Below are 209,550 nucleotides of genomic sequence, written 5' to 3' on the forward strand. Positions count from 1 at the left end.
ATCCCCCCTCGCGAACCTACATGCAAGTGGACTCCATGTTGGAATATTGATTGAGCTGACATGCCATACCCCTCAAATACCTGAGTTGCGTTGAGTTGCAAAATAGACGAATGTACTATCTACCCGATGGTATATGGGTCTGCAAATGGACTGTAATGGACTTCAAATATTGTAAATATTTTGCAAATGTTTTTCTATAGTGTAGGTATTTCAAAGGGTAAAAACTGTTCGTTCTGAATTCAGATATGTGTTATAGATTATGAAGGTAGGTTTAGCATTTCGCATCCGTGTTTTTGTTCGCGGGATCATTATTTTCTTTATTTGTATTAGTTTTTCCTGTATTTGGTTGCTAGACTATATTACTCGACCCGAAGCTACGGACTGCCTTAGCGGGTTACCGGTGCTCCTGGTTCGAAAAGTAGGAGTAGGAACGAAGTGGTTTTTAGTCAGTAAGAGTCTGTCACTCCCTTGGCCCAAGAAAGGAAAGTAATTAGATGATTGTCCCCACTTAAAAAAGAACTACATTATTATTATGTTTACTTCTCGATAGGCCACTAATTTTCAATTAATTATTTATGTCAGTTATTTGTTTCATAAATTATATATTTTTAATACGAGGTAAAGCCCCTAGGTATAAGTATATCATAGCGTGTATTTTAGTATGTAGATAATTTCAAGTAAGTATATAAGTTCTCAATAAATTATACTTTATTGTATTTCAAGTAATACAATAAATTATACCTGGTACAGATATCGAAGTAATGTGTTTCTACAAATCCGAATTCAATGAATTAATGATATAATTACATACAAAACACCGATATTTTCCTTATACATAGCGTTAATAAGAAAGAATTTGTTTTATCGCCAAGCAGAGTTTCGATCTAGTTCACTATCAGCTGACTGGCGCTGACGTCATTAGATATCATGAAGATTATTGTGAATTCTTCACTTTACTTACTGCTATAAATTATTATTATATGTATTTACTTCCATTACGTCACCCCGTAATTAAATTATCTAGAAAAAACGTTGATTAGAATCAAATGTAGACGAATTTCTTTACATAATATCAACAGCCTATAGCTGAGCACTGCTGGCCAAAGGCCTTTTACACAGCGAAGGTTTGAGCAGTAATCACCGCGCTTACTCAATGCGGGTTGGCGATTTCAGACTAATAATTAATTAGAAATTATAAGCCTAGGTTTCCTCACGATGTTTTCCTCTGTTTGTCAGTGGTGCCAAAAAGGCACTTTAGTACTTGCCGTTGGTAAGTTTCGAACCTTACATCATTCATAAGAAGCGGGAAATTCTTCATTGAAACTAAAAATAATAAATGAATGGAGGAAAATAATAAGGTAGGTAGAGGTACCTAACCTATGCAAGGACTTACTTGAAATTAATATTTGGGCAAAAAACTGCATTTTTTTATGGAATAGTTGGCAAACGAGCTGACGAATAACCTGATGGTAAGCGATCAGCGCCGCCCATGGACACCCGCAACACTATAGGCGTCACAGGTGCGTTTACAGTACCTATTTAACCAAAACTATTTATAGCATTTTTATTGTGTTCTTGCTTACAGAACTGTTTACGAGATCCCAAGGCCAAAATAATTAAATTATCGTAAGATTTAATCTTTATTTAATTATCAAGGTCAGTAGGTACCTAGGTACTTAATCGATGAGCTTCACAATCTGATAGGAACTCCTTTGATAAGGATAAAGGATAAATTGGCTTATAACTCCCTCTAGATAAGATCTATTAAATGCCAATGTTATTTTTATGTTAAGTATTAAAATGTGTTTATTTCTGAAATGACGATCAAGTGTTTAATTGGTGCTAGTAAAGTGTAGTAGGTAACCTAAAGTTCTGTGGAATATTAAATACCTAGGTACCTACCCAGATTAGGTACCTGGAGCTGCGAACTGCCTAGCGGGCTACCGGGGTTTCGGATCGAAAAACAGGAGTAAGGAACGAGGTGGTTTTCAGTCAATTAGAGTCTGACACTCCCTCTCGCCTCACCCAAGGCGGGAGAAGTCATTGGATGATTTAAAGATGATTTAAAGTTACCCAAATAATTAGAATTAAGTCACATACGATTTGCTTAAGGTAAAAAATAGTGCTTAACATGGTTCGCTTTACCCTTGTTTGAACATATTTTTTTGTATAAATAACTTTAATTCACATGTGACAAATCCAATTGGCTTTAACACTATAAATACGACCATTTACGTCATTGGAATGTGTAATTTTACTAGTAAATGCACTTAAAACACCCTATTTAGTCATTCCCCGCACCCCGTTTCACAGACGTACCTATTTACCTACAGTGAGTTGTCATTCATTCTTGATATCATACCACACTTGACAGACCATTTAAAGGTAAATATTTACTTTACATAAAAAACATGACACGTTTGCCCTCCTGGAGCGATAATTTTTTATGGGCCCTACATTAATCTGAGTATGTATAGCAAAAGAACTTAATATACCTGATCGCAGACAGAATGATAGAAAAATTAAGCATAGTATATTGCTAGCTGGAACCTGTAGTATCATCTATTGAGGGTTCTATCATCTATCTAGGAAGGAGATCCTACTCCAAGTTTCACTAAATTTACTGTAATTTGTGAAGTAGAAGACGAAGAAGTATAATATGTGGAAGACCCGCAGCAAGAGTCTGCAAGAGTACCTACTACGTATTCCTCCACTGATTGCAATTTGCCATTTTCTGTACCTTGCTCGTGTCACTAAACTTGTCTCCTTATGAGAATACTTTCTATTAATTATCAGTGGGTATTTCTAACAGTTGCCTTTTTTGAGGGGGGAAATCTTCCAATGATGAGCGTCAGATTCTTACTGACTAAAAACCACCGCGTTCTTGACGGTTTTCGAGCCGGAGTCCCGGCAGTCCGCACTTTATTAGTGGACATTTAAAATAGCCTAGCGTGATTGCTGGACTCACGATTACCTACTTATTGAAAACAATACAAAATTGATTCATCCAATATTCACGTGTATAATATGCATAAGTGTGATTATAAATGTGTTATTTAAGTGTAATTAGAGGTAAGTGTTACCTTATTCACTGCCCTCAATAGAACTCATTAAAAATAATAATATATACTAACTAGGTATACAGATGCGAGACAGCAATTATATAATATAGATTTTCACCTGTATGGTTTTCGAAATAGAATTGAAAATCTATTGAAGAATTTGGCTGATTAGGACAGCTTATTATGCGGCCTAAAACCTAAATGTATGATAAAACGTTACATTAATCACATTGTTATCAACATTAACATTCCACAAGTTGTCATGACTGCTGTACTAATGTGTAGTTGACTACTACATTTATTTCCTTAAATCATGTTCTGCAGCCAGTGGCGTAGCGTCTCTTGCCGTCCCTCGTCCGTCTTGGGTCCCCGGGTCCTGTATATATTTGTTTGGCACCCTCTTTTTTTGAGGGAGGAAGATCATGCTATAACAGCGAGCCTATTTTTGGGAGCTTATGATAATGTTAATTTTCCTATAATTGCTGCCTACTTTTGAACGCACGCTTTACGCGGAAAAAGACAAATTTACTATTTATAATTATACTTTTATAATTTCTGAAATGAAATAAAAATAAGAAAGCTTTTATTCTTTGCTTATACACGTTGGGGTCCTCCGTAGCTCGAGGGCCTCGTATAATTGATACGACAGACACAACGCTAGCGACGCCCCTGTCTGCAACAGACCTCGATTTAATGAAATATTTGTGGAGTCTGCAATGCAGCGGACTTGTAATGCCTCTTTTCTGTTACAGGTGTCTTTAGGGTACGGAGACTAGTGACCATTTACCATCAGATGGGCTATAATAAGCTTCCTTGCTAGTCTTGCTACCAACAGTAACATAAAAAGAACCTTTTAATTTATAAACAGTTACTAAGAATATGCTAACGTCACATTCCACAGTTGTTTACTCAGAATATTGTCATTATCAAACTCCCAAGTAATTTATAAATCATAGCTTTAAAACCAAATATGTTCAGAGTTCATATGACCTCATTTCGTATGTATACTAAAAGGAAAATGAGGATTTATTATTATTTAGTACGACTTGCCGTATGTTTGTCATGAGGATATAACAGCACATACACACATACCTAGCCATTGTCGAATAAACAACACTATTGCATTCACGTCTAAATATAAAAAGGAAAATATAAAAAAAATCTCAGTTCAAAACCTAACTATTGAAGAACAATAAGTTATTTAAAAATGTTTGGGAAAACCCGTTGTATTTTCATGAATGTCAATATATTGGTATGTTAAATAACCGGAATTGATTTATCCTTATAAATCAATACAAGCAGTTTGTGAATCAGTACCTAGAAAATGATTATTAGTTCTTGGAACATTCGTTTATGCACCTACTTTACGAATGTTGTCCAAATAGATGTCCAAAAGCGATTACAGCGCCGTGGCCGGCAGCAAGGCGAACTAAGTATTGGATGGAGAGTCTAATAACTGTGTCTGCTTAGAAAAACTAACTGCGTTACGGCTAGGCTAGCTAAGGTTTTTTGGGATAGGAGGCTGACTAACATACGGTCACCTGATGGTAAACGACCAGCGCCGCTGCTGCCCTTGGACATTCGCACCACCAGAGGAGTTAGAAATGCGTTGCCGGCCTTTTAAGAGTACGCTTTTTTCTTGAAGATTTCAATGTCATATCGGTTTGGAAATCCCGCCAGTGACAGTTCAGATTTCACTCAATCGTAGATTCAATAACTATTTATTCTAGAAATCTATTCATGTACCTACTCACCTCTAAGTAGGTTAGGTAGTTGTTGTAGCAGCATCCTATTCTGTACAATCATCCAATGACATACGGTATTGGAAATGTTTGCGAATTCTATCAATCGAGATGACTCTTCAAATCTATTCTAAATTAGGACTTAGGAAATGAAATCAATTTCAACTTTGTGTTAGTAATGAATGACTATCGACAAATGTATGAATTTATATTTTTTAAACTAGCTTAGACTAGCGGATATTCATTTGGTTACCTAAGTTTTAACAAAACATAAATTAATCATAACCAGTATTGTTGACTTCAATTTTACGTTAGATGTTTCTCTTTTTTATGGTGTAAACCGGTAAACGTACAAACGGATCACCTGATGGTAAGCAATCGCCGCTGGCCATGGACATCCAAAATACCAGACGCGTCACAAGTGCGTGGCCGGCCTTTTGAGGGTTAGGAATTTAAAGGATTTTGGAGAATCGATGCGAAGATTGGAAATTACCCCCATAATTGGGCCTCCGGTAACCTCACTCACACAACGAAACAAAACACAAGCGTTGTTTCACGTCGGTTTTCTGTGAGGCCGTGGTATAACTCCGGTTGAGCCAGCCCATTCGTGCCGAAGCATTGCTCTCCGACACTTAAATTTAGTTGTTAAGTTACTGTGGGAACTTATAAAAATCTCACAATACACACGCGTGTGCTATGAAAACAAAACCATCGATGGTGACAGAGCGTCATCCAGCATCCGTTTCGTTTATCGTAATCCCCCTCACATCCTCAGATAAAATGGTAAAAACATACATACGATGTGGATTGGTGGAATTACATTGCAACACAGTCATTATAATTTATTGATACACTAGCTTTTGCCCGCGACTTCGTCTGCGTGAAATGATGATGATGACTTTTGGCAAAATTTGGGTTTTAGAAAGAGGTTTGAAGACTCTTTTTTTCTGGGGGGAAAATCACCCAATGACTTCTCTCACCAGGGCAAGGCGAGAGGGAGTGTCAGACTCTTACTGACTAAAAACCACCCCGTTCCTACAAGACTCTAGGCTTCAAAGCAGTATGAACTGTATGGTATCAATGCAGCAAATTGTTCAACAGATAACTTCTACCGCTTTGAGGGTTAACATAAAAGATAGATCGTAATATTATGCTAATATTAATCACTGACACAATAACACGACGCTATTAATAGCCGATTCGTTTCAGCAGTTTGTTTTGTAAGCGATCACGCGATATACACTGTATTGTAGTAATTACGGATCGGCGCAAACGCAAGGTCGAGGTAAGCGAGACGCGCAAGTTCAATGCTCATGCGCATAGTACTTGAACACCTTGGATACTACACGTAAATAGAACATTATACTTATTGAAATGCAATATCTTCACATATGGTTTGATGTATTTGCGCAGGAGTGTGTTGTAATTGGAACATGTTGTTATGTGACGAAGCTGCGTCACGTTGAATATGCAAATCGAATGTCACATTTTGTTAATCACTTGCATTGTTTAGTTTTTAAAGAAAATACATACATATTCAAAACTGATTTATTACCGATCAGGATATTAATAGCGTATTCGTAACTTTTGTTATAACCTATAGGAATATATAGCATACCTAATGATATAAGTATAATTACATTACATTTTATAAATCAAAAGGATAAATAAATAACTAACACGCACACACGAAGACATTGACCTCTAGTTATCCATCAAAATAAATATAAAGTGCTTACAGGAAATAACAGGCACTAATTTATTCCTATCTTCACTTACCTATAGCTAGAAAACGCGGCAAGAATACTTATTATTAGGCAAATTACCGTCAAGAATTACAAGGGTATGACAATAAAGCCGAGTTTCTTAGATAATTTCCGTCCTATTTTGCGATTGCCTTCGCTGCCTCATGTATAAGGTTACCGGGAAGCCTTAAAAGGCCTAGTGAGCGCAAACGCAAGCATCGACCGCAGCACGCCTTTTTTGGACGACACGCGCATTAAACCTTGGCGTTTGAGGCCATATCCAGATGGCAGATTCCATAATAGACCGTCTGCAGCCAATGTTAGTGTTCTAACTCATTATAGGAGGCTATGGTGATGGTGATTGCCTACTTAGGATTGTGCTGGGGAGTGCCGGTAAAAGGATTTTGAAAGAAAGTTTTGTTACTTTAATTGACACAAAGTACAATAATATTGAATTCTTTAATTAGATTCTCTCTCTCTTTCGCTCTGTCTCTCTACTCTCTCTTTCTGGCCGTTCCTTAATGTTTGAGGATCCTAGTCTGCATCAGGGATGCATCTGGAGCGAATGATCTGCTTCCAGCGGTTTCTTAATTATTTAGTCGGATTTCCTATTATTTATCTGTTATCCGTATCTAATTTTCTATTCTCCTTGCGATGAATAAAACAGTAACGGCATAGCAACCGAAATGATTTATTTATTTAATTTAGCTGCATAAGAGTGGATGAGTAAATTAATAATAAGTAATATAAAAACCACAGAACGTTAATTGTATTAAATTAAACTTGTGGTAAATGTGAATAAGTAAACTGTAATAGGAATTTCCAGTTGTGTATTTAATATATTTTATACATACACCTAAGTAAATAAAAACGAATGGCTTAGCGTAAACCATGAGTAAACAGTTGCATCGATTAGGAAATCAGAAACATAGTTATTTTTAACGTAGATAAATATTTACTGACAGACAAATATGCACCTAGCTTCACTGACAGACAAACTGCCGCACAATTCAATTTGACGTTTCAAAACTACCTAATTTAGGATTCATTGAAATAAATGCTTTGACTTTAGAAACGTAATTTTTTTTTAAACTACAAATCTTTCACCGTCATGGCCGACGGATCACATGTGGTTTTAAGGGGAAGTAGCAAAGTGGCAGGTGCATAAAATTAGCACCCTAATAAAAACGGGGAGGAAGGAAATGATAGCAAACGATGTCAAGGTGAACTACACAGTTACACACGTATGATGACGACTTGCACGTTTGTAACTTAAAATGTGTGTATAATATGTATAGATACGTGTTATTTCGGTCCTTGTGTTGTTTTCACTCAATTCACGCGTTAAATGACGTTTCTTGTCGCCATTTTAGATTATTAGTTTATTTTCTCCTGATTGTGTCTTATTAGATTTAATAATAATGAATAACCTACTTTTCTAGATTCCTGCTGAGCTGCGGTTTTGTCCACAAGGTGTTAATTGTATTATGAATGAGATCTCTTGGCTAATTAACTAAGGAATTTACTTGCACTATGCAAAATGCTTGGTAAAATGTAGGTAAATAGGTTCTTATAAAGGTATTTGGTACTAATATTGATCAATTAAAACTGAAATATGTATTTAATACAGTATGAGCGCTTTTTACCTGGACGATAAAAAAATAGTAATACCTCAACAACTAACACATAACGTACTTACCTACCTACGTGAAAGGGTAGCGAAATAATACGAGTAAGCGAAACGAAAATAGCCCTAAATAATACCGGTACGTTTTAAGAGGAACTATTTCTAGAATAATACAAATAAGTACTCATCATTCCTGAACAAAAGGTTGACTGATGGAAAGTTCAGAGGGCACTGACACAGGGTAGCTGAGGGTAGACAATGAGACACAAACACGGGGCCACCCACCTTTCTCCTTGTTTTGCCAACGGCAAATATTTTTGTATGTAATGATGAAAATGGTGTGAAAATCAAGCAATTTAATAATAAATGCTATGTAGTAAGAGAGGTGTAAATACTGTACACCGAGTTTTTGATTAGGTATGTAATGTACCTAGGTACATACCCAGTAGTTACCTACATTAATAAAACCCCATAGCAGGTGGGTATAGAAGACTAGCTAGACAGAAAACTTTCCTAAGAGACGATTAAAGCACTGATAGAAATAAAACACAGATACAAAGACTAAGCCGCAGTGCTCTCTAATAAACATGAAGTTCACATATAAATTGATTTCATCTCATCTACTAGTCGGGGATTAAAATAATGCATATGGAAAAATCTCCTTTACGTGGATGAAGTAACCAACAGTATTTCAGCAGTGGCTGGCAGTAAAAGATTTTTCCTAAAATGCTATCCTGCCCACTCTCTTATTTAAACACACACACAACGTCACGCCTTTTATCCCCGAAGGGGTAGGCAGAGGTGCACATTACGGCACGTAATGCCGCTATGCAATGTACACCCACTTTTCACCATTTGTGTTACAAGTCCCATGTAATAGGGGGTGAGCCATATATTGGGCACAATTCCAGACTCCGTGCTACTGAGAAATTTTCGAAAATCCGAAAAAAGCCCAGTTATACTTTGCCCGACCCGGGAATCGAACCCGAGACCTCTTGTCCGGCAGTCGCACCTGCAACCACTCGACCAACGAGGCAGTTATTTACACTGAAGACATTAGGTCTTACATTAAATTATTTTTGTTCTGAAAATTAATAATGAGATTGATTGATTGTCGATAATAATTTATTTGAGTTAACGTATGTACACAAGCATGAACAACAATCGGCAGAGGACTTTCAAGTTCGTTATTATTTGTATACAGTATAGGTAGGATTTCCAAATAACAAGTACAGTATCATTTGGTCATTTAGGTACTAGATATTCCCGGAGCTGCGGACAACGTAAACGGTTCCGGCTCAAAGCAGGAGCAGGAACGGGGTGATTTTTAGTCAGTAAGAGTATGGCACTCCCTTCCACCTCACCCAAGGTGGAAGAAGCCAGTGGATGATATTTCCCCCTCAAAAAAAAGGCTATTTAAGTTTAAAATTAATTAGACGTGCAAGAGATTAAAGCTAAAACAGCGTGAACTGTAAAATTAATTGTTTGAATGAAATATATCTGAATTAGATATACTAAGCGGTGCGTGCTTATATTAATTCGCGAGAGGGTAATGACCCGGCTATCTCACCGCAATTTGTTAAGCTTCAAGATTTTCTAGTCGCTGCTATGAATATTCAGATTTCAGAACGGAAGACTATTAAACACTCGCCAGTAATTTATTTAGGTACTTCGTATACATAATACAGCTAATATAAAATCTGATTAACTTAATGTATTCAAAAGAATGATGTTTTCATACTTATTTACTTTTTATTACAAATTAACGTTTTCCTAAATGAATAATTGATATCTTTATTAGTATAACTTTCTCTCGTTCATTCCATTTGGTGCCAAAAATGTTAGGTATATTTTTGACAAGATATCATAACATGGATTACTTGTTAAATAAGTACCGCTATTTACGAAAATTATGATTTTACTCCTTATACAACAGTACAAAACATTGGGTGATTCGATTTTTGAGTATACACTTATATACACATATACATTTAAAAACATCCCAAAGTAACATATTCTTGTAAAATAAACATATTAATGATGAAGACGGCGCAGATGAAGTAAACTAAACTTAAGATAAACGTACACAGAAAAATATGTAATTGTCTTGTTAAGGTCGTTTTAATTCACAAATCGTTTTAATTCAATCAAAAACTTAAAACCTATCAAAATCAAATGGTATTTTAAAACAATATTGTGGTGGCAATTATTCTGTAAATGTTACACACAAAAAAGATTTACGATTTCTGTAATGGGGCAAATTCGTCGTATGAGTTCCTGTGAGGTATTCCTGTGGACATTTTGCATTAATTTTTTGTAACCACACTAACTTAACCTTAAATTATTATCTATCGATTTATTATGACTTTTTCACTATTGTTTCAGTAATGTATTATTACGTTGATTTAGTACTTACCGGAGTGAACACTGAACCACAAACAAAGCTTGGGAGGATAACGGACGTGTAATTATAATTTAACAGTAACTGTGGTTTCATAAACTACAATAGTAACTATTAGTTATTAACTATACTAAACACATTACCAATTACCTATAGAGGTACTGACGAGGAAAATATACGTACGTTTTCTGTAAATACCGTACATATGATGACAAATTGAAACCGAGTAACTTTTATCCTGTTTCAAACCAGGGTGTTATGTTTTTGTTGGATAAATAAGTCCCTTTTAAATAAAATGAAATGACACAATATAGATAGAAACGCTCACTTTCAAAGTAAGATGTAACTTAAACAACAGATGTGTTTCTACAGATAAGATGTGTTTCTCCAGTCAGTCATTGTAGAAATCTGCATATTTTCTTAGCAAACATGAAATTAAAATGAAGATCATATAGTTAGAAGGAATATTAGATCAATCAGCAATTCAGCATAATAACAATAATATGTGAACAAACAATAAACGACTTTTTAGCTGGCCACTTATATAATTTATTTGAAGTGTATGTGTTTTTCCAATGACATTAGAGGACATTGCGGCCATACGACAGCCAAGTATATATAATAATAAGATATCTTAATAATAAAAATGTCCTCTGGTTCGTAAAACAACATTATGTTGTAGAGAAAATTTTTATTTATGTGTAAAAGAAGAACAAATAAAGACATATGTTAGTGTTTTCGAAGCTCAAACACGAACAGAGTAAACAAAAGAAAAAAATATGTCACTATTAGGACTGAAAGGTTAAACGTTTCGCCTACGTGCTCGACCAATCAGTTACTAAGTACTAACGTAAACAAACGCAAGATTACACGACTCGCCTTGTAAAGGAGAGTGCCCAAATAAGCAATATACGTGGGCACTATTTCCATTGGCCAAGATTGATGAAACTATTTAAAGGCAAATACTATTTTATTATACAAAAGATCAAATTTCGCAAAAGGAGATCATGGTATTCTTAGTTTTGTAGGTGTATTCGACATTTTGGAGGGTTTTGTTTTATCCAAAGACTTGTTTTTAGTGAAACCATTTATTTAAACCTATTATAGTTACTAGATACGTGTTCAAAAAATTCTGGGTAAAATATGTAAAATTATCCTTAGTTTCTGTTCACAAAAATACATATTTTGTATTACCTATTTTCATTATATTGTTACAAATAAAACATTAGTTACCCCCTATAGCGACAGAACTATTTATAGATATAAAATATACAAGTTGAAAATATCATGTCTTCACGTTTTGTATATGTTTACCGATAGGGAAAGTGTTAGATATTATAGAATTAAAAAGCAATATAGTATTAGGAATTTACAAACCAAATGCTGTTCAGTTCAAGCTTTACTAATCTACTTTCTTGACCCCCAAAAATTTTGGTAAGTACAACCCAGTATAATGGACGCTGCGTCAGATTTGTGAGGTGAACGGCGTATATCGGTGTCTGATCGACTTTTTGTCTATTCATCGTGAGATGTACCGATTATTTACTTTTCCATGACGAACCGTTAAATATCTGAACTGGATTGCCCTTTTTATACTACCTACTTGAAGGCTAAATCCCAAAATCCACTGTAAAGAATGCGTTGGGTTGGGTGGAGAAGTGACATCATCGTCTAATAATGCTAATCCTTGACTTGACTTTGGATTAACAGTTTACAATATCTTCGCTTTAGGGTGAAATTTGAACTAATCCAATAAAACTGAGATTTTCGAAATACACCTACATAAAAAATGTTTCTATAATATTCCTGAAGCGTACTTTGACATAGATTACAGGATAGAGTAAAATATTATATTGTATTCTTTCCGTAAAATAATATAACCGTATATTTATTAATATACCTATATTATATACGTATACTACTCCCAATCTAAAATGTTTTTAATTGTTGATTTCAGCGAGGAGTTGTAATCGGAAAAGCAATTAACGCACATTTTATGTCTATCTAGGTAGTTTTATCATAAGGATAATATAAGTTTAGTTACATCGTTATCCGTACAAAGATATGAACAGAACACTTCGCTAGCTTATCAACAAACGGTTTCGAAGCTAATTTGAAGAATAACGATACCTAATTCGTACTCCCGCCAAGTTTAACAGTCGGCTGGCTCCGAAAAAAATGTAAGCAAAAAACCGGCCCAGACAACTGTGAACAATGTACTAAAATTAGATAAGACAGAGAGGAGAGGACTTCCGAATCGCGTCATGCAGTGTCTTTGGCCTCCAGACCCTGACTTATGTCCGTTACGATTTAAATTCAAAGCGCCAACGGAATGGATTTGGTTAACGGATGCCGATTGATGCGTGGCCAGGCTACTATTGTTTCATTATAAACTGTTTGATTGAATTGTATTGTGTTTGCGACAGTCGGCCTGTTCTCGACGTATTGTCACTGTTTTGGACATGGCTTTTTGCTGGACTTAACGACGCAGCCAAGTTCTTAACTGTTCACGAAAGAGTCCTTTGATCATTGGTTAATAGGTCCATTGTCCCTAAAGACGTCACCATTTTATACTTTCTGAAAACATCCACCTTTCTAGCTGAACCAGTGATTGATTAATACCCTTACATAATCGGTAGACCACGTCATGTTAATGTTTGTTATTAATTGCTGAACAATTCCATTGTTATCAAATGTTTAGCTCGAATAACTACACGTCCGGTTTGTTATTAGAATATTTTTGTGTAATCAAATTTTAAAGGAAATATTAGCACTCAACTCAATAAAACTCGGTTATTAGCTCACAGAAATATTATCCTCCTATCAAGGCACGTCGTGATAAAATTTATTGAAAATTGATATAATTGTACTGACATTATGATATTTACAATGAATTTTTTAATCGATTTAGTGATTCACGTAAAGTTATTTAGATAAAACATGGCTTGCGTGGAAATGTGACTAGTACTATTAATTTATTGAAAATTGTATCACAGAAGTATGAAGTAAGTTGTTTTTCTAAATAATTACTCGGTTAAAACAAAGATTATCAGGGTAAGCTAAACTAACTTCCAGATTTTATAGAAATTAAATCAACATAAAATTGCTAAGTTATCTCAATGTGGCGGTTATTATACTAAATATATATTTTTATCATTACAAACGGAAAGGGGCAGCATCCTGGACGTGGCACATCGAACAATAACATTTTATTTGGTGAATAAAAGACAAATGTTTCCGTACGCGACTAAGTACACCTAAAGCAAAAAAAAAAAAAACGAAAATAAGTATAGCAATTGGGTAGGTACCTACCTACCTATATTTTTATTTATTATTCCGCTCGAGTAGCTACGACCTTGATTGGTGTCAAGACGTTTAAATTTCGAACGTTATGATCATATTATCGAGCCACACGTCAATGGTATTACATCACCGAAATATCTTCGTGCACGTTCGCTGAAAACAAAACATCACATTTATTTATAGCAATTAACACGCTTACTACGAAATACGAATAACTATTAGGGACAAACGTGGAAAAAAAAACATTTTTACATACCATACAATGTCATACCACCTAAATAAGTCATTGTATTATTCATTTAAATTTAACTATAATAATTATTAGCCTGTTTACCAAGTCTTATCCCTGTTATGACTTTCCTTCCTTTAACAGTCAGCAACGCATTCGAAATGGTGGTTTCGTAGAAAATGATTAGTGTTTACAATTTACTCTTTGATTACTTCATTGTTTGCTACAATAATAATAATAAACTATTTAACGTTGCATGTCGAAATCCTATTAAGTAAATAGATCAAGTAATATTTTTTCCTTTTACACATGTTTTACACAATGTTTCACATGTATCCTACTTAAAAGTACGTATTAATATCTTTTTTGCAAAAAATCAAACTTGAAAGGGGAGAAATATGATCATCTATTAAAAACTAGCGAAACTGCGAACAAAATGCTTGGTATTTTAATCAACAATCAACAGACTTTTTACGCGTGAAATGATATATCGCGAACTTTTTTTCCGCCACAACAAACGTCTCAATGCACGCTACTACTAGTTTAGGCCGGCACTGCGTGCATCTACTAATTAACCTACATTGCCATTGGACGCGTTCGATGAAAATTTTAAATATTTGACTTTGGAACGCGCTTTCCTCTTTTTTGTGTATCAAGTTGTGTTAGCACGAGATTAGTCGAAATATTTCTTGTAAAACAAGTTTTTGGGATTGAAATCTCATGAGTGTTCATATTTTCATAAGAGGGCTTCATTATCATCGTTCACTGCTGAACATAGGCCTACTCCTCCTTTCCAGCTCGGCAATTGGAGGCAATCTGCATCGTTTTCTGCTTTTTGCGACCTTTTTAATGTGTTGTCTGTCCACCTTGTGGGTAGACTTACTTAGATCTCTCTGAATGCTGATCTTGTGAAAACTGAAACGCTGTGCAGCGTCTTTATGATGAAAAAGTATGCTATCACCTACAGACTCGAGAAAATAGCTCAATGGCTTAAAATAGCCTTTTTAAGGAGGGAAAATCATCCAATGATTTCTCTCGCTTTGGGTGAGACGAAAGGGAGTGTCTAAAAACCACCCCGTTCTTACTCCTAATTTTCGAACCGGAACCCGATCGGCAGTCCGCAGATCAAGAAAATAGCCTGGACAAAGAAAGTTTAGCCTTCTTAATGGGGTGAATATTATCAATTAACTAATTTCTTGTAGTCCCCATTAGCCCCTGTGATCTTTCAAATTATTTAGTAACATTGTGTTTCCTATTACCTACATGAAATCAGATTTATTATAATGTTTACGTAATAATAAACAATTTGACGTTCAATCGAAAGTATCACAACTACAGTTCCCACTTGTAGTAGGCCTGTGAATGGACGATGAAGAGATATCTTATTATAACACTATACAATATAACATAGTAGCAATAACTGTTAGAACACACGCTATCACAATGCGTGTGACAAAAATAAAATTACATTTATTTCCGTCAATTTACACAACAGTTGCAACATTGTGGGAAGTTTAATCTGATTAACAAAGTTTGCGAACAATCTCATATTCTCATTAATGAATAGTTTCGTGAAAGTGACGAGACTGAGTATGAATAGAGAAAGTAATAGTAGGTACATAATGTGAACAGCTCGCAGCGGATCTCTAAGAAAGTAATGTCTTCGTACGGAAGCTTCGGATACATACAGAGATATATTACATAGATACGTTATTGATATGTCGAGCTAGTGACTGAGTTATAGGTTACAAGTTTACAACCGTTCCATACATACATACATTCATGTAAGGGGTTATGTACTTATTTCCCAGGGGTGTCTTCCAGGGAAATTGAAACGCCAGTTGCTAGGAATGTATTAATCTAATATGTACCTCTTTCGCTTCCTTCACAGTCATCAGTCTTTCAATCCACAAGCTGAGAATAAAATATTTTTCTTCTCCGTTGCGGGATCCACGACAGTCATTCATGTCGCTGGGACGCACCAGATTCAGTGGTCCGGTGTTTTCATGGTTGTATCTACAGACAAGATCTCCTGGCTTACATAAGGGAGTTGCAACGGTAAGTATGGGAGGTTGTATTGGAAGCTCAAATGATTGACGTAGTGGCTGAACAACCTGCTGCTGTGCGGTGTGTGTGTATCTGTATGTTTGTTAACACACCAACGATATGGTTGAAAATCCTAGAGTGAGGCTACGTTTTTTTCTAACAAATTATCTCGGACTCGTTGCAAATTACAATAAGTAATGGTTTTCTATCTTTCAATCGACAAGCACGTGACGTTATGATCAATGGGTTACTCTCTTTTATCAATGAACATATTCGATTCAGTTCGTTCAGTTGGAAAAGGTATCCACTACTTTTAAAGGTATCTGCCCAGTTAATTGAGCCAACTGTTTTGTTTGAGAGTAGGTAAGAGGTGCTTGAAAAGAATTCGCAGTAAAGTTTTCATCAAACGATACTTCTTCCTATTTGGGTCTAAAGCGATATTACTACTGACTGCCCAATAGGTAGGTACCATCTATTGATCAAATGATAGCACTACCTATACTTTAATTGAGTAGGCGATTTGTCATGTATTGTAGGCGTAGGCCGTCGTTTGATACGCATTGGCCGAATATATAGGTTACGCTCCACAATTTCCCACGCCCGTTTTTCCTATAACAACAATAGACATTTTTTAGGCGTGGTGCAGACAGCACATACGCTACCATATAAGGCGAATTCCACACGACATGCAGCAGAGCGGATAAAGCACTGCGTTCACGCGCCGATGCACCCGCCGAGCACGCGACTTGCCGATTTCTGAGCGACATCACACCAAAATGTGATATTATACCGCACCAGCTAACGGTACAGCGCTGCGTTAATTTGATAACTTTACTGCCGGCTCTCTCTCGTTTAAATTAAAGACAAGTTTATATCCGTGTGCGTTGCATTCGCGCGCACTTTCTGAAACAATTAATTAATAGCATTCCAAAAGGTGAACGGAACCGGCGACAATATTTTCGTATCATATCATTTGTAATTTAAATGGAACCACGTAATACCTCGGAAGCTTACGGCTTTACGGCTGCGGTAATGAGTAACAACCGCCGCTGTTACTTAATAACATTAAATATTCATGGCTGCAAATTCTGGGAACTTAACAATTCACATGAAAATTTTTTCTTACATTCATTTCCCCTCACGAAGAGATTTTATTCTAATACTGGGTTAAAGTTCAATGACTTTGATTTCAAAATGTAAAGTACTGACTGTCTTCTTATCACTTCTCTCAAGATAGGAACACGAGTAGTGTTGAATTGCTAACTCTGACCTACTTAGTTAGACACGATTAGATGTTAAAATGCATGATTTTATTAGGTATGGAAGTTATTTTTACACTGTAGATAGGTATCTGCCACTTACCTTACCTTGTTATATACCAAATATTCTGCACCTTTAGGTAAGAAAGTAAGTCTAGTGCTACGAATCTACGGAAACTACTAGTGGTACAGTAATAAACAAATACTAGTTAGTAAATGACATCCTCCAATGGAGTAATTGGTTTCTTAGTCGGAAGTAAGTATAAGAAAATTTAACAGCACGGTTGCTGCGGTGGCTGGGCAATCGATTGCCACGCAACGTGTAGCCGGCTCGATTCCGGCACGGAACAACTCCTTGTGTGATCCACAAATTGTTGTTTCGGGTCTGGGTGTCATGTGTATGTGAACTTGTATGTTTGTAAACGGCGTTCTACGCATCTACGACGCAGGAGAAAATCCCTAGTGTAGGGCAACGTTAAAAAAAATATTTCCTAAAATTGGTAATCCAACTAAATCAGTGTGTTTAAAAGAAAGCCTCAGCAACAGCAACGCAGTACAAGTGTGGGAGAGCCATGCTTCGGCACGAATGGGCCGGCTCGACTGGAGTGATACCACGGCCTCACAGAAAACCGACGTGAAACAAGGCTCGCGTTGTGTTTCGTTGTGTGAGTGAGGTCAAAAGGCCAGGAACGCACTTATAACGCCTCTGGTGTTTCAAGTGCCCATGGGCGGCGGAGATTGCTTACCATCAGGTGATACGTCTGCTCGTTTACCGGCCGTGTTCCATAAAAAAAGTACATCTATTGACTAGACCTTGCGGCCATTCTCAGTTGCATGCTGCTTAACTTCTTACTGTTCTATAAAAGTCTTAATTGGCTGCCGACAACGTTCATAAGTAATTCAGAGTTTGCCATTTATAACAAGTCTAATTAATCTGTGGTAATAACACAGACATCTGTTACCGACAACAACAGCCTCGCGTTGTTCTCTTTAGCCATAAAAAGGCGGGAACGCGACACCTCTTTGCGCGCCATGTTTGGCCAGAAATCGAGACGTTGTCGTTCATGTCTTACCCTTATTTAATGATGGTTTAGCAACTTTTACAACTCACGATAGAACCTATTCGTGTGTTGAAGTAAGAATAAATTTCGATTTAATTTGTCTCGAATTAAGTCAATACGGTATTAATTTAGTTATCTTCCTTTACTTACGCATTCATCCGAATGGACAACTTTGGGCCAGAGACCAATTCAGCCAGAATCTCTGGCTGATTGCACTTACTGATTGTTTAAAAAATTGATTGAACCTAAAAGACCTTGCAATGCCGAATGCTTTTATGGGGATAAAGAGGCGTAATTAAGATGGTTGTGTATACTGAATAAAAATATTTAAGTACCTACGTTAAAAAAGTACTAAAAATATCTACAAGGCAAATATCTGTGATCCGGAGCTGCGGACTAGCGGGTTTACCGGGGCTTCGACTCGAAAAGCAGGAGTAGGAACGGGGTGGTTTTAGTCAGTTTTTTTCGTATCTTATCTATTTAGGTACTTCTACTAGTTCTTGCAAATTAATATAGCTTGAAATTTTTGCGTCAAACACGTGTGGTGGAACCGTTTATTAAAACATAAAAAAATACACATCACCCAGAACTAGACCAACAATGTACTTAGGTATATGCGAATCACACAATCGCGAATCAAACTTGTGACACATAAATCAGCCGGTTGTCTAGCCACTGCGACAACCACACTGTCACATAAAAATGTCTTCAATTTTTCACCGGTTATGCTTATAAGTACCACCTAGCCTAGGTAACATGGGGCTAAAATAAAAACGTTTTTTTTTTAGTTTACGCAGACTCGTAACGTATGTACCTAGTAAAGTCTAGGTAAAAAGATAAACTACGACCAACAGACGAGCTTTTGACCAGTGACCAGTCAACCAACGGAGCTGCCTACCTACTTTATTTTCATCTTCGAAACCTTTTTTTACCCTGTTAGAGCCGGCACTTGAGTGGTCTTATCTACTGAAAGTAGATGAAGTATCACTGAAAGTAGTGTTATACATAGACCAATTATTATATTATTTGTAAGGAGTGATGCCACTTTCTTGGTTAGACTATCGACCAGTTAAACTATTGTCTAGCTGTACTACATCGTGATAATTTATAATGACGTCGAGGCGCGGTTGGCGCAGTAGCTGGGCTAGAGCTGTTAGCGACATCTATTGCTCAAATACATGTAACAAAGTTCGAAGGTAGCGCCATCTTTTGAGGAAAATACAAATGCAGTAATCGTTTTGTTATTCCATTCAATTTTTCGTACATAACTACCAAAAAATATAATATTATGTAGTATGTATAACTATAAGGAATTGAAATTTATAATTAGATATAGGTATTCAGACACTTTTCTCAAATCACTGTCGGTTAATAAATACAATCGCATTGTATCTACAGCCCGTGAAAGTTTAATGTTAGATTATGTGCTCCATCTTTATAATAATAAAATATTTAACACATTTTTTAAATGTTTTAACTTTTATCGGAATAATAATTTTAAGATGAAAAAACACTACAAGATTCGTAGACGTGAAGAAACTAAACGAAACTTCTTGTGACAATGGATAGAAAAAAAATAAACAGCTGCATACCGTGCTTTCCATGCCCAATCCGGATTCGAACTTTGTCACACTGATTGAATACTATCTCTGTCACTCTCATAGCGAACAAGGTTAACTTTGTTCACTATTCATACATAGACCATGCTTCATTTCTTAACTGTCAAACCCGAATCTCAATTTGTATGTCCATCCATCTCTTATTTTTATTCCTTGTTCCTTGTGAAATAAAAATTTGTTCGTTTTCTATCCGACATATCGAATTTTACAAAGTTTAACGAAGAAATACAGGAACCAATGACGTTTGGGAGAATCGCCAACTTTAATTGGATTAATTGTATTGAAAGTAATGGGACTAACATAATTCGTACTATGACAGAAAATAGGTATGTTTATTTCATCATTTATTTAAAATATAACCTTACAGGATTCTTCTTCCCTATCGTAATAAATGTTACCTAATTACTTGTATTCTTTACAGAAAAAGATCTCGCGAGGACGACTCGTGTGAATTTATGCCATTGTCAAAGAGGATAAACAATTTGCATATCAATAACAACTTGAATACGGTTGTTCCTCAAGCACAGGATGCTAGTCATAGTCAAATTAATGGAATAAATACGGAAAATGGAATCTCATCACCAAGCTCTTCATCAGGCTCGGAACGAAGACCGAGCTATGACCCTGGAATGAACTCCACTCAAAGTAGTTATTATTATGACAATAAGCTTTTATTCGAATTACATTTAGAGAGAATACAAAGATGTGGCCAACAATTTCCATATTAGTTATAGATTTAGTGGTATTGGTACCTGATTAAGTTTTGTGTATGATGTGTATTGTTTGTTACTTCTAGTATTAATTAGTACCTATTTAGTAATTAAATTGTAATTATTGTAACTTTTTTCAATTAAAATTGTTGAAGCATGGTAACAATTTTAATTTTTTGATATGGTAATCCACTACAAATGTCAGATCAATGAATTTTCGACCAATCACGATAAAGAGATAGTGCGCCACCTGGCGTTATACTTCGTATACTAAGGAAACAGTATGGCGGACACCATTTGTCGTAAATGGTAAAAGAGAAGGGGCGTCGTTGTTTATTTATTTGTTATTATTTAATTATGGAATTTATTTTGATCATGTCGAAGTGATAAATTAAGTTTCTGTGAAAAGAAGAAAATTAATGTCTTAGGTAAGTTGTAATATATAAACTATTGTTTACAATGTATGAATATCCATGACCTTATTTTGGAAGCGGTATTCCGTAGTACCGTTAGAAGGGGCGCGTGGCCACCTGAGCGCTCTCGAGAGAGTGCCGCGAGGGCCGCGTTCACGTTCAACCCCTCCTCTCGCGATTTTCCTGGCAGTGGAGGAAGGAGTCGGGAGCGGGAGTGATTTGGTGACGGCACATGGAGGGGATCCCGCATCATGGTGGGGATGCGACGCGTGATGGACGCAAAGCCACAATCGCAGCCGGTCAAAAGGACTGGTAGGGGTGAACAACCTTCGATTTCTGTCTGGTTTCGCCCACGAGCTTGCGGGGTTCCCTCATATTTGGATTCGAATTGTTCTTTATTTATTTGTAATTGCGTAACTGAAGGGGTATCGGCCATATTTGTTGCGACTCCTTTGTCCGAAACGATGGCATAGTTTAACATTACTACAGTCCTAATCCCTTGCATATTTTGTGAAAATAATCTATGTTTTATTAAACATTAATATAATGTTCAATGTATGAATGAAGCCATGGAGTTGAAACAACCGTTCCACGTATTTTGAGGTCAATGACACAATATACTCAGTGTGACCTTATTTTAACTTTCTGTTGCCGAAATGTCCGCATACGGCTCTAACTTTCAAGGTAATAATGAATACGATTAAATCGAGGATTTATTCCGTGAAATGTGTGGAATGTATAGTTAGCCAGATTATTACCCAACCAGTTTGCTTCCCACAGCTAGTGAACCACAACCACACCTCAGTCTTGTGAAAGTACAGCAAAGAGAAAGTGAGCATCACGCTAGAGCTACATGTGCATACATACACGCCAATTGTCTGTCAGTATGTATAACAAACTCGTCGGTCGACTATCGGGCCAGCATAAAAAACTTTCTTTAACCCACTTTCTTATTACTAGTAGTCGGCGATCATCTTTCGCCTCTCACCGCGGCTGAATTAATTTTAGTGTAGTGCTGTGTTTGGTGGTCGGTAGAGGTATGTGCCCTACCATCGTGGTCCCAGAGTAGTCCCGTGCGCAGTGGCGCCGCGGTGGTGGGACATTGGGACGTGGGGATACGCGTTGCTATAGTGACTCAAGTGGGACAGTGAATTTTATTTTTATTTTTTCCCGCTTCGGCGGCGACGTGCGGAGGGTTCACAACAATGTGCGATATGCAGAAGATGCCCTCAAGAGAAGATGCCTCTTGGTATGCGGATGACTTCTTTTTGGACTATTTATTTATTTTCAAAATTGTGCACTGGTCAAACAGTGATGCAATTATTTGATTTTTATTTCTTACGGGTGATAAGAAATATTAAATTATTTTTGGAATTCTTTTTATGGATATGAACAGATATTCCGAATAGAAATTCATCTGAATGGATTATTCCGAATAGATAATATCCAACGGACTCCTGTAATACAAACAACTAATATCATGTGTATTACATAAAAACTTCCTACTTTCACTATAAGATTACATCATTCATTTCACATATATGGGAACAAACAACTTTCCTAAATGCACTTGTCCTTAACGAGAATATTTGTCTGTAGCTTCATTTACATAAATTCCTGTCAAATATTTGGTTGTTCATACTGTGGAAGCAAACTGGAAGGCCTGTGCTTAGGATCTAAATATACAGACAACATTTATTTTTGTGTCTCAAATCCTCATTTCTATCTTGATGACTACACTTATAAATAATTACAAAGAACAAAAATTAACTAAGTATAACTAATCATCTAAAATTCCTATCCTCAATATCCTCAAGAGGTGGGTTGCCTAAAAGACAGACACTGCTACATGAATGACAATACCCTTTACCCAAGCTATGTACCAGCATTTCCGTCATTCATAAATAACTAGTAACTGTCATAATCACCAAAACAAGGTCATTGGTATTCCCATGTTCTACTTGCTTGTTTGTTGCAACAGACATAACTGTACTCTGAATAATTATAACTGGAATGTATGCATCATAACACTAATATAAACCTGTACTTTTTCTATTTTAGTATGTAATAAACATTATTATTTAAATACTAGGCGTTATTTTTATTTCTGAATATCTTTGAGTACTTGTTGTTTAATAACAGTAAATGAAAACAGTTAGCCTCCGACTTACTGATGGGGATTTGGATGTGACTTTACATCAGGACTCGGGACTATACATTCACAATGATTTTTGTTTAATGATTATCCTTTTAAGAATATCTAAAGTATAATTAGATTTGCTATCCTATCCTTACAATAGTAGTAAGTATAGAATTTCCAAAATATGTCTAAAGACATAGTTTATTTTTTTCCAGTGAGGAGGACAGTGATATGAATTTTGCTACATTTACACCAGTGGGCACGACTGGTACCCACTTTATGACTACTAGTGGTCAGTTGCCCGTTCAGAAGCTTCAGCAGAATGTCGCTAACAATGGTGCAGGCATGCCACAGGTAACTAATTGTTAAAGGACCTTATGATGCACTGGAACACTTGGTTTTTATAAGTATTTATGTATCATGTCATATTTTGTACATCCATAGCATAGAGATTAACAAGATGTTGGCTATCATATCCTTTCTCGGCTTTGAAAGCTTTGGAATTCTCGATGAGATATACAAGCAAACTACATAATATTAGCAATACAATTTCTATTCTGTAAATATTTGAAAGTTAGAAATAAACTGTAAAATCATAATATTTAGTTAAACAAAATATTTGTTTTGACTAAACACGGACATGTAAACAAAGATAAGTTAGCATGGTGTGATAAAAGAAAGTAAAAAATAATGATAAAACAATTTCAAAGCATGTATTTTCCATTTTCAATAATTTTAAAGTAGAAACTTTTACTATTGGAAAGCTTGGTATAAAATCTCAATGAATGAATGTGCAAATTATTGGAGGTGTAGTTTCTAATGTTAATATAATATCTTGCTCTTCACTTATCAGAGACACGTAAGAATGATTTAGTAAATATTTTGCACTGGGGAATAGTCTATAAATCTTATTATGCAATAAGTGAAAGCTGTACTGAGCAAAACAGAGTTAGAAACTACACATTCGTTAATGTTGCGTAAACTTGAACAAAAGATGTTTTACGGTCTCAGGGGTGTAATCAATGCTTTATGTTGTTACAACTAACTAAACATATTGCCCGTAGGTGGGAATTAACGACGCGCATTTATTTTAGAATAGAATTATGTTTGTGATGTCAGACAAATTCCACTAACTAATTTATTCCAGTTAGAACACACCAAGACTTAATGTTGATTGGCAATTTCTTAGAAATTGTACTCATTTAATTCATGATGACTGACTGTAATCAGAATTTGGTGTGTTCTAACATAAATTGCCTAAAGTGGCCACTTCATTATGTGACTATTTTATTGATTTATTAGAGATATACAATCTTCTGGTCATATAATAAATGTTTACAAGTGTCTCATTTGGAAGAATACCTATTTTATACATACTAGTCTTCTGTACTAAAGCCATTGCAGAAAACATTGCTTACACCAGGCTTCTATTGACAAATATCCTTACTATATAATATATGTCCAGTTCGATACTGGCATTGAAAAGAAATAAGAAATGTTATTATTTATTGTATTTATTCAACTTGTGTCATGTTTCGTAGGTATGTGTCATGGGTGATGGTGGTGTGCAGTACATGCGTGCTATAGACACCAGCGGTACGTTGCAAGCCACGCCGCAACTCATTTCTGTACCCGTTGCATTGCCGGGAGCCAAGCCTGGTATGTATAGCTGTTAAAATGGAAAAATATTCATATTCAACAATCAATAAAACACAAGATAAATAATTATATAAATTAATTCACATTGGAAACGATTTTACATGGTTTTTCATTTTAGACCTTGTGGTCTACAGTTATGTATGGTACACAAAGTCACAACATACTTGTTTTCATAATATTGTTTGGTGTTAAAAAAATCGAACCAATTGATCGAAAGGCCCCAAGATCTTTCTTCTCTTACTCTTTCTTGACCTTTAGGTGACCCCCAAGCAACGGTACAGATCCAGGTGCTGAGTCCAAATTTACTGCCACAGCAGCCCAAGTATCAGATGCAGATTCCCATACAAGGATACCAACAAGGTAAAGAAACATAAATAATACTCTAATTAACACTTGGTGGTGGAATGCATGTGGTAATGGATTAATTTGTGGTGCTATGGAGAAAACAGTGGAATTCTTTACCAGTCTGTGTTTCCTGATGTGTATAACCTGGGTATCTTCAAAACCTCAGTGAATAAGTTGCTTATGGGCAGATGTGCTCCATCAAAGGCCGCATCATCACTTATCAGCAGGCGAGATTGCGGTCAACCGTCGACCCACAATTTTTTAGTGCTTCTGAGAATGTCAGGTGGCAGTCATGAGACATGGCATGAAAGTGTGGGAGAGCCATGCTTAGGCACGAATGGGCCGGCTGGACCGGATTGATATAAAGGCCTCACAGAAAACCGACGTGAAACAACGCTTGCGTTGTGTTTCGTTGTGTGAGTGAGGTTACCGGAGGCTCAATTACCCAAAACCCCTTTCCAATCTTCCCAATTGGCGGCGGCGATTGCTTACTATCAGGTGATCCATCTGCTCGTTTTGCGGCTTATTCCATGTAAAATAATGGCACATCACGTGTGCACCCAAATAGCACTGTCCAATGTGGAGTGAAGCAGTTTGAATCCTCCTCCTCCTCCTCCTCCTCCTCCTTGCGTCGTTTATCCTCAATGCTGAGGGTCGTGTATATTTCGCCATGTTGCCCTATCTTCAGCGATGTGGATGGCGTTGCAGACTGGTTTTCAGTGTGGTACGGAATTAGTCCGACCAACGTACCGCTTTAACCCACCATTAACCCAAATACAGCAATTAACCAAACTTCATTTAACATTTTAAATCATTGTTTTCTTTAGTAATGGGAATATTGCTTGGGCTGCTGTTTCAGTAATCATAATTCGCTTTGTAAATGTGTTCATTAAAAAAAAGTTTGTATTTTTTAAATCTTCTGCAGTGCTGACTGTTGATGCTGGAGGTATCCAGTTAGTCGGACAGGGCAGCTTGGGGGAAGGTAAGCACTTTGTAAATCAAGCTATTGTAAGGCAAAATTAGATAATGTTCATAACTATGGACTCCGGTCGGGCTCGAAACTAATCGGAAATTATCGTAATATAATGATTCGAGTAAGCCGTAACATTATCTATTTTTTCTGTAATGTATTGTCTCAATGATGGTTCTTTTATGTTGGTTTTGTACAGCTTATACATGCAATCGTATTATTTTCATAGCCAGACATATCTCGGAAAGTCTTTAATTGTAGGCTAGTTAAGAATCTTAGCAAATAAATTTTGGTGGTAATTAATTCCTCTTAAGCATTCATTATTGAATAAATATAAATAAAGTGGAATTGATAATAAAGCTATAATATTTTCACACACTCAGGTACATTCAGGCTGCGACCAGGTGATACTGCTATTATATTAAAATTTCAATGTTTACTAATCATCACTGGAGCACTTGTGACGTCATAAACACGTTAGCACTTGTGGCAACTAACTAATAAATCAATCTGACGGTAGATTTGGACATTTGCAGGCCTTTTCTCTAGTAGCCAAATCTGTCGATGGGTTTACTGGCTGTTCAATTCTAGGTAGCTCATTCAAACTGAGAAATAAAGATAAACAAACACACTTTCGAGAAACTGTGCTTAATAAATACAAAGGCACAAATGTTATGTTTAACTAGATGTTGCTTTGACCACAGATTATTGAGTCGTTTTGACATAGATTACGCACATTACTACCACCTTATTTCACTCAATTACACTTACGAAGATAGAATAATAACAATAGTAAAATAGATTTTAAAAGCTCAATAATTAATAAGCTATTGATTATTTTGCCCTAGGTCTCCAAGTATTGGCAGCCTTACCTCAAGAGATGCAGTTGGTTCAGCCAACACAGGAAAAGGAGCAAATACCACAAAACATGCCTCAGGTACGTTCATCCTATCACTTTAGTCAAGCAATTTTGATCAAAATTACTGAATATCTATGTTTTTGGTCTATGATCGGATTTTTGATAGACCACCCTGGAGTTTATTTAGAATTTTTTAACTTACCAAGAATTTCTCAATAATAGCATGAAGTAGTACAGAACTGCGTGGTACAGAACTTTAATATAACTGGTTAAAAAACCCACTTCCATAAACTAAAAACTAAAAAAAGAACTCTTTGTACTGCCTGTGTAGACACAGACAGTGCCACAAGTCGATAGCTAAACACCTTTGGGGATAAAAAGTTTTACCATTATGTATTCTTGTCATGTAAACTTATATTCCAGGTATACATCACCCCGAACCAGCAGATCATCATCAATGGAGCCGACAAGGCGTTGAACAACAACACCACGTCGGACAACCACAATCCCACAACCATCGTCATCAAGGAGGAGTGTGATGACGATGTAATTATACTACTTTCCTATGTATTTAATACAGTAGAACTCCAATTATCCGAATTAATGGGGACCGGGACCCATTCGGATAATCAAATATTCGGATAATCGGATTTTAAAAAAAATTTGCCATTTAAGAGAATAAAAGCTACGTTTTGATATTGCACTATTTTTTTATTGAATTAAATTGCGGGGGAAGTCAGTGTAGGCACAACAGCAAGTTAAGACAAGTCAAGTCAAGACTTGACGCGCAAACACTGGCTTCGCGGGGGAGAATAATAGCGCACTTAGACTTTTTTGGACAATTTTTGTGATTCGGATAATCGGCGATTCGGATAGTCGGAGTTCGGATAATTGGAGTTCTACTGTAATTTAATAATAAATCTATACATATCATTGCTTAGTTTCCTATGTAAGGGTTTCATATTAACATATAATGCAATTTCAAATATTCCTTTCCCTCACTTATACATTAAAATATGCTGTGAGTATCAGTTTTCTTCCGAAAGCGATTATTGTACTTTAATTACTTAAATATAATGTTAATGTTAAACATTTATGTTATTTCCATGTAAGCCTTCCAAATATGCACTTTACCCTTTACTAATGAAAGCTTATTTTTGTCCACACAGGAGAGTTCACAAGGCACAGAGATTGGCGAGACAATACAATGGCAATTAGATCCGAATCATCAGCAGGATATTGTGAAATATTTAAGAACATTGCCGCCACAGGTTAGAAATACACTTTATTCTATAAATAGTAATGAAATATTCTTATACGGAGGTTGTGTGTTTCTTTCTCCCTTTTTTAATTTTATATTATGGTGATATTTATGTCTGCCAGTCTTTGCAGTTTGCAGTAGCGAGTTTGCTACAGACATCACTTTGGTTATGAAATTTTTTATTAGTACAACAATGATTTCCCAGTGATTCATGTCTCAAATACATTTCTTTTTGGTCTGGAACAGTTTAAGTAATAGAACACCTAATTACTATCTAATTTTTTGTCGTATCATTTCAATTGGCAAGTACTGAAATTAATTTTATAATTACAGCAAACACAAGCTCTCCCGGAATCACTGCAGCAGTTCTTGCGGCTGAACCCAACTGATATAAAACAGGGAGAATCCATAGAGATTGAGGTGGAGAGCGCCGTTACTAAGAAGGAAGAACCAGTCGCCGAGGCTGTACTCAGCGAAGGTAAACTATGCCAAATCATTTATTATCTATGTAACACACACAGGGGTCTATCATCATTCACAAGGGATAACTAGAACTAATCTAAAAGGTAATCCCCTCACACCCATCCGTAGCCTCGCGATTGACGACTGTACCCAGTACTGTGTAGTTTTGTTGCATGAAAGTGAAATTACTTGAATCTGGCTCATCACAATCTATATTATGTAACAATCCCCTCTTGGGACCCTATTGGCTGTTTTTTCCAAATTTAATTTGTTATTAAAAAATGTTTATTTAACATAACATTATCTACCATATTCAGTAATTTAATGGTTACTTAACCCACTCCTTGGCTATTGTTTTCCGAATAAACTTGTTGCTAAGGATTAGTTTCAGTAATCATGAGATGTGTCCGAGTACGGCAGTTTGTTATATATTTAAAAATGTAAACTCACCAATTGGCATTAATGATTATCAAAATTTTATCGACATGGTTTCCCAAAAAAAGGAGGAGATTATTATTTAGGAACAATGAGTCATTGAATTCACCAAGAAGCAGGGATTGCATGCTCCGTAAGTAAATACAATTATTAATGTTGCTTTGAATTCGGCTATTTATTTTTACTAACCAGAACCCATGTACCAACATAATGTGGTGGTTTCAGGGAAAATTGCAGGCCCAAGCTCAGATAAGCGACTACATGAGCTAAAACTGCAATTAAAGAAGGATGTTTGTAAGCATTCTCAGAAAAAGGTCGTTGCTGCAATAGCACATTATATAGACTATATACGAGAAACCCGGAAGAGACAAGCGCGAGAGAAGGCTCAGACACGTTTAAAAAATGCTCAACCACAAGACGGTGGTGTGGTTATAATTCTAGACGACGATGAAGAGATAAATCGTACAAATGATGCAAACGTAAATCGTACAAATGATGCAAACGTAAATCGTACAAATGATGCAAACGTAAACGAAGTGAATAGTAATGTTGCTAATCCTCTGGCATATAACACAATTCGTGTAAGTAGTTTCGCACGCGCTACGAATTTCAGTACAACTCTAATTAGATACCAAGAACAACCCCAAGTTAATTGTTCGTCTTCCACACTAAACCCTGATCTAAACACAACTCATCGAACCGATTTCGTTACGGCATCGTCTGACGTGAGACCGTCGGAGAAACATCCTCCAATAACTAGTGAATCGTCCCAGAAATATTTGCCATATACATTTCAAGCTCTTGTTGAATCTGCTCCTCATAATATTGACCAGCACGTGAGCAGTACTGTGGATATCAAAATACCAAAAATGTCTATGAAAGACATTTTGCATTATCTAGACAAACATGTGAATTACAAATGTGAACTCTTAGATACACTTTTGGGTCTTCTAATGTTAGAGGTTCAATCCACAATTGATCCAAAAATTGAAATGGAATTGATAGAAAGATTACGTATTATAATTGAGCGCAGATCAAAAAATTCGCGTGAGAAAAGTACGGAACAAGTTCCCGCAACACATTGTTCATTTGCATGCTGCAGGCAGTTGCCTGCAGGTGAAGTTTTAGGAAGCAGTACATCAGTAAATCTATTAACCCTGCAAAATATCGCCAAGAACACTGTGTTGAATAAAGGTGTTCCACACAAAAGCAAATTAGAGGATGATCCCGATGTGGAAATAGTATATGAATATTTTCCCGAAAATCACACCAAGAACACTAAGTTAAACGAAAGTGTTCCAAATAAAATCACACCAAAAATTGATCCAGATGTAGAAATAATACGAGAATATTTTCCTGCAAATCAGTCTAATCACGAAGTACATAAACACTGTGAAAGCCGGGACTCAAAAGAAGATGTATTGGCAAATATTTTTTCTGACAAAAGTTTGATGCAAAATAGGAATCACAACATCAAAGAAACTATTGCAGAACAAAATAATAAGATAATGTCTAAACAATGTCCTCAAGTTTATGAAACTGGTTCAGTGATACATAACCAAAGTGAACCAGAAATTGACGTAACAACTAAAGGACATCCTACTACTGCAGTAGAAAATATATCTGCTGAAACGGTGATACACAATCACCAAAATGTAAACAAATCACAAACTTCTGTGCCTAGTGTTATTCCTATAAATAACCTTACAGAGTCGTTAAATGCAGTAGAAAATATCTCTGCTGAAACGGTGATTCGCAATTCACAAAATGTAAACAAATCACAAACTTCTGTGCCTAGTGTTATTCCTAAAAGAAACCTTACAGATACTCCAGAAAATGTAAATGAATCTGGACCTCGTGAATCAAACATTCGTACAAACTCTGACCCCTTTAAATTACTTATTTATGGAGAATACGCACGTAAAAGTAAGCCAGCAAATAACTCTCGTGAAACAAATACAGTCCGTAGAACAGAAATAAAATTACAACATAAGCTTAGTACTGAATCAGGGTACGAATCGAGTTCAAGGCATACGCCTTGTAATCCAAAAAATACCGTTCATAAAACTACATCACAAAGTAGTTCAGACCACACAGTGAAGTCTAAATCGTTAGATTTAGGACTGCCAATATATGAAATTAGCTCCGATGATGATTCCGACTCCGAAGTAAAGTGTGTCGGAATTAAGGAATTGAACAGTAATAAAATCACTAATCCTGTAGAAAAAATGAAGGAATCAATATCCTTGCCTAAGATTGCCAAGACTAAAGTCGTTTCTAACGATAAGGATGTCAAGGTTGAATGTAAAGAATCAGAAATATCAAATTGTGAGAATGAAATTAAACAAGAAACTGATTTTAAAAACACAATTGAACAGAACCCTGTTACAGTTTATCCAGACAAGATTGCTTCGTCATCTGAAAATAGAGACGAAGTAGCACTATTCTTAAATTCGATAGACTTATTGGACATACCACTGCCACCCGGCAAACCAATACTTAATCTTATAAAAGAAGAAAATATTAAAACATATAGTCCATTCACACGAAACACTTGGAAACGAAGAGGTAGTAGAAATTTAAGCCCTAGCAATGTAGAGCTTAAAATTATAGAACCATATAAAAAAAAAATTGATAGTATTCTTTCTAAACACTCGTCGATAAGTAAAGAATCTTTACATTTAAAACGTATAAATCAGGGTGACAGAGAGTTGACTAAAGAAATACAGTTTAAAACCGACTCAAAAAAGACGTCTCAAAAAGAAAAAGAAAGTGGTCGGAGGAAGTCAACTGTACTTCCTAAATACGTACCCTACATTGATAGACGACGAAGCCATACCCGGTTAAAGAGTAGGGCTCTGTCTGAAGGCCAGACTAACATACCGCCGTCAAAAAATCCAATAGAAAATAAAACAATAGGATTCAAAATTCATTACAAAGACTGGGACCGCATCGAAGAAAGTGAACCAAGATCTCAAACCGATGACAGTCTTGACTGCAATACTCAATGTTCTCCGCAAGGAAATGCAATCTTTTCTTTACCCGGCTTATTCAAAGAATCAACAGAAAATGTTGAAAATGTCCCAACAGAAAATCAACATCTAGTTGGTTACGAAACGATGATATCCCAAAATGAAATTATACCAACAGAATTGGTTGATTATGTTCCCAGCCCAGGTTACGAGGTTACAATTGATTCAAATGATTTCAGAATAGATGATGATTTAGATAATATTGGAATGCAGCTAGAACAAAGTGCCCTTTTGACAAACGCAACAATTGAAAATTCACCGGCGGAGGACACCACTATTGTGAATAAAGCATCTGATGATGTTTTTGATAAATTGAAGGATAATACGCCCATTGAAAACAACACCAAAGATTCACGTTTAGAATTGGTTACAGACACAGGCAATAAGACCGATGTTAGGAATGAGAGTATTAATACTCTTGAGAAAGAAAAAAATAATAATTATATAGAAACTGAGACCGTTGTCAATTCTAATGATTCTGACGATGATCTAGATAGTCTTATTTTGTTTCTAGAAGAAAATACCCATATGACAAACGAAACATTCAAGAATACTCCGACGGAACTAAAAACTAAAAAAATATCGAACGATATTTTCGAAAAATTTAAAAGTGATACGTCCGTTGAAAAAGATTCATGTTTAGAGTCGGTTACAGACACAGGTCATAAAGACGATGCTAGTAATGAGAAGGTTCCAATTGAGAAAGAAAAACTTAATAATAATATAGAAAATAGGGCCCTTGCTAGTCCTAATACTAAAAATAACAATGATATTATAAATAATTCAACCAATCATGGAAAACAACATAAAATCAACACATGTAATAATGCCCTAGACAAAGACAAAGAAGAAAATAACACAGCCCAAACTAGTGATAAAACTAAAAAGAGTACCATATTTCTTGGAGGTTATGTACCAGACCCAAAACCTAAACCTAATAGTGAGAAAAAAAGAAAACCTGCGAGGATTCCTCAACTAAAAGGTATTAGGAAAATCATAAATGAACGACGACTAACCAGGACCCTAGGAAAAATCATTACACGACAAACGAAAAATAAAACTGTTGAACTTGACCCACCAATCTGTCGAACATTACGAGAAAAATCGGACACGGAAGGCAATAAAACTAAAGTAAAGCTATCAGAAGTAAAATCTGTAACAGAAAGTGATGAAAATAATAAAACGTCGCTAAATTTAAATAAATCTTCATCGAAAAAAGATTTAAAAGATTCGCGTAGTAAGAACTCTTCACTGCCATTATTTGGCGATAATAATTCTTTACTACAACCAACAACGTCAAAAGATGATTCACTGAAAAGTGACCCTAGAAATGTTGAAGAAAATAGCGATCACGCAACAAACAAATTACCAAAATTAAAAATATTTAGAGTCGACCTACCTCCACCTCGTAACATGCATTTGAGAAAACGGACGTTATCTACATATAAGTGTGTAGAATGCCCTGTAAAAGAGGACCAAAAAGAAAGTTCTGCAAACAATGATAAGAATTTGAAGCAGACATATTTAGGTGCTAAAAACAAGCAGACAACTTCGGGTGCTGAAGGGGTCAAACCAATGCAAACTCGAAGTAGTACCAATTCTATTAAATTATATATGGAAAATGACACAAAACAACGTATACAAGTGACAAAAAAAATAATCAAAAGTAACGACAATAATATATTCATGTCTGACAATAAAAAGAAGATAAAGCTAGATAAAAAAAGAAAAAATAGACAAGAAGGATTAGGCACCTGCGCTTGTATCAACAAATGCCCATTAAAAATTAGTACGTCCAAACAGCTTCTCTTGCGTAAGAAATTTTACGGATCAGGTTATTTTGAAAATCAAATTCAGTTTTTACGTAACTACCTTGAATTATATTGGAATATAACTACAGATCGAAATGTAAAGAAAATAAATTATATTTTGCGATACACCTTACCGAATGTTGAAGGTAAAAAAGTTCGAGTTTGCAAAAAGTTTTTCAAAGAAACATTCATTCTGTCGGATGCACGACTACACAAAGTGATTATGAATATTAGAAATAGGAAAAAAAAATTAATGGCTTCTCTTAATAGAATGAAACGCTAAATGCGAACTGATTTTGATTGACTCGAATTATGTGTGTTCATATTTTGTGAGCAAAGGCAAGATCTGATGTTGTGATTATTGTGATTTATTGCATAGCGTGTTAAATTATTCAACAGGCTGTTAAAATATGCTGACTATTCTCGAATAGTGTAGGTTAACTAATTTTTAATTGTGTCTACGTGTTCAACTGGATTCCACGAAATGTCAATAAGTACATAGAGTATTTGCAGGTAGCCTTGCAACAGATTTTTTGACTTAAGGCTATTCTAAGGAACCGATAAAACTGTACTACTTCGCTGGTTTCGCTGGTTGAGTAGTCGCAAGAGCGATTGCCAAGCAGGTATCGGATTAAATTCCCGGACCGGGAAAATAATTATAGCAGTGTTCTCGGATATTCGATTTTTTTTTTTTGGTATTTGTAGGGGACTTGGAATTGTTCCCAGTGACACAAAACTCACTAAATGTGTAATGGGACTCCTAACGTACTTGGTGAAAAGTGTGTTGAATTGTGTTTGTGGACCTCTATCAATCTCTAGGGGACATTGAACGACATGACATTATATTGATAATATTTGTGGTGAAAGACGTGACATTATACTGACAATATTTGTGGTGAAATATTAACATATTTTCAATATAATGGTTACATAATATTTGTGGTGAAAGCGAATAGTATTGCCAAGCGAATAGCTGTGCAGTGTATATTTATTAATATTGTAGTTGTGTATTAATATTGTAATTGTACCATAAAGAAACATACCGAGTTATAAACTTGTACAAAGCCGTGTCTTTAGCGAATATATTTCATCTCTTTTGACATACTATATGGTGCTGTGGTGGATTGGGGGCTAATTTTTGCTATATAGTATCATTTACTTATTCCATTGATGATATCTTTTTATTTGTTCCCCATTGTGTCATGAAACACTGTCTCACTCTTTTACAAGAAACCACTGCGAAGGTTCTAGATCCGTTACATGGTTTATATGGTTCCTAGCAACTAGTAATTGACCATGTGACGAACGCGGTTTAAATACCTCCAAATATACAAACCTCGGCCTACTAATGGTAATTTTAATAATGTATATAATTCCATTAACTTACTTGCCACTTTGTCCGCCACCTATCCACTGCAACAACCGTGAAGTTTTCCAAAATATTTAATATGTTCAGCAAAAGTCACTGCTTTGCAATTAGAAATATATACATAATATACGAAATATACCATCATGGTGTTCCTTTTAGTATTGTATTACAATATATCAGTATTAGATTTACCAAAAATAGTTTTTAAGTTACAATTTAATGTTCAAGTAGATTAGTAATTAGACGATTACTATATGTTATTATAAAATTAGAGTAAGTAAATAAGTTTGTAACTTGCCATGCAACTCACTAAACATGAGTGTTTTCTAATGGCCTGCACAATTTCTAACTAAGTTTCTGTCAGCCTAACTGACACCTTTCGTATGTAGTATATGATAAGCTGTATTTGTTCAGCGGTATTGTGAACAAGGTCTTAAATATAGGATATACTTGCACATTTTGCATTTAAGTAACTAACTGGCGATAAATGTGTGTGTATAATATGTAATTAATAATATTAGTAACTAGCGACCCGGCTCTGTATGGCACGGGTGTTAGGCCTCGGCCTCGAATTTTGCGGGCAGCGGGGCGGCGGCGGCGGCGGCGCGGGAGCGGCAGGATCTTATGCGTATAATCAAATGGACCGGTTTTCGAACACAGCGGCGGCGGAGCGGCGCGGGAGCGGGCAACGAGCGGTGCACTCCAGTCAAGCGGTGACCGCCCGCGTTGCGCGTCTGCATTGTAGTATAGTGTTGTGCACCTACATTGCAAGAGCAAATGATTTCGGCAATCTTTGAGAGGACACCCATATGGAACAGCAAAGATGTGAACCATAAAAATAGAAGAAAAATTAATTCTAGACTCTAAATCACTCTTGATAGTTTCAAGAATATAGTCAAAAGTTTCTACACTCATTTTGGTGTAGTTGTAGAATTTGTCGGGATTTTGTCTTAGTTTTTCATAATTTCGATAAAACTCGCCATTTATTTTTCTTGCCCTATAGCAGGTATCCACTTCTTCTTTTGCCCACAGAAAATCGAGCGTTAGGAATAAATTTGAATCAAAAAGATGTTGTCGCCGTTTTTCACACATTTCGTTCGCTAATAAAAACAAATATCTCGACAACACAACCACGAACACAACACTACATCGCTGTAGTGCCGCGCGATCTGCCCGCTAGTTTCGAGAACGGGTCCGCCGCCGCCGCCCCGCTCCCGCGCCGCCGCCGCCGCCGCCCCGCTGCCCGCAAAATTCGAGGCCGAGGCCTAAAGTCCCAACTATTCCAATGTCAGATATTGTATTGTACCTTATATAATCATCCGCTACGGCAACGAAAAGGCTGATTGCTTTCTGATTGTTTTTCTGAGTGTTTTCTCTTAAAAACCTCCAGACAAAAAAACAATAAAAGTACTAGCTAAATCAGTCCAGCCGTTCACGCGTCATAGACCAAGAGACATCGGGGTTCATGTGTATGATGATTAACACGTTGGCTGCCATGGGGGGGTCAAAATGACCGGCGCTAGCGGAGGATTCGCCTTCAACAGATTTTTGTTGGCAGCCAAAGTGTTAAAATAATGATGAATATGAATTAATTAGGTACGATAACATAGGTCTATTTGCACATTATGCTTGAGGAATTCCAAATATTATTTTGCTATCTATGTATAATAAAATGAAAATGTATGTTATCTTGTCTAATAGGTTGTACAACATATCAGCTGATTTTTCTCATAATAATATTATGTATCGTTAAGATTTGTTAGTGATGTAAGTTTTAGTATATAGTAAGCCTCTATTGTATACGGCCTAAGAACAAGTCTAACACTAAGCTTATTATGAAAGTATACATATTAACTAAATAACTGTAAGTTTGATAATAATATCTTAGTATAAACCAATGACTGCTATTACATTGTCATAATAATGCAAAAATAGAGTTTAAATGTGGTTTATATTTTATTAGTTGTATAGATCTTAGAATTTTATTTTAGGAATTAAGTATGTTTAGAGAGTAATGTTCAAATTATGAACCAAAGTGCAGTTATCATTATTTTTGCCTCAGATTTAGTGCCATATTGTTGAAATTTATTGTGATAATATTATTTAATAGTTTTCCTTTTTGGAAATATTATAATAGGTAGTAATTGGTTGACAATAACACATGATTGTAACGATGTGGTAGCAGTCCGTTGTATAGGGAATTATTGTAAGCACTATTATAGTATAAATATTTTCTGTGAGATGTAAAGCAAGTAGCCAGTCTGTCTCACTTTTGAGACGATAAGAATTACGAATCGAGCTTGTTTTGTTTGGAAAAAATCTATTTTATTAATGTACATTCGAAATCCCTTTTATACAATCCTAAAATTGTACTAAATTATTTTATACTTACTTGTACTATTGTCCTTGTACTACTGTCCTTGTATGTAGATGTTTCCGCCTAGTGTATTTTGTACCTTCTTGTAGCTATAAGCACTTGATATTAACTTAGTGTTAAAGTGTCTAATAATATTGATTACTGTCATGAAATTATTAAAGTCCGTTTCGAGGTGTAATGTTCTTTTATCTGCCTCATATTTGTTTTATTCCCTGATTTTATTTTTATTTTATTGTTTATACATTACTAACTACTAAATTAAATATATAAAGCTCCATAATAAAAGATGCCTCTCACTACTAATATTGCTTCGCAATTTCATTCTCACAGATGACAGAACTGTGTCTTCAGTTCATGTGAGCCTTCATTTGTGGCAATGCGAAGTTACCATGACCAATTTTATCAGTTAAAATGAATTAACAGTTGCTACTAAATAAATGAGACTATTTACTTTATAAATAAAAAAGTAACTCGTCATTCATAAATATGTCTGAACTTAATACAAATAAAACACACACATCTTACTTTTTAATTTATTTATTTGATTTGTTTTTATTTTGCTCGCTTTGTTAAAACGTACGTAGAAATCACCTATCCCCGTTTTCTCTTGCAGACGGCACTCTTAGAATACAGAGTAAAAAGAAGAAAAAATATAAGAAGAAACCGCCTAAACCTGCGAAGCCGAAACCTGGGACTATTGTGATCGCGACCTCTTTGGATGGGAGCCCTATATTCTGCTGTCCAGAGTGCCAGATGGCGTACCCAGAGAAGGAACAGCTGGAGATGCATCTCATCGTCCATAAGATCGAGAGGCGGTTCATTTGTGGGATCTGTGGTGCTGGGTAAGCATTCATTTCTGTCATTAACCTACATTTTAGCTAATTCCTTGCCTCCAATAATTTCGATTTTGATATTCTCATCATCACCTGAATGGAATTACGTTCTAAGCTCATTATTTGATCATTTCCTTTCCAGTTTAAAACGCAAGGAGCATCTGGAGCGGCATAAGCTCGGTCACAACCCAGAGAGGCCGTTTGTGTGCGATGTCTGTCGCAAGGGATTCAAGCGGCGGGAACATCTCAACCTCCACACCGTCATCCACTCTGGAGTCAAGACTGAAATGTGCACAGAGTGCGGGAAAGGTAGATAACATCTCTATTCAATTTCTATACAGGTTACCTACATTCGGGGATGCTCAGGAAAATAATTGGTAGTCGGTTTCAAAAACATTTATTTCTCACATTACACACATTGGTACAGTTTTTTAATAACTTACCTTGCAGGAACGAAATCTTCAACCAACTCTCTGTAGATGCCAACCTAGGAATTACATATAGTCCAGAGGAAGTTATGCGTCATATATTATATTTATATTTATATAAGTAGTGTAGCGCAGGAAAGCTGCCTCCAGTAAAATGTGAACCTGTTAGAAAATTACACAAGTCTAGAAGAAAAGTACTTAAATACTTATTTATTTTCCAGGTTTCTATCGCAAGGACCACCTTCGGAAACACACGCGGTCCCACGAGAGCAAGCGAGCGCGGGACGAGGCGGCCGGCGGGGACAGCGCCGCCGCCCCGCAGCCCGTCCAGCCCGCGCCCGCTAACAATAACATCTTGCCGGAGATCACCATACATGTACGTAGGAGTCATTTAACCAGTACACTTACTCAGTGACTCTTACCCTTCTTGTAAATCTAGGTATAAGTTGAAGGTTTAGATGTTGAAGCCAAATACTCTACTAACACCACTCACCGTTAATAAAGATACAATATAAATATCAGGCTATAGAGTCTAAAGTAATAAAAATCAGGTAAACACACAACCTGTTTACATTTTAAATTGCTTTAGTATGATTTTATAGATTGTTAATGTTTATATTACAGATACCGACCAGCTCGAACTCTCAGATCCCGGTGCAGATCAACATCCCCCCGCACGTGGTGTCGTCGCTGGGCAGCCAGGCAGGCAGTCTGCAGGCCGGCCCCCAGCTGCAGGCCGGCGACACGCTGGACGCGCTGCTGGCCCAGGCGCACCACTCCTGACCCCGCGGCCTCCTCGCCGCGCTATAAACGTCACACTACCATCCCCTCACACAAACAGACGTAAGGTCTATTCCCCTATTCTCTTAAATAGTCTCCGATGTTCAAGTCCAGGTTAGTTTCCAATGCGCAGATAACTGAGATACTTTATTTATTTCTCCTGTTCAATCTAGGTTCTGTTAATGTGTTCATTTAAATTTTTGTAAACCAGTATTTAAACCAAATAAGCAATCTGTTGCAATATGGATATTTCCTTGTATTTACAATGTTGATAAAATTGCACAAATTATGTAAGTTAGACTGTTTGAGAATGCGGTTTCAGTGTGAGTCGCTGCCCTTTCATTCATTCACTCGTGACCTAGTTAACTTATTGAATAATTCATGGTTTGCCGCCGCATTCTCGTGTCTCGACGTTACTTGCTAAGGTGTGACGTCACCAGGGTCCGTTCTCAGGTCATTGCAGAGTTAACTTATGACAATAATTGTGACGACGGCTACGTTCGCCCGTAGACCTGCCTGTTGGAACGTGTTCGCTTTGTATGACCGTGTTTCGAGGTGAGCTGGCAAGTCCAGCGCCCGTTAGCTTACATAACCCCAACAGTTTAGGCCATATTGTCCAAGTTGAAACATATCACCGCAGCAACTAATTCTTGCATTGACCTTTAGTAATATTTGATTTAAATTAAAATATTTGAGTGAATGTAAAACTGAAAACAAAGGGCTATAATGATTGATGTTGGTTGTGATTCGAATGGAGCCATCGTAATATAAACATACATCAGTTACTTAATTATTACAGGGTAAAACACTTTGAAATGTAAGCCCAAAAATGTAACGCCGAATTAAAAGTGTGTAAAAAAATAATTTAAAAAAAATCAAGGAACATTGCGATGTTTTATATGAATCATATTTGAGTAAATGGAATACATGGAAATTTTTAACGAGTCGTTTTAGACTTATGAATCGAATAGTTCTATATGTGATTCGTATGAAATAGCACAATGGTTCCAATGTACGTTGTCGTGGCCTTGTAAGGTAATGAGCTCCATGAAGAGACTAGTTTACAAGTCGTCTGTGTAAAGACACGCGTCGTTCGTAAGGTATAAATTACATAGTATACAAGACGAAACTCAATCCATTGCGTCTTGATAAAGGTGATAAAGCTTCAAGCATTATGTTTGTAGATACATATCACGTAATGTATTATACATTTTTATTTTAATACTGAATTACCATGACATGACACTCTCATTCCGTCAAACGATTTGCGCTATTTTTGTTTATAAACGAACCGTTTGTACAAGCTTTTGAGCTTAAATCATTCGTGATTCCAGTTGTTAATTTGATTAATCGAAGTTTAATATTTTTTTTTTGTAGAAATTGTTCAATGATATGTGCTGGTGTAATTTTTTTAACCTGTAGATGTGACCTACCGTGTGAAATAAAATCATATAAATGTGTAGAGTTTTTACATTTACCTCCAGCTACCCTAAAATATCAGTTTATGATCAATCAACACAAAATATATAGGTTTAGATATAATCTAGACATTCAGTGTTGTTAACTCTACAGTAAGTTAACATTTTACGATGTTCTCAAAAGCCTGTGTCTCTGGAAATCTCGTTTGATTTATACATTACGAATCATTTGTAAATATCATCTTCACTGTGATATTTATACCATTAGCCGCTTCCTATCGCATTCATACGTCATGTTCTTATTTTGTATACAAACTTTTTCATTTCCATCAAATTGTGATATTTATTTACGATCCGTTGATTGCTGTGCTAGGATTGTCATTAATTATTGATTCAATCAAATAGTTATTGTCTTTGTGAATATGGTCCGTCCCTTTTGGCAATAGTTATTCATTTTATTATCCTCAAATATGTGATTTTGAAAATTGTACCTACCGGTCTACCTATCCTAGCACAAGACGATTCAACGGATTTATGGAGCTGACTAGATTCATCGCAAGTGTGTGGGAGATTATTTACCCAAATACTCAAATTATATTCAACTTTGACGTGCATAATGCACCTCAAAATTGAATAGATTTTCATTATTTGGGAGTCATGTTACATAGAAAAATGAATTTATAAAGCTTTCTAATATTAATAATGATTATTTATAACTCTGAACAAGTTTTGTAGTAACATGAGTTTCTATATTTATGTCAAGATAGTCGAAATGATGTCACACATTTGCGCAATTCTTGTAATTACAAATTATGTTGAGTTTATTAGATTTCCACCACACGATATTAATATTGTCAGCTTTAATGTAGTTGTAAATTATTTTCCAATTATATTTTTGTACTTAGAATTAAGTTTTGTAATGCATCACTCCTGTGACATGTTTTTTATGTCTTAGAATGCTTCTATAGTGAATGTTAAGGTGCTCTATGAACGTAAATTACGTTTGCAAATATTATTGCCATTCACATGTTTTATTTTACAAATATCGAAAGATAAAATAAAAAAAGAAAATCAGAGTTCCCTGTTTCTGGTAGCTAAACACTATGTAATTCATAGATACCAACTCACCACTGATTATATTGAGTTTTGATAAAATCCTGATTTTGAAATGGTATTTTTAATTGTATTTTTGTACATTTTGTTGTTTTAAGTGTTTATTTAAATATCATGAGTAGTCTAGTTCGGTTCTAAATCTCAAAATCTTATTTAATTGTTTTGTGTAACTGTTTAGGCATATCGTATGTACTTCGGTCGAAAACTTTACTTCGTATCTGTTATCATTTAAGATAACGTTAGCAGTTAACCAATTTAGAAACGTATTTTTTTATTTGGTTTTATTGAAATTAGTTGCAAGTATTATAAAATGTAAGAAATAGCGAATGTACCACTTGAGTCCGGAGTTTAAGTGTAAACTTTTGTATGAAACTTTATTTATTAAGAAAACACCGTAAGAATGATAAGATTAAACAATAAAATCACTGATTTTTAAATATTGTCTTTCATTTTCTACATCACTTAATAAACATTTGACTCCCGATAATCCAAATAGTCTAGTTGCGGCTCGCAGGTCGTTATCCATATTTTAACTACCAAAAGATATAATTTAGGATTATTTCCACAATTATAAATTTAATACGCACATAATACAAGACGGACTTAATGCCTATGGCGTCCTCTCCCAGTCTACTTTTAACTAGTCTCTATTTTAATGTGAATCTCGATATAATAATTTTAAGTTTAGTTTTAGACGATCTGCAAATAATTCAAGACAAATTAGTATGATATTTTACCTAAAACGCAGGTGTCACTAAGTACAATCTTATAAAAAATTCTCACTCAAGTCACGGATACTTATACCAAAACACTTATTGGGCTTAAGGGTAATTATACAGCGTGTAACAAAATACCCATATACATCAAGAAGCACTGAAGAATACAGGTTGAATAGAATCTCTGCACAAAGTTTCAGTTTAAAATATGTTTAAAAAAAATTGGTACCAAATACTTGGTGTCGCATGGTTCTTGATTTTAAATCATACAAACGTATTACAACACTTAGGTACTACAGGGGTCACTCGCTAATCACGAAACATTTCTTCTGTAAATCTGATCGCCTAGTACCTGTGTCTACCTAATTTTGATGTTCGGTTTTTGGAATTTTATGTATTGGAAAAATTCATAAGTTGATACCATGAAAACATGAGTTTAAAAGACTCTTCCCGTATCGTTTGTTATGTTATCTAGAAACCGTGCACTTGATATGTGTACCCCCTTTTGTTACACCGTGTATAACATAACGACATACGGCACCTGTTTCTTGACAAGAGATTGAATAGATTATATTGAAATATTATACCCGTTCCGGATGCCTATTTGTAAGCACGGTACAAGGTATTGATTACCACTGAATTCTGAAATATAAGTCCATGACCTTTCCCAATGTTGTTTTCGTTAAATGCCGATGGATTACGATCACAGTTTATGTATTGAGGTAACATAATCACAATCGCCACCACTGCTTTATATAAAACGTAAAAATACAACATTTAAATGATAGATGTCTTGCAATAAGTCTAGAATATTCTGGCAGCCACCATTAATCTTCGCAGAGGTACATAAAGAAGTATTATCAAACTGCGACATTCACATAATAAATATTATCTAGAATCACTTCTTTTATATTCACTTTTGTCATTAATATCTGATTTAATTCGTAGATTTGATGAAATAATTTCCTATATTTGTTTTCTGTTTATGATGCGCAATTATTTTGCATATTATAAACATTATTAGTTCGCACTAGTTAATAATAATATATATTATTGTAATGAATAGTAGAAAATATCAGTTACCTCTAATCAAAGGTCACCTTTGATTTCTGTTACGGCGGTCTCGGCGTAGGTAGCAAACAGCGCGCGGCGGCCCGGGCTCATAAATCACAGCACATGTAAAATAATAAACACTCTACATTACCTTTGATATCCTTTCAATACCCCACAACACAATAAAGTGAGCTATTCCTCCCATTAATCACGACAGCGAATATCTTACTTCCAGATTGCAATTGTAAAGTTCAATTTATATGCACTTAGGGCCCCTTGCATTGATTGATAGCGTCCAGCCATTATGAAATATGGACGCTGCGTACATCTCAATACCGTATCAGTGGCGCCCTCACACATTCGTAAAGATAGTATCTATGTAGTTTTCATTATTTATAATACCTAAATGTAAGATTTAAAAAAAGTAATATTCGGCAATATTTTTTGTTGAAATTCTGCTGACTGGGTGGATAATAATAAAATAGGTGCGTGATTTACACCCACGATTGATATGCTGGATAGGTTCTACCAAAGTATTTTGGCCGGTCGGTCTAACATCAACAACAAAAACAATAAATTAGGCACCCTCCGCTACAGCTAATAAACACAATACCTAATCGCCGACCTTATTTATAAACAAAGTCTACTTACCCAAATAACACTAATAAGGGGTTTTTGCAGACCCGTTCACCCTTCCGTAAGTGACAGCTGGAAATCAAAATGTAAATTAGGCACATTGACCCTGAACTTGCCACGATCTTGAAACTCATGGGGTAACTCCTCCGAGTAGCAGCGAGCGAGCGAGCAGGCGAGGCCCCCGTCCCCATCCGCGGCGCTGCCGGTGTGACGCCGCGCAGCCGCCCCGCCCGGCCGCCGCGCCGCGCAACATGTCCGCGCACCCCGTACATACTCCACTTACTTATTTCATCAACGACGAACAATTAAAACGCCATGAAAACCTACTTTCTGGACACAAGACAGGTAACTATTGCATTATCTTTTCATTCGTTTGTGTCTTCTCGTGATGCGGCGTGTCAGTGCGTGTTTGAAGTCCGATGGTGTGAGACGGCGGGCCGGTAAAAATAAAGCGTTAGAAATGACTGGGGTGAGGCAGAATGGCGGGGGTTGAGTGAGCGCCCTACTAGGGGCCGCACCCTTTGAATCACTTTGTTGTGGTTCGCACGGAGCTCCACCTGCTCGACAGGACGATTGCACTTTTTAATATCTCGCGTGCGCCCTTGCAATAATACCTCGACGTAACCCAATACGTCCAACTACCATGTCCGCCACGATTTCAGATTCACTAAACTGCGATGAATTTTGCTCCGTTCACTGGCCACATACCGACGGCGGCGGCGATTCCCACGATCCACCAGTTCGCCGCAAAGTTCGGATATGAAAACAGTGGCAGCAGCTCGGGCGGGGTGCTGCAGGAGACGCGGTACCAGGCCACGGGCACTGGTGGCGGGGCCGTGCAGTTCGCAGTGGCGCCAGGCACCGGGACCGTGGCGGTGGATGGGGTCAAGTTCCGGCAGGCGGAGAGCGTGGTGGTGGTCAGCAGCGCGCAGCCCGGCGCGGTGGCGCTGGCCGGGCTCGCGCCCATACACACAGGTGAATGTTTGCAACATTATCAAGAGCCACCGATCTAAGCGTCGCGTGTCCGCGTAGTAACCTGTTACTCTAACACCTGTTAACGCGCCGTGTTTGTGACTCGCAGTGAACACGGGCGTGAAATACCAAACGATATCGGCTTCCTCGTCGGTGAACTTGGGCAACATCGCGTATGGAGGGCAGGCCAGCTACGTGCAGGCGGAGACGGTGCACCAGCAGCTGAAGGCGGAGCAGCGGCCGGAGAAGCGGGAGTACCGGGAGGAGCTGCACCACGACATTATGGCCACCATGATGCAACAACACCAAGGAATCAATGGTGAGTGTAAACTCATACCACCATATGCAATCAATACTTGTTGGTAATATTTAATTGACCCCTGTTTCAATTTACATACTGTTCAAGCATTCTTAACAGTATATCATTTGTTTTCAAATTCGTTTATATGTATTTAAGATCTCATTTGTTTTAGTGAGATTTGAAAAAAAAACTAAGGTGCCTAGCTATTCACATTTAATTACACTGATATACAAATAAAGTCCTATCATTACCTGTCTATTCCCAGTGGCGCAGGCAACTCCCCTGCAGCAGGGCACGCAGCAGCTGCTGGTGGTGCTGCACGAGCCGAAGGAGGCGGCAGCGCTGGCTCGCGCCATCAAGCAGGAAGGCAGGAATGACCGCGCCGCCGCCACCGCCCCCACCGAGTTCATCAGTGAGTTCAAACCACTTTACGCTGCAAGTGCATTGATTGATGCTAATCAAATTATTATTTCGAATTGAATTGAATTATCTGCAGCATTGAGCGTTGAACTCTGCACAGTATATAGATCGGATAGTCTTGTTCAGTTATAACTAATATCTTATTGTTGTTTGTTTACTGATTATTGATTTGGAATTCGAATTTACCTAACATCACGCTTTATATTTCTCAATTTCAATTGCTTAAAGTACTTACCTACACCAATTTTTCTTAATCAACATTTTTTGTTCTTTGTTTAGTAAAAGCAACCTACCAAGTTTATTCATATGATGTTTCTATACTGAATCAATTTTTAATTTCTTACCTGCATACCATAATAGGTGACTTGGCTAACTAAACCTAAGACATCCATACCTATAAAACTTTTGGATTTTTATTAATTTATATAATAAGAATGTACTTACTCCACACCATAATCATGTTCACACCATCTCTATCATTCACTAGTATCCTGTGCGTCAGGCATCGGAGACGTCACAGACAGTTCCACCTGGCAGACGCTGGGCGGGGGAGTGGCGGACTACCTCTCCGCCCTCCCGCTGCCCCTGCACCACCTCCTCAAGTACTCCACTCCAGCCAACGTGGTGGAAAGCAAGAGAGAGGAACAGCCAACTATAGTGACCACTGTCAATGCTAACGCGTTGAATGCTATGCCTACTATAACTGCGGTGAGTGTAACATTTATTTTTCACTTCTTTAATAATAATATGTATTTTATGAAAAGTAACACTAATTTATCACCAGTTATGTAAAGAGACCTACGTAATGGGAGATGACAACTATTGTTATGCACTGAGGATTCCAAATGCGTACTATGGAAAAAATTAAAATCGAACAATGTAATATTAATTTACTCACCCGGGAATCATACTCAAAACCACGTTCGCTATACGGGTGTAAATCCATCAACGTAGTAATTTTAACATGTTTCTAGATGTTCTATAAAATTACAATACCTAACTAAGATTTCCTAATATTCTAGATGCCAGCGAACGCGGTGAACAGCGTCGTGGTTCAAACTTCAACAATAGTGAACCAGACCGTCAACCAAAATACCAACACCGTGGTTGTCTCGAAAAAGAAGAAGAAAAAGAAATCCATGAAGGAGAAGAAACCGCGGCCGAAGCCCGGAGAGATACGACTCACTACTGCTTTAGGTGAGTGGACATTATATTTATTTATTTTATTAACTAGCCCGCGTTCCTGTGAGACAAAAATATATCCTATCACCCAAGTCAGCTTATATACCCTGTCGGTATACAAGATTTCATCAAAATCCGTTTAGTAATTTCAGTGTGAATGCCGCACAAACAACCAAACAAATATAAATAAAGTTGGACCTAGTATACTACCCTGTGGGATACCAAAGCTAATGGGAAGCAATTCACTTGAATATTCACCTACTTTTACCTTTTGCTTGCGGTTTGTAGGTAAACCAGTCTAGTGCAACACCTCGTATGCCTATACATTCCAATAGTGATATATTATGCATGAATTGTACATATAAACCTTCCTCTTAAATCACCCTATCAATTAAAAAGCCGCATCAAAATCCGTTGCGTAGTTTTAAAGATTTAAGCATACAAAGGGACATAGGTACAGAAAAAGCGACTTTGTTTTATATTATGAGAAACACATAGAGAAAACACATTTATAGGCACTTCTATGAGTGATTGCACAGTTGTCGCAGCGGTTGGGGAACATGTTTCTTGTTTTTACCCACCAGCCCACGACACAGTAATACCAACAGTTTTATCGAAAACAAAGCTTAAACACGAATCTTTCATTACAGATGGCAGCACCCTATACTGCTGTCCGGAGTGCCACATGGCGTACCCGGAGCGAGACTTACTGGAACAGCATCTGGTGGGACATACCATGGAGAGGAGGTATGGAAACTGTATAATGAATAGTAAGTAGTTGGCTTAGGGGCGGATTAAACCTAGAGAAATGAGCAGACGTGCTGTATCGTAGGCCGCATTATTACTTACCACCAGGCGAGATAGCGGCCAAACGTCGACCCGTCAAATATAAAAAAGACCGCTGTAGGCAAGGACTTCATATGCGTCTTAAATTTCTTTTGGCATCGCTACCTCTCTATATGCAGTTAGCTAGGCGCGTGTCGCGGCGTCTCTCTGTAACCTGGCACACAAGGCACTTGCCTAGTTTTATCATCAACATCAGCCGAGAGACGTCCACTGCTAAACAAAGGCCTCCTCCTTAATCCTTCACGTAGAACGATAAACCGCTACCTGTATCCACTGGCTCTTCTTGCCTTACGGATAAATAAGCAAAGTATTTTGTTGTCACACACAACAAATGAAATTATTTGTAAGAGATGTAATTCATAAAACTATAATTTCCTCAAAATATGATGTAGCGCAGGAATTTGAATTTTTTTTTACTAATATTCCTATTAAAATAACTAGAGATTTAAATTCTTCAGCCGCACTCTCAACTAGTTTGCTTAAAAAAAATGTAAAAACATGTCAAGATGATTTCAGTTTTCAATATACGAATCCTCTAGAGATCGTTAAAGTTTTTAAAGAAATTAAGATAAAATCAACTGAGGATCTTTGGGGACTATCGGTGAAAGTCTGTAAAACAATTATTCATACTATAGCGCCCTATCTGGCTATGATTTTTAATAAAAGTATAGATGACGGGGTTTTCCCTGACCTTATGAAATATAGCAAAGTTATCCCACTATTTAAAAGCGGTGAAACCACAGAACCTAATAATTATAGGCCTGTATCTATTCTGCCAGTCCTCAGCAAGGTGTTTGAAAAGTTGATATTGTCTCAGATGCTTCATCATTTTAATAAAAACTCTATCTTCCACCATCAGCAATATGGTTTCACTAAAGGTCGTTGTACAACTGACGCCGGTGTTACTTTAATGAAAGAAATATTTGGTGCCTGGGAGGAAGCACAGGATGCCATAGGTGTTTTTTGCGACCTCTCAAAAGCATTTGATTGCGTTGATCATGAGACACTTTTGCTGAAATTAAATCATTACGGGATTAGAAACACTGCGCTCCGTCTATTGAAATCATATTTAGAGGATAGGCAGCTGAAAGTTCATACAAACGGGGTTAATTCACAAGGGTCTGAGATAAAAATGGGCGTTCCTCAGGGTTCAATATTGGGTCCTTTTCTTTTTTTAGTCTACATTAACGATTTGCCACTCATATTCGAAAATGAACCAAAAATGGTGCTGTTTGCAGATGATACATCATTGATTTTTAAGATAGGTCGACGTATGAATAATTTTGACGACGTAAACAGCTCCATTCTTCAAGTCTATAATTGGTTTACTATTAATAACTTGGCGCTTAATGAGAAAAAAACCAAATGTATTAAATTTTGCTTGCCAAACGTACAAAATAACGAATGTTATATTGCTTTGAACGGACAAAAGTTGGAATTTGTTAAGGAGACTATATTTTTGGGTATCACACTAGATGACAGATTACAATGGGGGCCCCACATAAAAGCACTTTCGGGGAGACTAAGCTCCGCTGCTTATGCAGTCAGACAAATTAGGCAGCTAACGGATGTAAATACAGCAAGGCTTGTTTATTTTAGCTATTTCCACAGCATAATGTCTTACGGCATTTTGCTGTGGGGTCGGGCCGCGGATGTAGAATCAATTTTTATTTTGCAAAAGCGAGCTATTCGAGCAATATATAACTTGCCCCGTCGTGAATCTTTGAGAGAACTTTTTAAAACTATAAATATTCTTACAGTGCCTTCTCAATTCATTTACGAAAATATTATGTACGTAAGAAAAAATCAATAATTGTTTGAAAAAAGAAGCGACAGACACAATTTTAATACGAGAGGTAAAAATAAGTTGGCTATACCGCAATTCCGATTGTCCAAAGTGCAGACATCCTTCTTGGGTTTTTGTGTTAAATGTTATAATAAACTACCAACTACCATACTGAATATGAACGAGAAAAAAATTAAATCTTGTATAAAGCGTGAACTGTGTAAACAGGCATATTATAAACTGTCAGATTATATTGAGGATAAAAATGTGTGGCAGCATGTTGGTCCGGCTCCACTGGACACTGGCTCACACTAGACAATGCTCAAATACGATCACTAGTTACACGTTAACTTAAAGTATTAATTTATTCCAATGCAGTCAAGTTGTTGCAGTTGTAGTTACATTGTTCCTACATATATATACAATAGATAAATAGTGTATCAGAGAAATTGTAAAAAACTTCTTTTTAAAAGAGTAACGATGGAGTTTCTTGCTCGTTCTTCTCCATTCGAAGCTACACTTTGGAACGAGCGCCTAGCTTCACTGACAGACAGACTGACGGACAATTTGACGTTTCAAAAGTGCCTTATTTAGGATTAATTGAAATAAATGCTTTGACTTTGACTTTGCCATTTCGCTAAAATATTCAATTTAAATAGTTGTAAACTGGCTACTTCGACAGTAAAATACACTATAAGCGGAATATACACTAAAAATCTATTGTATTGTTAGTGTAGTAAACAACTTGTAACATTTTATCCAACCAAACCGTTTGGTTTGGTTCGTTGGTAAGGAGTTTTCCTTAATTAGTAACTAAAAGAGAAAACTAAACATTCCAGGTTTATCTGCGACATTTGCAACGCGGCGTTGAAGCGCAAGGACCACCTGACGCGACACAAGCAGTCGCACAACCCGGACCGGCCGCACGTCTGCTCCGTCTGCCTGAAGGCCTTCAAGAGGAAGGAACAGCTCACGCTGCACTTCGTCATACACTCCGGCGAGAAGAGGCACGTCTGTAATGAATGCGGGAAAGGTATGTTGGTAAAGACAGTTTATTTTATACTAGCTTTTGCCCGCGACTTCGTTCGCGTGGAATAGTGACTTCCGGCAAATTTTTGGTTTTAACCACATAGTTCCCGATCTCGCGGGATCTCTTCAAAAATGAGATGTGGAAGATATTCCAGGGAACTCTTCAAAAATCAACATAATGAGCTCTGCGTTTGAATTTAATAGATGTATACTCACTTAGGGCATTGAAAAAATAGTTTAAAAACGGACTTAAACTAACTTAAAACTAAAGAAAGCTACGAATTACGAATTTATAACAATTAAAAAAGAAACTATATTACAACCTATCCTCTATGCTATAATAACCAAGCTTAAACTAAATAATTTTATTTTATTTTATTTTATTTTATTTACAAATTAATTTTATTTAATTTAAAAGAAACGACTTAAATCTAATCTAATTAATTTATAAATTAGACTTACAATTTTATTAAAAAAACTAACTACAGTAACTACTAATAATCGATATCAAACTAAACCTACGTTAAATAGTTTAACCAAAAAACCAGGAAAACCCAACAAATAAACTTATTAATTGACAAATACAACGAAACCAATTTAGAATATACGAAACAGCAGGACCACTACAGACAAATAATCATACGACTGATAATACACTTTTTCTACGATAGTACCGAAGCGCTCGGCCGATACCCAACCAAATGAATGTAACGAAACCATAGCGCGATCTATTTCGATCCCAACGCCATCTATCGAGGATAAAGACAACTTGGATTATTTATTTATACTCCGTTCGGGCATTTTCTTTGTACTAAAAGTTTAATTATATTGATATTATTTTTTTCATACCTTTTTACTATTTATTTACTTTTTTCGATGAATTAAAACAATAACATGAACCGAAGTCGTGTAACGGTCGACATAGAATTATCTATACTCCGTTAGAGCATTTTCTTTGTACTAAATGTTTTATTATATTGATATTATTTTTTTCATACCTTTTTACTATTTATTTACTTTTTTCGATGAATTAAAACAATAACATGAACCGAAGTCGTGTAACGATCGACATAGAATTATTTATAAATAATTTATTTCTTATTTTTATTTTTTGATTTTTGAAATAAAAATATATCTATGTCCTTTCTAAGGTTCTAAACTATATCTGTACCAAATTTCAACCAAATCCGTCAAATAGTTGCGGAGATTAATGGTATAAGCATAGAATGTTCGACGTGATTCTTTAATTTGACATAACTTTTTTATTTATGAACCGATTGACATGAAACAAACACTAAATGTAAATTTAAGCATCCCACAATATATTCGTGAAAACCGCATCCAACTCGGATCAGCCGTTTCTGAGATTAGCGCGCACAGACGAACAGACAAACAGACAAACAGACAAAAAAAAAGTTAATTACATTTTTGGGTTCGACATCGACATAACAATAACCCCTGCTATTTTTTTTATTTTTATTTTCAATGTACAGACAGCACTTTTCTACGATTTTATTATATGTATAGATTTTTCCTAAACTCGTGCTAAGTTACTTGAAATTCATTCATCAAAATTCAGTTAATTCTCTCCCTATGAAATGTAGCGTCATCATACAATCCCTAAGACTGATTATAGACTATACATTTGAGAGACCGGGTAGCAGACTTATCTAATAAACCTGAACTTTTTAAACTGTGTCTAATCCGATAACGGAAGACTCTTTTTTGTTGAAGAGGATCATAATCTAGTAGTGGATTGTCATCAGCTAAAATACCATTTATTATAATCCTACTAATATTATAAATACGGAAGTTTGCATACATGTTTGTTTGTTACTCCTTCACATCAAAACGGCTGAAAGAGTTGAACTGGAATTTGGAACAAGAGTAGATGAAGTCTGGAATACATAGGCCATTTACTATCACCCGGGAAAGCGGGTGAGGCCGCTGGCAGAAATTAGTAAATAAATTCTATGTTATGCTGGACGTTGAAGCCCAAAAGATTAAATAGCTACCAGGCGAACTATATAACGTTATTACAACTTTACCTCCTTAATTTACAGGTTTCTACCGCAAGGACCACTTACGCAAGCACACACGGTCCCACATAGCTCGGCGCGTGAAGGCGGAGCTCTCCCAGCAAGGATCCTCGTCCCCCCCTCTCTCCCACGCTGTGCCCGCGCCCGCCCCGGATCCTTCCTGACCGACTGACGACAAGAACACCGCAGATCTCCTCTCACTCATCGCCTCAACCAAAGACGGATACTAACCCCAGAAACACTGTTATATGTAGAGTTGGTAGGTGACTTCATTCTTTATATTGGCTACCGATTTTTTTGCTCAACATATCGACGGTTAAAAGGAAATAGGGTATATTAAACTCGTCGGTCGTCGAAAGAATACTAGGAAAATGTGTTTTTTTGCTAGGGTATAAACGCCAAAAATGTCATCGTAGAGCCATGAGAGTAAGCGCATTAGAAAGAGCGGAAAAGGAGATGGCTAAATGACTGACCCAGGCATAATAACAAGAATACGAATTTCACGCTAACCCGTATCATTTAAATATTCACTTATGCATTATTTTGTGTTTAACTAATTCTTATAACTTGGTGAACAAAAATTAACAAAAAATAAGTTTCATAATTGATTTTTTTCTGTTGTGGTTTGACATGACAACACGGAAGTACTGCAAGCTATTATTAGGACATTAGTTTCCCCGAAAATCAAATCGAAATAATTAAACGAACATCAATTTTTAATAACGGTAATATAATGACTTTTTTCTGAAACCAAATAATTGTAAATGTTTTGATCGACACAAAATATATATTTTGTATAAGATTGCACAATCTTACTATATATTTTGTGTCTGTCCTTGGTTACTTTGTGTTCATTATCTAGTATAAGCAGAATTGTTTACCTATCTACCTCATATATAAATAACTTTCGGCTCAGTTACATCAAAACGCCTTGGTAAAAGTTCACAGCAATGTTATATTTTGAAGTTTTTGTAACGTTGTTTGACGTAGGAGCGCTACTTTATTTTCAGGATTGCGCAGATATGCCAAGTTTCTGGACCTTCTTAACTACAAAATATCAATCTTTAATTATGCGGCTTTATTTATTGCTAGGTACCATATTTATTTGTACGGGTTACGACGTCCATACTTTGGTTTAGCCATGTCCTTTTACGTAGGATAGCATAATAAACTAATTTTTGACCAAAATGTCGCTTATACCCTATTTCCTTTTAACCGTCGATATATATCACTAATTGAATATCTAATGGTTTGGTACCAGCTAATTATTTATTGGACAAACAGACCTCTCGATACTGGAGAGGAAAAAACAGTAGCCTTCATTAAAATCGATGTTTATAATTGTATGCTCAATAGATGGCGCCAGTGTAGTTTAAAGTGCTGTTAGTTCATTGTTCAGTTGTAGTCCATTTTTTGAATTGTAGCAGTCAAAAGATTTACTTATAATAGTTTGAATTCAGTCAGTAAAGTTATTTGTTATGTACCTACGTAAGAAAATATAGATCTGCTGCTGTTTATGTACAGGCAAAGAAAACTAACTGTCGTACAAAGAGTTATTAATGGTTACTTAACCCAACCCTTAGCAATCGTTTTCGGTACAAAATCGTTATTAAGGTATAGTTTAAGTTATCATTAAATGTCTCTGAGCATGGCAGTAAGAGTCAACTCACCTTCACCTAACACTATACATATTATGTATTGTATAGGTATGTATTTAGAACGATTTATTTAACTAAATAAGACGTGCAACAACAATTTTACGTAGCTACCTAATTAGTCCAGTCATTTGGTAGTTTTCCAGGTAACCCCCTTTTTATCTACCAAATGACTGGACTAAATAGCAAAATATAATGCCAACGCCAAGTGACTTATTCAAACTATTCATAGATATTACAAATAAGCATAAATATTAATTTTAAAGCAATATCGCATAGAACATCAGATATTTTGTGTAGAACATTTTTCAATGTTTGTAATTGCGTATTTTGTAGATCTACATTTCAGTGAGAGTAGTTAAAGCGAGTATATGTAAGGCCAGGGTGTATATGCAATGTCGTACTTAAGTATGTGATATATCGTGCGATGGGAGTTACCAGTAGTGCAATATAGTCAGTAATGTACATAAAATATTAGTAGACGTTCCAAACACGATTTGACAAGATTTTTGTCAGAAAAATATAGCTAATATAGCGAAAATTTAGTAAACAGACAGCTAGTGAACTGTGAGTGTACTATAACATTCATATTTTGCTGTTTATAATGTAAATAAGCAGTAACTTTTAATCCCAAAGATTGAAATTAACTCGTTCGCGGTCTCTCGACCAATCGGGCGAGAACGCGATCGCGATTATGAAGTAGATCTGTTTATTAGCAAATACAACAGTTTTGTTGAGATGATGTGGTAATTTAGTTGGTTATCAAAACATTAGCAAGCGATGGAATGTCTACAAGATTGTATAGAATTAATGAATAATATTATATTAGTTAGCTAGTGGTCTTACTAATATTATAATTGCGAAATTATGTGTGTATGTTTGTTAGTCAATCACGTCAAAACGGCTGAAGGAATTGGGATAAAATTTGGAACAGGAGCTGATATTACAAACACATAGGCTATATGTAAATAAAGTGAATGAAGCCATTGACAGAAGCTATTTAATATATGTATTTAATTACTTTTATTTTAGTTCCTTTGTTAAATTGTTACTAATTTTGTTTAAATAACGTTATGGCCGGTACGGCAAGTGATGTCTAAAGATTAAAATACAAAACACAGGAATATGTAATGAGGAAATAAGCAATAATAGTAATTATTGTAAATACTTATAAAATAAACACTGCCACGATGATGGTAGCAAGAAACACATTATTATGTTTTATGGTTACATTTTGTTACTAAATTACTTATATTTTAAAATATTCCCTCTGTAAGATTTGGCTATTTGTAAATATGCGTCGAATATTATTATTATATTTTCCTGTGATATAAGTTCGATATGAAAATTGTGTTATATATAAATTAATGTTGTTCGCGTACCTTTGAGGTTTGTTTTCTATTTAATTGTTGTTAGTTTTATGTCCGTTCGACGTTTGGTTTACTTGTGATCCTATATATTTAATGTAAGTAAATGTTTATGCAACATAGCTGTTATATACAATAGAATGTTTGTTCATAAATTGTAAATTAGGAATAGATTAGTGCCTACGGGTAGCAGTTCACATATTAACGTACAAAACATATTTTTATAGGAAAAATTAAAATTCAGTTTTAGATCTTTTTGAGTCAATACTCACGTGCAACTTTTGAAAAGGTTTAAAAGTACAAAAAGCGTAATGTTTTATGTAATGATTATATGTGAAGAGTTTTATGTTCCTGTATTGTACACTTGGGTACAGATCAAGTTATGTAAAACCAGTATAAACTGACCGTTGAATGTGTGGAAAAGTCATACTATACGAGACTATAATAAATTGGTTTTGTATAGCTGTACCATTAGTATGAATGCTTTACCTTTAAAGTTTTACGTCTGTAGTAATCAAGCCCGTTCGGCGCTCTGATTGGTTGGTTTATTCGAGCTGGCCAATCAGCGCGCTGAACGCGCTCTCGTTTCGATTTCTATAGACCTAAACTAAACTCATACTAAGGGTACTGTTTGTGTCACCGTGTATGCAGATTGTACTAAAGCCACACGCGCCTTAACATCACATAAGCAATGAGAATAGTAGAATAAGATTGTTTTTATTTTACAGATTACTATACCATTTGTACCAAGATAGAGACGGATAGATCTTTGGGTCTGTAACTTATGGTATGACTATTAGCGTTTGTCCAACGAAAGAGATGTGATAAAACCATGAAGTAAATACAAAGGGATGTCATAACTGAATTTTCCTTTAGATAACATAATGCATGACACTTTACAGCGCAGGTCGTTACAAACCAAGCCTTTGTCTGTTTTCCATTAAATAACCCCATACTACAACGCAACGTTGCCAATTGTCCACATTATTTTATATGAGCCACTTTCTGAGCGCTTATAACCTATCTACACCTTTTTACTTTGGGCAGGGCCGCGTTTTATTATCACAGTACACAATAAAATTATGGCATCTCTTTGTACTTGCTTCATGAATAAAGTAATGAAGCTTAGAATTTTGTGAACGATATTTGACAATTATAAGTTTAAAATCGTCAATCTGCCTTAAACAAACGTTCTCTATGTGAAAAGTTATAGTCCAGCAGTGGGACATTTACAGGCTATTTGGTATGTTAAATGCACCATTTCCGACTCTCTTGTTGGGCCAACGTTAAATGATAAAGCAACTTAGCCCCCTAAACTATTTTTGACAAGTAATGATAAATAGTACCTACGATAATATATCCAGCTTCCCCATTACCGAACTTGTGCTTTCATATTTTAACTTAAATAAAAACATTTTAATTGATTTACGCAGTTTTATTTAAATATTCAAAACTTAGTAAAAAACTCAGTCTTTAATAAGTCCGTACAAGAAAGGACAGTCGTAGCCTAAATCTTGCAAAATGTCAAACTCAAGAAGACTTAGCTAAAAATAACATGATTTTCGTGTCTTACACCATCAGTGAAGACATATTTACTGATCGAGGGATGGCAGTGACCTTGGGCTGGAGTAAAGCATTAAACCTTTTCGTTTCAATAGTTTTTTAGGTTTAGCAGCTTATAAACATAAGCAGTATTTTATCTCCTTATTTCAACTGTTTCTTTCAAAGGTCGAATGTGCATTTTTTTGTTGCCGTGTCTGTACTGCCTTCACATTGATAAGTGTTGGTAAAAGGTTAGATCCCTTAGATATTTCTACGAGATCTAAAGAAAAACACCAAATAGAGTGCAAAATACTTTATTTTTGTACTTCAAGTCGCATTTATTCAAACTTAGATTAAAATCACAACGTTACTTTTTGTGAAAAGACAAAAATAGAGGAACTTTACATAAAGATAAACTTACAACTAACTGCGACCGCGATGTCAGTTACAATGCTTGAAATACATGCAATAATATTACTTACACAAATACATACAGATCAAAATTTACAATTATATTCAGAAAATAACCTCCCCTTTTGTGGAAAGTCGGTTAAAAATGGATAAATGATATTTATTTCTGTAAATAGGTTATAAAATAACACTTTTACACGTCAATATTTCAAATAGCTAGATGAGGCCGGCATTTCCTATCCGACTACTCTGAGACGAAATGCCTAAACAAACTCAGAGGAAAGATGAAATTGAAAGTATTTAAGTAGGTATCTTTTTAACCCAGTTCAAAAGAGGAGGCCATTAGATGCTACCACCAGGGCCAATATAAAACCTTGTCAGTTGTCACAATATAACTCATAGAATATACAGTCAGCAATAAAAGGAGATTTTGTATTATTTTTATATACACAGGAAATATATACCTACAAGTCTAACTCGCATTTCTCTGATATTTAGCAAAGAATAAAAAGACAAACATTGTAACTATCAACATTTGAGTATTTGGTTTCCATGGCACGATATGTGTGACACACTTAAAATTATATTTCTTCATTTCCATACTTACGAGATAATCACAATATTTATTTATAAGGAATTATGGACTTTCTTTATACACGCAAAAGGCTGGTTTTTGAGTCAAGCTGATTGTCGACAAATAAGAAAAAAAAAGAATGCCTAAGAGCAGGAAGCATTTCGCTTTAAACTTCTAGTAATGGAATTCCTTGCTATATAGGCTGTTTCCAGAGAAGTATTCTATCCTGTGTGTTTTTAAGACCCGAAAAGGAGCTTAATCGCAATATGGATAAGCGTTCATGATAGGACATACTATTAGAATCAGGCGTAATAATGAAGGTTACAGTCGGTGCTGAATATCTAACTGATATTTTTTACAATCAATATCATGACTGACAGTAGGAATCGGCGTGAATCTATACAGCTGACAGTCAGCGTGAAAGAAAACCAGCCTAAAGGTACAAGTTGGAAGCGGACGACATGAGGCTGCAGCGGACCACGTGTTGTCGCTTCATGTCGTTATGACCTGTCACTGCAGACATGATTTTAAACTATAAGAATGGAGCTACAGTACCCTTAGTACGAGTTTGCTTTACGTTGAACGTAATCGAAACGAAACCGCGTTCGGCGCTCTGATTGGCCGGCTCGAATGAACCAACCAACCAGTGCGTCGAACGTGCTCTCGTTTCTATCACTTTAAACGTAAAGCAAGTTCGTACTAAAGGTACTGATCCGTGGTCAGGCGACACAGGCGTCTACCGCTCAACGACGCGTCGAGTCGCTAACTAAAGAGGTAATTTCATAGAAATACACAGAAACCAGTAGTGTCATTACGCTACTGTCTCACATCACCCGCTTCCACACTATACCTTAAAAATTCTTATTCTAAAACCGAGCAAAGTTTTATCAAAAAACATTGAATGTTATTTAGATAGAGAGAAGTAGATGAGATATGCATACTAATGATTGAGATCATGTAATTTGGACCCAGTGATCTTTTACATTAGAAAAGTGATAATATAGAGTAACTAGACCCAATTTTAATATATATTTTTATAATTCTTGTCATTGGATCCTGTCTTGTTAGATCCCATTATTGCCTAATAACTATTAAACATTATATATTGAAGCTTATACAAATATTGTAGAGAAAAAGACTTTCGAAGAAGTCGTAATAAATTAATTAGATCTTAGTCACGAAACTGTTCGAGGATGCACGATTACTTTCAAGCTACGACAGGAGCTCATAATAATGTAGTATGATCGTCGTTCGTAGTCTGAAACAGTAAGTTTATTCTAATTAAATCTTATTATGAGTTATATTTCCATTTTGTTTTCAAGTACATAGCAGAAAGTCGTGAGATGTGGTATATTTATAACAAATACTTTATCAATACACTTGAACTATAGTTTTATATACAATAATCAGTTAATATGTATTAAATGTAATTCATATTTTAACTAATAGCCCATTTTTGTCTGAGACATTTTATTTACAAGAACATACAAATCCACGAATAAAAATTGCTTGCTCTATCCTTATTTTTAGAAAAAAAACTTTCTACCTTTTGAAAATAGAGCAAAACAACTTGATATATATTTAATTTTATGATACAAAGATTCTTACACTTAAAAAGTAAATTATAAAGTACATACCAACAACTTTTAAACTCAATTTATTACCCAATTGTATATTTATGACATTTTAGACAGGATTATAAATAAAAACATTCGCGGGAAAATACTGCCATATAATTTATATATTTTGTTTCATAAAATCGAAATTAACCAAAGGCCAGGGCCTAAAAAATAATGTCAATAAAAAATCGCAATTTACTTCGATTCTATGCCACCACGTAAATATAGAACCGATAGCAATATTTTTATTATATTTCATATCTAAAATGCCACAAAAAGTAAATTTCAGTCGCTAAATATAAAAAATACTTCGAAGAAATTTGTGTAATGTATGTTCGGGGAAACTTTTGAATAAACGTTCAGTTTATTTGATTGACTACACAGCAAGTTCTTTAACTTAAAAGTAAATTTCTATATAGTTGGGTCACTACAAACGTATGGACGTCACGTCCAAAGAATGTGACTATCCTGTACAACTTGCATAAGTGTGAGCGAGAGATGTGATAAAAATTACGTATTCACACGTTTGTAATGGACCAACTATAACAAAAAGTGACAATTTGTTAGCAGAAAGTTCTTTTTCGCTAAACTCGGGCGCCATGTATCCTTAGCACGAGTTTACTTTACGTTTAAAGTAATCTGATTGGTTAGTTTATTCGACCCAGCCAATTAGGGCGCCGAATGCTCTCTCGTTTCGATTATATTAAACGTAAAACAAATTCATACTAAGGGTACTGATATCAATATAGGATATGATTCTACTTTCATTTAGCGACCATATCAGTTTAATAAATTCATTGCACTCACTTAATAATACAATCAATTGATGCATATTTTATTAACTTTTGTTACAGATAAGCGTCATTTGATAAAGGACTGGGTCAAAATATCTGGGTAGGCCAGATAAATTTTGAACATAAAACATAATTTGTAAGAACTATCTGCATGTATAGTGTACTTATAATGAATATGGTAAAACAGGCGCTGAGTCTTAAAAACATACCTATGTTAACTATTACTGCTGTGTAGTCTGTTAATTTTGTACATACATTAGGAAGAATTGGAGGCTTGAGGGTCGACGGTGACTTCTCGTTGCTCCCCGTTGTCCATCGACACGATCATCTGGTACGGAACTTTGATTTGCAGAGGCACTCGCAGCTTCGCGATCGATGGTGCCTGGAATTTAAGTATTGTATTTATTACTGGTTTTACGACTGTTTTCAGTATTCTTTCGTACCTCAACATTTCTTAACTAAGAGTTAGGTATTCAGTCGTGTTTGATACAGAATTCCGTGTTAAGAAACTCGAAGTTATGATAGATGTCCAAATGATTGCAAAGTTAATATTTTAATTACTACATTTTTATCTATTTCAAACAGCGATCATAGTTCTATAGTATTTCAATTTTGAAAGTAGAATTCAGCCAGAGCGTTAGAACTTAGGTCATTGTGCGTAAGCACACAGTTATAAAGGGCTCTACATCCGAGTTAGTCTAACTTTTACTATTGCAAAAATGTTAAATCAAAAGCTAATGTGACTAGTATAAGTAGATACTTACATGTATAGTGATCTCAGGTAACACCGTGGTCTTCTTAGGCACCTGGTGGATGGGGACCAGGGCGGGAACCTCCTTCTTGGGCTTCGGATTCTTGTTATGAACTGTCATGTGCTTCTGTAGGTGGTCCTTGCGGTAGAACCCTGGGAACAAAAAAATCGTATACTTGTGATGTGTATGAATCTGATGAGTTTATTTTTTTGTTTGAAAGCGCCTATCTCCGAAACTACTGGTTCGAATTTAATAATTATTTTTCTTGGATAGCCAATTTATCGGGAAGACTATAAGCTATAAAATATAACGCTACAATTAATAGGAGCCAAGCAGCGGGTGGAACAACGGGGGAGCACTTAGTGTATTCTATTCTATAATGTTAAATAAAATGAGCTGTGTAAGCTTACCTTTCCCACACTTGGTGCAGAAGAAGGACTTGATGCCGGTGTGTATGTTCAAGTGTATCTTGTAGTGGTCTTTCCTCTTGAACGGTTTGCTGCAGTACTTGCAGACGAACACGCGCTGCGGGACCGGGATCTCTTTCTCTACCACGTTCAGGTACTGGATGCTGTCTATCGCCGCTAACTCTCCTAGGTCCATCTGTAATGTTTTACGAAGCATGAGTGAGTACTTAAGTCTTTTTCTGTTAGTTATTTGTGTGTAACAAAATCGCATGCATGACAAAGTCGGTTCAGTGATGACCATGGACAAACATACATACAACTAAACATGTATTTTTATACTCTACATACCTGGAACCTGGTTTACACATATAAATGATTTGTATTTGAAAACCTAATTATTTAGAAGCTGGTTTAAAAAATATTTAACAACAGAAAATAAGATTGTTTAATAAATTCAAAGTCACGCCTTTTATACCCGAAGGGGTAGCCATAAATGCACATTACGGCACGCAATGCCGTTTTACAATGTACACCCACTTTTCACCATTTGTAATGTTGTTTAATAAACTGATAGTGAATAGTGACAATAGGTAACATATAAGTCTGTATGCTCCATCTTCAGCCACATCTTGCTAAGAAAAGCTAAGAAAATTGTAGTACTTACATATTCGGCGGGGTATTTATTTTCTTTCTTATGTTCTTGTAGTGCCATCTGCACTTGGGGGTACAGTGGTGGGGGAGACTGGTCGTCCTGCTCACTCTGTCCGTTTTGTTCGTTGTGTGCGTCGCCGTCCTGCGACACGTACTGGCACTGGTGGCTCTCGTACTGCTCGTGGGCAAGGAACCCTGGGAGATTACATGTGTCTTTAGCTATGATTAGCTGTTTATATTAGGGAAGTAAATAGTGGAATGAGAATTGCTTTTTAAATAATTTAGATCTTCTAGCGTGACTGTGATTTTACAAAAATTGTTATGTGACATTGTACAGATTTATCTTCTTTTTTTTTTGAGGGGGAAAATCATTCACTGACTTCTTCCACCTTGGGTAATAGAGTGTTACGCCCATATACTCAAACGTTACTCAAATTTAAGTTGTACTTAAATATCGTGCTATCTCTGTCATTTTATAAAGAATTGATAGTGACAGAACTACATTTGAGAGCCTCTTAAAATTGAGTAGCGTTTGAGTATTCGGGCATTAGACTCTTACAGACTAAAAACAATGAAGCATCAACGCAAAAGAAAATAAAGCAAATTTCAACTCTATTCTCTTACATTTACATTGCATAATACAGAATCTAAAATCTAAAACGTACCTTCCCCGCAGAATGAGCACCAGATAGCATCGTCGTTCTGTTTTAAATGAACCTTCATGTGTACTTTCAGATGCTGTTTCCTTTTAAACCGCCGGCGGCAGATCTCGCACTCGTGTGGACGACTCTCCATGTTCTGACGGGCTACCAAAAGGCTATTGTCTGCGCTCTGAAATTTAAAAAATCATGTGTTATTGATTGGTTGGTGCCATGGTTGGGTGTCTGTGGTATGATGATTTGGATAACTGTTTGTGTGATCTAAGTGTGGTTTTAAGGATTGAATTAATATTTTGTTTCAACTTCTTAAGGCATTGAAATATTAAACAAGAACTATTCTTAATACATTCAGCCTTTTTTGTCTTTGTCTTCGATAATTAATGAGAACTTGGCGCAATAACTTATCTTTTTTAGCGTCCGTACCTTAAAAGGGAAAAACCAGCGAATTGTGAACAACAAATAGTTACGTCTCATAAACTATTGAGTAAAAATTTGTAACAAATCACGTTAGTTGTCTGGGAAGTCGAAGTATTTGTATAGTGGCAAAATTATCTATGATTCCCACATTTACACACAAAGCCTAACTTAATAGAATCATGACTTTCAATCATAATTGGTGTTCCAAACTAGATTACATAAGGTACACCGACACGAATACATAGACTACAGTATATAAGTGAACTAACAAACTTAGTAACACCGCTCCAGGCGATCCCCAGTGGGGTGCACCCGCTGTCGTGGGGGGTCTACGGCCCAGCTGAATCAATTTCACACCGGATTGGGGACTAACGGGTCTGTTCGAACTTCTACAAGGGTTTTGACATAAGAAGCATTATTGAAATAATTAAATCAGTAGTTTGGTGTAGTAATAGTTTGCTATAGTTGATTAATTAATCCGACTTACTTTATTTACCTGTTCTATGGTACTTAAAAAATATATGGACCCCGGCATGGCTTGAAATTAGTCGAGTAACATTATTACCTTCTGAAAAGTTTATTTCTGCAGGAAGCCTAGGTATTAATAAGCCACCAATACGCAAGTAGAGATGCCTAGTCAGAGAAAGTTAAGTCAACCGATTGCAAAAGTTTCTTTGGTTAATAAAAAACTACGTGAAATTATTTCAAAAAGTTTTACATACATGTATACTCCTATATTGGGGTAGACAGACACAATGGTACATACAATTTTTTTTAAACGTATTACCCGATGTTCACATCTGGGCGCTGCCTAAACACCGCAACACCAAAGAGGTTTCCAGTGCGTTGCCGGCCTATTGGAATTAGGGATACTTAACAATAAATAGACTGTGTATACTTACATTATTGTGGTTGATAGTTTCATCATGTATATACTCTCCAGGCCCCTCGTACACGGTGTACGGTTGAAGGTGGATGTTCATATGCGCCAGGAGTTGCTCGTCAGAATGGAAAGCTGTGAAGAAGAGAAGAGATACTATTAGCTATTATTAATTTGTTTATACAAATACTACTAGCTTCTGCCTGCGACATCAACCGTATTCTGATGCACTAGTATGAGTTTGTTTTACGTTTGATGAGATCGAAACGTTAAAAAAAACTCGTACTAAACCCTCAGGTGATAAAAAGTACATACTATATATGTTTTATTTGTTATTTCAGAGTATAAATAATATAATTTATCTCTGAATCCAATATAGCTCAGATCCATTCATTAACTTAACTTTTCGAATAATCCTATTTACATACATACTACACATATAATAATAGGCTCACCCCCTATTACATAGGACTTTAACACAAATAGTGAAAAGTGGGTGTACATTGTATGGTATTACGTGCCGTAATGTGCACCTCTGCCTACCTCTTCGCGGATAAAAGGCATAAAGTTGCATTACTATATAATAATATGTATTTTCCGCCGATCCCTTCGGAAAGTAACGCAATAATATGTTATATATATACGATACATATACGTCAGCTACGAACGAATCAAAGCTCAAACATTTAAAAATAAAAACCTAGGTTTATTTTACGTAAAAAGTAAAAAAGCATTCACTATTCCAGTATTCATTTTATCTCGAACATTTTTCGGGGCTCAAAGCGCTGTATATACTATCTACCTACGTATATACACTCGGTATATAAAGAGATCGCAAAAAATCAATACTTTTAAAGCGATTATGTACGAATATAGCTTGGTAGTGTATTCCAGAACCTTCCATAGATATACTAAGGGAATATTTTACATAGATACATGTAAAAGGTAGCATCACCTATCAATTCCCTAAACTAAGGACCAAAGATGAATAATTTAATAGACTCGACCTGTCACCTGTTAATGCAAGATGGACGAGAGACGAAAATAGTTCAGTAAACTTGTTGATTCTTACGTTACGTAATATTACACCTTTTGTGCCTCGAAGGGGTAGGCAGAGACACAAGTGCCACGTTTCGCCAGTTATTTTACGAGTCGACAAACCAACTGCCTTGTATTGAATAGAAGTAGAGTAACCACATTGGACAACACTAAAAGTTTATAACAAAAGATATTCAACAATAAAAATGTAGCACAAAGCAAAATTAATCCCGTCAGCAGCAGCTACGCGCTCCATCATCGTAGGGGTCGACGGCGACCCTAAAAATAATCCGGTCTACAGCCCCCCAAATACTCCCTCCCCTCCCGAAATAAATTAGATCTCTAAAACCGTCCATAATCTAGCGTCCCTTGAACCACCCTTGCCGTGCCCCCTCGCATGGCCCATGGGGGATCGCCCCTAAAATAGGGGAGGGTCTAAAAAGGTCGACTGGTCGGTTGCTACGCGTGCATATGTGTTGGGCTGTTGGGCCTACGTAATTGTAAACTGGGCACTCGATATTGATTCGACTCGCTATACACTTTATGTAGCTCACTTTGTATTTGTACGTAGGTAAGGTACGTGTTACTATTTTAGGACGTACATTGAGAAATCTCTATGTAATATTTGATTTATTTCAAGCATTGATAAACATATCTGTTTTCACATTCCCACATAGTACAATCATTGTTTTTGTTTGTTCATCTATCTGAATTAAGTTTTCTATGCAAATGTATTATAGAATATTTTTACAGCATTATTACAAAGATTTTATTTCTTACTCGAAATATAAAATTAAAGCAAACAGTGAAAAAACCAACAGTAGATTCCTTATACACAAATGGTGAAAAGTTGGACTAACATTTAAGATGTGTCTCTGTCCAACCCTTCAAGGATTGAAAGGCGCGAAGATATGTTTACTGTGTACCTACTTGTAATATTATCGTTTGGGAGTCAACACCCGCGAGACGTTGACTTTCTCTTCACACCCCGTAAAAACATGCCACCTACTTTAGTCACCAGCTACTTTTATAAACAAATAGCCCTAATGGCTAGCTTAAAGTTTCGTTCGTTTAGTATTTATTCTATGGCCGTGCACCCCTCCCGCCTTCCAGGCAGATCTGCGCGCCGCTGCGCCGCGCAGCCTCTCCTATACATACAAGGATATGGGTGTTTGATTTATGGATTGCAGTTGCAGTTTGCCGGCGCGTCACTCGCCACCCGTATTGTCCACAATTGTTATTGTTAATCACTGTTAATTACTTAAAGATGGAAGAAAGTGCCGCGGCTCCCGGCGGAGAAGCTCCAGGCGCCATATTTTGTTTGTTTTGCGACAAACACGACAACCTCATCGAAGATCCGGAGCCGTGCACGTACCTCGCTGTGAAGCATGTAGCGCACGAACGACAGGACGCTATCCGCGTCAAGTTCCGCCGCCTGTACCAGGAAACGCTGCCTAAACAACGCTTCTCGTGGCATCACACCTGTGTGATCACCTACATCTGCCATCAATATATCCATGCAATAGCAGCAGCGGCAGCGGGTACAACCATTGACAAAGTCACCCCATCCACTAGTGATGACTCTGAACGACTGAAGGATTGTTTCTTCTGTGAATCCACACTGAGTGCGGAGCAGCTGAAGGTGCAGCCATTCAGGGCGAAGCTGTCGGCTGCCAAGCTCCTCAGCGACGTGGCTTTCAAGAAGCAGGACAGAATATTTGAAAAGATGGAACAGTTTGAGTCGCCGCAGGATTTCCTGGACAAGGGTACACGCTACCACAAAGGTTGCTACTTGGACTATGTGAGACTGCCGAAATGCTGCGTGACGAAGCCGCCAGAAGTACCAGATACTATTATGTTCAAGGCTTTGGCGCAGCTGCTTGAGGAGATAGACAGCAAGCTGCCCAAGTGTTGCATGGCGCTGTCCTACTTGGCGAGACGTCTGCAGGCTCTGACGGGGATGAGGTCTGCTGACGTGGACACGGAGTGTGTGACGGGGCTGCTGACTGCTCGCTACGGAGAGAAGATCATGTTCTGCTACCCGGCAGGGCTGAACTCGTGCGTGGTGTTCCTGAGCAGGGTGCCGCTCAGCCAGGCCATGCGACGTCTGCGTTAATTTCATCGAAGAATAATCAACTACGAGTGTAGTAGGGTTTTAATATTCATATTTCATGTCACAACGTAGTGTGTATCGTGTCAAACGAAGTATCTTCAGTGTGTATGTAGTGTGTACTTAGGTATTTCGTAACGCCTATGATTCTCATCTCAAGTTTGCGTTTAGAAACTTATTATCACATGTAATCGTTCAATAATAATAATTAGCAAAGCATCATAATTGTAGTATCAATAGTAACGAAGTAGATTTTAAACGATTTTGGTTAAAATTTTAAAAACGAATTAGATCTAAAAACGACTTTTTGAAATTTTTAAATTAACATTTAGAATTGCATGTAATTTTCTGAAATAAATATTATGATATCATTCAACTTTTTCAATTCCACAACCCGAAACATGTACCGACATATAGCATAGTCGCATTTACCGACACCACCTAGTTAGATAATTTACTTCACAATGTACAGCTGTTACTTTTTGCGTAACACCCTGATAGTGCAACATCTAGGACACCCTTTAACATTAGCATATACATGAACCCACACACATACACACACTCGATGCACACATACACGAGGTACGTTTACCTAGTAGGGGAGGGGAGCGCCAAGACAGGTGTGCCAATGTGACAACATATTAGTAACTACATCCATTCTATCAATGTAACGAGAACTGATTTTCAGCATGCCTATTAAAATTGTACTTAGTACAAAAGAGGTGATTTTATATCAATATATGTAGTTATTGTTTTCTATGCATCAAGTTTAGGTATAAGTAGGTTATATTTAGCATGTGCTACTCTACGTACTTCTTTGAGGGATAAAAGGCATAAAGGTATACCAAAATTAGGTAGAACGTTACGCCTTTTATGCCCGAAGTGGTAGGCGACGTGCACATTACAGCACGTAATACCGCTATACAATGTACACCCACTTTTCACTATTTGTGTTATAAGTGCCATGTAATAGGTGAGCTTATTACCATATACTGGTTAATGTCAAAATTTAGTCCATAAAAGAATCAAAATAACGATTTAGTACTCAGGAGTCAGGAGTCCAACATGTAGCCACTCTTACAAGACAAGACAGTATTAAATACATTTTTCCCAATTATGAAGCTGGTACGAACATAATACCACGTTATAAATTCCATTTTAGGTGGGCCCTGGGAGGGAGGGCTGCAAGGTCATGATAAGCTTACTCCTCCCTGACACCCACCGTTACGCCTATAATTAGCAATTTCGTAATTTCAGGTATAATTAACTTAATACATGCTTCGTAACGACTACTTACAATTTAAGTACAACCATTTTTAAGGCCTAAATATTTCTAGGAATGGATATGTTACTTACTTTTCAAAATCTCAAATCAAATGTTTCTCTGATACAGATGTAGTAACGAAATAAGAAACGAAAATAAAGTCAATCATTGTTTATACTACTAACACTAAACAACAACGAAACCTAAGGCCAGTCTGATCTGTTCCGGACCTTGCGGACTACCTATCGGGTTTACCAGGGCTCCGGCTCGAAAAGCAGGAGTAGGAACTGGGTTGTTTTAGTCAGTAAGAGTCTGAAAATCTCTATCGCCTCCCTTGAAAGAAAGAAGAGAGTAAACTTGTTTAAAATGCGCCAACATATTTGAAAAGCCGTGCAGGGAGCAGAGAGGTCAGGCATCGTGAACTCTCACTTACCACATGAAATGTGGCACCATAACGTCACTACATCTTACTGGTATACTGTGAGACCCTCTCACCTTCTCTTGGCTCTTCCCTAGCCAAGGCAGCCCATCCGGAACTGCGGACTACCTAGCGGGTTTACCGGGGCTCCGGCTCGACAGGCAGGAGTAGGAACGGGGTGGTTTTTAGTCAGTAACAGTACACACCCTCTACCCTCGCCTTGGCGAGAGAAGTCTAAGGACGATTTTCCCCCCTCAAAAAAAAAAAGCCAAGGCAGTCCATTTATAAGTTGAAGTCTTGAAAAAAGACTATAAAATCTTTTTGTCGTTACATTATAAGTATTTTTACGAGACAAGAGGGCGTAGATTAATTATGCGTGAACTTCAAATTGAGTCGCCTTTGAATAATAAAGCTTATGAGGCGGTCTACTTCATAAATTTTGCAATCTTATACAAAGATGCCCTTTTCCTGTGTTACCTATATAAATCGATTCATGTTATATGATCGGTTTGATTACTTGGTACACAATGATAAATATGCAATGTTAAAAAAACTACGAATTATTTCTTTATAAATATTTTCTGACTAGCTACTTTCTCGCGGTTTCACCCGCTCTGCTCGGCTTTTATTGATCTTAGCGTGATGTTATCTAACCTATACCTTGATAAATGTGCTATCCAACATAAGAAGAATTAATAAAATCGGACCAGTATTTCCGAGATTAACGCGTTCAAACAAACAGACAAATTATTCATCATATATTAGTACAGATACAAGTATTTTATTAATTGGTAACGTAAAACGAATGTTTTTTTTTTCAAGGCTCTTTAAAATGAAAAACGTGGCTCAGTTTCTTTGCTCCGAAGTGTTTCATCGCAAACAAGTTTCCTTTTGTTAAGTTTATGCTGCCTCCCTCTCATTTATATCTAATCAATAAATCAATGTTCATTATTCAACAAGCGTAAGAAAACGATATCCTTTCCAATTTTCATACTCGACCGGACAGTTGAGACTCATTGGGAATTTACTCGACCAAAACATACAAAAATACGCATGTTATCTGCGCAGGACAAGTGCGGATGGAATGGGTCATCGGCAGTGAACATGTTGATATCACTATCGCGTACGTACTCGCACGTTTGAACGAAGCACAATGTGATCCGATATCTTGGCCAGCGAATTTAGGGCGGCTTTAGTTCCCATACAATTTTGGGGGCACAGCTTCAGAATACTGAATTTCCAACCCTTTTATACATATATATGTCTTAGGAGGATTTCTAATACAAAATTCTTAGTAAGGAGTCCGAATCTGCACCCAATGTTGTAATAAGCCTCTATGACATGGGACTAATAACATGACTGGCATAAAGTGGGTGTACTTTCTTATACCTTCGCCTAACCCTTCGAGGAAAAACTGCCTATGTTTGTGTTGTCAATGTTTTTTCCACCCTACTCCCCAATACTAAATGTGTATAGGTAAATATATAACATCCTGCCAACCGTATATAGATGGCAGGCGGAATTTTTTCTTAATCTTAATCAATCGAATTATGTACTGTGAAAGACAACAGATATTAAAAAAAATTGTTTACACAATAAAGTGCCTCTTGCCTGTTATACATCATTTCAAAACTTGTATGTAAGTATTTCTATTGTTTTGTGGTTGGAAGCTATGTATAATCTTCGTAAACATACCTAAGACCTAAAGGTCACACTATTCATTCATTAGAGGGCATAGTATTTGTACACATTCCAGCTTGAAAGTTTATAAAGACATTTGAAATAGTAAACAGGTATTCACTCGTCGTATCATTAGCGCCACGGAGTACTAATGACACAAAAAACAAGTAATACGTCAGCCAACTGTCCACACTCCACCAAATGGCATCCACCCCAAGTTTGACGCAATAGGAGAGGGGATTCAAACCCTGAGTGACGTCACCTGCCCATCACATCACAAGTAACGGGTAGGACCGGTTCTGACCGCCCCATGGACATGAGGGCAAGGCCGGCCCGTTCACCGCGCAAGGATAGAAAGCAAGCCTACTTGGCAACGTTGCATAAGTTAGCTTTCAAGAAAACATCTTTGTGATGAAGCTTCTCGTCGATTCTGATTCCAAAACAGTCTTGATTAGTAATCAATAAAGGCTATTTTTGCTTAACGAGTGGGAGAGAGGATCAAGACAATTTCTTTAAGTAATGTTTTATGCAAACTGTTCAAATAGAGTTTACCACTTGTTGACTTGATTTGTATAATCAAGTCAACAAGTGGGCTGAATAAATAACTGTAATAGGATAATATCTAGGAATAGAATCACGGAATATAACAATGATAGTGTCTTTGATATAAAATATCAAACTACTCATTCCTCATCCACATTAAAAGGAGAAGTAGTCCATTACGTGCCATCTTTCTTCTAAAGGAATGTGTTAGACAGCTTTGAATTTAAATAGTCAGACAGTTGAGATAAGTACATAAAATAATTACAAAACCAGACGCAATAATGACGTCATCGTCAACATCCCCTTCCATCATTAAATGAGTTTTAAAATATAGATTTATAGTACCTGCATTATTATAAAAATTGTATGAAGGGATGAATTTATATTACGAGTAGTGTAATACAGTGGTTCTCAACAAGTGGACCATCAGTAGTATGTTAAAATTAACTTATGGTTGTTTGTCAAATTAAACAAGCCAAAGAACACAACTGAAAGACGCAACTGATTTCTACATATTGATGGTCACTATTTTTATAAGAAAGAACCCCACGACTTTGGAGAAATTCTTAGCTTTGTATTATATGAAAAAAGTAATAGGACTTATAAGTGTGGGAGAGCCTTGCCACGAATGGGTCGGCTCGAATGGAATAATACCAGGGCTTCACAGAAAACCGAGCCTCACAGACCAGTGAAACAACGCTTGCGTTGTATTTCGTTGTGTGAGTGGGGTTACCGGAGGCCCAATTAACCCGCTTCCCAATCTCCGATTCCCCAACAACCCTTAACGCCGACAGCGCACTTGTAACGCCTCTGGTATTTCGAGTGTCCATGAGCGGCGGCGATTGCTTAACATCAGGCGACCCGTCTGCTCGTTTACCGGCTAATACCGTAAAATATGCAACTTCACGCGTTTTATCCCCGAAGGGGTAGGCAGAGGTGCACATTACGGCTTTACAGATACCATAAATAAAAAGTTAATAATAGTGGCCTCCCTTAAGTAGACTGATATAAAACTGGTCTTTGACCAAGAATAGTTTGGGAACCCCAGGTGTAAAAGGTTTAACAATAGGTTTGTCCTAAAGTAATATAAATAACATAACCCAAAATAGTACGAATAAAAAAATGTGGTAACTATGGAGTTTCTTGTTAATTCTACTCCCTCAATGTAGGTATTTTGGAACGAGCAAAAAGCTTTCACTAAGGGACTAAAAAAAAAAACACATTTTTTATTGGTCAACTTTGAAAAGCGAAAGAGGTGTGTAAGAATAGCAATTGTCGTTCTAATGTCTTTGCCAACCCCCATGGGAGACAGGCGTGAGGTTATGAATATATGTATGTACTTATGTATGAAAAGTGTCCTTTAGTCTTAACTAGCGACCCGCCCCAGCTTCGCGTGGGTGCAATGGTGATATATTATACCTGTATTATACATAAAAACCTTCCTCATGAGTTACTCTATCTATTAAAAAAAACCGCATCAAAATCCGTTGCGTAGTTTTAAAGATTTAAGCGTTCATAGGGACATACAACATGACAGAAAAAGCGACTTTGTTTTATACTATGTAGTGATGAAGAAATAAACCGCTCGACATTCAAAAATGTTTTTTTTTTTTATATTTTGGCTTGACTTTAGTTCTTAATCAAGCTACAAACAATATTCTCAGTATAACAGGCTAAGAGGACGGTTCTACAATTCGACAGTTTGACTAGTCCGGAGGGCTATTAATAAAATTGAGGAGTAAACCTCGGAGACGAGGGTAGACTGGGGAATAGAGGTCACAAGGCGACCTTTGCCGACAATCCCACGCCGTAATACTACATTATATTGTATCGACTTTTACAAACGAATTTAGGGCAGGATCTCACAAAACACGTGTCCTTTGGTGTCATTGTAAATATGGCTAAGATTTTTTATTGTAATAGAAATAACATATTTAATATAAATAAAAGAATATTCTCCGACATCTTTAATTGATTTTGTCTGGACTTTAAAAGAGACTATGACCTCTGAGTTTGTTTCGGCATTTCTTCTCAGAGTAGTCTGATAGGAAATGCCGGCCTCATCTAGTTATTTAAGAGATTGACGTGTAAAAGTGTTATTTTATAACCTATTTGCAAAATAAATATCATTTATCATTTATTTCTATGTAACACTGGTACTATATAATTCGCTCAAGTGCGGTGTGGTGTAACTTTGTAGTAATGGAATGTCTCCCCTTTTCAAACCTCCGAGCATTTGGCTGCACATTTGTGGCAGTGGAGGGGCAACCAGCTGCTTAGCAACGTGAGCTCCTTACCAGATTCCCGCACGGAAACTTTTTGTATGAACTACCAAGCGTTGTTCTCAATCAGGGTGTACTGGTAAAAATATTTTAGTTAAATGGCATCTGGATCACGAAATCGATATCTAAAAGTAAATACATACATCTAGGTTACGTAACGCTATTTCACAATATACACCCATATCTTACCATTTAAGTGCCATGATATACGGGGTGAGCCTATAATTTTATTTATTTATACATAGCCAAATTTCAACATCAAATTAAACTCAATTTTGAGCCTGACAATATAAAACAACAAACTGATTAGGATAACGCTTGTCAAAATCTGTCAATTGGTTACAAAGGAGGGGAGTCCCCTACCCTGCCTACAGCCCCTACTATTCATGGCAGGGCCGGCAGACGGCTAAATAAAATTGTCCCCCTCCATTCATGCACTTATCACATCGAGCGGGTTAAAAATATGAAGAAGTATTTTAGTTCAAATGTAGTTAAAGTTATTTTAAATCGTCGAATGTTTCTTTAAATAAGTTAAGTGGGTTATAAAAGCAAAGCTTAATATTATAACATATCTTCTAAAATGCAAAAAGTATACCTAAAACTACCTTTGGAAGATATTTGAGACAACAGAATTTCAATTTTATTTACACTAGACAAAAAGAAACACCGTTGCTTAAAAACGATATCGTATCTTTAGAGTAAAATATACTCAATACTAAGAAGCAATGCTCTTAACTGCCTTGACCGAGGCATTGAACACACAGTTCATTTGCAAGCACTTTAACAACCGCCCCTATTATACAATACAAGCACCAAAACTCATCCCTTTCAAGGCAATAAAATTTCAAGCAAGTCCCTTTCCTCTATTTATCCGAAATGTCCAAGAAATTTTATAACACAAAAACCGAACCGAATGTTCGAAAGAGGGGAACGCTGGCTGGGTCAAAAATAAAAAAGATATTGCAAAAAATGGTGGGGCTGCTCCCCCGGGGTTCAAAATGGGAGACGAGAAAAAATTGAGTAGGGTCGGTGTGTGGAATGGGTATTTGGAAGTTCGATGCGTAAGATTTTGGATTTGGATTTTATAAGTAGTAGATATGTTGTAGTAATGTAATACGTTTTTAAAATGATTATTACTATGTATATAAACAATTAGTACGAACTATTGAAGCGAAGTGAGACTTGAAACTTCGAACTAATTGTTTACAGAATACGGGACTGTATTCAAGTGTGTTTAGGTTCGTTCGATTTCACGCCTTTTATCCCCAAATAGGTAGACAGAGGTACACTACACATTACGCCACGTAATGTCCGACTAAAAAGGCTATAAATAAAATAAGCAGCAGCAACGTCACGCCTTTTATCCCCGAAGGGGTAGGCAGAGGTGCTCATTACGACACGTAAAGCCGCTATACAATGTAAACCCACTTTTCAGCATGTGCTATAAGTCCCATATAATAGGGGGTTAGCCTATTGCCATAATATACTAGGCACAATTCCAGACTTCGTACTACTCCTGAGAAATGTTCAAAAACCTAAAAAAAAAATTCTAGTAATTCATTGCCCGACCCGTGAATCGAACCCGAGACCCCTTGCCCGGCTTGCGACCACTCGACCAACGAGGCAGTCTTTAGGTTTACTTTCAAAATTAGCTATTTCGCTTATACGAGCTTCGATATCAAATTGGTATGTTACGGATTTAAATTGAGTTTACGGTCACCGGTTACCATAAGGAAGACATTGTAGCAAATGATATTAGTATTATAAGGAAACATAAGTCCGCAGTGAATCAATAAAATAATAGTGTTTCTGCCAGTGAATGAGGTCGCCAGGTCTCGGTGGGGGGGTGACTGTACTGACAACATGGATCCGATAGGAGGGCATTGTCTACCCTTAGCTGGCCACGCCACCAGGCCGTCGATAGGCGACAGGCAAATGACAATGTATTTTTTTTTTTTTATAAGACTTACATTAGGTTTTTTGCCAGTGTGCGTTTACAAATCTATAATTTCACAATAACATGACACCCAGATCAGATATATTTGTGTTTGTTATATCTATACTAATATTATAAAGAGGTAAAGTTTGTAAGTTTGTATGTAGGGTAATCTCTGGAATTATAAATATAGAAACACTCTAAACTACACACATCACACTATCTATGACAAATAAAGAAACCTAATTATTTTGGCACATCAATTAATCAACCATGTGTTCCTACACACAGTTTATCGAACAACAAGACATAATATCACGGCCTTAGGGATAAGGCGTGGGCAGAGAATAATACACCCACCTTTCACCAGTAAAGTATTGTTTGTTTATATAGTTTCACCCAAGTAAGATCGCTTATATTCTATTCATAGTGCTGCGGCCTACAACTGAGAATTTTGGTACGTCGTACGAGTAGACCGCACGATGGCAGGGCAACCGGCTGCAGCGCAACGTGTAGCGGGTTCGATTCCCGCACGCATTAACTCTTTGTGTCATCCACAAATTGTTGTTTCGGGTCTGGGTGTCATGTGTATGTGAACGTGTATGTTTGTTAACGCAGCCACGATACAGGAGAAAATCTTAATGTGGGGCAACGTTTTATAAAAATAAGAAAATAAAAAATAACAGACATGGATTATTATTGGCCTAGGAATGGTTTAACACTAGTATCACCGTTGGTCAATCAATTTCTGACTGTAATTACCGTAGTCATTGAACAAACAAACCTTATTGAAATCAATTTTTTATATAATATAATATATGTATAGATGTGTGTGGCTTTTGTATACCAGTTAATTGTGATCTCGCCAGTTACGGTACACACACGCACATAGCAACGTCCCACCTTTTATCCCCGAAGGGGTAAGCGAGGTGCACATTACGGCACGTAATGCCGCTATACAATGTACACCCACTTTTCACAATTTGTGTTATGAGTGTTATGTAATAGGGGGTGAACCTATTGCTATATACTGGGCATAATTCCAGACTATGTGCTACCACTGAGAATGTTTCGAAAAACCGAAAAAAGCCCAGCAATTCTTTGCCTGACCCAGGAATCGAAAGCACAAAGCTATAATAATATTTCTGTATGTACGCATGTGTCCTAACCTAAACACGTATTTTTTTTTAAATCGAAACCGGCATTGTATTAATTAATTACTGGAAACACGACACCTATATTCAGTTTACCTACCGTACTGTTTAGGGGGCGTTCACCACACCTAGATACCATGACCTTGTGTCCATCACTTCGGTTATGGCATCGAAATATTCTACGAACAATAAAACGTTATTTTAACGGCTTTGAGAGTCCATTGCTGGACTATGATAAGTCTATAAAAGAGGGGTTTTTCATATCCTCCATGCAAACGAATTGCAGATCGCAGAAAAAATCGGGTTTATCAGACAACGCTGTGCTGGTGCCTGGTTTCTGATCATTATTAGTCCCTAATTAATTATTATTACTTCTACGTGACCCATAATACTAATGTATGTATGTATACCTAGATATTATTATAACTACGCAACGGTTGTCAATGCACTTTTTAAAATATACAGTTATACTTTATACACCATCTTTCAACCCCTCGATGCCTGAGAACTTTTTTTTACATTCTACCTATTCTGAACGGGTACAAACAACCCTCCCCTTTTTTTCTATGATAAAAATATAAAACTAAACACGTGCATCTCTTTCGTAAGAGGGTTGACAAGGGGAGCGCTGAACGAAACCTTGGGGGTTATACTGAGACGCACAAATATGGTTGTGGAATAAAATATAACTTCACGCGTAGACTATCATGTTGTAAGTTATAGACATCCGTTATTTTATAAGTCTAATTGTAATAGTGTATTGTTATAAGGTTAAATATAAAAGGTTTATGGCGACACACGACAAACAATGACAGATGACAGAAGTCGCACATAGACGATCGACGAGCAAATCAACGGATGACGTCATAAATCCTACATTGCACGTATGAAGTTTACATGCGAATAAACATGGATAGAAAGCCCGCCAGATACAGAGGATGCTTCTTTCTTTTAGAGAGCTTTACTTTCTGTTCCGTAAAAGTTTATAATTATTTGCATTTCAGTTTTTTTGGATAAAAATGTTTAAAATGTATTTTATCCCTTATTCTATCCTCATGGGGGTTCAATTTATCAAAATCCAATTTAAGAGAATGTCTTCATCATAGTAACTTCAATCTTTAATTTCAGTTCAATCAGTCGAAAATCTAAGAAGATTAATACAAACTCCTATTTTATCCCCTTGGGGATGGAATTAATCAAAATCCTTTTATGCCTACGTCATAACATCTACCTGCATGCCAAATTTCAGCCCGATCCTTCCAGTGGTTTGGGCTGTGCGTTGATAGATCACTATTTGCCGCACTTAGAGACATTTAATGGTTACTTAAACTATTCCTTAGTAACGATGGAGTTTCTTGCTCGTTCTTCTCCATTCGAAGCTACACTTTGGAACGAGCGCCTAACTTCACTGACAGACAGACTGACGGACAATTCAATTTGACGTTTCAAAAGTGCCTTATTTAGGATTAATTGAAATAAATGCTTTGACTTTGATTTTGTTCAGAAAACAATTGCAAAGCACTGGCGTAAGTAACCATGTGATTGAGTACGGCGGTATATTATCAGTCAGTCACCTTTATACCAATATATATAACTATATTTAGATGTTGTTGTGGGTTCTGAATAATCTTAAGTTAATACTAAACTTGACTTTACTCCAAAGAGTAAGCGAATGTTAGAGCTCGCCCACGTTAGTGTAATATTAGTCGTGATACAGGGGGAAACTAGTAATAATAACAAAATGGTTACTAGATCCCCCCTCCGCCTCCTAGTTTAGCATTAACTTATGTGTAAGTAAAGCTAATATCGTTGTAACTGAACTCAGTTCTTAGTAATTGTTTTCGGAACAAAATCGTTACTACTAAGGAATAGTTTAAGTAAGCATTCAATGTCTCTGAGTAGGTACTGATGAAATTTGGAACAGGAGTTGATTATCGTCTGGAACTCTGGACTAACACATATGACTTTTTATAACACGGGACCGCGGGTGAAGCCGCTGGCAGTTACAAATAGTTAATATATTCGGGATTACAGCACTTACCTTTTCCGCACTCGCTACACGTTTTCTCTTTTCTCAAATGCGTCCAGCTGTGTATCTTGAGATGGTCCTTTCTCTTGTACGTCTTACTGCAAACCAGGCACTTGAAAGGTCTAGCATCAGATTGTATCATTTTGCTGTTTTTTACTTCCGACTTAATGGTAGCCTAAAACAAAATATTAAAAACTTTATTAATTACGAAAGTTTCACAGGCTAAGGGCTTGGATTTGCAAGACTTTGGATTGACAACATAAAACACAAATAAAGAAAACATGAATTATTTCTCTTTCCATTGGAAAAATATCTATAGAACAATCTCTTCAACTAAAATTTAGCATAATATATTAGTATAGTTATACATATAGGTACGATAAACCCTTACAAATTGCGCACAGAATCTGAGTCAGATCTTTTTTTTTTCATCGCAAAATGACTCCTTATGCCTCCGGTCACTGAGGACAGATGTTCTCAAGCCGGTCTGAGCAAAACAACGAACGAAGCCTGTCGGGATTACCCCGAGATCGGGTACCCGTCTACCCGTACCACGGGTGGGCGTGTAGGGTTTAATACGGCCGGCTTCGCATCTCCGGTATCCTACATAGCCAGCATTTCGTAACATAGGGTTAACATCTGACTTTAACTAAAGCTATCTAAATCGGCTTTTTGAAGCGTCAATTTAATTTGTTCTGACTGTTTCACCACTTTCATATACCTCCTAAGTACACGATAAACTTATGTGATAGATGGTTCTTACAAATTACAGTATTATTTCTTTATTTAGTATACAAAGCAGCTATCTAGACATTGTGAAATAGGCCCGTAATAAGTTTCACAATACCTAAGATACGTTTAGAGACTAACTTAGTAAAAACGAACCATGATTCTAAAAGAAAAAAGACGGTTTTGCGATGACACGAACAAGGAAAATATCTTGGTTTAAAATTAAAACATAGGTTATTTAATGAAAAAAAAAGGAAGAAACGTCCTTGATTCACGATCTGACATAGTCTACCTGTACTAAGTATATATTTTAATAAAACCAAATGCTAATACTCCGACGAATTGAGACCTTCCTCTTTTTTGTAGTCGGATAAAATTACACGTGGAGTTTGGGTGAGAGGGGGTGTTGAAACCATACTACGCCGAAAGGAGGGAGGTATAAAGTCGGTGAAAAAATACACGTGATTAAAACGAGGACTTTAGTAAGAATAAAAATGCTACAAAAAAGAGAAAAGTTTACGATTTTGTGAGTTATGGTGAATTCTGATGTGACTAAGAAGAGGCTTGAGGTTCCATGTTAGTAACTACTGCTACTACTAGCTACTATCGTGCGGTTCCACCCGCTGCTCTGCTGTTATTGATCGCAGTGTGACGTTTAATAATAACATATTTATAGCCTTCCTAAATAAATGGACTATACAAACCAAGAATAATTTCCAAATTCAAATCAGTAGTTACTTGCTGATTACCTAGCGCGTTCAAACAACATACTTAGCTTTGTAATACCATAATATCTTTAGATGCGAACTCACCTCATAATTGTTTGGTTGCATTGGATCTGAGTGTTCTTCATTCTCGTTAGGTGTGCTGTATTCATCCAGGATCTCCTGCTTAATCTCGACGAGCCCGTGCTCCCCAACTAATTCACTGTTCTGTTCTAGAAACACTTTTGAGTGCGTCTGCAAATGTTTCCTCAAATGGTCCTTTCTGTAGAATGCTAAAACAATGTATGTATAATTGGTTAGAGCTAACTGTCATTGGAATGAAGAAAAATTGCAATAAATTCACCTGGAAAAGTTGGCGGTTAATAACTATATGAAGCTGTATTGGTAGTCAGAGTTAGAGTCAGTATATTGGTAGTCCAACATTGTTATTTCCAAAACCAACATACAACAGATTAATTACGTACAATAATAAATTTATTTATATACACACACACACACATGCGTTTTACATGACATTTACTCAAACTCGTCGATTTTACAAACATTAGTTTGTACACAAACACATGTATTAGTTAGAACACCTTCAGACGACACGCACGGTACGCGCCTAGAGCCCACACTGAAACTAGCAGATAATTTGAGCCATATGACTTGTAAATAGATCGCGAATTGTATTATCATGTTGCGTCTGCTTTCGGCCCGCGTTGCAACCAAGTTGCAACGCGATGATAAATGTAATTTAGGATCTATTCATGCGTCTTAAGAATCAAATTATACGCAATTTTTTAAACGGGTAAAATGCGCGCGGTTTAAATTGTTCGTGCGTATGTCATTATCGTCTGAACGCTTTCTTACTTCATGTTAAAGCCTGATGCGTGAAACTATTAAAATGACTGAATTACTTTTAGAAAGAAGCCCTCATATTCTTATTTAATAACATTTTACGTCCGTACCGACGTATACTTAATTGTTACTGGTTTTAATGATACCCCCTAGTGGGGCAAAAACCGGCTTAGTGTGTAACTAAGGGAGGGTTACAAGGGACTGTTGAATCTGTAGGGTAAAATTAATTGGGGGGGATTGGGACTACAAGCCAAACACGTGCAGCCGGCCACGGGTTAGGGAGAAATAAAGGAGTTTATTCGCGAACACGATAATATAGGTTCTAATCAATACTAGTACCTACTAGCTTCTGATCTCCTGTGCCTTGGACAAAAAGTATCCTAAGTAGGGAGGTATCTTATCCCCACCAACTTTTAATTCGTTTAATTTTATTAAGTCATTATATTAAGTATTACATTAAATCGTTCTCGACTTTATAAATAGTTTTTTTTATGTTATAAGCCGGTAAACGAGCCGACTGATCACTGATGGTATGCTATCGCCGCCGCCCGTAGACACTCGAAACCCCAGAGGCGTTACAAGTGCGTTGCCGGCCTTTCGGAGGTTAGGAATTTAAGGGTTGTTTGGGAATTGGGGTTGGGAAGATTGGGAAGGGGGGTAATTGGGCCTCCGGTAACCTCACTCACACAACGAAACACAACGCAAGCGTAGTTTCACTCATTGGAGCTGCGGATGGCATAGCGGGTTACCGGGGTTCAGGTCGTAGTAGTAAGTAGGAGTAGGAACGGGATGGTTTTTAGTCAGTTTGTGTCTGACACTCTTTCTCGTCTCACCCAAGGCGAGAGAAGTCATTGGATGATTTTCCTTCACCAAAAAAAGGTCGAGCAAATATAACTACGATCTCGAATCCCATATCATTGATGAGTCAGAACAAAAATATTTTCTTTCTTTATTTATTTCCAGAGTTGTATAGGGCGGCCGTAATAACCCACCATTCAGGTAATCTTGAAACTGTTTTTTTTTTATCTAACCTGAGGTTCGATCCCGTTCCTCGTGTCCGCGTGGCGATAGACAACTCATTAGCTAGCTAGTGTCTACCTATAGTTACTTAAATTCTTACTACACACTTTACATGGTGAAAAATATAGATATGGGGTGAGAAGTGTATGTGCAAACATGTTTGTAAACACACTCATGACACAGAGATAATTAACAAAACAAACCTAGAATCCCAACAAGTTACACATATCAACCTTCTTGTCTGTTAAAAGTGAACTTTTTTAAATATGTTAAAAGATAAAAAACAAATTTTAAACTAAACATAACAAATGAAAACAAAACTGTGTACCTAATAATTTACACATGCCAATACCATTAATCATAAAATATCACACCAAATAACTATAACTCTAATGGTCATTAAAAAGCAACTAATACATACTGTAAAGAAGAAAAAAAATGTTTATTCACTTACTTTTATGGCACACAGGACAGGTCTCACTCTTGTCTCCACCGTGGATAGAAAGGTGGATGGTCATGTGCTCTTTCCTCTTGAATCCCTTGCCACAATCAGGGCAGATATGAGGCCTCACCTCCTGATGTTCTAAAGTATGCCTGTCCAAATGCTCCTTGCGTTTCAACCTTTTTGGTGGGAAAAGAAAAATAAAATGTTTATTTAGATTGAAAATTACAAAGTTATAGATTGTTTATATTTTATTTTGTTACATTTTTGAGTGATAGTAATAGTTAAAATGATTGTGTCTTGTTATTAACTCTTGTATTAAAAATAATCTAGAATAAGTATATGAAAAATAATAACAATGTCCTATAACCATATGTACCTAAATTTTATATATGTGTACATAAATAATAAATAAATAATGTCTTGATAACTCACAGATGACTAAGTTTATTTTTAAAGACAATTTAATTTCTCACATAAATAATTTAAAAAGTTTAATACATACCCTGTTCCACATATCCCACAGAGGTATCTATACTCTCTGTTATGAAGGAGTAGATGTTGTTCAAGTTCCTCTTTATACAAAAACAGTGCTGTGCACTCCACACAGGAGTAGCTGACACCACCATCAGGCTGCTTCACAATCATAGCCAATTTGTTCTTTGCTAACATACTTCTTTTAATTGCCATTTCCAAGTCAGGTACTGGCTCTACAAAAATATCATCACTTAGTACAACAAAAAAAAATATATAATTAAAAATGTATAATAAAAAAATAATACATACCATTATTACTGTCCATGGTTATTAATTAAAATGTCACCTGAAGAGAGAAATCAAAAATGTTGTTGAGACAAATTGTTATAAAGCTGTCGTTAGAAACTTTCCCACACGCGCGCAACCGTTAGAAAGGGCAAGGGCCAAAAAAAACTGAACTTGAAATTGTGATCCCTTCCCCTACCAACGGATATCGCCCAAGGCCCAAAAGCTCCCCTCTGCTTAGGGGTGACTACCCTTTGTCTACCCAAACTTCCCTAAAGGAGGGGAGGAAACCCCACTCCGTGTTCGGGCCGATAGGAGGGGTGGATTTACCTTGCCCGAGCCCGACATTGATTCAAAATCCTCTACCTGAGACCCAAAGCGGGTTTAAACATTGAACTTATAATAATACTACACTGTTCACCAACACAACAACATTCCCACCACAAAAACATTGGACAATATTTTTATTTTCGTGCGCGCGAAAAAGTTCTACAAGTTAAAAGCAACAGTTTTCCTCTGCATAAGAATAATATTATATGATATACTAACACTTATGTCTTGAAATAGGTCACCAAAGAAAATTTTCAAATAATAGTAAATAAATGATGCACAAAATAATGAAACCACCTGCGAAAATATTACGAAAATAAAATAAAAATTCAAGAAAACTAGACGCGCACCCTCCACCAACAACGTTTTGAAAATGACAGATTTGATAGATGTCAGATGAAGTTTGACATGACACTTGAATTACTTGACAGAACAGAAAATGTAGCCAAGCAAATTTACCAATGCCAGAAGACTAACTTTTTTATTATTATTTTAATATGTTAATGGAATAATCAGGTCCCCACGCTGTGATCATGATTTACTGATTTTGCATGTTCAATTCTACGAATTTCTATCGCTTTTTGACGATTTGTCTAATAATTTTCTAAAATTAGGGTAACACTGTTATAAACTGTCAAAAACTTTATAAACTTGCCGCTTTGGTCACGTTGGTCACGTTTTACCAATTTTATTAATTATAAATATTATTTTATTACTTTAAATAAACGAAAGCAAAAATGTCTTACGATAAAAAACTAGTTGATCTAGCAATTAAACTATTTTCGATTGATGCTGTAAAGTTTGGAGAGTTTACGACAAAGAGCGGCATCAAAACACCTGTTTATTTTGATTTGAGGGTTATAGTCAGCTATCCTGATGTTATGGTGAGTTTGTGACATAAAAAGTATCATTAACTTTATACATTCTCCACCACCAAAAGACTACATAACACCACCTCGTGCATTCAAAAGTGTCATTTTATGTTTATTTGCTACAGTACAGTATAGTACTCAGTAATGCTTTTATTTCACAGGAATCTATATCAAACCTGTTACTGGAAGTTGCAATGAAAGATCTGAAATATGACCACGTGTGTGGTGTCCCGTACACAGCTTTACCCATCGCTACAATCCTCAGCGTACTGACTAAGAAGTCTATGCTCATGCGAAGAAAAGAAACAAAAGCATATGGAACTAAGAAATCCATCGAGGGCCATTATAAAGCTGGCCAGTCATGCTTAATAGTCGAAGATGTTGTTACTTCTGGGTCCAGCGTGTTGGAAACAGTCCGAGATCTACGTAAAGAAGGATTGGTAGTCACAGACGCAGTTATTATATTGGATCGGGAACAAGGAGGCAGCAAAAATCTTGAAGTTGATGATGTGCAAGTCAAGTCATTGTTTACGATGTCCTCTCTGATTGACATTCTGGTGAAAAATGGAAAGATTACTGAGGAAACCGTGACTAAAGTGAAGTTGTACTTGAAAGAGACTCAAGCTCCAGTCATTGGTATGTTAATTTATTTTGTTAATGATATTAAAAAAATCTGTTGCCTAGGGTTACTGATAATATTTATCTACATTAACAAATACTTCCTGATCCCTGACCCTATCCTACATGTAAAATGAAAAAAGTAACTTGATTATATAGAATTGTATTTTTTAATTATTTCTTTTTACAGAAAAGCTGTTGGACAGAATGTCGCTGACTTATGAAAAGCGAGCTGAACTTGCTAAAAATGGGGTGGCTAAACAGCTATTCAGTATAATGGCAACAAAGAAAACCAACTTGTGTCTATCAGTGGACTTGACATCGGCTACGAAGATCCTGGACCTTCTGGAAAAAGTTGGCGAACATGTTTGTCTTGTGAAGACTCATGCAGACATCATTGAAGACTACACTGGTGATTTCATTACCAGAATCAAACAACTGGCTGAGAGATTCAACTTTTTAATACTAGAGGATAGAAAATATGCTGATATTGGCCATACTGTCTCTCTACAGTATTCCAAAGGCCTGTACAAAGTAGGGGACTGGGCGGATTGTGTAACTGCCCATTCTTTGCCTGGTGAAGGCATACTGAAAGCCCTCAATTCATCAAATGGTGTCAATCGAGGAGTCTTCTTACTGGCTGAAATGAGCAGTGAGGTAAGATGTTAGACAAAAACTTTTCTAATAAAAGCTGCAAATTGATAATTCAAGTATTAATTACTACTATTACTTTTCAGGGAAATCTAATAACACCGGATTACAAAGAGGCAACAGTGGCCATGGCATCAAAATACCCTGAATTGATTACTGGTTTTGTTTGTCAAAACAAAGACACCTTCAAGGATCCAGGTCTTATACAGCTGACTCCAGGAGTGCAGCTGGAGAGCAGCAAAGATGATTTGGGTCAGGTGTACAATACTCCGGAGAAGGTCATCTTGGAGAAAGGAGGTGATGTAATAGTTGTGGGGAGAGGCATTGTGGCGGCCAAAAGCCCAGAAGCCCAAGCAGTCATTTACAAAGATACTCTGTGGAAATGTTACATGAAAAGAGTCTCTGGGAAACTAGAGTAAAAGAAAAAATTGTATTCCTTTGGTGTGCTATCTATTATTATGTTACAGAAAACTTTTACATTTCGTTAAGACATATCATGTTATTATAAGTTTATGAATGTTGTTACAGAATTGTGTATATCCCAGTTATTTAGCATGTGTTTTGTATAAGGGACCAATATGTTATTGTGATAAAATAAGGTTGTAGAATAATAACTTTGTGGTGCTAAAACAACCAATTTATAGTGCCTTTACATTCCTACATAGGTGTTATAACACCAAAATATTCCGACGTTTTCATAGAGTATAAGCAAAAGGATTGTATTCATGTTATAATAATAACTATATAATTTCACCTAAAATTGTTTTCTTTTACTACTTCCTTATGCGAGTCGTAAGTGTAACTACTGTTGAGTAGATATTGGGTTGGTACTTCTGGGTATAGTAAAAATGGTCATGTATTAGCTAATAATGTGTGTACCACTTAATAGTTAATACATATCATTCCTGGGGAAAAATGCGTAATATTAGAATTACATCTTATGAATTTCTTACGCCTGGGTTTAAAGGATACCTATTGAAAGATTTTGTTAGACCTTAACTAATCTCATAGCTTAACAAAAACAGATTAAATCAAATAATTGCGTTTTTATTTTTATTTATCTAGGTATTTTTTTAAATAACCCTTGTTAATAATAACTATAAAATAATGTTATAGTTATTGAGATTCTCTTTACATAAAATTTGAAATTTCCCTCAAAAATGTAAACTTTTTTTGCATTGGCATCCCAAATTTAAAATGTCATCATTAAATCACAATGTCAATCACAAGGAAATGTCAAAATTGATAATGACTGCAGTTTTGTACGCAACAAAACAAAACAAAACATCATTAATAATTTAGAGATGGATTATATAGTTAAGGAATTAGGTATAAGTAATAAAAATATATTCCCAACTGCATCCCCTGGCCTTTTTTCCGTCGTCGTCCACACAGCTTGGTTGAAAAAATGGATAAAAAACATCGAAATAGATACCTCGCTGAACAATGTAGATTTTACCTTGCAACCTGGTGAAAGTGTACCTTATCCGTGGCGAAAAATATTTATGAGGGTATGTAAATTATTTATTGTTACAAAAATATTGCATTTCTGTTTCAACACGCTCTAATAAGAAAACGTTTACATTTTAGGTGTTGAGTAAAAAAGTGTCCAAGGTTCTTCCTTTGCCTCGTTACAAGCTCAACGAAAACACAAACGAGACTCCCCTCACGTTCTCCCAACTCTTACAATATGTGTCACAGAGTAACCAAAGAACATTGTGGAAGGAAGCATACAAGAAATATTGTCAAAATAATGATAGCAGTAAGGAAAGTACCATAGTGAACCTATTGGAGCATGACCAGCTGATGTCTGAGGTTGTGCTCCGCTTGTATGGATGTAATATAATTAGGGTAAAGTGTGATGGAGCTGGGAAACACATAGAGTACAAAGAGATAATACCTAATAAACATGTTTTAAAAATGTATGAAACTCATGGCAACCTGCTAGCAGCCATGTTCACTATTGAAACAGATACTAACTTCTATGTTATATACCGGGCACAATATGAGAATACCCTCCTAGACTGTCTGAACTTCAGCCCAAACTTAATAGACATGAATTACAGTAGAGGCTTGTTCATAGTGTACCAACTGTTGAACTTGTCTAAAGCTATGAGTGACAGGGGGCTAAGCTTGGGCATGTTGACCCTTCTAGATATTTACTTGTCTGAGAATCTGTGGCTGCAGGTTTTGCCAATGATGACAAATAATATACATTGTTTGGATGCTTCCCTAATTATTGAACACAATAGGAGTAAACAGACCACTCCTGCAATAAGTCAGGCTCCTCCTGGGAAAAGGGGGGAGGAGTGGTGTTGGCGCAAGGAGGCAGTTCAGCTGGAGAAGCTTTGTATGTTGTGGGTGAGAGGAAGGATATCTAACCTGGACTATCTGCTACACCTGAATATGTTGGCTGGAAGAGCCGCCAATGATCCACAAGCCCACTTCATGGTTCCATGGGTCACTGATTTCTCATCTAGATGTGGTAAGTCTGTGTAGAGTAATGCTTTTGTTTGTGAGATAAAAGTGTGTATATTGTGATGATTCATGTTGTTATCTGTAACACAGATGCTCATAAATTTATCAGTAATGTTTGTTTTGTATACATATTGCTAGAAATGGTACATTACAAAGGTTGAATGAATTTTAAAATTAAATAGATTGATAAATGTGTAGATATTTCTAGATTGATGTTATACATACAGCACATGCTAATTGTTAATAATCTTAAGCCCTATTTTCTAGAAATAGAGTTTCATTTTCTTAGAACTTCCATGTTCCACTATGCTCTTATGTTCTATGTTAATGGAACTCAATAAATAGCTCATAAGCTGGTTACCGATTTTCATGATTAATTTCCTCATAATTGATAACTTGTAAAATAATTAAGAAAGTCAGTCAAGACAGTCTATTAGTAGGCTGAACAGTGTCAGGCATTCAAACATGTAAGAAAAACAATGTGATTTCCTCCTTGTTAAAAACTCATTTATTTTATAATTATAGTATTACATACAAAGTGCTGGATTATAGTATATCAGCTAACCACACAAATATGAAAACATATTCACCTTACTTAATTCTAACAGCAATATCACAAATGAATTATCAATTTCTATGGTGATTGATGTAGTATTTATTGCTATCCATCTTCAATTTTTTATTAAAAATTCTAGGTAGAAACTGGCGAGACCTAAGTAAGTCCAAGTACCGGCTGAATAAGGGCGACAGACAGCTGGACATGACGTATGACGTCAGCAGCTGCACCGACCAGATACCACACCACGTTTCCGACGCCCTGTCCGATATAACTTGCTACGTCTATCTAGCGCGCAGGTTTGTGCGAAAATTACCTTAATGAACTAGTAATTAAGATTTCTTTTTCATTGGCTGATAGAATAATTGACTTAGTTTAGTTAATTGATGTTGTTTTTCTGTGTAGCTAATTTATGTATATTTCGTTTAACCATTGAAGTGTTTCGTGTCATTGACTGGGTAATGAGTTTTGAATGGATTAGTGTTTCGCTAACATTCAAACTGCGAATTGAAGATAAAAAAATTCTATGTATAGGCATGTAAAATTGATAATACAAATGCAAAATTGGTAAAAGCCACCATTCATTGGATTTTACGATTGAGTATCAAAAATAAAATATTATACTCTATGGAGAAACCTCTTATGACTTAATTTAAACAACATAGGGGACGTCCATTAATCACGTGAGACTTAATTAGGGGTTCGACAAAAATCACGAAACATCACAAGAGGGGACGGGGGCTTTATAAAATATCACGTGTATTTATTTTTTCACCGAACGCGTGTTTTTTAAACCTTAAAACGGGGTGTAGTGTAGAATTTGTCACATCCCCATAAAAGAGTATAATAAATTATAATTATGCATTTCTAAACTTAAATCAATTTAGATGATATTTTTAGGTACTTGTATTACCTACAAAATATTTTGTGTATTAAAAAAATACACGTGATGTTGGTTGGGGGTGGGGGGGTTAATCTAAAATCTCACCACATATCACCAAGTGGGGTCAAAAAATCGTTTAAAAAACCTCACGTGATTAATGGACGACCACATATTTGTTATCATCTTAGCTGACAATATATGAAAAATGGGCCCTGTAGCCTCTTTCGCTCATTTTTCTTAGGCAAGCCAAAAGCTGATTACTAATTGTAGTGTAATTTAAATCATATGAGTGATCTCTATACTGTATAATACAGTATGTACCAAAATTGTAGCTATATAACTATGCTATTATTTTTCTAGAACACCTAAGGAGGTCTTATGTAAATATGTGAGAAATAAATGGGTGCCGGCCGAATATCCAGCGTCGATACAGCGCATGCAGGAGTGGACCCCAGACGAGTGCATACCGGAGTTCTACACAGACCCTACTGTGTTTAAGAGCATTCATGAAGACCTACCGGTGAGTAGAATTAATGAAAATACACAATTTAGACACCTTAATAAGCATACAGCTTTACAATTTAAATGTGAAGGCACGAACTCTTAACACAATAACTGCACGATTGGTGCAGTGGCTGGGCAACCGGCTGCCGTGCAACGTGTAGCGGGTTCGATTTCCGCACGGAGCAACTCTTTGTGTGATCCATAAATTGGTGTTTCGGTTTCATGTGTCTTTGAACGTGTGTGTTCATAACGCACCCACGACACAGGAGAAAATCCTAATTTAGGGCAACGATAAAAAAACATACCCACATTTTAATTTTAAACAACTCTTTTATTGGAAATTTCAAAATAAGTTACGCTATTGTGCTTCACTTTGTTAGGTAGAGGTCAAGGTAATTTTTTATTAGGTACTGCACCTTCGAAATATGGCATTTAATATGTTTCGTCTAGTACTTTTCGTCGTACTTGAAAAGTAAATGTTATTCTTGCTTAATTCTAGGACCTAGGCATACCGTCGTGGGCGACCTGCGTGGAAGATTTTATAACGAAACACAGAGAAGCATTGGAAAGTACGCATGTGTCAGAGAATCTACACCATTGGATTGATATTACTTTCGGATACAAGTGAGTTGGTCATCATTTGAATATTGAATAAGTTATTAAAAAACAAAGTGATTTATGACGTATCTGTATTTTCATACCCAGTTTTTAAGGGACATTTTCTCTTAAATAGTAAATCAGAATTTAAAAGAATTAAAAAGAAAACGTAACCTAAATATTTTTAAGCGCGGCCTATATTAAAATTCTTTGAATTAAGACTTTATGCTACATGGAATAAGGTATATTAAAACTCATTCCTCTCCCCAGATTATCAGGCGCTGCGTCAGTAAAAGCTAAGAACGTGTGTCTATCGTTAGTAGACGGACACACGCGCATCCGTCGCGGGGGCGCGGTCCAGTTGTTGTGCGCGCCCCACCCGCCGCGCGCCCCCCGCGCCCTGCCACCTGCGCCCCCGCGCCTACACTGGACGGCGCCTAAGGATGCTAGTAAGTATTTTCTATAAGTTTGTAACTTACTTTTAAAAAAAGTATAATTTGTTGGCTTCTGCATTAAGCATGACTATCTCATAAGTACCGAACAGTTTTATAAGTTCAAGTATTATAAATTCCAAGTTAAACAAACTTATCATCATCATATTTGAGTCTCGTGTATAACTCAAGATCATTACGTTAAATATCATTGTCCACAGAAAAGTCCCTCAGAAACGACAGTTCAGATGACGTGTCTGATGATGAAGAGGAGTCGACCAGCCTTCCTCAGCACGTGTCGCGGTTGAACGTGCCTCCCCAACGCGTCAGATCTCGACACAAAAGCAGCAGTAGGGCTCGCTCCCTGTCCAAAAGCCAAGGACTCGAGGATTCGCAGACTGTCCCCATGGAAGGCAGAGCTTCCTCCCACTCGCGACACTACAGGGTCCAAAGATCAGAGCTCGGCAAAGGCGTCATATACCTCCCCAAAGAATTCAACCCGGTAGCTTCTATACAGGCGATAGAATCCCTCGACAATTTTAGAACAAAATGCTTCTTCACCAAAGCCGAAGATAAGGAGAAACACAAGGAAAATATCACCCATTTAAACCTTTATCCGGTGCAGCAGGACATGAGGCAGGACAGTACTGTGTCCACAAAGGAAGGTTGTGATGATACCGCCTTCACCAATCACATGTTCTTAGCGTCCTATGACCAGAGTTATTTGAAGAAGTTCACTCAGGATGCGCATTTGGAAAGTGTTCTAAAGGAGAGGAAAAATAGAACATTCAATACTAGATATACGACAGATGCAGCTATCTACAAGCAGTTTGTTACGGAAAGTAGACGCCAGGATATGTTAGTCATAGGGTGTTTGATCGTGGAAATATTTTTACACAGCTACATGCGTCCGCTTCGAACCGCCAACGATAACTTCTTAGAACGCTACAACAACTGCCGGACAGTGCTGAAGTACAATTTCAACGCGTTACCAAGAAGTGTTAGTTACATAGCGTCCTTACTCCTGAACGTGCAACCTCTCAGTTTGAGCTACAAAAACGAACTGACGCCAAAAAAGGAGGAGCCTATGAAGAAGATTTTGGTAACCGATAAAGGGTTGCCAGCTCCCACTCCTGCGCAGCTTTTACAACCTTTATTGATGCAGCATTTAATACCGTTTCCTCAAAGCTTTAATATTTTGTACAAATTGTTGAATACACTACATGAATACGAACTCACAAGCACGGAGCTGAACATACTGTATACATATGAATGTGATGGCGTGCAATGCGAAAAATATCAAAACGTGGACAAAACGAAACTGTATTTTAACCAGAAAATAGCTGAAGGAAAGATTCAAGCGTGTGCTAGCCATTTAGAAGTCCTGTTAAACCAAGTAAATTGTTACAATCAGTTCGATGTCCTGGACATCTTCCTCTCCCACTACATAGAGTTACTGCAGAACAAGGACACGTCGGTATTGGCCGCGTGGTACTTATTCGACACAGTCAGCAAGGCGTTGGGGCCCGCCGAGACGAGGAAGAAGCTTCTCAAACACATCCTGAACCTTTACGAAGACGACGACTTTGCTGTGGACAAACCTGACCAGCATAAGTTGACCGACATCGACGGCGCCCTCGCAGGGGGAGTGTCGAACAAACAGAAGTTTGTGAAGCTCTACCACAACATCTTCCTCCTTCAGCTCATGGTCAGGTTGGGGCTCCAATGTTTCCTGGACAACTTCACACAGCACCTAGTTGAGGCTGTTGGCGGTTACAAGGACGTTACTGAAGAAGTTGGCTCTCCGGGCCATCTGTGTCACAACAAAGCATTATCCAGTAAAAAGCCGAGATATTCTGATGATAATGTGAAGAATGCCCTGTCTAGTAACACGGATATATTTTCTCCTGATACATCGTACGGGTCTGAACACGTGACGACTCCTGGTGTGGAGAAAACTGAGACTCACGAAGGATTGAAGGAAAAAGACAGTGATAATAGAAGCGAAAATGAATTGTTCCACTTCGAGACTGATAAGGACAGATTGCCAAGTAGAAGCAGTAGAAGCAAGTCTCCCGCGGAGTCCATAGACTCGTATAACTCGAACACTCAAGATAACATCCACACTCCCTCACCATCGATAGACCATGTCTCACCAATATCCAGTAAGTACTTCACATCAAATGCCGCAGCCCAAAAAGAATTGAATCAGCTACAAAATAGAGATCAAAATCACGAAGCAGTGACGCCTTCGAACAAACCAATGTCTCCAACTATAGAAATACCGACGAAGCCGATGTTTACAAGTTACCTACATTTCGCAGAGGAAGATGATTCTGAGGTAGAACTAAGAAGAAAGTCTCACGACCCTCAGATAAACTTGGAACTACGGAAGCACATGGACAGGTCAGCTAAAGGCTCTCGAAGTATGAACGATGAAGATTTCCAAGGATTTAAAGACCCTAATACGTCAAAAATTTCAGATATGAGTTCTGAAAGTTTAATTTGGTTGGCTCATAGACTAGGCCCGGTGCTTACTTGTCGGTACATAACGAGGAACTTACTGAAGATGTTAACGCTATGTTATATTGGGAAGGACAACTTGGCGCCCTGGGACAGTGATGATAGGGATGAGTTTGACGAGATATCCATTGTGAGCAGTCGCGTGGTCGGCGATAGAAACGCTATGAAGGTGATCAAGTGCCTCACTTCTATTGTAGGTGAGTGACTGTAGCTTTATTTGTGTGTGGTTTGATGACTGCTTACTTGACTAACTTCTCTAACTTAAAAGATAATGATGATATACTTTATTCTGCTTAAATAAATGTAGTAAATACTGTACCTTTGGGCTACTATCAAGTCAATCAATTAATATCAATCATATCAACAAAGTCAAAGTCGAAGTCCCTAATTTAAGATTAATTGAAATAAATGCAATTAATCTTAAATTAGGGACTTTTTAAACTTCAAATTGAATTGTCAGTCAGTCTGTCTGTCAGTGAAGCTAGGTGCTCGTTCCAAAGTGTACCAACTTCATCAAAAATCGTCTTTATTTCCTTTCCCAGCGATGTACGGTGAACAGCTAATAATATTCCAATACCTGCCTCACATGGGCGAGCTGATAGCGTCGTGTCGGCGTCGCCTGTCCGCGCCGCTAGAGGGCGGCGTGGTCGCCTGTCTACAGCTCATTAAGTACTTACTGCCGCATATGTCTGATGTCAAACTTATGGAGCAGTTGCAGGTATGAATTCATTATGTTATATCGTGTATTGTGTTTGTTGTAAAAGTATCTAACAAGCTAAGAGTCTGTTCTCCGGTAGTCAATTAATGATATAAACTGTCCTTTAAGCGTCGTTTCAGCATACCAAAAAGTAATCTAATAATTTTCTTCATGCCAACTTGTTTTTATATCTATTAGCTTACCTAATAACTATTGTTAGACTAAATTCTTATTCATGACTAGGCGAAGACGCCGCGTCCGCTGCTCATGAAGTCCCGCAGTGACTTGAAACTAGTAGAACTATTCTCAATCATTTACGTCAGTAAACCGTTATATTGAATTAATCCATTAATTCCTATTTATTCCAGGACACATTCCTAAAATCGATCCTGCAGCCGGCCCTCCGGCTAGCGTCGACGACTCGTTGTTCGTACCCGAGCGGCGCCGCGGCGCGGAGCTCGCTCACTAGGAAGCTGCTGGACGCGCTGCATGTACTGGCCGTCAGGATCGGGCCCGAGATGACCAGGAGACACCTTTGTGTACCGGCTTTGCAGAGGTAAGAATACAATTGTTGTTTCTGGTCTGGGTGTCATGTGTATGTGAACTTGTATGTTTGTAAACGCACTTATGACGCAGGAGAAAATCCTAGTGTAGGGCAATGTTTTTAAGAAAAGAATAAATTTAAAGTTTGTGTCGTTTTAAGGATCGCCGACAAACAGGTTATTTCATTCATAACCGTCCCCACAAAGGCCTGTTTTCACATCAACAAATACTTGTCATGTAAATTGTTGTATATTTTGGTTCCAGATTCTTTTTGGCGTTCGATAAAGCTACGGGCAAGATTGATAACTGGCCGAAACAGGAAGAAACAACACCGGAAAAGGTACCAAACCAATTTCATACCTAAATTAATATACTTTTTAACTATTCACATCGTTTTACACGGCATGACAAAATCTCTTGCATATTTTCAATGTTTATTACCATATTGCACGCCGTTTCGGACTAGGATTAGCTTTGAACAGGTTTTAATTAGTTAGAGACATTTAAAATTACATATCCTTTTACAAGATTTTATTTAACTTACGATGTGTGTACTGTGTATGTATTTATGTATATGAAGCGGAATCTTGCAACTAAATTTTGAAGCCGGTATCTTTAACCGATTGATTGGACCTGAATTGTCTATAATATTATCTATTTAATTTACATGGCTATAAAAGCTAAACTGCGTGTTTTTATAAGATTTTAATTAAAATGTATTTCTCATATAGACATTAGAGCAAGAGCCGTCCGACTCAAAGCCGGAAGGTTTCCTGGAGATATGCCGCGACGGCACCACGGCGGAGTGGCGCGTGCAGGACGGGCGGGTAGTCCGGGCCGACATACCCGACCTCGCCTGCACGCCGCCTGATGTCGCGGACCATGCCAACGATACCACCAGGCTTACGGTCAGTATCTCAGTATTGTATAACCATTGTGGGTAAGGTTACTGGAAACCCGCCATATTTTGTATATAATGTAATAATAATAATGGGTCCTGCCATATTTTATATCACCAATATGTTAGATGATGCTAGTGTGAAACTCTCGTTCTTCGTCTAATAGGGTTTGACTAGTGTCATACCGTTGGACGTTCAATATTTGATAGCCGCTGTGATTGGTCAAAAATACCTCCTTCTACATTTGCGCCCCCATCTCCTAAAAAGCTGGCATCGCATTTGTAACTCCTCCGGTAGGTATTGCGGTGTACATGGGTGGCGTATTCTTGTTTGCCACCACTACACTACCTTTTAAAGATATACTTCGATACCTTATTAACTACCTTGTTTGAACGAGAAGTGGAATGTTTGTAAACGAACTACTAAGCTAAATAACTTCTTAACAAACATTTAACATCAATTTTATCAAAGATATAACCTAAAATCAAGATTACAAACCTAAAATGACCTTTTACATATATCGTTGTAGGCTCAAGAAGAGTTGCTGATGGTATTCGACGAGGAGCTAGCGTACCGAGCGTACACGACCTTCGTGAAGTCTATAGGCACCGAGACCATGGAGCGGTGTCTCAAGAATATAGACACCGTCAGAGCGCTCTGCAGGAATTATGAACAAAACCATCGGATCAGGTAGGTTATAGAAAATGTTAACAATGTAATCATACATTTTGATTTTACTAAATAAAATATTCCGACTCAAGTTCTAAATAATTATAGTGTTAGTGACCATGTCAGTTTAAAAACTTATTTTTATTTTACTTCGCAAAAGCGACTGGTAATTGGATTTTTATCAACCATTAGGTTAGATTTATAGTTTAATTTTAATGGAATTAGTAAATTAAACCGTAAATAAATTTCGCACACGTAAAAAGCAATACAGAAAATCATAAATCTATCTATAAATTTATCTGCTATGACATAATTATAGCTGCAAAAATCCTATGTACTTAAATCTTGTATCACAGAAAACTAAGCACTATCACTATAACAACAAAATCTATTTTCAACAGCTCTCCTCTTCAAATCCGTCCGGACAAGCGCGTTCAGCTTTCATTCAGCGACGAGCCTTTGAGTCGAAAAGCTGAATCTTCAAGCAAGTCTGATGTGGTCATGGACCATATATCCAGCTCAAACAGTTTCGGGTCCAACGTCACATTAGTGGGAAACCGTATAGATGTCGCTAGTGACGCGTGTGACGTCGCCAGTGGTGCGCACGCGCATGGTTTCGATGTCGTCGCGTATAAAGCTGATAATGGGGTAAAGAGTAATAGGTGTGTAATGTTTTGTTGAAATTTTTGTCTGATTTGCTTTATTGTAGATCGTAAATGGTAAAATCTATTTTACAATAAATTATCACAATTTTCAAGAATAAACATGCTTTTTTGTTTGTGTTAATAATGATAATTAACAACTTATAAGTAATTGTAATTAGTAATATTTCTGGGTAAATCAAATTTGTATCAAAATATGTTGAAACTATAATCTTTTAACTACTCAAGTTAAACACGTAATAGTACATTTGAATTCGGCGAAAGAATAAAAAACAAAGATAGCACATACTCAATATCAACCTTAACACATTGAACGCCGTGGTGGTCACCGTTGACCGATGTTTAGCGGAGGATTTGCCTTTTCAACAGTTTTCTATTGGCAGTCAAAAACTTAATTGATTTCGCAGACATTTACGCGGTGACTGGCTGATCTACTGGGAGCACGAGATAGGCCGGCCGGACAAGGAGACCCGGTTCAACCTGAAGCAGATCAAGCTGCAGAGCTTCGTGGGCCACACGCACTCCGTCAAGTCCATCCACTGCCTGGACAACGAGAACAGCTTCATGAGCGGCTCCAAGGACAAGACTGTGAGGCTGTGGTCGCTGAGGAACCAGGTATGTGGTGGTGTGAGCACGTAGCTTCACTGACGGACAGACTATTGCTTATTTCTTTCTTTGTTGACGTTTCAAAAGTAGCTAAGTAAATGGTTTAATTGGAATAAATTATTTGACTTTGACTTTGTGATTTGAGGCAAGAAATGTTATTTTATAAGATAGATAGTTTCTGCCAGGGGCTTCGCTCGAGATTCCGTAGGATAAAAAGTAGTCTATGTGTTATTCCAGACCATAATCTAGGTTTGTTACAAATTTCATCCTGATCCCTTCAGATATTTTGAGGGGATTGAGTAACACACATATACACAGAAACACAAACTAAAACTTTCGCATATGATATTAGTAAAAAGTTAAAAAATGATGATAATAATGAATGATTTCATTGAATAATTGATCCACTATAAATATGAGATACGTACAGGATCAGGAAATACACGTGACAAAGTTCCTAATTCCACTCAGGCAAAGTTGGTGGTGTCTGTAAAGATCTTGAATGTTTGGCCTACTTAATATTAAAACCAATATTACATACCGTACAACCTCGTTAGTCGAAGCTGGTATGAGTGTAAAAGTAATTCTCTTAATACAGGGTGATGGCAACGCGACGTCTCAGTGTAACTGGACGTACACGGGCCACAAGAAGGGCGTGTTGTCCCTGACGTTCCTGGAGTCGCTGCGCCTGGCCGTCTCCACGGACTCCGTCGTGCATATATGGGACCCGTTCATGGAGAGCGTCGTGTCGCAGGTGTGTAGTTAAACATGTTTATTTACTTATTTAAATAAAATGTATCTATGTTTCAAGTTCTTTGACCATTCATGGTATGCAAGATCCTTAGACAAATATGTCATTTTAAAGAGGATAGATATCACAAAGTATAAAAAAATTTGGGCTCAAAACTTGGTCTTCTCTTTTAGAGTGTAAAAGTTGTAATAAAGAACATATTTCTAACGATTTTACTTCAGTTAGCAAAGACATAACCTGCCGTACTCAGTAGCACTTAGTGGTTTCTTAATCATGTCCTAAGCAATTGTTTTCTATACAAAATCATTACTAAGGAATAGTTTAAGTAATCGTTAAATGTCACTGAGTGCAACAGTGTCTTAATTTAATCTGCTAAACTACACTATTCTTAGTATTGTGCATTGTGTCTATAACACTTTATACGTTGCACTGAAGTTGGACTCAGTGAAGAGCCCGGTGAGTATAGTCCGCACGCTGGCGGGTCCGTCGGCCGCGGTGCTGGCCGCCACCACGGACGCCACGCTGCGGGTCATCGACGCACGGACCCCGCACACCTCGCACGAACTCAAGGTAACCATACTATGGAATGATAACTTCGTCATGTACAAGAATGATTTAAAAAAGAACAGCTTAACGCTATAAAGAAAAAAAAGTGAAAGAATTGCCTATTGATTTGTTGAGGCTAAATAAATTCATTTATGTTACATTTTAATCTTTCACATTTTGTTGCCATATAAGATTAATATAATTAACAATCTACTCTCAAATTCGATATAATCCCGATTAATATAATTAACAATCTACTCTCAAATTCGATATAATACCGTTATGCGTTTACATTTAAACAACTCCAAACCAACTAGCTCTTAGTATGAGTTTACTTTACGTTTAAAGTAATCAAAACGAGAGCGCGTTCGGTTTATTCGAGCCGTAAACTAAGGGTATTAAGGGTACAGAACTTAATCCAAGACACTGCCAAGACAAGAGCCGCGGGATACCTAGCGGGTTTACTGTGGCTCCGGGTCGAAAAGCAGGAGTCGGAAGGAACGGGGTGGTTTTTAGTCAGTAAGAGTCTGACACTACCTCTCGCCTCGCCCAAGGAGGGAGAAGTCATTAGATGATTTTTCCCCCTCAACAAAAAAAGACACTGCCAAGAAATATGTCAAAATTTGTGAATTTTACCACAATCAATTTTCAATGTATGATGATAGTATCTATTGTTGAGTTATACAAATAGCCTGTCGTTCCCTCAGCTCCCGATGAGTGCAACAACGTTCATCCGCTGCATGTGCGTGAGTTCGACGGGGGGCTGGGCGGCCTGCGGCCTGGCCAGCGGACATGTCGCCGTCACCGACCTGCGAACCGGACTCACCATCGCCGCCTGGAAGGCGCATGACGGAGAGGTATGTGGGACGAACCTTATGTCAACTGGTAAATAAGCTGGACCTGATGATAATCATCATGATCAACAACCTGTAAGAATCCATTGAACTATGAGTTGGCCGTAATCTCCACTCTTAAAGGCGAATAATGTCTAAAGATAAAAGGTTCTGTAGATAATTTTGTATTTATGTATTTATTAAGGCTTACAAACTAAGATATATACAGACAATCTTAAAAATATGTATAATTGCTGTTTGGTTTTTCAATTTATAATCAATAGTTTTACACAAATATCTTCTAAGCATTGCACGGGTTGAGTCGAAATGAATTACTTCTTTACATAAATTTAAACTGATTTTCCTCTCCTACTTGCGCAAACGTTGCGCAAAATAATGATGTCGTTTTCATCACATATAATTTTGTCGTGTACAGGTGTTGAGACTGGCGACAGTGGACGAGCACCGACTGCTCAGCTCAGGCCTGGACCAGGTCACGGCTCTGTGGAGACCTGACGACGGAGAACTCATTGCGCATCTCAAGTACGTATTCTTCGTTGTAATAGTTTAATGAAAGGAAGGCTAACGTGAGGTATGGAATGGTAATTGAATCGATGTATGAAATTGTGTTCGGTCAAAAGTGTTGACTTTATATTCTTTAAAAATGAACATGCACCTTGTTATACTGGTGTCAAATATTAAATAGTTTAGAAAACATGTTATAATCACTATAAATATGAATAACTTCATGGATTAACCGCTCTAACCACTCTAACGTCCAGCCGCGCACGGCATCCGAACCGCGCGCGACTCGCAAGTTCGTCGTAACAAAAAACCTATATAGCTACTGAACCGTAATGCCTAGAATAAAGAAAAGAATACCAAAAAAAAGATTGAAGAATACTGATCAATCTTAACGATATTTTAAAATCTTTAGTTAATCTTTAAAATACAATAAAACGGGTTAAACATGAAACACAGGAAAAAAAACAGAATTATTTCTACCTTTTTAGAATATACGGCACAACTATTGCATATTTTATCAATAAAATATTTTTACAACAAACTAGACTCATTACCCTTTCTTTTGATGTATATATGATTATATTCGGTTAACTCTAAGTATTGTAATTAAATCGAAAGAAAACACTACTCGTAATTTTACACATCAAAAAACCTGAGGAACACATTGACATTATTATGGAATCTTCAATGAATTTAGTATATTTCTCTTTGAAAAATGTATTATTTTGCTTATTACGAAATGTATTTCGATATTTTATATACTATTGTAATGCAAAGTATGTAAAATATGTATAAACAAAACTAAAATGGCCAACACCAGACCGGCCATTTTTTTCGAAACAACAATCGTTTGAAGTTAAAATTAGACTAGATTTATCAGCTAAAACTGTGATATTTGTGCATCATCGTAAAGCACAAATCTTCTAGTTTATTTTGATGTATAACACTTGCAAGATAAATTAAACAAAACTGTAGTATTTACGACATAATTGTTGGAACTCACAAAAACACTTCAAAAACGAGTCAACTAACTTTAAAAATTTATATTTTGTTTGTCAAAGCATATTACAACGCCATGTCTTATTTTTTCGTCGAACAATTTATTCAGCTGTATAGATAATCAGTCAAAACTCACCAAACAAGACCGTATTTTAAACTAGAGGGAGTTAAACAGAACTCGTCACTTTGGATACTATAGTATCCATGGACGCTAGAGTGGCTAATAAATCATCGAAGAACAATAGGTATGAAATTGTAATGTATTCTGAATATTGCATATTTCGTTGTCTAAACTTAAAATCCCTAACCTAACCAGAACTCATTTCTTTATTTCCCCAGAGGCAGCACAGAGCCCGTCCACTGCCTGTCGGTGTACTACAAGGAGCTGATCTCTGGGACCACCAACAACAGGATAGGGGTGCACACGTCGCTCGGCCAGGACGCGAGCTTCTCGTCCACCAAGCTGCGCGGGGACACCTTCCGCGGAGTCCTCACCTGCATGGCAGTACTCCCCCTCAACCGGCTACTGCTACTGGCCAGCGACAACGGCACCATCAGTCTACTCTGCTGAACAAAGGTATTATTCATAAATATCTGTATTATAACTCTGATTATTACTTGTGTTTAACGGTTACTTACGTCACGTAATTATTTGGCGAGGTTACTCGATAGCCAATCGCCACGACATGTTTCGAGTAATACTGCTTATGAGTCCCGAGCGTGGCTCGAAACCAATCGAGTTACCTCGTCAAACAGTTACGTTTGTAAGCTGTTGAATATAAATAATTAATATAAATATATAATTAACTAAAATCCATGTTAAGTCACTGTTGAGATTCTATATGAGTATATCGTCCATTCCAAAGTGTATGTTTTACTATATATTATGATATATAATGGTACCTGTAACTGTGTGTGTGTGTATGTGTGTTAGGATAATTTTTATGCGTTGATAATGTGTGAAAGTTTTAATCTTATGTATATTTCAATTTATATAACATTTAAAATGTGTTCGTGTATTATTCTATGTTCGTTCAAATTGTAACTTTGTATATTTTCTCGTGTGTATTTATATCGTTATTGCTATTTGCTAGCGTTTATATAAGTTGTTGCATGCTGTAAAATAATGTATTATTTTCTTTAATAAATATAGAACGAAATGCATACGTAAATCTGAGCGATATTAATAGTTAAAACATACATTTATGAAAAATAAATTTCTTACAATCATTCCAAACATCGAAATCATTCCAAAATATGCGAAATGAGTTTAAAAACCTAATGAATAATAAAATTAGTTTAGATCTATCTATCCATCTGATTTCTAAATGCAATGAAATTATATGTCACAAAATATTTCGATTTCTTTAATTTCAAATTATTGTGTTATTGTCTTGCGTATAGATAGATATCCAGACTACATTTCAATGAAATAGAATTCACTGGTAGGCGCAATAGATACGGAGGAAGCATAAAAATAAGAAGTAACACAAGAATATTTATATTATAATAACATTTTAACTTTTAAATGCAAGAGACGGAACTTCTGATACCATTTTTTGAATATGATTTCTCTTAAATACATCAAATTAAATAGTTAATTATTATAAGTTTGTGCTTTGTTATTAAAAATTGAATAATAATTATGAATATTTTAGAGTTGCTAATTAGATAGTAAAATATTATACCTTACATGTCGAAAGTACAAAGTAGACGTTACCAAAGATCTAATCAATCGTAATAATTGTTTTCACTAATCAATGTAAACTCATTAACCCGTGGTTTTGTTTGGGAAGTCTACCGCCTAAATAATTTAGCTATAAATTACATCGTATGATCATCAACAGTCAGATGACGTCTATTACTGAACAATCTCTCAAGTAATGACAGGCAGATGATGATTGAATGATTTAATATTCATCTACAGTATTCAACTAAAGTTCATGCAAAAGTAGTTTCTAAATATTGGTTATAAGGTCTATAATAAAGTAATAAAAGGGTGTGAGAGGACATGGACATCAGTGGCCTTTTGGCTGTTTACAGGTTTATAAGTGCAAAGTGCAGAATTAAAAACCACAAACCAGTTATACAAAACATTGGTAAATTATTTACTTTTTAGGAACACAATAATAAGACTAACAGGATCTTAATCTCCAGTGGTACCACCTAGGCAGAACAATTGCTTTTCTGTCATTCAAAAATCAACCATATACGGAAACATGGCGGTTCAATTTTCCCTAACAAAATCTTAGCGAATTGTATAGAAGTACTAGCGTATTTTGGTTAATTTACTTCTTAAAAGACATGTTTATAATGATATAATGTCTATTAAACATTACATTTAATTTTAAGTTAAATGTACTTCAATTCCTAACCGTAACAGCTCAACCAATTTTGTTGTTCTCGTAATATTTAAGTGAATATGTATATAAGAATATTATGAATAAAACTTGTAGAAATGCTAGTTTATATTTTAAATATTAAGAGTTAATTTTAGGGCCGGTTCCATTGACATAAATCAGCATCCAAAAAATTAAAATCAGTGAGTAGACGTAATAATTATTATCTATTTATTTGTCACTTTTACACAGACGTATAATCGACAAAGTAAGCAGTGGACCATTTCATTAGACCATCCATTGAATTAAGTGACGTCATCGGTACGCATCGCGTCAGTGGACGCTGTTGTATGAGTTTTTATACAAGAAAAACTAAAATCCGTTGCGTGCGATCCGTCCGATGCGTGCGATGCGGGCTTGTGGACGCTTACCTTTAGGCGATATTCGCATGCATTCAGAGCGAGTGGGTAGCGGTTTTGTCATAGGATTTTGTTTAACAAGTGTACTGCCATAAACTTTGACGATTGTACAAGGGTTGAATGACCGACTACTAAATAATATGTCGCAGTGCTGATGATTTTTAACTTATTTTAAATGAGGAACTAAGATAATTGTGTAACTGGCCAATAGTGTTTTAAATTGTATACAATATAGATATTATAATAATATATTAAAAAGTTATGTAGATATTAGCTTTTATCAATGAAGATGAAAGGTACCACTATAGAGCACTAAGTAGTAAAATATTTCGCATAGTTTATATAATATTTTAGTTTATATATCCAGTTAATAATATATGTAAATTATATATAAATGCAATATTACACATTTTATTCTTTGACAGACTAGGCAGCATACTTACAGCTGTTTAATTCTTTAGTTTAATTAAAAATATCTTCGTTTTTATCGATTTTAATATAATATGACTTATGTATATTAAGAAAAGCTAAAAAGATTCCTGTAAAAATTAAAGTATTACTATTTATTTTCCTTAACTTCGATCGAAACTACGTGCCACCAAGCGGAAGTTACTGTAAATTGGTCACAAACATTTTAATTTATTTATAACGCTCTATTCAAAAACATTTTGTTTTTGTTTTACATAATTCGGGACCCCACATCGCCAGTACCATGTACGAGTTTGTTTTACGTTGAACGAAAACGAAACGATAGCGCATTCGGCGCTCTGATTGGCCGGTGGGAATTAACCCACCAATCAGAGCGCCGAACGCTCTTTCGTTTCGATACCGTTTAAAGTAAAGCAAACTCATACTAAGATTACAGTTTTCGCTTCGAAAGTTTACAACTGTTTAAGTTGAGTATTGGTACTATTAAAATAGTAAAATTAAATTTTTAACCTTAAAAGTGTTAAACAATCCTACATTTAGTTCTAAAGTTATACCAACAGTGATATTACGAACAAATCATGAAAGAAAGTATTCAAATCATCCAAAATATTAGCTCTAAGTCAGTGAAATAAAATAAAATATCTGTAAACATCAAAAGAACCTAATAAACTGTAACACATAAAATAAAATTTGTATTTTGTAAAAATTGTAACCAATAAGCAAAAAGTTACTAAACCATAGAGTAAGCTGGGTCTATAAAACGGCTTGTTTATGGAGCGATCTAGCTATAATCTGTGGTTTTTAATCAATAGTCTTTAAAACTAAAACTTGTAAAATGTATAATGTAAATATAAATTTTAACATTATATTATTGTAAATTACGATAATTCAATAAACCAAATATGTTATACTCATTTTCAATCGTCCGATATTTTGTGTGCCAAATATTTTAGCACATTAAGCGCCTGTTACCAACTTCATAAACTTATGTGACAGATAGTTCTTACAAATTGCGTTCTTAATTTAAATTTATCTGGGCCATAGCAGCTATTAGTTTCAATAATAAATCAATCTTTTTACCATAAAGTATTTATTTATAACCAATATTTTTCAAAGATTACATGAATTGGGTTTGTCTTTTGCTATTTTTATCGAAAGTTCTTTCTTAGTTATTATTTGTGTACAATTATTTATTAAATAATTTTAATCCAAGTTTTAACGAAAAGTTTAAATACTTAAAACACTCAGTGTTGCTGTATGTTAAAACGTTTTTTAATTCCCATCTACAAAACAAAGTAAGAATATCTCTGAAGTATAAGTATTTATCATATCAACATTTTCAATAGAATACAGAGGACAACAGGAAAAATGTTATTATTTATTATAAGTCATATTTAAAATTTTAAATAAAACATTCCTTTCAGACACAAATTGTATATTCAAATATTTTTGTATAATAAATATTATAAAAAATACTAAAAACAATGTTTACAGCTTAACTACGTAAACTTCGAGGATGCTCGACTAGTTTCATGCCACACCCGGGCTCATAATACTAATAAGCATCCTCGAACAGTTTACTACCTACTGTTATTGTATTATTTAAGTTTTTAAAGTAAATACAATCTGTGTAAACCAGAATTTCAACCAATCATATTAAAGTAAAAACTGTTGTAAGTAACTGTGTATATTCTCGTAGGAAAGGTATTTTTAATAATAAAACAAGTTTTATAAATTATTGTCTGTGTTTCATTTATTTGTTAGAAATACTGAATTAAGTTTTTTTTTATCTTTACACCTTTTTCTGTTTTTCATCTGTCGTATTTACTTTATGTCCTTGTATTGCTTTCTTATGAATCAACGGGGCTGGCATGTTCTTAGGATAAAAGCCCCTTAAATAAAAGATAAAAAAAAACTTTATGTCCTGTAGGTGGTTAGGGCTCCAGAGACAGAAACCTCACATTGCTTTGCTGTTTCCAGAATAGCTGCCTTCTACTTACTTTTATGTTTATTTTAAGTATCATAGTGCTAGTTACGATGAGATAGTCATGCATTGTTTATAAAATTCCATATATAAATATGTCAGCCAAATATCCCATTTGGACCGCTTTTTTAATACTAAGGTGGTCACAAAATAAACTTTTAAGGTATTGTTCTTCTGTGCTCCGTCATAATATTTATAACGTACAATATACACATTATACGTATAATCAGGTATACGCTGTATCTTAAGCTGAATCAGAAGCTCTTTCACACGATGGCAGAGGCTACTGATGCCGTCGACACGTATTTAAGGCTGTCTTCGACTGAGTATTCTCTGATAGTATATGACTCTTATACTATCTGAGCCCACGACGGCTACCGCTGATTTTTGTAGTTGAGATTTTCTGTGTAAGAGTTCTAAGATATCCATGAACTGACGATAGATTCCCCTATACATACTATTCTCTTTGCAGGACGCTTATAGATCAGTGGTGTGCACAGGTTTTCAAGACAGGATAGGCTACGTATTAGAATAATAACTACTCACCTATATGCTGTTACTGAGAACTTGCGCGACACCCAATCTAGTATTTAAATAAAACCTCTTTCAGCTTGTCAATAGAATAGTACGTAACTTTTAGAGTAATATCACATTAAGTGACATATTGTCTCCTGTCAGCTCCGCTGTCATTATTGGCGTAACCGACACAAAGACAAAGAATATAAGTATAGGGTAACCGACATTACGTTTGACCAAAGTGTAATTTATCGTGGACCTTACAATAGTAGTAAGAGTGTCGTTAGTGAGACAGTTACAGCCTTAGCTTCCAAGATGCCGCACAAACACGGGCGCCGGTCCAGCACGACCTCCCTGCGGAGCGGCCGGCGCGCCAGCATGATCGCACACAGCAATGTCGAGCTCTCCGAGATATCCCTCCTAAAGGAAGAGACTTGCACAGGAGATCACTACCTCACACCGGAACAATTGGAAAATATATATCGCACTAACGTGGTCACTGGACTGTCGGAGAGTTTCGCTGCAGAGCTCTTGGAACGCTATGGCCCCAACGAGCTGAGGGAACTTCACGGCACTAGTTACTGGTCATTATTTCGCACCAATTTATTTGGATGGTTCCAGTGTGTACTCTGGGTTGCGGCAATTGTGAATTTCATTGGGTACTTCTTGTCCAGAAATGCACACAAAGATGATGAAGATGATTCGGCTGAAGCCCATTCTGCAAAAGAATATCTTTACTTGGGATCAGTGATCACAGCCACGATTGTTGGAACTGGTCTCTTTGGATTTTATCAAGAAGCAAAGAATGCTGCAGTTATGAGTGGTTTCGAGAAGCTAGTGCCACCCAATGCTGTTGTCATTCGAGAAGGAGTTAAAAGAACCGTCCCCAACATTGATCTGGTGATTGGTGACATCGTAGAAATGAGCGGAGGAGACATAGTGCCAGCCGATGTGAGAATACTTACTTGTACTAATTTCAACACGGACATGTCTTCCTTGACCGGAGAATCAGAGCCAATAAAACACAGGCCAGAATGTACTCACTCTAATCCTATGGAGTCTAAAAATATGGCGTATTTTGGATGTCCTATTACTGAAGGATTTGCTAAAGCTATTGTTATTGCTACTGGAGAAATGACTCAAATAGGAAAAATAGCTGGACTTGTAACCGGTTTGACAAAAGAAGAAACACCTATTGCAAAAGAAATCACACATTTTATTAAGCTTTTGTGCGGCGTAGCGTTTGCTTTCGGTATAATGTTCTTTTTTATGGTATATTTTATACAGAACAGTGTGTTATCTGCGCTTCAATATATGCTGGGGATCATACTAGCTAATGTACCCGAGGGATTGATTGTAACTTTGACCGTCTGCATGACACTTTCTGCCAAATCTCTGAAGAAAAAGAACTGCCTGGCTAAAACATTACAAGCTGTAGAAACCTTGGGGTCTACTTCATGTATTTGTTCTGACAAAACTGGTACTTTAACTGAGAATCAAATGAACGTGTCACATTTATTCGCCAATTTCAAAATAATTGATAAAGATGACCATCATGATGTCACAAACACTTCATATGCGACGTTATGTTTAGCAGCTTGTCTTAATTTAAAAGCTACATTTGCTTTTGATTCGATGCACTTGCCAATTGATAAACGAAAAATTTTGGGCGACGCTTCCGAAGCCGCAATATTACGGTATATGGAAGCAAACCGCTCAGCTACACAAGTTCGAGAAGAAAATCCTAAAGTTGGAGAAATTCCATTCAGTTCAGCTTACAAATATCAAGTAACAATTCACCGCATGGCGAACACAGACAGACACTACTTAATAATGAAAGGTGCACCCGAAATCGTCGTAGAATACTGTGCACAGGTTCACACTGATGACGGCATACAGAATCTCACTCCACAGTTGAAAAAAGAATTAAAAGCTAATTTTATCAAGATTGCAAATATGGGCGAACGTGTTATCGGATATTGCGATCTCAAATTACCTGTAGAAGATTATCCAGTGGGTTACAAATTCGATGCACAGGCACGTAATTTTCCTTTGGAGGATCTTATTTTTCTTGGAGCAGTATCAATGATAGATCCCCCAAGGCAAAATATTGACAAATATATTGGTTTGTGTCGATCGGCTGGAATTAAAGTAATAATGGTAACTGGGGACCATCCTGTGACTGCACTGGCTATTTCTCGCAGGTGTGGCACCATCTCAATGCCGACGGCGTATGACTATGCGTTCGAGCATCACATAGACCTGGCTGATGTACCGCCGCACATCAAAAGCCAGTTTAAAGCAGCAGTTGTGACTGGAGACGACCTTCGTAAAATGAGCGTTAATGATTTGAAAGCAGTGCAAACAAGGTACAAAGAGATTACATTTGCGAGGACCAGTCCTCAGCAAAAGTTGTTTATAGTTGAGACGTATCAGCTGCTAGGTTATGTAGTGGCTGTGACCGGAGATGGTGTCAACGATTCTCCAGCTTTGAAGAAAGCAGATATCGGCATCGCAATGGGTATTAACGGTACCGAAGTCTCGAAAAAGGCTGCGGATATGATTCTGTTGGACGATAACTTCGCGTCTATCGTGTTGGGTGTGCAAGAAGGTAGGCGAATCTTTGACAATTTAAAAAAAACTATTGCGTATACGCTAACCTCTAACGCAGCTGAGATGGCACCTTTTGTATTGTATGCGTGTTTGGGAATGCCATTGCCTATAACTCTCATGTTGATTATAGTCATAAATGTTGGAACCGATCTTCTGCCTGCCATGAGTTTAGCATATGAAGATTCTGAGGAAGATATCATGTCTATTCCACCTCGCAAACCTACTGATCACCTCGTAAGTGGGGTTTTATTATTCATGGCATATTTTCAAGTAGGACTTATTCAATTCTTTTCGGCAATGTACGCCTACTTTATAATTTATGCTCAGGACGGATTCTTCCCGTCTAGTTTATTGTTCGTACGCACTGACTGGGAGAACACAAGAACTTTAGTAAAAGATACTTTAGGTCGCGAATGGAATTACAGAGATAGGAAAAGGCTTGAGAGGAAAGCGCAAACGGCTTATTTCGTAGCAGTTGCCTGGACGCAGATATCGGATGTGATTATTTGTAAGACTAGACGAATCTCAATTATTAAGAAAGGCATGAGAAACCATGTACTTAATGCCAGTATCGCTGTAGACTTAATAGGAGCACTTTTGGTTTCATACTGGCCGGTGTGCCATGAACTGTTTAGCACCGAGCCTTTGTCTTGGTGGGACTTCTTTCTAGCGATCCCTTTCGCTATTCTCATGATAATCATGGATGAGACTAGGCGTTATTTGATAAGGAATAGCATTAATAAGTGGGTTGAAAACGAGACATATTATTAACTTACTAAAATTGAGAAGATATTTGATGTTCTAAGAGAAGTGACATGGCTTGCTTCTAACGTTTTCTCATTTAAATTTACCCTTTCATGGATTTAAAAAGATACATAGGTAACAATGTTGCTATTCTATGTGCACCTTTCACATGAGTAGGAGTATGTTTCTTGGGATCTCCTTCTTAGAGCTATAAGAAACTGTAACCTCCCTTTGGATCATGGGAGCTCTCACGATTGGCGTGGTCCCAAACATCTTGCTTTTACAATTTTAGTTATTTTAGGATATTTCCCTTAGCGTGCAATTTTTTATTAGATAATTATTAAATCTTGAGCGTAGTTTTTAGAGCGCTAACGTTGTATATATAGATATTAATTAACGTAGCTCTAGCTTCTTTGTCTAATGATAGTACCTATTAAGTGTCTCCCGGGGTAGGTAATTATTCATCTTCAGTAGGTACCAAAGCCCGCGAAAACGAGACCGCAACGGGTCACAAAGGAGGAGTTTGCCATTATCTCCACAGTTGGCAAGTGGATTGGAGATCGCGATTTAAGAGGACGATGTTTGCCAAAGCATGCACAAACAGACAATTTCGAAATATTTTAGGACTCGGAATTATATGAGAGTCGACTGTATACCTATTCTATTCTGCTGTCTAGTAATAAATAAAGGGTAGTAGCAATGTCTTTGCAAAACTACGGTTGTTCTAATCTAATCTAATCTAATCATATTGAATCATATACTTAGACATATGTTGGCAAAAGGGCGCGGTTATGTATGAATTTTAAACTGGCTTGCACATGTCTGATATATGTACCGGAATACTTGTGGCCGAGTGTGACCTACATTACGCCAAATTACATTTCTGTGTGCTGTTGCCGTTTCATACCTATGCTACCTTTACGGCTTAGGAGTCAGGTTGTAGCCTTACTGCTAGCTAGAGATTTACGCTACTATATTTTGATTTTGAAAATTATTTCTTTTTGAGATATTATTCCTACATTGTTAACGGGTAATAATGTGCCTATCTGGTAAACAAAACATACTACAGCAACGTATGCTATTAACTAAAAATGCGGTGACGTGTGCGCACGCTATTCATGGTGAAGAGTTCCTTTTGTGACTCGAAACCAGTCGAGGATTTCTCTATTAATGAAATGTGAGTAAAACGTGATTTTTAGTTAATTTAGTATGTCTCACGGTAGTTATTGTAAAAAAAAAACTATGGTATTATGCAAAAATCAAGGAAAATCATGTAGGTATCTATACGCAAGACTCGTTCTCCAAGTCATTGAAACCAAACTGATCTTTAAAATTTGCGTAATTTATTACTTTTTTTATACTTTTTTTGGAATTTACGTAGTTACAACAGCTATGTAGCTTCGTGAAAAAATCATATCAATACTTGCAATTATGTATCTTAGTATTTCAAAGGAATTTTAATATAATTTGTCTTTTCTTGTTTTTTTTTCAGTGTGTGAGGGTGTAAACGTAGGTTGAGTTTTACTTTTAATTAATTTAATTCTATTATATTTTAGAGAACAGATGTATACGCATACTATGTTCTAAATAAATGTTACTTATATCGTAAATTGTTTTCTTTTTGCTCTGTCTCTAAATTGTAGAACAGTGTGTAACTGTAAATCTTGAAGAATGCATTGGTGGAAGATTGCAGTAAAGTTGCTACTTCCTTTTTTAATACAAGTAAAGTAAAAGTAAAGTAAGGTATAAGTCGGTAAACGTGCAAATAGATCACCTGGTGGTAAGCAATCGCCACTGTCTGTGGACACCCGAAACACCAGAGGCGTTACAAGTGAGTTGCCGGCCTTTTGGGGGTAAGGAATGTAAGGGTTGTTGGGGAACCGGGGATTGAAAAGATTGGGAACCCCCTTCCTTAATTGGGCCTCTGGTATCCTCATTCACACAACGCAAAGCGTTGCGTTGTTTCACGTTGGTTTTCTATGAGGCCGTGGTGTCACTCCGGTCAAGCCGGCCCATTCGTGCCGAAGCACGGCTCTCCCACAATTCAAAGTGTGTCTTTTCTTTACATAGATGATTTAAAATGCGACTGATATCCTTAAAGACTCAGATTTAATTAAAAATTCTCAGTAGAACTTATATTAACGCTAGAAGTGGGACCACACACATATCATACCGACTTTATTCTTTGTTTAAAACCACAAATAGCTCGCTAAACGACATTATTTGCTCGAATGCGGCTTGACATTGTTATTGGTCAGTTATCTAGGTCTTAATCGTTATGTCATTGGCTCTAGGTCCGTCAGGATTATTCAGGTCGTCTACTTATGTACCTAATGAAATAGAAGTGATATGTTTGGTTTATACAAATTGTTTTAGTTGTAAATAATGTTTGTATGAGTTTATAGGGGCAATTGAGGAGACTGATCAACTGATGGTAAAATATATTTGTGTAAGGCAGCAAGTTTGTCTCGATACAGGACGAGACAGGCATGAGGACAATCTTCTTAATTCCATTCGAGCAGGAAAGCTGCTACCTATCTGTCTGATGCAATTTGAAAGCTAATCAAATAACTCTTTGTAAGGGCCACGTCCGATCGCCTTTTGCCGTCTGATGTAATATCAAGCGAGGTTGAGATCATAAAGTGGACGTGGTTATGTTAGGTGCCGATATTGCTCCTGTTAACCTAAGTAGATGTGTAAATAATATTATTTTTCTTATATATAATTTCTAGCAGTTATGTTAACGATTTTCGTTAGTTTCGTCGATTTTGAAGAGTACCAAACTGACTGTATGGTTTTCGCAGTGATTGAGCCCCTGTATGACTGCCCAAACTGTCACTGAGTTCAATTCCCGCACGGAACAATTTTGTTTCGAATCTGAGCGTGATTTGCATATGAAAACACGTGGTTGTTTCCGCATTTACGATACATAGGCAAATTGACGTGCGGCGGTAATGTTTAAAAAATACATACTTTTACTTAGGAGAATGCAAAAAAATATAGGGAGTCAGCCCCGAACCTTAGTCAGGTGACTAACGAACGAATTTCCTAATCAAGTAATGTGTGACCTCATTGAATAAGTTGGTTCTAAGTTGCATTTAGTCTGTATACATTAGTGTCCCATAAATTGTTAGTATCGGCAGGTACAATCGAGTTATAACCCCCACATAGGCTGTGTGAGTCACTAGTGTCAGAACAGATAGTAGGTTGATTGCTTACTCAGTCAGTATGGAAATTGATGGTGGGAAAATAGATAAAAGGTGCTCAATTACACTTGATTTCAAACCAGCCTTCCTTATTGTATATTTGTAATGCATTGATGTTTTTTTATGGAATAAGCCGGTAAACGAGCTGATGGATCACCTGAATGTCAGCAATCGTCGCCGTCCATGGACACTTGAAACACCAGAGGCGTTACAAGTGCGTTGCCGACCTTATGGGGATTGGGAATTTAAGGGTTGTTGGGGAATCCGGGATTGGAAAGGCGGGTAATTGGGCCTCCGGTAATCTCACTCACACAAGGCAACGAATTAACTGGAATTCAATCTGGGGCATCTCAAAAGTTGAGATTGTCACTAGTGACTTAGCTAAGTCGCTGTTTAGAAATGAAACACACAATAATGTTTCGTCTTAGATGGTTACCATTGTCATTGCATAATAACACGACTGCTGAGCAAAGGACTACAGGTCCAAATTCTCGAATCGGACAAATCATTATTGATTTTTTTTACTTTATTGCAGTTTGCCAAACGTAGGTATTTGAGCATCGATGTGTAAAATAGAGCATATTATGTTCCTACACATGTGACTACACTCTATGTTAAGATCTAGTTATGCCAAGCCCTAGTCTCCATAACAGACTATAATGACACAAGAACTGATAACTTTGTGCAAAACTTCGCGTTTCTTGCATCAGATTTTAGAACTTTCGATTTTAGGGAGTTGCTGAGCGTTGCGTTATTTTCTAAGCAGTTTACTTGTCAACTAGATTCATGAAGCTGTTTGGCCACATAAAATTAATGCGCTAGACTGTAGGTACCGGATCTATTTTTCATGGATACCAAAAAATATGGACTTAGAACGATTTAGCACTAAGCTGATTACGATAGTTTTTTTTTTATGTAGCCTGCAAGACATTTGTGTTTTGTCCCATTTTGTTGTTGGGTGACAATGACGTGGTCAGTAAACGCTGTAACGTAAAAAAATATTCAAATTCTTTATTGCTTTCTTTAATGTGATACAGGTCTTAAATAATTTGTGGGTCACAATTAAGGACCCTGTCGAGCATGTAAAGGCAGAGGTGCACGTTACGGCACGTAATGCCGCTATACAGTGTACACCCACTTTTCACTATTTGTGTTATAAGTCCTATTTGCAATATAGGTACTGGGCACAATTCCAGACTCCGTGCTTCTACTGAGATATTTGCGAATAGCCGAAAAATGCCCAGTATACTTTGCCCGACCTAGGAATCGAACCCGAGACCCCTTGTCGACCAACGAGGCAATATTTGCAGCTGCATATCCAATTATAATGTTCATGTAACAAAATCATGAGAACATTAGCTCTAAACGTAATCTAGTTCAACGGCTCTACTAAACTAATAATTAAGCATAACTCGCCTTTAACCACGTTATACACATATGTTAGTATCGTTGTTGCGAAATTTGTATCAAGTGTAGATCGTGCGTGGTCCGGTGCGCGGGCGCAGCCTCCGAGCCGCTTTATATACGGCGCGCTGGCGGGGAGCGACACACGTGCAATACACCCCACGGCCTCCGCACGCCACTAACATGCTCGCTAAGGTAAACAAACTGCTTGATAATATAACTTAGAATAACTTTATTTACGAAAATAAATAAATTGGGTGTTAAGAACTGATTAAATGGGTTAAAAGAAACGCTCAGAAGGATAAATGCAATAGAGAATTGTAGCAGATCTATAACCATAAGCCAGAGATTAATACTTACAGATTATAAAGCTTCCATAAGCTCTGAATTCAGAAATGGGGTTACAGCCTTATCGTCTCTAATCAGATCGATCGATCATAAATGTTTGTGTGTGCACTACACTATTGCATTCTAAGGTCAATTTAAGCTACTATCCTGTGATAGTGGGAAAATCTCTAGTTTATCTGGTTCAAAACATACAATGTTTTTAAGGCTTTGCAAAAATAAATATTAGGTATTTTGAGATTTTTAAAGAGAGAGTCTGTTAAATAATGTCAACTTCTCACCAATTACGGTTTGACCTTCATGTGATAAGGAATGAGCGTGCCTATCATATTTTTTTTGGTATTATATACCTACATGGGGTTTTTCGGAAAGTAATTAAGTAACAATATTTTTTATTTATGCTTCTCCCGTTTTCTATAGGTATTATTGTTATGTTGTGCGTGTGTCGGTGCCCTGGCCAAGCCGGGGTTACTGGACGGTATCGGCTACGCGGCCCCAGCGTACGCGGCCCCAGCGTACGCAGCGCCAGCGTACGCCGCACCAGCGTACGCGCCAGCTTATGCTGCGCCAGCGATCGCTCACGCCGTGGCAGCACCAGCGTACGCGCCCGCCATTGCACACACATACGCTGCACCCGTCGTTAAAGCTGTTGCAGCTCAGGTAAGGAGGATAAACGTATAATTGGCTATTTAACAATGAATAATCTTGTCGATATTTCATATTTTTGATGTAGGTTACCAGACTCAAGCTTTTGCCAAGTAACTTTTAGGATGATAGACTCATTCTTTGTTTCTTCGCCACTTCGCTAGCAGGATTCCTTTTCGTGTAGCTACTTTCTAGCTTTACCGGATACCATTTATACCCTCTATAACCTACTAGTTGAGCTCATTACCAGATAACTGATATGGAAATAGTGTATTTTTAAATATTTGTATACCTGTCGAAATTGGCAACATCACATGCTCACCTATTCATTGGTTCAACACAGGTTGTGCGCGCTGAGCCCGTAGACCCCAACCCAGCGTACAGCTTCTCATACGGAGTAGCAGACCCTGCCACGGGAGACCACAAGGATGCTTCGGAGACGCTGCAGAACGGTGTGGTGCACGGTTCTTACAGCCTAGTGGAGCCTGACGGCCACGTCCGTAAGGTCACCTACACTGCTGACAAGATCAATGGATTCAACGCCGTGGTTGAGAGGACGGGAGCTGCTGCTCACGCGGTAAGGGTGTTTTTGTGAGGATGAATTAAATCATCAAATGACCCCTCTCGCAACGGTGCGGCGGGAGGGAGTGTCAGACTCTTATAGACTTAACACCACTTCGTTCTAACTTTTGCTCCGTGCCATAAACTGGGCAATCTACCTGCGACCCCTTCGCGGTAAGGCAGCGAACTTTATCAAGTTAAATTAACTTAAAACTGAACGGAACAACAAATCGGTTGTTTTATAGAAATGAGAAAAATACAAATTGCTGAAAAAAATTTGAGTCAAGATTTGCATTTACTGAGTCTTTTGAGAATGTATAATTTCCTCCAGGTGGCAGCACCAGTAGCAGTTGCAGCTCCAGTAGCGAAGGTATACGCCGCGCCTGCGCCGGTCGCGGTAGCCGCGCCCGTCGCGAGGTACACGCTACCAGCTGCCCACGTCGGCGTTGCCCACCCTTGGGGTTAAATCCACCAACCACGACTACTAAGCGACCTAACTTCTTGCTGAACGATCAGAGAATTGTGTACGGATTAGAGAGATTTTAACTTTAGATCAATGTTGAGATTTTATGAAAAAAATATGATTATTTAATGATTTTTGACTGAGATTGTTTAGTAATATATAGTTTGGTTAGAAATCATAGGCCGCGGCTACATGGTAAAGGCGAATTGTAACGTGTTATTCACTTTTGTAGAAGTTTAGAATTCTTGTTTTGGGCTCAAACGTCAAAATATAACATTGGACGTTATGGAATTGGAGGGAGAGTGCCCCATTTTGTAGTTTTCCTCGTCTTTGCCGTCCGGCCCGAGTCTGTAAGAGTGGGTTTCGTTCAGCAGGAGTGGGCCCGACGACCTCGCACGTCGACTGTAACTTATTATTTATTGTACTGCTTTGACTGTTGCCTACGGACCTGATCTTGACGCATCGTATTATTTACGTACATGTAAATATAATTTAGTTTTTATAAATAAATGCAATTTTTGCACTATTTCTTGTCTTTTTTTTAATGCCCTGAGAAGCTTGTGTATCTGGGTTAGCAAATTACAATCAAAGTTTTTAAAACTTGACTTTGTATCGTATTGTATATCTATAATGGCAGCAAGAATTCAAAGAATAGCAAATAATTAACTGATTATTTGAATCATCAACGTCTTATTCTTCATAGAAATCAGGCAAATAGGTGTCTACAGGCGAATACGTCAAGGATTTTCATTTTTTTGTATATAGAGCAGAAAGTTAAACGACTTAATATACATTAATGTTCTCTAACCAAAGCCACACATTGTCACATGCTTAAACGTCGTATTAATTAGCTGAGATTATTATCTGAGCTAATTTATTATTGCTATACAAGTACTCTCTATCTATTTTATATTTATCTAATTTCTTTTAATATATTTACCAAAAGAAACGGCAATGCTTAACATCTAGATCGACACATTAGAATTTTGATGTGGCATGTAGCACCCACATTGCACACCCACGAATGGCGGTTTTAATGAAAAACACGAAATAAATAAATAAGTTTTTAAAACGAATGTTCCTAATAAATGTAGTAAATATATGAGTAGGTACTTAGTATTTATGAAGCATGCTTGACTTGACTTCTAATTACTTAAAGGTAAGGCAGCGGAAACGTTGTATGTTGAAATCGTCAGTGATAAACCTGTACTTACTCACCTATCTTGTTTTGGCTAGACTTGGCAAAGACATAGAAAGATATTGGTCATTTATAGATCAACTTTTTACCAAGAAATACCAATTTATTGTGGTAAGATAGTATGTACCGGAGGCCCAATTCCCCCTTCCCATTCTTACCAATCCTCGATTCGTTAACATCCCATAAATTCCTAAACCTCAAAAGGCCGGCAACGCACTTATAATGCCTCTGGTGTTTCGGGTATCCATGGGCGGCGGCGATTGTTTACATGTAATCCGTGTGCTCGTTTATCGTATAAAAAAAATACGTACACGTGAAAGAGTAGATACTATTCGAAGTAGGCCAAAATTAAAAACCGATCTTAATCTATTTTCGGATCCTCCGTGACGCCAAATCACTCCTAAAGAGGGGCCTTACCCGCGATAACAGTGAGCCCAATCGTGCGTAGAGCCAGATTTCTGGAATCTTTATAATTACTGCCAAATTGTTAACTTCTTAATAGGTATTGGTAACTTGAAGCTTATACATAACGCATACACAACTTGTATGTTCCTAATGAGTACCCAGGACCTATAATTAATATAAGGACGCGGGGAGATTATATCGTGGGGTAATTAGCTAAAGTTGTAGTTAATTATTGAAAACTGTTCAACTTTTTGGATTATATGATGCCTTAGAGAAACATTCATGATAATCCCATTAAACGATTTAAATAAATAAAATAGTTGAGTAGTTTTTGTAAATGCAAAAGCTATAGTCAAAGTTAATAGAACGGTTTATAGGTTGAAATCAACCCAACAAATAGGTATTAACGCTCCTAGATAAACACCGTACCTAATTACAATTAAACCCCACAAGTTTGACATACTCCATAAAGGATAACGCGTGAACAGTTTAGATAATTAAAAGGAAGTAGTAGATTAAGTTTCTAGATCTGGGCCGTGCGAGACCATATCGAGAGGATACGTGTTTAGGATTAAGAAATAACATTGGGCCCAACTGGCAATTTGCGGCAATAATCAATATTCAATGTAACTCCTAAATTGGGACAAACGTACGAATATGTATGAATACTGGTTCCACGCTAGTACTAGAGATCCTGTATGTCATAAAATGTTAGTTTTTAGTGCGCACCGTGAATCATTGAGTGCGAGAACTCGATCAGTAATTACGTTGCTGTTGATATCTCGGTAATAATTTGGTCAAGACTAACGAATACCGCTTAAAAGTTTTCATGTGAAATGTTTATTTATATCGGATGTGCCACACATACCTTGCTGGATACATTTATACTGAGTTCATCTGAGCAAAGTAGTACTGAATTTAAATTATAGTTTCCGTTTCAAAAGTTCAGAAGTTAGTATTGGCCCTAATATGGGCCCTTGCGGTACTCCGTAAAGAAACCAGTTATTAAACAGTTGAAATAATTTATTGAACTAGTCAATATCGCTTAGTAAAACTATTCATTTATTTAGCTTTTTTTACAAAACAGACTGTGTTAAAACACTTACCTATGCTTTGTCATGACTATTTAGTTCTAAATACTATGCAAAGGCCTCTACGATACTTTGCAGGTCTTGGTTTCCGGTCAGACGGGAATCCTGTTTTGTTGTGCCCATTTCGTGATGGTCCTGACGATGTTGTCTGCACGGGTATGCGACCTTGGGCCCTTCAGTAATGCGAGGGCTTCCCTGAGCTCAGCTGCAGCGTTAGGCCTGTTGGCTGCAGCGGCTTGAGCGCACCCACATACAGCTCCGCGGAGACCTTCCCACATCTCTGGACCTCCATCCAACCTAGTTGATGTCATGATTATGTAAATAAAAACGCTGAGGATGTTGCTCTAGCTGCAAAAGCTGAAGTAAATACTCAGAAACTTTTAATTTTCCAAATCTATAGTAGTAAGAATATAACCCTTAGTTATGATAATAGGAATCTTATTACAGCACCAATAATCAACAAAACTTATTTTATACGATTTCTTCATGTCCTTAAAAATATTGCTTTGAATCAAGCTTACCTTTTTTATTCTCATTCATCAATCAAGTTTACTTAATTATTGAAACATGAATTCATAAACCTAATCAGGTTAGCAGTTCGGTAATCGATCTGTGATAATTGGCCTCACCTGTCGAGCATGTGGAAGGCTTTGGCGGCGAATAGAAACTGTCCCATGCGGTAGCTGTCGTTGGCGACCAGTTGCAACAACGCGAAGCTGTCGGGAGTGCCCGCCGACTGACAACCAAATACGAAACATTTAGGACTTGGGTACACATGATACGTGATCTGATTTTGTAATAGTACCTAAACCTAATCTAGTTAATATAAGATATACAACATAAAGCCACAATTCATGCATTTTATTATAATTTCATAAAATAATATTGTTTAATATATATAGTGTTCATCTTTTTTGTTTTATAATCAACCATTTTTGTAATCAGGTTTTGGACTCAGATTTGTGATCTGGATTTTCCATTTCAAATGGTAGAAAATAGCACAGATATTGTAATTAATATTTTCATTGGCTTATGAGAAATGTCTAATTGTAATTTGTAATGATTTTATCCACCTTGACACAAATATCCCAGGCGAGGGCAGCGTCCTTGTTCATGACGTGGCACCGACAGAGACACGCGAGGAACGTGAAGGAGTTGCGGATGCCCTCGTCTTGTATTGAGAGCAGACTCTCTTCAGCCTCGCGGTAGAACCCCGTCGCTACTTTAGCCTGGTATTTATTAGCAAATCTTATATACATATAAATTTAGGACTATATGCTGTTATAATGTTTACCTGGTATTCCGACAGTGCAGTTGAGTCGTTAAATAATTGTCATATGGCATAAGCCATTGTGAGCCATTGTGTGCAAGATAATGGCAAAATATCGTGTTTATTATAACTTTATTAAACGATTTTTTTTTTCAGAAAATATATACATACATTGTGTTGTATATATCCAGGTTATAACAAATATCTGCCCAAAAATGAATTTTCACAATACAGCAATAAGTTTTATTTGGTACACTTACCTGAGCGTAATTAAAGTTGAAGGTATCATCATTGACGAAGAAGCTCTTGATGGAGTTGAGGTAGACCAGCACCTCCTCGTAATGACCTGCCAGGAAGTAGGAGGAGGCCATACATTGACGGCCAGGGATCGTGTCACATTCTGACGCTGAACTGCCCACTAGGTGGAAGCTCTGCTGAGCTAGCTTTAGCTGTTCGTCCTAGATAAGTTGAGAGAATAAAGTTTAAATATGTTGGTAATTTATGGTACGCTATCAAGCCTTAACTGTTTTTACGGTTTTTATGAAATTTTAACTGATTCGAATAAATGTAAGTGGCTACTTACATTTACTCAACTGGGTAGTTGAGAGGCCATAAGAATGTAATATTGCAAAGAGGGCTAAATAATGTTCCGTTTTTTTTACTGTTAAGTAAGTTAAGAACGACATTCGTCTTCTTTAAGGAAAAGCCCAATCATGAACGAAAAAACTTTCCCATCAGAAAACTTTGAACTCAACGTTTTACGCTTTCAAAAAAGATAACAGAATACAATCTCACATCTCCCGTATCATTATACAGCTTCACGGCGACCACGGCCCTTAGGATGTAGTGTAGCGGCGAGGTGGGCTGCAGCGGCTCCAGCAGAGTCCTGGCTTCTATCGCCTCCCTGTTCCGAAGTCTATAGCCTGCCAGATTGAGACGAGCTTCCGGCACCACGTCCACTAGCTCCGGTAAAACCTGGTAAGGGGAATTGTAAAGACTTCGTTATTCTTAAAAAAAATACTTTGCCCCACACTGGGATTTTCTCCAGTGTCGTGGGTGCGTTTACAAACATATAAGTTCACATACACTTGTATGTGTTCCTACTGTGGCAAATGGCACAAATGGCACAATCATACGTCACTGTCAGCGTTAATATTTTGAGTTAGGTTTCATTTAGGTATGTTTAAAGAAAATAGATATCTATAGCAAATATATTAGAGGTGCTTATAGCCAAATGATATCTTCTTATCGAATGAAGAGTTAATTATAATTAAATGAAAGCCTATAACAACACGCATACATTCAATGTCACCGCTTTTAAATATTTGTAGTGTCAAATATACATCTTCAGTTACCTTTAACGCTCCTTCTCCATTCCTGAACACAACCAGGTTATGCTTAACTAGATCTTGTCCGAAAGTATGCTGGTCTGACGTCATCTGTTTCAGTTCGTTCTCCGCCGCCTTACCATTGTACAATCTGTAGGGGAAGGCAACGTTAGGTACGTTTTCAATTCCATCATCAATATCGTTGAGTAAGCACTAATCAGGAAACGTCTCCTGGTAGATTTCAATCACGGTGGCCAGACTATTTTACATTTTACAAGACTAGAGCATTGAGCAAGAGATATTGTCTACCAAATCCTCATAAGCTGACGGGACGGCAATGAATCCGACAAGATCAGAGAGAGGTCCAATACCTTCACATACACCGTCGAATTTATAATAAAAAAATGAGCCAATGAGCGTTTATGTGAATTGCCTCTAAATATTTATTTAAGTCGGCATTTCCGAACCGAGACGACCTTATAACCTTCAAGAAAAGAGCATATTCCCTTTTAAAAGACCAGCAACGCACCTGTTGACTTCTCTGGTGTTGCGGGTGGCTATGGACGGCGCTGATTGCTCACCATCAGGTGTGTCGTGTGCTCGTTTTTCAAATTAAAGCCTCTTACCTAAACAGATTGCACGCCTTCAAGTTCCCCGCGACGGTGGAGGTAGGATGCTGAGCGAGGTAGACCCCGAGCACCTCCTGAGACACGTCGTAGTAGTCCAGCTTGTAGTAACAGAGGGCCACGTACACGTTCAGGGCCATGTACGAGCTATATTCAATGATGAAAGAAGAAGAATGGGAGATGAGAATGTGTTAGAAGATGGTATTGCCAAATTACTGTTAGTAATCGGAGCTTTACTTTCGAACCAATTTTGTATACTACTTGCTTAACTACATATCGTAAGTGACCCGGTTGTGGCCACTTTAAGAATTTTGTCGACTTTGAGGCTTTCTTAACTTATAGTTTTTGTTATCACGAACATATTTCTTGTAAAAAGTCATTTAACATGTATTAATCTTGCCTAAGAAAACCCTTTTTTTAAAGAACGTCCAATAGAAAAATAACTGTATAAAAAAGAAAAAAAAAGGGAGTTTGTGCCATTTTTGGCCAGGTTCGTGCCATTTCTGGCCACGGTCGTGTGCCAGTTCTGGCCATCAAAAAATACAATAAAAGTAATCAAAATTTATTAACTAAATTTGACATTTAAGAAACAATGGTTTTCATTTAGTCTGGAAAATATGAAATATTATTACTTCACTTGAATTTAACTTACAAATAAAGAGATCAACATTTATATGACGTTGGTAAAAGCTGCAAAGTAAACTGACCTCCCTTTGTGTGAAGGCAATTTATTGCATCTCTGAAAATGAAAAATATGTATTTGTTGATATGTAAAGCCAAGGAAAAATAATAAATAAATTACGATAAATGACTAGAAGTGGGGCGTTTATGTACAAAAGTTTTGGCCAGCCGTGTGGCCAAAGATGGAGAAATACATAATTTTGTCTCCATTAGTGGCCACCTTCTAATAATCCCACTTCAGAAAAATATGGCGACAAAATAACTTTAGTTCCACTTAGACAATATATTCTTCATGTAGTATTAACATAAACATCCAAACAATAAGCAAAGATTAAAAAAATAAAAACCAAGTCCTCACCCGCTCGCCTTAGCCTTTTTGTTAAGATCTTAACAATTTCACCCTCAACTAAAAATAATGACTTGTTGCATCGAAGTGAAGTTTGACACATCAAAGCTGCCAACGGTATCAGTGTCTCCAATATTCAATATTTTAAATACTGTACATCACAGAGTAATTTATTTGTCCATGCCTTAGTTATAAATATTTGAAGGCCCAAGTGGCCACAAAGGGGTCGGTGGCCACAACCGGGTCACTTGCCCTATTACCTATATGGCAATTTATACTTTAAAACGAGATTAAAGATGTCTTTAGAAATGATCCACCTATCATAATTTTCTAAAGCAGTAGGTAAAAGAATACTAGAAGTATAGTAATGCTACGGCTACGTTTAAGCTACTGAATAAGATTACTTAGTAGGTACAATCCTACCCGTCCGTAGCGGACAACATTTTGATCCACTCCATATCGTCGTTATCAAATCTTTTGTATCTGTAAGCGTAATATTTTTAAATAACTTATTTTTTATGTTTAATGTGACAAAACTGGCGAAATTACACCTTTTCTTTACATTTAATTTTGCCAGTTTGCCTACCATACCTAAAAGGGCATCTACATACATACACAGTATGGGTTAAATTACCGTCTATCCAGCAAAAGCTTTTTATACACATCAATGGCCTCCTGATAATGTGCTCTCAAGTAGTGGACTGAGGCCAGACACAGCTGGTCTTCGGGCACGTCGCGTAGAGTAGCGTGGGCCTTCATCAGAGACTCCTCGTCACCAAGCTTGTGTGCCAGGTGGAAGAGGAGGCGTGTCTGCAAAGAGGATTGGAGAAATCATAGACATATTAGCTACAAGACGGTCCACTGCTAAATAGGCGTTCTCTAATGACATTCAAATCAGTTGGTTGTAATCAACCTGTATGATCAGTCAGCGGTTTTCCAGTGACCTTTATTAGGTCGTAGGTTGTCTATTCATCTTATGTGTGGACAACCTGTGTTGCACTAGTTGGTACGTGATCTCCATTCGAAAACCTTTCTGCCCCGTTGAATGTCGGTTCATCTAACAACACATGTGTCTCGCCTACTTATTGGTACCAGCTTGCTAATACCAATACAATCAAAAATGGTTAATTTGCGTTAAAATACCTTTAACGAACATTTCGGCGCTTCCTCCACAGCTTCTTGTGATTCCTGGTACATACCTGAAAATTAACAAGTACGTAGCACCTAAAGCTTTTTTTTTAAATTTTATTTTAATTTTTTTTCCTTCATATTCAGGTCTCACCCACTAGTATCATTACTTCTTATCTTGAGTTTCAAATAACAAGAGACTAAAGTAAAATGATAAAAATTCGAACCTAAATAAAAATAGCAAACAGCGACATCCATCGCGATGTAGTCGGAGACGCGCGCGTCTAGATTGTCCCGCGTGCGCACGCGCTGGTACACGTCGAGCGCGCGGCGGTACTCGCCCAGGTGGAACCAGCACCACGCGCTCCACACGTCCGGCCACACGTCCGAGTTACCCTCGTGTTTGAGGAACTGCGCCAAGGAAGAATTAACTTATCTTAAAATGTTGGTAAGGTTGTCGTAAAAGATAAGAGATGAAACATTTTACCGGACCAGGCAGCAGCGAGCTCTGGTAAACGTTAACTTTTTAAAGTATGTGTAAACTAGGGTTTGGCTGGTAGAAAATGCCTACGGCATTAAGCCCACCTTGTGTATGAAGAGCTAAACATTTATGTAAACATAGAAGGCTAAGTCCAGTACGTGATTTGTCTGCCACCTTATCCCGTAAAAAGATGGTCGGAAATAGAGTGTCACCGGTCTCGATGTAATAATTTATTTTTTATTTTTATTTCTATTTGTATTAGTTCTCCACGGACTCTTGGTCCGTGCCCTTGTCATAATTTTTTTTTATAATTAGTCTTATCAAATATGTTAATAAATAGGTACCTATATATTTAAAATTTCTTTGTAGAATACGATGTTTGTATAGGTATTCGACATCCCAAATACCTAGATGGGGCGTTCATAGGTTGACTTACCTCAAGCATAGTGAGTGCGCCGACATAGTCCCTCTTCAGCACGAAGTCTTCCAACTCTGGGAAGCTTTTCTTAGCAGAACTACTGCCCGTGCTTGCACGGCTCTCCGTGGCTGGCTTCGATCTTGATAGGATCTATGTGTGTAAAACTAGAAATTAATTAAGTCCCTATCCACGAATCAATAAACTACAATAAAAAAGCATTTGTAGATACATAACACTTTGTTTTATTTTAAAGGATATAAAACAATGTCATTCGAAATATCTATATGACTTAACTATAAATAATGTGGTAACTATTATTAAAATCCTTACCATATTTATTTTATTTTCTTCAATAAACTTGTTTACTTCGCAACGATCCCGCGCTTTTGTTGACAACGCGTTGCCGTAGCAACGGCTGCGCGCAAAGAGGTGCGACATGATATTTCCAACCATAGACAAAGCAGAATAAACTTATGAAAAAAAAACCGTTGTCTAGCAACAAATAAACTTGATTTCGCTGACATTTTTTGATTATCAATTTTCATTTTCAATCGGGTGCTTAAAAATATTGTCTTTAATTCTTACATTGGTTTTTTAATAGCTTATAAAGTGAAAGCAACCAAGATGTCGGCCAAGTCGGATTCTGTGTCGTGTGAATGCACGGATGTGAAAGAAACCGAGGTGTCGGCCAAGTCGGAGTCCATGCCGTGCGTGTGCACGGAGGACAGTACAACTGAGGAATCTCTGGTCAGCTTGCACTGCGAGTGTCCTCGGGATGAGCACGACATCGTCATCCACGAGGAAACATGCCTCTTGTACAGGAGTGAGAAGATCACTTTCTTTCGCGTTAGTTTCATATTTACATACTTACTACCTACCCATTTAATTGGTACATCATCATCATCGGCCGTGAAACATCCACTGCTTAACCAAGGCTAAGGGGGAGCCTTAGTCCTCTACGTAGAACGATAAACCGCCTCCTGTATCCACGTACGAATTTAATTGGGGTTGGCTTTAGTTATTTGCGGCATTATTTTTTCGGTATTTTTGGTATTAAAAAATAGGAAATAATTCCCTGAAACACTACCTTAATGGCTCTTAACGAGGAAACTTGTAGTTTTTGAAATAATATAAGTATCTATGTTATCTATGGTTTATACTTATTCCCTATTGCTACTAGTTACCCTTACTGTGCTAGAGGGACTTGATCAACGGACGTCTTGTGGCAGATATGATGATGACTAACAAAATTGAAAATGCCAACAATACCTACTTTGCCCGACTCGACCAACGAGGCCGTTCAATGAAAACGATTGACGGTAATAGTCACCAAAACTATTATTTGTGTCTCCAGGATCCGACCTGCGAATGTGACCCACCGATGGTGGGGGCAGGAGACTGTCCGTGCTGCAAGTGTCCCCTCGACCAATGCCGCTGCAATATGGCCGGACGAGAAGCTTTTGACGAGTTCGTATTTCCTTGAATCTGAGTTTTATAAGTCTTAAAGGGCATGTAGGCAGAATAAACCAAACCATACTAAGTACCTACCACTTTCTGCACATGATATGTCGCCATTATACTCCGGTACCTTATTACCTAGTCTCATTCAAAAGGGGCCACTCGATTATTCTTTATTATACTCGATAATTCCAATTTTCAAAGACAATATCCAAACCGTAATATGTATATTATATCAAAAGTTTACTTTGCTGTATGAGACAAAATTACCCGAATATGTAGGTATTTCGATAATTTTATTTTACTTACGACAACAAATAACATGGATTTTTCTTAAACTCACAATGTATCAGTGAAGTTACCGGAGGCCCAATTACCAATCCCCAATCTCCTCAACGGCAAAAGGTGTTTCCGGTTTCCAAAGGCGGTTCCGATTGCTTACCATCAGGTGACCCGTCTGCTCGTCTGTCGGTTTTTCCCAAAAAAATGTTTCGCTGGTTTTTATTCAATACTTTTTGTGTCTACCAGATGGCGCGCCAACCGCGGAATAGATGCGATGCCAGCGGTGCTGGAGGCGACCCATCCTCTGATGCAGAAGTTCCAGGAGACCCTCAAACAGTTTCTCATCAAAGAGAACGCACTGGCTGAAGAACAGATTCTCAACCTTGTAAGTTGGTTTGTATTTAGGAAGTCTATTTTGGGAATAATTTAAAGTTACTTGATCTACGGTAGAAGCACTATAAGCATTAATTCAAATTAGAAGGTTCTAAAGTATCGTATTCTATAAATAAAAAAAAAGATTATAACTCTTATATTAAACTTTAACTTATACTTGACGTAAGTAAATAGTTCTTTCCGCTGTATAGGCGAGAGTAGGTGTTAGCGTAGTGTTCCACGCGCGCTACTCGAGGAAGGGAAGCAGCCCCCCAGGGCTACTAACGTGGCGGGACCTGCCGCAAAAGTAGCGGTAGGTCGAAGCCTGCCGGGTGCGGTGAATCCGCGAGGGCAGCCCGGATCACGGCCACAGGCAGTGGAGGAACACCGCGGTGGTTTTAGCCGGTAAGAGTCCGGCACACCCCCTTGTCGTCCCCACGGCGTGGGAAGTCCATGAGGATTTCCATCGCGTTAAAAAAAAAAAAAAAAAGTAAATAGTTCTTATAAATTCTTTAAATGAAATTTGGCCTGTTTTGTTGGTATGAGGTCTGCTATACATACAAGTTATTTTCTAATACTTTAAAGTTAAAGCTGAACTTTAACAGATTCAAAGGGCTTAGCACGAGCTTGTTTTACGTTTACCGAAACCTAAACGAGACAGCGTTCGGCGCTTCGATTGGTTGATTCATTAGAGCCGACCAATCAGAGCGCCGAACGCGGTTTCGTTTATATCACGTCAAACGTAAAACAAACTCGTACTGAGTCTACTCGACCATTTATCATCATCTTTTAGAATAATTTAAAGTAAAATGAAATATTATTTAAATTTCACTATACACGTTATGTTTCATTGTCTTTACAGCGTGAAGAATTGAAACTACAAAAGCAGGAATATGATAAGGAGCTGGAAGCCATCTACAAGAGTGACCATGACACCAACGCGCAAAGGGTACGTACAGTACCTACTATTATGGTTGAAGGTACTTGCCCGGTTACGAACCCACATACACATGCTTGACTAGCTGGCGAGAATCAACTTATTCGTCGTTAATCTATTGTATTTTGTTTAGGATCCATACTTCTTCCAGCTAGTTAAAGTCAGATATTCCGTCGTACTCAGAATCCTTTAATGGTTAATAAAACTTAGCAATGAATAAATCGTTACTAAGGAATAGTCTCAAGTAGGTAATCATTAAATGTATCTGAGTACGGCTGTAAATGTGACATTCAAGGGTAGAATTTTCGTAGTATTTTATTATTATTTAGCGAGTATGTACAGATGTAGGAACGCTTATATAATTTTGCTTTAATTTTACTATCTTCTTTGAAGTATTCATATTCTTACTCTGTTGATGTAGCTCCTTATAGAAGAATACGAAAACAGTCTTGCTCAGCGCACCCTAGAGCGCGAAGCCGCAGAGAAGCGCGCCCGCGAGGCACAGGAAAATCATAAGAAGGTCAAGGCTAAGCTGGATGAAGATATAATTAGAGGTACGCGAACATTTAATTTGGACCTTAAGCATCAATACAGTAGGTGGATAATTAGTTGCAGTTTATTTTATATGGGGCAGGTACAGATCAAGACAGGTAACAAGTTTCAGTCAAAAATGATAATTTTTCAGTTCATGAAAGTGTAGTTACTGTAATAATTTTTAGATATGCATTAAATATGAAACTTCTTCTGTACTGACAAATTATTATTGTTATTAGTAAGATAAAGGATTTCTATTATGAACACCAAAACATTATACCAGTAGGGTGTTAATAATACACCTCTTTTTCCTCAACCATATATTTTGTACGTACCCAGAACGTGAAGCTACACAGGAGATGGAAGCCCTGAATGCGTTGTGCCGGCAGTTGGAGGCGTGGCGCAACGAGACCGACTCCGACCTGACCGTCAGCCAGCGCATGTCGGACAAGATGAGGGCTGAGAAGCAGGCCATCGCTGCTGAGAAGAGGCGACTGGTAAGATGAACTGATGACAATACTTGAACATTGATTGGATAGAGACGGTGATTAGTTATAGGTCAGGTAGGTACCTGAACTGTAGTAAACATTATTGAGATGTCCTCAATCTTCTATCTTCTAAGTTTCACCCCAAAAATGTACGAAAATCACAAAAAAAGTACATTACTGGGCTCCCATTTGCTTGTGGCCTGTAGTCTTATACGTGGTGAATCCAGCACGAGCTAAATGGCCGTATTTGCCAACGAATTCTAGATCTTACTTACAGCACTAACTTATTAAGGAGATAGATGAAACAAGATCATTAGTTATTCATCAACAGCTTACTTGCAGGATATGTTTCTGTTCGGCTTGAGCAATGAAGTCTGGAAGCTGGAGTCCAGGCTGGAGATGTTCAAGAAGCAGTTAGAGATCAAGAACACGGAGATGGAGAAAGTTAACGATAGGGTGAGTTTTCAGAACTGGTTTTGGAAAATATAACTTGAATTTGTGGTCTGCTGCGTATTGACCTAGTACGCAGTACGCAGTTGCGTGTAAACTTGGGTAAACATTGCTTTGTTTCACTAATGGCAAAACAAGGTTGGTCCCACGTTTCAAATCTTGTTTCTTGATGCTTAATCTAGACTACAGATTTATTGCAAGCAGTTTATTCTTGGGAATGTGTAAATACTGGTTTTTCTATCGTTTTTTCTTTAAAACATAGTAGATTATTAAGATATTTTTCTTCCAATAGGTAACTGCATACGCAGCTGAGCTTGATGACCTGGAACTGGACAAGCGTCGCCTGGTCTCCTTGTGGAACTCCGTCATTGTGAACATCGCGCAACGTGACAAGGTCTACGACTCCGTCCGCGATGATTACAAGTTAGTATTGTTTTATTAAATAATTATGACACTCACAAGCAAGCCTCAAAGAATATCGGTCTTTTATAAAATAAACACCAATAAAAATAAATCTGCCTATAATAATAGGGATGATGACGGGGTATGAAAATTAAAAATCTATTTAGTCCGTCTGTTAGGTAATGAAAAAATATTAGACACGTATTTTTTTATTTTGTCATATAAGATAACCATACTTAGATAAAACGAATCAAAGTTTAGGAGTGGGAGCTAACTACGTCACTATTCAGTACAAAACGTACTCTAAAGTGACGTCACGCGATATTTCAAATCGATATATCTTCGAAAGTATTTGTTTCCGTAAGAAAATAAAAAATACGTGTCTAATGTTTTGAAATAATCTACAAGACGGACATTAAAATAAAAATTAGTCATCTACCCTATTATAGCGAACGTGCAAGTGAATCTTCTGATATTTTTAACCACCATTCAACAGAACTTGGTATGGTAAAACGAAGTGAATAGAAATCGAGGAGTAAATACATACAGAAGAGAGGTAAATAGATACAGAAGAGGAGTATATAGGTGCAGAAAGAGTTAATAGATACAGAAGAAGGGGAAATGAATGTTAGAAAAATATTCTAACATCTGTTCGTCCCATTTTTGTATCTATTCACCCTTCAAATTCTATTCATCCCGATTACGGTATAAAAATAAAAATAACAAAAGCCTGATTTGTTGTATCTGTACCCGCCTCAATGAGTTTTTAAAATACGCAGCGCCTTGCAAGACAACTACCGCACACTGATCAACTCTCTGGACATCACGAAGAAGATTGTGATGGAGGAGATGAACAAGAGCAAGGAGATCGCCATGACCAAGGACAAGCTCATCTACGACATCGAACACGCTACTAAAACTCGTGAGTGCCTTCTGTAGTACATCTACGACATCGAACACGCTACTAAAACTCGTGAGTGCCTTCTGTAGTACATCTACGACATCGAACACGCTACTAAAACTCGTGAGTGCCTTCTGTAGTACATCTACGACATCGAACACGCTACTAAGACTCGTGAGTGCCTTCTGTAGTACATCTACGACATCGAACACGCTACTAAAACTCGTGAGTGCCTTCTGTAGTACATCTACGACATCGAACACGCTACTAAAACTCGTGAGTGCCTTCTGTAGTACATCTACGACATCGAACACGCTACTAAAACTCGTGAGTGCCTTCTGTAGTACATCTACGACATCGAACACGCTACTAAGACTCGTGAGTGCCTTCTGTAGTACATCTACGACATCGAACACGCTACTAAAACTCGTGAGTGCCTTCTGTAGTACATCTACGACATCGAACACGCTACTAAAACTCGTGAGTGTCTTTTGTAACACCTCTACTGCCGTCCTTCCTTCATACCTGTGTCACGCTTCTGTTGATTGAAAAAAAAACTTTGAATCTATCGGTTATATTTTTATATATTTGTTACGCCCAAAGACCGAAAACGCTCAATAAGGGAAAAAATAGCTCCCAACGCATTGTAGTCATAGTAAAACATCCACATCGCGAAATTCGTGTTATGGCTCTAATGAAAACGCGGACGACGTGTTGTAGCAACACATCTAGCTTTACTGAGTTGTTATTTTACTGTTAAGTTAGGTGTCAGTCTAATGCTAAACGGATCGTTTAGTGCTTAGTTCTTTCCATACCAAACAACAACTCACCGTTTGTATCCAATGGCTCTGAAAGCAATGGCAATCAGCGATCCAGACTCGCCACGATCTAACGGATCCCACGATTTCCAATATAAATAAATCAATAACCTGTAGTCCTCTAGGTCAAATTAATAGAAGACCTAAAAATTATGTTTTTGTTTTTTACAGATGATGTGGAGTTCGCAAAACGGCAGACGTTAGAAGCACTAATCCAAGAATTGACCGAGTCTATTGAAATGACGGAACGCGATCAAGAGATGATTAAATCTGTATGTAGCCATCGATATTACTCTAAAATAGAGAAAAGAAACACCATTTTATACTAAAGAATAGCAGCATTTACGCTTGTCCGATTATACAGATTGTTCAGAGCGTTACGTTACGTACCTTTATTAAAAAAAAAAAAACTATCAAATAACTCTAAAGACTATTTCCATTAAATTTTCCAGGAGAATCAAACAATGCGGAATATACTGAAAAGCACGGAGAAGGAATTTGACAGGAGGGCGGAGTCTAAGATGAAGCTGGAGAATGAGATCCTGCTGAACCTGCAGGAGTGCCTGCTGAACGACAAAGCTGTAGAGTCCATGGCCAATGGTATTAGGAAGATGAGGGAGATGTCGAGGAAACAGGTGATGATGTAAATCTTCTATCCCATGTCATAGCCTTGCTGATGCGGCTACAGATTATTCACGTGATTTACTTTTGACTTTGAGTATCTATTAAAACTCCAATAAATCAGTCTTTACCACATGATAGAATAGAATAGCTTTTAAGCATAAAACGACAGACAGTCCGATCGAAAACTTTTAGTAGGTAAAATTGTTTAGCAATTAGGTTTTTTTTTGATATACAATTAATGAATCTAACCGAATTTTCTTCTCTCAATGCTATCCTATTCACAGGAAATATCCCTAATGACAATGGAGAACCAGCACGCTCGCATACTCCTGGAAATAGAGATAATGCGGAACCGTCACGCGAAGAATGCGGCGGTGCTGCAGGAGAAGCAGGCTCTGATGAAGCAGAAGGAGCATGAGATAGATCTGCTGCAGGCGGAGTATGACAACAAGCTGTCAGTCCTGATGAGGAAGCAGCGAGAACAGGACATCGTCATAAAGAAATTTGCCGCTTTGAAGGAGATATTCGATGTAAGTTTAAATGCTTTATGTTGTTGAGTTATATGATGTCTAGGAAAAGGTAGACTGTGTGTGTTACTGCTTCTGTTATATTATTGTTATATGATATTGTGTTCTTGTTTTATTATGTAATAGAGAATAAACGTGTTATAATTCGGACATAATGAATTCTAAACGCCCACGCTTTGACAAGCAAAAATCTGTAAAGCCCAATCCGAAACCGAGAGATCGACAACAGTAGAACTTCGAAAACGTTTTATAACATAAATGTATTTTTCTTTATAAAAGATAAATTTATCCAAATGCAAATAATTCTTACGCCCCATTATTGAAATCTGCCATCAGATGAAGTCCCCTCAAGAGCGTCGTATCGAGGGTCTGGAGAAGCAGATCAAGTGCCTGCGGGATCGCACGGAGGTGATGCAGCACGAGTGGCTGAGGCAGCAGGGCCACGTCGTCAAACTGGCAGACCAGCACCACATCATGGTCACCGACATCAACCTCATCAAGAAACGTTAACATCCATTCTCTATTTGTTTATGTTCCACAGACATTTAAGACGATAAATTTATTTCTGTTTCATTTTTTGTGTAAAATCGCGAAGTCATGGCTCTCCCCGGTTGAAAACAACGAAATGGAATTACTTTAAAAAGAGTCCAGGATTGAGTCTTCTAATCGCCAATGAGTCTTGTTGTTGCGAGAAGAACGAATAAGGGAAAAATGATATAAAAATACTATAACAATTTCTTATATTGTGTCTAATCCTAGTTTCTCTAGGAAACCAAAATCCATTTTGACGTTATTTTATTTTCCAGAGATCCAAATCTGCGAGCAGAAAATAATGCGTATCCAAGCGGAGTCGGACACGGTGATGGCAGACAGGAACCGCGTGGAGCGCTCGCTGCGGACCTTACGCGGGAGGCTGGAGGTCCTGGAGCGCACGCGCAAGGACGCCACCGAGAGGAACGAAAACGCGCAGAGAAGCAACCTCGCCATATCACATGAATACGCTGCTAATCTCAAGGTAAGGAGTAAAAGATATCCGGAGCTGCGGACTACCTAGCGGGTTTACCGGGGCTCCGGCTCGAAAACCAGGAGAAGGAACGGGGTGGTTTTTAGTCAGTAAGAGTCTGACACTCCCTCTCCCCTCGCCCAAGGTGGGAGAAGTCATTGGATGATTTTCCCCCCTCAAAAAAAAAAGGAGTAAAAGATTCCCACGGCTTACGTTCTCATGTGAGGCATTGGAAGATTTACCAGCCACATTTTCTAAGATACTCCAGCAATGCTCTTCTATCCGCAACTTGTGTCTTTGCCCCAGCTGTGTCCGGATGCTATTTTTTGATGCTAACATTTTTTTGTTTTCACATATAAAAAAAACTTTGACCTAACAATGACGAACACGTTTTGCGTTAATATTTATTTATATTACAAGATTGGTTGCTTTCCCAGGATGCCGAAACCGAAATAATCCAACTGGAAGAGGAAATAGAGCAGTTGGACAAAGAGAAGATGAATCTCACACAGGAGTTGGATAGAGTGCAGAGGGAGGCACTCATTTGGCAGAGGAAGGTTGGCAGTATATCACTATTATAATCGTCTACTATTTTCTTGGTGGATATTCCTTTTTTATCTTGTATATTGATCGTTTTTAGGGTATATTAGCAGTAGAACTGAAGAAAAACATAGCGACTGCGAAGTCTCTGAGTGGTGAAATAGGACAGATGAGGTCTGAAATACATAGGATGGAGGTGAGTTGGTCATTTGCTATGATCAGTCGATCATGGTGTTTCTACTGAAGCATACGGAAAAAAATTCTCAAGTCTCAACAGCGGTCGTAGTACTTTTTTCATACGTTTCACCACACTAGGATTTTCACCTGTGTCGTGGGTGTGATTACAAACATACAAGTTCACATACACATGACACCGACACCCGAAACGACAATTTGTGGATCACACAATTTTTTCGTGCGGGAATCCAACCCGCTACACGTTGCACGGTGGCCAGTCGCCCAGCCACCGCACTAATCGTACAGTCAATTGAGCGTAAAACAATTTTTGGGCTTCTCCATCAATGATATAATTTCTTGGAATACCTGTTTTTCCTCTTTAGGTCCGTAGAGAACAACTCCGTCGCACTAGTGAGAAGCTGGCCGATGACTTGGCACTGTTCGTGACGCGGCGAGACACCGCCATGGAGAAGACGAGGGCTGCTGCAGCCGTCGAGAAGTCCCACGGAGGTTCCAACACTTCGCAGTCTACTTACCATCACAAATTGAGACTTGCTAAGTCTGATGTTAACAGAGTTTCTAAGGTAACTTACTAATTTATTAGGAAATAGGCAGCTGTGGAGCTCTCATTGTTTAAATAGTGCAAGTTATGACGATACAGCAAAATTAAATTGCGATTAACTAGTGAATAACAAAAAAGATGACCAATATTATATTCCAGGAAATAACAGACGCGAAAGCCCAAATGGAGCAATTGATGAAGGACCAGGAACGCCTGGACCGCGAGCTGGCCGAGACCAACGCTAAGAACTCGCAGATGGAGGAGCGCGTCGCGGAGCTCATTAAGGAGACCATGGTCACCGAGCGGACCAAACATTGGGTCAGTGACAGTGTACATGTGTAGTCGTAGCCAATGAATAGAAGTGCTAACATAGCATCCTACTCATTTTTATTGTAATGGTGCTCCCACACAGCGGTTATATAACGTTATACAACAATGTGTAACAATAACATTTGTGTTTAAACAAATTTTAACAGTGGTTGTAGAGTATGTTACATGCTGATATAAATGTTACACAATGTTGTATAACGTTATATAACTGCTGTGTGGGAGCACCATAAAACTAGATTCGACGATAGTTAGAAATATGTTATTGCTTTTGAAAATCGGTGCCTATCTCCACCAGATTTACTCAAATGTCTACAAGTATTTCCTTATTTCGTAGCTCCTCGAACGAGTAGTCAGGGCGCAACGCTTCGGCACTGAGCTCGCCACCGCTATAAAGCGGCAGTCAGTGCGCTGTAAGAAGCCGAAAGACCAAGTGCTAGCAGAACACGAGCAAGCGAGGAAGTTGAATGAACGGCTGCGGTACATTGTGGGGGTACTGGAGAACGAGCACCCACACCTTGAGGACAAGCTGGAGAGTATATCCAACACCTTGAACATATTCTCTCCAGGAGGGAGCCCCCGCCTGGCTGCCTCCGAGACCTGCGCCATCCTGAACGATGCCTTCGTCCTAAGTGATAAAGACATTCTTGATGCCGCCAAGGCAAGAATGGGAATGGTTCTTGAGGAGGAGAGCAGCCAACCTGAAGAACTGCAAGAGCAGACTTGAATCCAGTTATTTATTCTCAATTTGTAATCTTTATTGTGTTTTGTGTGATATGTGTTGTGTAATAAATTGTGTTTTAAATGAATAAAGCCGCGTCTATTCTTCAAAAGAAGGTGGTATGACAAAATAATGTGCCAGAATCTGTGAGGCTAAACATTTTAATAGTAATGTGTTTAACTCTGGCATCGTATCTAATACGATCAGGAAATTCCTTATGATGTTGTTGAAATCAAAAACATTTTTATAAATCTCATAGATTTTATTTTTATAACATAAATAAAAGTCAAACGATTCTTATAACTCAACATTACCCATCTTCAAACAATATTTCAAGCATATATTTATTTAACGGTTTTAAAGCAATATAACCACACCGAAGGATGAATGTTTTAAAGCCGTTCTGGTTGGTCGACCCATCACAGGAATAAAACTCATTACTTAATAATATAGTAAATAGTAAAAAAATATAACACAACCTCTCAGATTTACAGTCTGAAGTGCGTTGCAATTGCAATTACTGTTGCTTACTTCGTGGCTATTTGTTTTGTTGACCTATCGAAATTAGAATATCGCCATAATAAAATGTTCAACAATTTTTTTTATAATGAAAAACAATCAATAAATAATTTGGATTTTCCGATTGGTCCAAACGTTTTCGAGAATACACTACACCGCTGATAGACCACGACTTTGAACTTAAGAGCACCGTTTTGTAAGATTAAAATAAAACTGTATATGATACGGGGCGTCCACATCTAGGGAATGTATTCCTCGCGAGCAACTTGTGAACATCTCACGAATTGCACGCGGGCGGCGTGTGAACATGAAATAATATACACTAGATTTGGACGCACCAAATTAAGAAAATTCGAAAAGTTAATGACACAAGCGTTTAACAGAAGTTAAAAGAAAGATTTCATAAATTCATATCACTAGACGAGTAGCCTACTATCTACTATAGAACATGATATAGTGCTGTAAGCATACAGTACGAAGACCGAGTTTAAAAGTTGAATAGTTAAGTACAATACAAGCAGATGTACGAAATATGATATCCTATTTACTCCATTCATGTATTTATGACATTTGTCTAAACTAGAGTAGCAGAAATGCAATAGGAGTTAAATAGTTCGTATATTGAGAGTGTTAATAGGTAGGTAGGGCGAATCAGAGGGCCGTATAAATCCCGCCAGTGTCATTAACTTTTACAAAACTTCTAAAGTGTAAAATTCGCTATATAGATGGCGTCACCATCGAAAAATATCCACTACACTTAGAAAACTGTGAAAGTGGTGTAACTTAGTGTTCTTGTCAGGCGCTGATGAAGTTCTTCTCGTGTGCCGTGTACTCGTGCCGCTTGCGATGGTCTGAGCGGCCGAACTTCACGCCGCAGTACTGGCACGGGTAGCGCTTCACCTTCGTATGGCTGATCATGTGGACGTTTAGGTAGCTGAGGGGAGAAGGGCGAAATTAGTATTGGCTTTAAATATTCTTCATTCAGTGAGATATGTATTACCAAGAAACTATTCAATTGTTAGTATTTTTACACCTAGAATTTCAAGTATGAGCGTGAGTTGGTAAGTGAGGCGAGAGTATCTCTTAAATATTTGGAGACTTAACTGCGGTCCCCAAGCTGTCCGAGGGCTTAGTACGAGTTTGCTTACGTATGATTTTTTTCTCCTATGGCGTGGGTGCGTTTACAAACATACAAGTTCACATACACATGATACCCAAACCCGAAACAACAATTTGTAGATCACACAAAAAGTTGCTCCGTACAGGAATCGAACCCGCTACACGTTGCGCGGCAGCCGGTTGCCCAGCCACCGCACCAACCGTGCAGTTTCAATGACGGCAATAGTATGGGATTAGATTGTGATAGTAGGTATACGTAAAGATTACTTACTTTTTCTTTTTGAAGGACATATCACAGAGAGTGCAGTTATAGGCTTTCTCCTCCTTGTGGATCTCCCGGTGACTCTTGAGGATCGTGGTGGTGGAGAAACATTTGCCACATTCTGGACATGCATACGGCTTCTCTTTGGAATGACTCCTGTAAAAGAAATAATATTGCGACGTGAATGTCATTATTTAATTACACAATTTTCAGCTCTATTACTGAATAATATAAAGGTGAAAATCCGATCTCACTACCTAGTACCTGTATTATTGTGGAATATTACCTTAAATGTACTTGTAAATGATATTTCTTGAAGAAGCTCTTGGAACATAATTGACATAAGTGTGTCTTCTCTTTGTCGTGCACTTGACGTCTGAAATAAAGAAAAGTATGTGTTAAATATGGACATATAAATTTACTAATAACTACTTATGAGTTTTTCAAATCTATTGCCACTGCTGAGTACAAAATCTTGAAAGTATTTTACGATTTTGGCATGCTTGAGGATCGAGGGTTTTACAATATTTGTATTTTTGATATTACTGTAGTAGTCTGGAATTAAGTGCGACTAAAATCATGATTGTAAAACCTAAGCGTTAAATAAGTCAACTTTTTTGAGTAACAAAATATGCAAAATACTACTCACTTATGAAGAAGCATTCTTTGTTTACACGAAAACTTTTTATCGCACTCCGGGCAGGGGAACGGGCGGTCTTTGGTGTGTGACGTCATATGCAGGTCTAGCATCGACTTGGAAATGAACCTGCGCCCACACGACACGCAGCAGAATGGTAGCGACGAGCGATTGTGAATCAGGCGTATGTGCTGCTTGAGATGTGTTACCGCTGTCAAATACAATGAGATTGGTTAGATATCATATATGGTAAATTAATATTTATAAATATTTATGTCTTTTATGATAAGTTCAATGTAAAGATTCTCAGCTAATAAGATAGCTTAGAATTGTATTAGGTGAGTGATATTAAATGTCATACTCGTTTAAATGGGACTTTTATGCCCATAATACCATTAACAATACTTCATCATCATCATTATATTAGCCATAAGGCGTCCAATGCTGAATATAGGGTGCCCCCAATTACTTTCAGATAGGCCGATTGGAAGTGACCTGTATCCAGCAACTCCTTGTGACTTTAACAATACTTATGCCAATAATATAATATTACATTCTAACCTTACTGTATCAACTGATATAAAAGTGGATTACTTACTTTTATTACATATCTCACATTGCTTTTTAATTCCTAAATGTTTTATCTTATTGTGTTTGTTTCTTGCGCTGTGGCTGGAGAATACTTTGTCGCAAGTTTTACACTTAAAGCGCTTGCGGCAGGACACTGGCATGTGGAGGTAGGAGTGAGCCTTCAGGTCCTTCACGGCTTTGCCACATTCTTCACATATCTGCCTAATAGGATCCGAGCTAGTCTTAACAACAGCATCTTTCTTTTTCCTCTTTTTCTTTACAGGTTGTTCTTAAAACAAAAGATTAGTTTTCTTTTATTTTAACTAACTAAAAATTAAGTTTGAACAGTCCTTCTGTGACTCACAGCTAGTAGAGCTTTTCTCCACTAATGTATGTGAGTAAAACATGATAATTTTTATTTAAGGTTTAAGTTCTATTGTTTGTAAATATTATGTTAGAAATAAATCAAAGCAATATAAAACTAAATATATAATGTATGGTTGAGAAGATAAAATGAAGCTATATTGCCTACATATAGGTACAAGATTATACAATTTAGAAACTCATTATTTCTATACAAGTTATATAGAAAATATTTTTAGTTGCTCTGGAAACTAAAAGTGTGTGCCATGTGGGTACTTATATTTTTATTTATTATTTTAAAAGCAGGGGCTTGCCACTTATTCATTTTGGAAAGACCACCAGTTGGGAACCACAACTTAAAATTGATTTGGAATGTTTTCAGGGTCTAATTAGAATTAGCTATGGTAGAATAATAACTCTTATTTTATTATTTATTGTGATAAAAGATACATACCGTCTTTGCTATCATTTTCAACATATTCATACTTTATACTCTTAATTACACTTAACAACACATTGTCATCGTCATAATCATGCGAGTCATCCTCACTTTTGTAAAGACCATCATCCTTTGGTTCATCCTTCACCATTACCTCTGGTTCCTGAGGGTCATCACTCAATGGTGATGGTGGCTGATCATGTTCATTCTTTATATCATTATCATCTCGTAAAAATACCTCATTTTTAACACTGCTTTCCTCAAGTAGTAGTTTTAAGTAAGCATCGCTTTTTACAGCTTGGCATTTAAAGTTATAATATGTTTTAACTTTACCGTAACATTTTATACATATTTTTGTACTGATTTTTGAGTCCTCGTCAACCTAAGAAGGGGTGGAATGTATTATTTAGATATTATGGAAACTAGGACAGGCGTATAGTAATCAAACAACGGGTTGTTTACCTGTATGTCGAAACAAAACATAAAAATCTCGGCAAAACTTTTATTGTCACTTCTCGCCTTTAGTGATTCAGACAATATATCCTTATTAGGTTCAGGTACAAGACAGACCCTGCATAGGTCCATGTTACCTTTTTTATTTGATTAATTTTACAAAATATCAATAGAAATTATTTTCAAAACATATGACATATTGACGTTTCACGCACTTTATTTGACAAATGACATGTTTGTGTGACATCAGCACGTGTCATGTGTCAATTTTCTAGTTTTGTTGCTACACGATAAAATATTTAATTAAAAATCAGCCAATGATACTTCTCATCAATCGTTTGATTAAAACAAAATATTTCCCATTTCCCCTAATCAGTTTTCAATAAATTAGTAGTAATTAATTAGTTGATAAGCCTATGTTGATTCAAAAAGATTCGTTATTGTGGTATGCAGGGAAGTAAATATTTTTTTAACATCTTGAACACTTGATGATAACAGCTTACAATTGGTTTTTGGAAATCCTTTTTACTCATTTTAAATTAATTATGTATATCATAACATGAACTCTTTTGAAAGAATACCTCTTCTATCAATCTGCATAAACTTGATTATCATATTGGTGAAGTAGTTTCGTCGCAACTAACAAGTTTTAGTTCTAAAGCTAAATTCTTATATTTCTCTATTGGATTTGTGGCCGGTTTATGGCAATAGGGTTCACCTTTATTAAATTACAGGAATCGTAACATAACTGGTTAAATGAATGTGGTAGAGAAAATATATCGTGAAAGACAGTTGAGTAGCTTGGATACTTCTATCTCAACAATAGGTCATATTTTAATCCTTATTAAATTGAAGTGGTAGCGTTCATAGGCTACGGTAACCACTTACCATCAGGTGGGCCGGGTGCTTTCTTGCCAAGGTCGTGATATAAAAAATATAATCAGGAATGGGTAAGAAATTAATGAAAAACACAATATCATAGTCTTAGCTTTTATTTTCTTGTAAGAATGTTGGATACAAATTGCTAACTTCGTATCAAATTTAATAAAATGCCACAGTATAAGGAGAAAATTTGTATATACTATAAATAGAAGCATTTTGGACGCCATACGAGTACCCTTGACGCTTCCTACAGTAAATGTTACTATGTCGACATGGGCCAGGAACGGCCCAACGTTTACCAAAAAAAGACAGGCACATTAACTTATATCTATGAATAAAATATATGTCTAAAACAATAAATCAATCCCCTTATATCACGACTTGTGATGTGTAGTAAGATGTGCTCAATTACGTTCTCATACAGCTAGCTGCCATCGCTCCAATAACATAACACAACATTCCAATTAAGGTAGGCACAAAATAAAATTGCAAACTGGTTACATAAAATGCAAAAACGCGTTTAAAAAGCTAAAAAAATATTGCATAAAACTTTCATTCGTACAACATTATAATTTATTAAAATTAATATTTACTGAATATACAATTCAAGTGAAACACTGCAAGGTAATACAACAATTTTTCTTCATAATATTAATATAAAATTGGCAATAAAAATGTTTACTCCAACTTGCTGTGGAAAATCTAAATGCTATTCATAATAAAATATATTCTAGTCATTACTAATTGTCAAAAACTTTTCTATTCTATCACCTAGATACAATCTTTATTATATTAAAAAAGAAATAAATAGGCACATCACATTCACTCCGAATGTTCCAAATACTAACTTAACGAGCTAAATTAGAATATTAATTTCACATTGTTCTCTTAACTATAAATTACTTAAAACAATCCACAATTATATTGCAGTATTGCTGGATACAACAAACGTTGCTATGGCGCTCCGGGTTTGTACTAACATAACATCCTCCATATATTGTCGCTATGGATTGCTCGCCAGTCGCCAGTAAGCATCTCGTCAACATACTACAGCTCTGAAGCTTCTCTCGGGTTGCCATGTTTCAAAAAACTAACAGCAATTAAATAATGAAGATAAGATAATCTCATTTAATAGAAAATTCACGTGATACTGTTAAGTACAGAATAAGCATCTATTTATATTTTTAACTAAATAATACACAACATTGCAAAGAAAATTACATCCAAATAATCGCCATAATATAAACATGCAAGCCACGTAATAGTAAATAATAGTTTATAGAGTTAAGATAATAAAATGCAAATAGACCTTATAACAAGAAGGAATTAATACATAAATGTACAGAAAATGCTCCCAATGATATAGTTTTGTATACCTAGAGTAACCAAATTGACTTTATTATTAAGAAATTATTTCATGGCAGTACCTTTAGCTGTCTAGGCAAAGAAAGAAATTTATTCTATAAATACGTTTAGAAATTAGACTACAGTAGAACTCCAATTATCCGAACTCCGACTATCCGAATCGCCGATTATCCGAATCACAAAAATTGTCCAAAAAAGTCTAAGTGCGTTATTATTCTCTCCCCCCCCCCCGCGAAGCCAGAGTTTGCGCGTCAAGTCTTGACTTGACTTGTCTTAACTTGCCGTTGTGCCTACACTGACTTCCTCCCGCAATTTAATTCAATAAAAAAATAGTGCAATATCAAAACGTAGCTTTTATTTCTTTTCAATGGCAATTTTTTTTAAATAATCCGATTATCCGAATATTTGATTATCCGAATGGGTCCCGGTCCCCATTAATTCGGATAATTGGAGTTCTACTGTAATTGTAAAACTAACTGTTGTCACTCTTAATACAATCTTGTCAAATGATAAAATTACCGGTACGTCTTCATGAATCGGTGGTCTAATACCGGGCGGACGATACAGCAGTATACGTCACACGCTAGCCAGAACAATGGGAATACAGTGCCTAGGACCGGTATCGCAGCGAGTGCGGGCGAGGCGGGCGCGCTAGTTGGTTTCTGCGGCGGCGGCCTGCGGCGGCACGGGCACGCTGAGGGGGGAGCGCTGCCGGTCAAACATCTCGAGGATCAGCTTCGGGTCTGTGCCGGCCGGCACCGTCACCGTGCCCGTCTGTGTAACACCGCCTCATGAGTACCACCGAACGTTCTTCTCGGCAACTCGTGGCGACCGCGCGTGTTTACCAGGGTCTACTGGAGATTATTGCCAAAACGATCTTGTTTAACTCTTTTTTCTATAATTTATCCATGGAGATGAATGATCCCTGTACGAACATCACACGAGCGGACGCCACAACATTGCGTAGAGTAAGTTAGTCGGTTAAAACACAATTTAAATTTAGTTATTGTTAGTCTAGATAGTTCTGGAAAGAGGAATCTATAAGGATTATCAATAGAGGCGTATGAAGCTAAATAATCGGTAGAAAGTTGCTAGAATACTTGGAATAGTATCATGCAAGGTATGTAGAAGTTATTGTAGGTAAGGTAAGGTAGTTATGAAAGCAAAGTGTGGGATACCTCGATGCGCGTGATGACTCCTTCCTCGCGACTGTGCTCTAGGACTACAAACAAAACACAAAGCGCCCGTCAAACATAGAAACGGATAAACATGGAACATAAACATATAAAATGGTGTATGAAGCGAATTATATCTTAGACATTTTATGGTAGATCTTGACACTATAATAATGGTCGGGAACGAATAATTTCTATTAAGAAATGAATATAATTTAGCTGCATAATTGTATGGATTACGTTGTAATTACATTAATTGTTACATCAACGTCGCCAAAAGACATACGTACGGAATGTTTGTCATCGAAATTATTCGTTTCCAATACCATTACAAATTATACAATAAAAATATTATTTCGGGGCACTGCAAAAGCTTTGCTTTATAAACAATTATGTAAAAATTTGTATACAAAGAAAGCCAATTCATAGCGTATTGTTTGCTTTCATGCAAATCATATTTTTATTGGTGGGGAAGTTATAATCCTGGAAATAAAACTAAATAAATAAGTGATTTCAATACTACAAAATAGAAGACAGATTTTCAAAATGAAACTAAAAGGGATTTTCGTTTACTGTTGAAGGCAAAAATTGTAAAATGGTAAATTTTTTAATTAGATAACTAATTAGGTTCTGTAACTAGTAATACACACAATAAAGATAATATTTGATACACATATATAAGTAATACTGTTTGTTACATACATTACTGAAACAACTTTGATGAATTTGTTTGTATACTAGGTAAGGACTTTTTTCGTAACTTTGCCTCACACTAGTATTTTCTCCTGTGTCGTGTGGGGGTTACAAACATACATGGACACCCAGACCCGAAACAATAATTTGTGGATTACACAATATATAGCTTCGTGCTGGGAATCGAACCCGCTACAGGTTGCCCAGCTACCGCGCCAACTATGAGTTTATATATGATGAGATTTTTTGTTGGTTCTATAGTACATACATAAATAAATAAATAAAAAATATATTTAAATAGGATCTATCCTACGTGTGTCTGTGACGCAGATACTCACTGTTCTCGCTGGTGGAGTTGGTGGTGGTGGTGGTGGTAGTGGTGGTGGTGCCGTCGCCGTTGGTGTCGTTGACCATCGTGCGCGTCGTCGTCTTCACCACCATCGAGGATGTGTTCACTTGCGAGTTCTGTTTGGCGGTTGACATAGTTTCATTGAGAATATTACGTAAAGTTGTTTAAATTCAGAATGATTATATGTAGGTGCTCGATTAGTCAACTTCAAAAAGGTACTATACCAGAAGGTATATTTTGACGTAATCACTTATTGAAAAACATTATCATCATTAAATGCCGGAGCGGACAACGATGTACTCTCTCACTCTCTTAAAAATGGACCATATTTCCGATGCTTAGATACTACTTTTCTATAAACAAATTTTGTTAATAAAAATTAACTAAATGTACAAACTAAATGTAAAGGGTGATTGGTGTAGTAACACTTTAAAAGATCTTAAAATCCTGTATGTTTAGTCTACTGTATAAAATGAAAATGGACATAAATGATGTGTAGCAGTAGTGTCCCCCGACCTGCAGGTTGATGTTGAGCTCGGGCGGCGCCTGTTCGGGCGCGGCGGTGTGGTCCCGCACGGAGTCCACCGTGATGTCGGCCGACACCGCCGTCACGTCGTGCGGGGCTTCTACCGACTCCTCCGGCTGCGGAACGACAATTTATTATTATTATTCAATTAAATAAACTGACATTTAGAACAACCTGTATCTACGGCTTCATTTGTTACTACTTTAAGTCTTACGTAGCAGACGTAAGACTTAAAGTAAATTGTTTAAGACAATTTAATTTGCTAAGTTAATCTAATACATTTCAAACCTTTACTATTTGTAATTAAGTTTGAAATCTATTGAAGAAAAGTAAACTAAATGATCAAAGCCAGGTATTTTGATCAGAGAACTTAGTACGAGTTTGTTTTATATTTAACAAAATTGAAACAAGAGCGCGTTCGACGCTGATTGGTTGGTTAATTCGAGCCGGCCAATCAGAGCGACGAACGAATCTTGAATCCCTAGTCTAAAACATACACCAAACTTCATAAATAGTGTTTATCAACATAAATACAAGTTACTGATGAATTGTACCAACCTTGTGTTCTCCGTTAGTGAGTGGGGGCTCCTCCACGGCCCCGCGGAGTGCCGCGGCCCACGGGGACAGGATAATGTGGCACTGGGCGATCGTTACCTATACAACAATATGTAACAATGTTATATTAAGTCCTATCCCATGTGGTATAAGGTTCAGTTTAGAAAATAAATTAACAATATGCCATAAAACTGAGATCTATGTTAAGTATGGTAAGGTTTACTTTCAAAAAGCACACAACTGATGTTATAATCGAGTTCTATTCTATCACAAGTAGCAGCATATTTGTTTAAGATAAATAAATAATATAATGTTACAAAATTCAGTTCTATGTTGAGTAGTGTAAGGTTTAGTTTTCATAAGCACGTACCTTAGTAGCTGACAAAGTAATCCGTTGTAATTCGGATGAGGAGTGCAAGTAGAGAGCTTCGCCTCGTTTCGAGAAGCATAAACTTGAAATACCACTGAAACAATAACACATTTTTATTAGTAAATTAATTAATTCCTAAGGGCTCCGATTGAGCTCGAAACAAAGCGGGCATCTCCGTGATGGCGCGTTTACATTAGGTCGGTCGTAGGTCGGTCACCGAAGGCGGCAGCCGCATTCGGTTTAACAGGAACCGAATTAATACGGCCAAACCGAATACGGCCAAACGAATACCTATTTATATTAATTGGTGACCGAATACGGCCTGCAGCCGAATACGGTCTAACCGACTAATGTAAATGCGCCATGACAGGAAGACGCGAGCCAGTCTCATACTGTATATAAATGTACTGTGATCTGTAAGATTGGGCGCGATTATCTTGCATATGGCTGAACTGATTTTGATGGGGCATTCAGTATAGTATTATTAAGACGATTCCCTTTATTTAAAATTGTACGTGAACTGACTTGATGTCCTCCTTGCGCACGGCGGCGGCGTTGAGCTGTCTGCGCAGGTCGGGGCTGAGGACCAGGCAGTCGCCCAGGTTGGTCAGGCACAGCAGGCACCACTCGCGGTGGCGGGGGCCCGTCCCCCCCGGGCTACTCGACACGCCAGACCCACACTCGAACCACGCGAACGCTGTGCGACGGACCTGGAATTTAATCATATTACTATAAGTATTTCATGTCTTTTTAGTTATTTTGCCAACTCTAACATTAAACAAGTAAATTGTATCATCACTAACAACATTCAGCATCAATCAGCGGGGTTTCCGAAGCTACAAATGGTATAACGTTAACGTTAATAGCTGCGGACGTGCTTCGGAAAATGTAACTTAATTGTATATTAATCAGTCATACAATACATTTTCTGCATCACCTAAATAATTGAGCACTTAAGAATACTTATAGTAAAATATCGTATTAAAAAAAGGTACATCAAATATAATATCTATGAATAACATACCCGTGCGCCCTCGTGCGCGGTGAGCTTGTACTTGTTGTGAGGTTTGAGTGAGGGCAGAGTGAACACCTTGAACTGTTCCTCCGACGTTATCAGCACTCGGTGCGGCCCGCCCTCCGGCAGGGGGGACACGCCGCGCTCCACCTGGGGGGAGGGGGACATTTGTTATTAGCCATTATGTAGCATAATTCCACTTGTTTAAGACGGTCAGTATCGTATTCTGGAAACCAACCTTTACGTTAAACACTTCAAATGAAGTTGGAATTTTGATCTCTGTTGAAACCAAGAGCTATTTGTTCAGTCTGGTTTCAATATCGACTAAATTAATTCACATAGTACCTAAAACACCACATATTAAATATACATAGTAATTTTATTACATTAGCAAAAACCTCTAAGAGCATAAAGAGTCTAAAGCAGCCTGATGCTACTACAACGTACCTCGAGTGGGTCAGGCAGTGGCACGGCGGCTCCGTCGAGGACAGTGATGCCGATGACGGGCGCCCTGTGCTTGAGCTGTATCTCCTTGGCGAGCTGACACGTCACGGGCTCGTCTTTCCTCTTGTTCGTGCTGGGCACGCTTATCGTGAACGCGTACACTGTGCCGTTGTTCGTACCCGCCCATAGAGTCGGGGTGGAGTTTTGTGCTGAGAATGACATAGGTTTTATTTCAATAATTGTTTGTGAAATGCATTAAAAGATTTTTAGTTGTAAGTTGCTTTAATTGGTTATCTACCGTTGTAACTTTTGAATTAAATAAATAAATAAAAATTAGTTATGGTACTTTTTAATTAGTTTATTAAAGTCATACTGTAAGTAAATTATTTGCTTTATAATCCCTACATTATTAGCAATCCTAATCATTATCGATTCTAAATCTTTAGAGTATATGAAAATACACACCAAGTTCTAATAACAAACCTACAAAAAGTTTGAGTCATAATTCCACTTATCCACTTACTGTTAATAAGGTAGGTCCTGGCGAAGTACAGACAGCGCACCATGGACCCGAAGCCGTCGTCAGCAGGCCTGGCCTCGATGGCTCGCTCCACTGGCTTCAGCTCCGCGTCCGTATCTGAAGCCGCCTTGTCCGCTGGCTTTTTGGGAATTGGCTAGAATAGGGATACGTTTTTTGAGTAACAGCTTTAAATAATAAGACTGATGAATGAGTTTTAATATTGTTGACGTTTCAAAAGTGGCTGCATAATGGTTCCTTTTAAGTTTTAAAAGTTGATAGTAGTTTTTGTATGCAACTCACGATACTCACTTACATTTCTCAACATGAAATTCTTAACAACATGTTTGAAAGTGATTTGTAGACGCAAAAGTTATCAATAAGTTTACTTTTTTTTTAATGGGGGAAAATCATCCAATGACTTCTCCTGTCTTGGGCAAGGCGAGAGGGACTCTTACTGACTAAAAACCACCCTGTACCTACTCCTGCTTTTCGAGCTGGAGCCCCGGTACACCCGGTTACCCGTTAGGTAGTCCGCAGGTCCGGATCAGAAGCTGCATACCATAAAACTGCACCAGCGCCTCTAGCGGCGCAAAAACTAGCCAGTACTTACTTGTGTAGGAGACGTAGGACTCGACGTGGTGGTCTGACGTCGCTGTGACCTTCCTTTCCGCAGTCTTCTGAACGATTCCCTCAGCGACTTCTTGAACGACTTTCTTCTTGAAATTGGCGTGTCGCCAGCACCGGAATGATCTGGAGAAAGAGGTTTGATATAGGATCTATACTTCATAGCGATAATGACGAATTTGCTGTCATAATTTTTTGTGTTTGGCTGATCTAATAAACTTGAAATCTTGACAAAAGGCATGTACGCACAGGTTCTAAAGCTTTGCAACATAACACATCTTATTTTTTGTTGATTTATCATCATATCAGCATCGGTTCACCCACTGCTGGGTATGGGCGTCCCCTTTGACTGCCAAATGTTTCGGTTACCAACAAATCGTATAAGTTTGATACGTAAGAAAAGCGTATAGTTACCGTGCGGGTTGAGCGTGCACTTGTGCAGCAGTGGCTTGGCGGCGATGGCGTCGAGCACGGCGAGTCCGTGCGCCGTGCCGGCCGCCACCAGCCCCCACTCCCACTGCGCGCCCAGCGCCGTCACCGCCGCCGGCGGCACCAGCTGCACCACCGAGCTCGCCTGGGGACGGACATTGTGGTAGAAGGTTATATTGTGAATGGTACAATTAAAAGGCTTATTCCACATTTTTTTTTAAACGTTGCCCCACATTAGGATTTTCTCCTGTGTCGTAGGTGCGTTTACAAACATACAAGTTCACATACACATGACATCCAGACCCGAAACAACAATTTGTGGACCACACAAAGAGTTGCTCCGTGCGGGAATCGAACCCGCTACCCATTGCGCGGCAGCCAGTTGCCCAACCACCGCACCAATCGTGCAGTCAGTCCACTTGGTTCACTTATGGTGAAATAATTTCTAAGTACATAAAGCAAGGCACCTTCAAATTAGATAAAACCAACGATGGTATGACATTGTAAAAGTTACTTATTAATTAAAATTTCAAACCACATACCTGGTATCCTTGTGGGAATGTAAGCGAGCCTGATCGTAGAGTGAGCTGGTCGTGGCCCTTCCATACGAAGCCGTCGCGGTCCGACACTATGTTCACTGTCACAGACTGTGGAAACACAAGAAATTATTAAAATAGTTTTGCATAAAATGTATGATATAAAAAAGGATAAACACGTTTTTTAGCGAAAGAAACTTTAAGTGAACGGAATAGATTGAATTATGTAATAAAAAATGACCAAAGTTTATTTTAACACATAATGTTATTTCTTATTGCTTAAATCTTACCTTGACTTCAGCGGTACTGGACGATGTCTTGAGGCTCGCGATGACAATGTGCCCGGCCGCGCCGCCGATAGTTAGCATTCCCGATAGAGGACATAGGATTACCTGGTGACCAGATATCATGTTTCAATTAAAACATCATTAGAATATTTTTTGTTACATACTCAAATATTACTACTATATTAAACATGGTTGGAAACATTTTTCTAAGTATGGCAACACTATAATGTTATAGTATTACAAGTAAAAATAATTAGTATCTCCGTATTATTTAGTATTGCGTCGAGGTTATTATTATTTTCATATTATACTATCACAATGGATTCCATACCACAAAAAGTATTGCGTGAGATTATTCGTGATGAGATCCGATCCTCCATAAAATCTACGATTGCTGAGTTAGTCACCGATCACCTTAGGAACATTAATGAAAAGTTAGACGGTTTTGAAAAATCCCTCGACTTTTATAACAAGCAGTACGAGGAAATTAAAAGTAAAGTTCAGGAAAAGGATGCGATAATTGAAAAATTGGAAAAAGACAATGTGCAACTGATTACCTCTCTGAAGGACTTAAGTGTGCGTGTCAACTCAATAGAGCAGAATATGCGCGAATGCAATGTGGAATTGAATGGAATACCTGAACATCAAACGGAAAACCTTGCCAATCTTACGCTGCAGTTAGCAAAAACAGTACATTGCCCTCTCCAAATCGAAGATGTATTAAATGCCACCAGGGTAGCGAAGTTGAATAAAAATACAGATCGCCCTAGATCAGTGGTTGTTAAACTCCGAACCCGAACAGTGCGCGACAATCTTTTGGCTGCTACTTTCAAATACAATAAAGAACACCGCGACGATAAATTATCAACACAACATCTGGGAATTGGAGGGAAACCTGGGCCTGTGTATGTCTCTGAGCACCTTAGTCCTACCAATAAACACCTGCATGCAGCAACGAGACTGAAAGTTAAAGAGTTGGACTACAAATTTGTCTGGGTTCGAGACGGTCGCATATACGTCAGAAAGAATGAAGCATCCCAAGCCATACATATACGTAGTCTACATTGTATGGCATCGCTCAAATAAGGCTTGTGATCACCCAATAGGTAATGATTACTGCAATATTTGATACATTCACTCCGATCAGTATTTACTACCAGAATGTTCGTGGTTTGCGGACTAAGACTAACGAAGTGCACAATAAAATCCTCGAAAATAATTACGATGTATTAACGTTTAGTGAAACTTGGCTGAATTCAAATATATTGGACCGAGAGATCGTTGACCAGCGATATGTGGTCTACCGAAGGGATCGTAAATTGACTGAAGGCGGCAAATTGGATGGTGGAGGAGTATTGGTAGCTGTATCCAGAAAAATACTGTCATACCGACTTACAAAGTGGGAAAGTGACTGCGAGGATATTTGGGTCGTCATGGAGAGTATCAAGAATAACAAAGTTAGTAAAATTGCAATATGTTTAGTCTATTTACCACCCCCTGTAAAATACGAACATCTCAATAGGTTCCTCGACAATGTGAACATTGTATCTTTAAATGTTGATGACATTATTATAATTGGTGACTTAAATTTAGGTTTTATCGATTGGGGAGACAGTAACTTGTTTTCAGCCATACATACCGCTGGCGATAATCACCAGCAAAGACTGATGTCTATAGTATTGGATTTTATAGCATTGAATGATTTGCAACAGAGAAATTATATATTCAACAATGATAACAAAATATTAGACCTTGTATTGACTAACATAAGCTGTACAGTCTCAAAAGCTGACGCTATAAGTAAGGTTGATCTATATCACCCTCCTTTGCAAATTTTCTTAAATTTATCAGCCCACTCCCCGCAGTTACCTAAACCCCGAAACGATTTAAATTTTTATAAGGCTGACTACGATAAAATTTTGTCTAATCTGAATTGCGTGGATTGGTCGAGATATTTTGGTCCGTGTAAGAATGTTGACGAAATGGTTGCCATCTTTTACGATAAAATGGGTGTAATCATCGGGGAATGTGTTCCTAAACGTAAGCCCCGCCTAAATTCCCATCCAGTATGGTTCACAAGAGATTTGATCTGTCTTCTAAAAGAAAAAGAAAAAATTAGGCAGAAGTCTCGTAAATTCAATAATCCTCGTGACAAGATTGAGTTCGATATTCTCCGGAACAGATGTGAAAGACTGATGCGAAGCTGTTACACTAGGTATATTGGGTCCATTGAAAGTAACTTAAGGAAAAACCCAAAATTGTTCTGGAGCTACATCAAACATAAAAGGTCGGGTACAGGTATCCCTACAACCATGCATATTGGTCAACAGTTTGCATCCTCAAATAGCTCCGATATCGCCAACTTATTTGCAACTCACTTTAGCTCTATCTATACCAATTCATCAAAAACAATCCCCCCTTCAGGTGTTCCTTCTAATGAGTTGTCTGTTTGCGAACCCAATAATTTTTCTTCAGTACTCTTGTCTCAGGCAGAGGTTGTATTAGTCTTGAAGCACTTGGATCCAAACAAAGGTGCAGGGCCCGATGGAATACCACCGATCTTCATCAAACGATGCGCTGCTGCCCTGTCTTATCCTCTCACGGAAATCTATAATAGATCGCTTTCCAGCGGTTATTTTCCCCGACAATGGAAGTTGGCACGCATAGTTCCGGTTTTTAAGAAGGGGGATAACGGTGACATAAAAAATTATAGACCCATATCAATACTGTCGTGCTTTTCTAAAGTTTTTGAGTCCTTAATCTGTCCAATATTGACTAAAGTTACTAGGTCACATATTAATATAGCACAACATGGTTTTCAGGTGGGTAAATCGGTGGACACAAACTTAATTTCTTACATTACGCCAATATTTGAAAGTGTCGATAGCGGCCAACAAACTGACTCTGTTTACACCGATTTTGCCAGTGCATTTGACCGAGTTGATCACCAGATCCTCATTGGGAAGCTGCGGACTCAGTATGGGGTCTGCGGAACTATGCTAGGTTGGTTCGAGTCTTATCTTGTTGATCGTGAGTATGCTGTAGTGGTTAATGGTCACGAGTCCAGGAGCTATCTCGCCAGCTCCGGTGTTCCGCAAGGCTCCCATTTGGGTCCGGTGCTGTTCCTACTATTTATCAACGACATTGTTGAGGAAGTGCACAACTGTAATTGTTCCCTTTTTGCCGATGATATGAAAATATCGCGGCAAATAAACTCAAAGGTTGATATGGAGTTGATGCAAGCTGATCTCGACCGCATTTATATGTGGTGCATTAGAAATAATATGAAGTTGAATGCGGGAAAATGCCAACATATCCGCTTCACTAGAAAGAAAAAAATCACACCAACTCAATTCCATATTAATAATGTTGTGATAGATGTCACGCGAGTAGTACGGGACTTGGGGGTAATCTTGGACTCTGAACTTAGTTTTATACCACACTAGCTGACCCAGCGAACTTCGTACCGCTTTCGCGTAGCAACGATGCTCTACTTTATTTTGTATAGCTGAGCTATGTATGAGTCCCTATTCAATTTGAACTGGAATCTATAATATCCTCCATATAAAAATGAATCCATAATTTCCTGGTCTCACTATACCTGAAAAGGACTTTACTAATTTAATAAAAAACAAAATATATTTTCATAATAGTGTTTATTCCATAGGATTCAATAATTTCACTAATATTTTTCAAATCGCTATTGAAGAACTTGGCATTTTTAAGTAAACATTGAGTTAAATACAACGCGCGCTCTTTATCAATTGTTGGCACATTAAAACGTCCAACATTTTGTCCTACAGGCGCCTTATCGGCTCTGATGACAATTTTGTGATTATCTGATGGCTTGCGGTCTAATGCATTTGTGAATAATGCAACTAATTCATTGTATTGATGGAAAAATGTTTGAAGTTGTTCGTCACAATGGATCTTTTTACTGAGTTGTTGTGTGCACAACGCTGATCGACTTCTCTTGCTGAATTGTCCATAAAATATATTTGCAAAAATTTATAGTCTTCAACAGGCACTGGCAATAAGGAACCTGTTTGATGATATATTTAAATCCCTGAATCTGCAAGAATATAAACATGTATACAGGTAATTGTATAGCAAATGGTGTGTGTGGCTCGCAAAATACTGCCACAATACTTTACATCATTTCAAATTAAAACTACTTTTAACCTCGACATTAAACAGCCTTCTACGGCAGCTGTAGGTAGTAGGCTTTACCAAGAACATCTTGCTCATGCCACTATTAAATACAACATGTTATAAAATATTGCTGATTAAGTCTTCGGATTATAGACTATTATTATGTATTTGACTTATTGTTTACAAAATAAATACATTACTGACTCGACATATTTTGCACCAGCTACATGGTTTTAAAACTAAAAAAAAAACGTTTGCCATTATACTTACTTATTAAAAGTAGGCATAAAATTATCTCGTATAACTTTTGTTGCCCCAAATGATGTCATTTCAAAGCAATTATTGTACTGCTGGATATGAGTCAAAAAATTAACCAATGAATGTAGTGGCTTTGGTGGCGGTACCAATGGCGTCAATTTGACTTGGCCGCTGGCGCAACACAATCCAGAGGCTTCATTTTTTAATTTCAATCCCAATGTGGACACACAATGTTCATTAGTCCAATAGCAACGATTTGCTCTGAACTGTAATCAATTGCCCCATTATAACTGAATGAAGCTTTGTGGGGATTAAACACAACATTTCTATCTTGATATCGATTCAGTTCAAGTTCATTTCGCGCTTCGCGTTGCTCATCAGTTTGATTTGCTCTTATATTTCTTTGACTTGCCGTATTCCGAGTTCTGCGGCCTAAGCTTGTACGTCTGGTTGTTAGCATTGTTAAAAACGAAAATTCAACTGAAAATAAAAAGCTCTCATACATTTTCTGCATAACCATGTATACCAAATTGTAGTATTGTGTAGTCACCAAAAGTTACTAAAAAACAATATGAAGATGTGAACTTACCTTGATGAACAAACACTTATTAGCAAATAAAAATCTTCTTAGTCTTTAAAACTCGAAAAAATATTAAGATAATCTCTCAGAAATATTGAAAAATATACATTAAATTTTGCATATTTTAAAAAACGCGCAATACGAATGTCAATGTCATTCACACCAATAGACTATATTGAAAGAGGATCGTTTGTTCGAAAACGTGAATAAGAACTTTAATTTACACAAAATAAATTTCTGAACACACGCGTAACTGTTAATAATTTGTCATTATTTCTGAACGCATGCACACATATTTGAGGAATTTCTATTAATGCTTAATGCACTTTTCAACATTTTCAATAAATTAAAAAAAAATACAAATACTTATTTATTCAACCTTTTCAAATAGTTTATGCATAAACGTCAATCATTATTTACAGTATTTGACAGGATGGACAACAAATATTTGACATGAACGTTTATTAAAAACATCTAGCTTTTGCCCGCGACTCCGTCCGCGTAGTGGTATTAGTGGTCAAAATGCTGCCGTATGTCATCTAGAATGTGAATTACTTGAGAATATGTTACTGTTAGCATTTTTAAAGATATGTATTCCATAGAAACCACGACCGCTGATTCATCATTTTATAATCATGATGAAAAGTAGCCAAGGTTATCTATATTATTATCCTTTAATTTCCTATATATTGCCTATCAATAAAAAAAAATACATACATTGTTTCGTTGTTATATTCCATAAAAAACATTCGTGCAAGCGTAACCTCAACAAAAACATGGTTACTTTCGCATTCATAACATTAGTATGGTAGTAGGGATATTGACGATTTAAATAAGTATATGTGTATTTAAATAAGAATCGAACGCGAGTGAAGCCACGGGTAACGTATTAACGAAAATGACGAATTTTCAAGCAAACATTAATCTCCTCTATCAACCATTCTACGCCTTCTACCATTTTTATTAAAAAGTAGATTATTATTAGAAATACAAAATTTCACTGTTACAGCTTTAAAAATGACGAATTTCCATATGACCATTCATCCTCTATTTTTACCCATTCACCCCTATTTTTTTGCAATAAAAAGTAGCCTATGTTCTTTCGTTTATCTTTAAGTGTCTAAATACAAAGTTTCACTGTTACAGCTTTTAAAATGACGAATTCACAAATTCAAATGTCAAACGAGCGTGTTTGTTGAGGTTATTTTTATGAAAGTAAAATTTCAAAATATTTAATAGTTATTGAAATCAATTTGTGAATTGCGTTACGGGATTCGTACCTAGAAGGCGTATTTCTTATTTTGTGCTAATTAGCTGACGTCGGTATTGTGTTCGTTGCGCCCGGTGACCTTGGGGCTTGGTCGACGAGTACATTACTATGAGTAATCTCGTAACTCATATTACAAACGATGGCGGATAATAATAAACAAATAAGTAGTGAAAGTATATGCCTTACCAACGGATCGAGCTACAATTCACTTAGTGAGAATGATATTAACGAAATTATAGAACAATATCATGAAGAGGAGGAGATGAACTTTGAGATGAGTAACGATACAAAATCCGGGAAGCGAGTTAGATCCGATACAGAAGAAGAGACTGATACAGAATGGCGAGTACAAAGAAAGGGAAAGAAGATGAAAGAACAAGATAAAATTGAATTGTATATTTCATGGAATGAACAGTTACCTAAACAATTCGCGTTAGCGAAACTCTTTAAACAGGAAGACATAAAAGATATTATAAAAGTTAAGTATATAAACCAGTTCAAGGTACGAGTTGAATTTAGTAATGAGTTGAGCGCAATAAAGTTTGAGCAGTGTAAAACTTTTATTGAAAAAGGATGGAGAATTCATAGGGCTATGGAGAAAAGTTACTCATACGGAGTAATAAAAGATGTCGATATGGATATTTCTGAAGCCGAAATACTAAAAAATATTACTTGTCCGAATGACATACAGTTGGTGTCAGCTCTTCGACTTAACAGACGTAATAGAATCAAGGATTCGGATGAGCGATGGTTACAGAGCGAAGCTGTTCGACTTTGTTTTAAAGGAACGAATATTCCCGCTTACATTTACGTCGATGAACTAAGAATAAAGGTGGATCCTTACATATTCCCAGTTACACAATGTACAAGATGTTGGAAATTCGGACACTCAGTAAAAACATGTTCGTCGAAAATAGTTTGTCCGAAATGTGGCGATAATCATGAGAATTGTGTTACTGAAAATTTTAAATGTGTAAATTGCAAAGGAAAGCATATGGCTATGACGAAAATATGCCCTGGTTTCTTGAAGGAAAAGAGGATCAGAGAACTTATGGCTGAATTTAATTGTACTTATCGAAGAGCCCTTACAATGTACGTGCCTCCTGTCAGACCGACCATGTCAGTCATGAAAGAAAAGGAACCAGATGATGTAGACATTCAAACCGTATCAAATACTCAGCAAAATTTTCAACCTGATTACCGCAGTACACTATCATTTGCGGATGTTGTTAAATCTAAAGCAACTGTTGAAATTCATAAAGAAGAATCTCCAAAATACATAGCCAAAAGTTCTAAAAAGCCGGTTAAATCAGAGATACCAGAATTTAATTTTCAAGCGGAGTCTCCTGTAAATAATCAAAAACCCGTCAACCCCCTAAAGATACAACTAAAGAAGAAAAACATAGAGAAATACATTTTCATGAATTATTGTTTAGACTAAAGGAGATTTTATTTTTAAAAAGTGATTCATATCAAACTAAGTTTTTTAGGATGATTAAATGTTGTGTTGAATGGGTAATTTTAGTTGTTGCAGATAACATTGCAGACTGGCCTATAGTTAAAAATCTTTTTGAATTTGTTAATGGCTAAAAGTCATCAAAAGTTAAAGATCAATATTATCCAATGGAATTGTCAAAGTTTAAGGCCTAAAGTGTTGCTATTTGAAAATCTATTGTTACAAGAAAAGATCCACATTGCTGTGTTAAGTGAAACATGGTTAGAACCGGAGAGTTTGCTTAAGGTAAGTGGTTACAATGTATTTCGTAAAGATAGGGATGATGGTTATGGAGGCGTAGCTATACTCACTCATATGTCAATAAAAGCCCAGTTACAAAGTCTTCAAATTAGAAACTCAGGGATAGAAATTATTAGTGTCAAATTATTTAACTGTCAAGATATCACCAATGTAGTTTCAGTTTATTGTCCTCCGTCAGTGTCTACCAGTCAGAATGACTGGGATGAAATATTCTCTATTATGCCTAAGAACACATTAGTATTGGGTGATTTCAACGGACATCATAGAAACTGGTCGTCTAAATCGGATAGTAGGGGTAATCAGATTTTCGACGCTTTAATAGACCACCCATTTATTATTCTGAACAACGGAGCACCTACCCGCGTGAAATTAGTTAATAGTGTACTCCAACAATCTTCTCCAGATTTATCATTAGCATCTTCTGACATAGCATTACAATTTGATTGGACCTCCTTCAATGAAACGTTAGGCAGCGACCATAATGTGATTAAAATGTCTTCCTATATTGAATGCTTAGCGAAAAGTACGTTACGTAGAAATTTCAAAAACGCGGACTGGGATGCGTATAAATACATACTATTAAATCTTTTTAATGAATTTAAATATTCGGAAAGTTTACAACTTAGTTATGATCTTTTCATTGAGAATATTAATATGGCAGCAGACATATGTATCCCTTTTATCAAAATTTGCGAAAACCCGAACTCAACCTTTTCTCCCAAACCGTACTGGAATGCAAACTTGTCGAAATGTGTAGCTGAACGCCGGTTAGCTTTATCAAACTTTAGGAGGAACCCAACTCCGCGGAATCTTGAAGTATTGCAACGAAATATTAGTATCTCACAAAAATTAATTCGTAATGCTAAAAACAAAGCGTGGCAATCCTTTTGTTCCGCTTTAGATGAAGCAACTTCTCCAAATGTAGTTTGGTCAAAAATGAAATGGTTGAAAGGATACAAATCACGAAAAGAATATGTAGATACAAATAAAGTCAATCAGTTGCTTCATAGTTTAGCGCCGGATTTTGTAAATCCATTAGATCCGTCTTTTTATTCTCGGAATCCTACATTAGATGTTATTATTACAAAACAGGAACTAGATAAAGCCATTAGATCTAAAGATACTTCACCAGGTCATGATAATATTTCATACTCAATGATTAAAAATCTTCCAGATAATGGAAAACAAATATTACTCTATTTTTATAATCAAATCTATTTGACAGGTTTTGTGCCTAAACAATGGCGTGATGTTACGGTGGTGCCAATACCAAAACCCGGCCGCAATCCCAACAGTCTTTCTTCGTTGCGACCAATCTCGATGATCTCTTGCATCTGTAAAGTTTTTCATACCATTCTAATGAGAAGGTTAGAGTGGTTTATTGAAAAACACAGCATTTTATCTGATGACACAACCGGTTTTAGAAGGTGTCGCTCAACAATAGATAATTTAAGCAAACTATTATTAAAAATACAAATAGGTTTTGCAAGAAAACAGTCAACGATTGGATGTTTTATAGACATTAAGGACGCATATAATAACATCGACATTACCTCCCTGTTACAAATAATGGATCGACTAGGCGTAGGAGATAAAATGTGTAGATATATTTGGAACTATTTAAAAGAAAGAAATCTTAAGATTAATGTAAACAATGTGTTGTTGGGACGTAGGGCGGGTCGGGGATTGGCACAGGGTGACCCACTGTCGCCTCTATTGTTTAATATTGCCACATTTTCTTTGTGCAAGGATATAAGTCTCGTAAATATATCACAATATGCTGATGATTTTGTTTTGTATATCACTGGCAGTAATATTTCAGAAACAGCTTGTAATTTACAATTAGCCTTAGATCAGTTTACAAATATACTTTCAGGTCTAGGATTAGAAATTTCTACGTCAAAAAGTAATATTTGCATTTTTAGAAGGGGTTTTAGGAAAGAATTAGCAGAAATTAAAGTTAAAAATATGTTATTGCCAGTGGTAGACAATATAAAATACTTAGGCCTGTGGCTTGACCGATCTCTAAGATGGTCTAGACACATTAATGAAATTAAAGATAAAATTTTGAAACATGTTAATATTTTCAAATTTCTTGTTGGTTCTAATTGGGGAGTACATCCGGTGCATTTAAGACGCTTATATATATCTCTAATACGAAGTAGGATAGATTACGCTAGTTTCCTTTATGACGATGCTAGTGATACACATTTAAGTAAATTGATTAAAGTGCAAAACGTAATCATGAGACTTATCGGTGGTTTCGTTAAAACCACTCCTATACATATCATGGAAAATGAACTTTATCTTCAACCATTGCACATCCGTAGGTATTATTTAGCAGGAAAGTATTGGCTTAAATCAAAATCTTACACCCGTGATGCAGTCATTTCTTTGTTAGATAATTTGAGTGATATTATTAATGATAATAATTCATATTGGTATCGGAAGAAAAAACCTTTGTTGATAACTGTTCATCAATTCCTTAAGACAAAGGCGATTTATGTAAGTCCAAAATTAGAAATGTTTTCTTTAAACACTTGGGTCAGCAATGTGGATTTATCTAATATTATTAGACTAAAGATTGAATCTGTAGACAAATCAAAAAGATGTTATAATTCCTATAATCTTCATCGAATGTGTACGCAGTATATTAATCAAAATTATATTAATTATGGTATGATCTTTACTGATGGTTCAAAAGATGGAAGTGGAGTAGGAGCAGCGTTCTTTGATCCGCATTCGAATACCCACATTAAGTTAAAAATAAAATGTAACATTAATATTATGTACGCTGAACTTATTGCAATAGCAGAAGCTTTGTCATATATTAACTCCCTTGAAAGCGGTAATTACGTCGTGTTCACGGATTCGAAGAGCGCACTCCAACATCTAGCTCGATGTACCTCGAACTTTCGAGGTGCACCGATAGCCTACACGATTCTTCAATCTTTGTGTGAACTTGTGGATAGGAATAAAAATATTGTTCTCCAGTGGATACCAGCTCATATTGGCTTGATTGAAAATGAGAGAGTTGACCAGTTAGCGAAGGAAGCTATAGCAGATGGTATTGATGTGGATTGTTTACCATATTTCTCCGATCTGTTATATATTATTAAAAACCAGTGTGTAAAATTGTGGACCGAATACTTCGACCAAAGATCGTTAAGTAAAGGGATCTGGTACAAAACGATCCAACCAAACATCCACCGCTTTCCGTGGATAGATCAAGCCAATATGAGCAGATATGAAATAGTCACAGCTTTAAGGCTTCGCTCAGGACATATTCCGACCAATGGTTTTGCATATCTAATGGGCAAAGTCGAGTCGCCTGACTGTGCAGTGTGTAATATAGTGGAAGATGTGCACCATATTCTGTCGGAATGTGTTCGGGGCGAAGTCGAAAGAAAGCAAATTTTTCCTAAATTAAATTATAATGTTGGCAAATTTAATAGTGTTTTGTATGTACCTTTATCAGACATAGCTAAAAAAGTATATTTACTAGTTAAAAATATTTTGATTAATAGAAATTAAGTTATATATTTTGTTAAAGTTCCTATGAGGGTGACATAATCATTGTGTGATTAAACCCTCCAACTTATGTATTTAATAAAGATTTAAAAAAAAAAAAAAAAAAAAATGACGAATTTACATATGAACAGTCATCCCCTCTTTTTACCCATTCTCTCCTATTTTTTTGCAATAAAAAGTAGCCCATGTTCTTTCGTTCCTCATTAAGTATCTAAATACAAAGTTTTACTGTTACAGCTTTTAAAATGACGAATTTCCATATGACCATTCATCCCCTATTTTTACCCACTCTCCCCTTTTTTTGCAATAAAAAGTAGACCATGTTCTTTCGTTCCTCATTAAGTATCTAAATACAAAGTTTTACTGTTACAGCTTTTAAAATGACGAATTTCCATATGACCATTCATCCCCTATTTTTACCCATTCTCCGCTATTTTTTGCAATAAAAAGTATCAAGTAAGGTCTATTCTATCTCAGTACCAAATTTCATCAAAATCGGTTCACTGGTTTAGGCGTGAAAGCGTAATTACAGACAGACAGAGTTACTTTCTTATTTATCATATTAGTAGGGATTCTGTGCTCCAAGTCTCCAACGCACACTTATACAATAGCATTTGTTTTTTAGTATCCAATAGCAATATGAACTTTATCCAATAGCAATAAAGCTCAAATTGACTCTACGTATTAGTTAGAAAACGTTTGTATGGGATAAAGAAAAGGGTTGTTTTTAGGGCTTTTCCGTCCATTATTTGATATTTTCTCGCCGTAAAAACCATCCTTGAACTTCGACGAATATTACAAAAAAAGAATTGGCCAAATTGGTCCAGGCGTTCTCGAGTTATGCGCTTACCAACACTTTTAGCGATTCATTTTTATATATAAGATTACGATAGCACAGTCAAAAGATCTGCTAAAATGTTGGGCTTCATCTTGCGGAATACCAGGGATTTTAAAAGTGTTTCATCAAAAATATTATTATATAATTCATTAGTTCGTAGCATACTTGAATTTGGTAGCGTTATTTGGAATCCTCAGTATGCTGTACACACGCAACGGATTGAGTCAATCCAACGGTCTTTCACCCGACATCTAGCGTACATTAGTCCTGGAATCAGTGCCAGATGCCCCTACAATGATAGATTGTCACACTTCAGGATGAAAACTCTCCAGCGGAGGCGACAAATGTTGGATTTGGTTTTTCTTCAAAAAGTTGATTTGATTATTAGTATGTATCACACTACACAGCACGACGGGCCAGCGACCAACAGGAACGAGAGTTTCAATCGCGTGAGGCGCGAGAGACTAAAGAATCTAATATAATATTGTAATATTCATTTTGTTTTCATGCGATGTCCAAGTCGATCTATTTGTTTAAAACGTTAAATATTTTTAATATTGGCATGATAATAACTTATGTAATAACTTAAGACAGAAGGTCCTTCAAGTAGACACTAAATAGATTAACCGACTTGGTTTTACATGGATCTCACAACTTTTGACGGTAGAAAGACTGAGCTGCGAGACTTGGGTTTTTTACAGGATGTTTTTGATGGGATCTCACTTCTTTTTGTAGAGCCTTTCTTTTTGATACCATCTACTTCTAACATTTATAACCACCACCAACCACCAACTGCATAAATAACTTTGTAATCCCATATATTTATATGGGATTACAAAGTTATTGATGCAGTTGGTGTATTTGGAAAACTGGACCGAAATTACAAATTTTTAAGTTTTCCCATGATTAAGACACTAAACTCTATATGTATTCCAAATATGAAGCTTCTAAGTCTGCTAGAAGTGCCTTGGACTTTTGATGATCGGTGAGTCAGTGAGTGACAAAATTTAGAAACTTTAACAAGTTGTCATTCTTAAACTACTGGTTCAAATTGACTGAAATTTTAAATATTCCGTGTTTATACAATGCCGGATTAGTTACTGAAGATTCAGGTTTCTTGCTTTATCCACAACCGAATTATAGGGGGTCGAAAAAGGCCCGAATTGCTTCGAGAAAAGGATGGTACGGCCGTGCCGCTTTTTTTTGCTCGACTTGGCGGGGGCACTGCCGTGCCCCCAGATAATGTTCCAATTTAATTATTAATTATGTTATGTTACTTACCTTTAATTTTATAATTTTATATTTATTTCAATTTTCCTGTTCCTGTTTTTATGTTATTTTCAAATATTTTTTAATTTTATAGTTCCTATTAGACTTAAGTACAAAATATTGTTAATTGCATTGTATTTAATTTTATATTAATATTTATGTCATCTAACTGTGTTAATAATGTAAATGTCGTGCATGTCTATAATTGGCATAAGCACATGATCTTGTGTCTTCATCTTGGCTTTCTTTAATGTTGGTGTTTATTCTGTTGACGTGCCTTATGATAATAAATAAATAAAAATAAATATTTTCTATCCTATTTAAGAAACAACACTGGCTTTTTTATTTAAATATTTTGTTGATAATAATAGCTCTTACCCTTTTAACAGCGAGTCGTGGGTCGTCGCTGTACGGGTCGAAGGTGCCGACTCGTCGGAATGGCGGCCACTCCTCCTCGTCCGTCTGACTGTCGTTGTTCTCGCCTATTTCTTCACCACTACACATTCACATCATAAACATTATTATAAGGAACTAGCAAACCCGGCGAACTCCGTTTCGCCACCAATGTTTTTCCCTGTTTTTCTGCTTTTCTCTTAAATTTTTCCTGAATTTTCTTTGCTATAAACCTTACGGAGCCCGAGACCTTTCCAACGAATGCAAAACCGTGGAAATCGGTTCGTGCGTTCTGGAGTTATAGCGTCAGGAAGGAAAACCCGACTTATTTTTATATAATAGATTTAGTTCTAAAGATTATTGCTATGTGAGTGTAGTACTTTGTAATGTAGAAGAAAAATAATATTATAGTATTGAAATACTGGCTAGACTAAAATTTATCTAAAAAAATATGGTATGGAAATGGTATTCCTGAATACACTACATTTGAAAATAATAGATATGATTCGTCTAGTGGAAAATTTAATAAAATGTATTATAGGTAATGCTAGTTTACTAAAGAAATAATTCGTAAATAAGTTTTAAGATTACATTTATAGACTGATTACGGATCTAATTAATACTATGTTATGTACAATCAAATAGAAATAGAAAGGTAACAGTTTACAACTACATGGTTTACAAACAGAAGAGAAAGATGATTCAAAATGTATAAAATAAACAAAAAAGTATATGAAGAATATTTTTTCAAACAATCCTCTTTATTTCGTGCATTACTTTTGTCTTTAAAAATTAAAAAGAGTAAAATAAAAATTAAAGAATCATGCAGCTGGCAATACATGTATATTTTCATGCTTACAACATTAACTGTTACCTTGTGGTCGACCGTTTGAGCCCACTTCGTTAAGAGCAAGCAATAAGCAGAAAACATATTGTTAGCTGACAGTTAAGGCCTCGTCACAGAACGAAATAGGTTTATAGTTTGAAGGGACATAGCACAGGTATTATCTAGATACTAGACCAACAAACTAACCAACTGTCTGTACATAAAATATATCACATTTATTAATGGTAATAGTAGAATTAAAAAAGGTAATAAAATAAGTAATTTGGAACGGGGATCTAGCTTTATTGACTGCTAGACTAGACTACTTTCCGATTACTATTTTAAAATAGTTTAGTAAGACAGACATTTAAATAAAAAAAGTCATCTACTCTATTCTATTTTACGTGTCAAAAGCGTCTGTAACAGCATGTGGATCAATTGAAATAAACGCTTTGATTTTTAATACCAACAGAAAACCGTTGAAGGTAATTTCTCTAACGGCCAGGCATCAAACTGGCATCTGACTGATGCGGCCATAAGCATGTCCCAATCAAAACTTCTTACTATTACTTTCATGAGACGAGGCCTGAATAGCAAGCTATGAATGACTTTAGCAGGCTATATTAACATCAATTTCAAGGTAAACTAAGCTTTATTGCTTTCATTTCAATTATTATTATTAGTAGAGCATTTACACAAGGGAGTTAGTTAAAAAATTTTATTCTTTTCTAGCTTATTAGTCCATCCGATTTTAGAATTGTAGCTTTCGAATTAAGTTCGATGTTAAAGTGACTAGTGATGTCCATTTTATCGATACTAGAGTAGTTAAAGGGCGTGAACTTTATCGATATTAGTGTAGTTTATAGGACGTCTAACCTGAAGAGATGTGCGGTGGTGTATTTGTAGAGGGGAGTCATGGCGACTCCGCTGACGTCCCAGAAGCGCACGGAGCCGTCCTCGTGGCCCGTCAGCAGCAGTTGGCGCTCCGCCACCGCGCCCTCGCCCTCCACGCACCCGCCGGAGATAGGCCATGCTGACTCCGAGTATACATTCTCGCTTTGTTGTTGGCCTGTAAGAAGTTTATGAATGAAAACTAGATACACTCGAAATTAAAAGAATTCTATTAGGGAGTTGCTCGACTGGTTAAGGGCTCCAGTCGACTCGAAACTAGTCGGATAACTATTTATTGTTTTTTTTTTTTTTTTTTAAAAAAAACGTTGCCCCACATTAGAATTTTCTCTTGTGTCGTGGGTGCGTTTACAAACACTTTAAAACTTTAATAACGTAAAATTTAGACCCATTACTTAATTGAGTACTTTTCTATACCTATTGTAAGTATATTAATATGAATTACTCAGACAAGCACAATACAAAACTGATAAATTACGACGACCCATTTCATTTAATCGTAATATAAAAAAAAAAGTACAATCAAATTCGTAACATTTACGCTCGAATACTGAAATGCTACTCAATTTTAAGTTGTACTTAAATATCGTGCTATCTCTGTCATTTTATAAAGAATTGATAGGGACAGAACTAGTTTTGAGAGCGTCTTAAAATTGAATATAATTAGTGTCATTATTACCTGCAGCGACGATGTTGTCGTAGACGCTGGCGGCGACGTTGTCGACGAGCTGCGCGGTGGTGACGGCCGAGGCGTGGATGGACACCAAGTACGGCAGGCGCAGCGGACGCCATTTCTCGTCGCACAGGTCTATTACCACCAGCTCCTCTTCTGCTAGTACCACCTGTAAACAATCATTATTAACTATAACTTTATTCCCAAGCATGTATAGCATAACTATGCCTTGGATAGGTGTCTTCTTAAGTCAGATGGAAAATGCCGGCTACATTCGCATAATTTTGAAATATGGACGTGAAAAAGTGCTATTTTGATATTGCATTTCGATTATGGGGCATTTAAAATTATACTTCATTCACATAATTTGTTCCTTCTATTCTATTAAATACCGAAACATTGTTCTTACCAAAGCAGCAGCGACTTGGTTGACGGTTTGTAGCTGTATCTGCGCAGGAGTGTCGGGGCGGTCTTCTTGTAGCGGCACACCGTCAGGGGGGACGGGGGTCGTTGTGAAGAAGTCGATTACCTAATAAAAAGAAGATTGTCGTAAATATGTGTTGAGTGTAAAATTTCGTGAGAATAATATGAACCCCGTTGTGGTTTGAAACAAGTCGAGCATGCTCAAAAAGTTCAAGTAAACCGCAAATATTTTTTCAATATCATTTTCGATAGTAATTAAGTAAGTATAATTGCATAATATTATACTTACTCGGCTTGTAAAATCGAATGCGACGTGTTTCTCTCCCTGTTGTACTGTGACCGTATATTTGTCGGAGTAGGAAGCTCGTGGCATACCACCTGCAAACAAAAATTAACTTTATTTTAACAGGCAATAAATAAAAGAATATCCTAGAAAACATAGAGTGCAAATTGCTCGGTAAATACATTCAAATATCTTTAATATTTTTTTAACATTATTGCTGTTGTAATAGAATCGAAAATACATATCCCTTGAAAGAAAAAAGCTTGGGGAAGCACGATATCATTAAACACTAATTTTACGCCTATTTCCGCAAGTTTAAAATGGTCTTCGGTGCGTACCTGCATAGATAGTGATCTCGTCTCCATCAACGCTGGTTCTGTTGAGAATCTTGCTGATGGCCTTGCAGGGGTATGGTCCGTACGGAGTGATGGGCTCCTTCAGAGGCCTGTCGCTCGCGGCGCCGGCTACTTCCCACGTCACGTATGAGCCGTCGTTGTGGGATGACGTGAAGTGTTCTCCTGTAAAAAAAGGTTAATAAAATTAGTTATATTAGGTTTGCTTTTGTAGTTTAATCACCTTAAATTTACTATTACTTCATTGGTGGAGTGTTTGTAATGTAACAGTCGAGGTAGAAGTTATGGATGTGGTGCCAAAATCGAAGCCGAAAAGGCATTATTTTGGGTATTTCTGTTTTGGACATTTTTAGCACCAATACTGCTCGTTGCAGAAAGTCGAGGAGAAATTAAGAGGAGGAGGTTCAGGATAGGAGTAGGTTTATCACTTTTTCATATGACTATCAACTTGATCCTAATTATGGCATCATTATACATGTTACTTCTCGAACCTACCTTCATCATTCCAGCACAAACTCTCGAGCTGTTGGTTAGACACGAAGGTGTGGGTGGGTGCGGCGGCGATGCGGTCCCATAACACGACCAGCCCTCTGTTGTAGCCAATCAGCAGTCGGCTGGGGACCTTCGGGTGTTCGCAGATAGCTTCTACTGCACCTGGGTTGATTTTGAAGTCTTCTGGACAACTGGAAATAATGGGAAGTGATTTTTGTAGTGACATTTTTACTTATGAATGTAGTATATTGCGAGTTTATGAATTTTTATGTGACGAAGAAATAACTCCGCGTTTAAGAATAAAAAAAATCTGTTAGAGGGAAATCCACACAATGCATTCATTGCATATAAATTGAGTTGCTTATAAAAACGTTTCGCTTTAAATAAGTAAAATAATTAATAAATAAAATTAAAGTGCTATTAAACGTAACAGCTATAGCTTTTAATATAAATATTTAGAACAATTCGTACGCCACCGGAAGAAACATTCATAAAAGTATTGCGTAATACTGATCTCACAGACGTCTGGGTTAGTAATAAATCAATCAAACTTTTGTTTGCGTGAAAAACATGCATGTTTGTTTGTTGCTACATAATCTGTCTGTAAGCTATAAAATTTGATATTGTTGTACTAATATTTGGAACGTTATTATAAATCATTCCATAAGTTTCTAGTAAGTACACCAAACTTCAATACATAGTATCAAACAAAGTCGCTTTCAATGTCCCTTTGTGTTTTTAAATCTTTAAAACTACACAATAGATTTTGATGCAGTTTTTTTAAATAGATAGAGTGATTCAAGAAGAAGTTTTATATGTATAATACATGCATAATATATCACGATCGCACCCATGCAAAGCCGGGGCGTGTCGCTACTTGATAATAAAATAAGTTAGTAAGTGGATTACCTATCGATTGAACTGCAAATTAAGGTTTATGCATCCAATCAATCACATTATCAGTTAACACGAACTGTCGCTTATTTTCGTTAACATTTATTTAAGTTCTGTTTAGTTATATATAGTCAATGTCGATTCATAATTTCGTTTGCTTACATAAACCATATTGAGAAAAGTTATACTTCTATGTGCACTATTGTTGAATAAAAGCTATTTCTTTCTTTCTTTAAATACTTACTTCTGCATAACAACATCCTGATATATCACATCTTCGGTGACGGTGAACGTGTTAAGGTCCAGGTTGTATATGTTCCCACCCTCGGTGCCGATCAGTAGGTGCTTGCCTGACGACTCGACGCACAGCGACGAGATCTTCTTGTTCTTTCCCTCGAATATGTATGTCTTTAGCTCCACCAAGGACTTCTCGTTGATCTCCCATAAGTGGAGACTGTTGTCGTCGGATAGTGATACTAAACGCCCTGTGCCTGGAATGAAAGAAAGTGATATTTATTTACAAAGTCTAAGCATTCATTTTGATTAATCCTTAATTAAATACTTCTGAAACGTTAATTTTAGATTGTATTTTCCGTCAATCTGTCAGTGAAGCTAGGTGTTCGTATAAAAATATCTAAACAATGTCATGAGACTCTTTTCTTTGTCTAGAGTACGAAGCAAAAGACAAATAAATGAATCTTGTCATATGAAACTTAGACTCAGTACTACCAGAAAACGTAAATCTTAATAATCTAACTGTAACACCGTACTTCGCACTGACTTATTGTCCTGTTGTTGCTTTTGCATTATATTTGTGACTGTGATCATCACATCATTGAAGAAGTCTAGGCTAACAAAAATAATGTGCATGTGACTTTATTTAGTAGATTATGTCATTTGAGTAATTTATTAGGATCGCTCGTGGTTCGCTACAAAAATAGACGTCTTCCTGTCTTGCCAGCGATGCTGTCATCAGACATCCTGGTGCTCTCTGAAGCATTCATACACGAAGTAGGTGTGTTTGGAAGATAGACAGGAAAATATACTAAATATTTAAGTACTATTTAGAAGATGGATATGGTCATGAACGCGTATAAATTTGGAATTTAACAAATATAAGTATAAATTATAAAATCTGGACTGCATCGCCCAAAGGTTTGGCTGGCAGAAAATGAATACGGCATTAAGCCCACCTTGTACACATGCATGTGCATAGAGAGTTAAATAAATAAATAATGAATAATACTTTAATAAATTTGCTACTAATAGCCGTACTCAGAGATATTTAATTTTTTTTTTTTTTTTTTTCATGGAATAGGAGGCAAACGAGCAAACGAGTCACCTGATGGTAAGCGATCAGCGCCGCCCATGGACACCCGCAACACCAGAGGAGTCAGAGGTGCGTTGCCGGCTTTTTAAAAAGGAGTATACTCTTTTCTTGAAGGTTTGTTTATATAATATTATTTAAACTATTCCTTAGTAACGATTTTGTATAGAAAACTATTGTTTTCTATAGAGCTATTGCTCAGGACTGGTTAAGTAACCATTAAATGACTCTCTGTAAGGAATGAGTTAAAGTTCCATTATCCTAAATCGCTACCATTTTTAATGGAATATACTTTTAAAGTAAATATATGTAAAGAGTTCATTGCATTCTTATCAACCGAATTTTATCTTTTTGATAAGATTCGGCAAAGTTAAATATCGTGAATTCAAGTTATATGTATTCTTATTTACTTACAAAACAAATAAAGATTTTATTTATCAGAATACCATCATATTTCTTGTATTATTCACTTAGGAAAGATAGGTAATCGTTCTTAAACTGCAGAATGGTGAAATAATCGACATTTATTCAAGCTATTTATCCAAAAAAGGGCGTATAAGTAAACTGTGAGTGTCTCTGATGAATAATGTCCTAAAATAATTCCTTATCAAAGTTCCACAGCGTGACTAAGCGTTTCATAATAAACCGCATGCGTGGGCGCAAACCTCTGCGACTGTGAATCCCTCAACTATTTAATTTAGGAATTATTATTTTTAATAAAATTATTCATAAAATGTTGTTCCGGTTCGTGTGAATTTGTACGTTTGTAAATGCATCAACCACACAGGAATAAATCTCAGAAATGATATGTCTAAAAACGATGCATTAACTTAGTTAAAAAAATATTTCTTAGATGGTTTTGTGAAGAATTCATTGCTGTACAAAGTGTGCAACGTGTTCCAGGTCTGAGTGTGATATGTTTGTAGTTATAAATTCTTAATGTAGGGCAATAACTACAAAACATATCTCGACTTTCATTACGATAAAGTTTATCTGTCTTATTTTTATGTAGATGCGATAGTATGATATTTAAAGAATAAAAGCAAATTCCAATTTGTTTGCTAGTACAAACGTAATCTAAAAACGTATGGGCACACCTTGATATACGCTTTTAAACAACAGAACACTTACAACTCTGTTACTAGGCGGGTAAAGTTGTAATTTGTTAATTTGGTATTACTTTGGTCACGTCACGGCTGGTTGATGAATTAGTCATTAATGTTTGTCATTTGTTTAGTGAATTATTATTTAAAATGTATCCTGATGTGTTGCAGTGACGTCTGATTTGTATTTATTTACCTATAGCATTTAATAACAAAGGAATTTAATAAATAGATACATTGCAATGTTGAGTTTAGTTGTGTACAAAATGTACAAAGTAAAATTCTGTAACACAGACTAGTTCATAATTTTGTGTAATTTGATATTTAGTCATATTCTTAGATATGTGCTATTTCCACTAGCTAAAGTCAACTTCCTGACGGCTATTGCGAGTTTCCTGGTGGAAATCCCAAATCCCAGTGTTTATAAATAACATTTCAGTTGTCTCTAATGACTGAATTTATAAGTGTGGATGTAGAGCGTCACTATGACATATGCCCTTGTGATAACTATTGCGAATTTTACGGAAAATAAGTACCTACATAGTTAAAAATTTTGTTAAGAGCACTCAATGTTATCCAAGGTTATTTTTGCAAAGTTACAAGAACGGATAGGATAAGACAAATAAATAACAAATAGACTCAGACATGTCTTATAACACTGTGACTAGCCATCCAGTTAGGGGGAGCTGCCTTTACAACATTTTCTGTATTAACTGCGATCCCCAAGCCGTCTGCTAAGTATAGAGAAGAGAAGGGTCTTTCAAGCATAATACTGATGTTGATAAGAAATAAATGGTTGAACTTACCAGGTATGAAGTGTATCTGTGTGACGCTGGAGTCGGAGTTTGTGTGCTGCCCGTAGAGTTCGACGCCTGGTCTGCCGTAGACCTTGAGGGCGCCGGTGGCTGTGCCCAGCGCCACCACCCTGAGGAGTGGGTCCCATGCTAGCGCTGATGCTCTGTGTGGAAAGCCGTGTTGCACTGTCTGTGAACAAAGATAGCATTTGTTAGAATCGTTGGGAATTTCTTTTAAAGTACTTAGTTGCTATTTGAATACGGTATTTTAAATAATAAATTTTTGGAAAAAGCATGGATGTGCAGAACCAAAAGGACTTCCTAAAGTTTGTCTAAACTACAAGTAAAAATGAGATTGAGATTTTTTTAAATTGGAAAACGTCCTACTAATCTAGTATGAAACCACAAGGGAATCTATCATCCATTTAAGTAGCACTACCGCCCCCAATAGGGGCTATTAGAACGACATTGAGTGGCATGTAAATACGATGGGGAGGCGGGGACGGGGAGGTTACGTTATCACAAAGAGTGGCTCACAACTTCACAAGTCACAAAGGGACACCTTGACCTCCTCAGCAAGTTGTTAGAAAAACCTTTTTCTTCGTGTCACTATGTGCCTATATTTACATTCCCGTGGAAACTGTATATGATGCCATTACTACAGCCGTTGATAGACAAGCAGAAACTGTATGACTGGTGCATTGGCTGGTAAACAGTAGAGCAACGAATCGAACATTCAGAACTACAAACCAAATTTTTGTATAAACTAAAAATCATTGTTTTGTTTTTCCGGGTCAGAGAGAAGAGCGTACTTTAGAGGGGCAGCGTTAAAAACGTATCAAATTATTATGTTTACGGGGATTAGGTAGTATAACTCTGTGACAGTTGTAAAGTGCACGAGATTTCTCCTAAAATAAAATGGTCGTCAGCCAAAAGGATGTAATTATCATCGTCCATTTTTATCTTAGTAAGATGTTAAGTATGCCATTTTAAGCGGTGGTAATAAAACACGAAAATTTATGTACTTCCTAGAGGATAATAAACTAAATGCTTGGATACTGATATCATTGGTGGTACCTACTCTTAATAAATTGATCGTTTAAAATGATAGGAAAGAATGAGGTCATTTTATTAGGCAAAAAATAACTATTGGTCAGTCACCTCCCACAAAAACTAATACCTATATAACATTAATCAGTGGTTTTCGGCCTTGATCATGAATCGGCCCTTCGTATGCGTACTACAATGTACTTAGCATAGACATTACTTAGTTTAATGTGCTAAATTAATGCAAAACTTAAGTTAAACAAAAATTGTCCTTTTAAACGTGTGCCGAATTGAGTAACTTCAATTGTAAGCTACTGATCTTCGACACTCGTCTTTCATCACAATACATTACGAAGGTACTTATAAGAAAATTGTATTTTTTACCCATGTTCACGACTTCCCAGCACCTAGTACTACATAACAAGTACTGGTATGAGTCAGACATCTCTGCACGTTCCGTGACGACATCCCATTGTATTGCAAGTGTCAAAACGACAACAAAAAGCCAATTCTATTACTTAATTACTTGCTAATTCACATTTGTAGGATGTAATTGTCCTTTAAATAGGCAGTCTATGAGATAATGGCGCCTTCAGACATTTTCTTATCGAAGTTTAGAAGTAAACTGCTATCATCATGTCAGTTTTCCTTAAAGCAATAGGTAGAGCTGCATCTACTTTATGCCAATTATGTTATTATTATGTGACAAGAAATTAAATGCTAATCTTTTCTTGTCACACGCCAAGGTATTATGTGTTAGGTATATGTGCGTTGTCACACGTAATGTTCTATGTAATACGTGAATAATGTTAACGATTCCGAAATGATCACGTACTATCTGCTAGACTAAATACAAGATATATCTACTTTAATCAATAATGGATTCATGCTCGTCTGTTTGAAAATTAAAGTGCAAAAGTTGAAAGGATGCCCGTAGTACGGTTAATTGCATGTCAGTAAAGAAACACTTCAATCGGTCAATTTGTGAACGAAAAAAGCGCTTTCAATGTCAAAGATATACTTGTCTGCAAATTTTATTTTCGGATATTCGAAAGTGAATAATCTTACATATCATTCCGCGTAAGTAGTTCCCTACTTCGATACGGTATGACTATATGTAATTAAGGTGAACGTTTTACAAATCAAAAGGTACTTTCTGTAATTGCTGCTTTTGTTAGCCGATATTTTGAGCACACATGACAGCGGTAGTCACCATATCATTACACGCTATTCGGGCCACGTGAAAGCTAGTCCAATTGCATACAATGGTGAAGGTATATGTTCTAATGGCATCACTAGAGCCGACCAAATATCTTAACGTGAAGACGTTAATAACATCGCATAAGTCAGTAAAACTCATTAAGGCTACACAGGTCATTCTATCATAATAAGAATCAGCACAAAAAGCGTAAACAAAATATTACTTAAATATTCAACCGTTTATAAATAGCCTGCGTTCTAATTAATTTCTATTTTAGTCCAAGAGATAATCCACATAATCTTGCACTTTAATCAACGGATTTACGGTTGATTTTCGCATTGCGTGTTGTTGTGACAAAAGTTCACAGTTCGATGGGTGCCGATTCGGAATGCTGGCACATTCCTGATCGCAGCGAGCGTGACCATCGACCTCAAACCATGCTTATCACACAGGTATTGTGTCATCTTCGTACCAACACATGTGTGTTTCTTAAAACAGTCGGCGTTGTTTCAACAAGTAAAGTTTCCTTATGTACACACTGTGGGAATTTTCCCGCCTCTGTTATTGAATCAATTATTTTGTGCAAACCTCTTTACGTCTTCGACAACTATGGGAAATTATCATTCTGTGTGGTTGCAGAACCGGTAATTTTATACCTTCTTGTTAGATCAATGTCATTTAGAAAAAGATGTGACTAGACGTGCATAAGTGTTATTTTTAACACGGTTTGGCAAAGATACATAGAAATTAAAGTCATTGCATTCTGCATCAAAATAAAGGTGACCAAATAGTTTATCTAATACTCTCTTCGCTGGGTACTTTTTCTTCCAAACAATATCATAACGGTACCGTTAGTACCAATACCAGCGCTAACTACGGCCGGCAACAAGATGGGCCGAACTGGAAAGCTTCAAGCATCCATTGTCCAACTTTGACCGCGATTGTGCAACTGTATCTGCTTATAGTACACGTGCATGCACTATAGACAAACCCCGATAGCTTTGCTGGACCGGTTTACATGAGTCTATGGTGCTCAAAGCGATTGAATTCAAAAATTATATCAAATAGTATCGATAAAACGAGAGCAAAAAAGTATTTGGAGATATTTAGCAACTGTTAATATGATTTTTTCAATTATAAAGTAAACATAGTTTTCTAACATGGATATCATGATAGTTTGTTTGTTTATCGCTTGTATTTGATGAGACAGAGAAGTTTAAGAACCTCTGTCCTTCACCGTTACAGGGGTCTAGCCTGTCATACACAAGCTCAAAGGATACAAAACTTTTATCTTAGACATTATTACGAAGCAGGAAGGACTATATTTCTTTAAATTTGTCTAACTATGATCGCTCAAATCCAGAGCTCAATCTTGCTTTTTTGGTGGGGTGCAACGCCCTAAGAACGTGATGTTGTTTTAGATGGCCTGAGATGTAAGACTTGCCAGTTTTAAAAGGAGTTTTGATAATCTTGGTTTGAGTGAAATTGTTATTATCAGAATAAAATGATATGGAAGTCTGCCAACGCAAACTGGGCACAGTATGGCTTTTTATTTTACAAATAAGACTGAATTTAAAAATGTTTAACAAACCTAACTGAAGCTTTGCAATTGATACGTTTCAGAGATAATTTCCAAGACGCGCCATGGAATCATAAGCATGAAATAATTGCTATATTAGTAACAATTATCATAATACAAACTGGTGTACGCAATAAATTACGCAGAAAACGTCATCCGTTCATCAATTACGGATAAATAGGTTGAATGCTAATGACATTGTTCATTCATATTCATGACGAGTGAGGAATTTAATCTATGCGCTAACCACATGGGCAATTAGAGCGTTGTTTGTGTATCTGTGGTCGTTACCCGCCACTCAGCACATAGACAATTTAGGGGATAGTTTATCTATTAGTTTAGCTTGACGAGCTGACAGTGAGCAGCTCATTATTGTAATGGATCGTTTGCTTACAGCGAGCAAGTTCATTTAGCGTTTTCCGATGATGAATCAATAATTGATGATTCAGACGTCTTTATCGAATGGGCATGTACAATTTGAAGTGACTTAAGACTTCACTATTCAGGAAAATGTTGTCACTTACAAAAATTACGACAGAAGTCGTGTGGCGAAACTGTATAAAGGCAATGAAATAAACGTATCTGTGAACATGCTTTATTTGTAAGAGTAATAAACCATACTAAGGAGTTGGAATTAGGTAGAATCTGCACTTAACATCGTAGGCAACAAGCCGACACATCGTTTACGAGGAACAATTCGCCCATAAACTTACATATCACATTAGAGCCAGTTAACTGGAAGTAATGCGATTGTTCACATCAAATTGCAGTGATATGCCTACGCACCTAGCAATGATGTCACTGTGCCATTATAACAGCTGCGACTTTCGTGCCAACTGACGTCACTTTATGAGGGCGATCAACATTCGCGCTGAAAAGTTTTACCCAACTTTTTTGTTCCTTTATCATTCTATTTAGGTCCTTTCTGGATCGCGGTTCAAGTAGGAAATGACTGCCATTTCTATTCTGTCTCAAACAGTATTTTGGTTATCTATACAACTCATTTAAATAGGTGTAGTGAAACATTCGAATGTATAGCAATGACGTCATGTTCAAAAAATCTTGTTTTGCTTACGAGTTCACTGTTGCTTAATGCCAAAAACAGATGATAATAGGCACATTCTTTGGGACCGAATGCCATTCAAAAAGCTGAGTAATATACTAAATGATTTCGTTCTTACAATTCTGTATTGAGAACATACAGTTTTTTTGTGTTAAATTAATGAAAGGCACCGATCGTTAACACTATTGGCTATAGTTAGCGAGTAAACTAAGACCAAACAGATTGAAAGAAGAAATTAGAAGCAACATTGTTTCATAAATACACCTATTGTTGCTTAAATAAAGTTCAAATTAAACTGGAGTTCTTGATAACATGAGAAAAGTCCCATGTCCAACATGTCCTATCCACATTATCATTATACGATAACCTATACACATATAATTATGTAGTTAGTGATTAATTTGTCAAAGGTGTTGACCCTGGCCTTCGCCGTGGGTGTGTCGATAGCGTAAATATAATTAACGCGCCCAGAATATTTATAAGTAGTGTGCGTGAATCATTCTGTTCCGGATAACGAAAGTTTATTTATTTAGATAGGTATGTGCGATGCCGATGTTCGCGTATAACTCATGAGTTTGAACCAAATTTAGAAATGAAAATATGTGTCCGTAGGTCGTTCTGTGTCAACCGAATACTAGTTTTTGTCAAGGTCATTGTTAAGATCTGTCAGTGAATAAGATTATACTTAACTTTAGAAGAGCTTAATTGTTTGATTTTGTACCAAAATGAATGAATTTGTCAGAATTGGGAACACTAACTAACAGCTTAGGGATATGGATTAGGCTATAAATACTATAAAATTCACATTAATTGGAAGTTCATAACAATTCGGGAGTCGCATTCTAAATAGTTTTGTGGAACTTCACACGGTACTTATAAGGCTTCGGAAAGGAAACGGAAATGTCGTCGACGACACGGTGCAAATTCATGCGTAGCTATATGTATTATAAAGTCAACGACTCCAAGTTTATGGGTTGGTGCTATTAGACCATATTTGATGACACTAGTCGTTCGTTTAGCCGGTTTAGTATGTAAGCAGTGCTACCGAATATACCTAAAGGTTTCCGGGATGTACCGGGATTCACGATAAATAATAACCAGAAACTAACTAAATTCGACCGAAAAATTTCTTCTTAGAATTTTAGGCAAAATATCGGCTTGATATTTATCAAGCCGATATGTTATTACCAATTTTCAGATAATCTTGTAACTTTCCTGAACGAGTGGAGGATATGACAAAGTAAGATAAAATATGAAACAAAAACTGATAAAATTCTTCGACATAGTTTCATGAGTGCAACCGATTCAAGAGAAGTAATGACATCAACCTAGACTGATTTATCAAGATTGATTTATAGAGGCCAAAAATATTGCTGAGGTCAACGATAGCAATTCGTGAAACTGAAATGGTGGTCACAATTGCAGACATATTTAGTCGTGAGTGACCAACTTATTTTGAAACTTAATTAGGTTATTAATTTGCCTGCTCACATTATAGTTAACATTTCCGATATCAATAAATTAATATACTATAAAATTTACTAAAGGGAAAAGTTACTTTTATTTTGGGCAATGCACGCTTTTAGAATAAGGATGTATTTGCTGAATCGTCAAATGCTTAACGCATTACAATAACTTTTCATTAATGACAAACCTAAAATTTATGTGTTGAAATAACGAGTTGCCATTGATTTTAAGAGAATCTTAAACTTCTGTTGTCTTGGTCTCATCACAGAGAGACAGACATTGAAATTATTAAATCTCGTTTAATATATTAGCAATGGTGACGAGGTCGGAACAATTGTTTTGCTAGACCACCTATCAAGACAGATACTACAGACTGGCACGTGTATATGCTGAGCTCAGCTACGAAATTACGTTTTTATTAAGCTTTTTAATCTATGGCTTGAACAGACGAACACAGCGGTCTGACAACGTGCCAATACACGAATCGAGGAGCCGAATGTTCAAGAGGATTGATTTTTTATTTCAAAACCACTTGAAAAGTAAACTAGGGAATGTAATTTAAAGGTTGCTAGGCGTGGTTCATGTTGTAATACGTATAAATAGGACAAGTACACATTTTGAGAGCTTTGCGTATAGTAGACATGTAATTTTTCGCTTCGCTGGTGGAAAATATCGATCAATGCGAGTTCACCAACCCGGTGAGTGTATGCGGCTGTGGCATCAATGAATCAGAATCGATATGTGTTAACTATAAAGTTGTGAGATAAGATAAAAACTTTTAATGGATAATTTCATAATGTACTATTATAGTCGGAATAGTTGATTTATTTTAAAAGCAACGTTTTAATACAAGAGTAGTAAAGTAAAATATTTTATAGTTTCTATCTACATCCACAGCAGACACAGATAGCAGTTAAGTAGATCAAACAATCTTGAATTCTACTAACTTACGATTTAGGTAATAGATTTGTTACCTTAGTACTATTTTCCGAAATGACCGCGTAAACAATGAATGGGTGTGACGTCACAGCACCCAAGCTACGTATCGTGGGTTACGTCGGGGTGTCAGCAGTGACTGGCCGGCTTCCTGCACAACTTCCGCAGCCACAATGCGCAGGCGTCGCCGCCGCCATTGTTGCCACCGGCGCGCGCAGTGACTAATCGATTGTACGTGATAACTGTACGTTATGACAGATTTTACAACTTCTCTACTCTGCCAATTGACTTTCTAGTTGAGGTTATAAATATAAAAACGAAGAGCGACATTTTAATGGGAGATATGTTAGAGCTTATTCGTCATTAATCTAAAGATTAATAACTTATCTAGAAAAATGCTAAATAGTCCCAATACTCTGGTTCATTTCATTCGAGCATAATCACTACTTAAAAATGCATACAAAATATTGACACTCCAGTGCACACTCTTTAAAATTCATACAATAATAATTTTATAACAACCAATAAATTAGCAATCGAACCTAATCTAGCTTGCACTAGCATTGAATAATCCAACGTTCAATTAACTTAAGTAATAGCTGCAATAGGCGTCGATCCTTATAAGGACGGAGTGATTTCCTCTATAGGTGACTATACTCGAAGGGCCACATAGCTACGGTGATTGGCCCATACATACATGCGCCGGCGCTTCATAATGTCATTCATATGAGATAATGGTCGGATGTTTATTTATGTAACTGTGAAAACAATTTGTGGACGATTTAAAGTGATTTATGATTCGAACAAAATATCTGCCAGTGCCAGGCAATGTAATGTTACATTATGTGTGAATGTAACTAACACAATTTAAAACGTTCACAAAGATAATATTTCTTACATTCTAAGAAAACGATCGTATTGAAATTCCGTCATGTAATCAGAAATCTAATGATCAACTCACATTCTAAGGAAGATATTGTAACTCATTTGTAATAAGGTACCTGAAGTAATGGTAAATTGTGTAGACAAACACTTTCGTTATTTCTCGGAAAACTGTAATCGTATATTTCTGAGATATTTTAATACAACGCGGATAATGCTTGGAAACATGATTCAGGTTCCGGATAAGATAACCTTTTAATATTATCAAAGTATAAAGTATATTACACTGCAGCTATCATTGAGCAAATTCTAAAATGGGCGAGTCAATTGATAGGTTTATTTTACATCTCCGGTTTGGTATGGATGATTGACTTTTCCGTGTAAACAGAAAACGCAATGTAAATAGGTGTAGATGTAACTATCATGGATAATGGCCGAATGGTTGGTGTCGTAGAGTAGAGGAGCGCGCAGGTGATTGTGCGCATGAGTCAGACACCTATTGACATTCACAGCGTGTGCACGGCTTACTGCAGTGTTTCCTTTGCTCACATACAACGTCGCTTGAGGAAAAACGACATAAATTTAATGTTAGTCTTTGGTTTTTGTGGATTTGGATTTGACAGAATACTAATTTAAAGTATGTTTTGAAACTTCTTTGTGAAATGTGACCGTCAGCATCTACTAAAAATCAAGCAAACGTGTGGACTGTAAATAGTTCTGTCTTTACAATAAGTACAACATTAATGTCCACAACTCTACTCAAGTCAGATTTTTTTATTTCTTTCATAGATAATGCCGGTCATCAATTAGGATTACGAAACTGATCATTCATCATTATTTCGACCGAACGGACTGTTACTACGAGAAAACACAGTTCTACAACATTTTTTCTTTATCAAGCCATGGCTCTTTGATACTTGGTCTTGTGCCTGTTCAAAACCGTGTTATGGAACTATTAATTTGCATTTAGATCATGCGGGTCTTCTGCGGTCAACATGCAAGGTTGAGTGACGTCAATACTTTGTAGTCATAAGCACTCAATGTTATTCTTGACTAAAAATAAGGGCTAATTAAGAATAGCACGTTCTCTACATATTGTCATGCAAGACAAGAATCGAAAAAAAGCTGTAAGGAATTTTTAATTTTCCGAAATTGCCTACGGACATACGTAATGTGGACAGATGTTAGTTCCGCAATAAGTAAGTACCGATTAAAGCAATAAGTACAATAACATCAAAGGTGACACCACCCGTATAAGGCGGGTAACAATGCAACGATCTCAATACGGTGAAACTTCGTGAGTTCGTGCACCAAGGAGGCGGAGTACCGTTGCTCTTAACATTTGAACCTACATCCGATCACAACCTCTTTTTCAACATTCACCATTACAGCATACACCATAAACCTTATTCCTAAGACAATAACGCTTAATCTTCAATGTTACAAGTCAAACTGCAGTAAATAAGTTTGCGTCCGTATGTCTAAATAAAGACTTGACGGTTTAATAAGCTAATGAACAGTTAACGGTACTGTATTGTACGTTTAATTAATTCTTGAGATGACAGCTGTTCCTTCTCATTGTACACAAAGGGTCATTCAATGAGAAACTTAGTTGATATAGCGAGTAATATACCTTATGACAGCAAAACGAGATGTAAGAAACGATTGTCGGTATGTTTGAAAACAAAATAAACAAAGGATGTGTGTAGTTCCTATTATTATAAATCAGCCAGCTAACAAAACAATAAATTCCCATAGAATGCTACATTGTACTGAATAGTAACTAAGCCAAACAGTTGCTTACTGACAGTTTCGATCTTTTGTAAGCATTAAAAATAAACATTTCTATGGAATCGAATGCACGCGAAAGTGAAAATCGATTCTCGTATGCAATGCGATTGAATTATGCAATGAGTAGGAAATGGAGCACGCCGCATGATCTCGATACTGCCTAGCGGAACGGCAGGCGTGGTGTCATTGAGAATATTGCACATTATGTAAACTAATAACCATAACTGTGATACATGTTTACAATACAACAATAAAAACATAAAAAAAATCCCTCAATACCGTAAATAAGCTGCAAAAAGTTAAAACAACCACTCGATAAATCGTTATCCAATAAAACATAGCAACTAATCATGATTCGATCCAGCAAATCAACCATTCATTAAATCAAAAAATGTACTAGGGCGGCCTAGCACGGAGGAGCTACGTTCCGCAAACAAAACACGGTGCATAGCAACGGGCATAAATATTCATGGTGTCAGTAGCACGGGTTGGCAGTTATGAGTTACGACAACATAGTACCTGGAGCGACCTTCGTCAGGACTTCAGGAGCAGATGTTATGGAAATACCCTCAAACAAACACTTGGAAACAGAATTGGCAATACACAGCCAATGAATGAGTAACCAATCATTGTCTATGTTATGATAGTAACGACATTGACCCACTTTTTAAGTGCTTCCAATAATTCTATGGGTTTATCATTGATAATAATGATATGATAAGTTACTTAAACTATGTTCACAAGTCGGCAAAGTATCTTTACTTAAATAGAAGAACAAAATGCTCTGTAAAAGTTGTCAAGTCAATTCTATTTAAAAGTTCAGTCTTAAACTTTTTGCAATTTGACGAAGTTACGTCGCAGAACTTGTAGTCTCAAGTTACTCTGAAACAGTTAGCACCTTTGAAGAATTGACAAAGTTAAAAGTATTAGTCGTACCTATAATTTGAGATACACGTTCCGAATAATAGCTTCAAAAATATCGTCGAAGATAATATACCTAGGATAGAACCTTTTCATATATTCCTGTATTGCAATTTTATTTCCCCATTGATGCAAATATTTACAAACAATAAAAACTTGTATGTACAGTATGGTGTCAAAAGCACCGTAGACACATTGCGTACAAGATTGGAATGGACGCAAAGCAAACCAGTTTGCACGAACACAATTTACGCTAGACAAACTTTGTTTTATTGAAATGGTCGAGGGTGCGAAGTCTGTCCAATTGTTGGTTTAGGGAGGGGAACCAGGAGTGCTTACCTCCAACCCATACCTAAACCAGAATGCAAGTTTCTTTAGATACCACTTTAGTCTAAAAACTTAACATTGGTTTATCAGATTTGCTTTTTGTGATGATCATTTTACAAATAAAATCGTATTTGAAGTCACACACAAAATTGATACAAATAGCTCATGCAAACAAATAACATCAAAAGGATAGGTGTACATTGGTGAACCCTCGCAATCTCTACAGGACCCTTTCGTTTGACATAGATGGGGAGGGGGGAGGGATAAACTGCTAATATTCTACGTATGCAAGTAATTACATTTCCTTTACCTGCCTGTTTGCTGTTTCTTAATTCTCTTTAATCTAGCATAATATTTTTGAATGTTGTGCATTTTTAAACATGGTAAATATGTGATGAGGTGTCCTCAGGTTTTGATATTTCGTTACGAGCTCGTCTCTCGCAGTAGCAGTGAAAGAAAGTGATGAACATTCCATGTAGTGAAACGAGTGCACAGTACCAAATAACCCTAGCCTTTATGAAAACAACCTCGGTCTCCTTCAAGAAGGGCGAGTAATCGACGATACCGACTGCCGATAATGTTATCAACAGGCCGATAAGAGTACAACGAAGCAATCAATAAATTTAGAAGTACATATGTACCTATGCATTAAGCATGTCACTTGTTCTAGCTAAATGAGTCATTGGTGTTGTAAACGATCATGTTTCGTCAAGGATACAAGACTACGTAATGCAAATTGCATATTAAGTACATATTTGCGGATAGAGGGATCTCATGGTAAAGTTGAAGTCGTATGGGAACAATTGGTTCTGAAGTTAAGTTCCTCTGTGAATTGTGCAGTTGCAGAAAGTTCGTCGTAAGATTTGATCTAACTGTCCCTTGCTGTCTTGCCCCAAACTACTCTTAAGGGGAGCTTCACAATTCACAATAGCCAAGAGGAAATATCTGCAGTGCTAGGAAATATCTAGTATCATACTATCTCTTCAAAATTACTTACAAAAAAAATGAGAAAGCAATAATGCATTTGATGTGCATGACCCATCGATTACGCAAAAAATATTTAAAAAACTGACGAAAGTTAATTTCAGCCAAACAGCCAGTTTCAATGAACCAACGAAACATTATAAATAACTTACGTTATACAATATTAAGTAAACAAAGAGTAACTTTGTGACTATGGGTAGCACGCGAACCACCAATGAGGAATCGATGTAAGGACGAAGATAGTAATGGCATAATAAAAAGAACACAAAACGTTCATTATGGCATGTTACGTCACGAATAAAAGTTTAATGGTGTACGAGGTGTATTCTCGTATTAGCTAATAACAGAACAGTAAAATGGTCGTAAACGGGAGGAATTTAGAGTTCTATCGTACGGAAACGATTGGTACAATGTTTCGGGTGGTAGAGGAGTGTTTCGGATTGTATGAGCATAGAATAAAACAGTTTATTTTAAACATAGATCTTTTAAATGCTGAAAAGGGAAAATTGACACAAGCTGGGGAAGAAACTAAGACAGTAAATCTTCTGCAAATGTTTTCTAAACGCTTTTTGCATTGTTTAGTAGAAAAATATTCAGCTCGTAACAGTCCTTGTTCCTATATCACTAAAACAACTCTGATTAATGAGAGAGAACTTATCTTGATTTCCAAGAACTAATGGACAAAAGCGTTGCCTTTCAAAATATTATATAACAGAATAACAGAGATATAATCGCTACGATTATTTATAAAAAAGCGTGAGAACATTCGTTTGCAATTAAGATTTATTTGCAACACCGTTAGTTGCAAAAAACAGAACTTTCTTTACATGCAAGGTAAGGATAAATCATTTAGATATATGCACGCTAGCTTTCAGTCGGTGGTGGTAGAAAATGGCTGGTCAGCAAGGGAACCCTCCGATAGAATAACTTAAATTATATGCCACGATGCACTGGATGAGATATGGGTTGCTAAGGGAAGCATCCTGAGTAACAGTAACATTACATCAGTGTTTAACATCGATGTTTTCTAACGAAATCTGTTCTAAAAGATTTGATGAGCGATAAATCATCATACAAAAAACACTATGTAATCTTACTAGAGAGTAAAATCAAAGCAAAACAAATATAGAGCTTTCAGACTTGTGTAGTAATATGCATAGTAAACCTAGCTAAAGTTGTGTTGATAGTCTAGCTTTCCAGACACTACGCGAGTGTTTACTACCGAACCAGTAATGTATTGTCTGCAAAAACTAGATTGCGTCTGCAAGTAAATTGCTTAGGACAGGCCATTTCCTGGACGCCATTTATTGCTTTCTTCCATTACTTTAAACATGGAGATTGCTTTCTATTGTTCTAGTCATATTAAAAGAAGATTAGTTGATTAAAAAAGACAATCTTTAAACAAATTTACTAATTAATCCTCTTCATATAATTCTATTCCTTCGAAATTTAAAATAAGCATCTGTCAATTTTGACAGTTGGCGCCATTTTTTGTTTTATTTAATTTTTTTATTCGTAAGTGGCCAGTATTATATTGCAATGGCCAGTCTAGACTGAAGAGTGGGGTCATGTTAGTAAAACAATCGATACAGAGTCCGTCGAACCTGGTGTACGGCTTCTAAAGCCCTTGCAGGTGAGTTCTGATATCCAGTCAACTGTTATGGCTTCCATGATTATGCAGATTATGCAAGTAAATGCAAGTTTTATGTTCTACCGAGTGATTTGAGCAGATTTGCATTTTTGCTTGGCTTTTGTTGTCTAAAATAATTCGTTAATTGGTAGCTTATTTTGGGTTATTTTAATTCACATTTTAAAGCTTTTCTCTAATCAGTAAAATATCAACTGGATATTAAAATCGCATTCAGCCAATGCAATACATAAAAAATGTTGTAAAATTCATTCGAACAGCAGGTTTAAGGATGAGCATGTCATTGTTAGGCTATAAATAAAACCTCGACCTTCGTAGAGGTGATCGTCCGGCCACAAAGGCCTAGCTGGTACATTCTAACCTATCTCATATTAATCATTTACTAAAAAAAAGTAAAAGAAATCGAATGTAGTTTTTGTTGGATGTAAATGAAAAATTGTAACGGGTGATTTTTTACCTAAAACATGACTATGTGGTTTGGTATTGAAGTGGATATTAGTGTTTTTTTATGAAAACTTCACATAGGTAGGTTACACTTATCTTTGGTACCGCAGATAACAATGTAAGCGTACAATATTCCAATCTACGACCGCTCTTTCATTTTGAACATTCCACAAAAAGCTATTTAATCATGTACAGCAGAATTTAAATGAGCTGGCATTCACGTGCGGTGCGTGTACAAGAAAAATATATTTGTAACATTTGTAATAGCGCACCCACATTCCCGCTAAATTAAATTATTTAATTAAATATAAATGTGACCAGCGGACAAAATAAAGCGCGGAATACGTTTTGCTTAGTTAAATTGATAGTTTTAAATCTACACGTATCGTACGTGTCTATGCCCGCATTGTTGGATATAATATCTGATTAAAACCGATATACAAAAATAAGATTAGTTTAAATGATGGTCTGACACAAAATGCATTAATGGAGCGTCTCTTAGCATTGTGATAAAGACAAAAAAAGCAAGAGAAAATAGAGAGAAGCAAATACGAGAAACGCAGGCACGTTTAATAAATGAACACAATGCGAAACCTCGCCATTGTGGGATCATCTCACAGTAATTGTCATCGCTTACTTAATGCCCCGAGCAGTGCACCGGCTCTCAGCATCTTTTATTACAGCAGTTACTTTTGTAACAACATAAACCTTATGTATTAATAAGAGGATTATGTGAATGAGCCCAGTAAATGGTTGATTTTATCATCCCTTTACAGGAATACTCGTTTTTCTAATCATTTTATGCAAAAAAGCATTATCACTAAAAGAATTCGACGAGTTCAAAAAGCCCCTTGTTGGTACTGCATTCCGCAAACTTCAGGCCTCGGTGTTAAAACAAAAATCTAAAGAATGTGGACCGTTGCAAATAACTCTGCCGGACACACGACCGAATAATGTTCTGTCCAACATTCTGTCTATTACAATTTGACAGCTGTCACTTTTGACAGATACGTTGTTTCGGAACTCGTGAAATTATGAATTTAATGCACATTTCGGATTTTACATTAAGTCTTAATTAATTTAAATGTGCATTAATAAGTGATGAACATTCAATTGACAGGAATGTCATGTCGAATAGTTTGACTAATTTTTTGAGTGCGTTATGTCATATTTGGACACTTATCACATAAGATTTGCTCGTGGAAAATGATACATGTAATAACTAGTAGGTACATTATGATAAGGAATCGCGATTAAAATATAATGATGTCGATGGCGGCTGTTCGGTTAGGGCCGGTGAATGAACCTAAAACTTGAGCTTATCGTGCACCGACTCAGTCGCGGAAACGTTCCCCAATGCAAATATTTAAACGTACGTGTAATCTCATAGAATACACATTTACACGTTTTACGATTTGTAAGTAACAGTCTATATTCATGTTATTACTGCGTATTTATAGCAATAAACAGTCACTATTATTTGTAAACTTTCCCAACAAAACAGAGAAACCTATATTTTATTATTAAACTGGAGTAACGATGAAAAAATAAATCGAAATCTAGATCAACAATTTAAAAGGTTTTTTATCCATTAGCAAAACCAGTAGAGCAAACGCATTAACAATTTATACAAAAAATAACAACAATCACATTGTATGTGTATGTTCAAGACATTTAAATGACTCGTGACTGCTGGAATAAATTGGCGAAATATCTTGCGAGCGGGAAGCCAATCATGAATACGGACGGCAGCTCGAAATAGGAAATGCCACCCTCGGGAATTGGACAAGTCGTAGGAATATACCTCCAAATGTGTGCTATAATAGTTAGCCTGAATTGGTGATGTTTATACCAAGTAGGAAACCGTGGGAGGCGCACAGTCCAGGCAATGACGCGGCTTAATGGAGGTTAAGATGTGTGCCCCCATGTAACGAGCATCGCGCCTTGTTGGACGCAACTATGTTCATACAGTCAAATTGGATGAGTTGCTTTATGATCACGTGGGCATTGAGTGGTGCGCCGGTGGAGAAATGTGATTGAAACGACTCCTATAAACATATTTTACGGATCAAAAGGTGCTGATAGAAATGAAATGGAAAACAGTTTGACATCGTATTCACAAGGTGTGTGAGAGCATTTATTGATAAAAACATGCCATAAAGATATTAAACGATGCATGCCGGAGATAGTTTACAAAATAACGTGTGTAATAATGACGCGAGCCTGTTACTCAATCCCGCGATCCTACCGAGCATGTGGCTCGCTCTGAACTTTTTATATCATCAAATTAAAATACCAAAAGCTATAATGAAATGGTGTTTGGCGTCTGGTCAGAATCACAAGTCTATAGCTATAAAATGATACTAAAGTACACAATAGCTTACGTGGCATTATTTTTAAATATTTATTTGTGGCTTCCGGAAAGGTGAACAGATCATCGGCCGCAGTCAGCTTGGCAGCCGGCTGCTGAATGGATATTTTCATCGGGAACATGGAACTGTTGTATAACTACCGATGTTTTAGTATGGATCTGTTATATCTCTGGTTTTTATGGAATCATTTGAACTTTTATAGTAATTTTTAAATTGTACATCGAGCAGAATGTCTTCTCAACAGCTTATTTAACTGGCGCTATTATTATTAGAATGCTTTGTCCTACAATAGTAATACGCATTATGTATGAATAGTTTCTTTTTATCGGAGCATCTCGTAGGGCTGCGGCGCATGTATTTAGTAGGACTCATACAGACAATACAAAAGAAGCAAGATGGTCGATCGGTTAACAAACGTGCTGGCACGTGGAATGTGGTTTCGTCAGTTCAACATAATTGAACGTATTAGAATAGAGGCATAACCAATCTCAGTGTATTTGCTATTGATGAAATGATTTAGTAGCTATACATTTTAATCAGAAATAAATTGAAGCAATATACTTAGGCAGTAAACAGTTTTACGATTTAAAAGAATTGTGTTTCTGGTGAGTTATGTTATAAAGAATAGTTACTAATCGGTAAAAGAACTGCGTAATCATAACGCACTAACGCACTAACTATTTATAGTTATAGTTATAAATATAACAGATACAAAATGAACGATTATAGTGAAAATGCAAAGAAACAAAATACCTTTTCGATGCTACTTTTTAGGAGCCAAATTAGGCACTAAAATTAGCTTAGTAGTTAGTTGAGCCTGAGGCGTTTGTGGGGAAAAAAGAACCGCGATATTGATCGCAGAATTCAGCGGTTCGGGTCTACCTGTGCTATTTCGAATTCGCCTAAGGTCGCCTGAGTTCTTCCGAGAAAGGGGCGTGATAAGTCTGACCTGAATACGACCAGGCTATTTAAGCCCAAAGCTTTTTGTATTAGACCGGCTATTATGGAAATATTATTTGGCGAAGTAAATATTGCATTAAAAACTTTCATCTCGATCCTAAGAAACTGAAAGATTAAAATATGGTAAGTATAAAAACCGAGTTATTAGATAATACTCTGAAGATAGGAAAATAGGAGTTTAATTCATTTGGGTGATAGTAAGATAAATGATTTAACACATTACTAAAAATAATGTTTCGATTTATTTACTTCAAAAATCAATAACCTACAAAATCAATATTTACAAATTCCTTTTTTAAATAATTTTCGCGCCATCAAGTAGAGGTTGAGAAGCGTCCAGTAATAAAACTTAAACGCACCGTTTATGTTCAGCCAGTAATGTATGCTACAAGCTCAGTGGTAGTTATGGAATTAACATGGCAACACCGCCCTTGTTCCCAGGCGTCCAAGGCGCGGCTTCTAGGACGGGTTTGTACTGTCTAGTCTACTGTTTGTATTCTCATGTCGGCTTTTACATGCAAATAAATAATTATGGTTTGGTTTCAAAGTTTAAATTGCTGTTCGTAACGACAAGAAATTATCGTTAAAAAAGACCAGTTCATGTTGTGTAGGCGTAGTATTGGAAAACAGGTGAAAAAATATTTATAATAACAATAAATAAAGTGTTGTCAGACGTAAAATACAAGGAAAAACAAACCTTTCGAAAGCAAAGGGAAGTCCTATGACAAATGTCATTGTTATAAATTCCTTTTTCGATGACGGTATCGAATGGCATGGAGTTACAACATACGTAATAGCGACTCCGTAGCACAGCTAATGGCATCCATTATAAAAGTTCAATAGACATGAAATTCCATAACATAGCACTATGCATGGTTTCCATAAAAGGACAGGGTAGAAGTAACTATGATCTTTTAATTTATTTGTGATATAAAATCAAGAGTTGTATGATACATGGAGACCCAGAAGATCCGAAACTAATTTTCAAGAAAAACTGTTGTTTTGTAAACAGGGGATTTGATGAAACATGGTTAAGAAATCAGTCGTTTGTATCGCGAAGTTGGTCTATGTTAGAACAACAAGCTACGTACTTATGTACATAATATACGTAGGTACATAATGTACAATATAACCTGTTGATTATATAATCCATTATTACTGACACTGCCGCAGGGTATGCCAAACCAGTTCCCACGCTGACTCAATATCAGCACACCACTAACTAACGCTTAGAACCTCTCGATGTGCACAAAAAATACGAATTTGTTAAGTGTAGACCAATCAGTGATACGTTTTCAAAAAGGAGAATTGCATTGTTACAGCGTTCTTTCTTACTATTAATTAAACCACTTTTAAGCTTCTGCAAACGGATCTTACAGGAGGTGTGTGATGAACTTGATTTTTAGCTCTAAAAAAAATAGGCTTTTTTTTTGAAAACAAATTAGACTTAAAATGGCAAAACGTTTGCATTACTTAGTTAGTTACATTTAAGCAAATTCATTGATGCAGGGTTGAAACTGCTAAACGTGGTTTTTTTTTTGAGGGGGGAAAATCCTCTATTGACTTCTCCCGCCATCGGTGAGGCGGGAGGGAGTGTTAGACTGTTACTGACTAAAAACCACCCCGTTCCTTCTCCTGATTTGAGCCGGAGCCCCGGGAAAAACAATTTTAAGTAGAGGATGCTCATAGTCCAGCAGTGGACAATTACAGGCTATTGAATGATACTGGATACTAGATAGCGAAACAAACTTCAACTCATGTACTTTAAGGATGTAGACAAAGATTAATCACCGTACTTCAGAGTACCCATCTACTTAGTAAAGGAGTAAACCGTTATCTTTATATCAGTGAGACTATTGGTGTCGACGGTACTATGTAAACAATTGGATTACGGAGCTAAACCCAGTTATTACAAGGGTATTACCCTGATTATTCATCACAATATTGTCGATCCTTTTAAAGAAAACTATTATCTAACTTGGAAATTAGAAATGTTATTAGAAAAGTGTATTAATTGTAGAGTATCTTAAGCAGTTCATGAGGTCCCATAATAGATTAGACCCAATAGAATTCCGTTTAAGAAATACATATAGTGTAGTTTTTTAGTTATAATAATATCTTTAATTATGTTTAGCAAAGACCTGTCCAAGTCCATTTATTAAAGAGAACATGAACAAATCTTTCAGCAGACGTTTTCCCGACGGATAATCCACGATGAAATAACCTTATTTCACTCGAAGTCTAGTCAATAATTCCGTCTAGCCGCAACCGTTTGCGGTGACCAGCTTTTGGCAGCTGCACTTTGCTAATACCGTGACCGGCATTTCAGCAATTAATTAAAACCGCAATTTCGCAGTTCATTTATTTAGTCTCGTCAAAGTAAGGCTAGTTAGTAGATATAAAATACATTGGATTATTGGATCAATTGGAGGGAGTGGATAATAAATCGAAATTTGATATGAAAATAAAGCAATATCTAGTTTTAACAGGACATTAATAGTAACGGTTGTGCTTCGGAGTGGCTGCAGCAACTTTCATGACAATGACAAAGAGTCCATAGACACAGACACAGCGTGAAACGGCAAAGAACTTCTCAACGGAACCCCTTATCGTAAAGTTCTCAGCATCTAGACACACGGCAGTGTGTCCGCCAAGTTCGAGCAAAAAAACCGACACACCGGCCGTGGGTTATATTACACGAACCATTTCGGGCCAAGTTCGACCCACCTATAACTCAAAATCTATTTTATCTACGCATATGAAATTTCTAGTATCTGTCGAGACCTACTTACTTATCTAAAATACAAAATTTCATTAATGTACCTATTGTAGGTCTTGAGATATTGACGTCAGAAAATCGCTATTTTTACTATACACTCACTGACTGACTCACTCATCAAAAACCTAGACCACTTCCAATGGTCGTATTGACTTGAAATTTGGCATGGAGGTAGGTCTTTGGGTCAAGGTAAAGGAAAAAATCTGAAAATGGCCAAGTGTGAGTCGGTTTTAAAAATAATGAAGGTGTAAATTCATACCCCTAAGGAACTAAAACAAAAAAAATATCTATATCTTCCAATGGTCGTACCGACCTAAAATTCGTTACGAAGGTTTGTATTTAGTCAAAGTAAAGTAAAATAAGAAAAAAAGAAAATAAACCTTACAAAAATAAATGAAATCCCACCCAAAACATAAATGTGAAAGGCTGCCAAGTTCGATAATATTGGAATGCTTCGCCTATAAAAGAAGTGAGATCTAAATAAGTACCAAGTTCCATACACAGACCTCATTTAAAAATGATATAACTTGGCAAGTTTTAATAGAAAATTATATACTTGACTCATTGCGTTTAGTAGGTTTATAACAAAGTGTGTGAAAACTTGCCAACTTGTTATATCATTTTTAACTGAGGTCTGTGTATGGAACTTGGTACTTATTTAGATCTCACTTCTTTTATAGGCGAAGCATTCCAATATTATCGAACTTGGCAGCCTTTCACATTTATGTTTTGGGTGGGATTATATTTAGTGAATGCAAGTCTACAACAGTTAGCATTCAAGTTTAAGTAAACTGGTGCAGCAACTGATAACAAACTTGGACACGATGTTGCAGAACTTCTCCAAGAAATTCACTTAAAATTTCCTCCTTTCGAGATTGCAAACTTCTGCAGTGCCTTACTACCTTGTTACTTTTGCGATAAGAGTGCAAATGTTTTCACAGAAATCGGATTCCTTTGTGACTTTATTTGGCGTATTGAATATGTTAATTAAGCGTTAGTTTAAATAAAGTTTCAAACTAATTCATGCTCGTATTTCATCTAGTGTTGTGACTAATTGAATGTGTTACGGTTTTAGATTATGGAAAATAATATAGGATTTTCTTTTCCTGGATATTTATTTAATGTACGAAGTACGCGGTTAAAATTTCGTCTATGTAAAACTGAGGAGACAGCCACATAGGTTCTTTAAGTTATAATTCCTTGAAAGATATTTCGTAAACAATGGGACATGACTAAATCAATTTTCTTAGCAAAACAATCACTCTACCAAAATTCTAAAGAACCACTTCATAACACAACAAAACATAAACCATTTCCCGAACGTTCATTTCACTAGAAAGGTGATAAACATTTTATCAGTTATTGATAAAAATTAACGGCTGGGTAAAGAGGGGTGCGGCGTTTATTGCACTTCGATTCGATACTGATAGCGCACACACCGGCGGCGCATGCTCTTGGACAAATACGAGATATAGAAACAATCGAGTACTAAACTATTGTTCACTATTAATAAGTTATTTGAGTACAACAGCTTTATAAACGCAACAAATTGATGGAGAGTGGTCTTTAATTGGCGTAATTCGAAGCCTTACTGTGTCTCCTAATTGAACTTGACTGTTTTGTGTACAAAATCAATGGCTTGGAAGACTCGAAATAAAATTTTAGATGAGCATTAATAAAGTTAATTAAAGAAGCCATATAAGTTTTATAAGCGAGTCGCCTGTCTTGTGGCTTGTAGTAACAGTCTCAAAAAGGCCGAAAATAGAAATATGTGTGTATGAATATTGAACAATTTGTCTTGATATACCAACGAAATTAAACCTTTAATCATATAATCGTCGTATCACTATTACGGGTCTTGTCGTGGGCGTTAAAGATTAATGGAATTATCGAAATACACAATTTCAGATCAAAATTGAAACTAAACAATGGAGCTAGATGAAAACGTTGCTGATCAATTAAGGCCTTGCTTTACAAAGCTGTTAATCGGTTCTTGGTACGAAATTGGCCAGGTGTTCAAACAGGTTAGCAAAAGCTCGATACAAATAATTTTAGGCAATTATTTTTTTATAACAATTACTTAATAAAAACTAGTTTAGCACATACTTATAGACAGATACTTTATTATGTGAACCACGAACGATACTTGGCATGAAGAACTAAGTAAATTACGTAGTTACATGACTTTAGTCTTTGTTGACAAACAGTACCTAGATAAGAAATTTTCCGCTTCGTTTTGTCAGTATTCGCATTTTTAGAACATTTTGATAAAATGATAACCAATGTTGTATCAAAATTAGTCATCGGTGGCACAGAAACTAATTTGGGATAATGCACAAAACAAATAACAGTCTTTCGAATGTTTCATTTCATTTAGGACAGAATTTATTTTGATTTATAGGTATAAGTCTCTAATTTGAAACTCTCACTCACTGTACGAATCATAAAATAGGATGGCATGGTAACAGAACAAACCCCTTTTTTTTAAGGGGGAATATCAACCAATGCCTTCTCCCGTCTTGGGCGAGGTGAAAGGGAGTGTCAGCCTCTTACCGACTAAAAACCACCCCGTTCCTACTCCTGCTTTTCGAGCCGCAGCCCCGGTAAATCCGCTAGGTAGTCCGCAGCTCCGGAAAAATAGTGCATAGCTTAGCAGTCCTAAATATAAGATCCAATAACTACTGAGATTTGATTTTCTAGTGGAGATGGAAGACTTATTGCCAACAAGTGGTAACCCTCAACCGGTCTAGCATTGACGACAAGTAGAGATATTGATTGCACAGCACTATCTAACCGATACCCGATAAAGTACGATAAGGGCTACACTACACTGTTTGGTTATATACAATTTTAGTAACAAACAGTAGAATCGGTAAATATCTATAAGGAAAATTTATGAATTACGATATTTTAGGAGTGAAGGAAAAGATTTGAATTCTTTTACGTTATCTTATTTAATTAAAATGGCAAATCTTTCATGGTACGGTACTAAACGAGGCGCGTAATGATTTTGTTTCTCTACTTCTTTATATTGTAAAATTAGTTTTAATTTGTTTTATAGTAACCAACGTGAGACATACTAAATTAACTAAAAATCACGGTTTACTCACGTACATTTACGGAAGTTTTACTTCTATATTGTCTCGATATTTTTTCCAATAATTCTTTTGCATGATAGGAGCTTCGAGTTCCGAATAACTATTCGGATTCGATGGGAATTCGTAGATAGATTTTGATTTAACTAATCCTAATAACAAATGAAGACTATCAAATAACGATGCCATAGCAACAGGACAAGGTGATGCGAGCTACTTTCAGAATACTTAATTAGATTTCTATATAGTTATACGTATCTATTGTTTCCAAGTACAAGTCCTAACGGTTAATCATAACAATAGCAAGATCCAAACACTAAGACAAGGCTAACTCGATGACATCGTGTTTAAAAGACCAAGTTCTAATTAATTAATTAATTCTCGTAACGCGAGAGATTAACAAGGAATTCAGCCTAATAACTACATTGTTACTGCAAATAGGACAATCAAGGAAAGAATTTAAAATGGTTGTAAAAATTATTGGATTAATTTTTCGGAGAGCAGCGTTGCTAAAGTTTAGCGATCTACTTATTAATTTAGAAATACTAAGGACGGCTTGGTAGTGATAAAGAGCGGTGCAGATTTAGCTGTCCTTTGTGGAAAAATGCTGTCAAATATTGAAACAAAAATTCATTTTACGACCTAACTTTAAGTCTAGACATTCCCACATAGAACTAGTTCAGATTTAGACCGAAACATCCTCCATTATAACTGGAACGAACGCTTTCAGAGTTCATTAACTTCACATCAAACCAGTTCCATAGATGTAAAGATGCGATCGATCGTCATCACACTCGAATGCTGATTCGAAACAATATGACGACCTTGATTCCAATCTGGTTGGTGTCAGCGACAATTGAAACCGTCACCCTTAATAGATTCCAATAAGAAACTTACTTGTGAATGACGATCAATAGGCTATATTAATGATGATGTTTTCTATCAACGTCATTGTAGTAAACAGCTCAATGTAGGCGAGTTCTGATTGGTTTGCTACTAAAATTGACCTTTGGAATTGCATTGGCGACACCAAAAATGAAAATGTTGCATTCAAAGTGCGGTACTATTAATTGCATAGCGATACGCGCTCCTATTGCTCACTAAATAAGACACTGTCAAGGCCAACTATTACCATTAAACCATTGACGTGCGTTTTCCTACGTAAAACCGAGGACGTGATGATGTGTAAACGTAAACTTTTGCGGTTAAAATAAGCTAATTGAGGGAAAATTTATAATAGGCACAAAATTTAACTGAAATCTGCACAAACGTAATGAATCAAGATAATAAAGTGTCGCAACTATGACCATGGCCCATTTTGTAGCTGAAATTTCAGGTTGGTGCTGTAAAAATGATGTGCTGTCTAATCTAGAAACAAATAATGAAGGGCGATAACAAAGGCAAACAGTTTCGTAATCTAGCCGGCCGAGTTATCTTTGTAATATGGGGCCTTATATTTTTCGAAGACTGTAACTCTGATTAAATGTTTGCAATGCATTTTTACTACAGTGCCTCTACCATGAGTATACTACTAGTTTTTGTCAATACTCGATAGCGAAGGCGTAAATTTTTTTGTATAGCAAATAGTTCCATAACTAGGTGCCCAGTAGAGGTGTTGTAAAATTTGCCATACAAAAAATTTACGTCGTCGCTAGCGACTATCGACAAATACTATTGCTTCAAACTCATGGTAGAGGTACAGTACACATAAGTATAATATTTTGCATGTGACAGTGACTAATTTTGTCATAGAACAATGTTATGATTCACTAAATTGAAATGAACATGAATTGTAACTAAAAGAAACTAGTAAATAAAATGTAACAATAGTGTTTCCTTGTTCATCTACAGTTCATAAGAAAAATCTTCTAACACAATATTTGACCTGGTTAAATATGGATGGGTGGTACACACATACATTGTTACACAACAATAGAATCAGGGTGTGTACAAGAAGGCCGTAAGTCATAATAATCAGGTAACCTTGCTGAATAATTGGACAAACCTAACCACAGAGCTAAGCATTCTATGTAGTTAGTACATAATTCTAATATAGTTTATGCTTAGGTCTTATAGAGTCAAGTAAAGATTTATGTTTTTAAAATAAGTATTATCTAATGATTGATATTGAATTTCTGTGTATTGGTTAAGCAACAGGTTCTCTAACTTTCACACAAGAATTGCTTGTAAAACTTACTTGAGAAAGACAATATCTTCCGATTACAAAAGACATACAATAAAAATTTTGTAAACAAAGTATTTACTTATTACATGAAAATCATATTCAACACGTCTTATGTTAATAAGATCAGAGTTATAAATTAAATATGAAGAAATGCGTCATAATTACTCATTGTAGTGGCTCAGTTCTCACAGCACATTCATTATGTCATAGAGTAAATTCATTGTTTTTTACAACTGGCTGGCGAAGGCAAACAATATGAACCAGAGATTCAATATTGTCATTAGTCACAGCCTTATTTACTTTTTTAATAGTATTATAAATATAGAGTTGTATCATCATGGATTCTATTATTTTTAAGCTACTTTATAGGTGTTTTTTAAGTTGTCTTGAAGTTTTTTCTCGTTATGGTAGTTTCAAGAGTTTGAGGAATAAAATGTAGAAATATAATACTTTTTAATCTGTCATTATTAATTTTTCACTTAAAAACAAATATCGGAATATTAATTTAAATATTAAAAGTAAATCGGAGACACTTTCTGTAATAATAATAATTCTTCAAAATGTTTTAATCACACCCAAATAAGATTTTTTAAACAACAATAACATTTTCAATTAGTTTTATGATTTTTTACTCTTTACAATAAATTTTACATTGATTGTTTACATTTAAAAACATAAGAAAGTCCACTAAGACTACTTGTCCTCTACTTGAAGTAACTTTGAGGTAGTTGTAAAGGATTTGAAGCGCATTCCAACTCAAACTGATAAGCTTCAATGCAATGTTATCATACTAATGACATAATTCATTAAGTATTGCACTTACAATTATTATTGGCAAGTTAAGACTTATCTTTCTGATATTAACTATCAAAGCAGACCTATATCTGTAACATTAGCCGTCCATAAATAAATTAGTAGACATGTAACAACAATTGTTTTGAACTTTCTAAAGTGCATTATTAGTAAAGGCTATGAGTATACACTAGGTACATACCTTGCGGAAGGCAAACAGTTCATTCTGAAGTTTCTGCCTCTCAGCAGAGGGCTGCTGGCCCTTGCCGCGTATGAACTTTAGCATCCTGCCAGCCTGCAACAGAACAAGCACTTAGCTCACTTCACACACGACACAAAAACAAACAAACAGACAACACACTACCCCCACCATTATAATTTCATGCTTTAACGCGCGAACACTTGTACACCGACCGGCATCAAAAAGCCGACTGAGTTTTATAGCCTGTTAGCTCATACCCGCCGATACGATCGCCTAGCCCCCGCACCGAGATAATAACACGAGCTACACTTGGAATCGCAAGATAACCGGCTTCCAGATAACACAGTCGATAACCGAATTTACCGTAAAACACCAAATTTACACCGACTTTTAATATAATTTCGAACTATGGCCACTGACCGCAGGCAGGCAACGCCTGCCAAACAGGTTACACGTATAACAATAATACAATGTTTTGGGTAACCTCTGATTTGAATGAGCGTCTCCTGATAAATAAAGTTTACGTACCCAAAGACGACAGTTTGAAGAGTTTTAGTGATAAAAATCCAAAATTAGAGAGATGACAGGCAAGTCACAAACGGCGTCAGAAATACACACAAACATGAAAAAGCACTCACAAATTCATGAACGCACGCACGCACAACGCACCCACACTAACGTCGAGAAGTGACGTGACTGGTTTTCTGTGTTGCCAAGTATGGGATGCACATTTTCCCGATTCGAGGTAATTGAATTAATGGAACGTTGTACAAACTGACTTGAAGATTCTTGTTTGAAAAGTAAAAGGAATAAAAATGTAATTGAATAATGTATTTCTAAAAGTAGCACAATACATTTTAGGGTCAATTTGAAAATTTTACCTGCAGTTTATCAAACCGAATAATTTTATTATCACGCAGAACGAAATAATAAGTACTTCAATAAACATGACTTAAAATTTTATTTGTAATCTATAAGTATGTTAATTTTCGTGAGTTTAAAAGTAGTAGTGGTTATATTTATTCGTAAATGAAATGTGCAACATTTATCGGTATTTATTTTACAGTTGCAACATTTTTGAGGTGCGTTCTAAAACATGTATTTTTTACCTTGACCTATGCGAATGTTGAAAATTATCGCAACATTGATTTTACTACATTATTAATGTAAATATTATTAAAATTATTTATTGTTCTACTAAAGTATCAACGTAATTTTTAATAAGAGTTCCAAACAATATTATTATTCTTTGTCAAGAGCAGTATTAGAATGTTCCTGCCACAGCTTATATAATATTCTGGGTTGCATTATTTAAAAATGATAAATGCAAGGAGTTTAATTTTTTAAATATTGACACTATTAAATTTTTTCTATTTTGTCTTGTGTGACATGAACACTATTAGAGAATAAATTAATAACCAATTAAGCAGTAATGTAGGAATATTTGTGAAATGGATGCGGTAAATAAAACAAAGCGCTGAAGCGGTGGAATGAATATCATTTTTAATTAATAAGTGATGTGACATTGCTTTTGGTTTTTACCAGGCGCTTTTTTGTTTCACACAAACCATTAATATACCAAGAAAAGAAACTAACAAATGCTATTTTGCATTGTAATTTCACTCACACTTGCACATTAAGATTTTCACCGTGTGTGAAGCCACATCGTTATTATAACCAAACATAGGCACAAAGCATGAATATAGCACTTTTTTTAACAAACCCACCCCAGGCTGTTCTTCTAGAGATGACACACTCATATTTAATTATTCTTATCAAATAATATATTGTGTCGGGGAGGTGTTTCTAGTCACATGTACTCGGATGGTACTAGCAATCGATGGCAGCCGGCCGGGCCGGCGGGCGTAATCCGCCACCCTGTTTAGTCTGTGGTTGCCACCCTCCGCAAATATCGAGGGGTGAGTTTTTCTTTTTTTTTTCTTAATTTCCGTAGCGTATTGTTGCCTTTTGAGGCTTCCTATTTTATTATGGATTTTATGATAAAAGCTTAGACCTAAGGTACACTCTCATTCAAAGGTGATTTTTTTTCAACATTGTATTGGATCAGGATTGTGAACATCGAAGTCATCTATAAAGACTTGCTGTAATTTTGCTCGAACTTGTAATTTCCGATGTTTAGGGACATCTCTTAAAAATGGTAAGAGGCTCATTAGGAACTGGGCATCCGAGTCGTATGTGATTTCTGGAAAGCATTTTAAGTTGTCATCTTCAATTTGTAGTGGTGTGAAGGCTATTGTGGAAGACTGGCAGGGCGATGGCGAAGGTTGGTAGTTATCGGAAAAGGAACTTATGTTTGTTTCTTCTTCTCCCTTAATACATTCGGGCAGAAAAGTCTCACTCGATTGTGGTACTCGTATGCTTCTGTTTTGGTTGTTTCGAGACCTCATAATGTTTCGTAGAAACAACATGTGCTTGTAGTGGGCCCATTTAGATTCAGTTTCTGTAGTAGCTTCACCAGAATTAATTCTGTTGTCGACTTTCTTTAGTTCTATCCCGAAAGTGTCCCTTAGCCCGCGCCACTTCTTTTTTAGTGTATCAACTGAAAAAGAGAATAGACTACATTATTGGTCAGGTTTAGGTATTTTGCAGGACCGGCATTTGTCTAGCTTGGTATAAAGTAGTTACACGAATAAATAACACACAAGAATTTCAATTCTAAGTTAATGATATAAACAGTGTGTTGTAGGCAAGTCTGTCTAAATCTAAACTTCTTTACTTACCAGGTATTTTCATTTCTTTAGATATTTTAAGCCATGCTGTATCCTGAAACCCACGCTTACGATAACTCGAATCATTCTGATCCCATAAACATTTATGTTCGTGGATCATGTCAATTAACCTTTCTATGTTCACTTTATTCATCTTATTTCTGTTTTAGATTCCACCACCACGCTTTGTTTTGTTAGGATTACACACGACTACGTACGAGCCGACGCTGGTACAAGCGTTCAACTAACTCGCACAGTCTATTCGCACCACTCACACTCTGCGAATAGAACGCCCTCTCATGGTAAGAGCTGGTAAACATTCTCAAACTTCTTCTATTGATTTTTAACCTTATGACGAACGGGATAAAGTTGAAAATGTTTGGTAGTAATTTGACAGATCCGGGGTAACGTCACGTGGTACGGTCGGTCGTTTGAGCATTCGGGTTCATTCGGGTGTGTTCGTACGAGTACTAACGAAGATGCGTACCTTTGCCAGTTATGCCACAGCGTTTGCAGCGGAGCGCGGCATGGAAGGCTTTATAGATAAATAGCTACTCTCGCGCGGTTTTGCACGCTCTGCTCAACTACTATTGACCGTAGGTAGCGTGATGTTATAGACATAGCCAACTAACACAAAAATAATTACATATTCTATACAAACCACTAGTTCCTGAGATTAACAAGTTCAAACCAACAATCTCTGCAACTTTATCTATCCTTCAAACATTTAATTGAAGTGTTGAGCAGATAATTATTGTCACTCGTCATGATATTTAATCATTCCATTATTTTGTCGTTAAAAACAAACTTCAAAACAATAACAACAAATATTTATTAGCATATCACTGGGTTTATAGTTAAATCCGTATCGCTACGGTTTCGTCCTCGCAATAGAATCGTCCACATTTAAAACTGTTTCGTTCTTGAGTATAATTAATTATTACTGAAGGACGTTAATCTGGTCAAAGGATAAAACAGTAATAGTAATATCATTTAGTTTTAGAGGGGTAAAATCATGAAATGACTCCTCCCGCTCTAGGTGAGGATTTATTACCGTGAGGGAGCGTCAGACTCTTGCTGACTATAACCACCCCGTTCCAACTCCATTATCATCACCACTCGTTAGAGTCCACTGCTGGACCATAGGTATCTTCGGGTTTACTAAAACCTCTACGCTTGGCAAACGGGTTAGAAATCGCAATTTAAAATGAATACGAGGATTAAAAACTCGGACGAATGGATGGTCTGCTAAAGCTTGCACTTCTGTGACAGATTTGCATAATGTCCTGTGTATGGTTTAATGGGGAATGGGGAGGGGGAGGAGGTTCGTGTGTTAATACCCCAGGTATTGTATTAATATTATGCAACATATTCTCGCAGTCTGCTCATTATTGTGGAAAATAAATGAAACATTGAAAGCTTGATGTCTGCACTCCTGTGTTCTGTTTTGTTCGGTATTTAAATGAGATGTTTTTGTATAGTATTTCGATGTTAGAGTGGATTTTTCAGGTGATTTAAGGTTATTTTACTCGGTTTGTTTTTACCACCTTGCTGGTTACCAGGGTTCCGGTGTAGGAGTAGTCTGACACTCCCTCTCACCTCATTCAAGGTGGGAGAAGTCATGTGAGGATTATTATCATCATCATCCCTTAAAAAAAAACATGGTGTTAGATAATAACTTAAACGGAATAGGACCAGGCTTTCCGATACCATTACGCACCAACCGCAACGCAAGTGTTCTTTCACACCGATTTAATGTAGCGTTGTTTCACGTCATTTTTATGTGAGGCTGTGGATAACTAGGTACGGTTGAGCCGGTCTGTGTCGTAGTGTGGGTCTCCCATATGAGAAATTTATATAAATAGAGCATTAGGTATAAGTGTGTAAACAATTAATATAAATAGAGCATTAGGTATCTTAAAAATATTAAACTTAATAAGTAGATACAATTTAGCTTGTACAACAAATTAATAATCACGCGTAAATACATTGTTTTAGAGAATTTAGAATTTCCACGAATGAAAACAATTTGCCTTCAGGGATTGTGGCCACTGGGCCGGAAATAGGCTCGGGTTTACTATAGAGGTTCCATGAATCCTGGATATTTAATAGGTTCAAACGTGGGCCCTTGACAATTATATACGGAGACCGACATAATATGTGCCGCAAATATATCATTAAATACGTAACTGGGTAGAAATGGGGATGATTTTCTCCGTAGGGACACCGATGACTACGCTCTAATGAAACTGAAATGCTTAAATTAATATGGTAATTAATTTGGTACATAAAATAGTGACGAGGAAATTGAGGCAAACAAATAAAAACAGATTATTTCGATAGACGAACAACTTTTTTAGTCAAGGCTTCTATCTTATTTTAAGGGAGGAAAATCATCCAATGTCTTCTCCCGCTCTGGGCGAGGCGAGAGGGAGTGTCAGACTCTTACTGACTAAAAACCTTTATCTGAGACTAGAAACCTGAGAACTTATCTACTGAACTTTACACCCTTTAAAAAGTATTAATACCTAACGCTCATATTTTTATCCCAAAACAAACCACCTTTGACGCACATAACAGTCTCCTAACTATGATCGACTGCAGTTTCGTAGTTAGCGGTCGGAGCCATAGTACATGTCAAATAAACAATGACGTCACTGCCAGGACGAAACTTTGAAACCGAGGATCCTATTCATCTGTGTATAGTTTGCCAATTTTGCGTGGGCACGATACACCATTTATACCTCACGACTTTTGATCGTGTTTGGAATTTATATAAATTAGAATTTTATTACTGACTGGCATTGATATTACTTAATACTACGTATAAATGTGAAAGATTGTGAGTTTGTGTGTGTGTTGTGATAAAATTTGGCACGTTTTTAATCCGATTACTACATTTTAATTTAATTAAACGGGACCGCAGGCGATGCCACAGGCAAAAGCTAGTTATTCATACATATAAATCTTACTTACCTTTTCTATCTTACCAATTTGTCAAAGTGAAATCCCTGAAATTCGGCTGTATTATGAACCTACTCTACATAAAAAGGAAGCAATCAATTCTCTTTTTTTTTCTTTCTTTTAAAAGAAACATTGCCCCACATTAGGATTTTCTACTGTGCCGTGGGTGCGTTTACAAACATACAATTTCACATAAACACTACACCCAGACCCAGACCAATAATCTGTGGATCACATAAAGAATAGTTCCGTGCGGGAATCAACCCGCAATACGTTGCACGGCATGCACTTGCCCAGCCACCGCGCCAACTGTGCAGTCGAATGATCGTATGAATGATGACTGAAAACAATAAAAATGCACCTGAAACCTGAAGTTGCACACTTCAGGTGTCTGTAAAATGTGGTGTCAACAATTTTCTAAAAAAGTCTTGTTTAATCTTTGTTTAATGAAGCTAATGTACCTACCATAACACTTACTCTTTGATTAATTAACTGATTGGATGATTCAAAGAAACCGATAACATATTCATTAATTGAATAGCACCTTACTCACATGAAATTATTGAGAAAAGCTTTTCTGATGAAAATATTAATTTAAACGGGATTCTTATTCATGAGCAGTAACGTAACGCAGCTACCTGATATGTCCGTGTTAATTCCTTGACAGAAACTGATTTTCTTTGTTATTCCTTTCATTATATTTCATTTATACAAAACACAACACCCTGTCATAACGTTTTAAAACAGTAGCAGAAAATATACAATTCTTTAAAAACAACGCACTACCTCCCCGATTAATTTCAAAATCGTGTCGTGTCGTCTGCAAAAAATCGTACAGCCTAAACGTCATGTCTGGTTGTGGGCTGACTGCCGTTGCTATGGTTACCCACATCGATTGACGCCGCACGCCGGGCGCATCTTGCATCGTGCACAACACAACCTAATAAGGTTTTGTTGGCCGGGCAGAATGGAGAGAGCTTTCCAATCCTACGTTTCATAAGGTACCTATATATGTATAGAAATTGGCTTCCGTCTGACTGTGCTGACTGTTGAATGCGGTTCACGGTGATGAAGTTGGTATTATTATTTAGAAAGAGGATTGAGTATTCAGAATAGGTTTTGACTTTAATGAGGTTCTTTTAAATTTTCTGAGCGTGAGAAATAAATAATTGTTGTTTGTGTACTAGGTATTACTCACATAAGTAATACCTAGACAAATCTTAACTAAGTAGTTAGGATAGATTTATTAATAGGCAATAAAGATTTTTTATTCATATTTTTCACCCTGTCTACGGAGAATTATATTTTCGATAAAATACATTGTAATATGAAACATTAAAAATAGTTTTCATGGAATTAACACACCGTGGCCACATGTAACCATTTCTGATAAAATTAATTTCAATAAAATTTTCCCTATTCACATTAAAGGTACAGGATATTCTGTGGTTCAGTCAGGTAACTAACCGAAAAGGCGCGAAGTGTCAAAATTTTGATTTAATTTAAACGGATTTAGGCGAAGGTATTTTTTCGTTCAGCCTTCTCGAAAGACACCGGCGTTTCCTTGTCGGAATTTAATTTCGTTGGCTTGTGATCCGGTGAATGTTTTGAATATTTCCCGCGAAGGAGGATTCATTCGTCTAAGCTTAAAATAATTATTAATAGAATGGCGGGAAATTGAAGACGAAAATGGATGACATTTTCATCTTTAGGTGCGGTGTCTAGAGACGGGTTGATTTTTTCATAAAATACTTTAATATTCTAGGTGATTTATTTTAACATTAATTAAAATATTATATGACTTACTTGCTCTTGCCAGCGGCTTTGCCTGTGTTCCCGTGTCAAACAATTATCTCCCCTGTTCAAAATTTCGTCTCGATCCCTTTAGCTGTTTTGACTTGAAGTGATGTGAACAAACAAACATACAGACTTTCTGATTTATAATATTAGTAAGTAGTTGTTTTGAAACTTCCAGCTATAGCTTCATCAGAGACAGTTTTACTTATTTATTTTCAGCGGATATTCATCTTCTTTTATTTAACGTGGATTTCAAAAAAGTGGATGTTTTTCTATATCGTAAAACATTGTTATCATGTTGGCTGTACCTGCAATATGGTGCGGATATGACGACGCACTTGAGTAAGCCATATGATATCGGATTTGGCACAGGGAGGGTTGAAAGCCGGAAACGTTACCGGTGTACGTGAGGATCCCTTCTTAGGTGTATGATTGATGGACGAAGTGGCTAAAACTATAGATGTATACTAACTTAGCGACTGTTTCAACACCTTGGAACAAATACCCGATATACGTATGTGATAGATAGTTCTAAAAAATTACGTGCGTAATTTAAAATTTGTTACAGGTATCCTTATGGCAAGTGTCCACAGGCCCGCATCATACACACCGCACGTATCGTACGCATTCCGTATGACGTCATCAGTACGCATCGAATGTAGGCATTGCTGATGATGCGGTGCGTCCGATGCGGGTCCTACTCCTGCTTTTCTAGCCCAACCCCCGGTAAACCCACTAGGTAGTACGCAGCTCCGGATCAGGCATCAGCCCCAATAGAATAGCAAGCAGGTCCTTAGGATAAAATGTTTTGTATTGTACGACTAAACTATTTTCTAGAAACTATCTCATTGTATGTGCAGTAAAATGTGTCCTCTATTTCAATGCTAAACACGTTTCCTTGAAGCAGAAATAGAGAATTACGACCAAACTTTGTAAGACATAGTCCTTCAAGAAATACTCTATATAAGTATAAGTACACAACTCGCCCACTTTTCCAAGGA

At 36.8% G+C, this 209,550-nt stretch overlaps 14 protein-coding genes and 1 pseudogene across 24 annotated transcripts; 9 read left to right on the forward strand and 6 right to left on the reverse strand.

The window, feature by feature from the left end:
• Nucleotides 1-20,165: 20,165 nt before the first annotated feature.
• LOC118264721 (uncharacterized) lies at nt 20,166-20,963 on the forward strand. The gene is made up of 2 exons (XM_035577325.2): nt 20,166-20,420; nt 20,516-20,963. Exons 1-2 carry the CDS (start codon nt 20,332-20,334, stop codon nt 20,820-20,822), a joined length of 396 nt encoding a protein of 131 aa, XP_035433218.1. The 5' UTR covers nt 20,166-20,331; the 3' UTR covers nt 20,823-20,963.
• Nucleotides 20,964-21,069: 106 nt separating this feature from the next.
• Nucleotides 21,070-42,946, forward strand: LOC118264720 (specificity protein transcription factor 3). 3 transcript variants are annotated; one of them, XM_050704687.1, is made up of 13 exons: nt 21,070-21,232; nt 23,573-23,711; nt 24,899-25,016; nt 25,275-25,376; nt 26,287-26,343; nt 27,180-27,268; nt 27,614-27,736; nt 28,360-28,461; nt 28,785-28,929; nt 38,551-38,779; nt 38,913-39,079; nt 39,420-39,574; nt 39,823-42,946. In XM_050704687.1, exons 2-13 carry the CDS (start codon nt 23,589-23,591, stop codon nt 39,979-39,981), a joined length of 1,569 nt encoding a protein of 522 aa, XP_050560644.1. In that variant the 5' UTR covers nt 21,070-21,232; nt 23,573-23,588; the 3' UTR covers nt 39,982-42,946. The 3 variants fall into 3 exon arrangements, with proteins under 3 accessions (XP_050560644.1, XP_035433217.1, XP_035433216.1); XM_035577324.2 differs by lacking the exon at nt 21,070-21,232 and adding an exon at nt 21,561-21,901; XM_035577323.2 differs by lacking the exon at nt 21,070-21,232 and adding an exon at nt 21,911-22,466.
• LOC118264384 (uncharacterized) lies at nt 21,239-22,056 on the reverse strand (annotated as a pseudogene).
• Nucleotides 28,936-38,125, forward strand: LOC118264719 (uncharacterized). The gene is made up of 3 exons (XM_050704682.1): nt 28,936-29,481; nt 29,574-36,111; nt 36,824-38,125. The coding sequence occupies exons 1-2, from the start codon at nt 29,376-29,378 to the stop codon at nt 34,472-34,474; spliced, it is 5,007 nt and encodes a 1,668-aa protein (XP_050560639.1). The 5' UTR covers nt 28,936-29,375; the 3' UTR covers nt 34,475-36,111; nt 36,824-38,125.
• A 2,171-nt stretch (nt 42,947-45,117) lies between the features above and the next one.
• LOC118264718 (chorion transcription factor Cf2) lies at nt 45,118-57,935 on the forward strand. 2 transcript variants are annotated; one of them, XM_035577320.2, is made up of 9 exons: nt 45,118-45,259; nt 45,577-45,889; nt 45,996-46,205; nt 46,453-46,599; nt 47,095-47,315; nt 47,630-47,804; nt 48,440-48,536; nt 51,261-51,454; nt 53,514-57,935. In XM_035577320.2, the coding sequence occupies exons 2-9, from the start codon at nt 45,592-45,594 to the stop codon at nt 53,651-53,653; spliced, it is 1,482 nt and encodes a 493-aa protein (XP_035433213.1). In that variant the 5' UTR covers nt 45,118-45,259; nt 45,577-45,591; the 3' UTR covers nt 53,654-57,935. The 2 variants fall into 2 exon arrangements, with proteins under 2 accessions (XP_035433213.1, XP_035433214.1); XM_035577321.2 differs by having other exon boundaries at nt 47,110-47,315.
• A 416-nt stretch (nt 57,936-58,351) lies between these two features.
• Nucleotides 58,352-84,896, reverse strand: LOC118264714 (gastrula zinc finger protein XlCGF57.1-like). The gene is made up of 12 exons (XM_035577315.2): nt 84,742-84,896; nt 84,217-84,253; nt 83,936-84,140; nt 83,443-83,609; nt 81,213-81,397; nt 79,684-79,846; nt 65,240-65,352; nt 63,927-64,092; nt 63,275-63,456; nt 62,614-62,806; nt 62,216-62,355; nt 58,352-61,833 (listed from the first exon to the last, which is right to left on the reverse strand). Exons 2-12 carry the CDS (start codon nt 84,230-84,232, stop codon nt 61,708-61,710), a joined length of 1,656 nt encoding a protein of 551 aa, XP_035433208.1. The 5' UTR covers nt 84,233-84,253; nt 84,742-84,896; the 3' UTR covers nt 58,352-61,707.
• A 249-nt stretch (nt 84,897-85,145) lies between these two features.
• LOC118264713 (uridine 5'-monophosphate synthase) lies at nt 85,146-87,423 on the forward strand. The gene is made up of 4 exons (XM_035577314.2): nt 85,146-85,406; nt 85,556-86,030; nt 86,203-86,669; nt 86,750-87,423. Exons 1-4 carry the CDS (start codon nt 85,260-85,262, stop codon nt 87,080-87,082), a joined length of 1,422 nt encoding a protein of 473 aa, XP_035433207.2. The 5' UTR covers nt 85,146-85,259; the 3' UTR covers nt 87,083-87,423.
• Nucleotides 87,424-87,887: 464 nt separating this feature from the next.
• Nucleotides 87,888-107,290, forward strand: LOC118264711 (WD repeat-containing protein 81). Its single transcript, XM_050704694.1, has 19 exons — nt 87,888-88,174; nt 88,254-89,148; nt 89,837-89,996; nt 90,941-91,100; nt 91,584-91,708; nt 91,952-92,130; nt 92,334-94,832; nt 95,178-95,353; nt 95,701-95,888; nt 96,140-96,215; nt 96,607-96,783; nt 97,304-97,464; nt 97,845-98,105; nt 98,513-98,720; nt 99,310-99,465; nt 99,898-100,032; nt 100,716-100,865; nt 101,278-101,384; nt 102,705-107,290. Exons 1-19 carry the CDS (start codon nt 87,968-87,970, stop codon nt 102,934-102,936), a joined length of 6,252 nt encoding a protein of 2,083 aa, XP_050560651.1. The 5' UTR covers nt 87,888-87,967; the 3' UTR covers nt 102,937-107,290.
• A 59-nt stretch (nt 107,291-107,349) lies between these two features.
• On the forward strand, nt 107,350-113,719 carry LOC118264709 (sodium/potassium-transporting ATPase subunit alpha-like). Its single transcript, XM_035577311.2, has one exon. The coding sequence runs from the start codon at nt 108,368-108,370 to the stop codon at nt 111,434-111,436; it is 3,069 nt and encodes a 1,022-aa protein (XP_035433204.1). The 5' UTR covers nt 107,350-108,367; the 3' UTR covers nt 111,437-113,719.
• Nucleotides 113,720-116,084: 2,365 nt separating this feature from the next.
• LOC118264710 (cuticle protein 7) lies at nt 116,085-118,559 on the forward strand. The gene is made up of 4 exons (XM_035577312.2): nt 116,085-116,214; nt 116,785-117,024; nt 117,353-117,586; nt 117,902-118,559. The coding sequence occupies exons 1-4, from the start codon at nt 116,203-116,205 to the stop codon at nt 118,034-118,036; spliced, it is 621 nt and encodes a 206-aa protein (XP_035433205.1). The 5' UTR covers nt 116,085-116,202; the 3' UTR covers nt 118,037-118,559.
• Nucleotides 118,560-120,645: 2,086 nt separating this feature from the next.
• LOC118264483 (intraflagellar transport protein 56) lies at nt 120,646-127,405 on the reverse strand. 2 transcript variants are annotated; one of them, XM_035577001.2, is made up of 13 exons: nt 127,336-127,405; nt 127,024-127,155; nt 126,334-126,517; nt 126,122-126,177; nt 125,613-125,788; nt 125,402-125,461; nt 123,952-124,098; nt 123,353-123,476; nt 122,793-122,972; nt 122,258-122,455; nt 121,801-121,956; nt 121,357-121,463; nt 120,646-121,024 (listed from the first exon to the last, which is right to left on the reverse strand). In XM_035577001.2, exons 1-13 carry the CDS (start codon nt 127,336-127,338, stop codon nt 120,820-120,822), a joined length of 1,728 nt encoding a protein of 575 aa, XP_035432894.1. In that variant the 5' UTR covers nt 127,339-127,405; the 3' UTR covers nt 120,646-120,819. The 2 variants fall into 2 exon arrangements, with proteins under 2 accessions (XP_035432894.1, XP_035432895.1); XM_035577002.2 differs by lacking the exon at nt 125,402-125,461.
• A 113-nt stretch (nt 127,406-127,518) lies between these two features.
• LOC118264783 (coiled-coil domain-containing protein 40) lies at nt 127,519-138,220 on the forward strand. Its single transcript, XM_035577415.2, has 19 exons — nt 127,519-127,851; nt 128,360-128,472; nt 128,992-129,130; nt 129,980-130,066; nt 130,476-130,608; nt 130,928-131,085; nt 131,419-131,532; nt 131,819-131,949; nt 132,708-132,850; nt 133,819-133,919; nt 134,100-134,282; nt 134,556-134,801; nt 135,135-135,303; nt 135,605-135,813; nt 136,239-136,358; nt 136,442-136,537; nt 136,902-137,102; nt 137,240-137,398; nt 137,745-138,220. Exons 1-19 carry the CDS (start codon nt 127,630-127,632, stop codon nt 138,132-138,134), a joined length of 3,114 nt encoding a protein of 1,037 aa, XP_035433308.2. The 5' UTR covers nt 127,519-127,629; the 3' UTR covers nt 138,135-138,220.
• Nucleotides 138,221-138,369: 149 nt separating this feature from the next.
• Nucleotides 138,370-142,726, reverse strand: LOC118264666 (gastrula zinc finger protein XlCGF28.1). Its single transcript, XM_035577251.2, has 7 exons — nt 142,500-142,726; nt 142,053-142,419; nt 141,264-141,524; nt 140,678-140,876; nt 140,315-140,404; nt 140,038-140,184; nt 138,370-139,581 (listed from the first exon to the last, which is right to left on the reverse strand). The coding sequence occupies exons 1-7, from the start codon at nt 142,620-142,622 to the stop codon at nt 139,443-139,445; spliced, it is 1,326 nt and encodes a 441-aa protein (XP_035433144.2). The 5' UTR covers nt 142,623-142,726; the 3' UTR covers nt 138,370-139,442.
• A 740-nt stretch (nt 142,727-143,466) lies between these two features.
• LOC118264650 (lethal(2) giant larvae protein) lies at nt 143,467-201,759 on the reverse strand. 7 transcript variants are annotated; one of them, XM_050705096.1, is made up of 25 exons: nt 201,698-201,759; nt 201,060-201,152; nt 174,397-174,574; nt 171,405-171,651; nt 170,270-170,457; nt 169,760-169,939; nt 169,428-169,516; nt 169,125-169,244; nt 168,722-168,884; nt 168,010-168,202; nt 166,293-166,410; nt 152,264-152,365; nt 151,980-152,084; nt 151,423-151,582; nt 150,995-151,134; nt 150,388-150,538; nt 149,868-150,073; nt 149,430-149,570; nt 148,931-149,115; nt 148,406-148,499; nt 148,039-148,134; nt 147,471-147,596; nt 146,944-147,070; nt 145,916-145,959; nt 143,467-145,511 (listed from the first exon to the last, which is right to left on the reverse strand). In XM_050705096.1, the coding sequence occupies exons 2-25, from the start codon at nt 201,141-201,143 to the stop codon at nt 145,389-145,391; spliced, it is 3,360 nt and encodes a 1,119-aa protein (XP_050561053.1). In that variant the 5' UTR covers nt 201,144-201,152; nt 201,698-201,759; the 3' UTR covers nt 143,467-145,388. The 7 variants fall into 7 exon arrangements, with proteins under 7 accessions (XP_050561053.1, XP_050561051.1, XP_035433126.2 ...); XM_050705094.1 differs by having other exon boundaries at nt 201,588-201,753; XM_035577233.2 differs by lacking the exon at nt 201,698-201,759 and adding an exon at nt 201,228-201,383.
• A 1,077-nt stretch (nt 201,760-202,836) lies between these two features.
• Nucleotides 202,837-204,037, reverse strand: LOC118264649 (uncharacterized). The gene is made up of 2 exons (XM_035577228.2): nt 203,801-204,037; nt 202,837-203,619 (listed from the first exon to the last, which is right to left on the reverse strand). The coding sequence occupies exons 1-2, from the start codon at nt 203,940-203,942 to the stop codon at nt 203,108-203,110; spliced, it is 654 nt and encodes a 217-aa protein (XP_035433121.2). The 5' UTR covers nt 203,943-204,037; the 3' UTR covers nt 202,837-203,107.
• Between the last annotated feature and the right edge of the window lie 5,513 nt (nt 204,038-209,550).

This window comes from Spodoptera frugiperda, chromosome 26 (genome assembly GCF_023101765.2).
Source record: "Spodoptera frugiperda isolate SF20-4 chromosome 26, AGI-APGP_CSIRO_Sfru_2.0, whole genome shotgun sequence".
Taxonomy (NCBI): Eukaryota; Metazoa; Arthropoda; class Insecta; order Lepidoptera; family Noctuidae; genus Spodoptera; species Spodoptera frugiperda.

Excerpts from the sequence above, each read along its gene's own strand:
- LOC118264649 (XM_035577228.2), bottom strand. The coding sequence starts at position 203,942 with ATGAATAAAGTGAACATAGAAAGGTTAATTGACATGATCCACGAACAT. Across the intron at positions 203,620-203,800 it reads TAAAGAAATGAAAATACCTG|TTGATACACTAAAAAAGAAG; the intron begins GTAAGTAAAGAA and ends TCTCTTTTTCAG.
- LOC118264714 (XM_035577315.2), bottom strand. Across the intron at positions 83,610-83,935 it reads TGTGGGATATGTGGAACAGG|GTTGAAACGCAAGGAGCATT; the intron begins GTATGTATTAAA and ends CCCACCAAAAAG. Across the intron at positions 62,807-63,274 it reads ATAAATACCCCGCCGAATAT|ATGGACCTAGGAGAGTTAGC; the intron begins GTAAGTACTACA and ends AAAACATTACAG.
- LOC118264483 (XM_035577001.2), bottom strand. Across the intron at positions 126,178-126,333 it reads TGTTTGCTATTTTTATTTAG|GTATGTACCAGGAATCACAA; the intron begins GTTCGAATTTTT and ends GTTAATTTTCAG. Across the intron at positions 121,957-122,257 it reads TCAACTTTAATTACGCTCAG|GCTAAAGTAGCGACGGGGTT; the intron begins GTAAGTGTACCA and ends AATAAATACCAG.
- LOC118264719 (XM_050704682.1), top strand. The coding sequence starts at position 29,376 with ATGATTATCAAAATTTTATCGACATGGTTTCCCAAAAAAAGGAGGAGA. Across the intron at positions 29,482-29,573 it reads AAGCAGGGATTGCATGCTCC|GGAAAATTGCAGGCCCAAGC; the intron begins GTAAGTAAATAC and ends TGGTGGTTTCAG.
- LOC118264720 (XM_035577323.2), top strand. The coding sequence starts at position 22,423 with ATGTGCGATATGCAGAAGATGCCCTCAAGAGAAGATGCCTCTTG. Across the intron at positions 28,462-28,784 it reads TAAGAACATTGCCGCCACAG|CAAACACAAGCTCTCCCGGA; the intron begins GTTAGAAATACA and ends TTATAATTACAG. Across the intron at positions 39,080-39,419 it reads GTGCACAGAGTGCGGGAAAG|GTTTCTATCGCAAGGACCAC; the intron begins GTAGATAACATC and ends TTTATTTTCCAG.
- LOC118264783 (XM_035577415.2), top strand. The coding sequence starts at position 127,630 with ATGTCGGCCAAGTCGGATTCTGTGTCGTGTGAATGCACGGATGTGAAA. Across the intron at positions 131,533-131,818 it reads TGGAGAAAGTTAACGATAGG|GTAACTGCATACGCAGCTGA; the intron begins GTGAGTTTTCAG and ends TTCTTCCAATAG. Across the intron at positions 137,103-137,239 it reads ATGTTAACAGAGTTTCTAAG|GAAATAACAGACGCGAAAGC; the intron begins GTAACTTACTAA and ends ATTATATTCCAG.
- LOC118264713 (XM_035577314.2), top strand. The coding sequence starts at position 85,260 with ATGTCTTACGATAAAAAACTAGTTGATCTAGCAATTAAACTATTTTCG. Across the intron at positions 85,407-85,555 it reads TCAGCTATCCTGATGTTATG|GAATCTATATCAAACCTGTT; the intron begins GTGAGTTTGTGA and ends TTTATTTCACAG. Across the intron at positions 86,670-86,749 it reads TGGCTGAAATGAGCAGTGAG|GGAAATCTAATAACACCGGA; the intron begins GTAAGATGTTAG and ends ATTACTTTTCAG.
- LOC118264666 (XM_035577251.2), bottom strand. The coding sequence starts at position 142,622 with ATGGACCTATGCAGGGTCTGTCTTGTACCTGAACCTAATAAGGATATA. Across the intron at positions 140,185-140,314 it reads CATTTACAAGTACATTTAAG|GAGTCATTCCAAAGAGAAGC; the intron begins GTAATATTCCAC and ends TTTCTTTTACAG. Across the intron at positions 139,582-140,037 it reads ATGTCCTTCAAAAAGAAAAA|CTACCTAAACGTCCACATGA; the intron begins GTAAGTAATCTT and ends TTCTCCCCTCAG.
- LOC118264711 (XM_050704694.1), top strand. The coding sequence starts at position 87,968 with ATGGATTATATAGTTAAGGAATTAGGTATAAGTAATAAAAATATATTC. Across the intron at positions 94,833-95,177 it reads GTGCCTCACTTCTATTGTAG|CGATGTACGGTGAACAGCTA; the intron begins GTGAGTGACTGT and ends TTCCTTTCCCAG. Across the intron at positions 98,106-98,512 it reads AATGGGGTAAAGAGTAATAG|ACATTTACGCGGTGACTGGC; the intron begins GTGTGTAATGTT and ends TTGATTTCGCAG.
- LOC118264721 (XM_035577325.2), top strand. The coding sequence starts at position 20,332 with ATGACGTTTGGGAGAATCGCCAACTTTAATTGGATTAATTGTATTGAA. Across the intron at positions 20,421-20,515 it reads CGTACTATGACAGAAAATAG|AAAAAGATCTCGCGAGGACG; the intron begins GTATGTTTATTT and ends TATTCTTTACAG.
- LOC118264650 (XM_035577233.2), bottom strand. Across the intron at positions 149,571-149,867 it reads CACTGCCTGACCCACTCGAG|GTGGAGCGCGGCGTGTCCCC; the intron begins GTACGTTGTAGT and ends CCCTCCCCCCAG. Across the intron at positions 148,500-148,930 it reads GTGCGCAAGGAGGACATCAA|TGGTATTTCAAGTTTATGCT; the intron begins GTCAGTTCACGT and ends TTATTGTTTCAG.
- LOC118264718 (XM_035577320.2), top strand. The coding sequence starts at position 45,592 with ATGAATTTTGCTCCGTTCACTGGCCACATACCGACGGCGGCGGCGATT. Across the intron at positions 46,206-46,452 it reads ACAACACCAAGGAATCAATG|TGGCGCAGGCAACTCCCCTG; the intron begins GTGAGTGTAAAC and ends GTCTATTCCCAG. Across the intron at positions 47,316-47,629 it reads CTATGCCTACTATAACTGCG|ATGCCAGCGAACGCGGTGAA; the intron begins GTGAGTGTAACA and ends CTAATATTCTAG.
- LOC118264710 (XM_035577312.2), top strand. Across the intron at positions 117,025-117,352 it reads TTAAAGCTGTTGCAGCTCAG|GTTGTGCGCGCTGAGCCCGT; the intron begins GTAAGGAGGATA and ends GGTTCAACACAG. Across the intron at positions 117,587-117,901 it reads CGGGAGCTGCTGCTCACGCG|GTGGCAGCACCAGTAGCAGT; the intron begins GTAAGGGTGTTT and ends AATTTCCTCCAG.
- LOC118264709 (XM_035577311.2), top strand. The coding sequence starts at position 108,368 with ATGCCGCACAAACACGGGCGCCGGTCCAGCACGACCTCCCTGCGGAGC.